Genomic DNA, 286,765 nt, shown 5'->3' with positions numbered 1-286,765 from the left:
ACAAATGCTTCCTGAGTGCAATTACTTGAGTATTTACCCCAGCACCCAAGCACAGTGCCTGGCAGGTAGCAGGTGTCAGTTAATATTTACAGAGTAAGTAACTGGGCGTTGAAAAGTTCCCTTGGGAACGTCCATGTTGGATCAAAGGGGAGAGAGAGCGGGGCGGGAGTCCAGGTAGGGGCTGATGGGTAAGGTGCTCCTTCACGGGTCAAAATGATGGACCTGATGCCCGATGGCACAGGGGATGGGTCTGTCCTTCCAGACTCCATCCTCCAACTCAGGCCAACAAGAGGGGGATAGGGGGTGCAGCCCCTTTGGCAAGGATGCTCCGGGGGTCCCCTAGCCCCTGCTCCTCTCGCTGGCTCCCCAGGGTCTACGTGGGTCTTTCTGGCCACTCTTTCACTGAATTCTCACCACCACACTCCCATTTTATAGGTGAGGAAACTGAGGGCACCTAGAGAGAAGAATGACTTGGCTGAGGTGGGCTGTCCCCAGTGCGGTCCTACCCAACTTTCATGTGTGCCCCACACCCCAGGAGCCTGACTGCTGGCTCTGTATGAGGATAGTGGGTTCTCTCTGACACGCCTCTTCTCTGGGACTGGAAAAAAGCCGTACTTGGCCTGGTGGAAGGAGGCCCTCCCCCGGGAATGGGCCGGGCAGCGGGCCTTTGGGGGAAAGATGGGGGTAGGGTCTGAGGACTAGAGGCCCCTGGATGTTCTGCCGGCCTCGCAGGAGACGAAGGGCCGGCCCAGATAAACCCCCTTCCGCGGGCAGTCCAGACCCCCTACTCACCCCCGTCACCTCCCCGGTCCACGATGGGGAAGGCCCTGGCAGCCTGGGGGTTCACCCGGGAACACCCCACCTCCCGGGCCCGTGGGTCGAGGCCAAATAAGGCCGGGCTGCCGCGGCCCCGCCCCCGTCCCGCCGCCGCCGCACATTCTTCTGCCTTGTAAGGCCCGGCGCCGCGCCCCGCCCCGCGCCCCCGCCGCGCCCAGCCCGGACCCCAGCGACGGCCCGCCAGCCCCGGCTCCGCACCCGCTCCGCGCACCGAGCCAGCGCCTTCTCCGCACCAGGTGGGAGCCCGGCGGCCCGGGTGGTCTAGCGTGGGCGGTGTGACGGCCGCGGCCCGAACTTGGGGACGCAGGGAGGTGTCGGAGGGCCTCTGGGCAGGGACAGCTCGCGGGCCTGGTTGGGGCTGCGAGGTTGCTCGGTCTGACGGGGATTCTGGCTGGGTCTGGGCAGCAGGGAGACCGTTCCCGGCTCTGGGAACCAGTGGGCCTATGGCCAGGGAAGACTGTCCGGGCCCTGCCCCTTCGCTGTGCCGTTAGAGGTGCCAAGCCCAGGACTCGGGGTGCCCGGGAGGACGGGAGGGCGTCGTGGCTGCCGGTGTTCCCTGCCCTAGGGGACCCATGTGTGTCCTCCAGAGCGTCCGTGTGCCACCCGCCATCTCCTGGGGCAGGAGAGAGGGATGGAGACCGGAGTAACCCCCGCCCCCCCCCCCCGCACACACGGAGGCTGTGTGCCGCGCCCCGGGGCTCGCCCACGCTGAGCCATCTGCCCACCTGGGCCTGCTGGGTGGGGAAGGTGCGCCAGGGGCCCTCTGCGGGCTCACCCCGCCCCCGCGGCTGGACAAGGACCTGGGCTTCAGGACCTGGTCCCCCGCTCCTCCCCAGCCCTCCAGCTGCTCTGGCTACTCTCAGGAAAGGGTCAGATAACTCTGCCTCAGATGAGGTGACTTTACCAGCAAGGCATCTGGCACTGCCAGCCATAGGGACCATGAGGTAGTGGGGGACACAGGCCTTGTCTTTGCTGTTACGGTGGGATTTCAGGCACCAGAAAGGGGGAGGTGGCACCTAGCTGCAGCAGGCCAAGTACCCGCTATATCGGACCCCCGGTGGCTAGGGTCCCCAGGAGGAGGAGGGGATGGCTCCAGGGCTAAGAGGCCAGCCTGTCTCTGACCCCAGTCCCTCAACCAAGACTAGAAACTACCTCTGGTCACAAAGAGTCCTCAGCCCCTCAGTAGCCATCCGCCCACCATGAAAGGCCATTTGCCACCCCCAGACCCACCCCTAGCCCAGGGGTCCTGGCTTCCAGTTGGACTCTACCCCTCTCGTGGATACACCACTTCTCGGGCCTCAGTTCTTTTAATTGCACGGTGAGGGGCACCCCACTCTCCCCACCCTGCTTCCCAAGACTGCTGGGATGGACAAACTGTACAGTTCAGTGCTCCAAGCCCTGTCATGGCGCCTCAACAGAAGAGGGCGGGGATGGGGTGGCCAGGGAGGCAGGGGAGCCCAGCTAGTATCAGAGCAGTGGGTGAGCTCTTGGCCACTCCCGCCTCTGGTCGTGTATTCCTCTCTCATCCTGCCATGTCTGCCCTAGAACTTTACGGGGGGGGGGGCGGGGGGGGCCGGGGAGTGACAGTGATGATAACCATCACAGCCTCTGCTGGGCACAGTGGACTTCTCCTCGGCTGCCTTCTGTGGGTGCCATGAGTCAAAGTTCCCAGAGAACACCTGGCTCAGGGAAGGAGTGGGCCCCTCGAAGCACTAACCACAGGACACGGTGGCACTCCCTGCCGACAGCACCATCCCACTCCCACACAGGTCAAGGGTGGGAAAGGCTTTTGTCTACCCACCCTGAACCACAGGAGAAACTCTGAAGGCCAGGTGTGTCAGTCCAGTGGGACCCAGTGGGACAGTCTATAACTATAGGCAGCTGTGGCTCTGGGGAAGGGCTGGGGCTGGCCAGTGTCCCAGCTCAGGGTTTAAGATCTCAAAGGCCAAAGACGGCAAATGGCTTGAACCAGGGTCATGGGATAAAGGCCTGGCGACAGACCGAGGAGCACTTAAGGCTTCCTGCAGATCCTCGACAAAGGGACTCAGGGCAGAGGAAAGAGGGAGGGCAGCAGTCCTGGGGCCTCAGCCAGGCCCACAACTGCCCCAGCTGAGCGGCACATGGCCCTAGGTCTTCAGGGGCACAGTCCCCACTAGCCATGACAAGGGTTCAGGGAAAGAGCCCCTTGCTGGGCCTCAGTTTCCCCATCTGTACAGTGGGGCCAGCAGACTGGCTGCAGTTGCCTTCACAGTCATTCATTAAACAAGCATCTATGAGCACCACCGTGGGCTTAGGTTTAAATCGGGGGACTGCCACCAGCCCTGATTGATTATGAGGGAGAGAGACCTTTAAGTGCTTACTGTCAAAGCCAGGGTGGGGGAACTGCTCCCCACGGGCTGTCTGAAGAACTGGGCTGGAGAAGGAAGGGCATTCCAGGGGAGGGACCAAGAAGGAAAGTCGGGGGTGTGTCTGGGGAGCAGACATAGATGGCAGGAGGGACGCCATGAGGGATGCCATGGCCAGTCAGAGAGCAGGGCAGGAGGGGTTCACACAGGGCCTTTCACAAGACTTGCTGGGGGAGGGGGGGATGGCAGGAACCCTCAAGGATTTCAAGGTGAAGTGTCTGGGTCTGTATGGAATGGGTGAGACAGGCTGGAGGCTCGGAGGCCAGGTCTAAACAAGGGTGACAGGAAGCTGGGGTTCTGAGCCGGGGGGAGCTTTATGCTCCTATAAGCACTGAGGAGTGAGAACAAGGAGTAGGGCCCAAATCAGGTCTATCTCCCACCCTAAGGGGCTGGTCAAGTGTGGGCAGGTGGGGGGAAGAGAGACTGCCCAGAGCACTGGCCTTCCAGAACCTCCAGAGGAGGGAGGGCAGAGGGATGGGGAGGAGGAAAGGATGAGGAATGTCAGGAATGCAGGGCCGCTGCCGCAGCTCCTTCCTGCTGGTGGGGGCAGGGAGCCTCAGAGCCTCTTACAAGGCAACCCACCTTGTAAGCCGGAGAGAGATGGACAGTGTAAATGCTATTAAGGCTTAAAGGAGATAAAGCACGGAAATGGTTGGCACCGAACCCAATCCTAAGTGTCTTACCCAAACAGTCACAGCAAAAATAGCTTCCTCTGTGCCGGGCACCATGCCAGGGGCTTCTTGGGCACTAAGTCAATTAATCCCTTCGGCTGGGCACTCCTATCCCATTCCCAGATGAGTATACTCACTCAGAGAGGTAGAGGAAGTTGTTTCAGATCACACAGGGCCAACGCTGTATGCTTTTGTGATGAGCTGGGTGGCAGGAGCCCCAGGCCTATGGGAGCACGAAGACCGGCCCAGGCACTGACAGCCGAGCAGGGCTAGGCCAGAGATTCTCTGGCCCGGGGTCACAGGCTTTCCCACTTACACCCACTGCCTACAGGAAAGCCCCAAACGACTGCAGCCAAGATGTCCAGTAAACGGGCCAAGGCCAAGACCACCAAGAAGCGGCCACAGCGGGCCACATCCAACGTCTTCGCGATGTTTGACCAGTCCCAGATCCAGGAGTTTAAGGAGGCCTTCAACATGATTGACCAGAACCGAGATGGCTTCATTGACAAGGAGGACTTGCATGACATGCTGGCCTCGCTGGGTGAGCAGGGGCAGGGTGTGGGAGTCCAAGTGGGCCCAGCAAGGGCTGCAGCTGGAGCAGGCAGCGGGGCTTCTCATCCCTTACGGAACACTTCCTGTTTACTGACATGAGGCACCCACCCTGGAGAGTAACTGCCATCACTTTCTCCATTTAGCAGGTAGGGAAACTGAGGCACAGAGCAGTTCGCCACTGGACTTGAACCCAGACAGGCCCACTCCAGAGCAGGACTGCCTCAGGCAGATTTGTGGATTGGGCTGCCCGGTACCATTTCATTTAAAGAATGGGATCAGCAACTACAAGAAAGTTTGAAATGCATGGACTTTCCATGGTACAATGGGGAAACTGAGGCCTTAGAAGGGAGGCCAGGGTATCTGCCCCCCTCCTTTAGAAGTCACCTGTGTCAGGCTCTGAGAGGCTGACTCCAGTGGTTTCCCCAGAATCAGAATCAGAGCTGAAAGGGCTCAGGAATCTAGTGCATCTCACCATTGCTCAGATGGGGAAACTGAGGCCCTGAGGCCAGGCCTCCAGACACCAGCCCGCAGCCTGTGGCTCTGCTTCCACATCCCGCCCCATGTGCTAGCCACAGACAACCACCCTCAACCCAAGTTCCTGGTGCCCCCTTCATCCAGGTGAGAGCATCTGGGCCAGACACTGGCTGGGGGAGGGGGTGGTCTCTGGCAGTAGAGGCGGCAGCCTATGGCCAGATAGGCCTGAGTCAGTCCCTGGCATTGCCCCTCACGGCTGGGCAGTCCCGCTCTGTGCCTGTTTCCCCTCCTGTGCAATGGTGACCGTGGCCCTTGTGTGCACCCCCAGGGTGTCTGGTGGGAGGAGCAAGCAATGTAGAGGGAGCAGGAGGGCTGAGGTCACACACTGCCCCCACCCTCGGCACCACACCTCTCCCAGCTTCAGGCCAGACTCACCTGAAGGCTCCCTCCCTGAGGAGGTCACCGGCAGGAAGGAGGACTGAGGCCTGGCGAGGGGAGGAGCTGTGAGTCCCGATGTCACAGCTCTTTGGGCCTCAGCCATCCCATGGGGACACAGCAGAGTGTGTGAGGCTCAGAGGAGACAGGGACACGAAGACTCCTTCCCATTTATGAGGCAGCGCCTGCACCCAGGGCCCTCAACCCCAGAGACTTGATGACAGTCCTGGGCATCTACCCAGAAAAGTCCTCACTCCTGTTTGTAGCTCGTGTCAGTGAGTCCACAGATCAGTCGTGGCCTCTGGTTAAGAACATCATCCTCTGGGAATTCCCTGGCAGTCCAGTGGTTAGGACTCCACAATTCCACTGCAGGGGGCATGGGGTGGATCCCTGGGCGGGGAACTCAGATCCTGCATGCCACACCGGCATGCCCAAAAACAAAAAAAAAGGAACATCATCCGAAGGTTAAAAAACAAGAGCAGCAAATAATAAAATAGTAACAAGAAGCAGCTCTGCAGGTATTATCTTAAATCTCAAAGCAATCCTATTAGGTAGGTGTGATTATCATTCCCACTTTATAAATGAGGAAACAGAGGCTCACAGAAGTTAAGTAATCTGCCCAAGGTCACACAGCTACTAAGTAGTAGAGTTGGGATTTGAACCAGCAGTTGATTCAAATCCACAGGGCCAATGCCAATCATTGTTCTGCCCATTTTACAGCCATTGCCTTCTTCACCTTCACAATTCTCCTCAGAGGCAGGGGAAACAGGCATAGAGCTGGGATTCAAACCCTAGCCTGTGTGGCACCAAAGCTCACTGGTTTAACTACTTTCGAAACTGTGCCTGGGACCTGGGGTCTGGCTGCCTGGCTTCAAATGCTGGCTCTACTCCTTACTCGCTGTGTGACTAAGGACAAGTCCTAACCCCTGGGCCTCAGGTCCCACACCTGTGAAGGGGGATAAGAATGCTGACCTCACAGGTGGTGAAAGTTAAAGCGATAAGGCACATGGAGCACGGGACGCAGTGAGCGGTCAGCAGATGGGGGCCCTTATACTTCAGTGAGCGTTACCCATGGCGGACATCCAGACCCCAGACCTGAGGAGGAAAGTGGTCAACGCCACCTGCCAGGAGAACGGGGAGGGAGCAGTCAGAGAGCCGGCCATCCCAGAGAGATGCTTTACAGTTTACAAAACGTACTGTCTCCTGTCTGTGGGGCCATGAAGGGAGGGGACAGGGAGGAGGGAGGGGACGGGAGGTGACAGCAGGCACGAATGGCCCTCCCACCACAGGGAAGAACCCCACGGACGAGTACCTGGAGGGCATGATGAGCGAGGCCCCGGGGCCCATCAACTTCACGATGTTCCTCACTATGTTTGGGGAGAAGCTGAACGGCACGGACCCCGAGGACGTGATCCGCAACGCCTTCGCCTGCTTCGACGAGGAGGCCTCAGGTCGGCAGCCTCTGGATGGAGGCCTGGACAGGGCTGGGCCTGCACACCTCCCCCAGGGCACCCCCGCGTATGCCGGGGTGTTCTGTTGCCAGAACTATAAAAGCTATGCTCCTTTCTTGTTTTCTCCCCTAGATGTGAGACTAAAACAGCCCACATCCACCAAGCTTTCCCATTTCCTAGTTCACCTGTTGGCCCAACGCACTAGGCCTCTGCTTTCTACCCTTCCAGACACCAAACCATTTCAGGCCCTCTGGCCAGCGAGGTACAGAAACCAGCCCCCATCCTCAAATCTTCCAAAGGGCTTCTGTCTCACAGCTGGTTTCTTCCAGGGACAGGCCAGAGCGACACTGGCAGTAGTCGTTTCAGCAGTTTCTCAGGGGCCACAGGCATACCACTGGCCTCAGCATGTTCGAACACTTTCCTGACTGCCGTCACAGCCCCTCCAGGCTGGCATATTTTCATCCCCATTTTCCAGACCAAACAGGCAAAGAGAGGTTAAGTAACTTGCCCAAGGTCACACAGCTAGAAAGAAGGGGGGGATCAGCATTCAAACTCAGGCAGTGGAACTCTGGGGCTCAGGCTCTTAAAGCAGGACATAGCCAGCACCCCCCCGCCAGCCCCAGGTCCCCTGCAGCAACACCTCGCAGACAGTCCCACGGCGGAACTCTTCCCTCTGGCCCTAGCGACCTTGAACTGAACAGAAACCAGGGCTATGGCTTTTCCTGGCCCCTCCCGGGTCTGAAAGGACTGGTGGGGGCCCCAGGGGTAGAGGGTGTTAGGTGTGTCCTGGCCCAAGTCCCTGTCTCATGGCCCTGGCCCTGTCCCCCAGGTTTCATCCACGAGGACCACCTTCGGGAGCTGCTCACCACCATGGGCGACCGCTTCACAGATGAGGAAGTGGATGAGATGTACCGCGAGGCGCCCATCGATAAGAAAGGCAACTTCAACTACGTGGAGTTCACCCGCATCCTCAAACATGGCGCCAAGGACAAAGACGACTAGGCCAGCGCAGCGCCCCCGTGCCCAGGCCCGCGTCCCGGTCACCTGCTCCCTCAGACACTGTCCGCACCGGCGCTGCCCACAAACCCGCAAGCCCACAGGCCCCTCTCGGAGGATCCGCCCTCTGAGGGGTTAGGGTCCCAGCTCCCAGTGGAGGAAACGGGCTGAGAGAGTGCAGTGCCAGGCAAGGGGCACAGCCAACGTGAGGCGGGTGTTCCCCCCGTGACCCTCCAAGGAAACCCCATCTTCTCGGGAACTGGGCCAGAGGCTGGACCTGGAGGCCCCAGGGGAAGGCCCCTCAAGAGAGCCCAGGCCTCGGCTGTTGCCCGCCCACTCCCAGGCTGCTCCCCACGGGCAGGGCCCTGCGTCCTGGTCTGGGGCACCACATCACGTGCAACCCTGTGCAGGGCATGAAAGCCCTTCCCCAGCCACCGCCACAAGCACACGAGCCTCACCCAGGCCCCCTCTCAGAGGACAGGATGCCAGTCCTGTCCCCTACACCCTGCCCAGCCACCAGAACACGCGCCACCCGCCGGGAGCGCGCTCCAGGAGATGCATGTCGGGTGGGTGTTTGTCTCGGCAAGGCAGAATGTCTAATAGAAGGCTGAGCACTGCCTTGGGTCTGTGTGTCTGTGACTGGGGTGAAGTAAAGGAGCCCCTATGCCCCGAACACCCTCCCACCCTCTCCTTCCATCCCCCGGGGCTGCCCCGATCCTCTCCAACCCGGCCCCTGGCCCAGGGAAGGCTCAGCTGAGACCAGACCAGCAGTGGGGAGCAGACAGAGGTGAAAAGCCCTCCTGGGAGGGAGAGGGCAGAGTGGGGAGGACCCACAGGAGTCACCACAGCAAATCCCAGCGGGGGGTCTGGGCCTCTGAGGGGGCAGGGGTCAAGGTCACAGCGTTCAGGACTACAGCCTGGATCTCCAGGGTCACCTCAATGCTCCTGGAAAGTCAGGTGGTCCTGGAAGAACAGGGAGGCTTTGGGAACAGTGAGAAGGGCTCATCCCATTAGCTCAGGGATGGAGATGAGAATGAATGGATTCCTTGCTGGCAGCTCCAGGCAGCTACCAGGTGTGTTCTGAGCTGCACCCGCCACAGCTGGAGGGTCAGTTCAGCCACATGACCAGCAGCACAGCAAGCCACAGCTTTTCACATCCCACACGTGCAAGAGACAGGCAGGACAGGGGTCCCTGTTACATTTGAACGATGGGGACACTGACCACGGTGCCTGGAGCATAAGAGGAGGGGAAATAACGGTTGAATGAACAGAGAGTCAATAAGGACAGGGACTGCCTGAGGTCACCCAGTGGGTCTGGGGCAGAAAGAGAGCTGGACCTTGGCCTCTGGACCTTCCATGGGGCTCAGGCCTGGGCTGGACGCATCCCACCTGACCCCAGCAGGGAGCAGGTGCTGGGCCCCGCTTGGTCCTGCTGCCTTCCCTAAGGGTCACCCAGAGCCAGCCAGCCACAGTGCACGACAAAGGTCTGAGATCAGAGCCAAGGGAGCACTGAGCGCTAAGGGGACCCTGCACTGGCCCAGGAGGCCTAACCTCCCACAGGCCTCTGCCCCTATCGGGGCGCCAGGCCCCTTCTAGCCAAGCCCTGGTCAGAGCCCCATGAAACCCCTCCTCTTGCCTCCAAATTGAGCCCCACAAGTCCCTGATCGCAACTTTAGATGGAGCCAGCCCCAAATGAGTCCCAACCAGGCCCAAACACTCCCCAGACTCAGTCCCAACCACACCGCACCCTTGACCCTGACCCCAGACTGTGGGCCCCGAGCGACCCTCGCCCCAACCCCACGCTGAGCCTGGCCACCCACTCACTGCAGCCAGCTCCCAGGACTCCCAGAGCACTGGCCACGCATGCCCGACACCAGGGTCAAAGATCACTCGGCGGAGCCACTGTGGCACCAAAGGCCTTCCTGGAAGAAGGCAGGGACATGCGGTCAGGAACAAACCTCCTCGATCCCAACCCCCCGTTTTGTCACAAGCCTACTCCCTCCCCCTCTACCCCAGAGAGAGAAGGCTTCACACCCAGGTGTGGGTGGGACAGAACCAGTGCAGCCTCACTGGTTTCAGAGCTGGCCTGGGGCTCACGGGACCCAGGGGATGGGAAAAGGGAAGTGTTCTGTGTGGAAGTGCAGGCCAGCAGGCCAGGGGGAATCTGCAGGAGTCGCTAAGAGGGAAAGGGTGTTGCAGGGAATGGAAATGGCCTGAACAAAAGTCTGGGAGCAGGAGTGCATGTGGCACATACTCAGGAGCCAGGGGGAAGGCAGTTTTTCACTCATTAATTTATTAACATCTCACAGCAGCTTTTTAGAAAAGAAGCAGCAGCAGCTAATGTTTTATTTCTCACAGGCAACATTTAGAGGTAACAGTGAAGCACCCCAGAACTTTCAAAGTCTGGCACAAAACTCAGAAGACACACACACACACACAGACCAGTGGATTTAAATGCATGAAGACTAAATGCTTCTGTAGGGCTAAAGAAACCATAAGCAAAGTTAAAACCAAATACAGATCGGGAGAAAATATTTGTAGCGTGATTAATAAAAAATGTCAATGACACTATCCTATAAAAAGAGCTTCAACCATTCAATATGAAAAAGGCAGGGAGTCCCCTGGCAGTCCAGTGGTTAGGACCTGGTCAGGGCAGCCAAAAAATAAAAGACAATGGTAGGAAAAAATGGGCAAATAATATGAAAAGAGAATCTCAGAAGAAGTACAAACACTTAATAAACATGTTTTATTTTATTTTATTTATTTTATTTTTTGGCCATGCCACACAGCTTGTGGGATCTCAGTTCCCTGACCAGGGATTGAACCCAGGCCATGGCAGTGAAAGGCTAGAATCCTAAACACTAGGCCACCAGGGAACTCCCTTTTTTTCTTTTTTTTTTTTAAATAAGCATTTTTTAAGTGTTCAATACCATCATATAATTGTAAAAATATTCATTTTTCCTAGTTTTTTCTAGTTTTAATTCTTATACTTAGATCTTTGATGAAAGTGCCTGGGTTTTTGACAATTATATTCCCAGGAACAACAGTTCTATCTGGAAAAAGTTGTGTGACCTCAGACAACTCACATGATTGTATTACTTTTTTTTTTATTAGTTTTTTCTTAACTAAAAAAGTTTTTAATTGTGGTAAAATACACACAATGTAGAATTTGCCATCTCAGCCATTTTTACATGTCAAGTATATTCACATTATTGTGTAACCATCACCACCATCTCCAGAACTTTTTCATCTTCCCCAACTGACACGCTATTCCCATTAAACACTGAGTCCACATTCCCCGTCCCCTCAGGTCCTGGCAACCACCAGTCTACTGTCTCTCTCTATGACTTTGACTACTCTAGGTACCTCATTTAAGTGGAATCATAGAGTATCTGTCCTTGTGTGCCTGGCTTACTTCACTTAGCATAATGTCCTCAAGGTTCATCCATGTTGTAGCATGTCAGAATGCCCTTCCTTTTTAAGGGTGAATAATATTCCATTGTGTGTATATACCACGTTTTGCTTATCCATTCACCTGCCCATGGATGTTTGGGTTGTTTCCACCTTCTGGCTATTGTGAATGATGCTGCTATGAACATGGGTGTTGATTAGGTTTTTAATATATGTAGAGCACCTACTATGTGCCAGGCACATAATAAGCACTGGAGCTCTCAAAATGGACAAATCACAGTTCTGATATTAAAGGAGTTCACAGGGTCATGGGGAGACTGTCCAGAAACCAGAGAGCACTGAGTAGTTCAGTGTGACAGGATCACAGAACAGGGATGCCCTCAGGTGGGAAAGGAGGCAAGGATCCAGGAGAAGGTGAGAAGTGAGGCGTAAATCAGGCCAGGTTCCCTCAGGCAGAGGAAACCACTGATGCAGAAGGCTGAGGTCACAGCTAAAGGGCCTCTAGCGCAGAACAAGGAGAAAGAGCCAAGCTGTGGCTCCCTTCACCACCAACCCAGAGACTCTAAGCAAGCCAGAGGGAGGTTAACTGTCAACACCACCCCAAAACAAAGAGTCCTCTGGGACCATGGTTGGGCCGCAATGGATGAGGTGGGGATGTGTAAGAGAAGAAGGGTAAACAGCAGCCCAAAGCAGAACGGGGATTCTGGGGCGGGGGGGGTGGAAGTCTCTGGGCTGCGATTTTTTTGCCTCCACCATTTATCCCGAGCGTCAGGGTAACCTTGGGACAAAGACTGGAGACCACCCAAGTCCCTAGGCTTTCCTCTTGTTCCCATGAAGAAGACAGCACTTGAAAAAGAAGTGTGCCAGGGTGGAGCTAAGACTAACACCGAGGCAAAGAAGAATTAATGAACCAAGACCAAGAATTTATCCATGTTGTTAACAACTATAATACATGCCAACAATTCTTTATAAAATATTTATTTATTTATTTTGGCTGCACCAGTCTTAGTTGCGGCATGCGGGCTCTTAGTTGCGGCATGCGGGATCTAGTTCCCTGACCAGGGATCGAACCCAGGACCCCTGCATTGGGAGTAAGGAGTCAACCACTGGACCACCAGGGAAGTCCCTCCATGCCAACAATTTTGAAAACCTAAACAAGTGAACAAATTCCTAGAACAGAGCCTTAGAAATGGCTCAGAAAGAAATAAGAGTTATAATAAAACATTTAAAAATAGGAAAAAATTAAAAGAGAGTCTGAGTTTTCTTCTAAGTATTGGTAAAATTGAAGCAGTGGTTAAAAATCTTCCCACGGCAACTAAGAACCAACACAGCCAAAAAAAGAAAAAGAAAAAGAAAGAAAAGAAACATTAAATTGAATTAAAACAAAATCTTCCCACAAAGATGACACTGGGCCCAGATAATTTTATAGGCATGTTCTGCCAAAGTCTCAAGGAACAGATCATCCTGACTGTTCTAGCATAACTATGACACCAAAAGCAGAAAAAATATTATCAGAAGAGAAAATAACAGGTTGAAGATAAAATAAATAAATAAAATGAATTAAGAAAAAATTGGTTTTGATTTTTCAAAAAATGTTTAAAAAAACAGATCAGTTTCATTCACGAATATAGATGTAAAACTCTCATACAAAATATTAGCAAACCAAATGTAACCGTGTATTTTTTAAAAAGATAATAAATAATGACTTAGTTGAATTTATTCTAGGTATTCAAGGATGGTAATGTAATTCACATTAACAGATTAGAAGAAAATAAAAACACATATGATTATTCAAGGATGGTAATGTAACTCATATTAACAGATTAGAAGAAAATAGAAACACATGATTCTTTTTAGAGTGTAATTAGGTGTTTACTTGTTTTTTTAATTGAAGTAGAGTTGATTTACAACGCTGTGCCAATCTCTGCTGTACAGCAAAGTGACTCAGTTACACACATACACACAATCTTTAAAAACACATATGATTATACCAATAAATGCAAAAAAAAAACCCTGATTTTAAATGATTTTTTAAAAATCAACTCCTATTCATGTTAAAATTTCTTAGTAAATTAGAATAGAGGAGAATATCCTTAACTGGATTAAGAATATCTAAGAACAAAAGCTGGATCAGGGGCTTCCCTGGTGGTGCAGTGGTTAGGAATCCGCCTGCCAATGCAGGGGACACAGGTTCGAGCCCTGGTCCGGGAAGATCCCACATGCCGCAGAGCAACTAAGCCCGTGCGCCACAACTACTGAGCCTGTGCTCTAGAGCCCTCAAGCCACAACTCCTGAAGCCCAGGTGCCTAAACCCCATGCTCTGCAACAAGAGAAGCCACCGCAATGAGAAGCCCGCACACCGCAACAAAGAGTAGCCCCCCCTCGCCGCAACTAGAGAAAGCCCTCATGCAGCAACGAAGACCCAACACAGCCAAAAATAAAAAAATAAAATTAAAAAAAAAAAACAACAAAACTTTGTCAAGATGATTCTAAAATTTATATGGAAGAGTAAAGGGCCACAAATTACCAGATAATTGTGAAAAAGAAGAGTGAAGAAAAGTTGTGCCTTCTAGATTTCAGAGCTTAGTATGAAGCTATAGTAAACATGACGGTGTGATATTGGTGGAGGGATAGACAAAATGATCAATGGAATAGAATAGAGAGCCCAGGAACAGACCCACACATTCATGAAACTTGTTATATGACATAGGTGGCAGATCAGTGGAGAAAGGAGGGACTCAATAAATGGAGCTGACACTCATCAAAGGGCTACAATGAAAAAAACTCTCAATACTACACATAGATGACGGTAAGAATGGGGAGCAACTAGAATTCTCACAAAGTACAGGAGAGAGTGTAACAGGTATAATCTCTTTGGAAAACTGTTTGGCAGCATCTATTAAAGCTGAACATACATCTGCCCCATGACTCAGCAATTCCACTCCTAGGTATGTTCATATCCAACAGAAATGTGGGCACTTGTTCACCAAAAGACAGATGCAAGAATGTTCACAGCAGCACCACTGTAATAGCCCCATACTAGAAACAACCCAATCTGCCCACAAACAAAATGGACAAAGAAATGACAATGAACTACAGCTACATGCATCAATGTGGATAAATCTCACAAATATCAAGTCAAGCCAAAAAAAAAAAAACCAGACACAAAGGAGTACACATTTGTATCAGTCAGGATTCAGTCAGGGGGACAGAAACCACACTGGTTATTTCAACAGAGATTATTTAATATAAATAATTGTTAACTAGGTATAAAGTTTAATTAAGTAACTGAAAGGTTGAAAAGAGAACTCAAGAAATTTGAAAATATGGGTGAATTTTTTTTCTGAGGAAGTACAAGAAAAACAAAATTTTTTTTTTTTTTTTTTTAGAAAATTTGAATAGAGTGATTCATATCAAGAAAATGAAAATAAGGGAATTCCCTGGTGGTCCAGTGGTTAGGACTCTGCGCTTCCACTGCAGGGGGCGCGGGTTTGATCCCTGGTTAGGGAAATAAGATCCCACATTAAAAAAAAAAGAAAATGAAAATAAAACAGAGAAAATACCTGCAAAATCATATATCTGATAAGAGACTTGTATATAAAGAATTCTCACAACTTAATAAAAAGATAACAATCCAATTTTAAAATGGGCAAAATATGAATAGACATTTCTCCAAAAAAGATATGCACACAGTCAATAAACGAATATAAAGATGCTCAACATCATTAGGGAAATGAACTGTAATAATAATAATAAAAACAAAAAATAACAAGTGTTGGAGAGGATGCAGATGTAGAGGAATTAGAACCTTCATACACTCCTGGAGGAAATGTAAAATAATGCAGCTGCTTTGGAAAATAGCCTGGTAGTTCCTCAAAAGGTTAAACACAGTTACCACATGACCCAGCAATTCCACTCCTAGTATATACTGAAGAAAATGAAAACATCCACACAAAAACTTGAACACAAATCTTCATAGCAGCATTATTCAAAATAGTTAAAAAATAGTAACAACCAAGATGTCCATCAACTGATGAATGGATAAATAAATGTGGTATATCCATGCACTGGAATTTTTTTTTTAACATCTTTATTGGAGTATAGTTCCTCTACAATGTTGTATTAGCTTCTACTGTATAACAAAGTGAATCAGCTATATGTATACATATATCCCCATATCCCCTCCCTCTTGCAACTCCTCCCTCTCACACTCCCTACCCCACTCCTCTAGGTGGTCACAAAGCACCGAGCTGATCTCCCTGTGCTATGCGGCTGCTTCCCACTAGCTAGCTATTTTACATTTGGTAGCGTATATATGTCAATGCTACTCTCTCACTTGTCCCAGCTTACTCTTCCCCCTCCCCATGTCCTCAAGTCCATTCTGTACGTCTGTGTCTTTACTCCTGTCCTGCCCCTAGGTTCATCAGAACTATTTTTTTTTTAGATTCCATATATATGTGTTAGTATATGGTATTTGTTTTTCTGTTTCTGACTTCACTCTGTATGACAGACTCTACCTCACTACAAATAACTCAATTTCTTTTCTTTTTATGGCCATGCACTGGGATATTATTCAGCAATAAAAAGAATGAAGTACTGATTCATGCTACAACATGCTACAACATGGATACACCTCAAAAAAATTACACTAAATGAAACAAGTCCATAACAAAAGACCACATATTGCATGATTCTATTTATATGAAATGTCCAAAATAGGCAAATCTACAGAGAATAAGGTAGATTAGTGTCAGCCTAGGGTTGGGGTAAGGAAGGTGCAGAAGGAGAGTGAAATTAGATTATGCTGATGGTTATACAACTCTTTAAATCTATGAAAATTAATTGAGCTGTATACTTTAAATGGGTGAATTTTATGATATGTAAATTATATAGCAATAAAGCTGTTAAAACAAATAACTAGTCAAAAACATACCCTCTTAAGCTAACATTTTTGTAAAGCTTAGCTGTTGTTGGTTTTTTTCTCTTCAAAGGCTAGCATATTTAAACTGCTAAACTTCCATTTCTTTATTTTCTTGAAATTTTTGTATTTCCTTATATTTATGTAAGCCCCATTAGCTCTGATAAACCAATCAAGACAAACCTTCTTAAATTTAAGAGATATAATTTGACTTATTAATTAACATTCTGTGGAGGTAATAAAATATTTCAGACTCATAGAGAAACACTGAAAACTTTCAGCTTCAGTTCAACAACCTCAGCCATGTGCCAAAATAAACCAAAAAAACACAAAAACCCACTGGCCTGTATCTCAATGGGCTGCTCCTTTCAATGCTTTCTATTTCTCTCAATATTTTCTTAACCGATTTGAGCTCACAAATAATAAGCAAACTATCAAAAAAAAAAAGAAAAAAGACTAACAAATCAGATTCTCCCTCTTTTCCCACTGGATAGAGAATAGACCCCCAGTGTCCTGACAGATATCAACAAACAGACCATAAAACCAACTGTCAATCATTGCTGGCCACCATGAGAATAGCCTGAACTAAAAACACAGAGTCAGAAAAAAAGCAACCAATAAAAAAGAAAGTTAAAAAAAAAAAAAGAGATGGTATGAGGGGAGAAACAGAGTCAGTGAAGGTAAAGTTTTATTGACACTTAAAATTCACTCCAGGTGCCAGAAAAAAGGTGTGCCTTAAACAACCACGAAACCCCCTTCACAGACAACAGCTTAATTGGCTCTGGCAGGTAAGTTAAGTCCACGGAGCATCACAGTGGGATGCCCTGCAAAACTCAAAGCATAGTGTTCAAGAAGTTAGACATTGCGCAGAATACCTGATCAGGACTACTCAAAACTGTCAAGGTCATCAAAATCAAACTGACACATTTGGAAACAATCCAAATATCCTTTAAACAATAATCGGGGACTTCCCTGGTGGTGCAGTGGTTAAGAATCCGCCTGCCAATGCAGGGGACACGGGTTCAATCCCTGGTCCAGGAAGATCCCACGTGCCGCGGAGCAACTAAGCCCGTGAGCCACAACTACTGAGCCTGCGCTTTAGAGCCTGCAAGCCACAACTACTGAGCCCGCGTGCCTAGAGCTGGTGCTCCACAACAAGAGAAGCCACCGCAATGAGAAGCCCGCTCACCACAACTAGAGAAAGCCCACGCGCAGCAACGAAGACCCAACGCAGCCAAAAATAAAATAAATAAAAACAAAAAAAAAACAATAATCGGATAAACAAAATGTGGGTTGTTCATCCAATGTAATGCTATTCATCAATAAGAAGGAACCAACTGCCTACTGATACACACACAACAAAGACATGAACCTCAGATGCATTATGCTCAAAGGAAGAAGCAGATTCAAAAGGCTATATCTTGGACTTCCCTGGTGGTCCAGTGGTTAAGACTCAGCGCTCCCAATGCAGGGGGCCCTGGTTCGATCCCTGGTCAGGGAACTAGATCCCACATGCTGCAACTAAGACCTGGCACAGCCAAATAATTTTTTTTTTTTAAGAAGGCTATATACTATATGATTCCACTTGTACAACAGTCTGAATATGACAAAACTATAAGACAGAAAACAGCTTAGCGATTGCCAGAAGCTAGGGGTGGGAAGAGAGACGGACTGTAAAAGGGACGTCAGGGAATTCTGGAGGTTGGGCAGGGGTGGGGATGATGGAACTGTTCTCTGTCTTGATTATGGTGGTGATTATATGATTGTTTATGTTTGTTAAAACTCATTTTTTAACTAACACAACATTGTAAATCAACTATACTCCATTAAAAATTAATTTTAAAAAACTCATTTTTTATTTTTAAATTTTTCTTAATTTTTAGTTTATATTGGACTATAGTTGATTTATCAATACAATGTTGTGTTAGTAAAACTCATTTTTTAAAAAGGGTGAATTTTTACTATATTAAAATGAAACAAGGAATTAATTTCTAAAATATTACAAGAAAAAGTTATAGAATCTAATAGGCGAACGAGCAAAGTGTGTAAACAGGAGATTCACAAAAGGGGAATTTCAACTAACAAGAACAATATATCAATCTCACTGGTGTCCAGAAAGCAAAAGCAAGAGACCACATTGGCAAAGATGGAGACAAAGGGGAATTCTCCTACGCTGGGTGATCAGGGATAGACTGGTCCCCCATGCGGGACAGCACTTGCCAGTACTTGTGAACAAGTAAAGCCCCTCCGGCTCAGCAACTCCACACCTGGAAACATCTCCCAGGGAAACTGGGCAAGCCCAGAAGAGGCAGGACAACATGTCCACTGCCAGCAGCACTGATGGCAGCAGGGCGTTGGAGGGAACCCCCATGCCTGTCACAAGGAGAATGAGTAAGTGAAATGTGACGATGCGTGCTGTGGAATACCATGCAGCACTCTGATGCAGTGAACTCAATGTTCCTGCATCAACACAAATAGATATTAAAAACAATGTGTGGGGGGGAGGAGAAACAGAATGAGAGCTATCGCCTAACAACTTAAATGTAATTTTAAAACGTGCATAAGATTTTAAAACCAGCATAGGATTGTTCAAGGGACTGTTTGGACATTACCCAAGGACCCAAAGAAAACATTTTAGAGGGGATTTGTAGGGTGGGGGAGGGGCACAGGAGACAGGGAGGAAAAGGAGGTGGGAGTCACCTGGATTGGGGAAAGAGAAACAGAGTGAAACAGAAAAGAGCACCTGAAATTAACAGGGTGCTACCTGATGGATAAATGATAAATCTCCACAAGGACAGGCGTGCAATGAAATGTACACAAGAAATGAGTGAGGTTAATCTGAAGTTCAGAAGGAAGCCTGGTCAACTTAACTGAGAAATAAAGCAAGTCAAACAGGGGAAATGACTTTGCCCACAGTATCAGTGCTGGAGTGTGGGGCAGGGTGGGGAGTAAGACGCAGAGCCAGATCTGAAAGGACCTGAATGTGAGGTGAGAGCATTTGGTTTTTCCTCCTGCCTGCCCCCAGAGCACCAAGGAGTCTTTGATGCACCTGAAGCAGGACAGAGCTTGATCAGATTTGCCCAAGAAAGACCAAAGTGGATGTAGGTGAGGGGCCTCTACTGGAGATTGGATACCAGGTACAACAAGCATCTATTTAGAGCCTATTATGGGAGGTTGCAGGTGCTGGGAGATCCCACAGTGAACAAAACAGTTTACCACTGAGCAGGGGAGAAAGAGAGAGACAATAAACAACAAAACTAACCATCACCAACTAGGTTAAGTGTGATGTAGGAAAGAGATTAATGGGGGGAAGGGAGTCCTGAGTGGTCAGGGACAGCCTTCCTGAGGAGGTGACATTTAAGCTGAAATCAGAGGAAACAACAAGAGGTTAAAAACAAAACAAAACAAAAAACAAACAAGGGACTTCCCTGGTGGTCCACTGGTTAAGAATCCACCCTCCAATGCAGGGGACGCGGGTTCGATCCCTGGTCAGGGAACCAAAATCCCACATGCCACAGAGCAACTAAGCCCGCGCACCACAACTACTTCAGCCTGCGCGCTGTGGAGCCCGCGTGCCACAACTAGAGAGAAGCTCACGCGCTGCAACAAAGAGCCCACGTGCCGCAACGAAAGATCCTGTGTGCCGCAACTAAGACCCGATGCAGCCAAAAATAAATAAAGATAAATAAATTTTTAAAAAAAGAATGGTCTTGATATTCAAAAAAAAAACCCCACTGTATGCATATGAACTTGGCATAAAGTAAGTGGGGTTGAGGCTGGTATGAGAGAAGGGGCCAAGATGGCAGGGGCCAAGTGATGAATTCAGAGTCTTCTAGGACCCTGCAGGAGTTTGGATAGGACTATAAATGCCATGGGAACCACTGGAAGGTTTCAAGCAGGGACAGACTTTCATTTTTATTGGGCACTTACGATGGGCCATGTGGCAAGCTCTACATTTTACATGGACAATCACATTTTATTCTGTACAACTCCCCCATAAAGACGGGCTGTTATTAACCCAATCCACACCCAGGAAACTGAGGTGGGAAAAAGTTAAGTGACCTATTCAAGTCAAGCTCACACAACTAGTAAGACCCACACTCAATCACTGTATAAGATGTTGCTTAATAAAATAATGGCCCGGGCTTCCCTGGTGGCGCAGTGATTAAGAATCCACCTGCCAGTGCAGGGGTCATGGGTTCGAGCCCTGGTCTGGGAAGATCCCACATGCCGCGGAGCAACTAAGCCCGTGTGCCACAACTACTGAGCCCACATGCCACAACTACTGAAGCCCGCATGCCTAGAGCCCATGCTCCACACAAGAGAAGCCACCAAAATGAGAAGCCCACGCACCACAATGAAGAGTAGCCCCCGCTCGCTGCAATTAGAGAAAGCCCACGCGCAGCAACAAAGACCCAACGCAGCCAAAAATAAATAAATAAATAAATTTATTTTTAAAAAAAATTCTGAGTAAAAGCAACATGTGAACAAAATAAAATAACTTTAAAAATAATGGCCCACACTTAATGAGCAATTACTATATTTAGGTAGTCTGATTTCAGGGGTGAAAGGGATCTTTTTAAGAATTCCTCTGGCTGTAAAATTATATGGGCAAATTCCTGTCCCTCTCTGGGCCTCAGCATCCTCACACATAAAATGGAAATGTTGGACTTGTATCATGGAACACCATAGCTAGATGGACCTCCAGTATCCCAGCTGTGGCCCAGAGTAGGACGGAGGCAAGCACAAGGTTGCCCAGATAATTTGGGACAAAGAACTTGGAATTCAAGCAATTATACTCCAATAAAGATGTAAAACAAACAAACAAACAAACAAAAGAACTTGGAATTCCCAGTCTAGTCTGCTATCCTGATGTTAGCTGCCTCTAAAGGACCTCCAAGGTCCCTCCAGTTCTAAGATGTTAGGATCCCACCTCAATGAACCAGCAGTCTAGGCCCATGGAGCCCGCAAGAGCCTCTGGCTGGCTCTTGGACACTCAGGCTGAATAGTCCCTTTCTTCAAAGCTAGCACTCAAGGTGGGGCAGCAATGGCCACAGGCAATGACTACAGCAGCAACAAGAAAGGACATCACAAGGACTAGAGTTTCACCGACCCATAGCCTGGCCTGATTCCCACTCACATTCACTGAGTCACCTGGGGCAAACCATTGACCCCCTTTCCCACCACATCTGCCAAATAAAGGAAAACAAGAGAACCAGCTTCATCAGTCATTGTGAAGTTAGGAATTACTTTATATCACCTCTTAAGGTGGGACTTAATTCTAATAAGAAATTACCAGCAATTACCATAGAAATTACCATAGAAAGAAATAACCATAGAAATTATCAGCAACTCTCCCCTGGCTAGAAATTAACTTCCAGGAGAGGTAAGGTGGGGATGTTCATTAGAGCTGGTCTTCCCTTCATCCCCAGGACATTTATGGGAGGACCACTGTGTGTAAAATCCTGTGCTAGGCTTGGGGGCGGTATATGCCAGACCTTCTTTGTGCATCAAAATGGATCTGAGGAAGGAAATATAAGTGTAAATAAATCAAACCTTAAAACAATTCATATAATTCTTCACATGCCCACCCCCATTTTACAGATGAGGCCTAGGGGACCTGGGGTCACTGTGAAGAGGAACTGAGGCTCAGACTTGAGATTAAGTTGGGTTAAGTCCAGCTGTTAGTCCCATCTTTATTGGTTTATAAGATACACAAGTACATAAGATGCATCCCAATTTTACATGGAAAGCTTTGCAGAAATAATTTTGAGGTCACAGGTAACACAGTGGAATAATTAAGAGAACAAAACTAGGTTGCAATCCTGGTTCTGCCATTTATTAGCGGCATGAACTTGAGCCCATTATTTAACCTCTCTGAGGCTCAGTTTCTCAACTATTAAGGGGATAATAACATTCACCCTCATAGAGTTATTATAAGGATTAAATAAGTTTATAGTTATAAAGTACACAGAACAGTGCCTGGTAAGTAGAAAGTGCTGCTTTTTAAAAAAGTTATTACATAAAATGAATTTTTAAATACATGCACTGAATGTGATCTTAAAGTGGTTTTATAGGAGAAAACACTTTTGTTATGTAAATACAGTTCAGAGGATTCTAGTAGGAATTCACAAGCTCTGGAAAGGACAAAAATCCCAAAAGCTAAGGAAAAAATGACATCAGTAACAAGATATACTAGATTTGCCAGTAAACGAAAGCCCCTTCCATACATACATTGGTGTAAATGAGAACACAGGGCTGAATCCAAGTGAATAAAAAGCAAGCCACAATGCAAAAATACACTGAAGGAATTTCTACCTGGAACCTGCAGCAAAAGCATGTATTTTCAGCAAAATCTTGTACAAAGCTGCAAAACCCATCCTTGCAGGCATGTTGTGTGTTGTCACACTTCTCCACTAGGGGTCGCCCAAGGTCACCCAGAGAGTTCCAGACAGAGAAGTCAATTCCCAGCCCCCTCTGCTTTCCGACATGCCTGCTGCCTCCCTAGAGCTGCCTTCTGTTCTAAGATGCTTAAGGGACTGGTGGCCCCAGGCCCATGGAGCCCTCAGGAGCTTAAATAAAGGAATTCTTCAGCCAGGTAACCAAGAACCACCCTTTGCACCATCCCCGTCCATCTACAATATGAGCACATTACAAGGCAACAGGGAAATTGCAAATTGCATCTTCCTGGGGAAAACGGGGCAAAAGTCATTTGCGAGCAAATAAGATATTATCCCCATTTTACAAGTGAGGAAACAGGCTCAAAAATGTTAAGCAACCTGTCCAGGGTCACACAGCTAGGGAACTTCAGAACTAGAATTCACACCCAGGTGGGTCAGACCCTTGTCACTTGGTTACTAATCCCCCACCCTCAGATCTGGGAGGCAAACAGGTAAGGAGGGTGTATGAAGGAGGGGTCATAAAGGGACATCTACTTCCTCCCCCAAAGTCCCTCCATGCCTTCCCCAACCGGTCCAAGAAGGCTGTCCCCTTTCCCCACTGAGCCATGACACTCGAGGATGGGGTCTAGGTCTTTTCTCGGCTCCATCCTAGCAGAATCCGAGAGCTACAAAGTAAGTTTATTCACTCAGCCAGGGCCCCTGAGACCCACTCAGAAATGCTCATCATCAGTGCTCAAATATGACTTGGCTTCCTCCCTCTCCTGGCCCCCCATTCCTCCCCCAGTGCTTCCTCTCAGTTTCCCAACCTCTCCTCAGACCCTGTCAGTTCTACAATCAGAATCCCACTCAAGTCCCTAGACTTGCCCCACTGCTCTCAGACTGGCCTGGAGCCCCTTTCTCTGGCCACTGGACTTCATGTGGACTATTGCAACAGTCTTTTGTTCTCATTTTTTAAAAAACTGAATATAATATATAATTTATATATAGAAAAATGCATATATTTGAAGCATACGGCTCCATGAACTGTACCAGCCTCTTAAGCGGCCTTCCTGATTCTCCCCCCACCTGCCTCTCATCCATCCTCCACAGGGCAGTTTCCAGTTGCTCTTTCCAAGTATATGGGACCATGTCACTGCCCTGGCCAAAACCCACCAGCACATCCCCCCTGCTCTAAGGATAGAGACCTACAGAAACAGAATATAAGTGCTCCTCACCTCTGAGAAAGAAAAATATGAAGTCAGATATAAATCCTCCCTTAAGAAAGAAATTCACCTCAGCTAAAGGGAAACTGTCAGGCACAAGGTATTTGGATCTTAAAGGATTTTGTTTATCCAGATGCTGAGCTGTAAAATGTCCCCAACTGGGATGATGAGAAAGTAAATTTACAATCAGGTGAACAAAGAGCATGTATGTAAGCTGTTGATCAACTTAAATTTATTTATTTATTTTTTGGCTGAGCCACACAGCTTGTAGGATCTTAGTTCCCCGACCCGGGATCGAACCCATACCCTCAGCAGTGAAAGCACGGAGTCCCAACCACTGGATCACCAGGGAATTCCCAACTTAAAATGTTTTTTAAAAATATTAATTTATTTATTTGGCTGCGCTGGGTATTAGTTGCAGCATGCAGGATCCTCGTTGTGGCATGCGGGATCTTTAGTTGTGGCATGCGAACTCTTAGTTGCAGCATGTGGGATCTAGGTTCCCTGACCAGGGATCGAACCTGGCCCACTGCATTGGGAGCTCGGAGCCTTAGCCACTGGACTGCCAGGGAAGTCCCCCAACTTAAATTTAATGTATGATTAAATTTAAACGTTTGTTGTTGTTGCATTTGTTTCTATTTACTATTGCTTTGTCTGTGTTCCATTCGTTTTTTTTTTTGTTTTCAATAAAACTTATCCACTTTAAATGCAAAATGAAATTCGTTTTGGCAAATGTTTGTTCATTCCCCTTTTTGGTTGAGCCCTTCTTCCTATCTCTCAGTTCATGCAACCACTGATCTACCTTTCATAGATTTCTCTGCCTTTTCTAGAATTTTAAATGAGTAGGTCATACAATACTTACTCTTTTGTGTCTGGCTCCTTTCACTTGGCATATTTTTGAGATTCATTTCTGTTACTGCATGTACCTGTGGCTCCTTTTCAATGCTGAGTAGTATTCCATTGTAAGGATATAACACAATTTATCCTTTCACCAGTTGATAAACATTTGGGTTGCCTACAATTTGGGGCTATTATGAATAAGGCTGCTATGAACATTCATGCACAAATTTTTGTGTGGACATATACTTTGCTCTTTACCAAAAATAACAGATTTCTCTGTGGCGCTTCCTGCTATTCCGTGCAAAAAATAAGTATTCTCTTGCTATGGATTTACTGCAGAAGCCTGTCTTGCCCATATGAAACACATACACACCGATTTGTGAAACAGATTAGAAAATTGTCAGAAGTCATAGAATGTAACTAAGTGAAGATTTTTTTGTGTAACTTTCCCTTGCTATTTGCCAAGCATTAGGCAGAGCATGGCATAAGCATTTTGTCATTTATCTCTCGCAATAGTCTTGGGACGAGACAGTGCTCTTATTCCCATTTCCCATATGGGAAGTTGGGCTCAGGGATGGGAAGGGAATGACCCAAGGTACACCCAGCATCAAGGTCCACCAGGGTCAAGGTACATCCCAGGGATGGGGCTTGAGGACTGGCTCCACCACTAACTTGCTGTAGGCGCTCCCTGGGCCTCAGCCTGATGATTCACTCAGCATCACAGATCTCTGAGACTCTTCTGAAAACTCCTGGCTTCAAATATTCGGCTCCCACAAATAATCAAAATGTCCAGGAAATGCCAACATTTCACCCAACCACAGCAGAAAGGCAGGACAATAAACCCAGCAAAGCCAGGTGGAAAGTTTTCTTATCTAACTGCTGGCCCCACAATACTCTTTTTTTTTTTTAATATATATATATTTTTTTTTTTAATTTTTATTTTTTTAATTTATTTATTTAGCTAGCTGCACTGGGTCTTAGTTGCGGCATGCAGGACCTTCGTTGCGACATGTGGGATCTAGTTCCCTGACCAGGGATTGAACCCGGGCCCCCTGCATTGGAAGCACGGAGTCTTAACCACTGGACCACCAGGGAGGTCCCTCCCACTACTCTTAAGTTAGTCTGGGTTTAGGGAAATTCCTTAAGGGGCTTGACCAAAGCAGACAGAGCCTGACCCTTGAGAATCCAAAGAAACAAAGACAACAAAAGCAGCCATTAAGTCACTCGGCAGAAAGCAGAGAGGGAAATTTGTTTTTGCTACAGAGAGGAAGGGGGTGAGGGGAGAGAGAAGAAGGACCTCGAAATAGAAGGGAGAGGAGACCAGAGCCTGGGGCAGGTGATGGAAGGCGGGATACTGTTGGGCCATGACAAATCTTCCAGGAGCTGAGGCACCAGAGGATACCCATGGATGGAGAACATGGAAATGGAAGTCCTCTGTGTTTCTGTAAAGTACGCCTTCCCTCTCACCCTCCTACAGTAAATGGCTTACTCCACCTGTGTAAGCAAGGTTTGGTGAGGGATGGGGAGACTGAGGGGAGACACCGGGATAGGTGAAGGCGAAAGTGACTAAACTGTGAAGACTCAACAGAACCAGGGCATGCTCGTGGGCAAGCAGGCTCCAGGGCCCAAGATGAAGAGTGAAAACGTCTAGTAATCTGCAGGCATCCTGGGAAGGGTTTGGGACTTGCCCAGAGTACAGAATGGAATTTCAGCTGTCTTATTAAGACCCAGGGCAGGAAGATCCAGCTGACATAGAACACTTGGGTGAGTCTGGAATGACTGAGAACACAAGAGTTGGAGGAATACCTGAAGATGCACCTTCCAGAAGCAGGACAGTTGGTATGAGGTTAGGAACATGGGCTTGGGAATCACACTGACTGGGTTTAAGATACTATTCCCTAGGGAATTCCCTGGCGGTCCAGTGGTTAGGACTGCACGCTTTCACTGCCGAGGGCCTGGGTTCAATCCCTGGTCAGGGAACTAAGATTCCATAAGCTGCATGGCTAGGCCAAAAAAAAAAAAAAAAAAGAATATTATCCTCTACTAGTGATAAAGAGGGACATTTTATAATGATAAAAGGGTCAATCCATCAGGAAGATATAAGAATTTTAAACATATATGTACCTGACAACAGAGCACCAAAATACATGAAGCAAAAACTGACAGAAATGAAGGGAGAAGAAGACAATTCAACAATAAATGTTGGGCACTTCAATACCCAACTTTCAATAATGGATGACGGAATTCCCTGGCAGTCCAGTGGTTAAAACTCCACACTTCCACTGCAGGGGGCACAGGTTCAATCCCTGGTCAGGGAACTAAGATCCTGCAAGCCATGTGGCACAGCCAAAAAGAAAAAAAAGAGGATGGAATAGCTAGGCAAAAGATCAACAAGGAAACAGAAGACTTGCACAATACTATAAACCACCTAGACCTGACAGACATCTATAGAACTCTCCACCCAACATCACGATACACATTCTTCTCTTGTGCACATGGAACATTCTCCAGGATAGACTACATGCTTGGCCATAAAACAAACCTCAGTAGATTTAAAAGTGCTGAAATAATACAAAGTATGTTCTCTGAGCACAATGCAATGAAATTAGAAAACAATAACAAAAAGAAATTTGGGAAAATCACAAATATATGGAAACCAAACATATTCCTAAATAACCAATAAATGAGGGACTTCCCTGGTGGAAGACCCCCGTGGTTAAGACTCCGTGCTCCCAATGCAGGGGGTCCGGATTCAATCCCTGGTCACGGAACTAGATCCTGCATGCTGCAACTAAAGATCCTGCATGCAGCAACAAAGATCCTGCATGTTGCAACTAAGACCTGGTGCAGCCAAATAAATAATTATTTTTAAAAATAACCAATAAATGATGCAAAGAAGAAATAACAAGGGAAATTAGAAAATACTATGAAATGAATGAAAATATCAAAACTTATGGGATGTAGCTAAAGCACTGCTTGAAGGGAAATTCATAGCTGTAAAGGCTTATTTTTTGAAAAAGAAGAAAGATTTCAAATCAGAAACGTAACCTTCGAGAGAGCGGCACGGACATATATATACTACTAAATGTAAAACCGATAGCTAGTAGGAAGCAGCCGCATAGCACAGGGAGATCAGCTCGGTGCTTTGTGACCACCTAGAGGGGTGGGATAGGGAGGGTGGGAGGGAAGGAGACACAAGAGGGAAGAGATATGGGGATATATGTATATATATAGCTGATTCACTTCGTTATAAAGCAGAAACTAACACACCATTGTAAAGCAATTATACTCCAATAAAGATGTTAAAAAAAAAAAAAAACCTAACCTTCTACCTTAAGACACTAGAAAAGAGGAAAGAGGAGAAAATTAAACCTAAATCAAACACGAGGAAATAAATAAAGATTAGAGCAGAAATTAATGAAATAGAGGACAGAAAAACATTAGAGAAAATTAACAAAACCAAAAGTGGGTTCTTTGAAAAGTTTGTAAAAACTGACAAATCCTCAGCTAGACTGACCAAGACAAAAAGGGAGAAGACTCAATTGCTACAATCAGAAAGAGAAGAAGGGACATTACTACTGACCTTACAGAAATAAAATCCTATCTCCTCCAATGACCAGAGTATAATCACAGGCAGGTTACTTAAACTATCTGTGTCTCCTTTCCCTCTACTCTTCAAAAAGGTATCATTGGGCTTCCCTGGTGGTGCAGTGGTTGAGAATCTGCCTGCCAATGCAGGGGACACGGGTTCGAGCCCTGGTCTGGGAAGATCCCACGTGCCGCAGAGCGGCTGGGCCCGTGAGCCACAATTACTGAGCCTGCGCGTCTGGAGCCTGTGCTCCGCAACAAGAGAGGCCACGATAGTGAGAGGCCCGCGCACCGCGATGAAGAGTGGCCCCCGCTTGCCACAACTAGAGAAAGCCCTTGCACAGAAACGAAGACCCAACACAGCCATAAATAAATAAATAAATACTTAAAAAAAAAAAAAAGGTATCATTTGTCTCAAAGGGTTATTTTGTTTATTTATTTTTGACTGCGTTGAGTCTTTGCTGCTGTGCGCGGGCTTTCTCTAGTTGCGGCGAGCAGGGGCTACTCTTCGTTGTGGTGCGCAGGCTACTCATTGCAGTGGCTTCTCTTGTTGTGCAACTCGGGCTCTAGGTGCGCAGGCTTCAGTAGTTATGGCATGCGGGCTCAGTAGTTGTGGCGCACAGGCTTAGTTGCTCTGCAGCATGTGGGATCTTTTCCTTTCCACCCATATCCAGTGCTTCAGCCCACCTGTTCTGTTGGCTCTACCTTCAGAATATATTCCAGAACCAATAGCTTCTCATCTCTCAACCCCACCCCCCATTAGTCCAAGGCACCTCTGTCTCAGCGGGTTAGGACAATAGCCCAACTGTTGCCACTCCTGCCTCCTCCCCAAAGTCTGTTCTCCGCACAACCACCACAGCCTTGCTTTTAACACGTAATGATGCTTATGTCTCCATTCTTCTGTTCTCAACACTACAATGACTTCCCGTTGTGTGTGGAATAAAATACACACTTTTGGCCACGGCCTACCAGGCCCTGCAAAATCTGGCCCCAGGTACCACTTCCCCCTTTGCCTGCAGGGCTCCAGCCACGACTGTTCTTGTTATTCCTCAAACTCACCCAGCTCATTTCTTTTTCTTTCTTTCTCTTTTTGGCCACATGGCATGCGTGATCTTAGTTCCCCGAGCAGGGATTGAACCCACGCCCCCTGCAGTGGAAGCATGGAGTCTTAACCACTGGACCGCCAGGGAAGTCCCTCACCCAGCTCACTTCTGTCTCAGGGTCTTTGCTCTGGGTATTTCCTCTGCTCGCGACACCCCCCTCTCTAAAGATCCATGCATGGCTGGAGTTTCCCATTTATAAAGATCCTATTCATCGTCACCTCCTGAGATGGCACTCCTCTGTTGGTATCTACAGTAGCTCAACCTCTCACTCTCTATGTCTTACTCTATTTTTCTTCCTAGTACTTACCATTACCTGACATTATTTATTGCCTGTGTCCCTTCACTAGAATGTAATCTCCAGGAGGTGGAGGCTGTACTTTATACACTGCTTTTATCTCCAGTGCCTAGATCAGAGCCTGGCCTAGATCAGAGTCTGGCACATAGAATATGCTCAATAAAGACCTGTTGAAACAGAAGACAAAGCTCAGTAATAGGATCCACAGACAAATGGGACCTGCTATTTGGTGTAGGATAAGGCTGGCATCTCAACCCGGAGGGAGAAAGGTAGACTACTCAACACAAGGGTGTTCGGACCATTGGGAAGCCATGTGGGAAAAAAATTAAGTTGAAGATGGTAGATGTATCACAGGTATGTAATGTGGCTCCCTTTTGAAACTCTACTTTCAAAATGCATAAACCCACAAGAAAGAGGAGAATGGGAGAGGGAAGCACTACAGAATTGTTGAGGGTAGAAAGTAAATGGACAAGGGGACTGCCCTGGTGGTCCAGTGGTTAAGAATCTGCCTTCCAATGCAGGGGACACGGGTTCAATCCCTGGTCGGGGAACTAAGATCCCACATGCCTTGGGGCAACTAAGCTCACGCGCCACAGATACTGAGCTCGCACACCTCAACTAAAGAACCTGCGTGCTGCAAACTACAGAGCCCACGTGCTCTGGAGCCCCCGCGCCACAACTAGAGAAGAGGAAAACCCCCGCGCCACAACTAGAGAGAAGCCCATGCATGCGCTGCAGCTAAGAGCCCGCAGGCCGCAATGAAAGATCCCGCATGCCACAACAAAGATCCCGCGTGCCACAACAAAGATCCCGTGTGCCACAACCAAGACCGGATGCAGCCAAAATAAATAAATAAATAAAATTTAAAAAAAAAGAATATGGTCTCTGCTTAAAAAAAAAAAAGTAAATGGACAAGTACTATCAGATGGCAAAACCAAGCAGGCTATAAGGAAAGGTGAAAATTTAACCTGATTTATACCACAGAATCCTCAAAAGACTCAGAAATCAGTGGCACCTCTAGAAGGGGGCATGAAGGTGAGGTTGGGGGAGAGGCTGCTATAGCAAGGACGATGGGCAGAAGAGGGCTTAAAAAGCTGCTTAAATATAAAATAATAGGGCTTCCCTGGCAGCGCAGTGGTGAAGAATCCGCCTGCCAATGCAGGGGACACGGGTTCGAGCCCTGGTCCAGGAGGATCCCACACACTGCGGAGAAACTAAGCCCGTGTGCCACAACTACTGAGCCTGTGCTCTAGAGCACGCAAGCCACAACTACTGAAGCTCGCGTGCCTAAAGCCTGTGCTCCGCAACAAGAGAAGCCACCGCGATGAGAAGCCCGCACACAGCAACAAAGAGTAGCCCCCGCTCGCCACAACTAGAGAAAGCCCGCGTGCAGCAATGAAGACCCAATGCAGCCAAAAATAAATAAATAAATAAAAATACTCTCAAAAATATATACATATAAAATAATAGACTCTTAGATCCCTTTCCTTACATTACTCCCCACCCACCATGGTTGCAACCCAGACCCTGGCAGATCAGAAGTTTATTTTTAGGAGAAGGTAGAAGAAGGTCCCTGGACAAGTAGCCACTAGGCACAGGAGACAGAGAAGATACCAACAAGGGGATTATACGAAAGTTCATGTACTAACTCTTGAAGATGTCCAGACCCTCAGCCCTCTTCCTCCGCTCAGCTCTGGGAACACTGCCAGCGAGGCACAGAGCTCATAATACTAAATGGTGAGACCCTCCCACCCCCGCCCCCCTGGCTTTCACCCCACTCTCAACTCCCAGAACTCTCAGCAATAGGGGAAAAAACAGACTCATATCAGGGCATATCATCAAGAAATTCCAGTTCACTAAGGATTCGAGGACATTCTAGAAATTTCTAGAGAAGAAAAAGGTCATACACAAAGTATCAGTATTCAGAATGACTTGGGATTTCCCAACTGCAATACTAAAAGCTGAGAGACAGCAGAGCAATGCCTTCAAAATCTGATGAAACTTCTGGGTATTTACCCCAAATCATTGAAAACAGGAACTCAATGGATTTCTGCACATCCATGTTCATAGCAGCTATTCCCAATAGTCAAAAGGTGGAAACAACCCAAGCTTCCAAGGACAGATGAATGGATAAGCAAAACATGGTATACATATACAGCAAAATATCATTCAGCCTTTAAAAAAAAAAAAAAAGGACATTCTGACACAGGCTCCAACATGGATGTACCTTGAGGACATTACTCTAAGTGAAATAAGTCAGACACAAAAAGACAAATACTGTATGATTACACTTTTATGAGGTATCTAGAGTAATCAAATTTATGAATACAAAAAGTAAAATGATGGTTGCCGGGGGCTAGGGAAAGTGGGGAATAGGGAGTTACTATTTATGGTACAGGGTTTCAGTTGGAGAAAATGAAGAAATTCTGGAGATGGACGGTGGTGATGGTTGTACAACAGTGTGAATGTACTTAATACCACTGGACCGTACACCTGAAAATGGTTAAAATGGTAAGTTTTATGTTATGCATATTTTTCCACAATAAAAAAATCTGAAGAAAAATTATTTCCAACCTAAACTTTTCTCATACACTCATGGGAAGACAAATCCTGAAAATTTATCCTATGACTGTACTCTGTGAAATGACAGATGTATAAGGTTACTTACTGCAGCATTGTTTGTGATAGTAATACTGGAATCAACCTACATGACAATCCACGGGACAGCAGTAAGATAAATATGGTATATCCATACAAAGGAATAAGAGGTAATTGCTGAAAGGAACAGGGAAGTTCTTCACATATGAAGAGAAAGGCCTCTAAGATATACTGTTAAGTGAAAAAGGCAAGGTGAAGAACAGAATGCATAAAGTATCATTCACTTAATGACCCCTTTAAAAGTTTTATTTCCATGTCAAAATCAGAGGAAAGGGCAAGAAATTTCATTTCCAAAGGGCCAGAGGGGACAAATTATAACCAGAGCTTCTTAAGGGGTAAGGCTTAATCTTTGCCAACATATTCATCCTAAGGGTTGAAGGCAGATCCAGGTTTTGTGGGAACTGAAACTATAATTTGGAGGGGGGCTTCATTAAGAAAAAAACTGTAAAATTAAATATATAAAATTTGGCACAAATGTGACTCTTTACTCAAAATGAGAAAAAAAAGATAGCAAACTACATATTTTTAAAAAACTAACATATATCACAAAAATCACAAAATCCAGAAAAATAACATAGTATTTTTATTAATTAACTGCCTGAAACACCTCTCCAAGTATTTTTTCCTACTTTTGGGGGCATTTTCTTTGACCTTATATGATAATAGTTTCATAATATGATTTTATAGAGAAAAATAAAGATGATTCAGTCTTTCTTCTGATGTGTACATTTATAATTGTGTACACTGCATTATCAAGTACATTCTTGGAAGAAGAAAAGTTCCTTTTTTTTTCCAATTTAATTTTATTTTATTTTTTGGCCACACCGCACGGCTTGTGGGATCTTAGTTCCCCAACCAGGGATTGAACCCAGGCCCTTGGCAGTGAAAGCGCAGAGTCCTAACCACTGGACTGCCAGGGAATTCCCGAAAAGTTCCACTTTTAATAAGTGTTGGTAAAAACTGAGTCCTCGGGACTTCCCTGGTGGCGCAGTGGTTAAGAATCTGCCTGCCAAGGCAGGGGACACGGGTTTGAGCCTTGGTCCGGGAAGATCCCACATGCCACGGAGCAACTAAGCCCGTGCACCACAACTACTGAGCCTAAAAGCAATGGGCAACATCACAAAGACTGACATTTGACCAAGTGAGAAGTTTAAAAAAAAAAACAAAGAAAAAACAGCTTAGAAAAGTGTTAGAAAAAAAGCAAACAATAATCTTGGGGGAAAAAACTACCTGCAGCCAATAGGACAAACAAGGATTAAGTATCCTTACTACTAAAAAGAACTTGCAGGTCAGAAAAAAAACTCATAATGACCTGAAAAGATGTGGAGATAATTCACAGGTGACAAATGTCCAATAATTATGAAATTTTAAGATATCCAATCTCGGTACTTGCCTGGTGGCGCAGTGGTTAAGAATCTGCCTGCCAATGCAGGGAACACGGGTTTGAGCCCTGGCCCGGGATGATCCCACATACCATGGAGCAACTAAGCCCATGCGCCACAACTACTGAGCCTATGCTCTAGAGCTCGCGAGCCACAACTACTGAGCCTGCGTGCCACAACTACTGAAGCCTGCGCGCCTAGAGCCCATGCTCCGCAACAAGAGGAGCCACCACAATGAGAAGCCCGTGCATCGCAACAAAGAGTAGCCCCCGCTAGCCACAACTAGAGGAAGCCAGCGCGCAGCAACGAAGACCCAACGTAGCCCAAAAAAAATAAATTAATTAAAAAAAAAAGATATCCAATCTCACCAATAATAAGAAGAAATGCAGATTAAAAGAACCAAAGGCGATTCTTCAGCCATCAAATGAGCAAAGATTAACATAAAACTGCTAACACTTGATGTGGCTAAGGACGGGGTAAGACAAGCACTCAAACACTACAAATGCTGTCATGGAGAGCACTTTGGTAACATGCCTTACAAATATTCATTCTTACTCTTTGTCCCAGTAATCCCACTTCAGAGAATCTATTTCAGGAAATTCTCAGAATTGCAAACATCTTTATGTAGAAAATGTTATTTGCAATTGTTGAAAATTAGGAAAAAATGTAAATAAGAGGGAGGAGAGAAAACACCTCTCAGGATGTGTATATATATTTGTATGTGTTTACATGAACATAGAGAAAGGTGAGGAAGAATACATACCTGTTATCACTGCTAATGCTGAAAGGTGGGAATGAGGGGGGGAGCTTATTCACTTTTCTTTATACGCTTTTGCATTGTTTAACTTGCCATAATTAACACAGTGTATTTCCTTTTGTAATTTAAAAAGTACTCCAGGGGACTTCCCTGGTGGCGCAGTGGTTAAGAATCCGCCTGCCAATGCAGGGGACACGGATTCGATCCCTGGTCCGGGAAGATCCCACATGCCGCAGAGCAACTACACCCGTGCGCCACAACTACTGAGCCTGCGCTCTAGAGCCCACGAGCCACAACTACTGAAGGCTGTGTGCCTGGAGCCTGCGCTCCGCAACAAGAGAAGCCACTGCAATGAGAAGCCCGCGCACCGCAACGAAGAGTAGCCCCTGCTCTCTGCAGCTAGAGAGAACCCACACGAAGCAACGAAGACCCAATGCAGCCAAAAATTAATAAAATAATTAAAAAATAAAAATAATAAAAAGTACTCCAGGAGGTAAAAAAGTTCCCACATATAAAAAAGATGAAACCATGCCAGACAGAATCTGATCCCCCACTGTCCTATCACCTGGGATCCTAATAAAAAGAATGAAGAAAAAAACAGTCATTAAATCTCCCAGGCCCCACAATAGCCAGTTCTGACAGCTGATTTCTATGGCTGTGATTGCAAGTACCAGTACCCAGTGGTTTACAGGTAGGACAGCAGACTATCAGAAAAATCGAAAGGGATTTTTTTCAATCCCCGAATTAAAAGCACAACACTCACTAATTAATCTGTCTAGAAGCCAGAAAGCATCAAGAGAAGAGACTGTGGTATCTCTACCTGCAGGTCACTGCCACATCCCTGCCACACGGACATCCCTAAGTTAAAGTGCTATAACTTGGGGCCCATTTGAAATGTAAACTGCACGGGAAGAAAATCAGATAATCAAGTGTAACTAGAGAGCTATTTAAGAAAGCCATGCAGACAGATACAGTTTTAGGTAATACTCCTCACCACTTAACCCAGAAAAGATAAAATTTAAAAAGATTTTTTGGGACTTCCCCGGCAGTCCAGTGGCTAAGACTCTGCCTTCCAATGCAGGAGGCATGGGTTCAATCCCTGGTTGGGGAACTAAGATCCCACATGCCGTGGGGTACGGCCAAAAACTTAAAGAAAAAAAAGATTTTTTAATCTTAATCCAGTGTTTTAATCTTTAACCCAGTGTTGCCTAAACTGTGAGCAAACAGACATTTATATATACAATACGTTGCTTTCAAAAACATTTAAGCCTTAGATGGTAGAATGCCAGAGAAGGAAGAGACCTTTAGGACTATCTTTCAACCCTGTCATTTCTCAGATGAAGAGAAAGAAACGGGAACTCGGATTGTCAAATGCCGCACAGCTATTAGAAGCAGAGCTAAGACACCCTGATAATGGTATCTGCTGTTCTATAAATGCTGAATGCTATTCACAAACGGTTTTTACACAGCCTTTATTTTCTCTTACCCCCACCAAAGCCAGATGTTTCCACAGATGAGAAAACTGAGGTTCAGTGGGTTTGGATGACTTGCCTCCATCACCTGGCTAGTAGCTCCAAATCCCAAATCCCATACCCTTTCCACCACCGGGCACTGTAGCCCAAACCCCCCAGCTTCAAGCACACAGCCTGTCAAGCACTGGGCACTCAAAAATTAGATGAATGAGTGCATACCCGACAACTAGGAGAAAGCTAAGCAAATTGTAGCTGATCAACAAAATACTAGGGACTTCCCTGGTGGCGCAGTGGTTAAGAATCCACCTGCCAATGCGGGGGACATGGGTTAGATTCCTGGTCCGGGAAGATCCCACATGCCACGGAGCAATTAAACCTGTGCGCCACAACTACTGAGCCTGCGCTCTAGAGCCCGCCAGCCACAAATACTGAGCCCGCATGCCACAACTACTGAAGCCCGCATACCTAGAGCCCCTGCTCCGCAACAAGAGAAGCCACCGCAATGAGAAGCCTGCGCACCACAACGAAGAGTAGCCCCCGCTCACCGCAACTACAAAAAGCCTGTGCGCAGCCAACGAAGACCCAACAGAGCCAAAAATAAATAAATAAACAAATAAATTAAAAAAAAATACTACAAGACTTTTAAAGTAAGATGTTGATAAACTGAAATCCACATTAGATGAAAATGCACAACCTCACGGAAGAGAGCTACAAATCTCCTAGACTTCAGAGACAGGTCTCCATCCGTTTGGTCTCAATTACCCAGAGCTGCCTCACCTGATCACCCTACCTCCAATCTCTTCCCACCTCTCCTCAGCCACTGTCTCAGCAGCCCCGCAGGGGCTCCCTACTACCCACACTGCCAAATCCAAATTCTTCACTTCAGCCTTCAAGGCCCTACCAGCTGATCAAATCCAGCTTTTTCCTGAATTACTGACTGACCCTGGCCTTTGCTGGACTCTTCCCCTCTACCCCCCAGAACCCTATCTCCTTTGTGCTACCGGATCTCGCCTTGGCTCATGTTGGAAGCCAAGTGAATACAGTGAATATCAGTCTCTTTCCCCATTTCCATCAACCCCAGGTAAAAACAGTAATGGCTGACCTTTTTTTTTTCCCCAATGAAAACAGATTTGCATAACATTCATTTGAACCTATGCATGCAATAACCAAGTTCACTAGAAACAGGCACAATCAAGAGAGAGCCCCATCATCAGGAGCCTCTAATTTGGGTTTTCAGGTACAGAGGCAGAATTGCCTTATGCAGCCTATCCAGTCCCTTTCTGGCCTGAGGGATCTTGAGTTCCTGGGACTCTTCCTAAAATGGCCTCCCGGCGGCCACCTGGTTTGCCTGGGCTCTGATGCCACGCCCACCTCTCTTTCCCCTCCACCCCCACTCCAGATCTGTGCCAGGAGTCAGGACCCCAGGCAGATCATGGGGCAAGTCCCTTCTTCTCTCAGGGACCCAGTTTTTTCATCTGTGAAAAAGAGAGGGGGGGGGCAAAACTGGATGAGAGAAAAATGACAATAAAAATAACTTCCCAGTTGGAAAAAGTTTTCCCACGAAAGTTCTCACCAAGTATACGCAAAGCCCCTTCTTGCTAGGACATTGCAAAGTGTCATAATAAATATTCCTTGGCCATCTCCTAGGTTAGTGCTCACAGACTTACCCCATTACAACATCCCGCTGTGCAGAGTTCCCAGAGTGCCTGTAAGCAGTCAGCTCCCGCTGAGGGGCACGTAGCTGTTTGAAATTTTCCACCAAAATAAATAGTGCTGCAAAGAACAATCTTGTGTAAGCATTCATCTTTGTTCTGCAATTATTTCTCGATATAGATTCCTAGAGGTACACTTACTGGCTTTTAAAGGATGCATCTATTTTAAATTCTGATAACTTACCAGTTGAGAAACACGCGGTAATTCTCAAATTTGTTTACAATGCACAATCTTGACATACTACCAGCCTCCCCTCTACCTCCCAACTCTCCCCCTCCCCCTCCAGGAAGTCTGGGGAGGGGCTCCTGAATCTGCTTTGTTATCGGCTCTCAGGTGGCTCCACTGCGGGCTAAAAGGAGGACAGAGCTGCTCTCTTCCATTTGCCCCATGCACCTCGTCTAGCATAAGACGTGCGAAGCACTGGCCTAGGGGGCTGCTGCCGGCTGAATTTGCCGGGAGGTCTCTGGGCTGCAGCCCAGGTCCCCTGTGGCTTCCCCAAAACGGGCAGAGTCTGGCTCTCATGCACTGACACCAAGTGCTGGGAACCGTCGCATCAACAGGCTCACCTGGCTGCACCCATTTTCCCTTCCAGGCTCCCCCCTTATGTAGGCCCCCATCCCACACATGTTCTGTGATCCTAGGGACCAGGGTCCGGAGGCTTTTTTTTTTTACATTTTATTTTTGATTTTTATTTATTTTTTATACAGCAGGTTCTCATTAGTTATCCATTTTATACATATTAGTGTATATATGTCAATCCCAATCTCCCAATTCATCCCCCCCCCCCACTTTCCCCCCTCGGTGTCCATACCTTTGTTCTCTACATCTGCGTCTCTATTTCTGCAGGGCCCGGAGGTTTTACCTTTTTTACGTGAGACTCCCCAAGCCTCCCTTTTTCTCTCATAAGGCTGTGGACAGAGCGCTCCAAGAAATTGTTTGGGGCCTCCACTCTGGGCTCTGGTTTCCCTGTCTGTGACACGGAGAGCGCTGGGCTGCAGCACTGACACTCTGACTACTGCTGTGAGGAAAGCAGTGTGGCCAACTAGCTTCTAAGCATTTGCAGGTTAGTCTGGCTTCAATGGGGAGTCCAGGTGCACCTTAACAGTCATTTAATCAGCATTCTGATTGGCTTAGGGTCTGCGGAGCAAACTAGATCTTTGTTCTGAGTTCTCCAAAGCTAAAGGGTAATTAAGACCAAAAACCATTTCAAAGCTGCTAATTTCCAAGCACGAGGGTCCTACATATCTGGGACCAGATGAGGAACCAGAGGCCCAGAAAAGGCCTTACCCATTTTTAGGCTGACACTGTGCTAGGCTCTGCGGGGCACAAAGTCTCCCCAGAAGGCCAACAGGTTGGTCAGCAGGTATTTTACAGTACGTGGAACAGAGAGCGAAGAGCAGGGAAGAGTGCTGGCAGGGTTGGGGAAGACCAAGGGAAACGTCCTGGAGTTGGGTGTTGAGGGCAGAGGAAAAAGAAACCAGGGAGCGCTGAGAGCTCTTAGACGGTCATCTGCCGTCTCCATCAGATAAGCGCTCGGCCTCCCGCTATCGGACCCACCTGGGCTGAATGACACTGGTTGACTGTGTGACAAGAAGCAAAGTCAAGAACAGCTCATGGGCAAACCAGGGACTGACATATAACAGAACCTACCCCATAACCCGAGGGTGATACACACGCTTAACGTCACTGCGTTATAAACACTCCTTAAACATTGGCTATTTTTACCTCTGGCTGCCCCTTGTGTGACAGACCCTGGGGCTACGTGCTTTGGGGCTGTGTCCGAGGGAGACTTCTACCCGACTCTACGCGACCTTGAGGGCAGAACAGGCGCCGCATTCAGACCCCAGTCCTTACCAGCTGGGGGGTAAATCCCCGGACTAACTGGGCCTCAGTTTCCTCTCCGGAGATTTGACTAACAAACATCGGGATTTGCATTATTTCTCCTCTCGGTAACGACCCCCACCCCCTGCGTGGAGCACACAGTAGGCGCTCCGGAAATGCTCTCCGAAAGGAGGAACGGGCCACTTCCTGCCCCCAAGCGCACTATCCCGATCCGGGTTCCCACCACTCCTCTTCGGAGGCCATGTGGCATTCCTGAGGGTGGGGGTGGGCGCAGGAAGAAGGTGCCCTCCCGGCTCCGCCCCCTCCGGGCGCGGTGGGCGGGGCGAAGCCCCCAGCCGCTGGCCCGCCCCGCGGGGGGTGGGCGTCGCTCGCCGCGCTCCTCACAAAGTTTGTTTTCTCCCTCCGGGCGGGTGGGGGAGGGCGAGGAGAGCGCGGAGGGGAGGAGAGGGGATCTGACGTCAGGCCGCGAGGTGCTTTCCAGCCGCGAGCTGTCAGGCCGAGTGTCAGGCCCGGCAGGTACGCGGCGCGCTCCCCCGGCGCCTCCCGCCCCCTGCCGGGACGCCCGGGACCGACCCCTAGGCCGCGTGGACGGAAAAGCTGCTGGGAAAAGTCAGTGCGGTGCGCAGGAGGGGGGCAGATGGGGGCGGGGGGCGCGCGGACAACTTGGAAAGTTTCTTTTTCTCGGCCGGGCGGGGGAGGGGGCGTCGTCTAAGCGCGTGCGATTGTGGATGGGTGACCTCGGTTGTGTTTCTGAGTCCCGACTGCGGTGTGCTGACTGGGACCGGTAGCGGGGGGGCTGTTCCACCCCCCCCCGGAGAAAGTTCGCTCGCGGCCCTTTTGGGGGACCCAACTCCCTAGGAGCCCACCCCGGTAGAGGGCCGCCCCTGCCCCGGGCCGGGGTGAGCGCGCGGGGGGCGGGTTTGTTTGGTTTCAAAAGTGCACGTTGCTAACCGCCGGTAGCCCCCCTACCCCCCGCCGCGGCCGAGCCGGGGAGGGGCCCCCCGAGAGTGACAGCTGCGGGTGGGGGCAGCCGGGAGGTCTCGGAGCTGGGGGGGGGGCCGGGGAGCCCGCGCGAGTTCCCTTTTCCTTTGGAACAAAGGAAAGTCTGTCTCGGAGGCATCTGTCACTCCCAGGCGGGCCAAGGAAGCGGGGCGCGTGGGGCCGGCGACCCGAAGAAAGTTTGTGTGCGCCGGGTCCCTCGGGCAGGCCGAGCCTGAGCCGAGCCTCCCGCGGGCGAAGCGCGCAGTCTCCGGGGCAGGGGGCGGCCAACATGGAGTCTGGGCGCAGGATTGGGGGGGGCGGTGCGGAGGTGGGAGCCCAGCCCCCTCCCCTCCCCCTCCGGGCCGAGTTCGTAGCACAAAGCCGAGCGCGCAGGCTCGGCCAGCCCCGCGCCCCGAAGAGTCAGGAGCGCCGAGCGGCGGGGGAAGGGGGTGGGAACCAAACTTTTTCCTGCCCCGGGACAGACACGTGAGTTTTCTTTCTTCCAGAGCCCCCGCCCCACCCGGATTGCGGGCCCGCGGGGGAACAGAAGCGCCGAGTCTGACGCGGGGTAGGGGGCTGAGGGGTGCAGGCGCCCCGAGCGCAGGCCGATTCCCCACCGCCCCGGGAGCCATGTGCTCCGACTCGGGTCTGGGCCGCGGGGGAGGCTGCGCGCTTTGTGTGAACTGCTGGGAATGCAGCGTGAGTGCTCGGCCCGGGGGAGTGTCGGGCCGAGCTGGGGAAGTTGTCAGAAAGTTGGCGCGGGAGTGGTTGCAGGTCAGCGTCGTGGAGTGTGTAGGAGGGTGCCCTGGGTGTTATGTCGAGAGGGTGCTACCACAGGCCAGTTAGGGTAAGAACTGACCCTTAGTATGATGTCGTCGGGAGTTGTCCCAGTCTGAGAGATCGTGGGTGGGCGTATATCCAGGAATTGGTTGTGTGGTACCAGTTGTTCGTGCTAGACGTGGGATTTGTAAACTGTGTGTCTGCTGTATTTGTCGGTGAAAGTCCTGGGGGTTCCAGGGGCTGAGCGATGGGTTGGTGCCAGTTATCTGAGTGCTCTTAGAGAGTTGCCTGGTGTGAGGCTGGGTGGGAGCGTGGGGTCTGTGTGTGGGAAGCCTCCTGGACTGGGATTTGTAAACTGTGTCTGCTGTATTTGTCGGTGAATATCATGGCTGGGGTGCAGGACACTGCGGTAGAGAGGTCTGTGTAGACTGAGGGGGTCACCTCCACACGCCACCCACTGGAACCCTGCAGACTGGGACTTGACTGGCAGCCAGGGTGGAAGCTGTACAGATAACCTTGAGTAAACTTCTCACAGCCTGCCAGGGCTGCATCCCTGCCTGAGCTCAGATCCCAACTGCCCTGGCCAGCTAAAGCTCAGAAACCTGACCTCAGAAAGCAGCCTGCAGTTGCTGCTCTCTGAGGAGTGGCACCTCTAACCAATGCCTGTCTCACCTCCAGGTGGCCCGGCTGGGAGGGTAGACCCTTCCCTCGAAAGCCTGGCCTAGCCAGCCCGGATATCTGGGCTCAGGCCCAAGTCGAGGAAACAAAACCTGGGAGATGCCAGAGTCTGTTGGCCCAGCCTGCTAGGGAGCTGTTAAAAGGCTGAGGAGGGAGGGGCCTTGAGATTCTGGCATCAGCTTGTCCTGGAACTTTTGGTTTTAAAATGTATATCTCTTTTGCGTGTTCGAACAAGAAGTTTGTCAGGGGGATAAGCAACTGAGTTGGATTGTCTAGGGAAACACCTTCCTTCAATTAACAGATGAAGAGGAGGCTCAAGCCCAGAGAGGGAAGGATGCTTGCCCAAGGTCACACGGCCAAGTTGGAGGAACTAGAGCCCAGCCTTGCTTATTTATCTGGATTTTTGAGGCACTGATTCTGGGACCAGGCCAGGGGCTAGATGACAAAGGAGAATGAGAGATAACCAGTAGGGATAACTCAGCATCTCTGCAGGGTATACACAGTAGGTACACAGTAAATGTTACATGGATTGCTGTAGGACTGTGGAGATTGATAGGGTTTCCAGACTCCTCACTGGGTCCTGGGAGACCCTGGAAGCAAGATAGGATGGGGGTGGAGGACGGGGCAAGCTATCTGGGTCTAAACCCTACTTCCATACCATATCCTGGAGGTGAGTTTTTTTTTTTTTATATAACAGCTTTATTGAGATATAATTCACATACCATACAACTTACTCTTTTAAAGCAAACCAGTGTTTTTTTTAGTATATTCACAATTATGCAACCATCACCACAATCAATTTTAGAACATTTTTATCACCTGGAAAAGAAACTTCATACCCTTTAGTTATCACTCTTCTATCCCCTCCAGCCCATTCTGGACATTTCATAAAAACGGAATCATATAGTATGTGTTTTTTGTGACTTGCTTCTTTCACTTAACATAATAGTTGCAAGGTTCATCCATATTGTAGCATGGATCAGAACTTGCTTTTTATGGCTAAATAATATTCTACAGTATTATGGATAGGCCACATTTTGTTTAACCATTCATCTGCTGGAGGACACTTGGGTTGCTTCCACCTTTGACTATTATGTATAATGTTACTATAAACATTTTTGTACAAGGTTTTGTGTGGACGTGGGTTTTCATTTCTCTTCATAGGTTAGCTACCTTAGGAGTGAAATTACTGGGTCACATGGTAACTGTTGAACAGCCAGAGTATCTTGGGTGACTTTCTGAATCTCTCTGGGCCTTGGTTTTTCTCATCTGTAAAATGATGATGATATTAGTGTCTCCCTTACAAGGGCATTTGTGAGGACTGAATGAGATAATAAAGGTGAAATGCTCAGTACAGAGCATGGAAAACAGGCCTCAGTGGTAGCTGTAATTACTTCTAGTCTGGTTCTGCTTATTAATGATCTGCCATTTATTTCAGTAGTTATCTACCGGCCTGATGAAATAGAGGCATTTTGGACCCTTCCTTCTACCTTGCCCAGGCTTTGGTATGGCCTGAGACTTTGAATTTCGATTACCCCGTTTCTGGTGTCCTAGGCTTTAGTAATGATGTGCTGGAAGACTAGGAAAAGGGTCAGAGGCACCGCATGGTAATAATGTCCCCCTCCCCTTTGTCACCTGTTTTAGGCTTGCCTGAGGTACAGCGTAGCCCCTAGACACCATGTCAGACAGTGACCTGGGTGAGGATGAAGGCCTCCTCTCCCTGGCAGGCAAGAGGAAGCGCAGAGGGAACCTGCCCAAGGAGTCGGTGAAGATCCTGCGGGACTGGCTGTACCTGCACCGCTACAACGCCTACCCCTCAGAGCAGGAGAAGCTGAGCCTTTCTGGACAGACCAACCTGTCGGTGCTGCAGGTAAGGAGGGGGTAGCAGGAGACCTGGATTCTGGTCCTGTCCCAGCCCTGTCACTGACTCAACTGTGTGGCCTTGGGCTGGTCACTTCCCCTCTCTGGGCCTCAGTTTCTTCGTAGGTTAGATGAGAATACCCACCCTCTCTGCCTCAAGGGAAGACAATTGCATGAGGTCATTGCAGCTAGATTTCAGATTTTGGAGAGTTATGAAGAGGCAAGGAATTGTTATTAATGTCTAGGTGTCGTCATTAACACTGGAACTGGGAGAGGGTGAGAAGGCATTGAGTGTCTGGGATTTGGCCTTTAGCCCCAGATTGGTACTTGGATGGCAGTTTGGTTTCACGGGGCAGCTGGTGATCTGCAGAGTGGTTAAAAATGAGTTGGAATCATGGTTAAGGAAAGGGCAGAAGTCAGAGGTTCTGGGGTCAAAACCCCATTCTGCCACGCAGGAGTTGTAAACCACATCTTGATTTCCCATCTATAAAGTGGGATTAGACTGCCTGACTGAACCGTTGGGAGGAATAGATTCGGAACTGGATGTGAAAGTACTCTGTGAACCACGAATGTGAACACCCTCAGAAGGTCCCGTTATCCACTTCTGGTCAGAGTGAGAGGTATTACCCCCTTTGAATTGCCCCAGTTGCTGACCTACAGGTGTTTTTGTTCTGTTTTCCTGGTGCTGAGGTGAGACCCCCAGGACTACCGCTGCCTTGCCTCCAGTTGGGCGCTCACCTGCCTGGGAGACACAGAACAGGCCCCCAGCCTAGCAAAGGCCCACCCTCTGCCCCGCTGGCACCCCACGCCTCCCACCCCACCCCCTGCTGCCTCCCCTTCCACCTCTGTTCTTTCCTGGCCCACTACTCCGATCCCTGGCGCCGTCTCTCTTTCCCTTACCCTTCTCCGAACCCCCCACCTCTTCCAGCTGCATCCCTCTTCCATGAAGCCTCATGGTGAGTATTCGGCCCTCAGAATTCCTGTCACCTGACTTTATACTCGCTGGGCAGTGGCTGATCGGAGTCTGTCTGTGAGAAAGGCTCTAGAGCTACTGACCCTGACTCGGATCCCATCTTCTCCACAAGAGAAAGCCTGGACTTTGGCCAAGTCACTGCCTCCTCTCTGAGCTTCGTGTTTCCTCACCTGAAAAAGGGGGCTGATTGTAGCACTTTCCTAGCACGTAAGGGTAAGGGTTGGGGGGTGGGACTGAGAAGAATTCAAGGCCCACTGTGAGGTGTTTGGCACAGGGTGGGCACTTCTTCTCTCCCTTTCATCCTCATCTCTCCTAGGTCATAGGTCTCGCCTAGCAGTTCCTAGAACCTCACAAGTTTACCGACAAGCGCTGCACTATGCCCAGCTCTATGCGGGGCAGGGTTGGGATCCCAGAGAGGATCCAGACACATTCCTACCCTAGGGAGTGTCTAGTCTGGGATGGGAAAGCAGGGGAAGACCTGGCCACTGATGTTTGCAAAAAGTGATCACCGCTGGGACAGATGGCAGCAGAGACTCAGGGCAGGGCTTCTGAGCAGGCCTGGAGCCTCAGAAGGCCTCCCAGAAGAGGTGGACTTGAACTCACAGGATGCAGAAGAGCACAGGCCAAAGTCTTGGTGCCTAAGAGCCAGGATTACCTAGATAGCCTCTTTGTTAGTCTTCCTGCCTGCAGCCTAGTTCTTCCTGTCTCTGGGGCCCCTGAACCCCCAGGCCTCTGGGCCTTCTCCCTTGGTTTCTTGATCTCTCTGAGCCTGGCTCACTCTGTTTAAGCATTTTCTCATGAAAGTATTCTCTGATTCCCCCAGCTGTATATTCCAGTGTGCCTCTTACCTGTGCAACCAAACCACTTCCACACTGTATTGAAATTGCCTTTTATCAGGGACACTGTTTCTCAAGTCTGAATAATGTACTGACTCCTCTTAAAGAAAATCTTTTTCACGGACTTGCTTCCCTCACAATGTAGACTTGAATAATTTTTATCACGTCACTTAAGCATGTACAAACATAAAACTGGGTAAAAAAACCTCTTGCTTTTGTTCTTATACACAGCTGTGAAATAACCAAATAGTTTTCCAAAGTAAATAGATGTAAAACGAATGAGATTACATCTAACTGCATTAATAACAAACGGTGGATGGTGTTTTGTTGACTGCACTATGATGTGTAGTATGACAGAGGCACTGGCTCCAGAGTTGAGCAAACCTGGGTTGCCAGAGGCCACGGCACTCCTACTTGTGATCAAATTGGAAACACAAAACCAAAACATTCTTGTGGGGAACTAGTGGGCCCCTAGGATGGCATATCCCCAGATCCCACTTACAGAAATGTAGGTCTGGGGCTACAGCTAATCCATTTCAGGATTAGCTGCTGGAGACTTCTGAGGAAGGGCCGGCTGGATCCTGGCATCCCCTGGTGGGAGGGGTTCCACTGGTGGCCATCCTGTTCTAGAGGCATGCTGAGAGTTAAGGAGCGGTGGGGGGACTTCCCTGGTGGTCCAGTGGTTAAGACTCCGCATGGGTTTGATCCCTGGTCTGGTCAGGGAACTAAGATCCCACCTGCTACGCAGTGTGGCCAAAAAAAAAGGAGCAGTGGGGACCATCTAGTACTCCTTGATGGAAACTGTACCATGAGTCCCAAGCAGCGCCAGCCATACATCCGTGCTTGAAGGTCTCACAGGCACCCCAGATTTCCTGACTGATAACAGGTAACTTCGCCAAGCTGGGTCCTTCCCTTTCTAAGGGGTTCCCCTTGATAGCCCTTTCTCAGCTCCTTTGGTCTCACCAATTCCTACACGTTTACCCCTTAAATATTTCCGGAATATAGCTTCTTTCCTACCCTAGTCCAACCTATCATCATCTGATCACGTGTCACTCCCCTACTTAAAACCCTTCAGTGGCTCCTGCCAACCTATTGACGACATCATCTTTCCCAATCTGTGTAGCAGGCCTCATCCCTGGCCCCCCATACTCCTGCCACACTGATAGATACCCCACACCACTTTGCTCCCACCCCTGACCAGGGAGACTCCTGACCCCTAGAGGAGCTCTGTGCTCCCACAGCACCGGGACTGGGTCAGCATTTGGACTTGACTGACTGCTTTTTAGAACACACTAAACTCCAGAGGCCTAGACTTATTTATCACTACATCCTCAGTGTTAGCTCAATGCCAGGTATCTGGTAGGTGCTCAGTAAATAATTGTTGAAGTGACAAAATGAAGATAAAAGTGCTAGAGGGAATTCCCTGGTGGTCCAGTGGTTAGGACCCTGAGCTTTCACCGCCGAGGGCCCTGGGTTCAATCCCTGGTCGTGGAACTAAGATCCTGCAAGGCGGGCCCGAAATAAAAAAAAAAAAAAAAAAGTGTTGGAAATGACAATAGGCAGGACCTCAGAAATAAAGGAAATGTAGTGGCTCCTCAATCTGGAAAAGCTGGTTTAAGTCAGTCCCTGGAGGCATCTCTTTTTCCTGTATTTAATTTTTAAAATTTCCATTGTTTATTAGGAACGTTTGCAGACAACCGCAAAAGTAAGAGAATATTATAACGCACCCTTGGCACCAATCACCTGGCTCCAGCAAGCATCAACATTTTGCCAAGTTTGTTTTCTCTCTCCCTGGGGACCTCCCTTTTGATTGTCTCCTTTAACCGGCCCAGGAGCAATCTCATTAGCAAGTCAATGAGTTACTTAACTAACTGGTTAGCTGGTACTTGCCCGGGGCGAGGCAGTTGGGAGGGTAAAACCAAAAAGTCTTTTGTGAAGGATTTTCACAGGTCCCAGTGACACCCTGTAAGCCCACTTTATTGCTGTGGTTTCTGTTCTAAGGGGCTGCCAGTTGGGCAGGGGAGGTAAGCGTGGCGGGGAGGGTTCGTGCCCATTCCTTCTCTGTGTAATATTGATTGGGGGTGTGCTCTGTGCCAGACCCAGTGCTGTGTGCTGGGAACACAACAGTAGAACCGGCACTGTCCCCCCTGGGGGAGGGAAGACATTGAAAGGACTGAGAATTCAGTGTACTTAATTACCCGTGTGTGTCAGCTGAGCTGCCCTGGTAGGCAAGGCTTCTCCGGAAGCTGTATATGAATGGAATCCTGACAGACTTGAAGGATTGGGGAGGTGAGGGGCAACAGTCCCTCTGGTACTTGTACTGGGCAAGAAAGGAGCCTGGTGCAGAAGCTGTAGTGGCCTGCTGTGTGGTGAGGGGGTGGCTTGGCCCTGCCCTCAGTGAACTTTTATCTCTCGAAGCTGCTCTCCTTACTCTGGCTCCAAAGATAGCTGCCTCCCGATTCTTCCTCCTGGTAACCACTGTCTCCCCACCTTAAGGCCTTTCATTTGTATATTTTTTGAGCTTTTGTGTAAGCTTTTTTGCTTAAGTAAAGGGTTTGGCCCACAAGGACAAGTTAAACCAGTGGGTTAAACCATTGGTTCCTAAGCTTGGGTGGCAGGACTCTGGGGAGCTTGTTTAAAAACACATTCCTGATTCCACCCACCCCTCTCCCCTGCCCCCCATCTATAAAGCAGATGAGAAGTAGCAGTTTTTTAAAATCACCCTCAAGGTTATTCTAATACAGCCAGCAGCCTTTAGGAGCACCTGCATACGGGTGGTCACAACACAGATTGAGGGACCGTGATGTTTGGGAAAGGTCTCTCCATGCCCTCACTCTCTCCCCTCTTTTGCTTCTGTCTTTCACAGTTGAAAAGACATTACAATTAAAGCACTTGTGTCGCCTTCAAAAGCCCTGCTCTGGTCCTCATGGCCTTTATCTGCTCCCTAGTGCCCCTCCCACTCCCATTTGCCACAGTGATTCCTCCCGTGTCCTTCATCTCAGCCACTGATTTAAAAAAAAGAAAATACTGACAGGGCAGCAGCCTTTCAGATAGGGCCCTGTTTTATGGTAGAGACAGGCTTTCAGGCACCAAGCCTCTGTTTTGCCGTATCAATCACAGAATTCACCTTGGCATTCTCCTACCCCCTCCCCAAGGACCTTGAATTGGGGCAAGTCACATGCTTTTTTCCTGACTTAGGCATGGGTCAGGCTGCTGGAAGGGGCTACAGAAAATCCGCAGAGCCCATTATCACAGCTGGCACTGGTGGTGCACTCGGGCCTTGTGCCCTTGCCCGGCTGCCCTCAGCTGTGCATTTCTATCGGATGAGAAGACAAAACAGACAGTAAGTAGGCTGCCAAGCTTTCTGTGGACCAGGGTGAGCACGTGGGGGGGTGTTTTTCTGCTGTTCTCAGAATTAGAAGCCAAAATGGGAGGTGCAGCTAGAGGCTAAGTGCCCACGCATCTGCTAGTAAACGCCAGGCTCCCCTCCCCAAGACTGCTCTCAACAAAAGCACTGGTCCCTACTCCTCTTGACCCAGGTCACGTTTCCCCTGCATCCTGGGCTGAGCTGGAGAGGTGTAGTGGTCTCCTGTAGCGCAGGTAGCCAAGGAGGCAGCTGCAGGATGGAGAGATGGAAGCATCTGAGCAAGGAGAAAAGGCCTCAGGCTGACTCTCCTCCGTCTTTTTTTTTTTTTTTAATTTATTTTATTTATATTTATTTTTGGCTGCGTTGGGTCTCCGTTGCTGCGTGCGGGCTTTCTCTAGTGGCGGAGAGCAGGGGCTACTCTTCATTGCCGTGCAATGGCTTCTCTTGTTGCAGAGCACGGGCTCTAGGCAAGCGGGCTTCACGGGCTTCTCACTGCGATGGCTTCTCTTGTTGCAGAGCATGGGCTCTAGGCAAGCGGGCTTCAGTAGTTGTGGCTCGCAGGGTCTAGAGCGCAGGTCAGTAGTTGTGGCACACGGGCTTAGTTGCTCCGCAGCATGTGGGCTCTTCCCGGACCAGGGCTTGAACCTGTGTCCCCTGCATTGGCAGACAGATTCTTAACCACTGTGCCACCAGGGAAGCCCTCTCCTCCGTCTTTTATCTTCACCTGACAGTGGTAGTTGCCTGGAATCAGGCTGTCTGGATCACATCCTAGCCTTTGCCCTTGTGACCTTGAGCAAGTTACTGAATCTCTCTGATCAGGGCCTCTGTTTCTTCAGTGGTTCAAATAAAATGGAGATCATCACAGAACCTGTCTCATAGGCTGTTGAAGATTAAATGAGTTAGTTAGATGGGAAATGTTCAGAACAGCACCTGATATGTTTTGTGTTCAGCAAGAGTCTGCTTTTAGGATTATGGTGATGCCTTGCAGCTATCCATTTTGTTCCTCTGTTGGTAAGACAGCAGACCAGAATGAGAACAGCAGCAGGAGACCTGAGTTTGAATCCCAGCTGTGCACTCGGAGGCTGTGTGACTTTGGGCAGGTTCTCTCATCTCTGAGTTCCAGGTCTCTCTGTAGTACTTTGGGGACACTGCTTACTACCGTCCAGGCTTTCATGCAGATTAAACATAATGCAAGTGAGATGGTTGGCGTGATACCTTGTGTCAAAGATCCTTAGTTCCTTAGTCCACTCAGCTGTTCAGTCTTACTTCTCCCTTGGGGCTCCCCTGCAACTCCAGCCAGGATTGGAGTGAGCAGCTCAAAAAGTGTCAGCTGATACCTGCTGTCGTGTGTGCGTGTGTGTGTGTGTGTGTGTGCACGTGCGCACACTCAGTTGTACTGAGAGGACCAGAGAGGTAAAGTGGGGTAAATGAGAACCCCAGAGGCAGGGTCCTTCCAGGCTGGAATGGAAAGGGAGAGAAGCCACAGGAAGGCTCTGGCTCTGCCCTGCCCATGAGCTTTCCCAGCCTGACAGGACCTGGAGCCTGGTGCTATCCTTCGGTCACCTGTGGAACAGGTACAGCTGCAGGCTGCTGGGCAAGGAGCCATGCCAACTCCAGGCGCCCGCTCTTGTCATAGGTGGCCATCCGTTTGGCTGGGTAGTGGTACTCAAGGCCTTGCCCAGGTGTCAGCTAAGGAAGGTGATAGGCAGGGGTAGAAACTGGTATGGGAGCCCTGAGGAGAGTGGGGCCTTTGATCCAGTCACCCATTAGAGAAATGTTAGGCATTGCTGCAGCCCACACAGTTCCTGGCATCTCAGCACAGGAGAGGTGTGGGGGAGGGGTTCCTGTCATTTCTTCCCCTACAGCAGCTGCTACATGCTCTGTAAGTTTCTGTTGATGAACTAAGAGGAGAGAAAAGACAAGACCAGGAGAAGGACGTACAGTGTGAAAACTAGCTTAGGCCACTGTTCAGGCCCCTTTGGTGGTTAACCGTGGTGTTCTGGCCTCGTGGGATCAGCCCTGCCTGCTTCTGTCTGTTCCTTAAACCAAACCCTTTCCTGCCTCAGGACCTTGACATTTGCTGTTCCCTCTGTCTAGAACACTCTTCCCTCAGCTTTCTGTGTGGCTGGCTCTTTCTTATCTGTTAGGTCTCAGCCTTCCCAGACCCCTTATCTACGGAGGTCTCTCTTATCTTTATATACTACCTTTTTATTCCTGTCTGTTTCCTTCCTGGCACTTCTTGTTGCTATAGTGATGTTCGTTCATTGCCAGTCTCCACAACTAGATGGACTATAAGCTCCACAAGGCAGAGTGCGTATCTGTTTAATTCACAAAAGCATCCCCAGCACCGAGAACTGGCCTAGCACATAGCAAGCATTAATAAATATTATTTGAGTGAGCATGAAGCCTTGAAAGGGAGAGCAACAGGAAGGTGAGAAGTTCTAACTTGACCATTCTAGTGAGTAAAATAAGCTGGGCTCTGGGGTCCTGTGATAGCCTGAGAGAAAGATTCAGAGAGTAGGGGTTCTCGTTCCTCCAGATCCAAAGGTCCAGGCTTGGGGATCCTTGGCTAGAGGTAGAATCCTGCCTGACTTCTCCAGGCTCAGCTTTATATATGTTCATCAGTAAAATGGGAGCTGATCAAACTCATAGGGCTGATAAAACTGTTGGAAGAAAATTGCCTAGATGTACAGTGCTTAGTAAACGGCAGCTATTGGTAAACGCTTCTCAACAAAGGCTCCCAGAAAGATGCCGAGATGTGTGGAGGCATGCCATGCCACAGACAGGCCTCATCACCAACACGCTCCCACAGTTTCTGTTTCTTCTCTCCAGCTACTTTTGTGTTAGCAAGAAAGTGATTAGGCAACTTTCCCCCTGTGGCAGCTCCTCCAGTGAAGGGCAAGAGGGAGAAGGACATGGAAAAAATGATGAGGGGTTGTATTTGCCTCTTTAAGGAAAAACTGGTTTTGTATTTCTGAGCTTACACCAGCCAGGCAGCTAAGAAACTGTTTTCTAGTCTAATCCATAATTTTTTAAATAATGCCCAGGTGAGCTTGTTAAGGGATTGGTCTTGTCACATCTCCAGGCTGTTAGGAGTAAATGAAAGGAAAGAGGGTGTAAGTGGCTGATCTTTTAGCTGATCAGTAATGATGCCATGATTAGGTGCCTTCTTCTCTGGGGTGTGCAGAAACTATTCACACTCTTCCTGAACAGTTATCTACCCTCATGGTGTCATTCATTCAAGTATGAAAAGAAACTGCCAGGCCCTACAGCAGCTGTGGGTGAGGAGAGATGTGTTTTGAAACCATTTCCTCTGCCTCAGCCCAATCTCTAATATCTTAGATCAGCCAAGACTTAGAATAGTGGGCATTCTCCAGGTAGAGAAGAGGGTGTTCCAGAAAGAAGGAATGTGATGTGCAAAAGGCATGGAGTTTTGTTTTGTTTTTTTTTTTAAAGCACAGGGCCTCAATGAGGGCTGGTGAGCAATTTCACATGAAGAAGAATATAGGGACTTCCCTGGTGGCACAGTGGTTAAGAATCCGCCTGCCAGTGCAGGGCGACATGGGTTCAAGCCCTGGTCCGGGAAGATCCCACATGCTGCGGAGCAACTAAGCCCGTGCTCCACAACTACTGAGCCTGCGCTTTAGAGCACACAAGCCACAACTACTGAGCCCACGTGCCACAAGTACTGAAGCCCACGCGCCTAGAGCCCATGTTCCGCAACAAGAAGCCACTGCAATGAGAAGCCCACGTGCAGCAACGAAGACCCAATGCAGCCAAAAATAATTTTTTTTTTTTTAAAAAAAGGAGAATACAAGGGCTGGAAAGATAGGTTATGAACAGGGGAGGCTTTTAACACCCAGGCCCAGGAGTCTGGAGTTGTTCCTATAGGCAGTAGGAGACAAATGGCAGTTTTCTAGAACAGGAATAACAGTACTGCATTTTAGAAAGTGAGTGACAACCAGTGACGAGGCTGGATTGGAGAGCTGTGAATCTGGAGGCTATTATAAAGGGTCCAGACAAATATAGGATGGGTGCTAGATATGCCTTGGTTTTGCAGCAGACCACTTAACAGTAAGAAATGTCATGCCTCAGGCATAGGCCCAAGAGGATTGATCTAAACAATCAGCTGGACAGGAATGGGGTCACGGTTAATGGTAGCTTTCTCAGCAGCATGTAGGAAAAAAGGATTTAAGGATGTTGGTTGAATGCACATTCAACCACTGACCTTGGTTTTGCTTGGAAACAATAACTTTTCTTCTACCTGAGAGTCCCTTAGTGTCTTTGTGGCTCTTTCCCTGGCATACAGCAAGACTCTATTCTAGAATCTTAGGAGTGAATGACCCTTGGCCCCATCCCCTCTCCTCTCACACACCCATATCCAACTGGGCACCAGGTCCTGTCATTTCCAGTCTCCCAGACAGATCAAACGTTTGTCATCTTCTCATCATCTCCCTTAACCTAACTTGAACTACTAACCTTGCACTCTGCTTCCACTCTGTTCTCCACATAGCATTTTTAGCATCCTTTGCCTAAAACCCTCCTGCGGCTCCCCATCATCCTTAGAGTAAAGAACCAAATCCCCACCATGAGAGGTAACCTCCATCCAGACAGGACTTCCTTCTCTGAGCTCCTCATAGGCACTTTTCAGGTGTTGATCCTTCTCAATCGAATGCTCTTCTCCCCTCTGGCCTCCCACCTAACCTACTGCTTACCCTTCAGATCTCAATTTGCAAGCCGTTTCCTCAGAGACTACTACCCCGAGTCCACGAAGACTGGATTGGGTCTTCCCATTACTGTGTCCAACAGCACCGACGTACCTTCCCTTCATTGGCTGGATCACAGTTGCAGTTTATTTTCATTTATATGATTTCTTCTTTAACTCTCTCGTCCCAACATAAATCTGAGGGCTGCGATTGTGCCTGAATTGTTTGCTGCTGTGTTTCTGGGGCCAGGAACGCAGGTGCTTTGCAGCCGGTTCTGAGAGAGTAAACTGATCACAGTCTCTCACACTCATTCTCATTCCAGATTTGTAACTGGTTCATCAACGCCCGGCGGCGGCTTCTCCCAGACATGCTTCGGAAGGACGGCAAAGACCCCAACCAGTACACCATTTCCCGCCGTGGGGGCAAGGCCTCCGATGTGGCCCTCCCCCGAGGCGGCAGCCCCTCAGTGCTGGCTGTGTCTGTGCCGGCCCCCACCAATGTGCTCTCCTTGTCCGTGTGCTCCATGCCGCTCCACTCAGGCCAGGGAGACAAGCCGGCAGCCACCTTCCCCCAAGGCGAGCTGGAGCCCCCCAAGCCCCTGGTGACCCCTGGTAGCACACTCACCCTGCTGACCAGGGCTGAAGCTGGAAGCCCCACGGGTGGACTCTTCAACACACCACCGCCCACACCGCCGGAGCAGGACAAGGAGGACTTCAGCAGCTTCCAGCTGCTGGTGGAGGTGGCGCTCCAGAGGGCAGCTGAGATGGAGCTCCAGAAGCAGCAGGACCCGTCACCCCCATTGCTGCGCACTCCCATTTCTTTCGTCTCTGAAAACCCCAAGTAGGCATCTGCCAACAGGGGTGCTCGAGGCTCGAGCCAGCTGTCCTGGGTTTCCGTTTTGGTTCCCCTTCCTACAGAGGGTTTTCTTTGGATCACTGCCAAACATCGGGATCATCTCCTCTGTCCAGAGGTCTTCAGCAGGAAGACGCCCGCTGGTGTCACTGCACTGTGATGGGACCTCTCCTCTGCTGACTCTGCCGTTTCTCCAGGCCTCCTCAGTGATGAGACCAAGAGACTGGAGACAGGCATGGTGCTGCTGCTGCAGAGAATCCCCGGGGCCCCTTTGTTCCCACCTGCTTTCCTGGGCTGGGCACAGGAAACCTGCCAAGTTCACTCACACCTGTGCTGGGTCCCAGTTGCCCCTGACAGGGCCTCTTTTTGTTAAGTGTGGACATTCCAGGTTCGTAAGTGTGAACAGAAGAAAAGAGGAGCCCAGCAGATGTAACAGAACCGACTCCGGTTGAATGTTTAGGTTTTTGCTAAACTTTGTGTTTATTTTTCCCTCTTTGCTGTGGTTTGCATTAACAGTAGTTAGCCCAGGTGTGGGGAATGAGAGTGCATTGCTTGATGGAGTCTGATGAACTGAGAATAATCCACCACTGCAACTGGTGATTGTTTTACAAGGAAGGAGTATTTTCATTTGGGGGACCAGCTAAATCTCTGCAAAATTCCAAATGGTTGTTTTATTGTTGGTTTGGTTTACCAAAAAAAAAAAAAAAAGGCAGAAAAAACTTTTATGGGCTTTGGCTTTTCTGCATCATGCACAGAAGGGAGAAGGGGATAAAGCCACAGCCAGAGAGAGGGTCCAACAGTAATCTGACCAAACCTTCTAGGTGCAGAGCAGAGAAGGATGATAGAGGTGTTTTTCTGGTTGGTTGGTGGTTGTTTTTACTGTATTGTGGGGGAGGGGAGGGGGAGGTAAGCTAGGCTGAGCAGTGGGGTGGTGTTTTTTTCTCTTTCATGTTTTCCCCTTCTTTATCTTTGAAAGCTTCACCCCGCAGCCTGAGTTCTGAATTCCTTCTAGGAACTTGGCTTAGTGGGGCCAGAATGTCAGAAGTTCCCTGTTGCTCCTACTTGGAGAGAAGTGAGCCATCTAGTGGTCAGGAAGGCCTTTTAGCTGATCCAGACGGGCAGCTTTTCCCATGATGGTGACCGGAAACTGTGCCTGGAGGAAACATGGAATAGTGCCCCCAGCTGCCTGTGGAACTGCCCCGGGAGGAGGCTGGGGCTGGGAATCGGTCACGAAGCCTGTTCGCTGTGAGTGTCTCTCTGTTGCACCTCTCTTTAAATTGGAGTTGCAGAAGCCCCTGCCCTGAACTTCACAGTGAAACGGATCACACAGTTAGTCTTATTCTCCTCCCGCCCCGCTTTTTTTTTTTCCGCTGTTTCATTGCTGATAGCATTCAACAGCAATATACCCCACCTTTCTAGTATATCCTAAGAAACACTAATCCTAGGTTATTAGCTGAAATATTTTTGTTCTGAATAACATTGTTACTGGGCCAAAAGACAGGTCAGGATCCTCAGCCTGTAGTTTCCTGAAGTTGCCATGTTGGGCACAGGGGGAGAGTTCCTGGGTATTGGCTGACTTGGGTGGGCTTGGCTGGGAGAAAGGCAGCAACATGTGTTCTGTCCTTTCCGGGATGATCCCTGAAGACTTCAGGGAGGCTCCCCAACTTCTGAGTGGCTTGGCCCACCCATTGCTGTGGGAGTGGGGATTGGTTATTTAAGAGAGGGGGCTTTGCTCTCTGTTAGTGGGCAGGTTTTCTAGGCTCTCTCTTCTGCCTCCTCCCCTCTCTGTGCCCTCTCCTGGCATGCCCCGGGGGGGATCAGGGACCCTCACCCTCCTGAGGCCCAGCTGGGGAAGAATGAACACGGCAGCTTCAAGATCAGTTGAAGCTGCTGCTTGCCCGGCCTCTTGCACCCCACCCGTGTCTCTGAGCCCAGGTCTGGTGTCACTGTTGCAGGACACTTGCAGCAGGGGACTGTGGAAGCGTGTTGGGCTGGGGTGGGACTTTCCCTCCCACAGTGCACTGAGCAGTGGAGGGTGGTGAGGGGTCAGGGAGCCATGCTGCTGAATTCTGGTTGGCACTCCCCCCTTGTACAAGACGGGGAGGCTGGGGGCAGGGCAGCCTCTGCTTGGTTCGGTTCTGAGGTAACCCTGGAAGCACAGTTATCCCGTTGGATTGTTTGAGCAAAAAACTACTGTAAATAACTTTGGTTTTTGTCTTTTGTCAAATAAAGTTTTTTTGTTTTTTGGTTTTGGTTTTGTTTTTCAAAGCAGAAGGATTGATCCACTATGACCCTGGGCCCAGCCTGGAGACAGGACAATTGCTGAGTTCTTACTCTGCCTTACCTCTTTCACCCTCCCTCTAGTAGCTGCCTGTAAGTGTTATGTACTCTGCGTCCCTATTTCCTGGGCCTCACGAGTATTCCACATCCTCTTCATCACAGTGTGCAGGGGGCATATGTATCCCAAGCTGGATCAGTCTTCCCTTGCGTCAGCAGTCAAGCTTTGGGGTTGCTAAGTGGTAAGGGAACTTAGTGAGCTGGTAACTTTGTCCCCCCCTCTCCTAATGAGGAAGGAGCATGACTACAGTATGAAGCCAGCACAGAAAGAAGCAGAGATGATGATACATGGATACTGTAGACATGTCTGAAACCAGTATCGTCTCTGGACTTCCCTATTATGTAAGCTAGTAAATTCCCCTTTTTGCTTAAGCTACCTGTGGTAGCATTTCTGTTGAAATGACTGTACACTGTAATTACAGCCCAAACATTATCTCTTAACTTTTGTACACACAAACATTCACCAAAAAAAAAAAATGAGAGGGCTTCCCTGGTGGCACAGGGTTTAAGAATCCGCCTGCCAATGCAGGGGACACAGGTTCGAGCCCTGGTCCAGGAAGATCCCACATGGCCAGAGAGCAACTAAGCCCATGCGCCACAACTACTGAGCCCACGTGCCACAACTACTGAAGCCCGCGCGCCCAGAGCCCATGCTCTGCAACGAGAAGCCCCCACAATGAGAAGCCTGTGCACCACAATGAAGAGTAGCCCCAGCTCGCCGCAATAAGAGAAAGCCCACGTGCAGCAACAAAGACCCAATGCAGCCAAAAATAAAAATAAATTTTTTTTTAAAAATGAGATACTCTTCTCATAGGTAAAGAAACTGGAGATTTGTTAAGTTACTTGCCTGAACTTACACAGCCAGTACTAAGTGGAACTAGGATATGAATTCAAGTCTGTCTTGTTTTAAGGTCACCCTGAGGTCTGTCCCTCTCTTATATGAACTAGTGATAGGCAGTTCTGCCTACTGGCATCCAGCTATCTAACATGGTTTGGGCTAAGCACTAGAAGTTTCCTCCATTGAACCAAATAGGCTTCTTTCTGATTTCTCCCCAGTACCCTGGATGGAGGATATTGAATCTCTCCCACAGGTCACTCTCCTTTAGGAATTTGGAGATGCAGCCTTCCTGCTCAAGTTCCCAGATTAAAGTGCCCCAGCTCCTTTAGCCATTCATCCGGGGTCCTGGTTTTCCCACTTCCCTCCGTCAGTATCCCTCAAGCTGGACACTTGGCCCTGGGGCTTGACAGAACAGGAACATGCTGGAAGGGCTCTTCAAAATAAGAGTGACGCTCATTTTACATCTGGAAAATGAGTACTAATATTCCTCTAAAAGGGGCAGTGATTTGGATGGTTCAGCTGCCTCAGAAGAGATGGCTTCTTACAAATACTTTTCAAAGAACTGAAAATAAAAGTATCTTCTGTATCCAGCTTCAGACTGATGAGCCTTGGAGTGAGCAAGCACTCTAGATAATGAAAGGTGACAGGGACAGTGTGGCTAGGGCCCATCTCCTCTGAAGCTAGGAATGTTATATAAGGACATCAGCCTGTCCTGTAACACTCTCATTTAGGAAATAGCTTTTTAAAGGCATTTCTGCTCGTTAGTCTGAGTACCTGTGGTTGGATTGGCTGACTGTCTGTCTATGCCCCCATTCTTCACAAGGGGGCCATGATGATGCTTCAAGTCCTTAGTTATCAATGTAACCTTAGGCCCTGTGTCCAGTAGTAAAGGAAAAAAAGTAAAAGTGGTAATGATGGGGGTGGGGGGTATGCCTTTAGACTGACGGTCAAGGAAGGCCTCTTCCTTTCCACTGTTTTTGAGAGTGGTGATTTCTCCATGGACCCCCAGCCTCACGGACCCCACTGGGAAACTTTTCCCCAACTCAGCCCCATGAATAAGAATCCCTAGGGAGGGCTTCCCTGGTGGCACAGCGGTTAAGAATCTGCCTGCCAATGCAGGGGAGACAGGTTCGAGCCCTGGTCCAGGAAGATCCCACATGCTGCGGAGCAACTAAGCCTGTGCGCCACAGCTACTGAGCCTGTGCTCTAGAGCCCGTGAGCCACAACTACTGAGCCCGCGTGCCACAACTACTGAAGCCTGTGCGCCTAGAGCCTGTGTTCCGCAACAAGAGAAGCCACGACAATGAGAAGCCTGTGCACCGCAATGAAGAGTAGCCCCCGCTCACCGCAACTAGAGAAAGCCCGCGCCCAGCAACGAAGACCCAACACAGCCATAAATAAATAAATAAATAAATTTATTTTTAAAAAAAAGAAGAAATATAGCAACACTCTGTAATAAGGCATTCATTTATTTAAAAAAAAAAGAATCCCTAGGGAGTCAGGACTCTGGATTATTTATTTATTTATTTATTTATTTAAGCTGCGCCGGGTCTTAGTTGCGGCACACAGGATCTTTAGTTGCGGCATGCGGACTTCTTAGTTGCAGCATGCATGTGGGATCTAGTTCCCCGACCAGGATTGAACCCAGGCCCCCTGCATTGGGAGCACAAGAGTCTTACCCACTGGACCACCAGGGAAGTCCCTGGATTTTAAAACTACACTCTAGGGACTTCCCTGGTGGCACAGTGGTTAAGACTCTGTGCTCCCAATGCTGGGGGAGGGGGCGGGGAGGGTTCAATCCCTGGTCAGGGAACTAGATCCCACACGCTGCAAAGATGATCCCGTGTGCTGCAACTAAGACCTGGTGCAGCCAAATAAATAAATAAATAAATGTTTTTTAAAAAAATCACTTGCCCAATACCACACAGCTTTTAAGTGGGAGAACTGGGACTAATTACCCAGAGAAGTAGTTCTCATGCATCAGGAGAGCTTACAAAAATGCAAATTCCCAGACCTTACCCCCAGAGAGTCCAGGGATCTGCACCGTTCACTGATGCCACAGGAGATTCTCATGCTATTGCTCCAGAGACCTGATCATTTATAATCAGGACACTGACTTATCCCCAGGAAACTGCTGGGTTGGGAAGACAGCACCTCATCTTTCAAAGTTACAAGGTGAGAGGAAGACTACCACCAAGTAGTCCCCCAAGACCATTTGACTTCCCTCGGCTCCTAGGAGTTTATAGTGTCCTGAAGGTCAAGTGTAGCCTTCCTGAGGTTGTCATTTTAATTACATAAGTAGTCAACATTCACTATAGAAAAATTTTAAGTAAAGGTACAGTAGTCCTTTCACTTTCCACAGTTTCAGTTACCCATGGTCAACCTCAGTCCAAAAATATTAACTGGAAAGTTCCAGAAATAAACAGTTCATAAGTTTTAAATTGCATGCTGTTCTGAGTAGCATAATGAAATCTCCCACCCTCAGGGCCGGGAACGTGAATCATCCCTTTGTCCCACTTATCCATGCTGTATGTGCTCCCCACCCCGCCTATTAGTCACTTAGGAGCCTGCTCTGTTATCAGATCCAGTGTGGCTATACTTCAGTGCTTGTGATCAAGTAACCCTTATTTTACTTAATCATGGCCCTAAAATGCAAGAGTAGTGATGCTGGCGATTCAGATATTCTCTTACTGTGCCTAACTTATAAATTAAACTTTATCATAGGTACGTACACATAGGAAAAAACATAGTATACATGGGATTTGGTACTATCCATGGCTTCATGCATCCACTTAGGGTCTTGGAACATGTACCCTGTGGATAAAGGAAGGACTACTGTAAAAGGAGAGGAGTTCAGTATAGTGACTAAGAGCCCAGCCAGCTTTTGGAGACAAATGTATGAAAAACATTTAGTAAAGCTGGGACCTTGTAAGGGCTCAGGAATGCTAGTAAAACATTTCTTGTGGGCAAAAAGAAGAGGACCAGCATACAAACTCAGACCTCTACTTCACAACCAGTGCTCTTTCCACAGCTCCTTGGTTTTCCCCCACATGGCTCCTGATTTCTGTGATTTCAGCTATCTCTGTCGGAGGCCACAATCTTACCCCTCAAAGCACACCTTCCTCCAAACCCTGCTACAGGCAGCTGGCAGTGGTATAGGGGCATTCAACTGGAAGGGACACCCTCAGGCCCAAGACTGACATCATATGTTTAACTGGTGCTAAAAAGCCCCAACCTCACAAAGGCAACATTTCTCCTACTTCCACATCTGTCTCTCCCACTTCCAAATCTGACTCTTCATTAAGTTCTTTTCCATCTTAGACCACCCAAGACGTTTATTTTAACCAGATGGATGCACTGGGTTTCAGCCAAATTCCCCACTTCCTAAGATAAGGAAAGCTTTGGGTAAAAGCAGAAAGGGAACACGTCTCAGTCCCATGAATACCTTCTCGGCAAGGACTTTCCAGGCTGCCAGCTTGGCTTTGTCTGCTCCTAGAAAGCTAAGAGGAGGGACACAGATGAGGTTTCAGATGCCTGTTGGACATCTAACTTTGCTGTGTGACCTTGGGCAGGATCTAAGCACCCTTCCAAATACAACTTTCTGTGACACTCTCCTCTCCTCCCATGTAAACACAAACTTACTGAATCTTGGAGTTAAGAGCAGAGTTTCAAAATATGATACAATATGACATATAAAGAATTAACTTTTGCGGGGGGGGGGGCCGAGAAATAAAGTTATCTCTGTTTGCAGATATGATCGGATATGTAGAAAACCCTAATGATTCCACACAAAAAACTGTTGAACTAACAAATGGATTCAGCAAAGCTGCAGGATACAAAAATCAGCACACAAAAAGCAACTCTGTTTCTGCAATGAAAAATCTGAAAAGGAAAATAAGAAAACAATTCCATTTACAATAGCATCAAAAAGAATAAAATACTTAGGAATTAACCAAGGAAGTGAAAGACTTATATGTCAAAAACTACAAAACATCACTGAATGAAATTAAAGAACATACAAATAAATAGAAAAACATCTCATGCTCATGGATTAGAAGACTTGATATCGTTACTACCAAAGCAATCTACAGATTCACTGCAATCTCTATCAAAATCCCAATGACTTTTTTCTTTTTCAGAAATAGAAAAACTCATTCTAAAATTCATATGGAATCTCTAGGGATCCCCAATAACCAAAACAATCTTGAAAAATAAGAACAAAGTTGGAGGACTCACATTTCCTGATTTCAAAGCTTACTACAAAGCTACAGTAACCAAAAGAGTGGTACTGGCATAAAGACAGACAAACAGATCAATGGAATAAAAGAGACAGCCCTGAAATAAACTCTTGCATATATGGTCAAATGATGGTGCCAAAACCATTCAATGGGGAAAGGAGAGTCTTTAACAAATGGTGCTGGGAAAACTGGATATCCACATGTTAAAAGAATGAAGGTGGACCCTTACCTAACACCATATAAAAAAATTAACTCAAAATGAATCAAAGACCTAAACATAAGAGCTAAAACTATAAAACACTCAGAACGTGGAAAAACTTGATGACATTGGACTTGACAATGATTTCTTGAATGTGGCACCAAAGGCACAGGAAACAACAAAAAATTAGACAAATTTCACTTCATTAAAATTTAAAACTTTTGTATATTAAAGGACACTATCAACAGGGTAAAAAGGCAACCCACAGAACAGAGAAGGTATTTGCAAATTATATATATGATAAGAGATTAATATCTAGTACATATACAGAACTCCTAAAACTCAACAACAGAAAACCAAAAGACTAGACTCAAAAACAGGTAAAGGTCTGGAATGGACATTTCTCCAAAAGAGATATACAAATGGTCAGCAAGCCCGTGAAAAGATGCTCAACATCACTAATCATTAGGGAAATGCAAATCAAAAACAATGAGTTACCACTTCACACGCATTAGGTTGGCTGTTAAAAGAAAAAAACAAAACAAAACAGAAAACAAGTGTTGATGAGGATGTGGAGAAATTGGAACTCTTGTGCACTGTTGGAATGTAAAATGGTGAAACTGCTATGGAAAATGGTATGGCTATTCCTCAAAAAATTAAAAACAGTATTATCATATGATCCAGCAATTCCATTCTGGGTATATACCCAAAAGAACTGAAAGCAGAGACATGAACAGATATTTGTACACCCTTGTTCACTGTAGCATTATTCACAATAGCAAAAAGGTGGAAGTAGCCCAAGTGTCCCTTAATAGATGAATGGATAAATAAAATGTATATACCGTGGACATTTAACAAAGCTATTACTCAGCTTTACAAAGGAAGGAAATTCTGACATGCTATGACATAGATGAACCTTGAAGATGGTGTGCTAAGTGAAATAAGCCAATTAGAAAAAGACAACACTGTGATTACAGTCTTATGAGGAACTTAGTCAAATTCAGAGACAGAAAGTAGAATGGTAATTGCCAGGTGCTGAGGGGAGGGGAGAATGGGGAGTTAACAGTTTAATGGGCACCAAGTTTCAGTTTTGTAAGATGAAAGTGTTCTGAAAATGGATAGTAGTGATGGCCACACTACAAAGTAAATGTACTTCACTGTGTCACAGAACTATAGACTTAAAAATAGCAAATTTTGTTACGTATATTTCATAGCGAAATTTTTAAATTTTTTTAAGTTTTAAAAAGGAATTAACTTTTATTATTTTAATAATAAAAGTTTAATAATTAACAATAAATTTATTATTATTTAAATAATAAATTTATTATTTAAATTTATTTAATGATAAAATTATTAAAATTTAATAATTATTAATTATTATTATTATTATTATGTTTTATTCCAATTTTCTCCATCTTCACTGCCCCCACCAAATTTCACCTGGGTAACTTTAAGTCTTTAAACTAGTCTCCCAGGGCTTCCCTGGTGGCACAGTGGTTAAGAATCTGCCTGCCAATGCAAGGTACATGGGTTCGAGCCCTGGTCCAGGAAGATCCCACATGCCGCAGAGCAACAAAGCCCGTGTGCCACAACTACTGAGGCCTGCGCGCCTAGAGCCTGAGCTCCGCAACGAGACGCCACTGCAATAAGCCCGCGCACCACGGCGAAGAGTAGCGCCCCCCTCGCCGCAACTAGAGAAGGCCTGCGCGCAGTAACAAAGACCCAACGCAGCCAGTAAAAAAAGAAAAAAAAAAATCTTATCTATAAACTAGTCTCCCACTGTGATCCAGTCCTTCAAATAGCAGGCAGGGTGATCTTGTCAAGATGCAAACCTGAAAAGTGAAGTGTTCCCTGCTGAAATCCTTTCTGTGGCTTCCTCCACGCTTGGGATAAAAACAAATTCTTCATGGCCATCATCAAACAGACAAGAAATAACATATACTGGCGTGGTTGTGGAGAAAAGGGAATCCTTGTGCACTGTTGGTGGGATCGTAAATTGGTACAGTCACTGTGGAAAACACTGTAGAGGATCCTTAAAAAATTAAAAATAGAACTACCATACGATCTAGCAATTCCACTTCTGAGAATATACCCAAAGGAAATGAAAACACGAACTCAAAAGGATATCTGCACCCCCATTTTCATAGCAATATTATGTACAATAGCCAAGACATGAAAACAACCTAAGTGTCCATCGATGGATGAATGGATAAAGAAGTTGTGAGATACATACATACACACATACACGAATATTATTCAGCCATAAAAAAGAGAACATCCTACCATTCGCCACATCATGGATGGACCTTGAAGGCATTATGCTAAGTGAAATACGTCAGACAGAGAAAGCCAAATACTGTATGACCTCACTTACATGTGGAATCTTTAAAAAGTATAATAAAAATTTAAAAACTCATAGCAAAAGTGATCAGACTTGTGGTTATCAGAGGCAGAGGGTGAGGGGAGAGGGAAGTGGAGAAAGGTGGTCCAAAGATACAACCTTTCAGTTATAAGATAAATAAGTACTAGGGATGTAACATACAACATGATGACTATAGCTAACACTCTGCCATACAATGTATAGGAAAGTTAAGAGAGTAAATCCTAAGAGTTCTCAGCACAGGAGGATTTTTTTTTCCTTTTTCATATTCTTCTTTCTTTTCTTTTTATTGTATCTGAGAAGATGGAGGTTAGCTGATCCTACTGTGGTAATCATTTCACAATATATGTAAGTCAAACCATAATGCTGTAGCCCTTAAACTTATACAGTGATGTACATCAATTATTTTTCTATACCACTGGAAAAAAATTATTCAGCATGATTCTCCTCGTCCTTCCCCAACTTGTGGCTTTATACCTCACCATTAGCCGACATGGTTTCATCTCCTGGAATGCCCTCTTCCCTTCCCCTCCCTCTCCCTCTTCTTAACTCCTATTCTTCCCTCAGAGTTCAGTCTTCCCTAACCCCCCAGATCAAATTCCCCATTACAAACCTTTGCCACCAGACCCAGCAGACTAAAAACTTACCTCTTCTGTCTTTGACTCCAGGCTAGGTATTTTTCCAACGTTCTATGATAGAATGATCTGTCTGTCTCCAGCACTGCATGCCACCTATAAAATAGGCTTTATATCAGTGGTGCACATCCAAACTGGAGTGAGCTGGTTAGGCTTTACCACAGTTTTGCATATGAGAGGGAAACTGGTTCAGAGAAGGGAGGGCTGATAAGAACAAGATCCACGGGAAAGTTAGTACTAAAGTTGTACGTCCACGTCAGGTATATGGCTGTCCCACCAGATCCAGACAAAAGTAATGTCTGTTGAAGTGTGTATCATCTTTGGGGTCCAGCCCCACTCAACCTACTGAAACAGGATCTTGGGATTGGGTTGTGGGAGAAAACAACAGCTATGGTATTCTGAAAAAGTTTGCTAGGAGATGCCATTGTTCACCTAAGGTGGAGAACTACACCTGAATGTTGCCAGCTATGCAAAGGATGTTCTGACCTTATTAATATTCCTTAAGACTTCAAGTGTAAGATTAAGAGTGCGGATTTAAAAAAAAAAAAAAAGGGCGGATTTTCTTTTTTTTTTTGGCCTCGCCACCCGGCTTGAAAGATCTTAGTTCCCTGACAAGGGATTGAACCTGGGGCCACGGCAGTGAAAGTGCGCGGGGCCCCAACCACTGGACCGCCAGGGAACTCCCCAGAGTGCAGATTTTGAAGTCAGAGAGACCCAGGTTAACAGTCGAGTGATTCTGAGCAAGTTTCTTTGCCTATATAAACCCACCACGTAGGATGACGGGTCTTGCTACATAGCACAGTGCGCATGGCACCACCTGGAGGGCTTACTGAAACGCTGATTATGGGCCCCACGCACAGAATTTGATTCAGTAGGTCTGGGATGGGGGTCTCAGAATTTGAATCTCTAATCAAGTTCCCAGGTGATGCAGCTGCTGCTGGTCCAGAAACACACTTTGTGAACCACTAACCAAGCCCATAGCGAGGACACGATAGATGAATACCCAGATCTTCTGATAGCCAATAAAGTACTCTCGCAACTTTACTCCCCCGAGGAGTCCTCAGCTAGTTCCAACATGCTATATACAGCCTTAGAAAATCATTTCCCCTCTTTGGATCTCAGGGCTCACATTTGTCAAAAGAGGGTGCTAGGCATGAGGAGACTAAGTTATTACAGGAAAGAGTTTACTCTGTGAACAAGGTCCTACGGGACTTGCAGGGTTAGGGGAGAAAACGAGCAAGGGCTAAATCCTGAGGGGCAACTTGGGGCTCTCGGGGAGCAAGGTTTGGGCTCGAAAGGACGCCTCGGGGAAGGTAGCGCCGCGTTCTGCCCCGCTGCTCGACGGGACAAGCTGTGGTGGATTGGACGACGCTCCTGTCCCAACCTCTGCTTTCGCCTCAGCCACCGTTCTTCGGTCTCCGTAGCACCTCCTCGCGCTCGTGTCGCCGTCCCTACCAAGATTGTCCCTTCCCTCTCACTCTACCGCGGGGCTGGCGGAAGCGTACCGTCACTTCCCCGCGCGTAGAGCGCTTGCGCCGAAGAGACGGTCGCTCTTCCGCGTAGACGGCTGTGCGGCCACCGATTGGCTGCGTGAGTACGTCGGCGGGAGGACGCACGGCGCTGCGTTTTTCCGCCCTCCGCGCTCCTGGTCTCGGCCGAGCTAGCACAGCCGGGGTGTTTGGCAAAGCGGAGGCAGCCGCAGGCGCGCCGCCGAAGCGATCCGCTGAGCCTGTTGCCGCCGCCGCCGCCGCCGCCGCCACCGCCACCGCCACCGCCACGCCCCGTGCGCCGTGACCCGCGACCCCAGACCCCGACCTCTTTTAGATCGGCCCGCGCGCCCCAGGCCCGGCCCGGGCGGCGCGACGGGAGGATGAGCGGCGGGCGGCGGAAGGAGGAGCCGCCTCAGCCGCAGCTGGCTAACGGGGCCCTCAAAGTCTCCGTCTGGAGCAAGGTGCTGCGGAGCGACGCGGCCTGGGAGGACAAGGTGCGGTGGGGCCTGGCGAGGGCGCACGTTCGAGGAGCCGGCTGGGACTCGGGGACGAATGGACAGGCCCGAGCCTGCCCCTGCCCCCGTCCGGGCGCTGCCGAGTGTTCGGGGTGGTGGGGCGGGTGGCCCAAGGGTGTCGGGGCGAACTCGGAGGGCCCGGCTGTCGGGCTCCGGGCTCACTACGGAGTGGCTTAAGAGTGAAGTCGCCCGGGTCACGCGGGAAGCAGCAAGGAGGGGGCGGAGGAGTTGCCCCCCCCGCGGGCAGGTCGGGTGCCTGAACGGCGAGAGCGAGCTGAATTCGATTCGATCTCCGCCTTTTACTCCCAGTAGGATCTTGAGTAAGTGACTTATCTTGTCGAATTAACTACTTACCACCGTGGTTAGCACGAACAGTAACGGTAACAGACTTCTACTGAGTACTTGCTGTGTGTTGGGCGCCCTCTGTGCGTCATCTCACTCAAGTCTCCGAACAACTCTGAAGTGGGATACCGTGGTGCGGTAAAGCGTTTAGCACATGGTGAGGTTCACTAAAGGTGAGGTGCCAGTGCTTTACTGTTGAATGAGAAAACAGAATATCCTAGTAAGTGTGAGAGTTGAGAGCGGAGACTGAGACCACCTTTCAGGGGTGAGTGTGGGGGGTGTGTGTGTGTGTGTGTGTGTACGCGAGGGAGTCGGGGAGAAACCACCAAATGTGTGTGAGGAATGGTTGGGGGACTTCAAGATGTCCTTCCTGGTCACACGCATTCAGAAGATCTGAGTGTAAGCACTTCCCCAACTCTGCTCCATCGTGTGGAAGGAACCATCACAAATTGCTTGATTCCAGTTGGCCTGAAAAGAATGTTAGATTTGCAGTCTTTCCCTTTTTTTTTTTTTGGACTGATGAAGTAGTTTTTCCTAGAGTTCCTGTAAGGGGGGGGGATGGGAGGTACTTCCTGAAGGTGCCCTTGTCCTGCCCCTGGTGCTGCCCAGCTCTTGTAAAATCTTTCTGATTTGCTGTGTCATTTCTTTCCTTCCTTGTGTAAGGACTGGTCTGCAGTCCAGGGCAGGTCAGAAACCTGAGTCTTCCGTGTTCTTGTATGAAAATTAGATATGCTGGCACCTGCCTCCTGCACTTTTGTTTCTAATCTCTTTTCTCTTTTGTGACTTACTCGAAATTCAGAGTGTGGGAAGGTGGTACTGAATTGGTTAACAGTCAGCCCTTCTGCCTGGGGATAGACTGTTCATGTCTCTCCAGGTCAGACAACTGGCCAGTAGCTCAGTTACTATCACAGCAATTTCATTTTTGTAGCTTCTGAAAAAAAAAAGTAAATGATTTTTCTAAAAATTTTTATGTAGAGCACAACGCCCTGGAAGCCATCACTTAAGATAACTGAATGCATCATTTTTTAACCACATTTTAATGTATAAGAAGATGTGGAGATTCAAGAACCATATACCATTGCTTTTGGGGAAAATTCCTCTGGAAGATGAGTTTAGCAGAAAGCTTTTCTGTTTCTCACCTATCACAAGAGGCTCTCTTGTGGCACCCACTCCAGATTATGCACACATTCTCTCTCTTTTCTACAGGATGAATTTTTAGATGTGATCTACTGGTTCCGACAGATCATTGCTGTGGTCCTAGGTGTCATTTGGGGAGTGTTACCATTGCGAGGTTTCTTGGGAATAGCAGGGTAAGTCTTGGGTTTTTTGTTTTGTTTTGTTTTGTTTTTTTCCCTGTGTCTGTGTGTGTGTGTGTGTAATGACTAAATCAAAAAACTGGCCCCATGATGGCACTCCTGGGTCTGATACAGCACTCATCAGTTCCACAGGCTTGGGAGCAGCTTGGGTCAGGCATGTTACCTTTATGAAGATCCGGGTTAGTTTATTCATTCATGGGTCCATAGTGACCTCACGCAAGAGATTGCCATATTGCCTGTTGGCAGCAGTCATCTAGTTCTGACATGACGTTTGTTATCTGTGGAAGTTTGGAAAGTGGAAGAGCTTCTGATACTTGATGACCACTCCCTTGTGCACTGTGCTGGATGTCCTGAATCTTGGACTTGGCAGAAGTTGTTTTAGGTCCCTCCTGTTTTTTTGGCCGCGTCTTGCAGCATGCAGGATGTTTAGTTCCCTGAACAGGGATGGAACCCGTGCCCCCTGCAGTGGAAGCGCGGAGTCCTAACCACTGGACCACCCGGGAAGTCCCAGGTGCCTACATTTTAAAGGCAGTGAAAAAGTAGGAGATTAAGCCCTCAGTTTTTTATCGTGTGCCTGTGGTAGCAGTTGACACCAGCTCCCAGTTGTGGCTCAGCTTGTTAACCAGTCACTGAGAGCAAGTCCGAATGCCCGCCAGGTTGAATTAATAGGATTTGTGGAAATTGTCTTTTTCTTTTTTTAAAAGATGTATTTCTTTATTTTATTTTATTTTATTTATTTTTGGCTGCGTCGGGTCTTAGTTGCGGCACGCAGGATCTTCGTTGAGGCATGTGGGATCTTTTGTTGTGGTGTGCGGGCTCTTCGTTGTGGCGTGCGGGTTTTCTCTTCTCTAGTTGTGGCGCGCAGGCTCCAGAGCGCGTGAGCTCTGTAGTTTGTGGCACACGGGCTCTCGTGTTGAGGCGCACCAGCTTAGTAGTTGTGGCGTGCGGGCTTAGTTGCCCCATGGCATGTGGGATCTTAGTTCCCCAACCAGCGATTGAACCCAAATCCCCTGCATTATAAGGTGGATTCTTTACCACTGGACCACCAGGGAAGTCCCGGAATTGTCTTAGGATAGGAGTTGTGGGCAAGTTATAGTAGAAATGGACAGTCAGGCCTCTGGGAGTACAAACTGTCATACTCACCCATGGAAAATCACATATATTGTTTTAACCGTGATCACATACATCTCTTATTCCTTACTCTGGGGTGAAAAGTGTGAAATCGTTTCAAACTCATTTGAGTTGCCTGTTTTTTCAGAAGATAACCCAAAAGGAATGTACAGTCCCCTCTCCTAACTAAAGAGTTGTTGGTGTTATATTTATTTATTTATGTACGTATGTATGTATGTATCGCTGCGTCGGGTCTTCGTTGTTGAGCGTGGGCTTAGTTGCGGCGAGCGGGGGCTACTCTTCGTTGTGGTGCGCGGGCTTCTCATCGCAGTGGCTTCTCTTGCTGTGGAGCATGGGCTCTAGGCACGCGGGCTTCAGTAGTTGTGGCACACGGGCTCAGTAGTTGTGTCTCGAGAGCGCTAGAGTGCAGGCTCCGTAGTTGTGGCACATGGGGCTTAGTTGCTCCGCGGCATGTGGGATCCTCCTGGACCAGGGATCGAACCTGTGTCCCCTGCATTGGCAGGCAGATCCTTAACCATTGCGCCAGCAGGGAAGTCCCTAAAGAGGTTTCCGATTTATGATGCTGAGCAAAGCATTTGTCCAAGGAAACCATAAGAGTTTATCCTCTGACTGACTTTGACAGAGTGGACATTTGATGAGGACTCATTGAGGGTGATGAGACACAGGCAGGACCTGGGGTTCATAGAGGTCTTCTCAGGGTGGAAGTGGTATGTAGATACATTTTTAGAATGTTGGTCACCCCGTTTTAGCTTTCTATGAGAAAAAAGGCAGATATAAGGAAAATGCCAGAGAAGGCAGAAGGCAATCTAGAGGCAAAAGGTAGTCTCCTGTCTTCCCCAGATCACTTTTCTAGGAGAGGATGACACTGGTTCAAACCCCCAGCACCTATCTCATCTTGTAGGAGTCCTACGGGATTTTTCCGAAGTCACCCAATCTGAAAATAGTATAGCAAAGACTAGAGCTAGTCTAGTATCCTTCCCACTGTGGCAAATGAGTAAGGCTGCCCAGATTTTTTTTTTAAACTTTCTAGAAAGCTCTGGATTCAAGTTCCAGCTCTGCCACTTTCAAGCTACATAATTTGGAGCTCACTTTCTGAGACTCAGTTTCCTCATTAAAATGGGGGCAATAAAGAAGTGCCTTCCTCATGAGATTGATGTGTGAATTAAATGAGATGATACAAGTAAATTGCTAAATGTAGGGCTTAGTACATCATAGGTACTCCATAAGTGGTTCACTGCAATCATATGATTAGCTTTACAAAGAGTGATAAAATATGGCTGGCTATTGAGAAAGCAAGAAATGGGGTGTTTGCAGTGAATTCACCTTGGAGTGGCTTACCCATCATGCCACTTTCTCAGGACTGCCTGTTTTCTAGGGTTCAGTCCCACACTATCCTGCCAGAGCCAGTTTCTCTCACTCCAAAGGAATCCCTTCCCTCCTTTGGTTGGCACCTTTTTCCCAGCTCTTGGAAAGTGCCCAAGGACATTGATTTTTCCACACATACACCCTTTCCTCCATCTGTCTGACTCAGCTGCCTGGTGCTCAGTTGTGGTGACCGTCTCCTCCCTACTTCCCGCCTTCGCTGCCCTCTGTCTGGACCCCCACTTGACTTCTCTTCATTTCTGGTGTGGCCACCAGTTAGGGCCTATTAAGGTAAAGCCATTTCCTTGGGTCTCATTACTTAAAATTTGCCTGGGAACTGAGTGTGATGGTTCTGCTCTGTCTGTCGAGGTTTTACATTATTGGAGAGGGGTTCTATTCATCCCTTTCTGCCTCTCTGTCTCTCATAGAGCTTGGCACATGATTAAGAGGTGCTCAGTGAATGCTTGTTAAAATTTTTGAAAAGCTGAAACGAGTTCCCATTGACCCTTGGAAGCAGAGTCATATATTACCTTCCAGCCCTGAAGTCAGTATTTGCTAGAGATGCATTATTTCGTTAAAATTGTGACTGGAGTTTTTAAGATAGAATTGTTAAAAATCCATTTGAGTCAGTCTTTTTTTTTGGCTGCCCCACGCGGCATGCAGGATGTTAGTTTCCCCACCAGGGATTGAACCCCTGCCCACCTGCAGTGGAAGCCAGAGTCTTAACCACTGGACTGCCAGGGAAGTCCCCAGTATGGTCATTTCTTTGTCCACCCATTTGCTATGTCATTCTCTCCCATTTACAGTACAGAATTTATGCCCATCCTTAAAGCTCAGTGTGAGCCTTTCCAGTCCTTTCCTGACCCCTCCCCCTTGTACACCAGACTTTTAAATGCCTTTGTGTCTATGAATTCATTTTCTACTTAATGTGTGCCCCTTGGAAGGCAGGGCCTATGTCAGCCCTTTTCTCTCTCCCTGTCATCCTTTATCTCTTTCCCTTATATTTCCCTTTCTCATCTCACTAAGCAACCACTTTACAGCTGGAGACTGTCAGTGAGTCTCCAGTCACTCTCCAGCCCTAGCTTATTAGCTGAGCCCCAGAGTGACATTGCTAAGTCCTGATAGTTGGCTCTGTCTAGAGCCACTAACTCAGCCTGTCCAAAATGGAACTCCTGTCAGAGGGAGGTGGCCAGATTGGCTGGGTCCCAAAATTTCTAGTAGACAATAAGGATATGGCCATGACATAGCCAAGCCAAGGACTGTATTTCGTGTGAAATCCAAGAAAAACCATCTGTCCTTCCTGACTCCCTTCTGTTACTGGACCCATGGTTCTCCCAGGTCCTTAGGCTTGAAGCCTTTGGGGATTCTTGCCTCCCCATTCAGCCATTTTCCCAGTCCCTGTCCTCAAACTTTATTTGTACTTATGTCCTGAAACAGGTTTAAACCAGCCTCCCAGCTCCTTTTCCTTCCACTCACGAGAAAGCCCATACTCTGGCTACTCACAAACTAGACTTCCTGGTGTATGTACACCCTACCTCCTTGTTACCTTGCTCAGACAGCCTCAGGGTCTGTTCCCTGCCCCGCCCCCCCATACCGATTTACACTCCTCATCACCGTCATACTGCCCTGCCCTACGCCAGCCCACACTTATCTGCTAGGAGGAACCTGTTCTCTCTGCATTTTCTCCTGCAGCCTTCAGAAGGGATGTGGCCTAAGGCATATAGTCCCCCATTGGATTAGGTGCCGTAACTGGAAAGATCATGAAGAGAGTTTTGATCACTTTATGAATATTACTTTTACATAATGACAGTACCAAGAGATCAGTAGAGCAGAGTGATGTGTTACTACTCGTGGTATTCTGATTCCAGCATCAGTTAAATCATAACGTGATAGGGGTCAAAGACCTTCCTGGAAGTGCTCACAAACCTCTGGTTTCAGTTCCACTCTGACTGTTTCTGGCCCCTAGTAGGTGGTGAGGTGAGGGCAGGAACTGTCATGTTCACCTCTGCATCAAGTGCAGTAGCAGACAGTGGACATTCAGAAATTGTCTCCCGTTGGGAATTATGCAGAGGCTGCTTTACTATGCCCTTGCTTGCTCAACTAGGCCATGAAGCAGCAGCTTCACATGTGTTTTTCCCATGCCCCCCCCCCCCCCCCGCCACCGAGCTGGAGCTACCTGGAGGCCCATGTCAGGTACTGGACCTATTTGGGGTTGTTCAGCAAGCAGCCTTCTGTCTTACTTCAAGGGGACTTGGAGAACTTATATGTGCTTTATTTTTATTTTCTGCTTTTGCTGGTCAGCTAAAAAGAGTTGCTCCTTTTTTTTTTCAGTCTCTAGCACAACCAAGTGGGCAGCTCCATTGAGGGCCTAGGCGTTTTTATGTATTATTTCATTTGCCCCCATAATAGAGTTAACTGTGCAACAGCAAGTGCCCTGATAGAGCTGGACCGTGTTGGTGGGAGTTCTCAGTCTTCCAAGCTTACAGTTTATGTTTGGTGCTTGTCCTCCCTTGCTCCAGATTCTGCCTGATCAATGCAGGTGTCCTGTACCTCTACTTCAGCAACTACCTACAGATAGATGAGGAAGAGTATGGCGGCACGTGGGAGCTCACAAAGGAAGGGTTTATGACATCGTTTGCCTTGTTCATGGTATGTGTAGCTGATAATTTCACAGCAGGTTTTGTCATTTCCTGAGATGTCAGTTATTCAAGGCGAGCCCCTTGATTGAGTTACAGTATGTGATTTGGGTACCATTTTTCAAGACTCCTGAGTCTGGAGGGCATGTCCTTTCTTGAGTTAATGTTGTCCCAAAAGATGTGATGTGATATACTGTATAGTCTCCCTGTGGTGAGCAAATCCAGAGCTCATTGTCAGTTTCTACATCTAATTCTCAACTCTGGCTGCATATTGAAAACTGGAAAACATTTAAAAATGTATTCATAACAGCCAAAAAATGCAAACAACCGTCACCCGATGAATGGCTAGATAAAATGTTATATACCCGTACAGTAGAATATTACTTGGCCATAAAGAGGAATGAAGAACTGGTACATGCTACAAGGATGAACCTTGAAAACATTATGCTAGGTGAAAGAATCCAGACACAGAAGACCACATGTTGTATGATTCCATTTATGTGAAATGTCCAGAATAGGCAAATCCATATGGATAAAAAGTAGATTAAGGTTGCCAGTGGCAGGGGTAGGAGGGGAAATGGGAAGTAACTGATAATGGGAATAGATTCTGTCTTCAGGGTGATGCAAATGCTCCAAAATGTTTTCACAACTCTGAATATACTAAAAAACCTCTGAATTATATACTTTAAAAGGGTAAACTTCATGAAATATGAATTATATCTCAAAGTTATTTTTTAAAAATTATAGAACCTAGCCCAAACCAACGAAATCAGAATCTCTGGGAGGTGGCGCCCGGGCATCTCTCTGTATGTTTTTAAAGAGCCCACAAGATTGCAAAGGCGAGTCAGGTTTGAGAACCTCTGCTTTATTTGATATGAAGCTGACAGGGTATGATGTAGTTTTGTTTTCACGTTTGTTGCTAATGCTAACACTTACTAGCAGTACAGTTTGCTTTACCTGTATCATTTCCACACCCATTACTCTAAGCCCTCGCACTCTGGTCTCTGTTTGGCAGGGGGAGAGACTTGTCCAGGGTCCCTTTGGGAGCACAGGACGGTGGTCCTGGGCTCTATTAGAGAAAGCTTGATTTCAGTGAAATTATGTAAGCCCCCAAGCAGCTTATGCATTGGATAGCCCCCGGGAAGTACACTGTGCGCACATTCTTAGGATGCTTTTGTTTTGTGGCGTGGGAGCCTATGTTGACCCTGTTGGTGAGGGAGCCCATGAACGTTGCTTGTTTCCTCTCTAGGTCATTTGGATCATCTTTTACACTGCCATCCACTATGACTGACGGTGCACAGTCCCCACCTGCTCCCTGTCCGGTCCAAAGGACCCTCTTAGTTACACCACAGAAACACGATTGTTGGGGGGCACCCCAGCCACGCGGAACCTGGAAGACCTGTGTTTCCTGGACCGAGAATCAGTGTGTTGGGCGTCAGTGTTTTCTGCAAGGGTTGTGACCTGAAACTTTTTAAAGAACCATCCACCTTTTGGGGAAGCACTTCTGAATTGTCCATCACCAACCGTTTCTTCTTGGATACCATCGTGAAACACCTGTTTGCCGATTGGAGCCGTCCTTTAATTTGGTGCACCTCTGGATCCGGATGAAACATTAAATTGTCTTCCTTTTCCATCAGGTGTACGGTTTTTAAACTATCAAACATTGGCATTTCAAGTCTTCTGAAAACAGTATGGCAGTATGTGCGTGGTCCATAGCACAGTACAAGCAGCATCTAATAACAACAGTTTTTGTTGTAGAATGTTTTCAGATGATACTTGAATAAATCAGATCTTTAATTGAGCCCCTGTTGGTGATACCTGGTAAAGCCTTTCCCACCTCACCTCTAGCCTCAGAACCCAATAGGAGCAATAGAGGTGGTGCCCTCTCATCCCCTTCCCTCTTCCCCCTTCCCTTTTCCTCCTCTCCCTGCTCCCTTAACAGCTCTATCCAGGCTTCTTTCCCTTAATGTGCAGCAGGGAAATCAAGGGCTGGAGTTGGTGTAGGCTGTGGCCTTGACTTTGTGGACGGAGGGCTTACCACCTTCCAATGCCCTGACGCTCCCGCTCGGCATTGAGGGACAGGACTGAGCTCACTGCAGCGTGCTAGGCTCGGATGGTGTCTTTTGCATTTGGCTACAAGACGGCAAGGCTGTTGTAGCCGAGAAAGCTTAGCCAGGTTCAATTGATGAACCACAAAGTGAAAGATCTGAGAGCTAGGACTGTCCAGAGAAGGGGCTTAATGGGGACGTGGAGGACCTGGACTGTCAGAGGTCCTGCTCTTCACCGTGGCGGTCAGGTGGAAGCTGGACAGCCCAGGTTCTGCTGCCGTTTAAGCCACCCATCCCCTCTGCCTTCCTGTCCCTTCTAGGCCGTAGTTCTACCTTCTGAGGTGTGCTGCCATTCTGAGTGAGACTGGTCAGTTTTCGTTAAATGATTATTTTTTTTCTCCTTGATGCTAGTGGGCGTTCTCTGCCTTGTGGGAGTGGTTGTGGGGATGTAGAATGAGACTCGACAGGCAGAGGGAGGAAGGTGGTACTGGGACTCCCAAACTCGGGAACTGGCTGGGTCACACTGAGGATATCTAGTCTCTCTGGAGTCCTGGCCCTGTTCTTAACTGGTCTTTACTTGAACTAGAGGCTGTAGGTCGGGTCATGGCACTGGGAGGAGGTTAGGTGACCTCTTAGGGCTGAGAGAGGAAGGAACAGAGGATAGAGGTGGGACTCTGGCTGTGCCTCTGTGTCCCAGCCCTCCCCTCACTCTGCACAGCCTTTGCCTCTGGGGTGCTCAGTCAGGCCGAGCTGAGTTGGGGTTCTAGGTGCTGCAGCCTTGGTTCCCCTTTCGGCCTCTGCTTTGGGCCTTGGCATCGTCCAAGGAGATGTCATCAGTCAGCCTGATGTAGGAGCTAAGGGCCTCCCGGAGCCCCTCACTGAGGGGGGACTCCTCCCCTGTGGCAGATGCTTCGGAGAACAGGAGAGAGCTGTGGAGAGGGGGAAAGAGTTGCATCAGGGGGCCTCACCCTCCTCCCTGCACCTACCACACGGTTCCCTGTTCTCAAACCTGCTGAAAAACTCACAGTGGTTCCCTGTTCCCTGTCAGATCAAACTCCCCTTGACTTCACTCAGGACTGGTGCTCTCTGTTGTATCCCATCTTGTCTGACCTTCCATCCTGGCCACCTTGGTGCCCAGGCATGCCCCATATCCATGCCCACTTTGGCCTCCCTGCTAGTCCCCCCAGCAGACCTGCTGAGCCTGGGCTGGCCTGAGTTCAGTCAATGCTTATTGGCTTCCAGGTGTCCCTGAAGGCGACAAGCCCATTCTGGGTTCCCAGGGGTGGGTCCTTCTAACTCTCCTTTGTTCTGCCTTCATGTTCCAGGGGCTTCTCACCTGTCCAGCTCTTTCCAATTGAGTGGTGTCCTCTGCACAGTCACAGGTAGAGGTATGGACTTGCCAGGGAGTGGGCCGGCCCTCCGCAGGGCACAGGGCTCCTTGAGTAGGCAGCAGATGTCATCCGCCAGCTCTGAGGAAGAGACCTAGACCCTTGACATGGCTGACTCCAGCCCTGCCTTCCTCCCCAACAGCTCCACCCTCACCCTGACAGCTTTCCACACTTGGCAGGTGGGAGCATGAGCCCCAAGCTGTTAATCTGGAAGCTGACATGCAGTCAAAGGTCATTCTGGGCTAGGTTTCGGGAGACTTAATTTACCGTGTGATTTCGGGTAAGTTGATGGACCTCTTTGAGCCCCAGTTTCTGGTTAGAAAAGCGCTTCGGAAAGAAGAAAGCTAAGGGATGATCAGTCTCTACTTGTTCTGTCAGTATCTGCTGCATGGAATGACTGTCCTGAAATCCCCCGATCAGTTTTCCCAGTAGTAGTCTTTCCTCTCTGCTTCTCTGACACTCTGCTGTAGTGGCTGCAGTGCCTGTTACAGAACAAGCACCAGAAAATGCTGAGAATCAACTGAATTCCACAATAGCAACAGCTCTGGGCCTGGTTCCTGTGGAGAGAGCTGTGCCAGCCATTGGGGACTTTGACTCAGAACCACAGTGGTGGGTGAGGCACTGGCCTGCACTAACACGGGACACCTCCGTGGCTCTGTTGGCACGAGATGAACTTCGGGCTCCCGGGCTGTGTTTCTTGGCATAGGGACTGGCATGGAGAGAGGGGAGGTCCCACTTTTGCCTAGATATTCTCCAGCAGGCAAAGTGTCCGAGGGTATGACTAACTTCCCCACAGACCCACATCCCAGTCTGCTCTCATGGAGGTAGGGGATGGCCGTACCAGAGTAATGGTCCACCAGGGCCTGGAGTGAGGGAAAGGTGAGGCGTGGTGAGATGTACAGCCAGCCATTGTCAAGGCGTTGGATCCTGTAGTGTCTGATCCGGTCCCAGGATGCAGGGCGGCTGAGGCGGACCGACAGGGAGTAACAGCCTGAGGAGGAAAGGGTCCGGGGTGGGACTAAGGCCCTGCTGGGACCCAGCCCAGCCCAGCCCAGGATGGGAGAAGGAAGACATGAAATGGCCACAGAGAGTGGGCACTGGGCCCAGACGAGGGAAGGGGGAAGGGAGGGACAAAGACTTGCTCTCTGGCTCATAAATGACAACACACTTATCATAGCTAGGGCTCTCGTGAGGGTGAAACAAGGTCACGCACACAGCGCTCAGAACAGGGCCTGCCACAGTTTAAGTGAGGATTAAGTGTTGGCTGTTATTATAAAAACTCAAGTGGGCAGAAGTGTTGTTAGGATGTGAAGATGTGTCAGTAGATGTCAGCAAGGATGTGGTGAAAGAGGAATTCTTACCCTGCTGGTGGAAAGATAAATTAGTATAAGCCACTTTGGAAACAATTGGCATTAACTAGTCGAGTTGAACACGCTCATAACTCACAACCCAGCCGTTCCATCCCAGCATGATGCCTTGCAAATACATGAACAAAAATATTCATAGCAGCATTGTTCCGAAAAGCCCAAAACTGCAAACGGCCCATATGGACTCGAGAGAATGGTAGATTCTAGAATGTAACACTGTTCAGCAGTAAAAGTAATAACCACTACACACATAAGCATAGATAAATGTTTAAAATAATGAGCAGAAACAGCAAGTCACAGAAGCATACGTTCAGTATGATTCTATTTAAATAAAGTTCAGAGGCAGCCAAGACTACTGCATAGGGATGCATGTATGGCAAAACTATGAAGAAGGGACTTCCCTGGTGGCACAAGGGTTAAGAATCCGCCTCCCAATGCGGGGGAAGCGGGTTCAGTCCCCTGTCAGGTAACTGGATCCCACATGCATGCCACAACTAAGAGTTCGCATGCCACAGCTAAGGAGCATGTGTGCCGCAACTAAAAGGAGCTGGTGAGCTGCAACTAAGGAGCCCACCTGCCTCAACTAAGACCCGGCACAACCAGGAAAAGAAAAAACTATGAAGAAAAGTAACTGATTAACACAGTGAAGCAGGCAAAGGGCTTCAAAGGGACTGTTGCACAGTTTCTTAAGCTGTTAAGTGGGCATATGGATGTTGGTTTTATTATTAGTCTTTTTTTTTTTTCGGCTGTGCCACACGGCATTTGGGATCTTAGTTCCCCAACCAGGGATCAAACACACACTCCCCTGCAGTGAAAGCACAGAGTCTTAACCACTTGGACCGCCAGGGAAGTCCCTGTTATTAGTCTTAAACCTATACATGAATATTATATTCACTGATGCAAGTGACAGAATTTTTCCAGTTTTTAGTTTTGTTTTTTTTTTTTTTTTGGCCGTGCTGCGTGGCTTGCGGGATCTCAGTTGCCAGACCAGGGATTGAACCCGGGCCTCGGCAGTGAAAGCCCAGAATCCTAACCACTAGGCCACCAGCGAACTCCCTGTTTTAGTTTTTAAAATCAACTTTATTGAGGTATAATTTATATAAAATAAAATGCATATGTTTAAAGTGTACAGTTTGATAGATTTCAACGAAAATTTTAATTTAAAAAAAGGATAACTGGCTAGAAGAGGAAAAGCACATGGTTGAAAAATGAATAGAGAGAAAAGACTATATAAAATCATAACTATATAACTATATAAAATCAGGCCTCCAGCAGTAGTTTTCAGCAGATGAGGATGCATACAAGTGCTCTTTATAACTGTAAAGTGGGATTCATTTCTTAACACTTCATCAAAGCCAATTGGGAAGAGGGTGCTTAGTGGAATAATAGTAATAACCTATTATTACTATCTAATTATTTAAAGCTATCTGTAGCTTTCATTTATTGAGTGCTTACTATGCACTTTTTATATGGATTATCTCGTCTAATTCTTACAACCACCCTGTGAGGTAGGTACAGTTATCCCCACTTTACAGATGAGAAAACTGGCACAGAGAACCTGGAGGAAGAGCCAGTGACCCTGTCACTTAACCTTTCCCTGTGGAATGCCAACAAAATGCAGAAGTGACTTTCCCAAACCACAGGCAGTGCTCAGTTTTAGGAAGCTTTTACTTTGAGGAAGTGGTCTAAATACTCCATTAAAGGGCAGAGATTTTCAAACTATTTTAAAAAGCAAGACCCAACTACATGATAAACACACTTTGAATATTAAAACACAGGCTAAAAGTAAAAAATATGTATCATGCACACATTAATCATAGGAAAGCTGGAGTGATTATATTAATATCAGAAAAGTAGAACCCAAGACCAAGGGTATTACCAGAGAGAAGAGGATATCCTGAATTTGTATGCACCCAGTTACAGAGATTCAAAATATAGAAGCAAAGCCAACAGTATTAACAGAAAAAGATAGATGTCCATAATTATAATTGGAGATTTCAACACTCCTCTCTTAGTACTTGATAGGATAGAAAATCAAAAGGGATATAGAAGAGTTGAACAATGCAGTCAGCCCATTTGACTTAATTAACAAACCTTGGGCCCAACAAGAGCACATGGAATATTCAAGGTAGACTATAGACTGGGCCATAAAAACAGAAATTTAAAAGGATTGAAATAATTAAAGGTATGTTTTCTGACCACACAGAATTATGAATTAATAACAAAAAGACATATGGAAAATCCCCAGATGCTTGGAAATAACCCAGGGATCAAAGAAGAAATCATAAGCAAAATTAGAAAATATTTTTAACTAAATAATAAAAATTTGTGAGCTCAGCTAAATCAGGACTTAAAGGTATATTTTTAGCTTTAAATCTTACACTTGAAGAAAAGAAGGCATAAAATAAATTTTCTACTTTAAAAAGCTAGAAAAAGAATAAATTTAAGTAGAAGGAAGGAAATAAATAGAAGACAATGGAGAAAAATCAAATGCTGATTCTTTGAAAAGGTTGATAAAATTGATAAAGCTCAAACTAGACTGATGAAAGAAAAAAAAACACAACACACACAGAAATTACCAACATCAGGAATGAAGAGGGGACATCGCTATAGATCCTACACACATTAAAAGGATAAGGGCATATTGTGAACAACTTTATGCCAATAAATTCTACAACTTAGATGAAATGGACAAATTCCTTAAAAGACACAAATTACCAAAACTGACACAAGAAATAGAAAATTTGAATAGACCCATATCTACTGCAGAAATTGAATTCATAATTTTAAAACTTCCTGAAAAGATGACTCTGGGTCCAGATGGCTTCACTAGTGAGTTCTATCAAACACTTAAAGAAGAAATAATATCAATTTTATACAAACTCTTTAAGAAAATAGAGAAGATAACATTTCCCCACCCATTTTATGAGGCCAGCAATTAACTTGCTAAAAAAAACAGACAAAAACATTATGAGAAAACTATAGACCAATATACCTCATATATGTAGACACAAAAAATCTTTAACACACTGTTAGCAAATTGAATCCAGCAATGCATAAAAAGGATAATACATTATGACTAAATTGGCTTTATCCCAAGAATACAAGTTGATTTAAAAATTGAACGTCAGTGTTAACTCACTAAATTAGTAGAATAAAGGAGAAAAAGCATGATCACCTGGAGAAATGTAGAAAAATAATTTGATAACATTCAACACCCATCATGATTTTTAAAAAACAAAAAGAAAACTACAAATAGAAGGTGTAATGATTTCCTATTGCTGCTATAACAAATTACCATATATTTAGTGGTTTAAAACAACAAAAAAAAGTGTTATCTTACAATTCTGGGGGTCATAAATCTAAAAGGGGTTTCACTAAACTAAAATCAAGGTATCAGCAGGCCTGTACTTCTTCTGCAGGCTCTAGAAGAATGTCTATTTCTTTGCCTTTTCAGTTTCTAGAAGCCCCCTGCATTCCTTAGCTCATGGCCCCTTACTCCATCTTCAAAGCCAGCAGCATAGCATCTTCCAATCTCTCAAACTCTTACCCTCTTGCCTCCATCTTGTAAAGACCCTTGTGATTTCATTGGGCTCATCTGGATAATCCACAATAAACTCCCTATCTCAAAATCCTTAATCATGTCTACGAACTCTCTTTTGCAATGTAAGGTAATTCATATTCACATGTTTCAGGGATTAGGACCTGGACATCGCTGGGGGGCTAGTCTGCCTACCACAGAAGGGTACTTCCTCTTAACCTGACATAGAGCATCTGTGAAAAATCTATAAGTAACATCATACTTAATGGGAAAGACTGAATTTTTCCTTCTAAGATAAGAACAAAGCAAGAATGTTCTTACCACTTTACTTGTTATACTAGAGGTCCAGTTGCAGTAAGGCAAGGAAAAAAAAAAAAAGGTATATGAATTGGAAAATAGTTAAACTATATTTATAGATAATGTGTGATCACAGATGTAGAAAATCCTAAGGAACCTACAAAAAAGAGACGAGAACTAATAAGTGAATTTAGCAAGGCTACAGGATACAAAGTCAATATACTTTGAGAAGTATGGAGTAAGGTCCTTGCTTCCTTTTCGTTGTTTTCTACCTGACTCTGGAGACCCCTTGACTCCGTACCTTTAAGAAGAATCTCTTCTGGAGCTGTGCTGTGACCCTGAAAAAGCTCTGTGGTTGGGAAAGGGATACATATCTGAAACTAGGCCCTGGAAGCCGACCAACCAGCTGAACTAAGTGACCAAGTCCCTCTATGGGGCCTGGTTCTCCAGCCACCCCACCCTGGCCACTGTCACCACAGTTACTAGAACCAGGAGGGATCCTCACAGCTACACGGAGGATCTGACTGGTAGACTCAGAGATAATAAGCTCTGTCAAGCCCATGTGGGGCTGTCTACCCTGCTGTGGGGACAGGTCACCTACCAAGGCCACCTCTGACTGCCCTGTGTGCCTGCTATCCTGCTGTTCCTTCTCACTGCTGCTGCAGCCGGTCCCAGATATCTACAGCTGCCTCCCAGTTCCAGGACGTCTTTTAAACTCAGACTCCCTGGTTTCATATCCCACCCAGAGTCACACACTATAGCACCCCTACATCCTATAACCCTACCTGTGTCTCTAAGACACATTATTTGACCTCTCAGATCTGTTTCTTCCTCTCTAAAGGGGGATAATAATTGTCCCCGCCTCAATAGATTCAGGTGGTAAAGTAGGTAAAGCATTTAGCAGCGTCTGGCACATAGCAAGCATCCAGTGCTCCTTAACAGTTCTCTGGTTCTTTGTTCACGCTGTTCCTTTTATATGGAACACTCTTGCACCTGCGTAACCGTCAGCCTTCCTTTTACAACTCAGTTCCTACTCAGACAACTCCTCTCCAGAACACCTTCTCTGCCTGGGAGAAACCCCAGCTCTAGGCTTGCCCAGACACAAGTGCTAGCACCAAAGGTCCTATTCTCCCATCGTCTGTCCCTCAACACTACCCCACCCCACCATATAACCAACGGTGAGCCTCACAAGGGATTGTCCTAATTCATCTGCCCACCATCTTCCCATCTCAGAAAACAGCAGCACAATTCCTTCATTACTAAGCTCCTAACCCCGGCATCATCCCTGGCAGCTTCCATTCTCCCTCACCTCCCATCCAGCCCCACAGAAAACCCTACTGGCTACATTCAGAACATATCCAGAATCTAACCACTTCTTAGCCTGCAACAACTTCCCATGTGGCTTCCCACTTCCGCCTCATCCCCTGCCAAATCCTCTCTTTGCACCGTAGAGGGATCAGATCATGTCACTCCCCTGCTTAGAACCCTCCCTGTCAACATTTAAAATAAATCTGAAGCTCTCACCCTGGAAAGGCCTTGCATGACCTGACTTCCGGTGACCCTGGATCTGCTCCAGGCACACCTGCCTCCTGCTGAGGATGCACCTGTTTACTCTGTTCCTCTTAACTGTTGCTTTATTGTTTCTTTGTGGCACTTGCCATGATCAGTTGCTTAATTACTATTTGTTCACTATGCACATTGCCAACTAGATTGTGGGCAGGGATTTTGCTTTTTTTTTAACCTCTTTATTGGTGCTTTTTATATTGTTGAATCCCCAGCACTTAGAACAGTGGCTGGCACAGAGTCACCATGCAATATTTATTTGTTGAATGAATTACTGAGTCTCTGTGATAAACACTGGACACGGCCATGATTACAAGCAGACTTGAGGAGTCCTTGCCACCATTTGCACTCCTACCGCTGTGAGCACAGATGGTGTTGGGGGTCAGTCTACCCTACCCCAGCTCTTCATCCTCTCTCCTCCCCTCAACGTACATACATGCACTCATTCACTCATCCATTTATACAGTAAACATCTGTTGAACACTTGCTACAAGCTGGCACTGCACTAGCCCCAGACACAGGTAATCAGATCTTCATACTCTGGGGAAAGAAGTACTGTCCCTCAGCACATCCCTCAGCCAGAATTTTCCTTTATGGTCCTCATCTCAAGTATTTAGTTCCCCTGCTGTTAGACCACATACCCTGACTTTGTTTTAAGAAATAAGTTTATTGCAGCTACAGAAGAGGTCTTTTCAGGATGCTGTGGGAGTTGAGAGCAAAGAGTGACAAATAACCTGGGGAAATGACATTGCAATGGGTCGTGAAGGATCAGTGTGAGTTGGCCAAATGGAGGAATGGAGGAGAGGGCTTTCCAGGCTGAGGGAGGCTCGTGTGCAAGGATGCAGCAGTGAAAAGAACAAGGTGTGTTCATTCATGGAGTGTTCTGGTGGGCAGTGGGCCAGAAGGCAGGCTGAGGGAAGGAACGGTGGGAGCTATGGCTGGGTGCAGGGCCTGGAGGGAGACCCATTGGGAGAAAGGCAAGGAAAGTATGAGGTCCCGGATTCCAGAAAGCTCCAGCAGGCTTAGCCAGTGTCACACCCTGGCCTGCAGTGACCTGTGGGCTCAGGAACCATGTTCTCCCAGGTGTTCTGATGATGATGCTGGGAGGAGGGGAGGGGTCCACAGTGGTGTGAGGGAGCACATTAAAACCTGTTTGGGGGACGCAGATCTAGCAGGACCCTCTGAACTTCTGAGACCTCTAAGAAGCTGATAGCCTCGAGGATGCTGCACCTTGGACCCTTGACTGTCTGAAGCCTGAGGGCAGGAATCACAACTTAGCAGGCCTGACTCAGAGGAGATGCTTTTAAGTGTTTCTCGGCTGACAGAATCACAGAGGTGAGTCCCTCAGGGGCAGGAAGCGTGTCCTGCTCATCAGTCTCTCTTGCAATGCTCAACACAGTATAGACACATAGCAGGACAGTAGGAAGGCAAGAGGGTGACGCTCTTGGGGTCTGGCCCTGGCGCTGACCTCTGGAGCAATCCTGGGACCTCCACACACTCTTTGTGCCCCTTCACACACCAAGGTTTTCGGCCTGACTTGGGCCCTGCCATGGCTCCCCCCAGGCCTAGAACACAACCAGGTATGCCAGAGGGACTCTGGGGAAAATGGGGGGTCTTCCCCTCCCCCTCCAGACTCTTGAGTAGTGTTCTTGGGAGCTCAGTGGCCCCAGGCCTTCCTCCTTGGTCCTCTCACAGGCTCAAAGCCCCTACAGAATTCCCTTCCCAGAGGTACGTCTGGATCTTGGGCCAAAGAAAAGCTGATCCTGATATCACTCACTCACTTGGTCAACAGTTAATTACCGTTATATATGATAAGATGCATTATGTAAACATGAAAAACATTGTCTCTCATTATTTAACTTTGGGTTCCCTAGATTGGAACTGTGTTTTCAAACTTAAAAGAACATGAGAACCATCCAGAGAGCTTGTGAAGGAAGCAGATTTCTGACCTCTGTACCCAACATTCTGATTTGGCAGGTCTGCAGCGGGGCCTAAGAGTGCATTGGCAAGACGTTCCCCTGACAATTCCTGTACCCTCAAGTCTGAGAACCACCATCCTGTGGTGTCACTCGGGCCCGTACAGCTTTAGTGTCAAACTTTTTTTGGCCACAAACCACATATGAAATTTTACAGTGACCCAGGACACACTTAAAATTATCGAAAACAAAAAGTTTGGTGAAGTAATATTTTCCCCAACCCCAGTGATGCATCCTAATGTTTTCAGCTATGTTTCACTTTAAATGCTCACTGGTCCAGCTCCACTAAACCATTGGGTTTCAACCTTGGCTGCACATCAGAATCACCTGGGGGGCTCTTGTAGCTTCCAGGGCCCAGGCCACACCCCTGGCCAATTAAATCAGAAACTCTGGGGGTGGGGTACAGCCATCAGTAATTTATAAATCTCCCCCAGATGATTCCAACACACAGCCAAGGTCTAGATCAGTGGTTGTTAAAGTGTGGTCCCCAGACTAGCAGCAGCAAGCACCACCTGCAAACTTGTTGGAAAGGCAAATTCTCAGGCCCCAGACCCAAATCAGAACTGGCTGGACCAGTTCTTTGTTTTAACAAACCCTCCAGGTGTTCTGATGCCCACCCAGGTTTGAGACCCACTGGTCTATAACCACTGAACCAAACTGATTTCTTGGCCCACAAATGGGTTGCAACTTGCAGCTTAACAAACACTCTCCAAAAGGAAGCCCAGGATGAGAGGTGAGAAATCAGTACTTGGGAAACTGTTGCCTTTCCCGCAGAATTGGCAAATTCTTCCTTTTTCGATAATGAGAGCTGCATTCTGATCTATCCCTGTTTGGTGTTGCTATGGGGAACCTCAGAGTCAAATCTAACCTTAATCCCAGCAATTTTGTGGATCCCTAAAGATCCTATGGACTCTTTACACCTTAAACTTACGCAGTGCTGTATATCAATTATGTCTCAATAAAACTGGAAGGAAAAAAAAAAGTTCCTATGGATTCTTCCCTGCTTTCTCCTTTATTTCTCCACCAGTTCCTCTTGTATATGTGCCTTCTTAGAAAAGGGGCTCAGAGAGGCAATAAGTTTCGGTCACTATGCTCTTGGGGTTGAACCAGGCCAGAGAAGGGGTGTGGGAGGGGCAGCTGAGCACGGAGCACTTCCTGTGGCTTCTCACGCTCACTGGGGCCCGGTCTACAGTGCCCCTGCCCCCAACAGCACCGCTATGGCTTCCTGTTTGTAGTTGTTGCACTTGAGCCAGCCCCCCACCCTGGCCTGCCTATGGGTGTATGTGAGGGATGCTGGCGCTGCCTGGAAAATAGTAGGAGGGGCTGGGGAGAGGTCAACCCAGGGGACTCCCAAAGGAAGGGAAGGAGAGGCAAAGACGCGCTGGAAGGGGCCCCAGGAGGGAGACTGAGTAGAGAGCAAAGGACCTTGACGACGCATCAAAGTGAGTTCAGTTAAGGGAAGCACAGGCAGCCCGTCCTCACTCCTGAATAGCTTCTCCCTAGTCCACCCCTGTGCTTGCAATGCTACCATTACTGTCACAGGTGGGCCTCTCTTGGGTGTCTGAAGTGCGATGAACCGCAGCGGGGTCTCCCCAGGCAAATCGCAGCTGTGTCTCCCCAGGCAAATCGTTTCTCTTCCCCAAAATCTCCATTTCCTCATCTGCAAAATGGGGACGTTGGAAGTACAATCCCCACAGGGTTGTTTGAAGGCATTTAAAGCGCCTAACATAAACGAGGGCACTGCCACTCCTTCAACGTCCCTCTCTGTCCCTGCTGTAAGGGACTCAGGACAGCTCAGAGAGAAGCAGGGGCATCAGAGACAGACTCAACTTCATGTTTTGTTTGTACCTGGGGTGGGAGAAGTCCCATATGAACGTGCAGTGTGACATGTCCCTATCCCTCTGTGGGCCTCTGTTTCCCCATCTGCACAGCACAGAGAGGAAGATCATGAGGTGACTCCTAGTGGGTTTTCTGGCTCCGACTGGCTGGTGACCCAAAGCACAGAGACCTTGTCAAGAGATCAGGATCATGTTGTGTCTTGGGGAGGGAGAAATCATTGCTGGTCAAGGCAGGGAAATCCTGTGACTATACTGTGTTACAAGTCCTGGTTGCCAAAGTGTTGGCTGAGCTGGATCCCTCCCATGGGCAATTCACACCACTTTTAGAAATGCAGGTTATTGCCCCATTGTTGATAGGCTCTCACGGCAGCAACATGTGGTCAGTCAGCCGGACTGCCCGACTCCAAGGCCAGGTCTCCAGCCCTCCACATGTGGCCTCCTACCTCTACCCCCAAGTCACATCACACCTGGCTCTTGGCATGCAAGGGAAAAGCCCATGGCAGGCTGAGCTTACCCACCTCTCCTGCTCTGGCTCTCCCGGATGAGGAAGGCCCCTCCGGGGTTTCCAGGCAGCAGCAGAAGTTCCTCAGCTTTCTCCCGGCTCAGGCCCTCATATAACCACCTGGGGGTGGGGAGATGAGCAGAGAGAGGGTCGGGGGTCAGCCTGGGGGGTGGGTGGCCCAAGACTCTACTGGAACCTCTCCTCCCTCTGTGGGCCTCAGACTTCCAAATGTCCCATGAAGAGCTGGCCTCAGGTCTCTCAGGGCCCCCAGCTTTGTCCTTGTCCTCTGAGGTTCCTGGAGCCAGGACCATCTCATGGGGTCAGCCCCAGCCTTTTCTAACTGAAGAGTTCATTCCCAAGTGGCCAGGGTCTGGGGGCAGGTGAGGTGATCCCAGACCCTCTCCTATCACTGCCCAGTTCCCCCAGCGCCCCTACACCATCCACTCACCTTTCTAAGCCTTCACCTCTCCAAGAATTGCCTCTCTTTTTTTTAATTTTAGTAAATATTTTATTTCAACAGTTTAAAGTTTAACTTTGTAGCCAAAAGGTATGCAGGTGAACATTTACTCATTATCACTGAAATCTAACTTCCACTGGCGCTTATTTGTGGGTAGAAAGTTTGGAACTAGAATGTTCAAGACATTCTAAAATTTTGGAAAAAATCATGTAGCCCATCAATCGCCATACGTGCCTCTTCCAATGCTGGGATTGTTGATAACTCTGAGCCCACACCTTCCTTTTCTCTCTTCACTTAATCCCTCACCTATGTATGTCCATGAAGGACTTCACTGCAGTGAAAAGTTAAAGGAGTCGTGCAGGAATTTTCTGGCTTAACAGTCCATCAGCTTCTTACTGCCCCCAGAGTCATGGCCGGGGGTCCCAGGCAAAGCCTCCAGAAGCCAATTTGATGGAAATGGTTGCCTCCCTGTCATTTTGTGAAATGCCAGAGTCAGGGTTGAGTTGATTCCAAGTAAATAAAGTAGAGAAGCTGTGATTCTCTTGGTGCCAGCAGCAAACTGAGCCTAGTTTTATAGTAAATAAAATACATCATTCATATGACTTATGAAAATCGAGGCTATAAATGAAGCAGAGGCAAGGAAAGGGGACTCTTAGAGGTAGTCGGTGTTTCCTCTGTTTAAACTTCACGCCAGGCTGTGGAGGCAAAACCCTGCCCAGCAGGCCCAGGCCACTGGGAGACGCGAGCTGATTCTATGAGGTGTCCACATGTCTCAGGATCCTATGTTGCTTTCCTCAGAGCCAGGCATACCACGAGCTTCAGAAAGGAAGGCCATCCAGTGTGGGAGCCGTGCTTTTCCTCAGAACTGAAGCGTGGCTGTCACAGCACACACAGTGACACAGTGACATGTCCCTGGCTCCAGGTTATTCACTGCCTTTCTCTCTAGACATAGAATTTGCTCTGGAGTCAGTCTGTCACTTACTCTGGGCAAGGGATGGCTCACACTTTTTGAGAGACCCTGCGTCCCCGAGTCCAGCCCTCCTGAGGAAGTGCCTCTTGGAAGGGCAGCCCGAGGAGGCTCTCTGGGGACATTTATGCAGGCTGCCCCCACCTCCTGCAAGTCCCTTCCAGCATTCTCCACCACCAGATTCCCGGCCATCCTCCAAAGCCCAGGTGCCACATCTCCATGAGGCCTTGCCGAGCCCTCTCCTCTGGGCTCCCAAGTCTCACAGGCTGACCTGAGAGAGTCAGTCGTCAGCTCCTCTGGAAGGCAGGGTCTGGGCCTGATCTTCCCGACCCCAGCTTTGCTCAGCATAAGACTGGGTGTAAAGAACTACACTTGTGGGAGGAGAAAGCAGGAAGCTCCCCCAAGGCAGGGCCTGAGGTGTGAACTCACCCATGGGAGATTTTGGCCACGTGGTTGCTGGGGAAGATGTACTCTCTGCCTGAGATGTCCGACAGCACTGTCCACCAGTCTCCATCCCTGGAGAGAGAAGGGCGAGGGGACCCCTCTCAGGAGGGCCAAGGCCCTGGGCACCGCTCATTTGGGATTCACAAGGACCCTCCAGGTTAGGTCCTGCGGCCACCCATCCCACCTGAGTTTCCCAGGTTTCCTTGCACCTCCTGGGCAGCGAATGGCCTGATTCAGGGCCCCCCTGCAAGGCCCTGCCCACCCACTGCTTTTCCCTACAGGTGTGTCAAGCTGCCTAAAACCCCACCATTAGAGTGCTGTGTGAGCTCAGCACAAAAGTCCATGCTCTTTTCTCCTGGAAGGGGCCCCTCCTCCCACTAATGCATCTTCAGGGATCAGGGGAGGGGAGAGAGCACCCCAGCCAGTGCCCTCAGAGGGACTTACTCAGAGACGATGGTCAATGGCTCCCCCAGTCTCAGAGACAGCTCTGCCTGCTCGCCTACCGGGAAACTTGCCAAGGCCACAGCTTTGGCCTTGCTCCTCTCTGGATGGAGGGACAGAGATGGTCACCCTCTGGCCAGACATGAGTTCCAGTGGAGGCTGGGCTCCCACCATCAATCCTCCCACGGGCACCCTAGGGCGGCATGTCTGCTGGGATCCTGGGATGGCAACCTGGAATCTGATGCTTTTCCATAGGGCTCTGCAGAGCCCTGGGGGTGCCCAGACATCTCTTGGGGGCCCCTCAGGGAAAGGACTGGTGTGGCAAGAGGAGTGGGGCTCCTGGCTACAATCCCATTTTTATACAGATCATCACAGGAGATTTTGATAAAGGAATTCAGCAAACTGTTCAGCAAACTTAAAGCCGACAGCTCTAAGCAGGTATCAGCCTGGATCTCTGAGCTCAGCTTCTGAAAGGCACCGATGAGGTGGCCACCAGATGGACTAGCTTTGAGGGGCTGGGAGGTGGCCATGGGAGGGGGAGGGCTCCTGGAGGGGCCCAGGAAATCACTGACCTGGACGGGCTTTGTAAATCTGGAGTGCCATGCACGTGGGCAGAGTGGCTCTCCCATGACCTCTGTCCAAAGCGACAGGCGTAGGTCTGTGCTGCCCCCTCAGAAGAGGTGCAGCCCCAGGGCCCACTGGGACAGGCCTGGCCCAGAGCAGACGCCCAGCAGGAATGTGTGTCTCAGTCAAGTGTCCTGGTCACACACCTGCCATCTCTTCCTGAGCACCTGCTCTGTGTCAGGGCCTGACGGGTGCCATACGTGTCATCTCCATTCAGCCCCATCACACAGCAAGGCAACCGAGGCTCCACGGGGCAGTCTGCCGGGGAGGGGGGCACAGCTCCTATGCCACATCACCCCGTCCCTGTCCTCCCACGGACCCAGGGTGGGGGGACTGGGCTGGACAGCAGCAGCACATCCCTGAAAGGCCCAGACTCCCCGGGAGGCTGGCGTTCAGAGAGGGAGTCACAGAGACGGGACACTGAGCCGCCGCACCCCACCCCATCACACCAGGACTGGTCCTGAGCACGTGGTGGCCTTGAGGCCCAATTTTGAGGTTGGACAGCAGGCGGCAAGCGGCTCCCTTAGCACAGGAGGCTCATCCCCTCGCCCCCCACTCAGGGACCAGCCCGCCCCGACCATCTAGACCTTCTGATGCCTGTCCAGGCCTACTTGTCCTGAAAACACACGGGCTGCAGAGCGCCCTTCACCCACACCCCGGCGCCCTCCCTTCTCTTCCTGCTATCCCATCTCAGCAGGGGTCTCTGCAGGAAGCTGTGAGAAGCAGTGAGGTCAGCAAGAAAGGTTTATGTGCCTCACAGATGCTCCTCAGAGCCTGAGAGGCCTCTGTGAGGCCCTCTAGACAGAGCTGGGGCCCCAGGAAGTGAGGGAGGGAGAGCAGAGGACAGACAAGGGCCCAGGGGACGGGTGGGGCAGACACAGAGCTGGACGCTACGCGGGCTGAGGGTCTCTGGGACATGGGCAGAATGAGACTGTGATTCCGGAAATGGACCAGTTCCTACATGTCCTCCCAGACACACATGGAGACCCCCGTGGTGACCCCAGACTGGAGCTCCTCAGAACCTAGGGCCTGGCCATCCCTCGGTGCAGGGAAATGCCTGCCTGATGCCCGAATACACAGTGCAAGTAAGTCTGGGGAGGGTGTCCTCTGACAAGAACAGAACCAGGTGGCCAGAAGGGCCCCTCCCCCTCCTGGAAGCCCTGGCCTTGCACCCCAGGAGCCACTGAGCTGCACATGCTGTCCCCCTGATGGGTCCCCTGCGGTGGCTGAGTCACCTTCATCCTTCACTCCACTTCCCTGATGAGCCCCTCAGCACACTCTTGGTCAGAGTCCCTTAAAACACTGTCACCAAAATCTAACACAGTTGTAATTGATTATTGGTTTAGCACCTGTCTCTGAGGCTTGACTGTCCCTGAACACAGGGACTGTGTCTGTCTTGTCCACTACTGTGTTCCCCGGTCCTGGCACAAGGCCTGGCACGGGGTAGAGCCTTGGTAGATTTTGGATGGATGCAAGGCTGATGGACAAAGGAGTTGCCCAAAATCCATGCTCCTGCTGGGACCAGGGGTAGAAGTACTGAGAGAAGCCCATTCGTCCCCTGGAGACCCTGACAGAGAGGGGAACACAGTGCCCCTCAGTTTCCACAGGCAAGGAGGGCCCCAGGACACCTGCCGGGGGGTCACCCCCTCAGCATCCTGGGCATGACTCAGAGGAGCTTCGGGGCCGCTGCCTGTGGCTAGATTCAGAGGAAATGAGGTGGAGGCCTGTGTGGTTTCCAGATCCCTTCCTGCAGGGCCTGCTGGGCCCCAGGCTCTCGGTGCACACTGCGTGGCTAGACGGAGGCAACTGCCTCCCCAGCGGGAGTCTACAGGGTCCAGGGTGCCGATCGATAACCATGGGGACTAGGGGAGGCTGCTGTTAAAGAGAGGAGGAGGACTTTGGGGCTTCCCTGGCCGTCCAGCAGTTAAGACTCCGCGCTTCCAACGCGGGGGCGCGGGTTCGATCCCTGGTCGGGGAACTAAGATCCCGCGTGCTGTGCAGCATGCCCAAAAAGAAAAAAAAATTAATAAAAAATAAAAGTATTTAAGAAAAAGAAAGGTGGATATTGGGGATGGGGGCGGAGGAGCAGAAAGGAAGCCCCAGCCATTGCAGAGGACTTTTCAGTTTGGGGCAGAGCCTGCCAAACACAGATATCCAGTGTGGCTCTGCAGTCTGCTACTTCTGTGTAACTGTGTGTCTGTGTCCTTCCTCCTAAAAGTGCTGCTTGGTTTAGAGTAATCTTGTTATCTCTGATGGCTGATTTTATGTGTCAACGTGGCTAGCCCAAAGTACCCAGATATTTGGTCAAACACCAGTCTAGATGTTGTTGTGACACTATTTTTGAGACGAGATTAACATTTAAATCAGTAGACTTTGAATAAAGGAGATTACCCTTCACAATGTGAGTGGGCCTTATCCAGTCGGTTGAAGATTTTAAGAGAAAAAGACTGAGGTCCTTGAGGAAGGGAGAATCCTGCCTCCAGACTCCACTCTGGAATTCTGCAGCATCAACTCTTCCCTGGGTCTCCAGCCCTCTGGCCTGCCCTGCAGACTTCAGACTGGCCACCCCACAGCTGCGTGAGCCAATTTCTTAAAATAAATTCTCTCTTACACACACGCACACACACAGTCTACTGGTTCTGTCTCTCTGGGGAACCCTGACCAATACATTATCAAAACCCCAAATCAGAATGTGATTTGAGAAAGGATTTGCGGGCTGTTTTAGGGAACAAGAAACAAACTGGGGCTGTAGCTCTGACATCAAAGTACTAGATACTGCAGGATACTTTGATTGTCTAATCGTCCTAAAAACTGGCATTTTTTAGTCAGGACTGCCTCAGAAAACCACAATTACAGGTTCAGCCCATGCACTGCATGAACTCATTTTTTCCAATCATCATAGCTCTATTTTGCTTCAAGTATTTCATAGCACCTCTCAGGATAAAAGCATTTCTGTCCAGTAGGACTTTCTGTGATAATGGAAAGGTTCTAAAATTGTATTGCCCAATAAGGTAGCCACTAGCTTCATATGGCTGGAGAGCACTTAAAATATGGCTGGTGTTACTGAGGAGCTGAATATTTAGTTTTATTTTATTTTAATTAATTTCAGTTTAATTGAAATAGCTACATAAGGCTAGCGGCTATCATAATGGACACTGCAGCTTTGGAGAGCTATGGATGTGGGTTGGTCTTAGGGTTGCAGCTCAGGCTCTGGATAAACTGGTTTAGGAGGGAAGCCATGGGAGATGCCTGGGGGACCATCACACCCTCCTGGTTAGTTCTGGTCACTCTCACATTTTCTAGTTTGTCTGGTTTAATGTTCTGACCACTAATCTGTAAGCTTCCTAAGAGCAGGGACCCTGGCTGTGTGGTTCATGGGGAGGGCCTGGTATACAGCAGGTCCTCGTTGATACTTGAGGCTGGAGTGGCTGCTCAGGAAGGGCCTGGCTGCCCCGGGGCCCTCGGCCTACCTGCTTGCATGGGCTCAGGACCCTGGCCTTGCACACAGGGGCTCAGGCTTGGGCTTGGAAGGGCTTTCCCCCTGCTGGGCTGACTTCCCATCGTTCCTCAGCAGAACACTCGGAAGTGCATCACCAAGAGAAATCTGAAAGAGATGCTGTGATGGGGACAGAGCCGTGGCTCCCAGCCTGGTGCCCAGACGCCCTCCCTCCCCAGCTCAGCCCTGCTGACCTCCTTGCTGACACAAGCAAATGAGATCCCTCCCATCAGGACCAGGTTCCAGCCCCTCCACCAGACTGTTAAGGCTTTCTGCAAACCGGACGCTGTTTTCTTTGCCTCCCGTCTCTTCTACGCTGTAGCCGTGCTCCATTCTTTGTTTCTGGGCCTATGCGTGTGTGAAGCCCCCTCCCATTACTGGAAGGCCCTTTTTCCACTTCGGGCCTGTCTGGATCCCACCCTTCCCCAGCAAGCTTTCCCCGAATCCCCCAGCCCTAGCTGATCATTCCTGTGGCTACTCAGAACCATTGCCTGACCTGGGATCACATTCTGCCACTGGGTGGCAGGGGCCAATGACAGGACAGAGTTCACTCTAGGCACACCAGGACCCACGGCTAGGTGGGCAAGGGGGATCTGAGGGGGCTTGGGAGCTGGCTGGCATGTCTCACACACTAAGGTGACACCGAGCACACTGTTACTGGGGTCACAGGGCAAAATAAGAGGCCCGGGAGACTGTATGACACAGTGATGACTTGCAAGCCTTTACAGGATTGGTTGTCGAACCACTTCCCTCTCTTTGCCTCCATTTCCCCATCTGAAAAATGGGGATAACGATACCCACCACACGGGTCTGAGAGATAACGCATGTGAAGAGCCAGGTCAGGGCCTGCTTTTCCTTTTTCACGCTCCGAGTGTCACTTCCCCAGAGGCCATTCCTGGGGACCTTCCCTTTTCTCCCTCTTGGGGCTGCCTGTTGTGCTCTTCCCAAGTTTTAATTATTCACATACTGGGGTGCTTGTTTAATCAGCCATTATTCTACAGCTTGTTGAGAACAAGGACCTCTCTGCCCATTTCCTCAGCATTTTCACCCACAGAAGGCACCTGATACATATTATCTAAATGGACGAAGTGATTATTAGCTCTTTGGACAGGTGTCTTATCCTTAGAATAATTTAAATTCCCAGGTTTCCAGGGTAATGCCGATTTTTTTAAACACTATACATATTAAAATGTTGTAGGGAGGTGGTTTCATTCTTTCAGATGGTTTTCAGTCTCTTCGTTAGAGACAAGGCATAATTATACCAGTTTAGGGACGTAGCAGGCTCCGTCCTTGCCTTTGAGCCTTTTCCCACACCTGGGTGAGGATGGGTGTCCGTCATGATGGCGGAGTGACTCCCATGGCCTCACGGGCCTTCCTGTCCGAGGAGCAAGGATCCGGCCCTGGAGAATGGAACAGCTGTCTGTAGTCTCGTGCCATCCACACGCGGATGACGGCATGTTCGCTCCTGCCTACCGGGGGAGTTCCGTCTTCATGGGACAGGAGAGCTCTTTAACACAAAACAGGCCCACCATTAGGGAATGGCTCCTGGCAGCCACTTCCTGCTCCGACTTTGGGATCCTGAAGCCTTGGCAGCCCGAGACGGCGCTGCTGCCTCCTGGGGTCTCTGCTTCCCTCAATGCCAAGGCACCCCTTCAGGCCAGGTTTTCAATAGTCCTTTCCCCTTGGGTATGGGGCACATGCTCTGTGCTTAACTATGCAGACATGGGTCCAGAAAATCCCTGGGAGAGATCATTCCTGGGGGAGCAAGAGTGATTCAGACCAACCAAGCTCGAGCTGTGTGACCTCAGACAAAGCGTGTAACTTCTCTGAGTCTCACTGGTGAATCTGGGATAATACTGACTCCATGGGGCTGTGAGAAGCTGAAGGGCCTGGCACGGAGTGTGTGCTCAGTAAAGGTTAGTCTCCTTTCCCCTCCTTCAGCAAGACAGTCACCAACCACAGTGAACCCAGAGACTTCTCCCCGCTGCAGGTGGTGCTGGGGGCTGGGCCCGAGAGGCAGGAGAACCCTGCACTCAGGCCGGCAGAGCCCCCAGCACTCTGCCAGCTCCCTTCACCTGGTCCCGGCAACGTCAGGAGGCCTTCTAGGGGCAAAATGAAGACCGTGGATAGGCAGACCTAGGAGGGGGAGATGGTACTGGCCCAAACTTTTAAGAATCTAATCATAATTGTCTAAGTATTTGAACAACTTACTACATGTTAGGTAGGCACTTTCTAGGGGACCCAGGCTTGGGCGGAAACAAAGAGTTAAAGGCAGCCGAGGTCAGCACATGGAACATTTGGTGTTTTGACCATAGCACTTGACCCTTTGAGAGGTCGGCAGGGCTTGAATGCCATTCAAAACAAGGACCAGGGCCCAGGGAGAGCAACCTCGTGCTTACTGTTCGTAGGTGGTTAGTGCAGAGCTGGATCTACAATCCGCGTCTGTTGTGTTTTTCTGAAGATAATTTTCTGCAGATAATTTCTCAGTGGCGGCGTAAGTGACAAATTTGGATTGAGCTAAAGGGAGACCTCCCTCCCTTTCCACTGAGAAAGATCACCCTTTTAAGAAGAATTGTAGACTCTAGAGCTGAACGTGTCTTCAGAGGTTATAATCTAGACTCCTCTTATCCACTGACGCTCTGTCCCAACCGTAAAGCCCACTCCCAGTCTTGAGGGGACCATCCTTCCTCACAGTCCCAAGGCCATCGGAAAACAAAAAACAAGCATACTTACTGTTTTCCTGTCATCAGAGGCTTGAGGCAGGGGCTCGGCTAAGACGCATGCTTTAGCTGAAGAGGTTAGGGCTTTGGGGGGCCCCTTCTGGAAGTCTGCCAATGTCCTTAGTCCTAGGTCACCCGGGAGCCTCTCAGCCTGGGAGTCTTCAGGGAGAGGCTGCTCTCGATATTGCTTTGGGAAGCTTGGCATCTGCCTGTGGTCAGCAGTCTGTACCCCTGGGATGGGACAGGAGCCCCATGCTCCTTAGAGACCTCCAACTGGCTGGCCCTCCCAAGCACAGCCAGGCCAGGAAGCAGGCCCAGGGCTCTTCGAGCTCTGTCACAGGGTCCTTGGGGCTCCCAGCTCACATCTGCAGGCTCTGTGGTTCTCACAACCACCCGTTTCCTCTGACGGCATCACAGACCATCGAGGAGCCACCTTCCCCAAGTTCCTGTTTATGGGGGAGAAGCAGCTGCCTCGTCATGATCCTGGAGGGAGAGGTTTCTCTCTGGCTTTGTGGCTTGGTCTCGTCCAAGGAACACACAACCAAGCTAAATGAGCAGGAGTTTCCCATGCTTACCTGGTCATAATAATCACCTGAGGGGCTTGTTAGTATCAGATTCCTGGGATCCCCCCACATCTTCTGAATCCAAGTCACCAGAGGAGCAGCCCAAAAATTTGAATCTTAAACACTCCAAGAGATTCCTTTGACTAGCAAGTATGGGAAGCACTGCCTTGGAGTGTCCCAACCTTTAATGTGTATAGGAATCCCCTGGGGATCTGGTTAAAAAGCAGATTCTGGTTCGGTGGGGTTCAAGATTCTGCATTGCTAACAACTCTCAGGCGATACCCATGTTGCTGGTTTCGGAACCACACTTTGCGGAGCAGGACCTGGACAGTGGTTCTTCAAGTGTGGTCCCTAGGCCAGCAGCCTCAGCATCATCTGGAAATTTGTTAGACATGCCAATTCTCAGGCCCCATCTCTGATCTACCCAATCAGAAACTCCATGCTGGGGGGCCAGCAACCTGTTTTCACGAGCCCTCCAGGTGATTCTGATGCACACCCTAAACTTAAGAACCACTCGGCTAGGATAAAGAATCTCTGATAGAACCCCCTTTGATTGGTATGTTTAAATCAGTCATTAAAATTTAAATTTAGGGAATTCCCTGGTGGTCTAGTAGTTAGGACTCCACGCTTCCACTGCTGGGGGCCCAGGTTCCATCCCTGGTTGGGGAACTGAGATCCCACAAGCCGTGTGGCGTGGCCAAAAAAAAAAAATTTTTTTTTGAATTTAAATTAGTAAAAATCTCAGCTCATTAGTATCTAAATAACCACCCATTCACTGCCTCCCCATTAGGGGCTTAGCAATCCTGGAGACAGATGCTTTTAACACGAAACCGCTATTTCACAGACAATGCAGCCTTTTCTGGGGCCTTGAGCACACCTGGGCTCAGGTTCTCCCTTTCTCCCGGGGAAGGCTGGTTTGAGATTTAACTCCTGCGGCACCTGGCGTGGAGAGCTGAGGGAGCCAGAGTGGAGGTTCTAACCAGGATGTTAGGGTGGGTGACGGCCACTCAAGGATGTGGCCTGTGGCTGGGAGGGAACTGATCACAGGCCCACCCTCCTGCTCTTGCCTCCACACCACCGCGATGTCCATCTTTTCATCTGACAGGCAGACTTTTGGACTGGCCTTAAGGAGAGGCCCATGAACGAGGAAGGAAGTAGGGAATGACCATCTATGGTCTCAAAAAGATCCCACCATATCCTCTCCCGTTCCACTCAGGGAGGCACCTGAGAATTAGAGAGTTTAAAGCCTAGATCTGCTGCTTTGTTAGTTTTTTGACCATTTATAAATTGGTTACCTCTGGGCCTGTTTTCTCATCCACAAAACTGGAATAGGGTCTACCTTACTGGCTCAGTAGGAGGAACATTCAGGAAGGTGTAAGGGCTCGGCCTGTAGCCAATAAAATATGAAAATGCATCGATTTTGAAAGAACTGGGAACTTTTTCTAGCTAGGTGTCCTTGGCCAAATCACTTAACTTTCCTCAGCTGTTCTTTGTCTGTAAAACACACTGCCACTTTGCAGAGTTGCCATGAGAACTGGGTGAGACAATATATACGGAAAAGCTTCACCCAATCATCTTGGGTAGGTAGCATCTACCTGGCCACTTCCTTGCCTCTCACAAAGCAGGCACCCCAACTTTTTTTTTTTGGAATATATTGAATAGGAAGAAAGGAAATGAAAATGAGAAGAGGATGAGTGTGGTAAGGACCAGCCAGTTGGGGCCCGACTCCAGGCACACAGCCAAGGTGGGAAACAGGCAACCATCCATGCCGATGTGTAGCCGAGGCAGCCGGAGCAAGGTGGGTTCGTAGAGCAACTGTGCCCAGGAGACCACCTCCAGCTCCGGAACGCTGCTTTTGCCTGTTTTGTAAGGACCTCAGCACGGTCACCTGTATCGGCCCACATGTATTCGTTTCCTGTCCTCTACCAGGATGGGCAGGGTCGAGTCGTTTTACACGAACCTGCCACAGACACAGCAACCTCGATGTACTGGTAGCCGCAGCCCCTGGACCATTCAAAACTGACCTGAGACGGCTGCCTCCTGAAATTATCCTTGGTGGGTGTGAAGACAGCCCCTTCTGGCGAAATACAGTCTGGTCTGTTGGAGAAGCCCTGGCAGGTGGCTGCAGATTACTACACGAGGGGTGAGACGTGGCAACTGCACACAGAGGGCAGAGCTGAGATGCAGAATGCCTTTCCAAGATCTCGGCTTCTCCCGCATCACCTCACGGTCAGGCTTCTCACGGTCAGGTTTTCGGTTTGAGAGGAATATAGGCGTGTCAGATGGACTCAGGGTTCAATCCCAGCTGGCTTACTGGTATGACCTTGGGCAAATTATTTATCCTGGGTCTTGGTTTCCTCACTTTAAACGGACAGTGTTGCTGGGTGGATAAGCATCAGGTATGTGAGTATGCCCAGCACGGAGCCCACACGCAGTCACTCGGTACCCCCCTGAGCCCCAGGAAGTGGCTTGAGAGAAGTCACACCAGCCACCGGGTAACAATGAGACATATACAGCTTTATTTCATCATCCGTAAAAAGTTGTACTCTGACAGAGTAACGCATTCCGTACCTCAGCAGAAAGCAAATGCTACATCTGAAAAGCCCCTTCCTAAGATCAGAACTGTGTAACCCTTCTCTATGTAATATCTCAACGCCCTCAAAGCTGGGCCCTTACTGGGTGGCAGTTGCTTTCACCCTCCTCCTGGTGATACTCTCTGGGTGGCTGTGACCCCCTCACATAGCAGCGGACTGAACAAAATTCTACCCGGACAGGCTGCCCTTACACATTGGCCCCTTCCCTCCTACAAGAGGGAGTTCACAGGAGTAACTTTCTGAGACATGGGTTCTATCTGAATTTCATTTAGCTTCCATTAAGTCTGCTGAAATCAAGTCTATACTGTTCCTCTCTGCCCAGCCATCTCCTCATCATCTACATAATTTTCAGGCTATACCCCTCCCTTCTGGGGCAGTCAAGGGATGGAGAGTGTCCCTCCTGGGAGGCGCTTCCTGCAACGTCTGGCATGTGGTATCAGACACTGCAGAGACTCAGTTTTGTTCTGGCAGAGCAGAGGCCTGGAATTTCGTTTTCCCTTTCCTGTGCTAAAAAAGTCCAGTGACTAAGCCACACTCCCTCCTTGGGAAAAACTCCACGTTGCGTCAGAAGCTCATCATTCACGGGCTTCTGAGAGAACATATCCCCCCCTTCTGTTCACAGGATAGTATGCGTGAATTCATTTGGAGAGGAGAAGTGGCCGGCCACCTGGCCTGCTTCTCTACGTAACAGGCTCCCTTCTGTTGGTCGCAGTCAACAATCCAAACAGGAATTATGATCTTCCACATTCCTCAGAACTGCTCTCTCCTGAAGTCACTTTGCAGTTCTTGTTGACCAATATAGAAGCGAAAGAGAATGCAATGGCCTACCCAACCTAGAAACCTGTTCTGCATATTTCCCCTAAAAACACCACTGAAAATGCAAAAAAAGAGTCCCTTTTTTTTGGTTTTTTGCAGCTCTACAAGAAAGCCTGTCTAAAATCACAGAACTATGCACACACAAACACAGACACGCGTGCTCACACACATACATCAGGATCAAACAATCTTAGCTACATAGTTGGGAAAGCACAGGGAAAAGGTGGCAAGAGAAGATATGGAGATCGGATCAGCTGAAGATGCTGGAATGCTACAGTAATGGCATGGAAGTGGTCCTTGGTACATACAAAAAGGGGGGTGGGCAGGCAGAGAGGATGATTAATCCAGGATACCAGAAAGAGAGAGTCAGTGGCCATGCAAGACTTAAAGATAGATGCCAGTTTGCTGGATGAAGTGTTATATTATGGAGTGGCTGTCGGAAGGAGGACGGACTTGCATGGTCCAGGGGAGGAGCATCTGCTCAGCAGGACACCTCCATGGTCTGGTGTCTGTCCAGGACATCAGGAGACTCAGAGGATTCTTGAGTTCCATCTGACTGATTGCTGGTGACAGATCGGCTGAAGGCACTTTCTCCAGAGCCGATGCTACTTGAGGTGGAGTGGGTTCGTGATCGGGCCAGCCGGGTCATGCTGGCAGATGGGACTGTAAGAAAGAACCAAGAGGACTATAGGAAGGAGCCCTGGTTCAACTCAGCTAATCTAGAAGTTTCACCAAAAGCTTTACATTTAGCTTTCCCAACCCATTTAAGGTGACATCAGGGCAAGACATAGCCATCCCCACTTTGCATTACTGGCTCTAGGTGAGGGGCTATAGGCAAGGCTGCTTTAAGCCTCTGGTTCTGGTTGGAATCTCAGCTGATTCTGGTCCACAGCAGAACAAGGGGAAACCTAAGTCCAGAGTATAGCCTCTTAGCTATGCCCATGCCATTCATAAAGTGATTAGGAAGGAGGCTTTGGGAACCCAAGCAGGTAACCAAAACCTGCAGTACATGCAAGACTAAACCAAAGAAAGACAAACCACACCACACAAGTATGAAGGTGTTTCACAAACACAGTGCAAGCCCGATACAACAAGACTACCATCCGTGTCCACAGGCGACCCTTGCTACCTGGGGAGGAGACATGTAGGAAGATGAGGTGTAGGGAGGGCAGGCGGGCCTGGAGCTGGTCTCTGCACAGGGGGTGAGGTACAGGCTGCCTGTGAGGAAGAGCACTGGAGGTGGCTGTTTAACTCAGACTCCTGCCTACTGCCACTGCTCTGGCTGGAAGGTCCTTCCAGCTTGGCCAGGAAAGGGCCTTACCTGGCACACCCTCCTGCCTATCTTTCTGAGACACGAGCCACTCCCCCAGCTGCCATTTCAATGCTGGGGTCCGAAGATGCCATCACCTGCAGTTCTCCAGGCACAGGCTCTGACGCTCCTAATTGAGAATCCAGTGTCTGGGGGTTAACTCAAGGATCAGTAAGTAGGTGGTGGTGGAGGAGGGGCCCTGCCTATATAAAGTTTCAGCTGCTGCTGTGACCCTGGCTGTTACAACCCGCTCCTTTACTCCTGGGGGACCAGGGTGGGACCTGCAGGCTAACTCTCCCAGGGCACAACGAGCCACGTTCTATCGGGCTCTCACTGCACAGGAAAACCACGGACATGCTGCGGGCAGCCAATGCAGCCAGGAGAGCATGGCTGGGAGGCAGGGGCAGGGGCCAGCGTAGAGGAAGGTACCTGACTCGGTGCTCAGGTGACTGAGCTGCACATACGGGACTGGAAGCAGGACGGACACAGGAAAAGGCTCGTTAGTGACCCGACCGTGCCGAGCGGCAACCTCGGCTGCCCAGCAGACACTGACAGAACGCTCTAAGCCAGGGGTGAAGTTTTATTTTAAGGCCCCAGAAAGGAGGTGAGGCCAACTGATGCTTCAATAACATCTCAGATGTTACTCCTCTCAACTAGTCAAAGGTTTTCTCCTTCACTATAAAGGGCCAACCTGCTTGGATCAGAAATGGATCCAACAGCTGGAAGATCAGCTGCTTCCTAGGAAAGGAGAGGGACTTCTGCTCCTCCCAGAGGGATATGGGTGTGGGCTCGGTTGGTAGTGGCTCACAGACGGGGATGACACAGCCACTCTAGACGAGACACACACGAGCTGCCTGCCAGGTACAGGGCTGTACCCAGGGGCCCAGCTGCTGCCCAGAGCAGCTGCCCAATCGTCATTAATCACATTGATACCAAAGACAGGAGAAAAATCACCCTACTGGATAAAGAGCTCTGTACCTGGGTAGAAGAGTTTTCCTTTTTATAACTCCAAGAAAGGAGCAAGTGCGGATATTCTGTGACAAATGAGAAAGCTCAGGGGTCTCACAATACAAGAGACCAGGACAGTGGCACATGATATGGACACATCCTTGGATTCACTCTACAATACTCTGCAAGTTCATCTCCTGTGGTGGAGCAGACTTAACTGATTCAACTCCTTTTCTTCTGGAGGCTCCATTTTGTTTCTCTAGTCCAGGAGTCATTAACCAGCTGAGTTCAGATGCAAATAACAACTTCAGATTCATAGCTAGGTCTGGCTAAGCTTCAGTGGTTGAAAATGTGGGCTCTGGAGTCAGACTGCCAGGGTTTGAATCATGGCTCTGCAGCTGAATTGTTACCCTGGGAAAGGTGCTTAGCTTCTTTGAGCCTCAGTTTCCTCTTCTATAAAATGGGACTAATAACAGAACTTACCTCTCAAGGTTAAGAATATAGAGTGCCTGGCACAAAGTAAGTGCTTAATAAGCATTAGCTCATCTTTATATATATGCACAGATGAATGTTCCATAAACAGTTTGGTTTCTAATTGATTTCAGGCTGGCTAGCACCGAGGTTATGCCCTGAGAATTGAGTACTCATCAGATGCCAAAATGACCCCATTATCAATAAATCTTTGGTAGAATAGAAAGTTGTGTACTACTCACTGTAGCCCATCCCCTGCAAAAAGTACTTGAAGGCCTCGGTGAGCTTCCCGGGCTAGGGGACAAAATAAGAAGGCATTAATCTTTGCACAGTCAGAGAGCTGGAATCAAATGGGTGCTTTTAAAAAAATCTCCTTACCTGAACTACTTGGGGTAGTCCACCACAGTCTGCCATCTAGAAGAGGAAAAATATGTAAGTCAGCTGAGACTTAACACTTAAGGGAAATGCTCTGAACATCCACGGGTCCTTTCAAACAGGACAGGATCAAATTTTAGGTTCCTTAACTTAATGTTTAACTACATCCAAGTGTCCATCTCCTCAATGCACTCTTACACAAAGACTTAAATCCTAGCAATAACCTTGGACGTAATTTTGAAAGATTATTCAACATTTATTAATCAGTAGTGCAGGGCCTAACTTTCAGGCCCATGTCGGGTATTTTCCATTCGGGTGATAGTGAAGTTAACCACTACCTTCAACCATGGTTCTGCCTCCACCTGGAGACTGTTACTTTCAGAGTCCTCAAACAGTGTGATCCTAACTTCTCAGGGTACCACACTTTTAAGATTCCCTCTCAACTCTACATTGTCTTCACTTCACGACTAAGGGGATGTCTCCAATCAGGCACTGAGGCTGAATTCAGCCAACCTACTTGGTCAGCCACTTTCATTTCATAGTTGGATTTGGTAAGGCTGTCTCTCACTTCATAAATCTTTACAGTTGGTTATTCTCACCTGTGCAAAGATTTCTAGAGTAGGGTTTTATTAGCATGCACTGGAATTACCAGGAGGACTTGTTAAAACTCAGATTCTTGAGTTCCTGCCCTAGAGATTCGTTTTTTTTTTTTTTTTTTAAATATTTATTTATTTATTTAGCAGCACGTGGGATCTTCATTGCTCCGTGCAGGATCTTTAGTTGTGGCATGCAGGATCTTTAGTTGTGGCATGCAGGTTCTTTAGCTGCAGCATGTGGGATCTTTTAGTTGCAGCATGAGGGATCTAGTTCCCTGACCAGGGATCAAACCTGGGCGCCCTGCATTGGGAGCACGGAGTCCTAACCGCTGGACCACCAGGGAAGTCCCTAGAGATTCTTATTTAATAGGTTTGGAGCGGGTCTCAAGAACTTGCATTTCTAACAAGCCAGGTGATGTATATTCTGCCAATCCGCAGAGAACACTGCTTCTAGGGCATGATGGCCAACCATGAGGCCACCCTCCTCCTTCCAGCTGTTATGCATTCCATACTCAGATAGTAGCCTATTCAGGCTGACTGGCAGTTTTTGAAAAAGAGACACGAACCTCATGGTCTCCCTTCACTAACATGAAAACTTTCTTTGAGGGTGGACTGTTATTCAGCAGATGGGATTGCCACGTGAGACACAGGAATTTGAGGTTAATAAGGAACAGTCAGTTCCCTGAAAATTCTACGTGTAAGATCAGGAACAAATATTTAACCTGAATAAGTATAAAATAGACCTAACTGGCCCAGGCTGTATTTTCATGAAGGTTAGGAGTCAAAGTCTGATTAGAACTGTAAAACAGTTCCCGTATGCAGAGAGAATACTGGGAAAGACTGTTTCCAAGCTTGATACCTATCAAACAGAGAATCAGTTCCATCATGCTGTTGTAGATGGGCATTTTTGCCCAGAAATAAGCACACCTATGGCTACTGTAAAGTTGTTTTGCACTTTTGGAAAACTGATTCAAACCTGCAATGAAAGCCAATTTGAAACCACACGCTTTAAAAAAAAAAAATTCATATTTTAGACTAATTCATCAATCACCTGGACCCCAGAACACTCTGAGTTTTGTCACCTCAGAGCATTAACCTCATGTTATATTTCCAGGAACTATGGGCTGCTTCTGGTGACAGCACTTCCCTTTTAATCTCACTTCAAAGAGAAAGGGAAGAAAGCAGAGGTCTTTCAGGCTGAGAAAGTAACAGTCAGAAACATAAGATCAGTACTTAAATCTACTGTAATCCAAATTCAAACCAGGAGGTCAGGCCCTTAAATATGTCACTAGAGGCTCCAGAAAATGTGAGCCTGGGGTACAATCAAAATGGGGAGAAGCTTTATATTAACCCTAGAAATTTAGTACAAGAGTTACTCTCTATTTGCCCTAAGAGAAAGAAAAAATGCATCTACCCTTATCATGAGAATGTTATTGGAAGCTTCCTTATCCATACAATGGGATTTAGCACGTAAAGAATTTCCATTCATTATTTAATTTCTCACAACAATATTAAATAATGCTTATGATGTTTTTAATGACACGGGAAGATGTTTATATGTCAAAAAGTTGAGGAAAACAGACACAGGGCTATAAACAGCCTATGATCTTAATGATGTAAAAATGTATAGGAAAAAGACTGGTATTTTTACCAGAAGGTTACCTTTGGGTGGCAGGATTAGGGTAATTTTTATTTTATTCTTCTTTATATTTCCATTTTTTTCCTATTTTCCAATTTTCTACAATGAGAATATATTCAGGAAAAGAAATTTTTTTTAAGAGAATGAGAGAATCAGAGAGAGAAAGAGAAGCTTTCCTTCTTTCTGGGCAACTATTCCAGAAATAAAGTAATTTGAACCACGTATAATTTACTCACTAATGGTTGGCAATGAGGAAAGAAGACACATTACCTTTAGCAAAGTTGTATTTACAGGATTCAGGCGAGAATTGCATTCAACCTTAAAAAAAAGAGAGAGACAGAGAGACAATTTTATGAACTGCTAGAAAAATAAGAAATAGCTTGGCATGAGAATGATCTTCCAAGATCAATGGCTCATTTGGAGATGGCTGAATCAGCCAAATTACCAAAATACAAAGTGGGAGACATATTTATATGAAGTACTTTATATCTTATATTTCTTAGTAGATCTAAAAATCTGGCAAAGTTCATTTTCTCAATCCGTTACAAGTAGAGTCTTTAAAGGACTACATGTTGAATCTAATTCCTCCTACTCGCTACATAAGATGGGGACAAGTTACCTAATTTAAAAAGTGAACTGGACCGTGGCCCTCACCTGCTGGGGTCTTGATGATTTCCCAGCACAACTGGCCCTTATGACTGGCCCTTATACCCCTCCCCTGCCCATTTCTCACCCCTTTCCCGTGCCCTGGAGGTAGTGGGTTTGCCATTCCTTACACCCTGATTCTCTTCTGCCTCAAGGTCTTTGGCTATCCCATGTAAAGTTGAACTCTCTATGGTTTTTCTCTCACTGTAGCCATCACAATTAAGAATTACAACCTTGTATATTTACATGTATGGTATCTCATACCTTTGTATCCACAAAGTTAGGGACCTCAAAGAAAATGTTCTGGGGAGATAATCTCCAGGTTCAACAATGTTTTATGGTTAACTTGATTAACTGGATCTCCTCTTTACACATGCTTGCCCAAGCACACATATAATACACTGCGCTAAGAGCATGGAATCTAGTGGGGTGGAAATGTAATATGAGGCAGAATGAGATCACCTGAAAATTTCACTTCTGAGCTGAGTGAGAATAGAAGAGTGAGTAGAATTTCTATAGCTAGAGTAAGAAGGGGTGGGCATTTGAAGGCTTCCAGAGTCAGGGGGAAAGCATAAGCAAAGACTCAGGGGATGCGAAGTGAGTGTGCAGGGCATGTGTGGGGTTACAGAGACAAGCATGGCGTGAGGATGCACCGTGGGGAGAGGTTGGAAAGACTTGACCTGACTGTGGAAGGCAAAAAGCCACAGAGGGTTTCTGGGGTGACAGGATGTGAGTTGTTTTAGTAAAATAACCAGCAGTGGCCTGTATGACAGACTGCAGAGGCAGCGAGCCAGTTAGGGAGTTATTAAAATTACCTAGGCAAGAACCAGTAACCCAGCTGAACGTTTACTCTGGGGATTGCTGATGGGTAGGTATTCAAAACTCTTCTAAAAGCACAGGATGATCTAAAAGCCAGAATCACCAAATCAAGGTTTTTGCTCTATACAAATGACAACGCAGGCAGTGACAAACAAATGTACCCGTTTACTTACTATAGAAGGTGCTCTAAAGGGCAGAATGTAAAAACCGGATCCCTAACTGCCAGGCACAGTGCTGAGAACACAGTAGATATACAATAAGTATTTTCTGGATGAAGGAACTCCCAAGTCTGTATTTAATATAATAACGCATGCTTTCCTTGGTTCATCACTTTGTAATTTCTGTAACTTTATAAGAAGTCTCAGTTTCTGGTAGGCCAAGAACAACAGTTGGTTTTTGACATGTCTACTCTCTCCCCAGCTCCAAACGCAGAGACTCCGTCTTATTCATTTTTGTATTCTCCACAGCATCGAGAGAATAGGAGATGCTCAAAAAACGATGCTGAATGAATATGTGAGCAAGAATAGCTAGCAACAGTGGCCAGAATTTGTGGAGTTTCTTCCTGCTCTTCCATGCATGGATATAGCCCTTTAATCCCTACCAACTTATGGGATAAAAGGCTCTGGCAGGGGAGCTGGTTTTGAATGTGTCTAGAAGAGCATCTAGTTTGTGGTACAGATGGGGTTCCTGAAGTTCTTCTCTATACACACTGAAGGTGTGGAAATCAGAAAGAGAAAAAGATCTTATCTGTATTGGCCAGCTTACACAATCTTGAAAAATAATTGGTAATGTTGCTTTAAGTCCATGTAATTTCCAAAAGGCAACTCAGCATTATTAGAGAATTCTGATTAAGGGTATTTTCTATAAACGATACTATTTTCATAAACACGTGTTTATGAAAAAATGTTTTTGATAGATATTTTGTAGCATGTATCTCTACCTTTTTAGCCAAAAAAGACTGACCTTTACAAAACTCCTTCTTCATGAGATCATCACTGTAACTTTATTACCTTTGGGGATTTTTTTTTTTTTTTTTTTTTTTTGAGTTGAGAGTTATTTGCCTCTGTGCTCAAGCCACACTATGTATTTTACACTAGACACGGAATGTTTTACAGGGTAATTCAGGGAAGTGTCAATATATTCTATTGTCACATCTATCTCACCCTACCAACACTCCCCCTGCCCACCAACCTTCTCATCTATGTCTGCATCTCTGATTAATTATTAGATTCCCTTTCTAAAAGCTTTACTTCCTAATGTTTTGCTCTAAATAGCGTGGAAGTGAAGTAGGCCAAAGAAAACCAGATAATTTCATGCAGATACTTAAGTTATATATGCTGTGGGAAAGACAAGCAAGTGATAACAGACTTATCAAAAACTGTCAGCTTCATCTGTAATTATAGAAGTGCAAATTAAAACAGTGGGATACCATTTTTAATCAAATTAACTACTAATGAAATTTAAAAGTCCAATGCTGAACAGCATGCTGTGAAACAGGCACTCTCATACATAGGCAGTGGCAACACACTGCTATGTCTTTTCTGGAAAGGAATCTGGCAAAATGTATTAAAAACCTTACAGAGGTTTATGATTTTTGACACATTATTTCCATCTCATCCCAGGGAAATGATCAAAGATTCAGGCAAAGATTCTATAAGGATGTTCAACAGCAACATTATTAATGGTGCAAAATCAGAAATAATCAACAGGAGAATGAGGTTACATAAACAAGGGTATATTTATAAGACTGAATATTATACAGACATACTGACCTTATAGTATGGAAAAATGCTCTCAACAGTGCTAAGTCATGAGGTCGCAAAACACTGTATAGCTAATATCATCCCATCTATTGTAAAGAAAAACATAATGGCTTGTCTTTGAGTAATGGGATCATGACTTCTCCTCCTGTCCTCCTATTTACCAATTTTCTACAATGAGCACATATTTTTTTTGCCAGTGTGCTACGTGCCTGAGGAAAGTATACAGGCTCCCAGCAGCCTTCTATATCTGTGGTGGCTGCAGAAGGCCAAGGCTGTCAGAAGTCTGACGATAAGCCAGTGGCCTTTACCTGTACTGCTTGCCACAGAGCGAGCTCCACCACCCAAAGCACTCAAGGGCAGTCCTGATCCCTTCTGATGAAACCTAGTGATCAACGAGGAATTCTTCCTCCAAACTGGGTAACAAAGTGCAAACCCTGGTCTGTGTAATGAGAAATCACAAAAACTAGTACCTACCAACTGTTTCTAGTGCATCAGCAGTGTGTTACACACAATTTATTGCATTTCATCTTATTCATCTTCACAACATCAGGACATACTTACCACAGCCTCAACTGCAGGTGAATTGTCACCTACCACCAATAAAGTAGAACACCTGGGGAAAGGGAAAATAAGAGGACGCTCAGCAAGCAGCACATATACTCCACTGAAAATGACTCTGTCTATGAAAGGCAAAGATGTTGAGCAATGTAGTGGGGGAGACTGAGGGACTTACTTTAATGTCTTTGATTTGTTATCATTTTGTCCCAGAATGGGTCTTTCGATCTCCAGGTCTCTGCGTCTAGAGAAACACAAAGGAATCAATGCACTTTTCAGGTAAAATCATGGCAACTCAGGTTACTTCCTGGTTGTGAAAACCAAAATGTATCAAGAAATCTGAAAACTATCTTTCTTTCACACAGATGAGGGAAGGGGCCCTTGTGCACTTTGTTCAGTGGCATCCTGAGTGGTACAGAGCAGGAAAAAGGGACTCTGCAGGATGCTAATAGGAGGCAACTTCAAAACTCAATAGCAATGCTGTTGAAATCCTCAAGTCTTAAGTGTTCAATTTTCCAACTAGTTTATAGGAATAATTTCTTAAGGGGAACTTTTTTCTTTTTTTTTTTGGCCACACCACGTGGCATGCAGGATCTTCCCCGACCAGGGATCCAACCCGTGCCCCCTGCATTGGGAGCACAGAATCTTAACCACTGGACCGCCATGGAGGTCCAAGGGGAACTTTTCTGGGGGAACATTTTCCTGGTAACTAACAGTTTAGTGCAGTACTTAATAACCTTTCTGATTTCAACGAAAAATAAGGAGGCTCTGTTACACAGAGGAAGGAGCTAGAGAGACTGGCTTCAAAACCTGGCTTTGCTCCTGACCGGCTGTGTGACTCTGGGTAAGTTACAGCTGACCCATTTCCTCAATCTTTTTCCATGTACCCAGAAAGCTAGAAGGAACTAACATTTTCACCTTGGAGAAACTGGTCCCAAGATAAGAATTAAGCTTCTCTCTGTGTGTCACTTCTGAGTGATGACAGGACACCAGCAGAGAGACTGAATTGGGGCCCAAGACTTCTATTCTTTGCCTCCTCTACATGCATCTTTCTGTGCCACCTCAATTTGTGTGTTTTGTGTGTGTACATAACGTTAGGTACTTCTGGTCTCAAAACATCTTAAAAGTACAACTGGTAGTTGCACATGCCTGAAACAGCCTTCAGTTCATGCACTGCTCTTGAAAGCTGTCTTCATTTCTGTCTGAAAGCCCTTCCCCTTCTACTGTGGTGAAAAGTACGAAAGCAATCCCATCACACAACACTGGAAGAAGTAGTTTATTTCCTCTTCTCCTTCTCTCTTAAATATCCGTTATCTTCTTAGACCTAGTCTGTGTTTAAGTGAAGGAACAGAAACAACTGTACCCATTATAGGAACCCAGGAAGAGCTGTAGGTTTTCTTGGTTGATATCTTGGGCAATATGCAGTCTGTAGGTTTGAATCAGGTCCAGGTTGGCCTGCAACTCTTCCTAGAACAATGAAAAGAAGACACAGGTGAACTTCTGAGCTACAGTACAAGTCTATCTTGTTTGGTTTGCGTTCTCAATGCCCAAAGCCAAAGCTCCCTGCCCATGATGGGAGATGGGGCAGAGCCTGGGGGGCCTACTTATGTACTGGTAGGCTGAATAGCTTCTTTTTTATTTGCATCAGACTGGTTCAGTGCCATATTCTGTGTTGAATGAGGGCAACAAAGAATCTATGATGGAAAAGGTCGGTAATCAACTCCAAATCAAGCACAAAAACTTGGGGATATGCTCTGAATACCCTTCCCTGCAGCACAGAGGAAACTGCACTAAACTTGGATTCAAGTACTAGATGTGAAACTTAGGTTACCTAACCATTCGGAAGCCTAGTTTCCTTATTTGTGTCTTATTCATGTTCTGCCATTCTCATAAAAATAGAGTGTCTGTAAAATAAAGATAATAACCAGCTACCTGCCAGGGCTGTTTTAAAAATTAAATAAGAGAATTTATATGGACTGTAAAGTATAAAGTAAGTGGAAAGCAACATTTCTCTTATTAGCCATAAATCTGCATAATTAACTTATCTGTATCTTCATCAATATAATGGGTATAATATCTATTTATATACTATCATTTAATAATATACATTGTAGAATTATATATTACATTCCATGTGTAATATTTTATTAAGTCAATTTATCATTTATTTACTCGTATTACCAATAGTATTTTTTTTTGTTGAGGTAGGATTGATTTATAATATTAGTTTCAGTTGTACCACACAGTGATTCAAAATTTTTATAGATTATATTCCATTTAAAGTTATTATAAAATATTGGCTATATTCCCTGTATAAAATTCAAGAGAAACAAAATGGTGTATCAGTAAAAAGAGACTCTCCCTCCCCACTACCCACTGTCCAGTGGTCCCTATCTTGCTGGTCTTCTTGGAGGCCACCAGAACGAGTCGCTAGGTTTTTGTGTACATAAGCATATGTGTACATATATGTATACACACACACACACCCCTCAGTAAATAGTTTTAAGCAGAACGGAAAATGTTTACACTGGAGGAAAGAAATGTATCAGGGATAGTGACAGTCAGTAAATCTAAAGCAGTGTGTAAAGGTCACCACCAGCAAGCCTTGTAGAGAAACAGAGATAAGGAGAACGTGTATTTGCATTCTCACTACTATATGGGTAAAGTGAGCCAAGAATACAGTAGGAAACTTACCAACTGGATCAGAGGCTACCTGAAACTAAAGGGCACCGGAGCCATTCCAAGGAAATGTGATAAATGCTGAAGATACTAAGAAAAGTGAACAACAAATGAACCACATGGCAATTAGAGATGAAATGACCTATCCAGCTCCCCCTTGAAAGTCTGAAGGGGAACTTGAGCAGCAAAGTTTGAGATAAAAAAAAGAGAAGGAATGATATTGGTATAAAAGGGGTAAAACTGGCTTAAGTGCTAATGGAACTTCTCAGGAAAAGCTGTTACGTATAAATTGCACCCCCCCACTCACATTTTTTTAAAACACAAAGTGTAGTCTGCTACACGTACCGTTCTACACTGTGCTTTTCCACTTAAAAGTACGGCAGAGGTCATCATTCCTTATCAGGATATATGGAGCCATCTCATTTATTTATACTACCTGTTTTCCCACATGCTTGCTAGTACAAATGATCACTTTTTGACTTTTGCTAATTTGATAGATAAGAAAGAGGATATCACTGTGGGGTATTTTTCTTATTAGAGAAGATGAGATTATTAATGTTTAGAAAACTAATTTGCTTTCATGTCAAAGCAATAAGAGCAATACAAGCATTTGCTTGCTTAAATTTTATTTATTTTTATTTTTTATTTAACATCTTTATTGGAGTATAATTGCTTTACAATGTTGTGCTAGTTTCTGCTGTATAACAAAGTGAATCATCTATACATGTACATATATTCCCATATCCCCTCCCTCTTGCGTCTCCCTCCCACCCTCCCTATCCCACCCCTCTAGGTGGTCACAAAGCAGCGAGCTGATCTCCCTGTGCAATGCAGCTGCTTCCCACTAGCTATCTATTTTACATTTGGTAGTATATATATGTCAATGCTACTCTCTCACTTCGTCCCAGCTTACCCTTCCCCCTCCCCGTGTCCTCAAGTCCATTCTCTACCTCTGCGTCTTTATTCCTGTCCTGCCCCTAGGTTCATTAGAACCATTTTTTTTTTTTTTTTTAGATTCCATATACATGTGTTTGCTTACTTAAATTTTAAATGAACTCTTCAGCCTTGTGACAACCCACTGTGACCTCACACATTTTTAATTAAACACACATTATATATATATTGTGAGGATGTTCTTACTTTGCAAAAATCATTAAAATTCTCTTCTTAGCTTTCCCCTATTCCAATGCAAACACCTCAGGGCCTCATTCTTCCAGGTCAGGCGATGTTTTGGCTAATCAACCTCCCGCAGGTATCCTACACTAAGTCTCCCACCAGGTTATTTAAAACCCCCAAATGCATCTTATAATTCCTTCCTCTTTGGCTTTTGAGCAAACTATTCCCCCTTCCTGGAATGATCCCCTTCCCCCCAAAATCTAAAATGTTGAATTTTATCCATCCTTCAAGGCCCAGCTGGGATGCCTCCACCTTGAAGCCTTCCTTGATCCTCTCCTGCCTTTGAATTCCTCTAGGTCCCTAACGGGGCCTCTCCTAAGATACCCTGACATGGTAGAAAGAGGAAAGCTTCAGAGTTAGACACACGTGGCTTCAAATCTCCCTTGATATGTTATTAGCTGCTGGCCTTGTATAAAACAATTCATTCTTCACCTGTAAAGTGGGAATAGTACAATTCCCATTATGAGATTATTAGATTGAATTGTTTAATGTAATAACACGTCTGTCTGAAATCTGTAGATGTTCAATGAAAGGTATCAATAGTTCTTATTACTTATCCCTTTTTACATGTGCTATAGCAGTATTTCTGTACATCTCATCTCTCCAGAGTGAGCTCCTGGAGAAGAAGGGCCATATCTTATATACATTTGTCTCTCCCAGAGCACTTAGCATGGAATTTTGTAAATTCTGTGAACTGGTTTTTAAGGTCTACAGTCAAAACCATGCATCCTTTGTCGTCAGGAAAGTACCCACTCTATCTAGCACTATGCAGTGGAAAGATCATGGTCTTTGAAACTTCCAATTAAAGATACTGGATTAAAATACAGCTTTACTCCTTCCAGAAAAATCATAAAAATAACAGTAAATTTTTTTCTTTATAAGCCATAAACTCATAAGGACAAAGACAACAAAGAAAAGTGACAACAGCAATAACATTTTGAAAGTGGGAAAGCAGAAGGAAGACTGTAATCACTCATTTAACAGACTCAAATAAGGCTGCTAGGCTGGCAGTGGGCAAAGTGAAAAAAGTCAGCGATCATGTACCAAGGAGCCTGAAAAGGCCCAAGATTTGTCCGCACCAGTTCTCCCTGCAAGCAGAGGGTAAACATGGTACAAGGGATGACTGGTTGAAAGTCCTGTTTAATAAAGACGTAACATCCGGGACTTCCCTGGTGGCGCAGTGATTAAGACTCTACGCTCCCAATGCAGGGGGCCCGGGTTCAATCCCTGGTCAGGGAACTAGATCCCACATGCATGCCACAACTAAGAGTTCACATGCCACAGCTAAGGAGCCAGTGAGCTGCAACTAAGGAGCCTGCCTGCTGCAACTAAGACCCAGCACAACCAAATAAATAAATAAATAAATATTAAAAAAAAAAAAAAGACATAACATCAGGAAGATATAATGAAAACAGATGAAGCAAAATGAAACAGAATTGAAGAGAGAAATAGAATATTCAACAATAACAGTTTGCAACTTTAATACCCCACTTTCAATTAAGGATAGAATAACGAGGCAGAAGATCACAAGGAAATAGAAGAAATGAACAACACTATAAACCACCAGACCTAACAGACATCTATACAACACTCCACTTAACAGCAGTAGAATGAATACATGTTATTCTCAGTGTACATGGAACATTCTCTGGGATAGACCATGTTAGGACATAAAACAAGTCTCAATAAATTTGAAAAGGAATGAAATATTAAGAATATCCCCTGACCACAGTGAAATGAATTAAAAATCAATAACAGAAGGAAATTTGGGAAACTAAACAACATACTCCTAAATAATAATGGATCAAAGCAGAAATCACAAGGAAATTAGAAAATACTTTGAAATGAATGAAAATACCTTATAGGATGCAGCTATGTTAATAGTTAGAAGGAAATTTACAGCTGTAAATTCCTGTATTAAAAAAGAAGAAAGATCTCAAATTCATAGCTAGCCTTCCACCTTAAGAAACTAGAAAAAGGAGAGGAAACTTAAAGCAAGCAGAAGGAAGGAAATAATAAAGATGAGAGTGGAAATAAATGAGAGAATAGAAGAAGAATGGGGAAAATCAATGAAATCGAAAATTAGTCAGCTAGACTGACCAAGAAAAACAGAGATAAAACTCAAAATTACTAAAAACAGGAATGAGAGAGGAGACATCACTATCAGCTTTACAGAAATAAAAATAATTATAAGGGAATATTATGAATAACTGTATGCCAACAAATTAGATAACCTACATGAAATGGACCAATTCCTAAAAAGACGCAAACCACCTAAAGTGTCTCAAGAAGAAACAAAGATTAAATTAGTAATATAAAAACTTTCCATAAAGAAAAACTTTGGCCCAGATGGCTTCACTGTGAATTCTGCCAAACATTTAAAGAATTAACAGCAATCTTTCCAAAACTCTTACACAAAATAAAAGGGAGAATACTTCTCAACTCATTCTATGAGGCCAAGTATTACCTTAATACCAAAACCACACAAAGACCACATAAGAAACTTATAGACTAGTATCTCTTATGAATATGGACACAAAAATCCTTAACAAAATACTAGCAAACCAAATGCAACAACATATAAAAAGGATTACACACCATGAGCAAGTGGAATTTATCCAGAGAATGCAAGGCTGGTTCAACCTACAAAAATCAATAAATGTAATACACCATATTAAAAGAATAAAGACCATAAGTCACACATACATTTCAATAGATACAGAAAAAGCATCTGACAGAATCCAACACGATTTCGTGATAAAAGTGCTCAACAAACTAGGAATAGAAGAGAGCTTCCTCTACCTGATGAAGGACATCTATGAACAATCCACAGCTAACATCATACTTAATGGTGAAACACTGAATGGCTTCCCCTAAGATCAGAAACAAGATGAGGATGTCCACTTAACACTTCTATTCAACACTGTACCAGAGGTTCTATCCAGGGCCTAGAAAGCTCTGCCTAGGCAAGAAAAAGAAATAAAACATATCCAGCCTGGACAGGAAGAAGTAAAACTACGTCTATTGCAGATGACATGATCTTGTATGTAGAAAATCCTAAGGATCCACAAAAAAACAATTAGAGCTAATAAATTAGTTCGGCAAGGTTGAAGGATACATGATCAATATACAAAACTTAATTGTATTTCTATACATTAGCAATAAACAATTCAAAAATGAAATTAAGAAAGCATTCCATTTATAGTAGCACCCCCAAAATAAAATACTTAGGAAAAAATATAACAAAAGAAGTGGGAAGACTTCACTACAAAACGTTGCTGAAAGAAATTTTATAAGACCCAAATAACTGGATAGGCACTCCACATGCATGGATTGAAACAGTATTGTTAAGACAGCAATGCTCCCTAAATTGATCTACAGATTCAACACAATCCTTATCAAAATCCCAGTTAGCTCTTTTGCAGAAATGGACGAGCTGACCCTAAAATTCATATGGAAATGGAAGGAATCCAAAACAGCCAAAACAATCTTGATAAAGAACAAAGTTGGAGGACTCACACTTCCCTATTTCAAACCTTACTACAAAGATACAGTAATCAAGACACTGTGATACTGGCATAAGGCTAGACAAATATCAACAGGATAAAAATGAGCCTTCCAAAATAAACCCTTACATTTATGATCAACTGGTTTTCAACAAGGGAGCCCAGACAATTCACTGGACAAAGAAAAGTCTTTTTTAAAATGGTACTGGGACAACTGGATTTTCACATATAAAAGAATGAACTGGTACTCCAACCTCACACCATGTACAAACAATTAGCTCAAAATAGACCACAGACCTAAATGTTAAGAGCTAAAACTATAAAAATCTTACGAGAAAGGATAGGAGTAAATCTTCATGACTTTGGATTAACCAGTGGTTTCTTAGATATGACACTAAAAGTGCAAGCAACAAAAGGAAAAATAGATTGGATTTCATCAAAATTAAAACTTTTGTGCTTCATGTAGAAAATAAACTTATGGTTACTGGGGGGGTAAGTGGGGGGAGGAATAAAGTGGAAGACTGGGATTGACACATACGCAATACTACATATAAAACAGATAACTAATAAGGACCTACTATATAGCTCAGGGAACTCTACTCAATACTCTGTAATGGCCTATATGGGAAAAGAATCTAAAAAAGAGTGGATATATGTATAACAGACTCACTTTGCTGTACACCTGAAACTACCACAACATTGTAAATCAACACTATACCCCAATAAAATGTAAACAAAACAAAAAAAGATGCTTTCATTAGGTTAAACAAAAAAAAATAAATAGATAAATAAATAAAAACTTTTGTGCTTCAAAGGACACCATGAAGAAAGTTAAAGACAACCCACAAAATGCAAGAAAATATTTGCATTTCATATATCTAAAGATCTGTATCAAGAACATATAAAGATATCTTCAACTTGATAATAAAATGATAAATAACCCAACTAAAAAATGGGCAAAAGATTTTAATAGACACTTCTCCAAAGAAGATAAACAAATGCAAATCAAAACCATAATGAGACACTAATTCACACCCACTAGGATGGCTATAATCAAAAAGACAGACAACATCAAATGTTGGCAAGGACGTGGAGAAGCTGGAACTCTCATGCTTTGCTGGTGTGACTGTAAATGGTGCAGCCACTTTGGAAAACAGTCTGGCAGTTTCTCAAAACGTTAAACACAGCTACCATGTGACCCAGCAATTCCACTCTTAGGTATATACTCAAGAAAACTGAAAACATATGTCCATGTAAAAACTGGTATATGAATGTTCATAGCAACATTTTTCATAATAGCCCAAAGGTAGAAAACACCTAAATGTCCATCAACTAATAAACCAAATGTGGTATATCCATACACTGAAATATTAGTCAGCCATAAAAAGGAATGAAGTACTGCTACATGCTGTAACATGGATGAACTTCAAAAATATGCTAAGTGAAAGAAGTCAGACACAAATGCCACATATTATATGATTCCATTTAAGAAATGTCCAGAATAGGCAAATCCACAGAGACAGAAAGTACGCTAGTGGTTGCCAGGTACAGGGGAAGGAGAATAGGGAGTAACTGTTAAGAGGTATGGTGTTTCTTTTTGGGGTGATGGAAATGTTCTGAAATGAGATAGTGCAACGTTACACAACTCCATAGATATACTAAAAACCACTAAACCTTAAAAGTGTGAATTTTATGATATATGAACACTTAAGACCCAGCAATTCCACTCCTAAACTTACACCCAAGATGGACTTTTGTACGAATAAAACAGGAGGCATATACAAAACTGTTCACAGTCATCCAGCAGTAATGTGGATAAATCTTGGCAATTTTAAGTGAAAAAAGTTCCCCAAATTACATCAGCATAATATCCTTTTATAATTAGAAATATGTACATAATGTAAAAGAACACATATAAATTCAGTAAGACTATCATAAAGGAAAACAAAGGACTGATAAAAGATGATAGTTTCCTCAGGGTGAGAAAAGCAGGGGAACAGGTTAATTCAGAGTATCATTTGGTTAGATGCAGGTTACTGTCAAACCCTAGCTTTTGCTTTGGGTGGTAATATCTTGGGTGCTTATTACATTATTAAAAATAACTAGCTAATTAACTAAATAAAAGTGGGTTATGTGCATGGACCAATGAATGATGAGGGCGTATTACAAACCAAAGACTATGATCATTCTAATTAGCTGCACCTGTGGTCCAATGGGAACAAAGCATAAAGCAGCCAGAGCTCCAGATCCCTCCCCTGCACTCTGGGGGACATCCCTTTTCCCACCTCAGAAGAAGACTGAAGGTCTATTCTCTGGAAACGATAAGACACAAGGTCTTTGATCTGGAAGACCACAGGCTCAGATGGGTAGATACACCATACTGAAAACATGAAGTTTAAGTGAAAGTTTAAAGCCTGAATGTTGAGGCTGTCTTTTTTTGAACTTGGCTCCAAGAATACTAACATTAGTGTCTGGTGTGTAACCTCAAAGCTTATCTGGGGAATCTGACCAGTCCCAGAGAAAAGACCTAAAGCTGCTGACATCAGGGGCTCCCCAAGGAAATGGCCCAGTCTAATCGCCCAAGGGATAAGCCTCACCTGGTGCACACAGGCCTTTCAGTGATCCACCCTTATAAAATCCAGGCAGACAGGGACCACTAGCCATTGGGCAAAGAACCTGTGCCAGTTATTCTCAGCCTCAGATCCACTGTTCTTTGTAGTACTGGAGCTAGAATGCATAAACATTTTCCGTTTGCCAGTCCCTTTTTAAAATTTAGCACAGGAGCCACTGGTTCAAGGTGTCAGGAATTCTCGTAGAAAAGCTGTAGCTGCACCCTAGGCCCAGGTTCTCCCCCATCCAGCTACAGCTTCTGGAGCTTCTGCAGCTGTTCAGACCTTATTTTAGACAAATGTCTCCCTCATCTGGTGAGTGGCTCTATGGACCAGTTATGGCCCTCACCCTCTGGCAAGTTTTTTCACTCCTGGCCGGTTGTACTTTCTGTGGAAACCTTACCTTCCTTGAAGAGGCATGACTCTCAGGCTTGGTGGGGGTGGGCCCAACTAAGTCCTTAGTTCCCTGAGTGTCCACATGCACTCTGCCTAGGAGTAGCTGCTGGTTTCCACCTGCTACTTTTGGACACCTGAGAGTCCTCTTTCACCTCTTTCAGAAGTAAGCAACCTTCTACTAGTTAACAATATTTTATGTTAAATTTTCTCAACTCAAAGTGTGTGGTTTCTGTCTCCTGACTGGACCCTGGAAACAGCCCACAGGATGGAGAAAGTGTGACCTGAAGACTGCCGAGATGAGTGTCACCAGGCCTTCTGTATGGCAAGCCCTGATTCTTGGGCTAAATTTTTTTTTTTAATTTATTTTTGGCTGTGTTGGGTCTTTGTTGCTGCGCGTGGGCTTTCTCTAGTTGCGGCGAGCGGGGGCTACTCTTCATTGCAGTGTGTGGGCTTCTCATTGCGGTGGCTTCTCTTGTTGCGGAGCACCGGCTCTAGGCGTGCGGGCTTCAGTAGTTGTGGCTCGCGGGCTCTAGAGCGCAGGCTCTAGAGAGCAGGCTCAGTAGTTGTAGCACACAGGCTTAGCTGCTCCGAGGCATGTGGGATCTTCCCAGACCAGGGCTCAAACCCATGTCCCCTGCATTGGCAGGCGGATTCTTAACCACTGCGCCACCAGGGAAGTCCTAAATTTTTTTTAAAAAGGAAAGGAAGTGCCTTCCTGCCACTATCACCTTGCAGTGTCCCCCCAGTGGCCCTTACTTAAAAATTCTAACACTGTCACTTGGTAAAGGGGAAATGTACAGAAAAAGAAATCTGTCATGGCTCAGCTCTGAATAACATTTATATGCTAGTGTAAATGCTGGCAATTGATCTAATCCAAATTACATTATATTGGGAGGATGGAGCGGTGGAAAACACAAACGTGTGTCATGGGGTCGGTGTGTATGTGTATATGAGAGAAATCATCTTTCATAATGGAATGCCAACAGATAATGCCTACAAATGAAAAATCAACAAGTGGAAATATATGCATATTTAGAGACATGGAAGCATATGTCCAAAAAGTCACATATAAAAATGTTCATAGGAGACTTCCCTGGTGGCGCAGTGGGTAAGACTCCGTGCTCCCAGTGCAGGGGGCCTGGGTTTGATCCCTGGTCAGGGAACTAGATCCCACATGCACACTGCAACTAAGAGTTTGCATGCCACAACGAAGGAGCCCGCCTGCCACAACTAAGGCCCAGCGCAACCAAATAAATAAATATTAAAAAAAAAAAAATGTTCATAGAAGCTTTATTTATAATAGTAAAACAGGGCTTCCCTGGTGGCCCAGTGGATAAGAATCTGCCTGCCAATGCAGGGGACAGGGGTTCGATCCCTGGTCCAGCAAGATCCCACATGACGCGGAGCAACTAAGCCCATGCGCCACAACTACTGAGCCTGTGCTCTACAGCCCGCAAGCCACAACTACTGAGCCCTCGTGCCACAACTACTGAAGCCTGCGTGCCTAGAGCCCGTGCTCTAAGAAGTAAGAGAAGCCACCGCAGTGAGAAGCCCGCGCATCGCAATGAAGAGTAGCCCCTGCTCGCCCCAACTACAGAAAGCCCACGTGCAGCAATGAAGACCCAACACAGCCAAAAATAAATAAATAAAATTTTAAAAATAATAATAAATAAATATTATAGTAAAGCAAAACCAAAAGATTGGAAACAACCCAAATGTTCATAGGAACATTCATGGTATACAACAACGGACTGCTACACAGAATAAAAGACTGAACTACTGATACATAGAATGACATGGTTGAATCTCAAAAGACTATACCGAGCAAAAGAAGCCAGACCCAGAAGAGTGTACACTGTAATTACGTTTATATAAAGTTTAAGAACAGGCAGGATAATGTATAGAGGTAACAGAATAGTGAATACCTTGTTTGGGGAGGGGGATTATAGTGATTAGGAAAGGGCATGAGGGAAACTTTTGGGGATGATGGAAATGTTCTGTATCTTGATTTGGTGGTGGTTACAAAGGAGTGTATGTATGTAATATAAAAGGTCACTGAGATGCACTTAGGATTTGTGTCCTTTACTATATGCAAGTAAATACCTTAATTAAAGAGGCAAAACCCCAACGAATCAGCTAAAAGAATTAATCTAAGAAGAAGGAAATAGGGTGAGTGGCAGATTCTTTGTAATAAGCCCTGCAGAACTTCTCTACTCTAAAATATAGGTGAATTTGTACCTTTGATAAAATAAAATCTCAATGAAAGAAAAAAACTATGGGCTTTGGAGTTAGCTTGGCCTGGATTCAAACCACTTGCTATCTGGACAATGGTGGCAAGTTACGCTGCCTCTCTGGCCCTTAGTTTCTCCATTTTAAAATAAGTCTAATAGAACCACATGAAAAATAACTGAGTTTGTACCTAAAAGTACTTGTCAAAGTGCTTTACAGAGAATGAGTACTCAGTAAATGCTAATTTTCTCCCCACCAACCATTTTCCTTCAGTACAGAGACTACAGTTGAGCCCCCATTACTCCTATTTATATTGTTTTAATCTCCCCAACTCCAGACACCTCACAGCTCTCCAAACTCATTGCTCATTTATTCCTTCTTCATAGGTCATCTGTGATGTTGTGATTTATAATAAGAAATATGTGCCTGGTCTTCATCCCACTCCTGGCACAGAGCTCCTAAAATGCTTGGAATTTCCAAACTGATGAGAGTGATAAAGGTATCTTTTTTTGTTAATGATGTGATTTTAGGAAAGCCCCTAAGTAACTTCTAGATGGAACCAGCCCCTGTGAGTAGAGGGTGGGAACTTTCAATCCCACCCAGTCCCCACCTCCGGGGAGGGGAGAGGAGCTGGCCATTGAATTGACTGCCACATAATCATGCCTCTGTAATGAAGCCTCCATAAAACCCCAAAAGGACGGGACTGGTAGAGCTTCCAGGTTGGTGAAGGCGTGGAGGTTCTGGGAGACTGGTGCACCCTAGAGGGCATGGGAGCTCCGTGCCCCTTTCCATATAACTTGCCCTATGCATCTCTTTCATCTGGCTGTTCCTGAGTCATATGTCCTTTTATAATAAACTGGTAATCTAGTAAGTACAATATTTCTCTGAGTTCTGCTGAGCCGCTCCAGCAAACTAACTGAACCCAAGGAGGGGGTCGTTGGAACCTCTGATCTATATAGCTGGTTGGTCAGAAGCACAGGTGACAACCTTGAGTGGCAACTGGTGGCTGAAGTGGGGGAAGGGGGAGCAGTGGTGGTGGCTTGGTGGTTAGGACCGAGCCCTCATCTTTTGGATCTGACCTATCCCCAGGTAGACAGTGGCATCATTGAGCTGAACTGCAGGACACCCAGCTGGTGTCTGAGAATTGTTTGGTGGTGTAGGAGAAAACACACATTGTAATTGGTGTAAGACTTCTGTTACCCAACTTCCTTTCTCTCTGGAAAGAGGACTGGGATCCCCTCTTTCACGTAACAATTATCCATATAATTGTCATTTCCTCCGTGGACTTGTTTCCTCACCACTAAGACATGGGGTTTGAACAAGATAATCTCTAAGGTTCTTTCAGCACTAACATTCTTGGTTTCTTTTTCTCTGAAACTTCTATTTCTGTGAAGCCCTTCCCAGACCTCATTTTGGCTCCAGAGATGCTTGGCGAGGCACGTGATGTTGTCAAACATGAACAGATGGCATCTGCTCACAGGGAACAGGTCGGCGGTGGGGGCTGCCTTCTCTCCTCTCTCCAAATGCCAAGAGCCACGTGGCACTGAGTTCATGCCTCTCCCCTAAGACTGGCCTTTGCTGGGCCACGTGCATCTCACACGGCACGGAAAGTGGTAACCCACTGGGATCAGGTGAGTTCTGGGGCACCCCTTCTTTCCTGAGGTGAATAAGACTTTGCACACAAGCCAGTAAACACACCGCTCTCCTGGCCGGCACAGGCACTTACCTGCCCGAAGTGATGAGCCAAAATTATGTCCACAACATTGGTTGTCAAGCCCGAGAGCTACAAAGATAAAAACTTGGTGTCAAGGGAGTTAGCATGGGTAAAAATTTATCAAGCTGTCCACTTCACTGGTGCACTTTCTTGTATATATGTTATCCTTCAACAAATAAACAACACAACTCAGTGTCACACATTTTCGTGAGATGGTGGTCCCAGGAAACCTGAGAACAAGAAACAAGTCAGAAAAAAACGAAAAGTTTTCCTTCCAGGGTAATAATATAGCCTGCTTTGAAATAGGTGGCTAGAAGAAATGCTGCCATTACTTCTTTGAAAACGTGGGACCGAGAACTCACAGCTATTACCTGCTTCATTCCTGCCTGTATTTCTGCAGTTACACTGGGTTTACAGTTAATAAGGAACGACTTACAACTACTCCCAAGCCATCCAAAAGAAAAAACGATTTTTTTTCTTTCTTTTAGTTTTGCTATCTTCATTTCAAGTAGTGGGAGGAAATTGCTATGTTTACAGAATGTTCTTGCATTTTGAACATTTTTCTCCTAATTTTTCCCATTTCAAAACTATGCACATCACAGTCTAATAAATGCATCAATCTGTGTAAATCTGCAGACTGTTAGTCTATTTTCAGAAAAATTTCCATCTCAAATTATGTTGCTGATTCCTCTTAAGCCTTCCTTCTTTGCTGCTTTTATGCTCAATTCCTACTGCTGACTTGGATCAGAGGTGAAGTACTGAGTTGGGGGTGGAGACGGACAAGAGGAAATCAGGGGGACAGATGTGGATACGGGTGGAGCAGGATCATGTAGTCCCAGAAAGATTCAGGAAGAAAGAAGCCCAGAAATCTTCACATGGGTTATCAATGACCCACAGGTTATAAATTAAAGATAATAAGAATTAATAACCTATTTCATTTTATGTTTAATACTCTTAAGGTCATTCTAAAGCTTTATAAGAATTTTTACTAGGTTGTATCACGTTATTAAGAGTGTTCAGGTAAGTTTTAATGTACCCACATCCTAGATAGGAATTAGAACAAATTTTAAATAAGTCAGGTTGTAAGAAAGAATTTCGATAGCATCTGGCAATAGCACTGTTAATATATTTCATCCAAAGCTAGGAAATACATCATTTCTCCAGAAGTTAAATGTGGGGGGGAATGGATAAACTTTTTAGAATCTGGTCTGTTGGCAGGTGGAATAGTTTAATATTTTTAAATAACTATGAAAGCAATACATGTTTATCATAGAAAATTAGGAAAACATAGAATACATAAAATAAAAATAAGAATCATCTGTAATGCTACCAGCCAAAGATGTAACTACCGGTAGCAAATTATTTTCCTTCTTTTCTTATGCATATATGTATTTAACAAAATTTTACTGTCTGTTTTTTTAAACATGAGAATTTTCACATTTCCTTAAATAACCAAAAAAAAAACCATAAGTTTTTGGTTGCATAGTATTCCATTCGTGACTGAGACTCACAGACAATGATGAATCAAAGAAGCAAGATACACAAGAATATATATTCTATTATTCCAAGTATATGAAGTTCAAGAATATATAAAACCAATCTATGGTCGTAGAAGTCAGAATAACAGTTATTTCTGGGAAAGGGAGGAAGTATTCAGCACAGAGATGGAAATATTCTGTATATTGACTAAGTGGTGATTACATGTGTAAACATTCATCACGCTGTATACTTAAAACTTCTTGCCCTTGACTGTATGAATGAAAAAATAAAAATAAAAACCAGATAAGCCATTTTGAGAAGGGACCAAGAGATGAGCCAATGGACACTGGTCTTACTTTGGAAGCTGCCCAGTCAATCCAGCCTTTGGCACAAGGGTCAACGTTAATGAGCACGAGACCTTCCACGAGCTCTGGGTGATTGAGCTGAAACAAGACAAAGACAACAGTAAAGAGCCCCCCCTCTCAGCTTCTTCTAAAAATACTGCAGCATGGTTAGTCACCTCTTACAAGGCCTCAATGTCTCAGATTTGAAAGTAAGAAAGGTCAGAGAGGTGCTAGGGAGGTTATTTAGAAAAATAGCTCTATAAATCTAGCTTAGCATCTGGAAAACCAGCTTCCTAAATTACCGTCACATGATCTCGCCTGGCAAAGATCTACGGGGGAGATGGTTTTTATTTCCACAGCAGAGGATGGCACCTGGTATCTCTACAGTTGTTTAGCTCATGGTGGGTCTCCCCTGCTGGGGCAGTGCCCTTGGGACTACACGGCCTAAGGGGCTACTGAGGCTTAGACTGGCTATTTCATACTCATACACCTTGTCCCCAATAGCAACTTCTTAAGTTTTTTTCTAAAACCACATGAATAGGTGATACCATCCTCCAGAAGACTGCCCTTCACCCAGGAGGCATTTGGGAAAGAGTTCCTTAAATAAAAATCAATAAGAACATTTCTATGTAAACTAAAAACTTTCCAGCTTACTTTTTCCCCTCCGATTATGCTCACTATAGAAAATTTGATAAACAGAGAAATTATAAAAAGCAGAAAATAAAATCTCATATTACCTAACCACACAACATCAATCTGTTAGTATTTTCGTATGTTTTCTTTCAGTTCTTTCCTATGCCTATGACAAACTTTATGTGCATCTGTATTCTAACCTTTTTGTTAAGGTTATGGTGTATGTGAATTGCATATCATTATAAGCTCTTCTTACAAAATTTTAATGGCTGTAAGAAATTCCACCATAAGTATTCTGAGAATTATTTTTATTGATGATATCTTGCCCTCATTTGTTATTCTTCAGGTGCTATAAGTACAAAGCAAGGCCTTATACAAACCTGTATCTGTTGACAGAATTTATAGAAAAACTGACATAAGATCCACAACAGTTCCTTGTCATTTAACACAGCAGTAAGAGCTGTGACCTAGGCAGTGCCTCAAGGGTGTTGAGACTAATCCTCCATGTACTTACTGCAAATCTGCTGAGGATGTAAGCTCCAGCTCCAACTCCAACCCCAATGATGCTTTTCAGACTGTGAACGGGACACACCAACATTGATAGGGTTAACTCATTTGGAGGTAGGATGGCGTAATGAAAAGAATGCAATTGGGTTCAAATCTGGCTCTGATGCTTACTGGATGTAGAATTTGGTCAGGTTTCTTTAACTTCCTGAGCCTGGGTTCCCTACCTATAAAACAAGAATATGACCACCTACTTCTAAGTTGATTTTAAGGATTAAATGAAATATGACTAAAACCTGGGAGTCATCCTTGACAGCTCACTCTCCTAATACCTCCATATCCAACCCATCAGCAAATCTACCTTCAAAGTATTTCCATCTGCCTTCTCCTACTCCATTCCATCCCCCGGGCAGTATCCAGTACCAAGCTATCATTATCACTTGCCTGATTGTTGTAACAGTTTAACTGGTCCCTTGCTTTTTGTCTTTTACCCCTCTCTAAACCATTCTCTCCATAGCTGGAGTAATTTCTTTTTAAAAATGTAAATTGCTTTACTGATGTGCAATTTACATATCTAGAGTGATCATTTTAAAAGACTAAATTGGATAGCACTTAAAACCCTTCGGTGTTTTTTGTCTTTTGAATAAAATCCCAAATTCTTACCTGATCTGTGAGACCTGTGCATTCTGGTCCTTGTCTATTTCTCAAATTTCACCCTGTGCCTTTCTCCCACTTGCTCACTTGGCTCAGGCCTTTTGGACATATTCCTTCTGTCTGGAATCCTCTTGTCCTGGCTCTCTGTTTAGGTAACTCCTTTTCATCCTCCAGGTCTCAATCTAAAGGACTCCTTCTTAGAGAGGCAATCCTCAATTAGCCTTATCTGTGTAGACCCTGCCCTTATTCTCTATCACAACATCCCCACTGACTTCTTCTATAGCATGTAGGTTGCGACTATTTGTTTGCTTACTTGTTGTCAATTATTTCCCACACCAAAATGTAAGCTCCACACTCCACGAGGGTAGCGACGATACTGTTTTGCTCATCGTCATATCCCCCAGATCAGACACATAGCAGAAAGTGTGAAAAAACAAAAACCATGTGAAAGAACTGCAGAATGAACTTACTTTAAGTGGGTGAGAACAGGAGGCAGCATTTCGGCCAGCTCATCCATTGTCGGATACTGGTACCTGAAATCCAGAAGGATACCTCCCGAATTAGAATATACTCACAGTTCCCAATCACTAGAACAGCTAGAAAAGTACAGGGTTCTTAGATAAAAGCATTCCCTTTACCAAAGGCTCAAAGGAGGTGATGTGGTAGCCGGAAATGATTGTGGCATGTTGTGTGACTCTCTACAACTGCCACACTAAGAGGAAAGTAAAAAACAAACAAAAAAACCCCTACGTGTTTCTATAACCTGAAGAGCAATCTCTGGGACGAGAGGAAGCCATTTGAAAAGAACAGGTAATACGGTTCTCTCCAGGGTATTTCCAAACCCCTAACAACCACTTCATTTGGGGTTCAGGCTCAGTAAACTTCCAGCAGTAAGAGTCAACTTACTGCTCTTGGTCTGCTGCTTAGGTTTAGGCAGCTAAGTTCAAAAGTAAACAAAGCTTTACTGGGCCTAGGCACACAGTCGCAAATCCTGGGCTCCTCATCATAGAGGCTGATTTGTTTTACTTAGGCCTAGAATAACCCGGTTACTTTATTATTTGCTTTTGAATTTGGTTCATGATCTAAGCCACTGGATCCTAAGATGGTCAGGCAAGCCCGAAACTGACTCAGACCAAGAATCCAAGAAAAGTAGGAAGTGTCCATAGAAATTACAGCATCAAAGATGGAAGGGATCTTCAGACAACCCCCTACATATGGGGCAGGATCTGCTCTACGTTTGACAGGGAAGTCAGCCTGCCTCTGCTTGAAACACTTCAAGCATTGGAGTGCTCTTGAGCCATTTGTACATAAAATAGAAAAAAGGAACTGGATCTAAGTCTTGTTGGATATAAACTGGTCACCGGCCAATTTGTGTTTAAGAGACAGAATAGCTTGGACGTAGTCAATAACATAGATTCTGGAGCCAGACTGCCTGGGTTAAAATCCCAGCTCTATTACTTATTTGTTATGTAAGCTTGGCCAAGGTACTTAATATCTTTGGGCCTTAATATCCTCCCCTGTACAATGGGAATAACAGTAAACCTATCCCATAGGGTTGTAAGGATTAAATGAGTTAATAAATGTAAAGTATGCAATGCAGCGTCAAGAATACTGTTTGAGTACTATGTAAGTGTTAGCTATTATTCTAACACTGCAATGGTCTATTTCACAGCAGTCACTGGCAAAGGCAGCTCTGGAGATGAGTAAAGGGAGAGGGGAAGAATTAGCATTCCACAGCTTGTGCTTTCATTCCTCCTCCAAGGTCTCCTCAATAATTATGCTGTCCAGGGAAGAGTCAGGGAGACTGTGGCTCCACCATGCAAAGCAGGCTTAGGATGAGGCTGAGAGGTCCATGTCCACGTCCAGTTAAATGCACCTCTAGCTGACAGGGCAGCTCCTCCAAATAAATGGTTATACTGATATTCAAATTCCTGTCACCAGATTGAAGGTAAGGGTGGGGAGGTGCTCCCAGGAAGCTCAGAGGGATCTGAGTTTGGGCCTAGGTAGTTGGGAGTTTCAGGGAGGGACACAAAAATGACAGATTTAAAATAGATGAGGAAGGAGACAGTTAAAAGACAGTGAGAAGTGGGTGTTCCAGACACTAATGCCTTGTGATTGGCTCCCATTCATGGAGGGCCATTCCTGGATATGGGAAAACACGCAGTTTTCGTGAACAGACTGTACGTAACAGTCCTCTCAGAACAAGGAGAGGAAATATGCAGATGGTTGGTTGACAAGTATAACCTGTAGGCTGTGCTGAAACCAGCTTGGAGGGAAGCACATGGCTACTGCTCCCGCTGGAGCTTAGCCGTTTGCTCTCTGAGTGCGTGTCTTCCAGAAGGTCTTGCTTGTGGTCTTACCCAGCTGGGAAAGAGGGTGCACCTTCCTGCTGGCCTGGGGCATCAACATGACAGACAGCAAAGTGCTGGGTGATCTCCTGCATATCCTCAAAGTTAAAGAATGCATTGAAACAGGATTTATCTGCAAGAGCAAAACACTCATAAGTCACAAGTTCTCCATTTCTCCCCAATTTTCCTCTACTCAATCAATTCCATATCATCGTCCTCTTTCACCCCCTTTTAATTACTGTTTCACTAAAGTGAAGTGTCTGAATAATCTGTCTGATTCAAGCTGCCCTAAAGGCTGACTACCAGACATCTCAACAACTTGAAAAGGATAACTAATCCTCAATTCTACAGAATGTCTACAAAGTGGAAACCAATCCTGGTGTTTCACAAAACAATCTTACACCCATAATACTGTCATTTTTCATGTATCTTATTCCCCTACCTAACAGAGAGATACTGACCATATCCCAAGAACCTGGCTAAAGTGAGTATCTTAGGCTGCTTACATTCACCATGTGGAAGACTGTCTCTTGGCAAAATTGCTGGGGTGCAGGGAGAGGTTTCTGTTTCAATTTCTACCCTGTTGGTGGAACTGCTTAAATTCCTTCTCATGCTAAAGTGGCAACAAAAGCTCCAGCACTAGACTGTAACCTCAAATGCAGGCCACCTCTGAAAGCCAGAGGAGCGTGAAAGAAAACACATGTAAGTAGACTCTGTATGCCGGGGGCTAGGGCCAGAATCTTATATTACCATCTAGAAAAGTCCATTTAAAGTCACTCATATGCTAACACATATATATGGAATCTAAAAAAAAAAAAATTGTTATGAAGAACCTAGGGGCAGGACGGGAATAAAGACAGACCTACTAGAGAATGGACTTGAGGACATAGGGAGGGGGAAGGGTAAGCTGGGACAAAGTGAGAGAGTGGCATGGACATATATACACCACCAAATGTAAAATCGATAGCTAGTGGGAAGCAGCCGCATAGCACAGGGAGATCAGCTCGCTGCTTTGTGACCACCTAGAGGGGTGGGATAGGGAGGGTGGGAGGGAGGGAGATGCAAGAGGGAAGAGATATGGGAACATATGTATATGTATAGCTGATTCACTTTGTTATAAAGCAGAAACTAACACACCATTGTAAAGCAATTATACTCCAATAAAGATGTTAAAAAAATAAATTAATTTATTAAATAAAGTCACTCATGACAGGCTATAATAAGAATACTTTTACTAATTTATTGAAGAGATCACAACAAAGTTAAGTTCAAACTCTGAATTTTCTAACCCGAAATATGAAAAAACTCAAAGCACAGATTGTTTTTTTAAAAAAACTGATTTCAGTTCTACTTTCTTAACCAGTTCATCATATAATCTTCAGTCCTTTAGCAGATATGACACAAAGTGAGATATAATCCCAGTATCCCCCAAAACGCATTCAACTGCATACTTCCCAGGAACTTTAATTCTGCCATTAACATGTAGCAATGAGGAGGGAAGGGTAAGGCAGAGAGGAGAAAACCTATGGTTTATCAGAATACTGGGGTTTCTTGTGTGTTTTTAAAAAATATACAAAGATTATGTATTATAATAAAATAGGGAAGGTATAAAATCAAATACATACGATTGAGGCCAATGTCATGATATGTCAGAATAACTGGTCTGTTTCCCTTCGGTAGGCCTCTTATAGTGACGTGGACCATACCGTGAGTTGTTTCTATATCATGTTCCTGCAACAAGAGAACATAAAGGTCTCAGCAAGGGCAGAATGGACTTCCCAGGTTACTGAAGTTTCACAATACCCAGTTCACTGCTATTTCCCACTAGCTGGGGCAGGAGACATCGCTGAATTATAAGCCTACTAGAGAGATGTTATATCATACAGAATATTCCTACTTTTTAATTCCTTCCAGATAAACAAACAAACTAAGGGAAAATATACCTTATCTACAAAGCTCACTTTCTTAAGTGGGGGAAGCCAGGGATCTGTTGAGAACATATTCACAACTGGCTATGGCGAGGAGATCAGCAAGTTGAGTGAGGAGCCAGGTAAGCCCTGGGGAAAGGAAAGTTAAGGAAGCAGAAGATGTGAAGAAGCTGCTGGGTAAAAAGACAGAGGCTTCAGAGCCTCTAAATGCATGTTCAACAACTGATAATTTCAATAGCACCTATGGGTGTATCTGCCTAAAATCTCTCCCCTTCCCTGGGAGCTGCCCTTCTGTGTCATCCATACAGTACAGGAGTGGCTCTTGGCCGCCTTGTCTGTAGACTATAACCTTATGGCCATGGCTCACTGGAGTCAGGTGGGCATTTGGTCCATGCTAGGTCAGCATCCTTCCCTGAGAATTTGTAATTGGGACTAAGAGATTCCATCCTCAGCTTGGTTCTTCTCTTGAAAAGAGAAGTAAACTTGGGAGCTTATAGTAGGCATTTCCACCACTTTAATTCCTGGTTCTGGCTGTGTGTGCTGTTAAGTTCTGAGACATCCCTGGATTGCCTCTGGTTTAAGCTATTTGGGTGGGTTTGTTCCCTGCATCCTAAAGGGTCCTAACCAAGGCAATGAGTAAAATTTAAGATGCAGCCAGAGCAGAGCTCAGGAACTGAATAAAGCTAGAACAAGATGCAATCAGAGCTACTGGGACCAGCACTAAGAGTGGTTGGGTAGAAAAGAAAGAGACTCTACAAAAAGTAACTGAGATTTATTCTAGTCTTCTTCAACATCTATATTTCTTAAAAATGAATTATCACACCTAGCCTAGTGAATTTTTGCTGACAAAGTCCGTACTTATCTCAGGAAGTCTTATAGTAGCTGAGACAAAATAACTCTGTCAATAAGAATCCCAACAAAGGCAAAGCACTTCCAACTTAATTTCCTATCTAATAATGAACCTCATCGGAGCCTTGGTTTCTTCTCATGTGGGGCACAGAACAATCTTACACTAATTGAACATCAGTATATCTCAAATCATGGGCTGCAAGCTAGAGCAGGTATCTCTCTAGCAAATCAAACCACAAGTGACTCAATATTTCTGCTATTCTCTATTATTGCTTGCTACATCCTCTTCAAAGGCTTGAAAAGGGGAATAAGAAATGAAGGAGAGAATCAAGTACTGTGAACTGGCTATGAAATAAAGTACAGGGTTTGGATGGGAGGAATATAAAGACATAAATTCCTGTTGCTGTATGAGCATTTCTCACGTGGTAACGTCACTTATTGAGGAACCCCCTCCACCACCATCATCAGGCTCATTCCCTAAACAACTATGTATCTACTGAACCCCTACTACCAGACCCTGGACTGAGCTCTGGGCACAAAACAGTGAACAAGAGAGATGTGATCCCTGCTCTCACAGAGATTACGTTCTACACAGGGAGGCCAAAAATAAACACACAAACCAACCAACCCATAACAATAGCCTGTGATCAGTGCTGTGAATGAAAGAAATAAATAGGATGCTGTGATGGAAAATTGAAGAGGAAGACATTAACTCTATTAGCAGTCAGGAAAGTGCAAATTAAATTCAATGAGATGCAATTTCATACATACCAGAATGGCAAAAATTTTTAAGTCAGATAATGCCAAGTGTTGGCCAACATGTAGAGAAATAAAAACTTTCATACACTATTGGTAGGCACGTAACCTGGAACGACTACTCTGGAGAAAAATTTGGTAATTTCTAGTAATGTTAAGGGGTGTCTACCCTACAGCAATTTTACTTTTAGGTACAATCTAAAGCGATTCTCAAACACACTCACACAGACAAAAGGATATGTGCAGATATATATACATATATACATATACACTGCAGCCTTATTTATAATGTCAAAAAATTGAAAGTAGTCTAATTAGTCATCAATAAGGAAGCTGATAAATTATGACATTCATATAATGAGATGCAGACAAAAATGAATGAACTAGAACTATAAGCATTAATACACAGAGGAAATCTTGAAAAAACAATGCTGAGTAGAAATGCAGAAAGATCTGTATATGATATATGACTTACATATGTAGATTTTTTTAAAAAGCAACACTATACAGATTGTATATGTTTACATATATATATATATATATTTATTTATTTATTTAGTTGCGCCAGCTCTTAGTTGTGGCATGCGAACTCTTAGTTGCAGCATGCATGTGGGATCTAGTTCCCTGACCAGGGATCAAACCCAGGCCCCTGCATTGGGAGCTCGGAATCTTAATCACTGCTCCAGCAGGGAAGTCCCTACATACATATATTTAAAGTATAAAAACTTGGAGAAGGAATGTACACTAAATTTAGGACTTGATTCCTTCTGGGAGGTGATGTATTCCGAAAATGAACTTAAGGAGGCTTCGATCTCTCTCATGTTTCACTTCTTGAGAGAAAGAAAGAATAAAGAGGGAGACAGGGAGAAACCAGCCCCTGCCAGATGAGTGACAATACAGGAGAACCCAAACTGAAGAGAATGCACAACCATCTGTCATCTTGACAGTCTAGTTGCTGGAGCCTTCCTGTGTCATATTTAAGCCTTCAGTAGAGTCTTGCATAAATATCCTGGCTTGGTCTCAGCTGTGCTACTGAGAACTGAGGGAAAAGAACAATTTACACTTTGGCCCTAGGGTTAGCAGGACCTCCTAAGACCTGGTAATTGATGGGGATAGTGTGTGCAGGAAAAGGGAGGGTGCCAAGCGGAGGGTGGGGGATAGTGAGCTGTCAGGGAAGTTCAGAAGGATGATGAACAGGGAGATAAAACAGATGGGGCAAAAGAGAACACATTTAAAAAGCAGACGAGGCAATAGGGCAAAGTAACTACTTTGTCATCATTTCATAATCTGGAAGAAATTCAGAGTTAAAATTGGCTTACAAAATTTCAACTTTTTAGGGAGATCTTAGCCCCTACCTCCCCATAATATGCCCTCAAATTGTGTAGCGACCAAAGTATCAAAAGGCCAAGAGTCCTGGGCCCTATCTGTCAATCCTGTTGCCCTATTTGGAGCAACCCTTGGTTGTCAGTATCTCTTACGGTTTCTCTTCATTTTCAAAGTAATATGAAAAGAAAGGAGACACTCACATCCATGTGGATTTGTAAATATATCCTTTGTGACCTTATATGTGAATGGCTTGAACAAGTCTCTATCTGGAGATGAGTGTGCAGAGACCTTGGCTATGGAGCTGATTCAATGGTCAGGCCACTGCAGGGGTGATGCTGCTGCCACCTTTCTGCTTTAGCCAACTATCAGCTGCTGCACAGGCTGTTTCTCCAGTTACCTCACCCTTCAACCCAGCATTCTAGAGGGTGTGACTGCACAATGAAAGTGTCCAATAGGCTCTGGTCATAGATCTTTCCCAGCACTCTCTGATTACTTACCACCTCCAAGACTATGCACTTTTAAAACATGATCCTTTATTCTCCAGGCTTATAAAACCACCTGAAATCATATCGGTCCACAACATACTTCTTCATCCTAGACTGCCTCTCCCTCTTAATCAAAGATGTAGTTGAGAGATTAGGATATTACCATTAATTGATAATAATCAGTGTTCACCTTTTTTTCTGAGTCCTTTTCCTTCTGCTAAATGTGCAATCACCAGACTTATTACACAATCTGACTTGTCATACCTCTCTGAACTTAGTTAAATTTTGATCACGTCATGTCTATTAGTGCTTCTTCCTCTCCCTGGCCAGTCTGAAACAGTTTAGGTAAACTTGTAGGACAACATACTCTTGGAAATGTCAACATTCTTATTAGTATGAGTTTTATTCTGTTTCTAATAAGCAGGCTACTGTATGAGCCTTGGGCATAGTTTTTGTTATTTATTACAAAGGAAATTTCAATATAATGCCCCCGCTGCCTTACCCCTGTGTAGTGGTATAAAGTTCATTTGCATGACTTCATTTAATCCCATAGTAAAAGAATCTGCCTCCACAATTACTCAGCCTTTCTGCCTATGAGTAAATCACATTTTCCTTCTTGAAGTTCTATAATACATTCTCCCTGACTCTAGCTTCAGCTCTCTCCCCTCTTACCTCTTAGATCTTTCAGCCTGGTTAAATCAATATTCTTTGAGACATCGATTTTTCCTTTTCAACTACCCACACTCTCAGACTTCCTACAAATCATGCTCTTCATTTGAAAGCTTCTTTTGCAATATGTCAACTTAAAATCTACCTTTTCCTATCTGTCTTTTCAAAGCCAACTCCAATATCTTCTTCACACAGCCTTAGCTAACAATGAGGAGAAAAAGAGTGAATGACTATTTAACCCACATGCAACAGCCCAGAACACCTTCAGAACATGGACTCTCTAGTCCAGGTAGGAAGGGGTCCAGGTTTGGCCAATTCAGACACCCCAATCTCTGGCCACAGTGAGCAGTCCAGGGATATGCATGCATGTGACCCCCACACACATGACCCATACTAAGCCAATAAGACTCCTCCCCTAGCCTTTTCCCTCCAGTTACAGGTAAAGATCTCTTCTCTTAGCAGTGAGGCTGCTAAGCTGGAAGGATGTGAATTTTGGGCAGTTGGCAGCCGTCATGCCCATGCTATGACAGAGCTTGTCAGAGAAATAAACCCTCTAGTGACAGGGGAAAAGAGAACTGAGATTGGGGGTGGTGATAAAAGGCCTTAGCTTTTTCTATAAGATTCGTTTTTTCTCCCCAAATGAGAATAAAGGCACCTCTATCCTTAGTACTTAATCAATCTCCCCCTTACCCCCCACCCCCCCCAAAAAAAACCCAACAAAATCAAACCAAAAGGGGAGACTGATTCAAGATGGTGGAGTAGAAGGACATGCTCTCACTACCTCTTTCGAGAACACCGGAATCACAACTAACTGCTGAACAATCATCGACAGGAAGACACTGGAACTCAACAAAAAAGATACACCACATGCAAAGACAAAGGAGAAGCTGCAATGAGATGGTAGGAGGGGCGCTATCACAATAAAATCAAATCCCATAACTGCTGGGTGGGTGACTCACAAACTGCAGAACACTTATACTACAGAAGTCCACCCACTGGAGTGAAGGTTCTGAGCCACACATCAGGCTTCCCAACCTGGGGGTCTGACAACGGGAGGAGGAATTCCTAGAGAATCAGACTTTGAAGGCTAGCACGATTTCATTGCAGGACTTCGGCAGAACTGGGGGAAACAGAGACTCCACTCTTGGAGGGCACACACAAAGTAGTGTGCGCATCGGGACCCAGGGGAAGGAGCAGTGACCCCATAGGAGACTGAACCAGACCTACCTGCTAGTGTAGGAGGTACCCCTGCAGAGAAGGGGAGCAGCTGTAGCTCACCAAGGGACAGGGACACTGGCAGCAGAAGTTCTGGGAAATACTCCTTGGCGTGAGCCCTCCCAGAGTCTGTCATTAGCCCCACCAAAGAGCCCAGGTAGGCTCCAGTGTTGGGTCGCCTCGGCCAAACAACCAACAGGGAGGGAACCCAGCCCCACCCATCAGCAGACAAGTGGATTAAAGTTTTACTGAGTTCTGCCCACCAGAGCAACAGCCAGCTCTACCCACCACCAGTCCCTCCTATCAGAAAACTTCCACAAGCCTCTTAGATAGTCTCATCCACCAGAGGGCAGACAGCAGAAGCAAGAAGAACTACAATCCTGCAGCCTGTGGAACAAAAACCACATTCACAGAAAGACACACAAGATGAAAAGGCAGAGGGCTTATGTACCAGATGAAGGAACAAGATAAAACCCCAGAAAAACAACTAAATGAAATGGAGATAGGCAATCTTCCAGAAAAAGAATTCAAAATAATGATAGTGAAGATGATCCAGGACCTCGGAAAAAGAATGGAGGCAAAGATCGAGAAGATGCAAGAAATGCTAAACAAAGACCTAGAAGAATTAAAGAACAAACAAACAGAGGTGAACAATACAATAACTGCAATGAAAAGTACACGAGAAGGAATCAATAGCAGCATAACTGAGGCAGAAGAACGGATAAGTGACCTGGAAGACAGAATGGTGGAATTCACTGTTGCAGAACAGAATAAAGAAAAAAGAATGAAAAGAAATGAAGACAGCCTAAGAGACCTCTGGGACAACATTAAACGCAACAACATTCGCATTATAGGGGCCCCAGAAGGAGAAGAGAGAGAGAAACGACCTGAGAAAATATTTGAAGAGATTATAGTCGAAAACTTCCCTAACATGGGAAAGGAAATAGCCACCCAAGTCCAGGAAGCACAGAGAGTCCCATACAGGATAAACCCAAGGAGAAACATGCCAAGACACACAGTAATCAAATTGGCAAAAATTAAAGACAAAGAAAAATTATTGAAAGCAGCAAGGGAAAAATGACAAATACATACAAGGGAACTCCCATAAGGTTAACAGCTGATTTCTCAGCAGAAACTCTACAAGCCAGAAAGGAGTGGCATGATATACTTCAAGTGATGAAAGGGAAGAACCTACAACCAAGATTACTCTACCCGGCAAGGATCTCATTCAGATTCGATGGAGAAATCAAAAGCTTTACAGACAAGGAAAAGCTAAGAGAATTCAGTAGCACCAAACCAGCTCTACAAAAAATGCTAAAGGAACTTCCCTAAGTGGGAAACACAAGAGAAGAAAAGGACCTACAAAAACAAACCCAAAACAATTAAGAAAATGGTCATAGGAACATACATATTGATAATTACCTTAAACGTGAATGGATTAAATGCTCCAACCAAAAGACACAGGCTTGCTGAATGGATACAAACACAAGACCCATATATATGCTGTCTACAAGAGACCCACTTCAGACCTAGGGACACATACAGACTAAAAGTGAGGGGATGGAAAAAGATATTCCATGCAAATGGAAACCAAAAGAAAGCTGGAGTAGCAATACTCATATGAGATAAAATAGACTTTAAAATAAAGAATGTTACAAGAGACAAGGAAGGACACCACATAATGATCAAGGGATCAGTCCAAGAAGAAGATATAACAATTATAAATATATATGCACCCAACATAGGAGCACCTCAATACATAAGGCAACTGCTAACAGGTATAAAAAAGGAAATCGACAGAAACACAATAATAGTGGGGGACTTTAACACCTCACTTACACCAATGGACAGATCATCCAAACAGAAAATTAATAAGGAAACACAAGCTTTAAATGACACAACAGTCTAGATAGAGTTAACTGATATCTATAGGACATTCCATCCAAAAACAGCAGATTACACTTTCTTCTCAAGTGCGCACGGAACATTCTCCAGGATAGATCACATCTTGGGTCACAAATCAAGCCTCAGTAAATTTAAGAAAATTGAAATCATATCAAGCATCTTTTCTGACCACAACACTATGAGATTAGAAATCAATTACAGGGAAAAAAATGTAAAAAACACAAACACATGGAGGCTAAACAATACGTTACTAAATAACCAAGAGATCACTGAAGAAATCAAAAAATACCTAGAGACAAATAACAATGAAAACACGACAATCCAAAACCTATGGGATGCAGCAAAAGCAGTTCTAAGAGAGAAGTTTATAGGTATACAAGCCTACCTCAAGAAACAAAAAAAAAAATCTCAAATAAACAATCTAATGTTACACCTACAGGAACTAGAGAAAGAAGAACAAACAAAACCCAAAGTTAGCAGAAGGAAAGAAATCATAAAGATCAGAGCAGAAATAAATGAAATAGAAACAAAGAAAACAACAGCAAAGAACAATAAAACTAAAAGCTGGTTCTTTGAGAAGATAAACAAAATTGATAAACCATTAGCCAGACTCATCAAGAGAAAAAGGGAGAAGACTCAAATCAATAGAATTAGAAATGAAAAAGGAGAAGTAACCACTGACACTGCAGAAATACAAACGATAATGAGAGATTACTACAAGCAACTCTATGCCAATTAAATGGACAACCTGGAAGAAATGGACAGATTCTTAGAAATGCACAACCTGCCAAGACTGAACCAGGAAGAAATAGAAAATATGAACAGACCAATCACAAGTAATGAAATTGAAACTGTGATTAAAAATCTTCCAACACACAAAAGCCCAGGACCAGGTGGCTTCACAGGCGAATTCTATCAAACATTTAGAGAAGAGCTAACACCTATCCTTCTCAAACTCTTCCAAAATATTGCAGAGGGAGGAACACTCCCCAACTCATTCTATGAGGCCACCATCACTCTGATACCAAAACCAGACAAAGATGTCACAAAGAAAGAAAACTACAGGCCAATATCACTGATGAACATAGATGCAAAAATCCTCAACAAAATACTAGCAAACAGAATCCAACAGCACATTAAAAGGATTATACACCATGATCAAGTGGGGTTTATTCCAGGAATGCAAGGATTCTTCAATATACGCAAATCAATCAACGTGATACATCATATTAACAAATTGAAGGAGAAAAACCATATGATCATCTCAATAGATGCAGAGAAAGCTTTCGACAAAATTCAACACCCATTTATGATAAAAGCCCTGCAGAAAGTAGGCATAGAGGGAACTTTCCTCAACATAATAAAGGCCATATATAACAAACCCACAGCCAACATTGTCCTCAATGGTGAAAAACTGAAACCATTTCCACTAAGATCAGGAACAAGACAAGGTTGCCCACTCTCACCACTATTATTCAACATAGTTTTGGAAGTGTTAGCCACAGCAATCAGAGAAGAAAAAGAAATAAAAGGAATCCAAATCGGAAAAGAAGAAGTAGAGCTGTCACTGTTTGCAGATGACATGATACTATACATAGAGAATCCTAAAGATGCTACCAGAAAACTACTAGAGCTAATCAATGAACTTGGTAAAGTAGCAGGATACAAAATTAATGCACAGAAATCTCTTGCATTCCTATATACTAATGATGAAAAATCTGAAAGTGAAATTAAGAAAACACTCCCGTTTACCATTGCAACAAAAAGAATAAAATATCTAGGAATAAACCTACCTAAGGAGACAAAAGACCTGTATGCAGAAAATTATAAGACACTGATGAAAGAAATTAAAGATGATACAAAGAGATGGAGAGATATACCATGTTCTTGGATTGGAAGAATCAACATTGTGAAAATGACTCTACTACCCAAAGCAATCTACAGATTCAATGCAATCCCCATCAAACTACCACTGGCATTTTCCACAGAACTAGAACAAAAAATTTCACAATTTGTATGGAAACACAAAAGACCCCGAATAGCCAAAGCAATCTTGAGAACGAAAAATGGAGCTGGAGGAATCAGGCTCCCTGACTTCAGACTATATTACAAAGCTACAGTAATCAAGACAGTTTGGTACTGGCACAAAAACAGAAAATATAGATCAATGGAACAGGATAGAAAGCCCAGAGATAAGCCCACGCACATATGGTCACCTTATCTTTGATAAAGGAGGCAAGCATATACAGTGGAGAAAAGACAGCCTCTTCAATAAGTGGTGCTGGGAATATTGGACAGGTACATGTAAAAGTATGAAATTAGAACACTCCCTGACACCATACACAAAAATAAACTCAAAATGGATTAAAGACCTAAGTGTAAGGCCAGACACTATCAAACTCTTAGAGGAAAACATAGGCAGAACACTCTATGACATAAATCACAGCAAGATCCTTTTTGACCCAGCTCCTAGAGAAATGGAAATAAAAACACAAATAAACAAATGGGACCTAATGAAACTTAAAAGCTTTTGCACAGCAAAGGAAACCATAAACAAGACCAAAAGACAACCCTCAGAATGGGAGAAAATATTTGCAAATGAAGCAACTGACAAAGGATTAATCTCCAAGATTTACAAGCAGCTCATGCAGCTCAATAACAAAAAAACAAACAACCCAATCCAAAAATGGGCAGAAGACCTAAATAGACATTTCTCCAAAGAAGATATACAGATTGCCAATAGACACATGAAAGAATGCTCAACATCATTAATCATTAGAGAAATGCAAATCAAAACTACAATGAGGTATCATCTCACACCGGTCAGAATGGCCATCATCAAAAAATCTAGAAACAATAAATGCTGGAGAGGGTGTGGAGAAAAGGGAACACTCTTGCACTGTTGGTGGGAATGTAAATTGATACAGCCACTGTGGAGAACAGTATGGAGGTTCCTTAAAAAACTAAAAATAGAACTACCATACAACCCAGCAATCCCACTACTGGGCATATACCCTGAGAAAACCATAATTCAAAAAGAGTCATGTACCAAAATATTCATTGCAGCTCTGTTTACAATAGCCAGGACGTGGAAGCAACCTAGGTGTCCATCATCGGATGAATGGATAAAGAAGATGTGGCACATATATACAATGGAATATTACTCAGCCATAAAAAGAAATGAAATGGAGGTATTTGTAATGAGGTGGATGGAGTTAGAGTCTGTCATACAGAGTGAAGTAAGTCAGAAAGAGAAAAAGAAATACAGTATGCTAACACATATATATGGAATCTAAGGAAAAAAAAAAAAAGGTCATGAAGAACCTAGTGGCAAGATGGGAATAAAGACACAGACCTACTAGAGAATAGACTTGAGGATATGGGGAGGGGGAGGGGTGAGATGTGACAGGGTGAGAGAGTGTCATGGACATATATACACTACCAAATGTAAAATAGATAGCTAGTGGGAAGCAGCCGCATAGCACAGGGAGATCAGCTCGGTGCTTTGTGACCACCTAGAGGGGTGGGATAGGGAGTGTGGGAGGGAGGGAGATGCAAGAGGGAAGAGATATGGGGACATATGTATATGTATAGCTGATTCACTTTGTTATAAAGCAGAAAGTAACACACCATTGTAAAGCAATTATACTTCAAAAAAGATGTTTAAAAAAAAATGAAATAGAAACAAAGAAAACAACAGCAAAGAACAATAAAACTAAAAGCTGGTTCTTTGAGAAGATAAACAAAATTGAAAAACCATTAGCCAGACTCATCAAGAAAAAGAGAGAGAGGACTCAAATCAATAAAATTAGAAATGAAAAAGGAGAAGTTACAACAGACACTGCAGAAATACAAAGCATCCTAAGAGACTACTACAAGCAACTCTACGCCAATAAAATGGACAACCTGGAAGAAATGGACAAATTCTTAGAGAGGTATAACCTTCCAAGACTGAACCAGGAAGAAACAGAAAATATGAACAGACCAATCACAAGTAATGAAATTGAAACTGTGATTAAAAATCTTCCAACAAACAAAATTCCAGGACCAGATGGCTTCACAGGTGAATTGTATCAAACATTTAGAGAAGAGCTAACACCCATCCTTCTCAAACTCTTCCAAAAAATTGCAGAGGAAGGAAAACTCCCAAACTCATTCTATGAGGCCACTATCACCCTGATACCAAAACCAGACAAAGATACTACAAAATAAGAAAATTACAGACCAATATCACTGATGAACATAGATACAAAAATCCTCAACAAAATACTAGCAAATAGAATCCAACAACACATTAAAAGGATCATACACCATGATCAAGTGGGATTTATCCCAGGGATGCAAGGATTCTTCAATATACGCGAATCAATCAATGTGTTACACCATATTAACAAATTGAAGAATAAAAACCATATGATCGTCTCAACAGATGCAGAAAAAGCTTTTGACAAAATTCAACACCCATTTATGATAAAAACTCTCCAGAAAGTGGGCATAGAGGGAACCTACCTCAACATAATAAAGGCTATATACGATAAACCCACAGCAAACATCATTCTCAATGGTGAAAAACTGAAAGCATTTCCTCTAAGATCAGGAACAAGACAAGGATGTCCACTCTCACCACTATTATTCAACATAGTTTTGGAAATCCTAGCCACGGCAATCAGAGAAGAAAAAGAAATAAAAGGAATACAAATTGGAAAAGAAGAAGTAAAACTGTCACTGTTTGCAGATGACATGACACTATACATACAGAATCCTAAAGATGCCACCAGAAAACTACTAGAGCTCATCAATGAACTTGGTAAAGTTGCAGGATACAAAATTAATGCACAGAAATCTCTTGCATTCCTTTACACTAATGATGAAAAATCTGAAAGAGAAATTAAGGAAACTACCCCATTCACCACTGCAACAAAAAGAATAAAATACCTAGGAATAAACCTACCTAGGGATGCAAAAGACCTGTATGCAGAAAACTATAAGACACTAATGAAAGAAATTAAAGATGATACCAACAGATGGAGAGATATACCATGTTCTTGGATTGGAAGAATCAACATGGTGAAAATGACTATACTACCCAAAGCAATCTACAGATTCAATGCAATCCCTATCAAATTACCAGTGGCATTTTTTACAGGACTAGAACAAAAAATCTTAAAATTTGTATGGAGACACAAAAGACCCCAAATAGCCAAAGCAGTCTTGAGGGAAAAAAATGGAGCTGGAGGAATCAGACTTCCTGACTTCAGACTATACTACAAAGCTACAGTCATCAAGACAATAGGGTACTGGCACAAAAACAGAAAATATAGATCAATGAAACAGGATAGAAAGCCCAGAGATAAACCCACACACATATGGTCAACTAATCTATGACAAGAGGTGAGGATATACAATGGAGAAAAGACAGTCTCTTCAATAAGTGGTGCTGAGAAAACTGGACAGCTACATGTAAAAGAATGAAATTAGAACACTCCCTAACACCATACACAAAAATAAACTCAAAATGGATTAGAGACCTAAATGTAAGACTGGGCACTATAGAACTCTTAGAGGAAAACAAAGGAAGAACACTCTTTGACATAAATCACAGAAAGATATTTTTTGATCCACCTCCTAGAGTAATGGAAATAAAAACAAAAATAAACAAATGGGACCTAATGAAACTTAAAAGCTTTTGCACAGCAAAGGAAACCATAAACAAGACGAAAAGACAACCCTCAGAATGGGAGAAAATATTTGCAAATGAATCAGTGGACAAAGGATTAATCTCCAAAATATATAAACAGCCCATGCAGCTCAATATTTAAAAAACAAACAACCCAATCCAAAAATGGGCAGAAGACCTAAATAGACATTTCTCCAAAGAAGACATACAGATGGCCAAGAACACATGAAAAGCTGCTCAACATCACTAATTATTAGAGAAATGCAAATCAAAACTACAATGAAGTATCACCTCACACCAGTTAGAATGGGCATCAACAGAAAATATACAAACAACAAATGCTAGAGAGGGTGTGGAGAAAAGGGAACCCTGTTGCACTGTTGGTGGGAATGTAAATTGATACAGCCACTATGGAGAACAGTATGGAGGTTCCTTAAAAAACTAAAAATAGAATTACCATATGACCCAGCAATCCCACTACTGGGCATATACCCAGAGAAAACCATAATTCAAAAAGACACATGTACCCCAATGTTCACTGCAGCACTATTTACAATAGCCAGGTCATGGAAGCAACCTAAATGCCCATCGACAGACGAATGGATAAAGAAGATGTGGTACATATATACAATGGAATATTACTCAGCCATTAAAAGGAACGAAATTGGGTCATTTGTAGAGACGTGGATGCATCTAGAGACTGTCATACAGAGTGAAGTAAGTCAGAAAGAGAAAAACGAATATCGTATATTAACGCATATATGTGGAACCTAGAAAATGGTACAGATGAACTGGTTTGTAGAGCAGAAATTGAGACACAGAAGTAGAGAAAAAAACGTATGGGGGCTTCCCTGGTGGCACAGTGGTTGAGAGTCTGCCTGCCAATGCAGGGGACATGGGTTCGAGCCCTGGTCTGGGAAGATCCCACATGTCGTGGAGCAACAAAGCCCGTGAGCCACAACTACTGAGCTTGCGCGTCTGGAGCCTGTGCTCCGCAACAAGAGAGGCTGCGACAGTGAGAGGCCCGCGCACCGCGATGAAGAGTGGCCCCCACTCGCCGCAACTAGAGAAAGCCCGCGCACAGAAACGAAGACCCAACACAGCCAAAAATAAATAAATAAGTAAATTAATTAAAAAAAAATAAACGTATGGACACCAAGAGGGGAAAGCGGTGGGGGGTGGTGGCGGTGGTGTGATGAACTGGGTGATTGGGAATGACATGTATACACTGATGTGTATAAAATGGATAACTAATAAGAAAATAAATAAATAAATAACAGTTAAAAAAAAAAGAAAAAAAAACCCAAAAGGGGACGGGTATGCATCTTAAGGGGAGGACCTGTGAACAAAGGCCATCAGAAAGGAAAAGCACAAAGCAGAAGGATGGGTAGGTCAGCAATAATTCTAGTTTTCCTGGGAGTGGGTGGAATGTACAATGGGAAGCAGTGGGACAACAGGCTGAAATGGGGACTGGGGCCACAATCACATCCTTCAAGGCAAGGGGAGGAGCGTGGAACTGGTCAAGCTCTCTAACAGACTGCAGCAGGTAGCTGAATCCCAGATGTCTCCAAACACCTCTTTTCTGTGGAAGGCACTTTCAGTTATTTACTTCACTGAATTCTTATTTTGTAATAGTGCCCATTCACCAAGTGACCTGCAAGAGTTTAAAGCTGTTTATACCCCTTTAGAAGAGGCAGTCACATACATACATTTGAACTGTGGTACTAAAAACCAGTCCTCACAGTAGAGTTCTATAAATCAGTCCTCTTAAGAGCTACTGCAATTAAACAGCCAGCATGAAATTACTCAGCCCTTGGCCAGGCCTGGAGTTCTTATCCTAGGAGCAAGAACTCCATTCTTGTGAGTTCACTCCATCATCAGCACCTTCTACAGGAATGATATATTGTGGCAGACAGCAGCTTTTCATTTTCCATTAGTATTTCTTGAGTACCCTTCTGGTGGAAGTGGAAGGCAATTTGACAAGATATGCCAAGAGCCTTAAATGTGTTCATTCCAAGAATCCATCTAAGGAAATAATCCAACGTGTATGTAAAATTTATGCACAAAAATGTTCAGTGAACTGAACATATTATAAGCAATCTAATTTCCAAAAATAATGGAATAGTTAAGTCATGGGATAGCCATATGATGAAATAACAGGCAGCCATTAGAGATGTTTTTTTTTTTTTTTGGCTGCGCCACGTGGCTTGCAGGATCTTAGTTCCCTGACCAGGGATTGAACCTGGGCCTCGGCAGTTAAAGCACCAAGTCCTAGCCACTGGACCGCCAGGGAATTCCCCATTAGAGATTATTTTTATGAGAGTTTTAAAATGACACGTAAATGAGATTGTGTTCTAATATTAAGTCAGAAAAGGAGATACATAATTGTACATCCAGGGTGACCAATTATATAAACTTTAAAAATTATATTTTAGAAAATAACATACAGGGACGTCCCTGGTGGTCCAGTGGGTAAGACTCCACGCTTCCAGTGCAGGGGGCCTGGGTTCGACCCCTGGTCGGGGAACTAGATTCCGTCTGCATGCTGCAACTAAGAGTCTGCATGCCGCAACCAAAAAGCCCGCCTGCCGCTAAAAAAAAAAAAAAAAAAACCAAAAATCCCTTGTGTGGCAACTAAGTCCCGGCACAGCCAAAATAAAAATAAATAAATAATATAAATATATAAATAAATAAATAAATAAATAAATAAATAATACACACAGACATACATCTCAACACTGAACACATTAACATGGTTGCCCCTGGGTTTTAGGACTGTGAGCTTTTCTCTAGCTACTTTATAATTCTCTGTGCTCTCCAAATATTCAACTATGAGCACGTACTCTTTTGATAACCAGAATATAAAAGTAAATACTGGAAAGAAATATAATAAAATACAGTTATCCCTAGGGAACAGGATTATAGGAAACCTTTATTTTCATACTTTTCTTCATTTTCTAAATGTGATTATACACAAGTGTTATTTTTTAACATATTTACTCATGTGATATACACACATTAAATACTACACGTGAAGTTTTAGAAACATGTGAGAAATAACAATGATGATATTTATACAAACATAGTGATCACAAGTTCATAAGCGTGTGTGCGTGTGGAGAAGCACTGGAAATGTCCATGGAGAGAGCTGTGTGAAAATTAAAAGCAGTTTTGTGTACTTTTTAACAAAAGTAAACATTGGTCTCCCCGCAATATTTTATCATGAAAACGTTCAACCATATGCCTAAGTTGAAATACCTTTCAGTGAACATCTGTATACCCACCACCTGAACTCTACCATTAACATTTTACTATACTTAATTATCATGCATCTATCCATCTTATTAATCCATCATTTTTTTTAAAGTTGAGGTACCGTTGATTTACAGTATTATATTAGTTTCAGGTGTACAACACAGTGATCCAAAAGTTTTATGGATTATACTTCATTTAAAGTTTTTATAAAATATTGGCTATATTTCCTATGCTGTACAATATATCCTTGTAACATTTATCTATATATAGTAGTTTGTACCTCTTAATCCCCCGGTATAATTATTTTTTAAAGCAATATATCACAAACACAAAAAAGCTATATAGCATTGTCTCAGCTCTAATTCCAAATTTTTAAACAATCTCATAAGTAGAAGAAAATTAAGCAGCACTGAAGTAGATAAATGGACAATAAGCCTGCTGATTCATTGTTTCAACTGGCAATAGGCTTTCTCCTTTTACAGCAATTCTAAGCATGTCACCTTTAAGCACCCCTCCCCTCACTACTCTTATATCCCAATATAACTGCTTTTGACCTCAGGGGAGCTATATAGCAATGAAGTCACTAGGACAATCAAAGAACCAAGAGAAATGGTACAATTTTAATTATATTTTCAATTATTGGGGGGGAAAAAAAAGCATGTAGGTGATTAGTAAAGGAAACAGAGGGGGAAAAGGCAGTTCAGACTGAAGTTATGATCTCTCATGGTTGTGATGTTAAGATAACTTCCTGGAATATCATCAAACATTCCTTAAAGATTTCTCTGAGGCAAGACAGAGACCAGAAGGAAGCCCAGATTAACTGGCCTCAGTTAGCCCCGTGCCACATTTATGCTAATGAACAACACCAATGTCAAGGCTGAATGCCTTTCCATTAAGTGACAAAGCCAGTGGGCGGCTTTAAATTTGTTCTGCTTTGTCTCCTAAGAATGTCCGGTGGTCTCCAGGAAGCCTTCAGGCAAACTGGGCCACTCTAGATGTCTCACGGCACAGTTGCTACTTCCTAGGCCTTCTATCACCTGTCGCTAGACTCCTGACCCAGATGCCCCCAGTCTCCAGAACACCACATAAACCTTTAACAGAGACAGATGAGAATGAAGAGCATTCATGAGTGTTGAGAGAAGAAAAAAAGAAGGGCCTGTGATATTTTCTTCTTTAGAACACAGAGAACCTACACATTCATAACCAGTAACAGACATGTGACAAACAGTGACAAACATTTGCCATCATTTTATTTGTATCAGAACTGAACTAAAAGTTATATTTAATGAGGCCAGAACATGTTAATATATTAGAGCTTCACTCAAAACATCAAGAATTTTTGCCAGACTATTTTCAAGCCTTTATATTAAAAAGTGATTGATAATTATATCTCTAAAACTCAATTTCATTTATATCTAAGTATGTTTATGTGTGAAAAAAAAATCCTGAAGTATATATACCAAAATATTAACACTGGTGAAATAACAAGTGATTTTTATTTTCTTGCTTTTTGGTATTTTCTTATCTATTTTGCAATAAGCACATAATTTTTTAATATTCCATTTTTTTGAAGGGGGGTGCTCAATTTGATGAAAATAAATGCTTCCACACTTTTAGGTAGGAATATATATACTATTTCTGGAATTCCTCACCTTGAATTTTACTGTCACCCTCTCTCAAATGATCTCCTTCTAGGTAAATTATATCAAATATTAACAGCAATCAAGTTAAACTGGTTCAACCTAGGATCCAAACCATAACTGAAGTTAGATCAAATTAAAGACAACTAACCCCAAACTTGATTGCCACCATTCACCAAAAAATAATATGACTTCTTGTTTTTGAGTAAGGGTCTACAGCAAATGATTCCCTAACAGCACCTGGCTGATTATGTTGTATATGTAAGTATACCAAATAGTCACACCAAGAGGTGTTTGGCACTGGGATTAAAAAGTCTGTAACAAGGAGCCTGCCCCTTCTAAAGTGAGTCTCAGTCTCATTTGTCCTGCCAAGGAACCTCAGCTTTACACACAACTCAACTCCTTGCCACATCTCAGCTCTGGACATTCCCAAGTGAGAAAGAATGGGCAATGGATTCAGGACAAAGGGGGTTTTTCAACTCCAATTCCACCCAACGGCAAGTTATGAAACGTGATTCTCAATTTCCTCATCTGTAATAAAAGCCACCTAATGATATTGCTCCAAGCACTAGAGATGATGTATGTTTAGTATCTATAGTAGGTACCCAAGAAATTATTATGATATAACTGGTTTGCCTATGAGACAGATATTAGTTCTTCCTTTTGATTCTAATGCTATATGGAGAGATTCCACTGTACTTAACTTAATATATCTGAAAATAACTATCTGCCTGTGGGTATACAAGTTGGGTGAATCCTGGACACGAGGAAGTTGGCTTCCCTGCACCTTCCTTTCCTGCCTAGGACCCTCTGAGTCTACTTCATGTTGCCTCTGATAGCCACTCTTATGACATCTACCCCAAAAGTAGGAGAGTCAGGCTGCACGGGCTTATAAGGTTCCCATTTCCATACTCCTTCCTCCCATTTCTTTCAGGGCCAGGCAACAGATAAAGTAGGAAGATGGAGGGAGGGTTGCTGGTTCACTTTATTGATTTTCAAATTGCCAATAGAGCTATAGGCAAAAGCAGACTAAGACGAACAATATCATTTAGGAAAATACTAATGAGCCAGGTTGAATTTTGCGTTTCCAAAGATAAAGCCAAGAGATATCTGCATTTTATATTAATAACACTTAATGTGTCTTTTTCTTTTAGGAAAAGATTTTGTTGTTGGTTAAGTCTCCCCTCAAAATGCCCCTCCCCTGCCTTCTCTGCAGTGAGGTGACAACAATTTGGCACCTGTGACTAGGGTTTCCAATATCATTTGAGGAAAGGAGATCTTAATTACAAAGAGAAAGCTCCACCCAATAACCTACAACCACAGAACAGGTACCTGGCAGGCAATTTTTGAACACAATAGCAAATCATTTTAAATAAACTTGATCCAATGACCAAAAGAACATGAAGGGGTCATGATTAGCTACGAAGAGAGATCCACCTCTATAACACCACCAGCACAGGGAGGGAAGCACTGCAGAGATCCTGTACACAGCCCTCCTTGGTGTTTGTACAGTCCTTACCTGACAGTCAAAGTCCTGGAAGTTTCGTGTACCATTCTGTCAACAGAAGGCAGAAAACACAGTCAGTTTCCCCATGTGGCTTCCCCAAATGTGCAGCAAATTCAGTTCACAGTGAAAGCAGTGCATGTGCAGCCTCTTGGTTGCCATAAAACTAAAATGGTTCTCATCAATAGGCTTCAGAGGAGGCCGGGTGGGTTTCTAACGTGTGTTAGTAAAAGCTGAGCCTTTAGAGGTGGGGTTACACTTTGGCAGGCTTCCTGTGAAGATGAAGGAAAGGAGCCTGGTTTCCCAGTAAAGCCTGTAACTTCTTGTCTCCCTACCTAAGGAGAGCAGTGAGAGAGAGTAAAACATGGATGAGAGTCTGAGAGCACATTCACAACCCACACGGGAGGTACCTGGGAGGAAAGGAGCTAGACGCCAACCCTGAGACGTGCAAAGGAAGGCAGGAGCCAGAGTGCCCGGGACAAGGAAGCAAAGAAAGGATTAAGAAGAGAACAAAGATATAGGTGGATCAGAAATGCAAGATCTGAAATTTAACAAGGAAGAAAGGCGGTGTCATTGAAGGAGGGAAAGAATGATAAAACAGGGTTCCTAATACACTGGTATATCCCAGGAAACTGCTAATAGGAAAAAGGACAAATCATTGAATCGTTTAAAAGTAAAACACAGTCAAAAGATCCAAGGAGAATTCACCAAGCTTCTAAAAAGAGATTGTATCATAGTAATGTCTGATTGCCAAGAAAAAAAAAAAATCAATGGCAATGACTCAGAGGCATTTTTGTAGCATTTCAGATGCCAGAGTTGCAAGAGTATGACATAAGAGTATAAAAAGGGTAATGAGTGATGTGTTTGGGAGGAAAAGAAAACCTTCTGACTTGATTTTTCATAAAGTAAAAGCTCCTGCCCAGAAAAAATACCCTCTCATTATTTAGAAACTGTGTTATATCTGTCTACAACAGCTTCCAGAAGGTGTGGAGCTATAATAATTATCAGCACCTTCCCCAAAGCTGCCCCTCCAGAGAAGATCAAGAAATCTGATGCCAAGGGAGTACTAAGCAATCCCATCCCCCTTCAAGAAGATCCTCTTAGAAACAGTTCTGTATCCTACCACCTTCTTTCTGTAAAGGTGGCAGTAAAGTCACAATAGATTACCAATCACAGAGAGACTGTAGATGACACAGAGGACAGAGAGTGGTGGAGGCAGCCGGTCTGAGGTATTAGCCCTGGCATGAAGCCAAGTTCACAAAGTAAAGTCTGATGCAGTCACAGCGTGGAAAGACAACTAAGATGCCACGTAGATGGGACTGGGTAGCACATTTCCAAGGAATGCCGCCCTTGGTAAAAAGGATCACAGAGTTCCCTAGTTCCCCACTAGCCCCATACAATTCCTGAGAACTCCTTCAGAGAAGTCATTGTGTTTAACATCTAGTTAGACGATGAGAAGCAGAAGGAAGGGCCCTCTCAGGGACTAGGGTAGATCGTTGTAGTAGGATATAAACGACCAGCCAGTGAGCCCCTGATCTCTGATTCAACTTGCACCTTCCACCACATACAGCACAGGGCCGGGTATAAGTTAATATATATTTATAAAATGAATACGCCAATATAACAAAATTAAATGCTGAAATATTTCTGTTAAGACTTTGGGTCGAAAACAACAAAAAATTCCACTGCATTCCAGTTTAAGACATGATATGGTTATTAAATGATAATAAAGTAGGCTACAGAATGGTCTTCAAAGTTTGACCTCATCTACATTAAGATATGCACTAAAAAAGACTAGAAGAAAAATACCAAAACATTAACAATAGCAGCTGTTTCTAAATAGACAGATTATGGGTGATTACAATTTTTTTTATACTTTTCTACAATGAGCATATACTTCACCTTTTGTAATTAAAAAATTAGAAAAAAAGGATTTGGTATGGCACAAAAAATATGTTTGTTGGGACTTCCCTGGCAGTCCAGTGGTTAAGACTCCACACTCCCAATGCAGAGGGCACGGGTTCAATCCCTGGTCAGGGAACTTAGATCCCGCATGCTATATGGCGTGGCCAAAAAAAAAAAAAAAAAGTTTGTAACTTAGTATTTTGTAATATACAACTTAAAGATTCATTTACTCTTTTGATGAATAATTTATAATGATGTCAAAACATATCATATTAGAGCTTCAATCCTACTGGGCTCCCAGAGGTTCCTTTACAGATTATTTAGAAAGATTAGGGAAAATCGCTCTAGTCTGAACTAAAATCTTGGTCCTGGAACACAGAAACACAAATTCTGACGAGCAATTTGAAAAGCAGCTGTCCCTGTATGCATGAATTCCCTTACTCACTATCATGTGATCACAGTCATGAAGCATTTTCTGAGGCCCTGAAGCTTGAGAAGAGCGCAAAAGGAAATGCCAAAAGCAGAAAGATGCAATTCTCTCCAGAAACCAAAGTGATCTTTTCTTTGTTGAGAACCTAGCAAAAAAACAATTCCATGGGGCTTCCCTGGTGGTGCAGTGGTTAAGAATCCGCCTGCCAACGCAGGGGACACGGGTTCGAGCCCTGGTCCGGGAAGATCCCACATGCCGCGGAGCAACTAAGCCCGTGCGCTACAACTACTGAGTCTGTGCTCTAGAACCTGCGAGCCACAAGTACTGAAGCCCGCGCCTAGGGCCCGTGATCTGCAACAAGAGAAGCCACCGCAATGAGAAGCCCACTCGCCGCAACTAGAGAAAGCCCGCTCGCAGCAACGAAGACCCAACACAGCCAAAATAAATAAATAAAATAATAAATTAAAAAAAAAACTCCACGTTCCTTATGCAACGTACACAGCTGTACACAGCTAGACTCCCAAAGAAAAGGTACTAATAATCAGAGGAAGACTATATAACACTTGTTTTCTTGGCTTTCTTTTTTTTTTTCTCAAAGGGATGCCAGATCCTCTTGGAGAATGGCTTCAGGCTTCATGAGTGAATGATCATCCTGAAGAAAGGATATGACTGGGTCAGTCTGACAGTGTTTGGCATCCAGAGTTTCTTTTTCTTCTTTTTTTTTAAAATTTAATTTATTTTTTTATACAGCAGTTTCTTATTAGTTATCCATTTTATACCCATCAGTGTATACATGTCAATCCCAATCGCCCAATTCATCACACCGCCCTCCACCCCGCCGCTTTCCCCTCTTGGTGTCCATACGTTTTTTCTCTACTTCTGTGTCTCAATTTCTGCTCTGCAAACCAGTTCATCTCTACCATTTTATAGGTTCCACATATATGTGTTAATATATGATATTTGTTTTTCTTTCTGACTTACTTCACTCTATGTGACAGTCTCTAGATCCATCCATGTCTCTACAAATGACCCACTTTTGTTCCTTTTTATGGCTGAGTAATATTCCATTGTATATATGTACCACATCTTCTTTATCCATTCGTCTGTCGATGGGTATTTAGGTTGCTTCCATGACCTGGCTATTGTAAATAGTGCTGCAATGAACATTGGGGTGCATGTATCTTTTTGAATTATGGTTTTCGCTGGGTATATGCCCAGTAGTGGGATTGCTGGGTCATATGGTAATTCTATTTTTAGTTCTTTACGGAACTTCCATACTGTTCTCCATAGTGGCTGTATCAATTTACATTCCCACCAACAGTGCAAGAGGGTTCCCTTTTCTCCACACCCTCTCCAGCATTTGTTGTTTCTAGATTTTCTGATGATGCCCATTCTAACTGGTGTGAGGTGATATCTCTTTGTAGTTTTGATTTGCATTTCTCTAATAATTAGTGATGTTGAGCAGCTTTTCATGTGCTTCTTGGCCATCTGTATGTCTTCTTTAGAGAAATGTCTATTTAGGTCTTCTGCCCATTTTTGGATTGGAATTGGTTGGATATTTTCTCGGGTCCTTTCTCTCTCTCTTCTCCTTCTGGGGCCCCTATAATGCAAATGTTGTTGCGTTTAATGTTGTCCCAGAGGTCTCTTAGGCTGTCTTCATTTCTTTTCATTCTTTTTTCTTTATTCTGTTCTGCAGCAGTGAATTCCACCATTCTGTCTTCCAGGTCACTTATCCGTTCTTTTGCCTCAATTATGCTGCTATTGATTCCTTCTAGTGTATTTTTCATTTCAGTTATTGCATTGTTCATCTCTGTTTGTTTGTTCTTTAATTCTTCTAGGTCTTTGTTTAGCATTTCTTGCATCTTCTCGATCTTTGCCTCCATTCTTTTTCCAAGGTCCTGGATCATCTTCACTATCATTATTCTGAATTCTTTTTCTGGAAGATAGCCTATCTCCATTTCATTTAGTTGTTTTTCTGGGGTTTTATCTTGTTCCTTCATCTGGTACATAGCCCTCTGCCTTTTCATCTTGTCTACCTTTCTGTGAATGTGGTTCTTGTTCCACAGGCTGCAGGATTGTAGTTCCTCTTGCTTCTGCTGTCTGCCCTCTGGTGGATCCAGAGTTTCTGAATGACGTTCACTAGCTGGTCCTCAGTTGAGCATGGTCAACTGAAGCCAGATTCTCTGAACTCATTAAAAATTCAATACTACTGGGGACTTCCCTGGCAGTCCATTGGTTAAGACTCTGCACTTACACTGCAGGGGGGCTCAGGTTCAATCCCTGGTTGGGGAACTAAGATCCTGCATGCAACGCAGCATGGCCAAAAAAAAAAAAACATTCAATACTACTCACTAGGTAGATTCTGGAAGGAGAAAGACCTCCCTGGGGACTTATTTGTCTCTTATATTTGTGGTACAAGGTTCCACTCCAACAAAACTTCCAGAAGTTTCAGGCTCTGGGTGCTTTCTTTTTATTTTCTGTCCATTTTGAATATACCATTAATTCCATGTTCAGAGAGATTCTTGCACTAAGCAAACTTAAGTAGCAGAAAGGGATTCAAGAAAAAAAATTTAAATAATAGAATAATGTGGAGGAAGAGAAAAAAAAAAGAATAACTCAAGGAAAAAAAGAAGTCATTACTGAAAGTTGCAGTCAAGGTAGAAGCCAACTAAGGGGAATGTTTCCTGGTGGAGGTTCAGTGCCAAATGCAGAAGGTAAATGGAGCAGCTCAAGAAAGTGAATTAAAAACAAGTAATTCTCTCAGTTCAAGCCTGGAGAATAAGCAAAAAGCAACTGAGAATACATCAGTGTATGAAGAGAAGTATGAAATAAGGGGGGGAAGGCAAGGAGGAAAGTTTAAAAAACAAGGAACTGCTAGAGAGAAGAGAAATGTAATTTCCCAACATGAGATCTAGTCAAGAAGCACAGAGTTGTCAAAAGACAGAAAGCAACAATATAATGGAAAGACAAGATACATAAGACCTTAGAACCAACTACCAACAGGAAGAGATTTGGGGCAAATCTACCTGTTCTGTGAACTTGATGTGGGGGGCTGTGTCTGATTCACCACTCTATTCCCAGCTCTGGCACTTAGTAAATGCAATGAATATCATTTTGGAAGCAATTATGAGCATCTCAAAATAGAGATACTCAATTTGAGTAAGAAATGAATACCAAAGAGGAAGGGTTACGTGCAATTGATGAGCTCGGAACTAAAGTGAGGAGGAGTTGTTACGACGGTAAAAGTTTTAGAAACAAGCTGATTAAAAACACTCAAAGAGAATAAAATACGGCATTTCTACTAAAAAAGGACAATAATCCTTTTTGGATTATTGTAGAAAGGAGAAAGATGGGGAATTGTACAAGCAATGCTGCACTTCACAAATACTCTTTAATGAAAATGTCAATAAATCTGTGGGGTTTTTTTGTTTTTGTTTTTAATTTATTTATTTAACTTATTTATTTTTGGCTGCCTTAGTTCTTCGTTGCTGTGCACAGCTTTCTCTAGTTGCAGCGAGCTGGGGCTACTCTTCGTTGCAGTGCGAGGGCTTCTCATTGCACTGGCTTCTCTTGTTGTGGAGCACGGGCTTTAGGCGCGTAGGCTTCAGTAGTTGCAGCATGTGGGCTCAGTAGTTGTGGCTCACGGGCTCTAGAGCACAGGCTCAGCAGTTGTGGCGCACAGGCTTAGTTGCTCCACGGCATGCGGGATCTTCCCGGACCAGGGCTTGAACCCGTGTCCCCTGCACTGGCAGGTGGATTCTTAATCACTGCGCCACCAGGGAAGCCCTGTGTTGTTTTTTTAAAAGAGACGTTGGCATAAACCCTTTGGCCTGTCTCTGTTGCCCTGGAGGTTATAAAAATGCTCATCCCTGGGTTCTCCCTGCTTCCTCTTATAATATCCTCCCTTAGGGTCTACCTCACTTTCTACTGTAACAACCAAAGCAAATAACTTGTTTCTGTTCCCCCCCACTAAGTATTTATTCCCCTTCTTGATAGGTCCTCAATTTTGCTGAAGCCAACTGTGGTTTACTATTTATTTTCTCAAGCCTGGTCTTCAGCTTTCACAGGCTTGGCAGTATCTGAACTAACAGTAGGTAGAGGAGGGCAGGGAAAATGAAGCACAAACCAGCCAGCTCTCCTGCTTATACAAGGTCTGTTGGGTGAAGAGGTTGGAACAACCAGCTACAAGAGGCAGCATATGGTGGGAAAAGCCCTAGACCCCCTGATCCAGGCTGAAGTCAACAGCTGTGGGGTCTAGTCCCGGCTTCACCACCTCACTAGACACCAATGTTAGACAAGTCATATAACCTCTCTGAGCCTCATCTGTAAAATGGAGCTAAAAATACCTTTAACTACCTACTTCACAAGAGGTCAGGAGATTCAAATTAGATAGTATTTGTGAAAGTGCTCTGAAAATGGTTAAATGTTATTTTTTAAAAAATCATTTCATATTCCTGTGCGATATCTGCCTCCAAAAAAACAAACAGAAGTGCTGGCAGGTGCTTCTTTTCATCACTGGAGCCAAAACAAGCATGGCAAAATTACCCACTTCTTCACAGTTCTGAGCCGTAGACAAAATCACAGGCATACTAAAATTAAATGGGAAAAGTACCAACAAACAACAAGAGAAAAGTTAACATAAGCCTCGCTTAAAGCTATTTTGAGAGTGCTTCCTTATAGTCAGCTCAGGACAAATTTCTGCATTACAGGTTGGGTCTAGACTTCCTTTAGCTCCCTGAAGCCTGGAAGGGCACAGCGATGTCTCTGGCTAAGAGTGTCTATGAGGAGAACGGACAGAAAGATGAAGTGAAATAATACGTACCTCTAGGCTTCTCCTTAAAGAGGGAGGGCAAGCCTCAGAGGTGATGCCAAAATATCTATAGTGTGAACACAGTGGAAAGGCCTCAGGTTGTGGAGGAGGAAAGATTTGGGTTTCAGTCCTGGCTTTGCCACTTACTGACTGGGCGAGCCCATCTTTCAGTCAGATTTTCATCTGCTAAGTGAGGAATACTATCTACTTCAAAGGGATATTCTGATGATTAAAAGAGAGAAGGTATGTAAAGCACCTGGCACATAAAAAGTGCTTAATAAATAATAGCAGGATAGGCTATTAGGCAAAATAAAACTTCCCCAAAAACAAAAAATTTCAAGACATCTCCTATTCAAACCTGGAGGCTTATACCCTAATAGCAGTGGTTCTCAAATGGGGAGATTCTGCCCCCCGCCCCAGGAGACATCTGACAATGTTTGGAGACATTTTTGGTTGTCATGACTCCGGGGTACTACTGGCATCTACTGGGTAGAGGCCAAGGATGCTGTTAAACACCCTACAATGCACAGGACAGTCTCCCACAATAAATAATTATCTAGCCCAAAACATTTACAGTGCCAAGATTGAGAATCCTGCCATACAGCAGGGGTTCTTAGGTATGCAATCTGAGTAAGCTACTTCAGCTTTCTTGGCCCTAGTTTCCTCATCAGCAATATGCGAATAAATTGATCTGTGTGTCCTACATCGCCAGGCCTTTGGGAGGATCAAATGAAATAATGGATGAGAAGCATTATCACCATTATACCTTTCAAAATAATGCAAAAGCACCCACTTATTGGGCAAAGGTAGAAGCACTGATATAGTGGGGGAGTGTGGGGTGTGATGGGGTAGAATTCTTTGGGAATGATACCATCTGAAGAGGGCCCTCTTGCCAATCTACTTCAGTAAAGCTTGGCTGGAGCAGGGGAGTGCTCATGAATAGTGATGGGCTAGAAGCACTTCCCAGGAAGAGGAGGGAGGGAGATAGAGCGTGGGAAGTGGGTAGGAACAGCAAAGGCATATCAAAGAAGAGCTAACAGATGTGAGGAAGTGAGACAGTGCTTGGTATCTTAGACTGCTCAGGCTGCCTGAGCGGCTTAAACAACAGAAATTTATCTTCTCACAGTTCTGGAGGCTGGAAGTCCAAGATCAAGGTTCCAGCAGGGTTCAGTTTTTGGTGAGAGCTCCCTTCTTGGCTTGCAGATGTGTCCTCACCTGGCCAGGAGTGGGAGTGGAGGGTGGATCTCTCTCTTTTCCTCTCCCCCACTCTTCTTATAAGGCCACCAATTCTACTGGATTAGGGCTCTACCATATGACCTCATTTAACCTGAGTCACCTCCTTAAAGGCCTTATCTCCAATAAAGTCACATAGGGAGCTAGGGCTTCAACATATGAATTTTAGGGGAGGGGACACAATTCTGTTCAGAGAACTTGGGCACACAGCAGACATAGCTGAGGAATCACTATGGCCTCAGAGATGAGGACCCAGATGTTAATTCAATGCTTTTCTGTGGTTATGGTCACCAAATCTTTTCTTTTCCAGCTGCCTTCTCTATGAGATATCCAGTCAATTAACTCCTGCAACTCTTTTTTTTTTTTTGGCCACGCTGCGCGGCATGCAGGATCTTAGTTCCCCGACCAGGGATCGAACCCAGACCCCCTGCAGTGGAAGTGCAGAGTCTTAACCACTGGACCGCCAGGGAAGTCCCTCCTGCAACTCTTCATGTAGGTGCCTCAGGCATCCTGTGGACTTCCGGGGTCAAGGAAGAATCCTCCTCTTATCTGTGTCCTAGTCCTCAAATGTCTGAGATCCATCAGGTCATGGGTTTCCAACATTGTCTAATCAGAATCACTTTAGGCGTGGTTCTCAATTTTGGAAGCTGTTAAAAAAGTTCACCCCGGACCAGTTCAATTAGAACCTCTGGAGGTAGGACCTAGGCATTGGTCATATTTAAATCTCCCCAAGTAATTCCAATAAGCAGCCAAGGTTGAGGACCACTGATTATAGAGAAGTGTGTGTGTCCTGTCCCCCTCCCCTCAGATTCCAATTTAGTTGTTCTAGAGTGGGACCCAGGAATCTGTATTTTTAAACAATTCCCCAGCTGACTCTGACTATCAGCCAGGTTTAGGACAGGTTACTACCTTCCTGAAGCTAAACTGCCTACCCCCACTTGCCCTGTAACTATTCACTTCTGTGGCTATACATAAGCTTTACAGATGCAGATTTTATTTCCTTCCTCCTCTTTGTAGCAAATCATTTTGGGGACAGCTCTTCACACGCACCAAAAGACAGTGCTTAAAGGAGAGTTTTCTGAAAACATGAAGGGAAGCAGCAGAAGAAACCAAATGGGGGTTTTAAAAAAGTGTGCAGCTTGCCAAGGGAGAGAGCAAGAAATCTGGTGAAAGATAAAGGAAGGAGTGGGAGTGGGGATGGAGATGAGGTCACAGGGACGAAAATGGGGTTGACAGGTTTCAACAGCAAATTAACGAACACACAGTAAGTCAACAGCCCCAGAAGTTGTAGGTGAAGGGCCTTGCTTTGGGCAAAAGAGATAACAGGCAACAGCATCTTCTGGTATAGCCCCTGCCCCCATCCTGACCTCACCCATCTTTACCCTTACTCTCCAACAATATTTCCCTCAGGAAAGGATGCCATGGACTCATCCACACCAAGCTAGAACAGTATTTTAATAGGGGACCATGACAGTAAACAATAAAAAGAATAGGGCTGAAAAGACAGAATTTCAGGCGCATTTACTGAATGGAGAGGGAGAGGAGACCGGATAAGCCTTTCTTAGCTTTTTGGTAACTCCCACCATCACAGCACTCTTTACTTGTTGAATCCTGGTGGCTGTTAACTATGATGCTCATTGTGTAGTTCTCTGACACGAACATAAAAATGAGGTGTATTACCAACATCCAGGCATCCCTGATGAAAACCTCAACATAGACAGAAAGGTCACATCACAGACTCGACAAATTTTAAAGAGAGCACTGCAGCCTGTGTACATCACCAGCCATGGATGTTAAGTTTTCCTTATAGAAATTGAAAGTCAAGACACTTGGATTCTAAGTCAAACCCACTCTCACACTCTCTGCTTAACATCTCTATCTGTAAAACAAGAAAATTCCAAGGAAAACTTGATTGAATTTGGCCAGTGGAAACAAAAGTAGGAAGAAAGGGAGGCAAGACATCAAGAAGAAGGTTAAGCAATATATTTTTTAAAGTATTCTCTCCATAGAAAGTCAAGTTAAATATGTTTTGAGTTAGTTACTATTTAGATAATATAGAAAATGAACTAATCACAGAAGAAAAGACTTACATATATTTTAGTGACAACAGCAGTCTTTACCTTATCATTTAGAAGTGGTTTGATCTCTGTGAGTTGAACATCCTGAAGTTCATCCATGAGGACAGATGAGAGTAGAGGATTCTCAAGAATAAATCAGTAACTCTGAAACAGAAGAGAAGTGAAGCAAAAGGCTTAAACTAGGAGCTGGAAACATAATAGTCATACTACATCCATTCATTCAAATATTAGAGCTTAGTATGTGTCATGCATGGCTCAGGGTGCTGAAGACACATTAGACTAGATGCTTAGGGCAAACAGACTCTAAAGTGGCCTCCGTGATCTCTGTACCTCTTAGCATTCACACCCAGGCATAATTCCCCGCCCCACCAATTGAGTGTGGGTGGGACCCATGGCTTGCTTTTAGCCATTAGAATATGGCAAAAGTGATGGAATGTACATGAGTATCTGTATATGATTACATTACAAAAATATTTAACATCTGTCTTGCGGAGAGACACACTTTCCCCTGCTGGTTTTGAAGAAGCAAGCTGGCGTGTTGTGAGAGGGCCATGTGGTAAGAAACAGCCTCCAGCCAAAAGAGCAAGAAACTGGGATGCTCAGTCCAACCACTTGCAAGGAACTGACGGCTGTCAACAACCATATGGGCCTGGTAGTGGATCCTTCCCCAGTCGAGCCCCAGATGAGAAGCCAGCCCTGACCGGAACCTTGATTGCAGCCTTGCAGAGGACCCAGTCAACCCAGCCGGAATCCCAACCCCCTGAAACTGAGATGATAAATGTGTGTTGTTTTAAACCACTAAGTTTGCAGTAATATTTTTATGCAGCAACAGATACTTAATACAATAGTCTTTGCCCTCATGGAGAATCCATTTTAGTTACTTTGTATAAGTAAGAGAACAACACACTCAGAGTTACACTTCAGAAAGCAACAGTTTGGGGGGTGGATTAAGGGAGAACAAAAATTGAAGGTTAATGCTGTAGCCTAGGATAAACAGATAAACCAAGGCTAAGCTCACTAGCCTTCACCTGGGGAATCAAAGCAGTAGATGGAGAGTATGGTAGCCAGCCTCCACCATGGCATCCAATGAGCCCAAGGGTCCTTGACTCCTGATATTCGCACTCATGTGTAATCTCCCATCCAAAAAAATCAGGGATGGCCTGTGTAAGTAATAGAATACGGTAAAAGTAACAATATGTGACTTCTGAAGCGACAATATAAAAGGCATTATAATTTCTGTTTTAAGACACTGTAGTCTTGATACATTAGCTCTGGGGGAAGCCAGTTACCATATAGTGAGGATATTCAAATAGCCCTCTGGGGAAAAGAACCAACTTGTCAGAACCAACCTACCAGCCATGTAAGTGAGCCACCTCGCAAATGGATCCTCCAGCCCCAGTCAAGACTGCAGATGACTGCAGCCCTGGAGACATCTGACTGCAACCTCATGAGAGATCCTGAGCTGCCCTGCCAAGCCTGCTCCCCAATTCCTGACCCAGGACCATGAGACATAATATATAACTTTGTTTTGGAGTGATTTATTACATAGCAATAGATAACTAATACAAAGAGGGAGAAGTTAGGGAAAGTTGGAATAGAGAGGCAGAGCCTCCATCCTACTGTACAGGAAGCCGTGGGGAGAGGTTGCAAATACTGGATACTGCATGCAAGTGATTCCCACCCAGACTTCAAAGCTCTAGGCTTCATCTCCTCCGCCTTGGCCTTGCAGGAAAAATGCTAAATTCATGAGTTGGGAATTCAGACATTCAACAACCATTTATTGAGTACTCACTGTGCAAAGCATTATGGACGATACAAAGAAGGTCCCTGCCTTCCAGGAGCTTACTAAAGAGTAGAGACGACAGCTCTCTATAAAGCTAACTACAAAATGAGAAATAAAAAGAAGAGCCAGAGGAGTTCAAAGGAGGAGCAATTACTTCTGATTGGTGGGAGTCCTTCACAAGATACTCGTTTATTATATTAATCCACTTTTCTGTTCTTCCCTCCAGAGATAGGATGTATGGCTTTGACTTGGTTAGCTATGGAGAGGCTATGTGTTCCAGGCAACCTCTTAGCTATTAATGACCAATACACCAAAATAAATCCTGCTCTCAACTATGACTACTTTAAGGCTGACTGACAAAACCTCTTCTACCATTACTTTGAAGAACCCAGAGGGTGCCAATAGGGACCACTGCTCAAACTATGGACCCCACATGCCAATATGAGGACCCCAAACATTTGTGCCAGCTAGAGAGCACAAGCCCAATATTTAACCTCCCTCTAGGACGTGGTTCTTTTCTCAGATCCCAGGTATTCTATAAACTTGACTGAGTTACTGAATGCCCAGAAACTGAATTTTTATTTTATTTTATTTTCATATCAGTCACACTTCAAAACGGGATGAGATGGCTTGAACTTTTTATCACCAATTTCAGCCAGTATCTAAAATTTCTCTTTTATAGTCCCCATTTCAACCCAGTTAACTCCCAAAATATTGGCCTAACTGGGATCTACTCACTGTGTTTATTAATCACACTATGAATTGTGGCTACTTTTCATTTGGATTTCACTACTTATCAGTAATTTAAAATGGCAATTTCAAACTTCTTCTTCCTATTTAAAAGTAATATGTGCTCACTTTAGAAAATGAGGAAACCACGGAATAATGAAAAGATGTTTTACTCACAGCCCTTCCTTCTAAAAACCATCGCTGTTAACATTTTAGTCTATTTCCATTTTCCCCTCATGTAAAATGGTGATTTCCTGAAACTGTTTTTCCAACCCACCTCTTTATTCCTTACTTTAATTCACTCATTTGAAAGCAGGGCACTGCAAGATGTTAATTATTCAAATGTGACTCCACGTGGGGAGGCCTGTCAAGGAGCCTCAGGGACAGAGGGAAGCCTGCGGTGCCTCCAAAGTGACACATTCACCTAGTGTTCCCATGCATTTTTTAAAGATGAAGAAATATGCAGTTTGTGCCAGGACAAACACTTAAACAAGGGCACAAGTTAAATGAGAAGGTTGTCCCTATCAGCCAGGCCCAATGCAGTCAAGGCAGGACACTGTGACTTAGGAACTGGCAACAAGACAGTAGATGTTCACCTTCCACATTACAGGGGACCCAACATGTTCTTCCAGAGACTCAGAAGAGACTCAATTTTTGCTCAGTTCTCACTGCCCTGAACCCTTGCCAATGAGCAGTTTTATAACACCTATAAGAAAACTAAGATCACATGGTGGAAAACTCCATCTCCAGATCCCTCATCTACACAGACTGGCTCCCTCCTGGGGATCTAAGGCCTGCAGTGCCCTCATCTGCACAAATGATATGGCTGCCAGATCCCATCCTGGAACTAAGAGCTATTAATATTTTTAAGAGGCTAGTAGGGATTTTATAAACTGTAGTAGATAAGAACTCTTTTCCAGTTTTATGAGATAGAGGGTAGAGTGACAAGTAAAAAACAGCCATCCTCAAACTGAGGAAGCAAACCTTGTATCAAAAGGCTAGAAAGGGAAAGAGGAAAAGTATACTCTGTGCCAGAAATTATAATCTAAAGACCTTATGTTTAATCCTCCTCCTCCCAGAAGTTATGTTTAACACTCCTCCCAAGTAGATATCTTCATTTCTTACTTTATAAGCAAAAAACTTAGGCTTAGAGAAGTTAAGTGACTTTTCCAATATCCACATCTAAGTAAGTAACAAGGCAAGGATTTAAAAACCTTTGCTTTTCCCACTATATCATAATGTCTATGCCAGACCCCCATCTACTGGTTGTAGGACCCTGGGCAGGTTTCCTCCACTCTCCCCACAGAGGCACCTCCTTGAAATAAAGGTGACAGAAACTCAGAGCAATCCTATACCACCAATGACTCGGATGCCTCAGAATGAAGGTTTGAGTCATCACACCAGGACAAGAACTCTCATTATCTCAGTAGTTAGCTGAGGACAAGGAGAATAAGAAATGAGTAGGGAAAAGTGAAGCAAAATCCCAGCTATTACTTGGCACCCAGTTTCTGAAAAGAGGGCTATTTCTTGCTTGTTTTCAGTATGATGAGCCTCAAACTTTAATGTACAATCTTTAATGTACAACCTGGGGATCTTGTTTAGGATCTTAGGTATAATCAGTTTTGAGCGATGATAGTCCAATATATGACCTCATCAGCTGAGGAGAAGTGGGGATCAGCTGAGGAGAAGTGGGGATCATCTGAGGTGAAGGTGAAGAAATGAAGGGCTTGATTATTAGCAACAATCCTTAATAGAGATGATAAGGGTGGAGTAGAGATAGAATCTATTAATCTGATTTCATCCTGCCTTCTTCCAAAAATGATTTCAATAAATTAGATGGGATTTTTAAAAGATTCAACAGGCCAGACCAACTAGAGGGGGAATACATTGGAGAAATAGAGAAGATTGCTGCAGAACTCTAGCTGAAAGATGACAAGAGTCTGACCATGCTATTGGAATCACAGAGATAAAGAAAAAGGAAGATAGCCTCATTCACCAGAGGGCAGAGAGCAGAAGCAAGAAGAACTACAATTCTGCACCCTGTGGAAGGAAAACCACATTCACAGAAAGATAGACAAAATGAAAAGGCAGAGGACTTTGTATCAGATGAAGGGATAAGATAAAACCCCAGAAAAACAACTAAATGAAGTGGAGACAGGCAACCTCCCAGAAAAAGAATTCAGAATAATGATAGTGAAGATGATCCAGGACCTCGGAAAAAGAATGGAGGCAAAGATCGAGAAGATGCAAGAAATGTTTAACAAAGACCTAGAAGAATAAAAGAACAAAGACCTAGAAGAATTAAAGAACAAACAGAGATGAACAATACAATAACTGAAATGAAAAATACACTAGAAGGAATCAATAGCAGCATAACTGAGGCAAAAGAACGGATAAGCAACCTGGAAGACAGAATGGTGGAATTCACTGCTGCAGAACAGAATAAAGAAAAAAGAATGAAAAGAAATGAAGACAGCCTAAGAGACTTCTGGGACAACATTAAACGCAACAACATTTGTATTACAGGGGCCCCAGAAGGAGAAGAGAGAGAGAAAGGACCTGAGAAAATATTTGAAGAGATTATAGTTGAAAACTTCCCTAACACGGGAAAGGAAACAGCCACCCAAGTCCAGGAAGCACAGAGAGTCCCATACAGGATAAACCCAAGGAGAAACATGCCGAGACACATAGTAATCAAATTGGCAAAAATTAAAGACAAAGAAAAATTATTGAAAGCAGCAAGGGAAAAACAACAAATGACATACAAGGGAACTCCCATAAGGTTAACAGCTGATTTCTCAGCAGAAACTCTACAAGCCAGAAGGGAGTGGCATGATATACTTCAAGTGATGAAAGGGAAGAACCTACAACCAAGATTACTCTACCCGGCAAGGATCTCATTCAGATTCGATGGAGAAATCAAAAGCTTTACAGACAAGCAAAAGCTAAGAGAATTCAGCACCACCAAACCAGCTCTACAACATATGCTAAAGGAACTTCTCTAAGTGGGAAACACAAGAGAAGAAAAGGACCTACAAAAACAAACCCAAAACAATTAAGAAAATGGTCATAGGAACATATATATCGATAATTACCTTAAACGTGAATGGATTAAATGCCCCAACCAAAAGACACAGGCTTGCTGAATGGATACAAACACAAGACCCGTATATATGCTGTCTACAAGAGACCCACTTCAGACCCAGGGACACATACAGACTGAAAGTGAGAGGATGGAAAAAGATATTTCATGCAAATGGAAATCAAAAGAAAGCTGGAGTAGCAATACTCATATCAGATAAAATAGACTTTAAAATAAAGAATGTTACATTAGACAAGGAAGGACACTACATAATGATCAAGGGATCCATCCAAGAAGAAGATATAACAATTATAAATATATATGCACTCAACATAAGAGCACCTCAATACATAAGGCAACTGCTAACAGCCATAAAAGAGGAAATCGACAGTAACACAGTAATAGTGGGGGACTTCAACACCTCACTTACACCAATGGACGGATCATCCAAACAGAAAATTAATAAGGAAACACAAGCTTTAAATGACACAATAGACCAGATAGATTTAATTGGTATTTATAGGACATTCCACCCAAAAACAGCAGATTACACTTTCTTCCCAAGTGTGCAGGGAACATTCTCCAGGATAGATCACATCTTGGATCACAAATCAAGCCTCAGTAAATTTAAGAAAACTGAAATCATATCAAGCATCTTTTCTGACCACAACACTATGAGATTAGAAATCAGTTATGGGGGAAAAAATGTAAAAAACACAAACACATGGAGGCTAAACAATACGTTACTAAATAACCAAGAGATCACTGAAGAAATCAAAGAGGAAATCAAAAAATACCTAGAGACAAATGACAATGAAAACACGACGATCCAAGACCTATGGGATGCAGCAAAAGCAGTTCTAAGAGGGAAGTTTATAGCTATACAAGCCTACCTCAAGAAACAAGAAAAATCTCAAATAAACAATCTAACGTTACACCTAAAGGAACTAGAGAAAGAAGAACAAACAAAACCCAAAGTTAGCAGAAGGAAAGAAATCATAAAGATCAGAGCAGAAATAAATGAAATAGAAACAAAGAAAACAACAGCAAAGAACAATAAAACTAAAAGCTGGTTCTTTGAGAAGATAAACAAAATTGATAAACCATTAGCCAGACTCATCAAGAAAAAGAGGGAGAGGACTCAAATCAATAAAATTAGAAATGAAAAAGGAGAAGTTACAACAGACACTGCAGAAATACAAAGCATCCTAAGAGACTACTACAAGCAACTCTATGCCAATAAAATGGACAACCTGGAAGAAATGAACAAATTCTTAGAAAGGTATAACCTTCCAAGATTGAACCAGGAAGAAATAGAAAATATGAACAGACCAATCACAAGTAATGAAATTGAAACTGTGATTAAAAATCTTCCAACCAGCAAAAGTCCAGGACCAGATGGCTTCACAGGTGAATTGTATCAAACATTTAGAGAAGAGCTAACACCCATCCTTCTCAAACTCTTCCAAAAAATTGCAGAGGAAGGAAAACTCCCAAACTCATTCTATGAGGCCACTATCACCCTGATACCAAAACCAGACAAAGATACTACAAAAAAAGAAAATTACAGACAAATATCACTGATGAATATAGATGCAAAAATCCTCAACAAAATAGTAGCAAACAGAATCCAACAACACATTAAAAGGATCATACACCATGGTCAAGTGGGAGTTATCCCAGGGATGCAAGGATTCTTCAATATACGCGAATCAATCAATGTGATAAACCATATTAACAAATTGAAGAACAAAAACCATATGATCATCTCAATAGATGCAGAAAAAGCTTCTGACAAAATTCAACACCCATTTATGATAAAAACTCTCCAGAAAGTGGGCATAGAGGGAACCTACCTCAACATAATAAAGGCCATATATGACAAACCCACAGCAAACATCATTCTCAATGGTGAAAAACTGAAAGCATTTCCTCTAAGATCAGGAACGACACAAGTGGTCCACTCTCACCACTATTATTCAACATAGTTTTGGAAGTCCTAGCCACGGCAATCAGAGAAGAAAAAGAAATAAAAGGAATACAAATTGGAAAAGAAGAAGTAAAACCGTCACTGTCTGCAGATGACATAATACTATACATAGAGAATCCTAAAGATGCAGCAAAAAACTGCTAGAGCTAAGCAATGAATTTAGTAAAGTTGCAGGATACAAAATTAATGCACAGAAATCTCTTGCATTCCTATACACTAACAATGAAAGATCAGAAAGAGAAATTAAGGAAACTATCCCATTCACCACTGCAACGAAAAGAATAAAATACCTAGGAATAAACCTACCTAAGGAGGTAAAATACTTGTACTCAGAAAACTATAAGACACTGACGAAAGAAATCAAAGATGACACAAACAGATGGAGAGATATACCATGTTCTTGGATTGCAAGAATCAATATTGTGAAAATGACTCTACTACCCAAAGCAATCTACAGATTCAATGCAATCCCTATCAAATTACCAGTGGCATTTTTTACAGAACTAGAACAAAAAGTCTTAAAATTTGTATGGTGACACAAAAGACCGCAAGTAGCCAAAGTAGTCTTGAGGGAAAAAAACGGAGCTGGAGGAATCAGACTCCCTGACTTCAGACTATACTACAAAGCTACAGTAATCAAGACAATATGGTACTGGCACAAAAACAGAAATATAGATCAGTGGAACAGGATAGAAAGCCCAGAGATAAACCCATGCACCTATGGTCAACTACTCTATGACAAAGGAGGCGAGGATATACAATGGAGAAAAGACAGTCTCTTCAATAAGTGGTGCTGGGAAAACTGGATAGCTACATGTAAAAGAATGAAATTAGATCACTCCCTAACACCATACACAAAAATAAACTAAAAATGGATTTGAGACCTAAATGTAAGACTGGACACTAGGAAACTCTTAGAGGAAAACATAGGAAGAACACTCTTTGACATAAATCACAGCAAGATCTTTTTTTTTTTTTTTTTAATGGATTCACTTATGTCAAGGGTTTTTTTTTTTTTTTAAGATTTATTGATTGATTGATTGATTGCTATGTTGGGTCTTCGTTTCTGTGCTAGGGCTTTCTCTAGCTGCGGCAAGTGGGGGCCACTCTTCATCGCGGTGTGCGGGCCTCTCACTATCATGGCCTCTCTTGTTGCAGAGCATAGGCTCCAGACGCACAGGCTCAGTAGTTGTGGCTCACGGGCCTAGTTGCTCCACGGCATGTGGGATCTTCCCAGACCAGGGCTCGAACCCGTGTCCCCTGCATTAGCAGGCAGATTCTCAACCACTGCACCACCAGGGAAGCCCCACAGCAAGATCTTTTTTGATCTGCCTCCTAGAGTTATGGAAATAAAACCAAAAATAAACAAATGGGACCTAATGAAACTTAAAAGCTTTTGCAAAGCAAAGGAAACTACAAACAAAACAAAAAGACAACCCTCAGAATGGGAGAAAATATTGGCAAACAAATCAATGGACAAAGGATGAATCTCCAAAATATATAAACAGCTCATGCAGCTCAATATTAAAAAGCAAACAACCCAATCCAAAAATGGGCAGAAGACCTAAATAGACGTTTCTCCAAAGAAGACATACAGATGGCCAAGAAGCACATGAAAAGCTGCTCAACATCACTAATTATTAGAGAAATGCAAATCAAAACTACAATGAGGTATCACCTCACAGCAGTCAGAATGGCCATCATCAAAAAATCTACAAACAATAAATGCTGGAGAGGCTGTGGAGAAAAGGAACCCTCTTGCACTGTTGGTGGGAATGTAAATTGATACAGCCACTATGGAGAACAGTATGGAGGTTCCTTAAAAAACTAAAAATAGAATTACCATATGACCCAGCAATCCCACTACTGGGCATATACCCAGAGAAAACCATAATTCAAAAAGACACATGCACCCCAATATTCACTGCAGCAGTATTTACAATAGCCAGGTCATGGAAGCAACCTAAATGCCCATCGACAGGCAAATGGATAAAGAAGATGTGGTACATATATACAATGGAATATTACTCAGCCATAAAAAGGAACGAAACTAGGTCATTAGTAGAGACGTGGATGGATCTAGAGACTGTCACACAGAGTGAACTAAGTCAGGAAGAGAAAAACAAATATTGTATATTAACGCATACATGTGGAAACTAGAAAAATGGTACAGATGAACTGGTTTGCAGGGCAGAAATAGAGACACAGATGTAGAGAACAAACGTATGGACACCAAGGGGGGAAAGCAGTGGGGGTGGTGGTGGTGGTGTGATGAATTGGGAGATTGGGACTGACATATACACAGTAATATGTATAAAATAAATAACTAATAAGAACCTGCTGTATAAAAAATAAATAAAATTCAAAAATTCAAAAAAAAAAAGAAAGAAAAAGGGAAATCTGGGGTATATGGTTGGTAAAAATAGCCTGAGATCAGAGAAGAGTCAGATTTTGCCAAGGTTTCTAGGGATAAAAGAATGATCGCACTGTTAACGGAAATGGGGGAACTGAGATACCATACCAGAGAAATTGGTGAAAACAACAATTTTGAACCAGAGCTGAAATTTGGGCTTCCAAGAGATACACAGGTAGGAGTGAGAATTAGTGAGGAAAATCTGTAGGCGCTCACCAAACCAGAGACAAGGAGGAGCTGCAGGCCCTGGGTTCTTCTGAAAGACAGCTCAGTGATGGAAAAGAAACAAAGAAAAAGAAAACTCAGAGGGACTTCCCTGGTGGCCTAGTGGATAAGACTCCACGCTCCCAATGCAGGGGGCCTGGGTTCGATCCCTGGGCAGGGAACTAGATCTCATGTGCATGCTGCAACTAAGAGTTTGCATGCCACAACTAAGGGGCCCGCGTGACACAACTAAGGCCTGGTACAACCAAAAAAAAAGCTCAGAGATGCAAGAGGAAAAGCAGAAATACAATGTCAAAGAAGCCAAGGAAGAAGACCGAGTTACATGGAAGGGGAGGGAAACTGTCAAATGCTGAAGCAGAAAAGAGAAGGAGGAGAAGGAGGACTAAGAAAAGGCCATTAGCGGGAATTCCTTGCAGGCCAGTAATTAGGACTCCACGTTCTCACTGCTGGGGGCCTGGGTTCAATCCCTGGTTCAGGAACTAAGATCCCACAAGCTGTGCGGCATGGCCAAAAAATGAAAAAAAAAAGGGGGGGACATTGTCTTTTTTTTTTTTAATAAATTTATTTATTTATTTTATTATTATTTTTTTAATCTTTGGCTGGGTTGGGTTTTCATTGCTGCACACAGGCTTTCTCTAGTTGTGGCAAGCGGGGGCTACTCTTCTTCACGATACGCGGGCTTCTCATTGTGGTGGCTTCTCTTGCTGTGGAACACGGGCTCTACGCACGCGGGCTTCAGTAGTTGTGGCATGCGGGCTCAGTAGTTGTGGCTCACGGGCTCTAGAGCGCAGGCTCAGTAGTTGTGGCGCATGGGCTTAGTTGCTCCGCAGCATGTGGGATCTTCCCGGACCAGGGATCGAACCTGCGTCCCCTGCATTGGCAGGAGGATTCTTAACCACTGCGCCACCAGGGAAGTCCGGGCCATTGTCTTTTGACAGGGAAAGTCAATGGCATTAAAATCTAGAAAAAATAAGATTCAGTACTCCATGCTAAAAAGCCCATGACTATGACTTATTAAACATCTAGAAAATGACATTTCTGAATTTAAGTGCAAGCAAAAATGACCAAGAGAGGCACCAGTGTTCTTTGATACTCAGAGTCAGCACTGAGAGGGCCTTTAAAGATCATCAAGATTACTGACTTTTAATTATTGCACCAAAACCCTGATTCTTCTAGTCATGGAAAGAGCGCATCAGATGTGGACTCTAGACCTAGGTGGGCCCCTACCTAGATGAGTGGCACTGGGCAAAGCATTTCCCCTTTCTGGACCTCGGTTTCCCCATCTGTCAAGAGAAGAGGCTGGGCAGGATGACATTTTAGGCCCCTGATAGGACTGACATTCTGTGACCCAAAAGCTCCCTGTAAATGTAGTACTTTACATATTCCCCAGGGTAAGCACTCCCCTATCCTCTGCTTCATAGGGCTCTTACTATAATCCTAAGAGGTCACCCAGTTATCAATCTAATGGGGTTCAACGATTAGCTGAAGGTCACTCAGCAAATCAGTGGGAGGGTGCACTTGGCCTGATTCCAGGGACATGAGGGTCTCAGGCTTTTATCTCACTCTACACTGTTTATTTAGTCAGAAAAAGCTCACTGAGATTTCCAGTGCTTAAAAACATTGTTTTGCTACTTTAAAAAGACAATAAGGGACTATACATAGTATTGGCTTTCTAAACTACACGCTGTCTTATTTTGTAGCTTTTCCCTATGACCCAGGTAATTTGTGTGGCCTTCATCATGCTTTGCCAGAATGGACTGACACCTGGCCACTAGTTTGTATTCTAAGGGCAGAATCAGTCACTTTTGGTTTTGGCAAGATTGCAGGCAGATAACAAAATGAAGGCAGCAAACGAGGGAGGCACACTAAGGAGACTGAGCTGGAAGGGGTCAGCTGGAGCTGGTGCTGAAGCAGTTAGGACTGGAAACCTGCAGGAAGGGGCCAGAGGACTGGCTGGGAAAGTAGACAGTGGTGTTCCTACAGCAGGCTGACTCATGTCCTCTCTTCTTACCTATAAACCCCTGGCTAAATGATTATTACAGCACTTTACAATTTAGGTTAAAGACCTACCATCTCATTGGATTATCACAAAGGCACTGTGAGGTAAAACACGGGGGCACTGCATCATTTCTATTGCAGAGATGAGGAAACTGAGGCTTAAAGAGGTGAAATGGACTGACCAAAAAACACAACTAATAAATGCAACGGCTCGAACCAAAACCCAATTTTCTTCTGATCCCAAATGCTTATTACTCTATGCCCTGTACCACAGTTCCTCCCAGGTTATCACAGATGGAAAGACCTGGAGGTAAAAAGGAGAGAAATTCAGCTGATTGCCTCACTGCGCCCATCCCACGCTAAGGACCTCTTTATCTCTGGTCCTCAGTTACACTGTGCAGTTAGGATCTGGCCACAGGCTCTAGGATTAAACCTTAATATGAAGTTAATAACAAGAAAGCTCAGATTTGGAACTGGAGTCTGCCTTCACCCATTAATTCAATTGAGTGGGGGAGACTAAGCCTATAAACAAATCACTACAGTTCGAGGCAGGATAAACACGAGCCTATGAATTGGACAAGCTCTAAGGCATTTTCTCAACCTCAGCACCACTGATATTTTGGGCCAGATAATTCTTTGTTGTGGGAATGTCCTGGGTAGAATGTTTAGTAGCATCCCTGGCCTCCACCCACTGAATGCTAGCAGCACCCTCCTCCAACAGTTGTGACAACCAAAAATATCTCCAGGTATTGCCAAATGTCCTCTGGGGGGCAAAATCACCCCCAGCTGAGAACCACTGCTCTAAGGGTTACAGGGGTTTAGAGCAAAGGTCACTTAAGGCAGGTTGTGGTGCTGAGAAAAAGTTTCATGGAGGAGGTAATATTTGAACTGGACCTTAAAGAATAGATACCATTCCTATAGGTCAGGATGAGAGAATAAAAGAAGAAATGCCAGAAAGAGAGGAGAACAAAAAAGCAAGATGATGAGAAAGCACCGCTGGAAAAGGTTCCAGTTTGGCAAGAGCAGAAGCTTGCTGTTGGTAATAGGTAATAAAGCTAAAAATGTCCATTGGAGTCATGTCACAGATAGCCATCCATTGACTAACAGTTAAAAGGTACACACGCATAACGAAACAGCCAACAATACAAGATACTACACAGATGTTTAACAGTATACAAGTCAAACCAGTGGTATTTCCATGTGTCCCACCTACCCAGGAGGACAGAATGTTGCCTGAGTATCATGTCTTACATTGCATCTAGTGTTCACTACGTTTAGTCAGAGTTAAACGAAGCTCGGAACCAGTGCAGAAGTGGGAGAAATAACTAAGGACTGGGATGGTCAGGAGTTTCCCAAAGGAGTTAAGAGTGGTGGGCCTTGTTCTGGATAGCTGGAAGGGAGGAGAGGACATTCCAGGTGAGGACATTTGAGCTGGGAAAGAAATAAATGTACACAACATATCCAAGAGACACCAGGAAGAACAACATAGTTGGGAAAGAAGACAAGGCTGGTCAGAACACAGAGCACATGAATCAGACATCACTGGACAATCACTGAGGGTTCCTGAGGAACAAAATGACACCGTTGTTTAAAACGTGGCATCTTGTCCAGCAGTTCTCTTAGCTACACATTAGAAAGACCTGGGGAGCTTTGAAGAACATCAATACCCAGGCCTCAACCCTAAGGATCCAATTTAATCGGGTTAAGACAGGGCCCAGGTATTGTTTTTAAAGCTCCACAGGTGATTCTTACACGCAGCTAGAACTAAGAACCACTGGTCTACAGTCATGCTGTCATTTGCAGATGAGAAAAGAGGCCTAGAAATTTAAGTGGTCTGCTGAAATTCACATAGTCGGCTGGGTGTAGGGTTGGGACTGGCATCTGGACTCCTATTCCAGGCTCTGAAAGATACCACAGAGTCCTGGGCTAAATTCCACACTTCAGTCTTTAAGAGGCACAATCTGATGACTTGCCTCTCAAGTTTTGCCAGGGTTAAGGCCTGAATTAATCATATCATAAAACTATTGACTTAAGCATCCTCTCAAGTGTCTAGGGTAATGGATGTTGATTTCATTGCTGTCTCCTGAGGGCCCTTAGGAAAGGAAAGGGTCTCAGGAGACTCCCCAGAAAGCCAGATAAACAAGCCAAACCCCCAGCTCCGTGGAAGAAACAATGACTTTTTAAAATACAGCTCACTGACCTTTTGCACCGCATAAAGGAAAGTCCGGGTTACTCTTCACCGGGAAAATACTTTCAGAGATGCTATGCCATAAGCAGAGGTGGGGGACGGGGAGAGTGATCAAAGGCAGCTGCTGAAGCATGCCCACAGACCCTCATTTTAACAGTAAATCTCTCTACAGTCCTCAGCCCTGGATAAGGGCTGTCCACGCACCTTGTGTTTTTCTAAACGGAAAAGAGCAGCACCCCTCACAACAGGCCCACCTTCCTGTTGTGTCACTCCTGGATTCTGGCAGCAGGTGGTAAACGGGAGGTCTGCAGAGACTGCCAAGCTGGGAATCTGAGTCTGCTTGTATAACCATTCTATTCATCCCAGGGTACTGGTACAGATAGCTATTAGAACAAAGCAACACACATCTAGGGGAGTTCTTGTTAATCCCAGACACCCATCAACCAGCTGAAGCTCTAACAAGGGGGTGATACTAAAGTCACTCTAGAAGCAGAAGCACTGCCCTCTGTCTCCACCTCTTGACACCAGGAAAGCTACTGCTGGCAAGGCTCTGGTACGTGCTCTTGGGATGGGTTCCAAGTTCCCACCAGCTATAAGATAGAATCCCTGAAAACAATCTGTTCTTTAAGACAACGTGAGTGGAGGTAAAGGACAAATAAGAGCCCTAAGAGGCAATACTTAATACTCATACTAACTTGATGCTCATAATATATTGATCACTGACTCTATGCCAGATACCAGAATAAGCAGTTTTATCCATTATTTCATTTTATTTCCCGACACACTTATAAGATAGTACTGTAATCTCCCCATTTTACAGATGAAGAAACTGAGGCTTGGAGAGGTTTTTGTAATATGCCAAAGGTCACACAGCTAGCAAGTGGCAGAATAAGGATTTGAACCTGAGCAGCCTGCAGCTAGAGCTTGGGCAGGCCTCTATAAACAACTTTTCCACTTGATGCCAACTGACCATTAATTCTTCTACTTATTTTTTTCAGGTTTGGCTACTGGAGTCTACCAGGATCTTAATGATCAAAGAATTCTGAAAACTGAGAAGCATCAAACAAAGTTTAGGTATTATTATTATCATCATTATTACTTCAATGAATAGGAGAGACCTGCACCAATCTAGAGGTTATTTGAAAAGCAATTACCCTGTGGACTGTCTAATCACCCAAAGTTACGCTTTAGTCAACACCCTGGTTAAAAACCTGGGTCCCAGAAAGCCTGGTCCCCAGAGCTTTCTCAACTACAGGGATAAAGAGATAATAGCCTGATTCCTCTCTTCTCCTTTCTCTGCCAATTATTAGGTTTCAAATTAAATGGTTTTAGAGCTAAGAAATCTCACAATTTCAAAAAGCATTCATTTTTATCCTTAAGTTGAAAGTTCAGGCTTAAAAGTATAGAAGCACTGTAAGGATAAAACTGTCATTTTTTTTTTTTAATATAAATTTTTATTTATTTATTTATTTTTGGCTGTGTTGGGTGTTCGTTGCTGCACGCAGGCTTTCTCTAGTTGCGGTGAGCGGGGGCTGCTCTTCCTTGCTGTGCGCGGGTTTCTCATTGCAGTGGCTTCTCTTGCTGCAGAGCACGGGCTCTAGGCACGCAGGCTTCAGTAGTTGTGGCACGTGGGCTCAGCAGTTGTGGCTCACGGGCTCTAGAGCACAGGCTCAGTAGCTGTGGTGCTCAGGCTCAGCTGCTCTGCAGCATGTGGGATCCTCCCGGACCAGGGTTCGAACCCGTGTCCCCTGCATTGGCAGGCGGACTCCCAACCACTGCGCCACCAGGGAAGCCCAAAAACTGTCATTTTTAATAAACAACTGTGTCTCTTTTGAAAGCAAATGGTATTTCTGGAAAGATTATCATACAACTACCAATTAAATGAAAAGCTGACATGACTTCTCCTCTTAAGTTATCATTAGAAAAGGGAAGCATGTTTTTATGAGCTAAATTTTCCTTATCCTGATAATATGAGTTTTTGGGCCATCACACTCACAAACATAACTGGCTCCAAACCTGAAACAGCATTACCTTTAAAAAGATACTGTAAAATTTATAACAACCAAAAAAACCTTAAAATAGTTAGTAATAAAATCAAGTATGAAGAGTGGCTGTATCAGAAATTTATATTTGGTCAATTGAAAACTCAAACTGTAGACTGTGGGCATTTTTAGGTGGTAAAGGGATTACAATCAAATGATATAGCTAAACCCCTCTACTAGGGAAATTAATTTTAATTTTCTATATTAAATCTCTGAAGAATATAAAAAGTAGCACCTCCAAACAGAAAGTGGGGGAGAAGGGACTTCCCTGGTGGTCCAGTGGTTAAAACTCTGTGCTCCCAATGCAGAGGGCCTGGATTCGATCCCTGGTCAGGGAACTAGATCCCGCATGCGTGCCGCAACTAAGAGCCCGCATGCCTCAAATAAAAAGATCCCGCATGTCACAACTAAGACCCGGCACAGCTAAATAAATAGATAGATAAATATTTATAAATACATTAGAATTAGCACTGTGATTAAAGAAAAAAAAGTTTCACTTAGCAAAGAAAGCCCTGGTAAATACTCATACTAAATCTAGTTAAGTTTTTGCGTGCTATTTTCAAGCAGTCTCTTAAAAAAAGAAAAAAGTGGGACTGGGGGGATGGTTTAAAAAGGTCTTTCAGAATAGATGACTGGACAGCCAGTTCTGCAGTAAATTCAAATGTTATCAATCTTTGGACTTGAAAGTCCTTAATACACCCCTTCGTTTCATCATCTCTATTCAGGCTTGTCAATTTTTCTTCCAGAATCTCCCATTTGCCCTTTCCTTTTCTTTCTGACTGTCCTCACTTCTCGCCTGGATTTGCTCATTCATTCATCATTTACCAAGTGCTTATTATCTGCCACGCACAGAGCTAGATCCTTGTCCTTGAGCTTAGGAAGCTCACGTGGTACTCAGTAGAGCTGCATTCTACCCATCTCGATCATCAGACTGCAAGCTTTACCAAAGGCTTTGTATTTCCAGAACCAGCAGCAACTGGCATACAGCAGACACTCTAAAAATGTTTGTTGTATGACACTAGATTACTTTAGCAAGCTCTTTTTTTAATCCATAAATATTTTAGTGCATATCTTCAAAAAGGACTCTTACTTTTCTTCCCTTTTTAAAATACAAAAGCTATATGTGCACCATGCAAAAATAGTATTGAAAGGTATGGAGTGAAAAGTGAATTCTCCAACCTCCTAAATCCCACTCCCAGAAATGACTACTATTACAATCTGGAATGTATCTTTCCAGAACTTTCCTATGCTGGTATATAACACACACACACACACACACACACACACACACTCTTACACTTTTTTGGAACAAGTTCTTTGACTAGAAGAACTTGTTTCTGACTAGTTCTAGCTAAACTCTCTAAACTAGCTAAAGTTTCTGACTCTAGCTTCTCAACTTTCTAATCCAGCTCAAGTTCTCAAAGTGCTGTGCCTGGATGAGAAGCATCAGCATCATCTGGGAACCTGTTAGCAATACAAATTCTCAGGCCCCACTCCAGACCTACTGAATCAGAATCTCTGGAGGTGGGGACCCCACAATCTGTGTTTTAATTAACTCTCCAGGTAATTCAGATGCACACTAATGGTTGAGAACCACTTCTCTAACAGTCAAGCCACCTTGGTCAAGCCGGTTTTTTTTTTTTTTGGCTGCGTTGGGTCTTCGTTGCTGCGCGCGGGCTTTCTCTACTTGCAGTGAGCGGGGGCTACTCTTCATTGTGGTTCGCGGGCTTCTCATTGCGGTGGCTTCTCTTGTTGCAGAGCATGGGCTCTAGGCACATGGGCTTCAGTAGTTGTGGCTCACGGGCTCAGTAGTTGTGGCTCACAGGCTCTAGAGCGCAAGCTCAGTAGTTGTGGCACATGCGCTTAGTTGCTCCGCGGCATGTGGGATCTTCCTGGACCAGGGCTTGAACCCGTGTCCCCTGCATTGGCAGGCGGATTCTTAACCACTGCGCCACCAGGGAAGCCCCAAGCCGTTTTTTTTTATTGTCCCTTAAACATTATATTGTCAGGCATTGTAACCTTGTTTTGGTTTTACCACCCTACTTCAAAATGCATTTCTTGTCCTTTTGATTAATTCTGATCATACCAATCTGTCAAAGCCCAGAAAGTCCTCGATCCTCCCCAAAGTGCTCTCAGTACCACAGCTCTTACTGATCCCTCTTGCTCCTCCCCCTCCTATGACATACCTAGTTCCTGTACCATACAATTTCACAATTAGGTACGCACTGTCTCCGATGATAGAGAACAGTTCTTTACTTTTCCCTTGAAGACGTGAATCATATTTTTGCCACCTCTTCCTCACCTCTGTTCTTAGCACAAATTTTAATAAAGTTGCTGGTCTTTAAGGATAAATTCACTGAGAGAAATACTGATAAACTTTTTTTTTTTAATTTGGGTTTATTTATTTATTTATTTATTTATTTATTTATTTATGGCTGTGTTGGGTCTTCGTTTCTGTGCGAGGGCTTTCTCTAGTTGCGGCAAGTGGGGGCCACTCTTCATCGCGGTGCGCGGGCCTCTCATTATCGCGGCCTCTCTTGTTGCGGAGCACAGGCTCCAGACGCGCAGGGTCAGTAATTGTGGCTCACGGGCCTAGTTGCTCCGCGGCATGTGGGATCTTCCCAGACCAGGGCTCGAACCCGTGTCCCCTGCATTGGCAGGCAGATTCTCAACCACTGCGCCACCAGGGAAGCCCTGATAAACTTTTAATGGATAAAAAGTCTACATTCAAGTTGTAGCACCAGTTCTGCAACCTTGGACAAGCTCACTTCTCAGGATGAAGTCTGTAAAAGCAAGACAGCTGGACTCAATGACCTAACACTTCCTTTCAGCCTTGAGCAATGTATGACTTTATGAAATGTCTCACATTGGAATATCTTATTCCATTATACTTGAGTATACCATTAAACTCCTATTGCTTTGCTAGTAAGCTCTTTGAACAAGAACTATGAGAATCTCCACCATACCCAGGGGCACCATGCCTTGTGCATAACAGCTCAATCTATTTGCAGAAGATTATCTGGAAAAATTATTTTAGAAGTTTCATTTATGTAGAGAACCTATGCACAGATCTACTGCCTCCCAAAAGGCCCTTTCAAATATTTATTGTTATAAATACTATGAAATGATTTATGGTAAAAATTGTGATTACTCTGATAACACTGGGGCAGTCAGCCACGTAAGGCGAAAGAATGTAAAAATGAATCTTACATGTATTTAGGAATAGACTAAAAAGCTATAAGCCTCAGGTTACCTTAGTGCAACATGCAAATAAAAACAGTCCTGTACACTTAGGTGACATATACCAACTCCACTCTTGGGCATAAACAGGCTTCTTGACATAGGGCCTTTTTCTGCAAATTTTCAGACACAACAGGGTGGACTAGAGACCTCTGAGTGGCCAGTGATGACCAGAAGTTGAAACTAGAGAGAAGGACAGCTAAGAGAAATTGAAGGGCAAGAAGGAGGAACAGAAGGGCAGCAGGAAAACATCACCTTTGAGTAATGAAAAGGAGCAATGGAAATTCACTGAGTCTTTACCAAGGGCCTACTATGAGTCAGTCACTTGGGGCTGCAAAGATGGTCCCTGACCTCAAGGGGCTAACAGTCCAAAGGGTAAGACTGAAGCCTCTACCCTATCTATCTACCTACCTATCTACACACACACATATATACGTATGTATGTGTGTGTAATTCTAATTGGGAAAATCAAGCAAGGAAGGCTTCACAGAAAAGGTGGTAAGTTAATGGAGTTTTGAAGTGTGTAGGAGGGTTTGCTAAGGAAGAAAAACAAAAAGTTTGAGCTAGTTATTTTGGGGAAGAAACATTCACATATGTTTACAGACGTTCCTTTGGGACTTTAAATCGGTGAGGCTTCTTAGATCCAACACTACTTTGTCAATGCTCTCTCTCTTATTACTTCATCTTAAATGAGATGTTCAAGCCCAGCACTGGAATAGAGCCAGAAAGCCCCAGGATAAGGGGAATGCTCGCCAGATTCGCTCTGTCACCTCCAAATTCAACCAGCCCAGCTATCCCAGTCTTGCCCTCCTGGCAGCCAGAAAAGGAAGGCTAATAATATCCTCTGGGGACAAAATCTGGACTCAGGCAGACAAGGCTTACCCCTGCTCTGCCAGTAAGCCACCTTGAGAGCGTCACTGCCTCCTAAGCCTAGTTTATCTGTGACAGGGAGGCCAGCTCTGCAGAAAAAAAGCTGCATGAAAAGGAAGGAGGACGCATCCGATGGCGAAGCGCTGAGATACTGAGATAATCTTAAAATGTTTGGCAGGAGCCCTGGCACACAGCAAGCGTTGGATGAACGTGAGCTCTTAATTAATAACATTACTATTACCATTATTACAGTAACACCTCAATTGTACTCCAACAACAAGAAAATGCTGGTTTTGCAGCCTACTTTTACGACGTCGAAGAAGCAACTCCAGAGATCAAAGCGTATTTCAGATTTTCTTTAAAGGGACAAGATCAAATTCCAACCGCACTAGCCTGACAGCCCCAGACCCTGAATTCAAGAGCCATTCCAGCCTCTCGTCTGGCGCGTGACCTTGGGCACGGCACTTCACCGCTCTGTGCCTCAGTTTCCTTATCTGTAACGTGGAGCTAAGAAGCCCCTCCCTCGCATGGTCGTCGCGGGGTCCAGCCAGAGGGTACTCTTTGCGGCACCGGCACCCCACGGGTGCAAGGCGAGTTCCCGGCCCATATTCCAGGCCCCCCGCCGGGCGGACGGGGCAGACGAATGCCCGACCCCGAGGCCCACCGAGCTCCGCCGCCTGCAGAGCAGGAGCGGGAAAGGGGGTCGCGCCCGCGGTGGGTCCCTGAGGCTGAGCTGTTGGGCACCCAGAGGCTCGGCCGCTGCCGCCTGCACGCTGTCGCTGGCGGGTTCGCCCTGGGCCCCGCCGCCCAGGTGGGTAGCGGCCGAGGGAGGCCGGGCTGCCCCCGCGTCCCCAGGCGAGGAGCGCGGAGGGCGCCCGGACACTTAGACGAGGCTGGCAGCGCTGACCCGGTGCCCGGCCGCGCTGGGGTGATGAGGCGGGGAAGGAGAAGGCAAGAGGAGGGACGACCCCGCATGCAGTACGGCGCGCCCCCCGCCAGCCGGGCTGAGGCGCTCACACTCACCCGAAGCTCCGGCACCCGCCGTCAGCACAGCAGCCGCGGCGGCGGGAGTGGAGCGGGGGGAGGCTCTGCGCCCGCGCAGGCGCGCTGAGGACGCCAGGCGGTGCATATGCGCTGCGCCCGCCCGCCCGCCCGGGGACCTACGGAGAAGATGGTGGCTGAGCTGGCGCCATTTTCCGTGTACAGTAGTTTGCCTCATTATTCGTGGTTTCAGTTCCCCCTGGCCGACTCTGGTCTGAAACTACTGAATGGAAAATAAGTAAATAATTCGTAAGTTTTTAATTGCTGTGCTGTCCTGAGTAGTGTGTCGAAATCTCTTGTCCTGCTCCCTCCCCCTGGGGAAGTGAATCATTCCTTTGTCCAGCATATCCACGCTGTATATGCTACCTGCCCCCTTAATCATTTAGTGACGGTCTCTCATCAGATGGATTGTATGCATATGGCAGTGTTTGTGTTCAAGTAACCCTTACCTTACTTAATAATGGCCCCAAAGTGCAAGAGTAGTATGGCTAGTGATGTGGATAAGTGAAAGAGAAGCCATAAGGGGCTTCCTTTAGGTGAAAAGGTGAAAGTTCTCAACTTAATAAGGAAAGAAGAAAAACGGTATGCTGAGGTTGCTAAGATCTACAGCAAGAATGAATTTTCTGTGAAACTGCAGGAAAAAAATTTGTGCTAGCTTTGCTGTCGCACCTCAAAGTGCAAAAGTTAGGGCCACAGTGCATAAAAAGTGCTTAATTGAGAGTGAAAAGGCATTAAATTTGTGGAAGACACGAACAAAATACATATTCTGTTGACAACGTGTTGCCCCAGAAAGCACTGAGCCTACTGTCAAACCCAAGTTCACGTGTCTGACACCCAGTGAGGCCAAACAAACCAAAACGTTGGAGTTCGGAGCAGACAAAGATCCACTGCAGGGCCAAGCAAGGAACAATCGACCGGTGCTCAAAAGACCCAAACTCCCTGATCTCTTTCAAGGAAGGAATTTTAAAGGCAACATTTGGGGTGAGGGCTGCAAGGTGCATAACTTTCTTCTGATTGGTTGGTGGTGAGGTAACAGGGTGATGTTTCAGGAATATTAATCATGGACTTTCTGGTTCCAACCAGTCTGGGGTCTAGTGCTTGTGGTCAGCATGCAGTCACCATCCTCCACCTGGGCCTAGGAGACCAAAGCCTCTTTCCACAGACAAGAAACGGGGACATGGAGGGGCTTTTGTACCCAGGAGGGCCCCACTGGGTCCTGCTCAGTTTCAAGCCTATATGAAGACTTCAGCAAGGGATCCTCTGAAGGGAGTGACACCAAGCCATTTACTGCAAATAAGGGATAGTTACACAGATTCAAGAATATTTTGGACTGAAAATAGAAAAATCACTGGAGAGACTGAGTCTGCCAATGAAGAAGTGATACCGAGCAGGACCCTGTGGGACTCCTGGGCACAAAAGCCTTTCTGTGTCCCCTATTTCTTTTCTTTTTTTGGCCACACTGCTCCGCTTGCAGGGATCTTAGTTCCCCAACCAGGGATTGAACCCTGGCTCTGGCAGTGAAAGCACTGAGTCCTAATCACTTGACAGCCAGGGAATTCCCCCACCCACGCATGCCATTTCTTGGTTACAGGAAATAGGCTTCTTTCAGCCTCCATGACCTTCCTGAGTTGCAAAAGCAGATTCAAACAGTTGCTAATTAGGGAAGGGACGGGATGCTGAGACAAGGTAGGGACAGTCAAAACAAACAATAATGCAGTCTTGGGGCAGCAGGGTCCTGTTTCCCACTCAAGGGATATACGTAACAATATCTTGTTATCTGCTATTTTGCAGATACTGAAACCCCCACCAGGTGGGAGAAATCAACTGTATCCTGCCCACAAGCGCGTAGATCCCAGACTGGTTGGAACCAGAAGGTTGATGATGCTGACTCCCACTTACCTCACCACCAACCAGTTAGAAGATTGTCCACGAGCTGATCACACCCTCCGTGAACCATTACAATAAAACTTCTCACTACCCCCTCCAGGTTGAGATACACAGTTTTGAGGGCATTAGCCCACTATGGCCCTTTGCCTGGAAAAGCAATAAAGCTATTCTTTTCTACTTCACCCAAACCTCTGTCTCCGAGAATTAATTTGGTGTCAGGGTACAGAGGCTGGATTCAGCTTCAGAAGCTGTTGCCACATTTCCAGTAGAGTTGAAGAATTTGATTGAAGAGAAAGGATGCCATCCAAAGCAAGTCTTCATGTGATGAACCTGGGCTTTTCTGGAAGAAGATGCCCAATAGAACCAAAAACCATCTGGGAGTTCTGTTTGTTTTTAAGCATGAGCCACCCATTCTCCTTGCTTGGCCCTTGCAATAAACCTTTCTCTGCTCCAAACTCGGACGTTTGGGTTTGTTTGGCCTCATTGTGTGTCAGGCACACAAACTTGCATTCGGCAACAAACCTACCTTCATAGAAGTGCAAAGGAGGCACCAGGTCATAAAACATGGAAGAACAGATTAACTCTGTTACTATTGGCAATGCTGCAAGGGCATATGTTAAAGGCAGGAGTTGTGTACAGAATGAAGCATCCACAATCTCTCAGAAACAAAACCAGGAATTATCTGCCCATAGTCTGACAACATAATCAGGTGAAAGTTATCTTGTTTATGAAATGGTTCCACCAATGCTTCTTTCCAGAAGTGAAAAACATTTGGAAAAGGAAGGGCTGGAATTTAAAATCCTATTACTAATAAGACAATGCACCTGGCCATCCTGAATCTGCTATGAAAATGAAAAGGTCAAAGTTGTATTTTTACCTCAAATACAACCTCATTGCTTCAGCCACTTGACAAGGCATCACTTGGTTTGTCAAGGCCACATACACCCGCCTGATATTTGATCACATTTAGTCAGCAATTAATGCAGACTTTCATCTGGACATAAAGCAGTGCTGGAAATCATTCGCTATTGCCAACGCAATAACATTCATCAAAGCTGCAGTGAATGAATTAAAACCAGAAACTGTAAATGCCTGCTGGAAGAACGTATGAAGTCGTGAATGATTTTAAAGTTTACTGAGGCTCGATGGAGAAGTTAGGAAACTCATTCACATAGCAAGACAAGTTGGTGGAGAAGAATTTGCTGACATGCTTGATGAAGAAGTGGAAGAACATATTGAAGTCCACCAAGAAGTGTTAACAAGCAAGTTATTGGAAGAACTTGTGGAGTCATCTGCAGAGGAAGAGGAAGGTGAAGAAACTAAAGCAGAATCAGCAATGTGGACATTACTGAAACTTGCCAAAGTGTTTCGAATTTCACAATCAATTTCAAAATTATGGAATATGATCCTCAGATGAAAAGCACTGTAGCCATTCATGATCACCAAAGGATTACAAACTCTGCAGCAACACTGTGATGAGTTAAAGAGACAGCAACTCCAATTACAATGTTCTTCCAAAAGCTTTCAGCAAAAAACCCTTCAACTATCTATCGTGGATCCCCAACCATCAACATCATCTGCTCCTGACATCCAACCATTGACAGCATCATGGCTTGATGATCCTCCTTCTGATGTACGGTCAGAAGGTCAATAGTAGCCTAATGCTATGTCACAATGCCTCACTTCATCACATAGGGATTGTATCATCTCGTATCATCTGTGAGAAGGGTGAGTACAAGACAATACAATATTTTGAGAGTGAGAGATCACATTCACCTAAATTTTATTACAGGGGACTTCCCTGGCAGTCCAGTGGTTAAGAATCCACGCTTCCAATGCATGGGGTACGGGTTCAATCCCTGGTTGGGGAACTAGGATCCCACATGCCGCATGGTGCAGTCAAAAAATTTTTTTAATTAAAAAAAAAAAAAATTTTAATTACAGTATATTGTTAAGATTGTTCTATTTTGTTATTGTTGCTGTTAATCTCTTAATGTACCTAATACATAAATTAACTTTATTGTAGGTGTGTACATATAGGAAAAAACTTAGCACATATCCGGTTTGGTACTATCTGCAGTTTCAGGCATCCACTGGGGTCCTGGAACGTATCCCCCTCGGTGAAGGGGGGAGTACTGTAGTTTTCTTGTTGTGGAGTCTCCCTGGAGAACCTTAAACTATAACTGCTCAGAGGGAGGGGAGTTGAGTGCTGTGTCTGGCTGGCTTCTCCCATTCTGCCGAGTTGCATCCTTAGGAAGCCCCTAAGAGCTCTTTACAGCAGCAGGCCCCAACCTTTTAGGTACCAGGGACCGGTTTCATTGAAGACAATTTTTTCCACGGATGGTGGGGGGTTGGGGGGTGAGGATGGTTCAGGCAGTACCGGTCCGTGGCCTGTGGGTTAGGGACCCCTGCTTTACAGGGCATAGCATCCTCCTTTGACAGGGGCCCTGAGAGGTACCCAAGGTCACATGGCACCTAGCACAGTGTTTGGCATGAGGAAAGGGCTTAGTAAGTTTCTGGTGAATGAACCAGTAACTTAAGAACTAGATATAGGACAGGGAACTCTACGCAATACTCTGTAATGACCTATATAGGAAAAGAATCTAAAAAAGAGTGTATATATGTATACATATAACTGATTCACAGTGCTGTACAGCAGAAACTAACACAACATTGTAAATCAGCTATACTCCAATAAAAGTTAAAAAAGAAAAGAACTAGAATCCAAGACAGGGCTTCTAATTCCTAGTCCTCCATTGTATCACCTCTACTACAGCCACCAGCCACACCATCTCCTTTTTAGAGTGCAACATGAGAAATGGAATTTTTTTCCCCAGAAATGACTACATTATGCTTAATTACACCCAAATTTAAAAAACACCAAAATGTACAGGACATACTCCCTTCCTTGAAAGAGCTTATAATTTGATCTATTATTTCTTTAGTGTTAAGTATCACTGACTAAAAGCAAGATATTCTCTTAACTAAAGTAGGGCAAATGGGAGAATATTACCAAACATCTCAAGGGCTGCAACTGTCTATAATATTCATCAAGTGCAATTCCTGAACCAAATTTGGGGAGAGGGAAAACTAATACTGAGCACAGCCTTTTATTATATGATTTGTTAACATTTACTGAGTGCCACATGGGTTCTAGTTGACCCTCCACTCCTATATATATGTTCTTGGTTAGATTATTAAGCCCCTCCATGCCTGAGTTCCTCATCTATAATGACAAAAAATAGAAGTTATCTCATAAAGTTGTGGTCTGTATGTGTACAGAATGCTCAGAGCTTATTAAATATTCTTTTTCTGTGCTCTATCTTGCATAGCTGTTGAAGACACAAAAACATACTTCTTATCCTTGGGCTTAAACAAATTCTTATCAACAAAAGATGTAATACAATGCAGTAGGTAAAATGGGGCTGGGGAGGTACAATCACCTTTGGAGGAAGGTGATCTCTCCCCATTTCACAGAAAGGAAATTGAGGATAAGGATGAAGATTCACTCCAAATTCTACACTCTTTCCACTATACTATTCTGCTTCTGAGAGTAGGCAATTAACACCACTCCTCTGATTCTTAAAAGCTTTCCTTGGGTCTGTCCAGTTTCCCTTCTTGCTCTACTCTGGACAATATTATCTACTCTTAAGGCTTTAATAAGTAGATATCAGTAACTTCCAAATTTTATTTCTAGTCCAGGTTTTCCTACCCAGTTTTCCACCTGTATATCCAACATTCTAGTTGACATGTTTGGCATTCCAAACTGAACTGCAAGCTTTCCCATCTCATTATCTGCTCTATTACCCACCCCCTCCATCATATTCACACCACTGTTCTAAACTTACGTTATTTAATCTAACCCTTATAGCATCCCTGTGATATAGATTCTATCATTCCCCCAATCTTACAAATAAGAGGTTAAATAACTTTTTCTCGGTCAGTTAATACGTGGCAGTTAGGCGTTTAACACATAGGTGACATGCCTGCTATGTTCCAGACACTGTGGACGACTCCCCGCACTCATCCATTGCCAACTCCCAGCACAGGCTGTCATTCCCCACCTGATGACTACAATAGCCCAACTGGTCTCTCACACCCACACATACTTGTTTCTGTCTGTTCTCCAAACAGCAACTGGAGTGATTTTTTTTGGCTGCTGCCGCGTGGCATGCAAAATCTGAATTCCCTGACCAGGGACTGAACCCGCGCCCCCTGCAGTGGAAGCGCAGAGTCTTAACCACTGGACCACCAGGGAAGTCCCTGATCTTTTAAAAATAAAGCTCTGATCCCTTCTCTCCCTCTCTCAAAACCTTCCAATGACTTTCGATTATCTTTGTCTCACGTGGCTCTCACACTTTTCTCTCTCCCCTCAGACCTTTGTAAATGCTGCTCCTTTTACCTCAAATAACTGCCCTATTTAACTCCTTTCTCCTTCCCAAGTTAACTAAAACATCACTTCTGTGGAATAGGGCTCTCTTCTTGTTCTGTGTCTTCTTGTTCCCTTGTCCCCACTAGACTGTGAGCATCATGAAAGGAGGTCCCGAGTCTGTTTTTGTTCTTTGCTCTCTTCCCAGTTCCTACAACTGTGTGTGGCATATAGCAGGGGCTCTGCAAATCTATGAAAGAATAAGGAATGTAGGTCAAAGCAAGGAGATATCACCTCTCACTAACTGGTGCTTAGGCGAAGGCTTAAGACTTAGGATAATGACTGGGTATTTAAGTGAAATGGATTTTGTCCTAATAGGAAGATCAGAGAATAAGAGACACTAACAATAAATTAGTTGGTGTTTTACTAGTAGTTAATGCTGAGGCGTATCTCCACACTACTGTTCACTTCCAGATCCTGGCAAAGAATCCTATTTTCTGCTAAGCCTTCCCTGCCTATTCATTTTTTTATACACTCAAAATATACACAAAGACAAGGGAAAGCTTTTAAATATGTGCAATCTTATAATGCAGATTATTAACAAATATGGAGAACAATGAAAAGAGGTACTTAACCCCTTCTTGCCATGAATCCAGGATTTAGGATGTCGACTCAATATTAAAAGCTAAAGCACACTATAGACAACAGGATATAGAGAATGAGTGGCACTTCCTTCAATTTGGACATGTTGTGATGTGATTTATGTATCCACACGATGCTAACAATGCTCACAACTCCTCCACCTAAAATCACCTTCAAAGCCACACTAGAAATCAGTCTCATTCCCTTTACAACCAGAACGACCCCTAAAATGTTTACCAGATTTGGCCCTGAATGACTTTGTGTTGTTTCAAAACCTGAAAAACATCTTCACAAGAGGAAGGTTTCTGATCACAAAGGATATTTAAAAGAATGGGCCACTAGTTCTGAAGGTCATTCCAAAGCAAAAGTCTCAAGCATTTTGCACATTCTTGGAAAAAGTTTCTATATGACATTCTTTCAGATGCATAAACTCCATCATTTTAAGAAAAAAATCGAAGTGCTTTATAGTCAGCCAGTTATCTTCAAAGGCAACAGGGCAGATGTCACAGCTTAGCCCGTTGTGCAGTTGCCGTGCACTGGGGCACTCTTCCTGTTTCTCTCCTCTGGAGCATCCTGTGGCAGAAAAGCTGCATAAGGTCACTGACAAGATTTAGAGCAACGTGTGCTAGGTTGCTTCCGTAGCTGAAGCTTGAGCAGTTTTCGAGCTGGTGAAGGATCTAATTGTTGCGTGCTTCTCTTCCCTGCAGAGAAAAGGAGCCAAAAAATAAATTTCAATTGAATTCAAATACCATTTATTGAAAACTTACTGTGTGGACACTGTGCCAGACACACAGAAGGGCATTCCAACAACAAATTAGAGCATGTGCCCTCTACGAGATGGCAGTCTGGTAGGAAAGCCAGCTGCAACTACAACCACAATACCATCCAATGAATAATGAAATGAAGGTATGTATAGCACATAATTTAGGGCTGGAGGTGGTCAGGAAAAGTGATGGATAAGTAATGTCAGTGTCACTTAGTGGATTCTTGAAGAATGAAAAGGGAAAAAAGGCAATGGGTATTTCTTAAGTCTTGGATTTACCCAAACAACACAGTTTGTGGAGATTTAATTCTCAGTCTACTGTGCTTCTGTGGAATTTACATCTACAAATTTCCCATCAACTTTGAGTACCCACAACGTAATAGTTATTGTGAGGGGAAAAGAAACCCCACCAGATATAGGCCTTACCCTCTGAGACCATATGTTTTGAAGGGCAGTGTGTATCCGAAGGGCTATGAGACATAAAACAGTACAAGCTCTGGTCCCCTTAAGACAGGCTTACCGAGCTGTACTGACACCTTCTGGAGGCACTGGGTACTTTCCTCCATAAAGGCGTGCAGCTGCTTCATGGATCCTTGCAGTTCGTCCATCTGCAGACAAAAGACAGCTGTGAACTGTAAGGGTCCAGGAGTCTTTGAGGCTCCTCAAAGATGTCAGGAGAGCTCCTGCTCAGGAGCTTTGCTTTTGCTGTTCTTTCAACCTGGAATGCTTATGCCAGACATCCCCACTCCACTCTTCTCCACACTGCTCTATGCCCCAGCGGGCTGACCTGCACAACCTCCAACAAGACCCCACGTCCTCTGGTCTCTGGGTGGGCTTGGCCAAGAGGGAGCCAAGTGCGAGGGAGCTGAATGAGGTCAGGGTATTTTACCCAGGCCTGCTTCCAGAAGGGTCATCTCGAGTTAGCTGTGTCTCTCAACTGAACGTCATGGCTCTCTCAAAGCATCCCACTATATGACTCCCTGCCAGGTGCCACAGTAACTGTTCCTTCCTCCAGCCGACAGGTAATAGCTCAGCTGCCTCTAAGCCCCAGATTACTTTTGGTTCCCTGAAACCCACACTTTTGTACTTAGCCCCTCTGTAAACAGACTCTCCTTGAATTATCCTATATCAAATGCCATGTGCTTCCTGTTAATACTTGGGTTGATACACTACTATTCTCCAAAATGTCCTCATGGATCATTCCTCATTTCTTTCAAGTCTTATTAAAGTAGAACCTTAGCAGGACCTTCAACCCCTCTATACAGCAACCTACAGCCCTCCCTCCACCTGATTTATTAGCACTTATCACCATTTATTCGTTTCTTTTCTTCCATTGTCTCTCCATGTTTCCCTAAGGTAGAGTTGAATATCTCTTATCTCATCTAATTACGCATATTCTCCATGTCTTTTAATTTCCAAGGATGACAAGGTAGCAAAGCTGGATAACTCAACAAAAGAAACATGACCCAACTTACCACCAACTCCATACAATCAAAGACTTTATTCTGGTCCTGTAATATTTTCTGGTAGTCAGGCTTTGTATTAAGGACTTCACTCTGGGAAGACCCAAGATATGCTGTAGGTTCCACTTCAACTTCAGTATTTTTGGTTTCAGTTGATCCTCTAAACACAAAACAAAAGAGCTTTCAAATAATTTTATAATCATTTTCTGGGGAAAACAGTAAAGATTACCTAGGGAAAAAACCTCCTAGAAGGCTTTATTAACCTGAATCAATATTCTTCCACCCCACTGAAAGTACAGGCTCTATAACTAACAGGAGATTCTGAGATCATTATCCAATATTAATATTTTTATACCCCTGGACTCCAGGAAATGCTAGAAGGTTAGCTGACTCCACCTAACAGTAAGGTCCATTTACAAAAAGGACTACACTTGGGGTAAAGCCAAAGCCTGCTATCCTGAAGTCAACGTCTATAATCTTTTACCAAAGAGATGCTGGCCCACTTCAATTATCTAAAATAACTGAATATAGGGAATTCCCTCGAGGTCCAGTGGTTAGGACTCCGTGCTTTCATGGCCGAGGGTGTGGGTTTGATCCCTGGCTGGGGAACTAAGATCTCGCAAGCTGCACGGTGTGTGGCCAAACCGCCCCCCCCCAAAAACAACCACAAACTGAATATAATGGACAGTTCATGAAAACTGATGACTCTTTAGTAACAGCTACTACAATTTACTGAGTGCTTACTGGGTGCCAGACACAGCTAAGCACTTTCCATTTAACCTTATTTAACCCTCATAATAACCCAACGAGGTATGAACTAATATTATCCCCATTTTCAAATGAGGCACTTCAGATTGCCTAAGGTCACAGAAGTAAGGAGTAGTTGGGATTTGAATAGAGAAGACAGTCTGCTTCCAGAAGCATTCCGCTTAACTATTAAGCTATGCCCCATCAAAAGTTTTTATTCTGAAACTGCCATCTTATACATTATCTATCTTCATAAATAGAACATTTAAAGGGTGAAGAAAGTAACTAATAACCATCAATGCTTAGACTGGGGTAGTTTTTCAAACTGTGTTCCTCAAAGCACCTCTCTACTAAGAGGCCACTTTTGCAATTACTATTTTGGCTAATGTTTTATAGTTACATTTCTAGCTAAGATTCTGTTTGGGAAAAAAAGCTTAAAATCACTGGTTTGGATGGTAAAATGAAATCAAAATCTAGCACTTACCCATTTTCTTATGCCTTCAAGACCCAGACAAAGATCCTCTCTCTCCTACACATCATCTTCCATTACCCATTTCATGTCTGTATCTCCGTGAAGGCCCTGGCCAGGGTTCTCTCCCATACCTGCAGCTCAAAGGCCATGTGCTCACTGAAGTCCCTTGATACTGTTCTTGGCCCAGCCCCAGGTTGCCAGGTACAGGGCAGAAATGTGCCTGTCTCCCCCAGGATGTGGAATGGCAGCCAAGGACACAGAACAGAGGCAATTCTATTCTTTGACTGAGAATAGTGACAACTCTTCCTTCCCTTCCCCCTCACTCTCCATTTACAAAGTGCTAACATACACGTTAAAGAGATCTGATGAGTTGATTGGCCTCTAAGAATGGATTCATCGTTCAATTTGTGCTAACAGAACTGAAATCAATTCAAATCAAATTCCACAAGGTAAAAGCTTCCTATTTCCTGTCACAGATCTAACCTGGATATGATCTCTTCAGCCTCCTCCTGGTAGCGCAGCAAGAGCTGATCCCAACTCTGACGTTCTAAAGAAAACCTATAGGAACAGAAAAAAATTCAGTTAATTTTTGATCATCTCACTCTGAATCACTCAGGGCAACAATAAGCGTATTAGGTGTCTACTCTGGTTCTAAGATATGAATAAAAAGGTCATAAAAGGATGAGAAAGCATGACCAATTCAGAGGCTATTAATTTAATCAAATCAAACATGAGTTCTTAATATCAAATCCACATCTTTAGTCTCTAGACTCCATTCTATGAAACTGGCCCTCAGTACAGCCCGTAAAATCCCAGTGTGCAGCTGTCTAACTTCCAGTGTGGATATACTAGTATTGACACACTGAACAGGATGTTTACTATTCCTTTTTCCCAGGTTTAGTTATTTTCCCCAGATGAATTTAGATTTTCCAACAAAGGTTCACTCGTTTTCACTTACTTTGTTATATATTCCTTCATCTCAGCCACTGATGTTTCCAGAGACAAATCTGGTGCTCTTCTAGAATACAGACAGGATGATGAGATTAACACAAACCTTCCAAGAGCACTTGCTATGGACACCTTACATAATTTTAATGGCAATAAAACATGTTCAGAATTTATCTTTCTTTTTTTTTTTAAAAAAAAACTTTTCTGAAGATTTAAATTTATTTATTTATTAAAAAAGTTTTCTTTAATTTATTTTTTTTGGCTGCGTTGGGTCTTCCTTGCTGTATGCAGGCCTTCTCTAGTAGCGCTGAGCAGGGGCTTCGTTGTGGTGTGCGGGCTTCTCATTGCGGTAGCTTCTCTTGCTGCACAGCACGGGCTCTAGGCGCACGGGCTCAGTAGTTGTGGCACACGGGCTCTAGAGCACAGGCTCAGTAGTTGTGGTGCATGGGCTTAGTTGCTCTGCGGCCATGTGGGATCTTCCTGGACCAGGGCTCGAACCCATGTCCCCTGCATTGGCAGGCGGATTCTTAACCACTGCGCCACTAGGGAAGTCCCAGAATTTATCTTTCAACAAATATTTATTCTTGGGCTCTATTTCACTTTGGCACCAGGTAACAGCTTTCTCAGTGGTCTCTTCATCATCCATTTCTCTCACCAATTCTAATTCGCACACAGCCAGATTAACCTTTCTTAAAATATTCCTTTAATTTTTTTCCTTGCTTAAAAATTCTGTGACGCTCCACTGCATTCAGAAGAAAAGCCAAAACTCCTTAACCTGGCACTTAAGGTGCACTTAAGGTTCTGGCTCTGTCCAGCTCATTAACTTTGATTCCTATTACCCTTTATCTATTGTCTCATATAATGCCATTCAGCATCAAACATCTGAGGGTTTCAATCTCCAATGTTTTGTTCACGCCGTTTTTTAGTCTCTTCCCTTCCCACTAATCAAAACCTTAACATCTTTTAAGAACTAACAATACTTTTCCATATAACCATCTTGTATTCCCACTTAAACTGAAGCTACTGGTTGGATACGTTTTACTTAAACCAATGCCTCGGCTCTGTAGGGCGATTAATCCTAAAGGAAAAGCAGGAGGCATTGAAAATGCCAAAATTTTGCAGATGTACTTGGTACTCTACCTGGCAAAAGCAAATCAGTGTGTCACCGTTCGTGTTTTTCTACCAAGGCCTGTGAAAAACAGCCTCTATCACCTCTGGCTGAGATGCAGCAGCCTGTGGCTTAAATATACCGCATTAAGTTATGGGAACATAAACCTTATTGCTGTTTCATTACCCTGCAGAGGCCAAATATGAGCAAAAGAATAGCATCCTATATTAATCTTCCAAAGATTGGTTATGGGTAACCCAAGTGATTGTATTATAGTTTAATTAATGGAATAAGAAGGGAATAAATAGCTTCAGTGCTGCCTGATAAATGTAATTCTCTCATGGTAAGATATGTACAGTGAAAAACAATAAAGGAGCGCTGATGGAAAAAAATATATATATATACTGTATTAAAATAGAAGCTATGTTGAACTCAAATATTTTTCATTTCCTGAATAGTAATGTTAATTCTAAGGATCCACAGAAAGGTAGACCTTTGTGAAGTCAAAAGTGTAAGCCCAAGTTACATGATTTGTTACAGGCAGTGGGTAGAGGGTTGGGTGCTGCCCCTGAAGAGGAACGACCCGTTTGGGGGTACGACTGCAAAATTTCTCCTAATATTCTTGCTTGCCAACAGCTAAAGAACATAAATTTATCTCCAACTTGCATGGCTAGTGAAGATCTGAAGAGCACTTTTCCTCTCATCTTTCCATGGCTGGTTCCTTCTCACCATCCGGGTCTTATAGGTCTCAGTGCAAAGGTCAAATCACTAGAGGACTTCTCTGAACACTCTAGCTAAAGTTGCCCACCCCTCAAGTCACTATCATATTTACTGACTTCTTAGATTATCACTATCTGAAATCATTATTTTCTATGTATTTGTTTGACTGTCTCTCCTATTACAATGTATAAGAAGAGAGATCTTGTTTGATTATTTACCACTATTTATCTCCAGCTTCTAGAAGAGCCTGGTACATAGGAGATGCTGGATAAACGTTTGTTGAGTGCATGAACAACTGTCTAATTAAAATAAAAAGTTTTATTTCTCCAAAGAAGACATACAGATGGCCAACAGGCACATGAAAAGATGCTCAACATTGCTAATTATTAGAGAAATGCAAATCAAAACTACAATGAGGTATCACCTCATACCCATCAGAATGGCCATCATTAAAAAGTCTATAGGGAGTTCCCTGGTCTCCTAGTGGTTAGGATTCCAGGCTTTCACTGCTGTGGCCTGGTTTCAATCCCTGGTTGGGGAACTGAGATCTCACAAGCCGCGTGGTGAGAAAAAAAAAGTCTACAAATAATAAATGCTGGAGAAGGTGTGGAAAAAGGGGAACCCTCCTAACACTGTTGGTGGGAATGTAAGTTGGTGCAGCTACTATGGAGAACAGTATGGAGGTTCCTTAGAAAACTAAAAATAGAATTACCATATGATCCAGCAACCCCACTCCTGGGCATATGTCCAGAAAAGATGAAAACTCTAATTCAAAAAGATACATGCATCCCAATGTTCATAGCAGCACTATACAATAGTCAAGACATGGAACCAACCTAAGTGTCCATCGACAGATGAATAAAGATGTGGCGTATGTGTATACACACACACACACACACACACACACACACACACACACACACACAATGGAGTATTACTCAGCCATAAAAAATAATGAAATAATGCTATTTGCAGCAACATGGATGGACCTAGAGATTATCATACTAAGTAAGTCAGACAAAGAAAGACAAATTCCATATGATATCCCTTAAATACGGAATCTAAAATACAACACAAATGACTTATTTACAAAACAGAAACAGACTCACAGACATAGAAAACAAACTTATGGGGGACTCCCCTGGTGGTCCATTGGTAAAGAATCTGCCTTACAATGCAGGGGACGCAGGTTTGATCCCTGTCAGAGAACTAAGATTCCACATGCCGCAGGGCAACTAAGCCCATGCACCACAACTACTGAGCCTGCGCGCTCCGGAGCCTGTGCACCACTAGAGAAGAGAAAACCTGCACAACTAGAGAGAAACCCGGTGCCGCAATGAAAGATCCCGCATGACTCAACGAAGATCCTGCGTGCTGCAACTAAGACCCAACGCAGCCAAAAATAAATAAAAATAAATAAATAATGTAAAAATCTTAAAAAGAAAAAAGAAAACAAACTTATGGTTACCAAAGGGGAAAGGGGGTGGGGGGGGGAGAGATCAATTAGGAGTTTGGGATTAGCAGATACAAACTAGTGTATATAAAATAGATAAACAACAAGGTCCTACTGTATAGCACAGGGAACTACAGTCAATATCCTGTAATAAACCATAAGGGAAAAGAATGTATGTATATGTAACTGAATCACTTTGCTGTACACCAGAAACTAATACAACATTGTAAGTCAACTATACTTTAATTAAAAATTTTTTTAGGGACTTCCCTGGTGGTCCAGTGGCTAAGACTCTGCAACCCCAATGAAGGGGGCCCAGGTTCGATCCCTGGTCAGGGAACTAGATCCCACATGCCGCAACGAAGATCCACACACGGCAACAAAGATCCTGCGTGCCGCAACTAAGACCCAGTGCGGCCAAATAAATAAATATTAAAAAAAATTTTTTTTAAATAAATAAATAAAAATAAAAAGTCCTAATTTAATTATAATTTTGGACAGAAGGGGAATTGCTCTTACCCTTCTGAATCTTCAAAACATTTTTGTAGAGTTCCATCACTTTCCAGTCTGTCGGCAAAATGTTTCAATTCTTCAGAAAGAGAAGATGCTAGAGAGAATAGAATAAAATTATATGTTATAAAATAAAGATAATATAAATTTTCACAGTGAGCTGCTGACAAAGATATAACATACTTAATGGGGTCCCAGCTCTAGGGTCCCCTGTTACATTCTCACCCATTTAAAAAAGTGGTATAAATATGCAGGAAGATTTTATCTTTTTTCTTTGGCTAGGTATAGATAAAATGAAAGACAACTCCTCTTTATAACACTTATAATAGTGTTTTTTACACTTGACTGGTGAAAAAGCAGTTAAAAAGATGTATCTGCACGGACATTTCATTCTTTTCAAGAGATGTGATCTGCTGGCACTGGGTGGAAGAACATATTACAGAAGTCAGGCAATGGGCAAGAGTGTAATGAGAAATGTTGGAGGCAAATAAAGAATTATGGGCATAAGGTAAAAATAGGTCTCTGCTTAAATTTGGAACAGTTCACAATTAAATTCAGGTGAGGAATGCAGAGGGGAAAAGATATGTTAAACAGCTATCAAAATAACCTGGGCATATCTACTCTAATTATGGTGATAGTGCAGTTCTGAGATAAATAGCTTTAACTGACTATTTAAGTAAGTTAAGTCCAAGTTCATGTATTTTCTAGGTCTTTTAAGTGGGTAACACTGAGTATTTCTGACCTGGACGATTGTGTAATGACACTGTAAGGAGAATAGCTACTTTCTGGAAAGCTGAAAACTGATTCCTGGGAAAGAATATTTGTAACTTACATCACAGACAAACAGCTAATTTCCTTAATATATAAAGAGTTCCTACAAAATCAATATAAAAGAGCCAATATCCCAATTTTTAAAAATGAACAAAGGATATGGACAGACAATACACAGAAAATAAAGCACAAATGGCTCTCCTCTAAAAATATGAAAAAATTATTATCCTCTTCAAAAGAAAAAGAAACACAGATTAGAAGTACAAAAAAATACCTTTTATCACCAATAGTAAAAAATCTAAACTTTTAGTTACAGTATAATTACACTAGTTAATTTCCAATCTAGAAATTTATCTTACTTTTACTTGAATATGTGCCAAAAGGCTTGTATAAAAAGGTATTCATTATCCATTCATTGCAACAGTAGAAGACTGAAAACAACTCTAAAAGTCCATCAGTAAAAAACTGGTTAAATCAAATATGGTACATTTATAAAATGGAGTATCATGTAGCTACTAAAATGTCAAGACAGCTCTATAAGTGTGATATAGAACTATCTGCAAGATAAATTAAGTTAAAAAAAAACACAAGGTAAAGAACAGTGTAGAGTGGTTTACTCATTTGACTTCAATGGATAAATGTTTAGAAATGCAATAAATCTCTCTGCAAGGATGCACAAGAAGCTGGTGACTGCGGTTTCCTCTGGGAGGAAAGAACTGTGATTGGGGTCACGGTGGAAGAGAGGCTCACTTTTTTCACTTTTGGACCTTCTGAACTTCATAAACATATATTCTTATTTTTTTAATGCAACTCCCCAAAAAAGGAGGGGAGCTGGTTTTGTGAGGCAGCAGTTCCTGTAAATGGGGATCCTGAGAATGGGGCTTCAACTGACCTTCATAGAAGGTACAGACCAAGGTCAAAGCTCACTTGTCTAGTCTTAGTAACTTACCTTTGGCTCTAAAACTTTCAAGACTGAAGCCCTCAGTGCCTCTTAGGAAAGGTTCAAGTTTCTGAACAGAGAACTAAATAAAGAAAAGCATTTTCAGTACAACCAAGATTTCCCAGGCCAGTCCCGAGTTCATGTAATTTTATGATGTTTAATAAATGTGAGTAAACATGATTTAATTCTACACCTAAGATTTTTCATATAAACAAAACAAAATGAGAAAATCAAAAGGTAAGGGAAAAACTCTTTGTTGCCTAGACTATATGATTTTTGATTCAGGAAAAAAAATGGTCATTTAATTCACACAAATGACTTGCTTATCTAAACTGATGTGATCACCAGTTAGCCATATAATACCAACTTAGAATGCAGTCAGACCTCAAATGACTGCTTAAACTTAGATTTGACCTCCACTCACTGTAAATTCCCATCATTTGCTGCCAGTGAGCAAAATATACTAGATCGGGGAAATCTGACTGTTAAGTGCTCAGCGACAGCAGCACCGATGGGACTGGTAGAGCCTAGTCCAGAGACAGATCAGCTGCTGGGATTAAAGCTGGCTTTTAAATTAATCCCACTAGAGAGAAATATCTTTTACCCTTTACCAATAAATCACACAGTATTGATCTCTCTTTGGGGATGTCATAGTAACAGTTTAAAAAAAAAAAAAAAAGAAAAAGAAAGCATTTCCCAATCCTGAGACTCTCACCTGGAAACTGGAAAGCAGGAGACAGCCCAGCCGTTTCCTTTCTGCTATGTTGACACTGATGGATCTGCAGAGCTCTAACATAAAATATCACCATATTGAAGGAGATGGATACTTACACAGTTAGCAAAGTAAAAAAAACTGAAAAATTCCCTCCCCCTTGATGCAGTCCAACTTAAGAAAACCCAAGCAGCCTTCTCTAATTAAAGGGAGAATTCATATATAGTCACATCTAATTTGTTCAAGATCACCAAAGAATGACATTTACCCATCTGTGCATCCTAACTTTGAAAAGTTATAAGAACCTTTTGTGTACTACATTAAAATCTTGTCTTGCTAAACAACATAGATTAAAAAAAAAATTTAACTCCTTTTATGTTTTATATTCACCATTTGAATAAAGGAGGTGGGACTATTTCAGTATTTCTATGACAGGCACTGCAGTGTGCTTTAAATACACTGTCTTGGGACTTCCCTGGCAGTCCAGTGGTTAAAGACTCCGTGCTCCCAGTGAAGGGGGCGCGGGTTTGATCCCTGGTCGGGGAAGTAAGATCCCACATGCTGTGTGGTGCAGCCATGAATGAATGAATGAATGAATGAATGAATACATACATACATACATACATACGCTGTCTTAAGAATCTTCTTATAAACTATGAGCTCCATTTTACGGATGGGGAAATTGAAGCTCAGAGGGGATATAACTTGTTTGAAGCCAGAGACTGGTGGAGCCAGAATTCAACCCCAAGTCCATCACCAAAACCTGTTTTCCCACTAATACCATGCTGCCTCTCTATAATGACCTAATGATACATTAATAGTAATTTGTTGAACACTTGCTATCTAAAAGGCATTTTATTAAACGCTATACACACCTCATTAAAACTTGAGGCAAGTATCTTATCTGGGTGAATCTTTTTTTATTTTTTTCCCCACACCGCCCGGCGTGTGGGATCTTCCAAGACCAGGGATCGAACCACTGCCCGCTGCAGTGGAAGCACGGAGTCTTAACCACTGGACCGCCAGGGAAGCCCCAAGTATCTTATCAACTCCATTTGACAAAGGTTAGGTAATAGGTAACTTGCCCAAGGTCACACAGTGAGTCAGCCAGAACTGAACGGGCATTTTACATAATTATGCCACTGAATCCTCAAACAACTAGAAGACATAGATACTGTTTTTTCAATTATGTTCATTTAAAAACATCAACCATTATACAGCAAAGGAAATTTGCTTTGAGAATTGGGAGAGATACATGTCTTTTTGCCCTCCAGCTTCAGCTGGCTGTGTTTTTAAAGTTCTTTTGTGCCCTCTCTTGATTACTTCTCCTTGCTTTTAGTCATGAAAAACAGGATACCTTCTGCCTATAACCAAAGAAACTTGGCAAGTGGCTGGTAGTGACCAGGAGATAATAAATCTTATTATGCATCAGTAATTTTCTATTGCACAGAATTTTAGGCCCACGTGCTCTGGAACAGAGATGCAGGTTAGGGCAATCTTAGGAAACTGAAGTTTCTTGGCACGTCCATGGAGTAAAGTGCATGAGCCTAATTGTGGTAGCAATTTTCTGATATGCTACATGGCTGTTTTTACCCAGAATTCCTTCTAAACATCAGACCATCTGGAAGTGAGGTGATGTCTTTAAAATAATCACTACAGCTTAACACTTGAGCTATTTATTTACCGTGTGCCAAGTACTGTGCTATATATCAACTCATTTAATTCTCACACAACCCCGTAAAATAGGTATTATTTCATCCCGTTTACTGATGAGGACTGTAAGGCAAAGGAGGTTAAGGGACCTGCTCAGGATCACACAGCTAGTAAGGTCTTCCTGAAATGTGTTACTTTCCATATTAAATCTTGTACTTCAATGCTTACTGAGATGCTATTATTATAAATTCACACAAAATCACATTCAAATATAGCATGTCTAAAAAACTAGGTTTTTACCCTAGATATTTTTATGTGTCCTTCCCTCTGCGATATTTTCAGTTATAAAGCCTAAAATCAGGTAGCGACCCATCCACCTTCTGTTCTGCTTAAGGATATGAGGCCGAAAGTCACAGGAAGAAATCTTTACTTCTAGCAAAGGCGAATGTTGAACATTCACTTAGCAGAGGTGAGTGTTGAACAACCATAAATCAGATTTTCTGTTCATGGTACAGATTACAGTGGGTAGCTAATAACATGATATAAATAGCAATGATACTGAATACTTACTAGGTGTTTGACATCAGTACTTATAATCTTAGGATACTCCTACAGATGAGGAAACTGAAGCTCAGAGAGATTTGCTCAGTCACATAGCTAGTAAGCAGCAAAGTCAAGTCTATCTGTCTGCCATACCTCACTGCCTCTTATCTGAGCTGGAACTCCATTGTTTTATGTACATGGCACCCCACCTGTGATGCCCTGATGAAAGGGAGGCAGTGACTTCCGCCGGTTCGTTTCTTTCATACTTGCTCGCCGCCAGGACTGCCTCCTGTCTTGATGACGGGCACACTGTTCTTGGGGGGACAAATGAAGGGACCTGGATTGAAGTCCTTCCTGGTGGCTGAGATCACAACTTTCCCCTTTTTTAGGGCTAGAGCCAAGGTGAATCTGTTCCTTTGAAACGCCTTCAGTCATCTCCAGGGAGGTGGACGAATTACCACACGCTTCCGCAGGGTTGGGATCTGATTCCAATTGATGATCATGAGTCTTAGATGCCACTGGTTCCTCTTCTAGCACTTGTTATAAAAAAGTCAAAATACAGAATCAAACCCATCACAACTAAGTATCTGTGCAAAAAAGTGGAAAAAGGAAATGTATGCCCCAGATCATGGAAACACTGAGGAAGCATCTCTGCAAATACGTGAATAAGTGCTTTCAAATCCACCAGGAGCCAGGAAAGTATTTAGGTAAAGCTCAGGAACCTAAACCCAAGAGGTACTGAATTTCACTACAGTACTCACCTTCTACAGTCTCTGATCTAGAAGTCATCCTGGGTGGAGAACCCTGAAAACAGGAAAATGAGGTGATCTGTTCTCCACATTTCAGTCCCAGTCTTGCTGGGGCTTTACTACCCCAGAATCGGCCTTGTGCTTTCTAGTCTCTTTGAACTGCCCCATGAAATTCTACCTGCCTGACAAGGCCCAGTCCAACCCCACCTCACCCACCTCCTCCAGAGAACATCTGCACAGCTCACCACCTCCTGTTCTCAATTTCTACAGAATTCATCACTAGAAATACTCACCTTAACATGTACCCCATCTTATTTCCCAACTATTTTGTGTTTAACAAGTGCCTAAGTGCATAATTCAGTTGATGGCATTATGATCTACATGGTCTTCAAAACATGAAAAAAATCACATTATCCTTGATTAATTTTACAGATCCAAAGGCCTGTCCATTCTACTTCCAACAGTCTCTAAAACTCTTCCCCGTTTCCAGTTATCGATTTAGATCAGATCTCATAATTTCTACCACGCTCCCCCACCTCCCCCAAGAATCTAACAGTCTCTCCACTAGTTTTTCCTACATGCAGCATTGCTCCTCTCCAATCCATTCTTATTTATTTTACTTTTGGCCGCGCCGTTTGTGGGATCTTAGTTCCCCCGCCAGGGACTGAACCCTGGCCCTCACAGTGACAGCGCGGAGTCCTAACCATCGGACCGCTGGGGAATTCCCTCCAATCCATTCTTTTTTTTTTTTAAACATCTTTATTGAAGTATAATTGCTTTACAATGGTGTGCTAGCTTCTGCTTTACAACAAAGTGAATCAGTTACACATATACATATGTTGCCATATCTCTTCCCTCTTGCATCTCCCTCCCTCCCAATCCATTCTTTAGACAGCAGCAGAGATTCCTCCAGTGTACTCAACACCTTCCAGAAGCTAGTCCTAACTAGTACCCATTCCTGCTTTCTCCTGCCACTCCCATTCCACGCACCACTTTTGACTCTTTGCACACATTGCCTGTAAAGCTTATTCATCCTTCCCAATCGAGCTCAAGTGTGAAGCTTTCACAGCACTTCTCTTTGGCAGAGTTGGCTGCTCCACCCCTAGGTCTCCCTAGCACTGGCTGTAAAGTCTGTTTACATGTCTGCCTCCCCGGCCAGACTGTATTTCTAGAGCCTGTTACAGACAACTAACGGATTGGAAAAGGGCAGGGACATGACTGAGGCATCTCTACATCGTCCATGCTTCCCCCGCCCCCATCCCCAACAGAAATGGGTACGTTGCGGGGTGCTTAGTAAAGAGAAATGAATATATGCGAAGGGACAACATGGCAAAGATAACAGAACAACGAGGGGTAGGTCGAGGATCTACATCGCCCCAGTTACGACTGTATCACTCAGATGAAAGCCTGGATAATGTAAATTCCAGGACCTGGGTGTGTATGCAAACAATTTACTTGCATCACTATCCCGTTAATCCTTTCCACAGCTCTGTAAGTACCATCATCAATTCCACGTTGCAGATAGGAGAACTGAGGTTGAGAGGGGCAAAAGCCTGGCCCAAACTTGTGCGGCCAGCCTGGAGCAGAGGCGAAATTCCAACCCCGGCCTGCGACCCACCCCCAGCCTTCAACCACTGTTCTGGAGTTTAGACCGCTGGCTCGGCAAACAGGCCCCGACCGAGAGGCGCCGCCCGGCCTCGGGTCTCCTCTTACCCGGAGGTGGCTGCAGCGCCCCCCTAGTCCCCGCTGTCGGGGGTGACGACGGGTTGGGTCTGGGCTGGGCCGAGGTGTCCGACCCCAAAGAGGATGGTGCCCGGGTGAGCGGGGCCGCGTCCAGGGAGAGGTCTGCGACTTCCTGACCTCAGAGCGACGCCCGTCCAGCCCAAAGCCTCCGTCCCCGAAAAACAAGGTCGCAGGCCACTCTCCGCGGCCCCGGGTGACCCCCGCACGCCCTGCGCCAAAGCGGAAGCTCCTTCCTGGTCTGGGCCCGCTGGGCGACCCGCCACCCGCGCCAGCCCCGCCTCCAGTAAAACGCCCGCCAGACGAGGGCGCATGCGCGGCCGGCGGCCTCCAGGGCTCGCGCACGCGCAGAACGCCGGCTTCCCTCAAGGTGCATGCGCAAACTGGTGTTCAAGACTTGTTGCCCCGCCCGCTTTGTCCAAGTTCTTCCCACCCTAGACTTTGCCATGTTACGCTTCTTCAGCTACGCCACGCCCAGGGAGTCACTAACTGGGTCCCGTCACACCAGCGTATCCTTTGCGCCCAGTATGCTTAGAGCCTTTCTAAGATGGGGAACAGAGGTCCAGAGAGGTACTTGCCAAAGGAATACAGTGCATTAGCGGGTGGGCAGTGATGCCTGCTCCGTCGCTAGGCCACGGTCACCCCTCCTTTTATCTTCTTAACGCTGAAAATGTGGACCATGACTCTCACACTTTTTCCAGTCCTGCTCTAGCACATATTCTCCCTTTGTGGTCCCTTCTATACTTGGCAAAGTTCAAGAACTCTCCTTTGTAACCTCACTGCAGGCCAGCCCCTCCCCAAACTGCTTGCCTCTCCTCTCTCATTGCTTCTACTCCTTTGCTCAAGCCATTCCCTCTGCCTGGGAAGCCTTTCAAGCCTTTTGTTCTTGGCACAATTCTCCGATTTTAAGCCTCAGCTGAGGATTCATCTCTCTCAGAGCCTTCTCTGAGGCCCCAGGCTGAAAAGCAGATCCCCCTTCTGCGCTCCCAGGAGCCCAGCCTGTGCCTGGTCCACTATCCTTTGCTGGCTTGGGGGCTCCCAGATAGCAGACTGCTGCTTCAGCACCCAGCATGATGCCATCAGAATGTCCCCTTGCATGTGCAGTCCTTTGGGATCTGAATCCTCCAAGTGTTGAATTACAAGCAGTCCACAGAAACTGAAAGAAGGGTTGGTGAGCAGCAGCTGGAACGTGACTGTGGTCATCCTTCTATAGCAGCTGTGGTCCTTGGAAAAGTTTTCTGGTGGTAGGCAGAAATCTGCCTTCCTGAAATTTCCACCATGTGGTTCCAGCATGTTGGCTCCCAACAGACATCTGAAAGCAGAGATTTGCTCTTTATTCCCTGAATATCACTTTCTAGAGCCCAGAAGGATCTCTGCTCACCCTGCTCCTTCAACTACTACTTGCTTGTCAATATCCCAAGAACAGAACACAGCCAGAACTGGCCATCCTGGGGCACAGTGGGTATACTGCTTCATGGAATCCAGACCCAGTACATCCTCTATGTCCTTTCCCTGCTTTCAGTTCTTATGTGGCTCCCTACTGTCCACAGGATGTGGACACTCCTTCCCTCATAAGGCCCTGTGTGAGCTGACCCAGCCTCTTTCATCGCGCCAGTGACTACTTTCAGTTCCCCAGTTCTGCTCTTCTTTCTACTAGGCTTTCACACATGCCATTCCCTCCACCTGGAACATGTCCTTTCCGTCTCCTGCCTACAGCACACCACCATCTCCTTCATCTGGTCGTCTCAACCTTAGGTATCTGTTCAGATGTCCCTCTGCAGCCTTTGCTGATTCCTCCTAGCTCCCTGAGCACCCTGGGCTCCCCCTGGCCATTGACATTTGCTTTCCTGTTTTTCAGGCCCATATATTGTTATCCTCAATGCCTAGCACAGGCCTGGCTATTGTTAGGCCCTCAAAAAAGAGGAGATCTGTGTAATTTTCATGTGGTTGCTGGCTTCCAAGATGGCCCCTAATGTTCCCCACTTCCTGGTCTTCATACCCTTGTATAATCCTCTCCCACAAGGAATAGGGCTAATCTGTATAACCAATAAGATACTGCAGAAATGATAGTGTATGATTTTCAAGGCTTAGTCATAAAAGACATTGTAACTTCTACCCTCCTTTCCCATATATCACTTGCTCTGGGGGAAGCCAGCTGCCATGTTGTGAGGATGCTCAAGCAGCCCTATGGAGAGGGCCACCTGGGGAGGAACTGAGGCCTCTTGCCAACACTGACTTGCCAGGCATATGAGTGAGCCACCTTGTGGATCTTCCAGCCCCAATCACGCCTTCACATGATTGCAGCCTGACTGACACTTGACTGCACCCTCAGGAGACCCTGAGTCAGAACTACTCAGCTCCCGAATTCCTGACCCACAGCACCTGTGATATAATAAATGTTTGGGGATAATTAATTCTACTGTAATAGATAATTAATCCATGTCCTTTTCTATGATAAATTTTTGAAAGTCTTTTGTAGAAAGTTTCAATTCCTTTTTTTTTTGGCCACACTGTGAGGTTTGCAGGATCCTAGTTCCCTGACCAGGGATTCAAACCTGTGCTCCCTGCAGTGGAAGCGTGGAGTCCTAACCACTGGACCTCCAGGGAATTCCCTCAGTTCCATTTTTGATGACGCTGCATTTGTTTCTCAGTGGCCATACCACCCTTCATGGGAGACTCTGAGGTGTCAGCAGTCAGTAGCCATGAACCCCTGGTGGCTCCTCCCAAGTGACCCCAAACCAGCCAGCTGGCTGTGGCATTCCCAGGGCTCCTTCCTTCCCAGGCAACTGGGTGTGGGGTAGAGTCAAGTTTCAAATCTGCTGAGCACCCCACCCACCCAAAATGAGAAATCAGAGAAGAGGCCAAGTCCATGGAAACTGTTCATATGACATACTTTATTTCCAATCTACAACCATTAAAAACGCTTTGTAAGTTTACACTGTACAGTTATTCTCATGTCTGAAATAAGACACGGGGGCAAGGAGAGCTGGCGGATTGGACCATGGTTGTCCTAGCACCCAATCCATCCTGGGAAAGAGCCTTTTGAAGACAGGAGTGGGGAGGAGAAACAGCGGACAGGAGAGGTGGACAGTTTGGCCCAAGGATGCCCTTAGTCCCTTCCCTCCCAAAGGCCTTTCCCTGGGGAACCCTTAGGGCCCACAGCTGCAGGGTCCACACCAGGAAACCAGGATGGTCAGGAAGGGGGCTTCACAGTATTGGCGGGGTTTGGGGAGGGGGGGCCAGGATGAGGAGGAGGGACAGCTTCTGGCTCTCTTCCCCAGCCGCTGGGGGTTGGAGCTGTTTTTTGGCACTGTCTACAAGGTCTCCCTAGAGGTGAGAGAAGGAGGAGGAGGAGCTGGCTGGGGATTTAGGAGTCTTTCTTTGAGGAGTTGTTTCTTTCCATTTGAAGAGAGGCCATAAGCCTATGGTGAGGTTCCCAAGGGATAAACGGTCAGGGTCTTTTGTCTCCCGCCCCCCGGCCCAGGACGCCCACCAGCTGCCTGGCTGGCACAACCCTACACAATCTTTTGTAAAACCCAGACAAGTAGGAGAAGTGGGTAGAACTGGAAACAAGCCAGGGGCAGGGGAAGGAAAAATGTATGCCTTCTCCCAGCCCCCCAGTTTCCAGGAAGAGGAGAACATAGTTTTGTTTTGCTTTGGGTAGGGGCAGGGAGGGTTCGCAATCTCTCAGGAGTCCAGATGAAATTGGTGTTTCCTGTTCCTGGTCAGGGCCAGCCTTAGTCCCTCACCAGGCCACACTATTTGCTGGTCTAGATCAGCAGGTGGCAAACTCCTGTGTATATCAGAATCACCTGGAGGGCTTGTTAAACCCCAGCTTGCTGGCCATCCTCCCCCCGCCCCGCCCAAGGTTCTGTTCCATAGGTCCTGAGTGGGCCCAATACTTTGCATGTCTATCAAGTGCCCAGGTGATGCTCCTGCTTCTTTGAGAACCTCCAGGCATCTCATCCTCAGCAACTTGGTGCCCCAAGACAATGCCAGGGAGCTGGGCCACAGCTGGCAAGGCCCTGCCTTAGAGGCACCAAAATATCTGGGAAGCTGCTGGGAACAGACTTGTGGTGAGCCCCCCTGTGCAGAGAAGTAAACTAAGGCACAGAGATCAGTGGCGGAGCTGAGAGAGGAGCCAGAATACCAGGGCCCAGTGGAGAGAGGATGGTGATGCAGGACTCCAAAACATGAGGGGTGCTCTGGGGCCCTAAGGATCATCCTCGTGCTTATCATAAAATCATACAACCAGCCAAACACAGAGAAGTTAAGACATCTCCTGGGCCAGGTCTCCAGACTCCTGGCTGAGGTTCCTTTTCATGGGAGCAGTTTGAGTGGTATCAGAATGGAGAGTGACAAGGTGGCCAGGCCCTGATGACTTCGGCCCTTCAAGGATGCTTAGGGGAAACCAAAGCTCCTTTCCTTAGACCCTGGGGTCCAGGGGGCTGGTGAAGGGCAGGAAGGGAGTGGTGTAGGGCTGATGGGATACACAAGGTAGGGTCCAAGAAGAGTGCAGGAGGGGTGGGGAAGAGCCCTGGGCAGGGGACTCAGGCCCAGCATCATGTCACCAGTCCCCTTCCATTCTTGGGTCTGTGGACTTTGCAAACACTGTTGGGAGGGGTAAGGGGTAGTGCCAGGGTGGGCTACAGGTTCTGCCAGGGTGGGCTACAGGTTCTGCCAGGGTGGGCTACAGGTTCTGCCAGGGTAGGCTACAGGTTCTGCCAGGGCAAGCTGTTCCAGAGGCCGTGAGGTCCAGGAGAGAGTGGAGAGTATGGGGGATGTCAAATGGACAGACAGATGGACGGATGGCCAGGGAGAGAAGAACCCAAGCCAGGCTGTATCTACTTTCCAAACAAGGCCATGTGGGACTGGGCAGGATAGAGGAGGCCAAAATGGGGGATCCAAGTTCCCCCCCAATTCCCAGTGGAAAGCGTTGGGGTCTTGCCGGGAGGCTGTGGACAGAAGAAAATGGGGCTCAAGGGTGGGATGGGGGGATGTCTTTCTGGGCTTGGGGGGTGGTCACTGGGGCCAAGCCCAGCCTGAGGCATTGGGGAAAGGTTCCCCCTTCGGTGTGAGGAAACACAAAATAAAACAGAACCCAGGGAATACAACCAGATCTGAAAGCAAACATCCGGAGTTGGGAGACCACAGACACGGGAGGATGGGAATGTGAGGCTGAGGGGACAGGGAGGGGTTTGCTGAGGTTACAGGGAAATCCACGGGAGACGAGTGGAGCTGGGGAGGCCGTTCTGGGAGGGCTGAGGGATGGGTGCTACAAGGAAGCCTGGGGCTCAGAAGGAAAACCTGGCCATGGGTCAGGGCCACTCAGTCTGCTGGTGGGAATCAGCTGGAGAAGAGGAGGCAGGAGGAGGGGAAGCTTTGGAGGAAGATGATAAAAGAGAGGATGGGTGGGCAGTGGGGAGCGAACAGACTGAGCCCAGAGAGAGGAAGGGGTTCAACCAAGACCACGGAATGGTAGGTGGGGGGTGTCTCACCCACCACTGGGGATGCAGAACCTGATGGGGGTCAGGAAGCCTGGGTTCTGGTCCTGATTCTGCCTTTAACCTGCTGTCTGACCTTGGGTGAACCACTCTCTCCCTTCTCTGGGCCTGATTCCTCATCCAAAAAGTGAGGGGGTTCGACACAAAAGGACAAGCACTGTACGTATGATTCCACTTATATGAGGTGCTTAGACTAGGCAAATTCATAGAGACAGAAAGTAGAATAGAGGTTATAGGGGCTGGGGGAGAGGGATGGGGAGTTATTGTTTAGTGGGTATAGAGTTTCAGTTTGGGGTGATAAAAAGTTCTGGAAGTGGAGAGTGTATCAATACAACATTGTGAACGTATTTAAAGCCACTTAAAAATGGCTATGTCTTATGTATGTTTTGCCACAATTTTTAAAAAAGTGAGGGGGTAGGTCCAGTTTATTTTTCTTTCTATTCACTAAGACTAGTGAGGGGTGTATCACCCCCAGGGCCAGGGCACCAGGAGGCTGGTGTGGGAACAATGAGTGTGATTAGAACACTTTCCATGGATGTAGAAAATTATGCTTTCCCAGGCACATTCACAGGCACAGTACTGTATTTGGTCCTCAGCACAGCCATGCAAGGACATTCTCCCACTTTATAGCTGGAGGAACTGAGGTACAGACTAGCCACATGCTCCGGGGCCAAGGTCATTCAAGTTGGTGGCCATTTATTATTATTTTAAAAATAGTGACCTGGAAACCATCCTTGCATCTTAGGTTCACACTGCAACCGGCTTAGTGGACTTTAAGGACACATGCTCGAAATTAGCAGCAGAAGAGTTTGTCTCCTGGGGCAACTATGGTTTCTTCCCATGACGGGATGATGACATGCTTCCCTTTTTACCATGATGCGCTTCCCTTTTTACTGTGGTTGCCAGGAAACTCAAGAGTAAAATTTAATTGCAGGATTATGGGAATCACGTCAGATAGATTTGGGGAATGATAATTCCTCTTGCTTTTTGACTTTCTTTGTTTTTTGGTTTTTTTTTTTTGGCTGCGCTGTGAGGCATTCGAGATCTTAGTTCCCCTACCAGGGATCGAACCCGTAACCCCTGCAGTGGAAGCACAGACTCTTAACCACTGGATCACCAAGGAAGTTCCTGACTCTCTTTTTTTCTGTTGTCTTACTGATCCTTATGACTAAGATTGTAAATTGCCTCCAGTGCTTTTTGGAAATTCTCAGCATAATTAACCCAAATCAGAGCTGGCTTGAGGACCAGGTCCCCTAATTACCAGCTCAATGCTCTTTTTAAGATATAACATCATGGTTATCTGGTTAAAAAAAGATGGCCTAACAGTCAGGGCTGTGAACATCAATGGCGTGGCCATTGTACTCAGGATCTCCCTGGGGATTTGTTAGATACGCGGATTCCTGGCCCAGAGGCTGAGGCGGGTCCCAGGAAGCTGCATTTTAGACATGCCCTAAGAGGATTCTGATGCAGGGGGTCCCCACACCACCCTCTGGGACATACGGGTCCAGTGATTCAGAGTGGACTGGTTTTATGTCTGGGTTGGGCAGTGGCATATTCTCGGTGTCCTATACCCACACAAAGCCCCCAGTGGGGCAGTGGGTTGACACAGCAAGCAGGACAGAGTTGGGTTAGGGGATCCAGTGGACCCAGGTTCTAGTCTAAACTTGATGACTTCCCAGTTAGGTGACTCAGGGATGAGACCTGCACTTCAGTTTCCTCATCTGTAAAATGGGAGCACTAACCCCTATCCTGCCAAGGTTGCCTCCCAGAGTTGGCCCTTAGAAGTCTGAAGGAGATGTGGCATGGGGAAGCAATTTCTAAATAGCAACGTGCTCTAGGAGGGGTGTACGGGGTGGGGGGGGGTGATGCTGGTGGGGCTGGAAGGCTGGCAAAGCTGGGGTGGGGAGGACATTCTAGATGGGAGAGGAGAGGGAGGAAGGGCCTGGAAGTTGGATTGGCAAGAGGAGAACAGGCCGGGTGACGAAACCATGAAAGGTGCATGGGGGCAGGCACGAGGGAGCCATGTGGCAATTAGGGTGTAAGAGGGTCAAGTCTTGGGCCCTCAACTTTGTCACCTGGGAGAGCAGCTCGTAGAAGGGCATCCCTGGGGAGACCAAGGGGCGGGGCCATTTTGAGCAAGACCTCTTGGAGGAGTTTTTTAAATTGGTCAGCCTTTGGTGGGGAAAGAATTAGCAGGGGGCGGGGAAGGGCTGCCAGGGTGACAGGGACTTGGATACTGATGCTTTGTGCATGCAGGATCTAGGGACCACTGATGTGCCAAAGTGGTTTGACTTTCATTTCAAATACAGACATCATTGCCCCCAGGAGGGTTTAATTTGGCTCTGGGAAGAGGTCACACATAGGAAACACAAGATCGTCCAGTTTGGGGTCAACCATGCCAACTGGTCTCCCATTTCCCCTCAACCAACTGGTGCCAACACAGTGGATCCAAGCCTAGGGGTCTGTAGGGAATTAGGACCCCAGGGTTCCTTGGGACTTTGGCTGCAGAGAATAGAGATGGGGAAAGGAAAAAGAAGGCTAGAGGAGGAGGAAAAGAAGGAAGAAGAAGCTGCTAGGAGTAAAAAGGTAAGGGGTAGCAGGAAGGGGAAGAAAGGGGGAAAGGGCAGTGTTCCTTCCTGGGACCCAATGCTCCATGGGAGTCCCCACAGAGGGCCAGGCAGTTTTCTGCTTTGGGAATGTTACCAAGACTTAAAAAGGCATTTGAAGAAACAAACTTAGAAATTACATTCCAAAAGAGTAGAGAGTTTTTACAAACCAACCCCCCACCCCAAAAAAGAAAACACAACCGTTACTAATTAAAATGCTAAAAATCAAACCAAACCAATATTTACACGTAACATTTTCAACCCCATCAAGCCCCACGTCCAGAGGCTTCTGTAGGAACAGTGATGAGTGACCTTGCACAGTGGCATGCAGGAAGCAGAAACTGGGACTTTATTGAAAACCAAGATCTGGGGTCTCTGACACTGGCTGAGGTCTGGGTGGCCAGGCTCTAAGACAATGAGAATGCAAGGACAATCTTGGGTGAGAACGACGGTAAGGCTGAGCGGTCCGCAGGGTTCAGGTCTCACGAGGATTTCTCCCCAAGGCTAGAAGCACAGCCTCCCTGGCCCTCTGCAGCTCTGGGAAGTGCCAGAGGCCTCTGGTGGCTTGTGGCCTTGTGTGAATCCCCTCACTTGGAGATAACCTTGGAGGGGACCCCTGACCTCTTGGGTGGGAGCAGTGGCATCCTAGAGGGGATTGGCCCATGGCTCCATCAGCCTGCCTGCTCTGCCCACACAGGTCACTATGGCATGAGGAAGTGGCTGCTTGCACTAACGTAACCCCAAGTTCTGCCAATAGGGAATGGTGATGAAGGAATTTGGGTAACTGGTCCAGATGCTCCAGAAAGGGCAAGACCAGGAGCTGGTGGGTGGGAGCACAGAGGCATCTCCTGAGTCCTGGGGGCAAATTAGCCAAGCTGCTGGCTTTTGGTCTTCCTGATGGCAAATTCAGATAAGCCACTTTATCCTGGTGTTTCCACTCTGAGCCCCCAGCCTGTAACAGGCAGATGTGTGGGCATGTGTGTAAACAAAACGGGTTCACTGGCACCAAGGGGGAGGCCATCTGAGTACACCTCCCCCATCACCACACTGCAATGAGCCAAGGTGCAATCCATCCGATGGCTCAGGCAGCTCACATGGGACATGGGGAAGGGTGGGCAGTGGAGTTGGGGCTGGGAGGCGAGCCGGGAGAGCCCATAAGGCTAAGGAGAGAGGCTGGTGAAAAAGCTGGCAGGCTGGTGTGAACTGAGGCAGGCTGGCAGACACTCTCAGATCCATGTGCAAAGCTGCAATAAACAACATTCTCGAAGTTCAGTCCTGTTTTCCTGCGAGTTCTCACTTGGGGAACTTGGAGAGATCTCCATGCTCTTGATAAAGCCTTAGTAATCCGTGTTTGACTCATTGAAACAAAAAAGGTTTCAGAGGGAGGGAGGAAAATGAGAAAGAAAATGGAGAATGTTTGGGAAGTGGTCCAGCCCTCCACCCTGTCTGTGAGCATTTACAGACTCACGGCTGGGGGTTGGGCAAGTACCGGGTGTTGAGTGTAAAGTGATGCTCTGAGGCCAAAGGGTCAGCAGTTTTGGGGGAGCAGGCTGCAGGGCTCCAGCTTTGCTGGTGGGCCATCCAAAGCTGACGTGGAGACCAGAGCTCGGCTGCTGAGTTGCCTCATCCACACAGGGGACCCTGCGCCTGTCCATCGTCTTAAAGCCTTGCATTGTCCCAGTGGCAAGAATACATGTATCAACCTCCAATAAATTACCTTAGGGGCTTTGGGGTAAGTTAAATTATTAAAATAAAGTAAAACCACTTTAAATATTTATAGTAAGAAAAATTCAAATAAACAACCTAGACAAGAAATGTGTTTCCAGGCCCCAGTCTATTGCCATGTCCTGGGGCACTGGCCTCTCGGAATGCTCCTCGGCCTGACCTGGCCATCTGGGAGTCTCTTACTGGGAATGTCTTTGCCCTCCACCAGCTGCAGGATGTAAACACAGTGGAGATGTGGTGCCCCTCCAGGGTGCCAGGGAAAAAGACCCCAGCGATCAAGGCAGTGGGCAATTAGGCATTTATCTGTGCACCAGGTCTTGAGATGGACTTTACCTATTTCTGTCCTCAAGGAGTCTCCTGGGAAGGTTGGGGCCCCCCACGTCACCTTGGCAAGAAAGGCAGTTCCAGTGGCTCCCCAACCCTGAGCCCCTCGTCTTCTAGTCCTTGCTGCACCCAAGCTACGGGCAGGGAGATCCAGGGCTCCAGGATTCCAAGCAGATACTTGACCCTGGTTACTGCCCTATCATATCCCCTAGAGCCACAGCAATCCAGAGCAGCAGGGCTGGGAGGAGGAGGCAGTGGAGGGAAGAAATGGACGGGGTGATGCCCATTTCAGCTCCACCAAGAACCCCAAGTTGAGCCCTAGAGCAAAGCCTGTTCTTCTCATTGGTGTTTCCTCCCCATGAAGAGGGATGTGGTTGGCAGGGAACGTCTCTGTGAGCCCTTTTCCCTGAGGGGCATGGCTGGAAGTGTATCCTTTCCTTGGCTCTTCTGAGAAGGGGGTGTGGCTAGAACCAGGCAAGGCTCTCCCTTATGACCCAGGGATCAGCTCCCGACGGATCAGCTCCCAAGGGATCTCTCTGGAGATGCTTCTGAAGCCCAGTTTTGGTCTTTCTCCCACTCGCTGCCTTCCCCTGGGAAGTCAGAGATCGCCACCCAGCAGTCAGCAGGAGGCCCCGCTTTACCTGGATGGGAAAGCTCTTCTGCGGCGGTGGTGCAGCTGCTGTCCCTCCTGGGCGAGAGATGCAGGGGGCGCGGGCCCCTCACCTCGTCTCCTCTCCGCGGGTTCCCTTTGGCTGTCCAGGGACTGGGCTGGTTGAGGTGGGGAGCTCGGCTGCTCTGTCACTCGCTGGGGGGGGCTGCCCTCTCCTCCCCACCCCAGGCGCACTCTGAAGGGTGCAGCCTGCACTTGGAAGGAGAGTGGCGGACGGCAGAGCGGGATGGCCGGGCGAAGCAGGAGGCGAGAGACTGGGTGCTACAGTCACACACGGCATCCTGGGAGGAGGGAGGAAGAAGTCGGGAGGAGCCCGGAGGCACTGCCCACCCAGGGACTGGGTGGCCAGGCAAGGAATTTGGACTCAGCTGTGCCCAGGGACCAGTTCCCAGGGGCTGTAGCCCCTCTCTGGACCAATTTTTAAAAATTATTTTCTCCCATTAGAGCAGTAATGAATGCTTATAAACAACCTTCCAGAAGGTAATAAATTCTGGAATATACAGAGAAGAAAGTAAACATTGTCCATGAAAGATAAATTCTCAAAACATTGCACACACATGCATTTACCCAAATGATTTCAACCCCTACAGCTTATTTTGTAATTGCAAAACATGAACACTTTTTTGTCATGTATGTCCAGATCTCCTTCTTTTTAATGGCCATATGCTATTCTACTGAATGGAAATAGCTTGATTTATTTATCCAATGCATTTTTTATGTGGATATTAGGTAGTTTCTAATTTTTTTTTACTATTACCAACGCACAGGGATAATGGTTAAAAGTGCTGCAGTACATTATTTACAATTGCCAAAACCTAAGTGTCCATCAACAGATGAATGGATAAAGAAGATGTGGTATATATCTACAATAGAATACTACTCAGCTATAAAAAAAGAATGAGTGTGCTGAATTGGGCGATTGGGATTGACATGTATAAAGTGATGTGTATAAAATTGATGACTGATTAAAAAAAAAAATTTTAAAAGCAAAACAAAACAAAACAAAAAAGAATGAGATTTTGCCATTTGCAGTAACATGGATAGACTTGGAGGGCATTATGCTAAGTGAGATAAGTTAGATAGAGAAAGACAAATACTGTATGATATCATTTGTATGTGGAATCTAAAAATTACAACAAACTCGTGAATATAACAAAAAAGAAGCAGACCCACGTATATAGAGAACAAACTAGTGGTTACCAGTGGGGAGAGGGAAGGGGGGAGGGGCAATATAGAGGTAGGGGATTAAGAGGTACAAACTATCAGGTATAAAATAAGCTATTGTACAAGGATATATTTTACAGCACAGGGAATATAGCCAATACTTTATAGTAACCATAAATGAACTATATCCTTTAAAAATTATGAATCACTATATTACACACTTGTAACTTATATAATATTGTACAGTAACTACACTTTGAAAAAAAAAGTGCTGCTGTAAAACTCAATTGCTTAGTTCAAATCCCAGCCCAACTGTCTACCAGCTGTGTGAACTTGGATAAGTTATTTAACCTCTTTGAGCCTTGATTTTTCCTGCTCTAAGATGAGGGACGTGATACCTTTGTCAAAGTTGTTGTGAGGGTCACATCAGGTATATGTGAAGCATTTGATAGTGCCTATTAAGTATTCAATAAATCTTAGCAATTTTTATTAATAATGCAATACATTTCTTTACACACGTGTCTACCTCTGTGAATATTTCCATAGGCTACATTCCTAGGAGAACTACTGGGTCAACAGGTAATAAGCACATTTTACATACTGAAAAACATTTGGATCAACTATGAAACCAACATTCAAAATACGGCCAGCTTTGTACCTCTGTTTCTTGATGTAGGTGTGGTTATGTGGGTGTGATGATTAATTTCATGTGTCAGCTTGACTGGGCCACAGGTCCAGATATTTGGTCAAATATTATCCTGGGTGCCTCTGCAAGGATGCTTTTGGAAGACAGTAACATTTAAACCAGTAGATTGAGTAAAGCAGATGGCTCTCTCTAATGTGGGTGGGCCTCATCCAATCAGTCAATGTACTGAACAGACCACAAAGGCTGACTCCCCCTGAGTAAGAAAGAATTCTTCCTTCCTGATGACCTTTAGATCGGAACTACATCAGCTATATATGCTGTACTGGAGCTATACTGTTGGCTCTTCTGGTTCTCAGACTTTTGGACACAGACAGGAACTAAACCATTGGCTTTCCTGGGTCTTCAGCTTGCAATATAATAAATCGCTCTCTCTCTCTCTCTCTCTCTCTCTCTCTCTCTATGTATATATATATATATATATATACACACACACACATACACACGCATAACCACAAAGCCTATTGGTTTTGTTTCTCTGGAGAACTCTAATACAATGGGTGTGTTCAGTTTGTGAGAAGTCAATAAGCCATATTCTTACAATATGCTCAGTATGTATATTGACTTCAAAAAGGGTTTTCTTAAGTTAAAAAAAGAGGAATGAATATTTAAAAGGTTTTTTTTTTTTTTAAATGCAGCCAGAGAGTATAGGGAAGTAAGGCACTCACCATACACTCCTGGGGGTTCTAGAAATTAAACAAAGTCTTTGGAAAGACAATTTAGCAACACTTATCAAATACCTTTAACAATTTACAGTCTTTTATTCTGGAATCCCATTTCTGCAACTCAAATGTAAGGAAATAATCTGCAATATGGAAAAATGCTTTTGTGTCAAGATGTTCACCACAGCATTACGTATAAATAGGGAAAAACTAGAAACCAGCTAAACATACAATACGTACAAATCACATGGGTCAATCCCAGCCCATGCCACCTCTCTGTGCCCCCACCTACAACCCTCCTTCACTCCGTGCACTGCAGACCATGATACCACCCCTGACCACAGCTGACTGGACCAAGGGGTTACACTGGACTCAAGTTACACTAGTCAGTTTCTTCCTGAAATGTGGAATGGGGACACAGGGATTTGAGTCAGACTCCCTTAGGTGCTGGAACTGGAAGATGTTATAAAAGCAGAGTAGGCAGAGCCCACCTGGACCATATTCAAATACAACAGAGACAGAGGGAGGAAGAGGACATCAGAGAAAATGAAGCTCAAGAGAGAGGAGAGGGAGACAGAGCAGCCACTGGGGCCTTTGGGTCCCTGCCCTTGGGTTCCATGAGATCCTCTGCAATTTCCCTTTCTGCAAAGCTAACTTACATGCTTTGTTTTACTAACATGCACATAATCCCTAACTAAATCTGAAATTGGTATCAGGAGTGGAGTGAGCAGCAAAAGAGTCTCAGAGGAAATGGAAGCACTTAGGGATAGAGTCTTGGTGGGGTGAGGGCAGTGGTGTGCTGGTACATGTTTAATGACTAGTTTCCCAGGAGTAAGAGGAGAAGCCCTGATCTGCAGCACTTCCAATTTTCACGGAGTAAATCCTCCCATGCAGCATTTCTAATTATCACGGAGTAAATCCTCCCCTGGTGGCCGATCTCAAGGTACTAAGGTGACATCACTAAACACAGAGATGTACACGATTGGCTCTCATGAACCAAAGGAGATGGCTCCCGCACACCACTGGGTAGCAGGAGGGCAGTGAGCATGCCTCTTCCCTGGAGGGGATGCTGGCAATCTCTGGGGTATGGTGGCAAAGCAGTTGGGTATGCCACCATGCTCACCAGTCTCTTGTATTCAGACTGTGTGTCCATCAGGTCTGCTGTTCCAGGTCTGGGGCCTTCCAACCCCCATCCCAGAGCAGCACAAGGACCTTTTGAAATACACAAACCACATGCCTGAGTTTGAAAACCAAGAGTGGGACCTTATAAGCCAATCTCACCTCCCAAGAAAAAGGGCAGACCCCACCCACCTACCTCATTGGGAAGGACCGTGGCTCCATCTCCATCACGAGGGACCCCATCCTTCCCCATCTGGGGAAGCATGGAAAGTCTGGCCTCCTCGCTGCCGCCTGACTTGGCTGCCTTCTTGTTCAGGATCCTGGCCATGCCCTCCGGCTGGTGGTAGCTGGCAGGGGAGATGGGCTCCAGCTTCTTGGCGCCCTCCTCCCCGGGTACGGACGTGGGGCTTGGCACCCGGCCACACACGTTGCGGAAGAACTCCTGCACGATGCCATACTTGGGAGGCTCGGGCTTGGCCCGGGCCTCGGACACGCCCAGTTTCCAGACGGACTCGGTGCTCCCCGAGTGCTCCACCACGCTGAATAGGCTGGACAGCCCATCGTTGATGTTCCTCAGCACGGGGCTGTCCCGCGTGGTGGTGGAGCGGGCCCAGGCCGAGCCGTTCTGCTTGCCCTGATGCAGGTTCCACAGGCTGCGGTCCTTGGCCCCGTCCAGCTTGGACACGGACCGCCTCTGGAGCTTGGGCGAGCCGTACTTGGGTGAGCAGCACGGCCGCTCGATGCGCGAGTGGACCTTGTCCAGGGAGGAGGAGATCTGCTTGCTGCGCACGGACACCAGCGAGGAGCTGCGCGGCGACCAGCTCTTGCCATGCAGGCTGCTGCGGGGCGGGTCGGTCTGCAGGCCCACGCTGACCGTGCGGGTGGTCTGCGTGCCCACGCTGGCCAGGCCCACCGTCTGGCTGGACGTGCTCTTCACCTTCCGCTCCAGCGAGCCCGAGCGCATGGCCTGGCGCACACAGTTGGTGATCTCCTTCATGTCGTCGCTCATGTTGCCCGACATCTCAAAGTCGTGCAGGGCCGCTGGGAAGCCGGGCCCGGCCGCCGAGGGGCCGCCCCCGGAGCCCCCGTCCAGGCGCTGCCGGGAGAAGTTGCAGAGCCAGCGGCTGTAGGAGCTTTCCGCCAGCCCGTCCGCCTCGGCCGACTCTTTGGGCTTGGCTGTGGTGAAGAGGAAGCCAGGCTCGATGATGATCTTGCCCTCCCTGTCATGGACCACGGGGACGCCCAGGCGCCGGGCCACCGGGGGGCTGTAGTAGACGCGGATGCCCGTCTTGTCGGGAGCCGTGTAGCTGCGCTGCATCTGCCTCCCCGCCGGCTCCTGGCAGCCCAGGGCACCCAGGCGGTTGCAGTCACGTGGCGAGAGCCCTGGCTGTTCCGGGGCAGCCTTCTCCGGGTCCACTGGCTGGGGGCCCACAAAGGCAAAGGCAGGGCTGTTGGGCAGCTTCTTGCCCCGGGCGGCTTCCCCTGCGAGGTAGGGGGAACAGTCCAGCAAACTTTCAAACTCTGACATGGAGGAAACCGATTTGGTCCTGGGAAGAGCAGGGGAGAAAGGGCAGAGTTAGTGGAAGATGCCTCACGCGGAACAGGTACTCTGGTCTTTCTCCCTGGTCCGTGCACTTCACGGGCAGGGGGCGGTGGGGCAGTGGGGAGACGGACCATGACGGTCCTGCTCACCTCTTGCGGAAGACGCTGTAGGTGCCCTGCACCTCGTCCCCTCCACACTCACACCTACACACTCAACACTGTATCTCTGAGCACCTGCCATTCTCCACCGGAGGGCTTTTTTCTGTCTGCAGGAGCACACTTGGCCTCCACCCACAGGAAGCTAGAAATTCACATAGTTTATGGCCCTAGACACAGCCCTCAACAAACAATGAGTGGGGTTTGGTGGCTTGGTACCAGCCTCCCTGTCCCGCAGGTGGGAGAACTCATGTTCTGCTCTGGCTCCCAGAGATGCTGTGAAGCTGAGCTCCAGTTGCCCACGTGTATCCTGGTTGATAACACCTCCTTTATGGTGCCTTCCCTTCCCTGTCTCACTTCCAGGCTTTTCCTTGAATCCCCTCCCAAATATACCATTTGCACTCAAATCCTTGCCTCAAGGTTTACTTTTGAGGGAACCCAATCTAGGACGCCATTTAATCTCCAGCCCAGACCTGGCACGTGTGCTGCCTGATGACTGTAAGTGCCGGGCATACGTGACAACATTGCACACGTCAGACCATTCAGTCCTCCGACAACTCTAGGGGGCAGTTCCTGTTATCCCAGTAGGTAGAAATGGGAAGTATAGCCCAAGGGCACAGAGCTAGAAATGACAGTGCTGGAATTCAAATCCCACACTATGACTCCAGAGCCACCCTCCTATCCCGGGGCCCACCTGGCTTCACGCTACTCGCACGGCCCCTGGGAGGTTCTGTTACCCTGAATCTTTTCATAATGGTTTCCTAATGGTGGAGACATGGTCCTGATAGCTCTAGGGGTTTTTCTGGCTATAGCACAGGGCTGGGCCCAGAGGATGCTGCTCACTAGTCCCAGGAATAGATGTCCAGCTGGACTCTTCCAACTCCAGAGACAGGAAGAACCCCAAGAGGAGCTAAACAGTTTCTTTCTCAGCTAGGATATTCTGGGGCCCCAGTTTTCCACGCCCAGAATCAAAAAAAGCACAGGCTACAATTGCCATCACCCAAACTTTCCCAGCTCCTAAGTGGCTTGGGTTCCATAAAAACCATATCTCAGGGGACTTCCCTGGCGGTCCAGTGGTTAAGACTTCACCTTCCAATGCAGGGGGTAAGGGTTCAATCCCTGGTGGAGGAGCTAAGATCCCACATGCCTCCGGGCCAAAAAACCAAAACATAAAACAGAAGCACTATTGTAACACTATTGTAACAAAAAGCACTATTGTAACAAATTCAATAAAGACTAAAAAAATGGTCCACATCAAAAAAAAAAAATCTTTAGAAACCATATCCCAGTGTTCTCCCAATTCAGCTGAGGTGCAGTGGTGGGTGCGCAGGGCAGAGGAAGAGAAGAGAGGCAAAGGGGCAGGGCAGCCTGCAGGGTTGGGGCTTGGGGGGGGCAGAGCAGGGGGAGGGGCTGCAGAGTGGAGCATGGGGAGGGGCTGCTAGCACCTCTTTAAGCCGGTTCCCCCAAGCTCAGCTTCAGAAACAGCCTCCTTGTTGTGGATCTTCTCACTGTGTGTCTGCCATAGAAGAGAGACAGGAAAGGGTCAGTCTGGCCACTAGCACACAGAGGGAAGGTAACAGGGGGTCAGTGTGGGAGCTGGCCCCGAGCCCCACGCATGAGTCTCCTCTTGTAGAGCAGGAGTGGTGTCAGCACTGATCTAGAATGCTCACTGGTCAGTTTCTGGCTACAGTGCACCTAACCCCTCTCCACACACACATAGGTATGTGATCCAGGCATGGCCAATCAGTGGTCCAAGAGAGGACCCAAGGAAAGAGACTCTATTTAGAACTTATTCTGAATGTAGTGGCAGCAACAAAGCACCCAGTGGTCGCTGCTCAGCTGAAGGTGAAAGCAGTGACCTGAGGTCCTGCTTGGGGTTTGCCCCACCCTGGTTCAGAGACCTACACCAGTTTTCTGACCCTGCATCACCAGCCCTCTTGAGCCCCTAATGAAATCCTCTCCTGCTTCAGTTCCCCAGAATTGGCTTTTATTGCTTCCTCAGGCTGTCACGAGCAAGGGCCCATATGTTCACTGTTTGGTTACTCGGTGTGTGGCTATACGGACAGTGCACCTGAGGCTTAGAAGCAAACTTCACTGATTGATCTCCACAACCAGGGCTGGGCTAAGGCAGAGAACGTGATTCTCATTTTACCAATGAGGCAACTGGGGCCCAGAGAGGGAGAGTGACTTGCCCAGGATCACACAGCTCTTTGGAGGCTCTGCTTTTGAGAAAGGCACAACTGAAACACAGAGAAACACCTAGCCTTTGTCCCAGGTATGGAAGGATGGAGCTAACAGGGGGCTCTTTACAGGTCTCAAGGCTGGAACCATGAAGTAGAGACCTCAGGATTGAGGAGCCCAAGGGGGTGAGGGTGTGTGACCTGTGGGACAGGATTAGCATCCTCCTTGTCACATTCCCCACAAGTGAGAGACTTTCCAGTGTAGCCAGGAGCACAGCACATGGGCGGCCTGCCACCCCACTCACCTCTTTCCAGCTGTTGTCCTGCTTCTCCAGATCTGAGTGCTTCAGGACCCAAGGGTCAGCAGCCTTCTGCAGCTGGGCAAGAGTAAAGAAGATGGTCATGTGCAGGCAAAGATGGTGAGCAGGGCCCTGTTCTGTGCAGGGCCATTCCCCAGGCTCCACTCTGCAGCCCAGATGACCCAGATCATAGACTCAGAGCCACCTTCCCAGTGGGCAGCAGCTCTGAACCAACGGAGTGGGTTTGACAAATGATCATGAAACCAACCACTTACAGGCATCCTTATAAGTGTCATTATATCAAGCACGGTAATAGTTGTTATTACCATGTTAATTCACGCTACAATGCCTGCAACAGCTACATCAGCTAAGCAGCAGCTGAATGACATCAAAGTGGTATCTCCACCTAGGTATGCTAAGCAGCAATTAAACTGAATGAGAGTGGCCTCTGCATTCTGTCATGAACAGCTCTCTATGAAACAGGCAAAGCGTAAATAATATGTACATTAGGATTCAATTAATGATTTAAAAAAATCTCTGAATGTAAATTTAAACAGCAAGAAAGGGAGGGAGTGGGTTGGAGTATGCTTTTGTAATATTTGAGTCTTACATAAAGATGAAGTCCTGACTTATACAATTGAAATAAAAAATAAACAGTCACAGTCACAGGAAAAGTCACAGTGGAGCATAGCAGCTTGATAAGCTAGGTGCATGTTAACTGTAGTAGGGCTGTAATGGTCAATGATTGTTTTTCCTATTTCCCCCTTTTGGTCAGAGGACTCTAATTTTCATGGGAAACCTCTTGGTTCCGAGGTTTTGGCAGGTTCTAGGTGTGGGCACGTGACTCATACGTGGCAGATCAGAATCCTTGTGGAAAAGGAAAACTCTCTTTCCACTGAAACTGCTAAGCTGTGAGGCTATGAATACAACACTAACAGAGGCCATCTTTGAGAACGGCTTGCTTCAGAATAAAACACAGAGGAAAGCAAGCCTGTGAGACTGGCAGAGAGGAAGACCTGGTCCCTATTGCAGTCTCCGAGCACACAGATCCATCTCTACCTGAAGGAGTCTTCCCCCTGGTCTGTGCCTATAGCAACGTCCCCCTTGTGGCTTAAGCCGTCTTGGGCTGGGACAGACCTCACCTGGCTCAGGCGATTCTGCAGCTCCTTTACCTGCTGCTCCGCCTGCTGCTTCTCCCCCTGAAGCCGCTCCACCAGCTGCAGCTTCTCCTGGCCCCAGTTGTGCTCACTGATCCGCAGCTGCCGCGTCAGCTCCATGACCGCACTGTAGGACTCAGCCAGGAGCCGCTGCTGCTCCTCCCGCTCCCTCTGCAGGGCTGCCTTCCAGTCGGGCCCCATCCGATCTCCAGCCCCCTTCCCAGCCTTCAGCTCCATCTGCGGAAAGAAGAGCAACCTCGGTGGCTGGCACCAGGAGGCCCCTCCTCTCTGCCCTCCCTCGTCCCTCCCCGGGCACCAGCAGGGGGCAGGGGGGAGGGTGCTCTCCTCACAGGACCCCTCACCCAGGAACCTTCACTGACCTCCTCAGTTAGAACTAAACTTTTCTCACAGGCAAGGCCTGGGTAGCACAGCTTCTACACACCAAGCTCCGTGCTAAGGGCTTTTCAGGCATTATCTGTGCCCTCAAGAAAACTCAGCAAGATAACCACCATTTTCAATATTTTACAGAGGAGGAAGAGGTTCACAGAGGTTATTTGTCCCTGGTGACATAGCTACAGAATGGCAGAGGTTCCTAGCTATTGCTTCTCATGATATTTCATCAACACTTACCCATGTTTACCAGGGTTTACGGTTAGTGGGGGACATGCACAGTCACATAAAGAATGTGGGCAGGATGGCTTCCCTGGTGGCGCAGTGGTTGAGAATCTGCCTGCCAATGCAGGGGACACGGGTTCGAGCCCTGGTCTGGGAGGATCCCACATGCCGCGGAGTAGCTGGGCCCGTGAGCCACAACTACTGAGCCTGCGCGTCTGGAGCCTGTGCTCCGCAACAAGAGAGGCCGCGATAGTGAGAGGCCCGTGCACCGCGATGAAGAGTGGCCCCCGCTTGCCACAACTAGAGAAAGCCCTCGCACAGAAACGAAGACCCAACACAGCCATAAATAAATAAATAAATAAATAAAAATTTAAAATAATACAGACATACACTTTAAAAAAAAAAAAAAAAAAAAGAATGTGGGCAGGAATCACCTGAGCGTGATGGCTGTCTTGGCCCAAATCTTGGGGGGCAGGAGGGAAACATGCAATCTATAGAGTCAATGTACCCCACACCCCCAAGCTGTGGTCAGATTCCCATGGCGGGAGGGACACCTGGAATGCCTGGGGTTGGGGGGGCAGTGGGAGCAGTGGACACTGTGGAAGGTGCAGGTGGGGCGGGAGCTGTGAGATCAGCAGGGAGGGTTGGGAGGAGAGAACGGTGGCACCAGGAAGCCAGAAGTCTGAGAATTGGGAAGAAGGTGGGATCACGGTCATGAGGAGCCAGGAGGGCAGAGGTTTGGGGAGTGAGGGTCAGGTCTGCCACTGACTAGCTGGGTGACCTTGGGAAAGAAACTGAACTCCTCTGTGCCTGTTCTGTCACTTGCCCAACAAAGATAATCAGTGTACCCACCTCTGAGGGGCCCGTGATGCCTGGGAAGGCAGACTGCAGCAGGGGCAGTGGGGAGGAAGCTGGGCCCTGCAGAGTTCTGGCGTGGGGTAGGGGTTGGGGTGGTGAGAGCATTCTCTCTGAGTGGGAGGAAACCCATCCTCTCACTTCTCAGGCCAGAGTGGGGGGGCAGCACCTTGCCTCCAGGCACACAGCAGAGACCAAATATCCAGGACTCCTGGTTAAGGCTCCTTTGATCATCTGGGTTGTAAGGAGGGGAGTCCCCCAGTTTGGGTGGAGGGAGCAAAACAGAGTCAGGTAGCAAGGGGTTAAGGGGATCCTTATGAGGACAGCAGGCAGCAGAAGTGTGGGTGTGAGGACGAAGGATGTCACCAGGTGCAGACAGGCATTTAAGTGTTCCGGCCTCACCTGTGAGCTCATGGTGCGGCGGAGGCGCCTGTGATGTCCCCAGGGCTCCTTTGCCAGTCCCTCACCTGCCTTCCCTAGCCCAGGGACCTTCAGTTCCCACTGTTTCTGGTACCCTTGCTGTATGACTCTAGGCAAGTCTCTTGTGGGCCACAAGGTAAGTGAAGGGGTTCCTATGCTTCTAGGAGCATGGCTTGGGCATCCTCCTCCCCAGTCTGACAGCTGAGGCCTTGGCAGAGAGGGGAACAAGGAGGGGGATGTCTCTGACAGGTGGGAGACTCACCAGGGCAGTATGGCTCTTGAGCTCTGCCCGCTCTGTCTCCCAGGTGGCCTTGGCCTTGGCAAACTGTTGCTGAAGCTCAGTCAGACCACGGCGTTCATCCTGAAGCAGCCAGCATAGCTCCTTCAGCGTCACCTTCATGTCGGCCAGTGTCTTGATGTACTCATTGGGCTGCAGATGGGGGCAAGGCTTGGGTCAGGAGCTTTCGGAGCGGCAAGGAGGAGAGGCTGGGCTGGGAACTCATCCAGAGTCCAGCCTGGGACTCTACCAAGCCTCAGGCAAGTCCCACGACCTCTTCGGGTCATCTCCCCGTAAAACAGGCATAACAAGCCCAGCCCTGGCCACCTCTTAGACTGACACATGGCCCAGTCTCACAAAAACACAAAATTCTGTAGTTACAGCAATTATTCAACCTAAATCTGAGCTGGGCCCTGGCTTCTCTGAGGCTCTGCAGCATCTAGGCCTCCGTCTTTCTCCTTGCCCAAGATCTGCCTTCTCTGACCCACCGTAGGCCAGATGGGGAGTCTGAACCACGGAAGCTCCCTGACTGCCCGACTTGGACCCAGTCTTCTCTCCTGGGCCCAAGACCTGTTTCCCACCTGTAACCCAGCTTACTGTGGGTGCCCCTAGGAGCCTGACCCTACTGCTCTATACTACCCCATGGCTTGATTTGATGGTTCCTGATCCTAGGCCACAAGGCCCTTCTTCATACAACTCACTCTAGCCTGATGTCCTTACCCCCGCTATGCACATCCCAAGCTGCAGCCAGACTCAGAATACCTTGCCACATCTCTGTATATACAGTTCTCTTGGTACAGAATGGCCTTTTCCCTATTCTCTATTAGGCAAGCTCCTATTCATCCTTCGAAACCCACCACCTATGACCCCTTCTCTGTAATACCATCCTTTATACTCTAAACAGAATTAACTGCTCTCTCACCTGAGACCCCACGGTCCATCCTCTGACCCTCTGTCACTGCCCTGGGGTGACTTACATACCCCATAGCACTGAGCATCTGGGGCCAGTGACCAAGCAATAACCCTCTGCTGCTCCAGTGCCTGGTGTAGGACTGGGGTCAGAAAGCAGCAAGATGTGATCACTAAACAGACAAAGGAACAAATGGACAGGACAGGACTGGAAATGGGCTGAGAACGCACCGTGTTTTGGGTCCAGCTGTCCCCCGTGCAGGTCTTGTTATCAGAATGCTGGGCGTTTAATTCCTCTTCCTCCATTAGCAGGTACAGCTCCTTCATGCTATTTACCTGTTTTTTAAAAACCACACTCAATAGTGGGTAGGAGGGCATCATGCCTGGGGTCTGACCCTCAGGGGGAGGGGATACAGGCTAGTGGTCCAGATAGAAAGTGGGCTGCACAGCCAGGCAGGAATAAAGAATGGGGGTTTATGGACCAAAAGTACCCCAGCTGGGCACTGATTTCCCAGATTTTAACTTTGAGCCCTGGGCACCGTCCAGGTCAAGGAGCACAGCTGGAGAGTCAGACCCTTCTGCCCCCCACACCATCTCTTCTGCCCCAAGGACCATGAGGCATCCCTGAGAGCTACTCAGAAATAGCTATGTTGTCAGGGTAGGCACTGTGGTTGGAATAAAGGGCCACAAGACACCCTCATAATTATAGATAAGGGCAACCAGAGGCTTGGGTGGGCAGAAGGGACCCTTCCTGGGAGCGGAGGGGTTTGCTGCTGATGGATTCTGGGCAGAGTCCAGAGCCAGCCCAGGAGACCAGGGTCTAGTTCATGATGGGAGTGAAGCAGAAGAAGTGGGTGCTCATTCACTATTCATTTCATTCATTCATTCATTCATTTGACAAATATTTATTGAACACCTACCACGCACCAGGCCCTGTGTTCAGAGCTGGGAATACATCAGTGAGCAAGACAGACAGAAGCCCTGGTCCCCTTGAGCTTCCATTCCAGTAGCAGGAAAACAAACAAATATGTGAAATATTGATACATGAAACATCATTAAATATATGGAATGTTCCATAATAATAAGTGCTATGGAGAAAAAGAGAGCTGGGAAAGGAGCTAGAATGTGCTGCACTGGGTGGTCAAGGACGGCCTTAGAGAGAAGGTGATACTTGGGCAAAATCCTGAAGGAGGTAAAAGAATAAGCCATGTGAATACGTGCAGGTTGAGAATTCCAGGTTAAGGTCACAGCAAATGCAAAGGCCCTGAGATGGGAACACATCTATTTGAGGAAGAGGAAGAGAGCCAGGGAGGAAGTGAGAGGTACGGGGACCAAGGCTGGCTGAACAGGCTTTGTAGGGACTTCGGCTTCTACTCTGGGTGACATGGGAGCCAGGGGAGGATTGTGCTGAGGAGTGACACTGGCCTGACTTTCAGTTTTACGAGATCACTCTAGCTGCTGTGTTGAGATACTTTATAGGGTAGCAACAGAGCTCCATACTGCACAACACCAGGGGGCACCATCCACGTGGAGTACACGCGGCCTGGTACCTCCCTGCTTTGAATAGAAGATGCTCGGTGGAAGGGTGCAAGGGCAGAGGCAGGAAGACCAGTTAGGAGGCTACGGTGATAATCCAGGCAAGAAGTGGTGATGGCTCAGATGGGGGTGGTGAGGGGGTAGGTAGTGCAGCTGGGTCAGATTCTGTAGATTCTAGATAGATTCGCAATGTGCAAGAAAGGCCATGTAAGCCAAGTGCCTGGACAAGCTCCCCAAGGAGGCAGGTGAAGGTCAAGGAGCGATGCGGACTGAGGGCTGAGCTGTGACGTTAAGGGGTCAGTTCAGGGAGAAAAGGAGGGTCCAGCCAAGGAGACTGAGAAGGAGCAACCAGTGAGGTGGAAGGAAAACCAAGAGAGTGTGGTGAAATCAAATGAAGAAGCGTTTCTGGGGCTCAGGGCAGGCACTGAGGCTGGAAATATGTGGGGTGGAGCAGGGCCTGTGTGAATAAATACCCAGTTCCCTCCCTGGTCACCAGTATCTAAACATACTGACTTTTGATTATCTGTATACACAGGTGCACAATTCTTTCTCTGAAATTCTTTGGGCCGGGTGTGCTTGGAATTCAGAATTAATCGGGATTTAGAAAGATAATATGGTACCTACACTGTATATTGTAAAACAGCCCCGTCTGGTGAGATACCCTATGCTCGTGGACACCAATATTTCCCCTTCAAACATGTGAGTACTAACAGGAAATGGGGTAAATAAAGGTTTTGCCGCCAAGTGAATGTCAGGTCAATTTTTTCCAACTGAGTTAGACCTAACAAACCACAGTTCTCAGAGCTTCTGGATTTCAGAATTGAGGACAAGGAATCAAAGATCTTTATCTGCAGTAGAATGGAGATAATAATTGTTTCCACATCATAGGCTATGTGTAAAAGTGAAATGCAATTATCCAAATAGAGCATTTAACACAGTGCCCAGGACACTATAAATACTCAGTATATGAGGGTTATCATTCATATATATAGTTTTAATTCTACATGTGTGGACATACATATTCTTTAAAAGTATGAATGTACATCAAGTTTGTTATTTATATAGTTATCTGTATTTTATTATGTACTTGTTTATATGTATTTTATACACATGGGCTTTATATCATTATATCTATGTATATATGTATTTTTTACAATGTGGGTGGTTATGTTTCTTATCATGTCTATCTCAGTAAGTATGTATATTTCTATTTATTATAGGCATGTATATTATTTTATTTTCTATGGTTACACCTTATTTTTTTCCTAAAGTAAGTTTCTGTTTCTCTCTGTTATCCCAGTACATTGAAATGGCTAGAAAGATTTTCACCAAATATGGAGAGTTTGCCTGAGACAACCTGATTTAAAATCAGGCTACGTGGCCTGAAGGCAATTCATTTTTTTTGGTGGAGGGGGGGAAACATCTTCCCTAGCAGCCAAAAGTGGGCTTCAGCTATGGAAAACAGTATAGAAGTTTCCCCCAAAATTAAAAATAGATCTCCCATACGATCTAGCAATCCCACCTGTGGGTATATATCCAAAGGAAATGAAATATGGATCTCTCTATGTTCATTGTGGCATCATTCACAGTAGCCAAGATATGGAAACAACCTAAGTGTGTGTCTATGAATGAACGGGTAAAGAAAATGTGATATATACATACAAGGAAATATCATTCAGTCTTAAAAAAGAAGGAAATCCTGCCATTTGCGACAACATGGACATGGATGAACCTGGAAGACATTATGCTAAGCAAAATAAGCCAGAGACAGAAAGAGAAATACTACAAGATCTCACTTATATGTGGAATCTAATGAAGTCAAACTCATACAAGCAGAGAGTAGAACAGTGGTTGCCAGGGCAGGCGGAGGGGGGAATAAGGAGTGAATGGGTAACAGTTTCAGTTTTACAAGATGAAGAGTTCTGGAGATGGACAGTGGTGATGGTTACACAACAACGTGAATGTACTTAATGCCAGTGAACTGTAAACTTAAAAACGGTTAAAATGGTAAAATTTATGTTATGTACAATATATTTTACTATAATATAAAAACATAAATTTTAAAAACGTTATTAAAAAAAAACAAACTGGGCTTCATCCAGAGGCTTGTGTGGGACTTCCAAACAGGAGGGACAGTCCTAAAGCAGACAGCGGCTTCAAATAGGAGTCCCCAGGTGTCACAAAGAGTGATGCTCGAGGGGCAGCCATGCTGGGCTTTCCAGGTGCTTCTCATAGGGGTGCCTCCATGTCAGACATTCCTGGGAGAGGGCAGCAGGGAATGTGTTCATCTAAAGATGGTCAGCAACTCTCTCTAGAGGCCCTTGGGGAGGAGGCGGGTGGCCTATGAGCCCCACTGGGGGTGGGGGAGGAAACTCCTGCTACAGATTCAGGTCTAACCACCATCCCCTGCTCCTGGGACATTCAGGCTACTCTGGGGGACCCCTGACAGGGGTACATGGGGACTGCCACTGGTCCCCATTGGCTCTGGAATGAGTAGTTTGAACCAGAGAAGGGCCAAGCCTGGGCTAGGGCAGAGGTACCTGTACCTAAAAGGCCAAGGCCAAGGTGAGCAGTGCCAACTCAGGTGGGTGTGACTGAGGTATGACATCCTTACATGTCCCCTTCTCCTAGCAATGTCAGCGAGCTGATCGTGACAGGAGGAAGGGGATTTGAGGACAAAGGGTCCTGCACAGGCTGAGGGACAAATGGGCCACGTGAGTCCTTCCCAAGCTTCACACATTCCCAAAGCTCCACTCGTCATGTTTCCTGCCACACCCAAATACTACCTGTACTATCAGTAATGCTTTTAAGTCAACCTACCCTTTCTAGTTAAATAAACATATCTAAAAAAGGAAGTTGATATTACTAAAAATGGAAAGCCAGTGTCCATTATCATTGTCAAAGGTAACATTAAAAATAAAATAGGTATATTCATAAGTGAAAAATAAGCAGCAATAAAGAATCAACTACTTTTATAGGTAAAATGTGGATGAATCTCAAAGAATCATATTAAGCAAAAGCCAGACACAAAAGACTACACGCACTTGTATGAAGTTCTAGAATAGGCAAGATTAATCCATGGTGTAAGAAGTCAGAATAGTGCTGACTGCTGGGGTGGGCATATCACCTGTGGCACCCGGGAGCCTTCTGGAGCACTGCAAATGTGCTCATTGTGATCTGGGTGATGCTATACTATGTAGCTGCAGGGTGTATACTATAAAACTTCATCAGCTGTACACTTAAGATGTGTGCACCTTACTGTATATAAATTGTACCTTAAAAGAGTAAAAAACATTAATATATACTATATTTGCATATAATGCAAAAACAACGAAACCAGATCATTAAACGCACCTATATCCTATTGCCAGCTCAAGACTCAGGTTTGTTAAAAAGGGAAACCAACAAATACCGGAGAGGTGTTAAAGACCTACTGGCCCCCAAGCAGACTTCTTCCTGGCGAGGCTGGGACCGAGTCTGTCGTCTTCACCACGGTCTCCCCGGCATCTGCCAGAGCACCCAGTAAAGAGCTGGTTCTCAACAAACCGATGCTGAAGGAATGAATGAATGAATGCAAGGATGGAAGCTGCAAGCTGATGCCTCGTATCTGAGCCCCAGGGCTATGTCAACTCAGGGCTATGTCCCTCCTGTTCTCTCTCCTCTACCCCACCCCACCCCAGTCCCAGTCCTAGGGGAACCATACCTCAAGGAAGTCATCCCCCTCGCTGGGCAAAACCTTGCCCTGCCGCCAGCGCTTGAGGAACCACCTGAGCTTCATGAACAGCAGGAGGAAGTTGTGCTTGAACTGCTGGGACTCCTGAACCAACATGTTCTTCTCCTGGCTCCAGAATTTCTGCTCCAGCCTCCGCTGCAGGCTCAGACTCTGCAGCTCAAACTCCCGTCGCAGGAGTGCCCTCTGTTGGTCCTCCTTCAGCTGCAAGGGGGACAAGAGTGTGAGCTACCCCAGCTGTCTAGGGGACCCTAACTCACCCCATTCCAGGCCTCACACAAGGGCCGAGAGGAAATTTCAGGCGGTGCCTGGTGGTGACCCCTGACAGGGATTCCGCCACTAGCAGTTCATTGTGTTGAAATAAACAGTGCCCTCTGCTACTCCAGGGGAGAGAGACTCATAAAAACAGCAGCAATCACAGTAACAATCAGCGAAAGAGCTGGGATCTGAATCCGGCTCTGTCTGATTATAAAAACCATGACATCATCTAATGAGCCCATACCGGGAACCAACGTTTCACATGAACTCTCACATTCTTTGAGGCACCTGGGAGGGTGAGCAATGATGGCAGGGAGGGGTGACCCACATGCAGAGCAAAGGGCATGCTCGGGGTGAGGAAGGCTGACAGCATTAATACCTTAGTAAGCAACGTGGTGTAATGGCTCAGAGGGAGCCAATAACCTGGATTAGAATCCCAGCCCCAGGGACTTCCCTGGTGGTCCAGTGGGTAAGACTCCACGCTCCCAATGCAGGGGGCCCCAGGTTCGATCCCTGGTCGGGGAACTAGACCCCGCATGCATGCCGCAACTAAGAGTTTGCATGCCGCAATGAAGATCTTGCGTGTTGCAACTAAGACCCAGCACAGCCAAATAAATAAAATAAATAATAAAAAAATATTAAAAACAAACAAACAAAAAGAATCCCAGCCCCACCTTGCCCTGCAAGTGCAACCCTGGGCAAAGCACTTCAGCCCTCTGGGCATCAGTTTCCCCACCTGTAAAATGGGGACACACTTCACAGGGGAAAACATGAGAATTAAAGGACATGATGTGTGGCAAGTGCCCTGACATACAGTAAGGGCTTAATAGATGCTTTCTACTAGCAGAGCTACCATCTTGATTACCAGCCAGGCCTATGGCCTTTCTAATACAGATTTTCAGCTCTGACGGGGCAATATTTCATAGATGGGAAACTGAAGCCCAGAGAGGAGACAGAATGGGCCTGAGGTCACACAGACAGTCAACGACCAGCCCAGGATTCCAGCCCAGCACAGCTAATGCATAAGCACCAGTGCAGCACGGGGCGAGAAGACACAGGTTTCCCCTGACATTCCTGCCTCTGAAGACCCATGGGCCGCTAAGGTTTGGTTCAGGGAAGACAGGTTGCAGTAGGTGCAGGAGAGCCCTGGGCACCACCCACCTGCACCATTTTCTGGTTGAAGTTTTCAGCCTCCTCCTTCCGCAGCTGCCGCTCTTGGGAGAGCTGCTCTTGCAGGCCCCGGAGGCTGTCATGCGCTTCGGCCAGCACCAGCTGCAGCTCCTTGATCTGGGGTCGAGATGAGGGACACAGATAAAGAGGAGGGAGAGAGCAGGAGGAGGACAGAAGCTGCAGTCAAAGGACGAGAGTCGTAGGAAAGCAATTGCAGTAAGCCAGGCCCAAGCTGTCCTTCCCGTATAAACCAGGCACGGCAGCTGTCCCTACCTCGGTGGGTTGTCATGACGATGAAATGAAACGATGCACATCAAATCTAGCTATTGTTATAATTTTAACTTGATAATTTCTTGCAGAAATTTATTTGTAGAAAATAAATACTATGAAAACTCAGTTCAATTCACAAAGATGTTCGTCTCGTTTATAATTGCAGTAATTTACAAACAACTAAGATAAGTTGGGGATCAACCATATGTGTTTAATGGGTCTATACTTATGTTAAAATCCATTCAACTGCACACTTAAGGTGCCCTTGGGAATTCTCTGGTGGTCCAGTGGTTAGGACTCCACACTTTCACTGCCGAGGGTGAGGGTTCGATCCCTGGTCGGGGAACTAAGATCCTGCAAGCCGCATGGCATGACCAAAAATAAAATTAAATTAAAAAAAAAAAGGATAGTGCCCCTTATTGTATGTAAATTTTTATGTTATACTTCAATAAAAAGTTAAAAATATATATACTCAATAGAAAAACGTGAAGGACATGGACACACACAAACTAAATGTTCACAGTGGTTAATTATGTGATAAGCTTGTGATCTTGACTTTCTTCTTTATATCCTTATGCAATGCTGCTTAGGGACTTTATTATAGTTATTTGTTGTTTATAATGACTATATAATAAAACCTTACAAAAAAGACAATAAAACTCTACCTTTGGTGCAGGGAGGGGCGGGGGGATTGGGTTTATAAGGATTTGTAGCTAAACAAGCAAAAAAAATCTATTTTGTTAGAAGTCAGGATGGTGACTAGATGGGGAGGAGAAGGGAAGCTTCCAGGGCCAGGTCATGCTCTGTTCATTGATTTGCTTGCTGATTACACAGTAGTGTTCAGTTTATGAAAATTATTTGAGCTGTACACTTACAATATGAGTGCTTTACTGCATGTATGTTATACTTCACTTAAGATTTCTAAAAGTATTTCCACTAATAAAGGGAAATTTTTATGCTGTCATGTTAAGCAGGAAAACAAAAAAGGGAAATGTCAGCTCCAACACCTACATAAAAGGTTTCCAGGTATGGCAAGATGTCCCTCTGTGAAAAAACCAAACACTCGTTATCTGGCCAATAATGTAAAAATTTGGCAATGGAAGGCACTCTGGCTTGAGGTATATCCTGTATACCTGTTTTTGTTTTTTTGTTTTTAATATTTATTTGGCTGCATCGGGTCTTAGTTGGGCACACGGAATCTTTTGTTGCGGTGCACGGGCTTCTCTCTAGTTGTGGCACATGGGCTCCAGAGCGCATGGGCTCAGTAGTTGCGGCATGTGGGCTCTCTAGCTGTGGCGTGCGGGCTCAGTAGTTGCAGCATGCAGGCTTAGTTGTCCCGAGGCATGTGGGATCTTAGTTCCCCGACCAGGGATCGAACCCGCGTCCCCTCCATTGGAAGGCAGATTCTCAACCACTGGACCACCAGGGAAGTCCTGTGTATGCCTGTTTTTTATTAAAACTCCTTAAAGGGCTCAATACTACCTATCTCTGGTGTTCTTAAACTCAGTGCCCAACACGGTGCCTGGCAAATTGTGACTTCTCAGTAAAGAGTGGCTGAATGAAACAATAATTGAGGGCAGGTAGGAAATTATTTTCTCTGCAGGTGAGCTGGCCTATCTCTTTTTCTCAAAAAATAAGAACTAAGTATCTCATGCTTCCTGCCCCCTCCCCTCCTCCTTTGCCATGGCTGCTAGGACACTCAGACCACTTCAAGAGTTTGATCCATCAGCTTCGAGGGAGCTTCTCCCCCTTCACAGTTGCAGACTGGCCCCCCTGGGACCAAAAGTTGCCTTCCTAGGGATGCTGAGAAGAAAAGGACGCTCAGGTTGGGGCACACATGAGACTCTCCATGGTTCAGGAGTCTCAGGGAGGCCCCATCCAGTCCATAGGAGCCTTTTCCTGCTTTAGGTTCATTATGAAGTGCTGGGGAGAGGCTCAGTAGGCTTGGGAGGGGCTCAGAACCATCCAGAATTCCTCAAGGACCAGGGAATCCTAGAAATTCTACAGCCACCACCCACTCTAATCCTCCCATATTACAGGTGAGGAAGCTGAAGCCAAAGAGTGGGAACATGCCTGAGGCCACACAGCCTGGCAGGTCTCCTGAGGCCCAGTGATGTGTCATCCTCCTCCTCCTCATCCTCACCCAACATGGACCAGGCCTTAAGCTAAGGCTTTTCATGTATTTAATCCTTTCAACAACCCTATGACACATTACCTTTATTTTAAAGGTGAGAAAACTGAGGATCAGAGAAGTAAAGTGACACTTGTACAGTTTTACAACTAGTATATATAGATTCACAATCTGAACCCAGTCAGCCTGACTGTAGAGATTGCTGCCTTCCTGCTAAAGAAATTACTGTTTCCATTAAATGACATAAATTATTAAATTCCCTGTGGAATTCAGTAGTATAGGCGAACAAGATCAATTTCCTCGGATAAGTTTATAAACTTCCTTTCATCAGGCCCCGAGAATGGCCCAAACTTCCTTGTTTCCCTCTCAGCCCTTGCTGTCAGGAAGCTTGGAACCAAAGGAAATACTCAAAACCCATATCATCACCAGCTAAGATTCTCCACAGATCACTCTGTTCTTGAGCGGCCTCAGCCATTATCCTCCTACCCTCTCCCCTGCCTGCTCACGCCTATGCCCACCTCAGAGGCATAGGAATCATTGTCTTCAGCTCGGTAAGGCCTGAAGCTCCGGCTGGGGTCGGGCTTGGAGTCCAAGTCGCCGCTGCGGAAGGCCTCTCGTATCCTGGGCTCCCATTCCGGCAGGTCCCTGAGGTCAGGTGGCTGCACCTAGAGGCACAGGCAGAAGAGACTAAAGGTAACCATGGGGAGGGGGACACGGGGGTGCTAGAAACTGCACCCACCCCAGGCCTCTGGCTCTGTAAGATGCCTCTGACCGCACACCTGAGGGCAGGGGCCTAGGTGGATTTGGCTCCGTAGCCCAGCCCCAGCCCTGGCTGGCACACTGCGACTACCCCATGAATGTCTGTTGAAAGGCTGAATGACTAGTGGTGAGTGAAAACACTGATTCTGTGAATGCCTGTCTTGTGCACAAACCTTCTGAGCCAGCTTCAACTGTCCTCCCACACATGCGGCCCCAGCTCATTCCCACCCCAAGGAGAACCAAGAGGGAGACCCAACATAGGGCAGTCTGCTTGCTTAAGAAAAGCAAGACCGAGCCAGATGCACAAGGTACTGATTAAAGAAATTAGTTGTCAGAAAGAAAGAGCTAAACCTCTCTGTACAGACATGGGAAGACGCCCCTCCCCCATTGCTCTCAGGATGAAGATCAAACCTCCCGACACTGAGGTCCAGCCGCACTCTTTCCCTTAGTCCTTGGACACATCCTGCTCCTTCTGGCCATGATGCCTTTGCACAGGCTGTTCCCTCTGCTTAGAACACTCTTCCCCTGGTAATCCATCCTTCTGATCTCAGCTCAGATCAGAGGTCCTCCCTGACCCAGGGTCTAGGTCAAGCTTCTCGTTCACAGAAGCTAGCACCTTTCCTAGCGAGCCCTCATCTCAGTTTGTGATTTCCCATTCAATGGCATGATATTTTGATTAACATCTCTTTCCCCACTAGATGATATAGGCTGGGAGGCAGGAATCATAACTGTTTACTTGCTTACCATGGCACCTCCAGCACTAAGAACAAAAAGCATATGAACAATAAATACAGCATCGTAAGTAAATGAACAAATAGATACATTACACAAGAAAAACAAGTTGTGTGGTAGCAGGAGGTATAACATAAAACAATTTGAGGCAAAAACAAATATATGAGAGTACATGGAGAGAAAGAGTTAGAAGGGCATTCTGTGATGATGAAATGTTCTAGATCTGCACCACTTGACACATGCAGCTACCGAGCCCTTGAAATGTGGCTGAACTGAAGAAGTGAATTGTCAATTATATGTATCGTACTTTTTATTAATTTAATTTTAAGCAGCCCACATGTGCCTATATGACAGCAGTGCTCCAAAACCAGTGTTAATACCAAAACCTTGAAGGAGTAAGAAGCACGGAGGAGGAGGCTTCATCTTTTTACCAGAGGAACTTCTGAAACTCTTTGCATGTTTATGGATTACTCTTGCAGTGATGCTTTTTGGGGGGACAAGTGCTTTTGCTATTTTAATTTTTCTAAGTAGTAGTTTATAGATATCAAGGCTGGAAGTTCATTACCTTTAGAAAGCCAAGTTTCTGGCCTTTGCACAGGATCTGACCAAAGCTTTTTTTTTTTAAAAATAATACTCGTTTTAAAATACAGCGTTGCAAAAGAAACATGAAGAGAAGAAAGGGCGACCTGGCAAAAAGATAGGGCTTTGGAATGAATCCCTTTATCAACAGTAAATGACTAAGGGAACTGTGGTATATTCACCCCATGAGATCATATTCAGTCATGAGAACACACACATTATTGCCACCTGAGACAACAAACATAATGGTGAGTGAAAAGTCAGGCACAGGTGAGTGCGTTCTGTGTGATTCAATTTATGCAAAGTTCAAAGACAGGCAAAACCGAATCGAGAGGGGTTACCCTTGGGAGTGGGGATAGTGGCTAAAAGGGGACCTGAGGAGGGGCTTCTGGGGCGCTGGTCACGTTCTATTTCTTGTCCTGGGTGACGCTTACACAGGTGTGCTCACTTTGGGAAAAGTCATTAAGCTGTGTACTTGTGCTTTGCGTGCCTCTCTGTATGTATGGTTCAGTAAAAAAAAACCATACCTACATATATAAAAAAAGTAATAGGGCCTGTGACTGGGACATCTTACCTGGAAGTCTGAGCCAAGGTCTTTGGCCAGAAGAATCTCCTTGGAGGGTCCCTGGGAGCCCAAGGCGGGCAGCGTCGAGAAGGGCTCGGGCTGCTCCTTGCTGGGGCCCCCGAGGACCGAGTCCGCCTTCCGCGTGAAGGCCTGGAGCTCCTGCTGGAGCAAGCTCAGCCGCACCAGGAGGGCGTGGATCAGCTTGGTGTCCCTGGGGCCCTCGCTGTTGTTGTCGGGAGCCTCGTGCAGCCGGAAGTCGGCACACTCGTTGTCCAGATACGGGCGGAGGCCGGCCGTGAAGCCGTTGGCATCGGCCACCAGGACGTCGATGGCCTTGCTGACCAGGACGGCCTGCTCCCTCAGCCCCGGCAGCGCCTCGGCCTCCCGGGCCCTGCAGAGCCGGGCGGTGTGGGGTCCGTGGGCCTCGCCGAGGGCCGCGGGCACACACTGGGCCGAGTCCCCGGCCTCGGCGTCCGTCTCCAGCATCGGCCGCGTGCTCTGGCAGGAGGCGAGGTCACAGCGCTGGAGGTTGGAGAGGAGCACCCGGTTCTCGTACTGCAGCTTCTTGACCTTGCCGCTGAGCTCGCCGATCTGCAGCTTGGCGGCTGCCAGCTCCTCCTGCGAGGGCTCGCTGAGCACGGAGCAGCTGTCCTCCGACAGCGTCACGTCCAGCTCGTGCTCCGAGCGGTACTTGGCCAGCTCGCTCAGCAGCAGCTTGTTCTGGTCCTCCAGCTCGGCTGAGGAGCGCCGGAGCAGCTCGGCCTCCTCCTCCACGAACTGCAGGTGTCGCCGCAGCTCCGCCAAGCTCTCCCCGCACTCGCCGCCGCCGCCCAGAGCGGAGAAAGCCAGGCGGGTCTCGGGGCCCCCGCAGCCGCCGCCGTGATCCTTCATGTCGTCCATCTCGGCCCGCAGGCCGCGGTTTTCCACCTCCAGCTCCACGATGCGGCGGCTCAGCAGGTTGGCTTCCTCCTCCACCAGCTTCAGATGAACCTTGAGCTCGGTCTCCCGCGAGTGGGGTGCGTCCGCCAGCTCCTCGGCCGACAGGGCGCCATCCAGGTCCCCGTAGAACGAGCGGTACTTGAGCAGCTCCTCCTTCATGCTGTCATTCTCCTTGGCCAGCTTGGTGAGCTTCTTGCACATGAGGGCCGACTCCTCCTTTGCAAAGTGCAGCTGGCACTTCAGGTCGGCACTGTCCTCCTGGGGCCCGAGGGGGAACAGGGACAGGCACGACCCAGCAAGGTTAGTGTTGGGAGGCTCAGCCACAGCATTTCAGGGAGCACTAACTAAGTGCTGGGAACACAGCCCTGACCCTCAAGGAGCTCTGGGTCCAGAGGGGAAGCAGAGAGGGGGACATACATATTGCAGCACAGATGGGGCACCGCATGTAGCCTGGGGAGTCCAGGAGGGCTTCCTGGAGTAGGCAACATTCTGCCAGGGTCAGTGTTGCTGCTACTACTACTACCATTACTACTGCAGTTTTCTCATCTGTAAAATGGGGCAATAACATTCCCTCCCTCACAGACCATGAAAAAAATTAGATGAGACAATACATAAAAAGTGCCTGACACCCTGACCATCCAGGACCACTACAAACGAACTATATTCTATGCCTGACCTGTGTTACATATAGCACTTTCTCTAGCAGAGCATGTGAGAACCATGGGCTCAGGGTGTAGTTTGGGGAAGTAAAGTACACAGCGAAGCTCAGAAAGTGAACAAGGGGAGGATGGAGTAGAAACTGGGGCAGGGTGGGCACCTCTGGGGACTCCCCGAGCCACATGGAGTTAGGCCTGGGGTCTTCAGACTGAAAGCTACTGCTGGGGGCTGCACAGAGGCTGTGGAGGCTGACGGGAGGTACCTGCATGGAAGGTTTCTTGTCCGTCTTCCCAAGGGAGCGGGTTCCTCTTTTCTTCAAGGAATGCTGGAGCGAGATTAAAAAAAACTGAACTGAAAGCTCACAAGGGTGATGCACATCCAAAGAGCAGTCACAGTGCCTAGGGTTCCACTGAGGGCCCCTGCCCTCCCTGGCCAGTGCAGCCCAGCCATGTCCAGCCTTGACCAGCATCAACTGCTGAGCCAGAGGAGTCTCAAGACCACCCAATGGGCTGCAAATGGGAAACAGGCCAGAAGCACTTGAGACGATTCTGAACCCACCTGCCCAGGGTTCCTCCCCTCTCTCCCACCCCGAAATTGTGATCCAGTTGGGTTGAGCCCAAGACCCAGAAATCTGGGTTTCTGTTCTTGTTTGTCTTTCATTCATTCACCAAAGACTCCCTGAGCACCTATCATGTGCCAGGCATAGTTAGGCATGGAGAATACAGCAGGGACCATGACAGACAGGGTACTTGAGGGGGATGCTGGAGTGTTATGCCCAGATCCCCCCTTTAGGACTGGGGCACGCATTCCCCTGGCTAAGACCTCAAAGTTGAGTCCCTCTCCCAGCGATGGCCATTGGCTGAGGGCAACCACCTCATCCAAGGTCATGTGCCCTCCCTGGGTGGGGGTGCTGGGGGGGGTGGGGAACCCACATCCAGTGACTGGTCCATGCCCCCTTCCCACTCCAGCTCCAGAGCTCCCCATGGGATCAGCTGAGGCCATTGGTGTGAATGCTCTGCAGCTCAGCTTCTCCCTCTGCCTCAATCCCTGATGGTGTTATTCCAAGGGGACGTTTCCAGAAGCCTCTTGTATGCAAATCTCCATCTCAGGGGGAATCCTGAGCTCATGGAACTGACATTCTAGTGAGGACTTTAATTCAGCATGGATAGTAATAAACAAAATGAATATGGTAAAACAGATCATAACTATACAAGAGGCTTAGAAATGATGAGGAACTGATCAGTTTTTACAATTTAAATGGTAGGTTTTCATGCAGATTAAAGCAAAATAAGCCTATAATAATCATCATGATTCAAAACTACAGAAGCAATAGGGGAAGAAATCGATACATTTGATTAGATAAGCAAATTCTACATGGGAAAAAATATTTGCAGTGTATTACACTGACAAAGGGTTAATATCTTAAATATGTAAAGAGATTCACAAAATAGAGGGAAAAGTCCAACAAACCTATAGAAAAATGGGCTAGAGATATGAAAACCAGTTCACATGCAAAAAAAGATAGATGGCTCCAACCATAGGAAGAAGCTCAACCCTATTCATGGTAGAGAAATGTGAATTAAAACTATACTGAGATACAATTTCTCACCTATCAGATTGGCAAAAATCCAAACACCTGACAACACATTCTATTGATGAAACTATGGAGAAACAGGATCACTCATATTTCACTGGCAAGAATGCGAAATGGCACAAGCCCAATGGAGGGGAATTTGAGGAATTGTTATAAAAATCATTTCTGAACTTTCTCAACGTTTAAAAAAGTCACTCAGTTAGATGCATGAGTCCATTGAACACTTCTTCCCATGAGAGGGGTGATTCATGTTAGTGGCATATAAAATCACCCTTGGGTTACATTTGACTTTTCAAGTCAGGCAGGTTATTTTCGAGCATGCTCCCAGGTAGTCCGAATACATGGGCTCCCGGTCCCCCACCTCTCACACCCAATCCCTGAAGGTGAGAACCACTGATCTAATCCAAGCCCCCAGTTTACTGAAGGCTAGAGAGAGGTCCCACAGCAAAACCAGAGCTGACCTGGAACCAGTTCTTTTTTTTTTTTTAAGTCTTTATTGAATTTGTTACTATATTGCTTCTGTTTTATGTTTTGGTTTTTTGGCCATGAGGTTCCTCCCCTCTCTCCCACCCCGAAATTGTGATCCAGTTGGGTTGAGCCCAAGACCCAGAAATCTGGGTTTCTGTTCTTGTTTGTCTTTCATTCATTCACCAAAGACTCCCTGAGCACCTATCATGTGCCAGGCATAGTTAGGCATGGAGAATACAGCAGGGACCATGACAGACAGGGTACTTGAGGGGGATGCTGGAGTGTTATGCCCAGGACCAGGGATCGAACCGGCACCTCCTGCATTGGAAGGTGAAGTCTTAACCACTGGACCGCCAGGGAAGTCCCTGGGACCAGTTCTTGACAGAGTTCTTGTTCTAGCTCCAAAGACCTGGAAGGAGAAAAATGTGCCTTCTTGGACAAGGGACAGAGTGGAGCCAGCACAGTGGTTCTCAACCTGGGTGCACATCAGAATTACCTAGGGAAACTTAAAAAGAAAAAAGAAGATGCCCAAGGTCCCAACCCCAGAGATTCTCACATCATTGGTCTGGGTAGGTCCCAGCCATCAGTGTTTTTAAATAGCTTCCAAGGTGATTCTAATGTGCAGCTAAGCTTGGAACCACAGAGCCAGGGAGACAGGCTCTTAAGTTCATCTTAGAGCCCAATCAATTCCTAAAGAGATCTTTTGAAATGCAAATGAGGCAAGAAGGCAGAGGCTGATATTTCAGACGCTGGGCGCCAAGAGCAGGGAGCCAGTATTTGAGAAGGACTGATGGGGGATCTTTCCAAGGCAAGGAGGAAAGAGTAGGGAAGGTGGGGGTGAGGGCCACAAAACAAGTCCTTCCCCAATGACCCCCTCCTACAAAAGGGGCCTGGGAAGGGGATGCTCAGAGACCCCTCCTGGAGTGGTGAGGTGGGGACCCGGGAGTCAGATGGTCAGGCTTGCAGATCTGGGCCCGCCCATCACAAGCTGATGGGAGGGGCTGTGAACTCAGCTGGGACCCCCTCAACACGGAGTTGATGATCCTGGGTGAACCCCTTCCTCTCTCTGAAACTCCATTTCATCATCTGTCAATACAAAACTGAGCCACGGATTAGGTGACCACTGTAGACTTTCTGGAGGAGGGAAGTGGGGTGACAGTAAGGGGAACCAGGGGTCTCCAGGGGCACTGAGAGGTCCCAGCTATCACACATAAAGGAGTGAGATAACACAAAGCCTAAAGCCATGAAAAAGGACAGAGGGAGAGTGAGATTCACTGACATGGTAAAATCTCTGAGACAGCTTGGTAGGGGAAAGAAGGAAACTGCAAAACAAAACCTGCAACCCAAATGTCCACCAACTGATGAATGGATGAACAAAACGTGGCATAGCCACACAAGGCAATATTAGCCACGGAAAAGAATGAAGCCTTGCTCAATGCTACAACATGCTTGAAAACATCATGCTGAGTGAAAGAAGCCTGTCACAAAAAGCCACATAGCGTATGAATCCATTTACATGAAGTGTTGAGAATAGGCAAATCCACAAAGGCAGAAAGTAGATTAGTGGTTGCCAGGGAGGAAGAGGAAGAGGGAGTGGGGAGTGACTTGGGGTTTCTTTCTAGGGCGATGAAAATGTTCTGGCATTAGAGTGGTGACGGCTGTACAACTCTGAATATTCTAAAAACCACTGAACTGTATCCTTTAAAAAGCAAACTATATGGTATGTGAATTATATCTCAATAAAGCTGTTATTAAAAACAAAACTAGAACGTTACCATTTTTATAAAAATATGTGTGTGTGTGTGTGTGTGTGTGTGTGCATACACGTGTGTACATGTGCATGGTGGGGGAATATGGTCTAAAGAATATGCACCAGGCTGATAATGATGAGAGTACAGGGAACTTGCACTTTGCACTTTTCTTCCCCCACATTTTTTCAGGAGGGAAGACATAGTCCTCCAGCGTTTTCTCTTTAAATTTTTAAAAATTATACAATATTTTAAAAAATAAATTAATATCTAAAGACACATTCTCACTGTAAATCTGTACTGTCCTGACGAAGCAGAAGCCCCCCTGTTTACACCCCCATCCCGTCTCCTCCTCAGGGTGACCACAGCTGAGGGTCAGCTGGAGCTCCTTCTAGATCTCTGGCTCTGTGTTTAAAATACTGAAATAGATGGTGTTCTTTTAGACTCTCCTTCCTATGTTTACTCGACTCTGTGATCTTTGACTTTTATAATAAGCACCTTAAGCAGAAGAAAACCCCAAAACATCCAGCATTTAAAAAGACAGTCTGTGGTCACGCTATACTATTCTGTATGTTACAGAAACTGTGCATGTAACATAATCCCTTCTTAATGAAAAAAAAATACATAGAGGAATATACATCATATAAGCATAGAGAAAGGCCTGAAAAGACACAAACCAAACCAAATCACAGGTTAGGCTGAGTCAGGCGTCGAATTGAGGGAAGTGGTTAGGGGAGCCTTTCTTCTTTTGTCTTATGTATCGTTATTATTATTTCTTACATTTTGGAGAACACACTCACATACTTCAAACTTCAAAAAACCCAAAAAGGAATACAGTGAACCCTGTAACCAGCTCTCTTGCCCGAGGCAACCAATGCAACCAGAGTCTGATGTGTCCACCCTTAGAGGTATGCTAGGCATGCATTTATATGTTTTTGTAATGAAATTTTTGCTTCACTGAGCTTATATTACTTTTTTAGTAAAAAAAATGCATATATACATTTCAATATGTGTGTGCGCATACATAGAAAAACGTATTGGAAGTATAACATATTGGGAAGTACTCTCACCCAAATAGTAATTTGGTAATTACTCGGAGGAATTCCCTCTGAATATTGGATTACAGGTGAAACTTCTTCTCCTTACGGCTTACTTGTATTTCCTAGTCTTTCTCTACTACGCATATATTACCTGCTGGGTGGGAGGAGAAAGTTATAGTAAAATGTTTTTAAAATGTACTTCCCCAAGAAAAGTCATGAACACCATTCCAACACATTTTCAGAGGATGAGTTCTGAGTGCCCACCAGAAAGGGAGGGCAGTGGGCAGAGAAGAGGGGCTGAAGCAGCAAACCTTTTCAGGACCAAAGTGGTTCCAGCCTTTTCTGGATGGAACTGCCCCGTCCCTGCCCCCCACCTCATCTAAGCCATTTGGGCTCCCACACTGCTCTGCGGCTCTGGAGGGAAAACAAGGCAGGCTCACAGAGCATAAAGACCTTCCTCCTCTCTGCAGGGCAGCAGCTGGCCAGGCGGCCTGGGGGACTGCGGTGCCCCTCCAGGGAGCCAAGGCCCATCAGAGCCCCTCTGTCGAGCCCCCAGGGGCAGATGTTCTGGCCCTGGGCCTCAGGTGGGCGGGCTGGGGCAGGGCAGGACAGCACCCGGGCACCAACAAGAATGCCAGTCACAAGTGCCGGACCCCGAGGGCACAGTCCTTGGCCTGGCACGCAGCAGGGGCTTCCCACCCACCAGCAACTCACAAGGCCGCTTTTGAGCAGCCAGGGTGGTGCCTCTAAGCATCCTGGGTCTAACGGCTCCTAGTAGGAGCAGGAGCTCTGCCCTCCCTTGCCCTTCTCCAGGAGATTAGAAGAGGGTACCTCCGCCCCTCCAGCCCACACAGAGAGGCTGCCTGAGCACAGCTCTGGAGAGACCCCCTGTCTTCTAACACCTTCCACGCTTCCATGCTGCCAGGAAACAAAGACCAACCTTCAAGGAATAAAATGAGCCTTCTGCCAAAACAGTTGGGTAGATTTTCATCCAACTTAGAGGGGATGTTTGAAAAGGTCTCACTGAAAACACAGACTGTGCTGTGTGTACCAAATTTACTCCGGGGGGGAGCCTGGGGTAGGGGTGCATCTCAAAGACTGAGGCATTCTTCCTCCAAAGTGGCTGAAGCAGCTAGAGAGGCGGTGTGGCTCCGGGCTGGGGGAGATTATTTGGGTGGAGGAAACAGAGTGGTTTGACATGGACCCCAAATCAAAGTACAGGGGCAGACGCTGCCAACAGCAGGCGTTGATTTGCTACCTAACTGCTCCTTCCATGGGCAACTGGCAGTTTGATATGGAGAGCTCCTTGCTAGAGGCAGCAGAAGGATATTTATTGAACTAAGGTAAATGCTTCTCTAGGCCCACAGCCATTGTAGAGGTTGTGAGGGTGATGATACTGATAATCAGTATTTACCGAGCTCTTATTCTCCACTAAGCATTTTACCTGCTTGTCTTGATTAATTCTCACAAACACCTTTGAGATCTAGGGATTCACGTTCCCATTTTTTAAAAATTTATTATTTATTTATTTTGGCTGTGCCGGGTCTTAGTTGCGGCACGCGGGATCTTTAGTTGCAGCATGCAGACTCTTAGTTGCGGTATGCATGCGGGATCCAGTTCCCCGACCAGGGATCAAACCTGGGTCCCTTGCATTGGGAGCGTGGAGTCTTACCCACAGACCACCAGGGAAGTCCCCATATTCCCATTTTATAAATGAACAAACTGAGCACTGAAGTAGTAACATGATTTGCCCAATGCTACAGTTATTTGCAAATAAGTGGCAAAGCCAGGATTCAAACTCAGGCCCGTGTGACTCCAAGTTCGAGTTTGCCCTGCAGCACACAGGCCACGGCTAGGCTGCATCAGTTGACGATGCCAGCAGAACTGAGATTTGAACCCAGGTGAACTGATGCTATGGTGAGTGCCCTTCCTACCCCATGAGAGTGGGAATCAGGCCAAGCAGCCTGGGCCAGAGAAAGAGGTACTCGTTGGAGTGAGTGGCCTCTTCAGAGGTTCCGAAACACAGCCGGGTTCTAGGAAGGCCCCTGGATGGGGCAAGGAGGGCACGGGCATCGCCGTAAGAGTTAGTGTGGCTTTGGGAGATGGAGAGTCCTGGGTTAGGATCCCATCCTTGTCTTTCCCCTGTCCCATCTATATACAGCAAGTCCACGCTTTCACTGCCGAGGGCTTGGGTTCAATCCCTGGTCCCGCAAGCTGTGTGGCACAGCCAGAAAAATAAATAAACAAAATAAAATAAAATGGGGACAAAATCACTATGTACCTTGGGAGGCTGCTGGCTACACAACGTGAAGACACACATAAAATGCTTAGTGCAGTGCCTGGTACAGAGCAAGCACTCAGACACAGCAGCTATGTTATAATAAATCCCATCAACACTGATATTGGCTTTCTGCCTAAAATGCAAAGACGGGGAATGATACTGGATTGGGGGTGGCGGTGGCTCGTGTTACGATTTTTGAGCTGCAGCCCAACTGGCAACGGTGCCACTGCAGAACACAGCTGGGGCAGGCCACCCTCCCTCCTCTCTAGCGAAGAGCCATCTCCATAGCAACCACATCAGCTCAGGCCAGGGGCTCCTGTTCCCAGCTGGGTGACAGCATCGCCACAGCAACCTGTCAGGATGGCAAAGGCAGATCTCGATGATGGGACTGGAACAGCTCTGGCAGAAGAACTGCTAAGGGACCCTCGTCTCCATAGAAACCATATCAGGAAGGAGAGGGAGGAGAGAGGGCAATCAGCAAATAAACACAGGGCCACACCTCCTTCCGCAGATCCTAAGACACCGAGCGGCACATCAGGGAGGGCTAGGCCAGCCTCACTGACATCGCCTTCAAGAGGAAGTGAACCAGTGTTTCCTGAGCACCAACTGTGTGCCAGGCACCACAAAGGGCTCTTTACATGCTTGACTTTATTTAAAATTTCACTAATAATAACCACGCCCCCCCCCAAAAAAAACCCCTAAATACAGCAATCATAGAATAAAAAGCAAAAGCCATTGCCTACCATACTCCCACCATTTCTAATGCCTCAGTTCAGTGGGTTTTCCTCCAGACTTTCCTCCAGGCTATTCATTTGCACATATAGACACATGCTTCAAAATCAGTTCGTTCTGTATGGCTTTCCAAAATAATTAGTGGGATTGCACAATATGTATGGTTCTATAGCTTTCTCTTCCTGCTTAAAAATGTACCTTAGAGATCTTTCCACATCAGTACATATGTATCTGCCTTTTTTCTTAAATCGTGGGAAAGTAAACCTAATATAAAATTTACTATTTTAACCATTTTTTTCGTTTTTATGGCAGTAAAATATACATAAGATCTGCTATTTTTAGCCATTTTCAAGTGTACAATCCAGTGGCATCATCACCATTCACCTCCAGAACTTTGTCATCATCCCAAACTGAAATGCTGTACCTATTAAACAATATCTCCCTATACCCTCCTCCCTCCAGGCTCTGGTAACCTCTAACCTACTTTCTGTCTCTATGAATTTGACTACTCTCCGTATCTCATCTGAGTGGAATCATATAATACTCGTCCTGTTGTGTCTGGCTTATTTTATTGAGCACAGTGTCCTCGAGGTTCACCCACGTTGTAGCCTGTTTCAGAATCACATTCCCTCTTAAGATTATACATACATTGTAAGTATATACTACATTTTTGTTCATTGATGGACATTTGGGTTGCTTACACCTTCTGGCTACCGTGAATAATGCTGCTATGAACATGAGGGTACAAATATCTGTTCGTGTCCCTGCTTTCAATTTTGGTATATACCCAGAAGTGGAATTGGCTTATTTGGTAATTCTGTTTAATTTTCTCAGGAACTGCTATACTACCTTATTCTTTTTAACTTCTTCACAGTGTTCTATGGTTACCCAATCTTATGAATGATCATGAACAACCTCATAAACTGGGTACTGTTATTATCCTGATGTCACAGATGAAGAAACTGAAACTTAGGGGAGGTGGCTTCAGGGTCTCAGCCCCATCTCAGCCAAGGAAAGGCTGGGTGAACTCAGGCAGGCTCTCCCTCTCTGGACCTCTGTTCCCTCTCCTTTACAATGGGAACAGGCTGACATCCGAGGCACCTTCTGAAACTGTCTCTCCTTTTCACTATCAAGGGTGGCAGCAATGAGATGTGTGAAGATGGTCCCCTGTTATCGGCCAGGCCATGGAGGGCAGGAGGCTGCCTAGGGGAGGGGGCCTCCCACGCAGCCCTGGGCAGCCCTGAGTAGCAAACACCTCCCATCTCCACACGGCGAAGCCTTTGGCACGTCACACCAACACACCCAGCGGGGAGGGCAGCAGAAGGATTGTTATGGCCTCAGGGCCGTGGTGTCTGTCCTGGAATGCTGGCACGTCTGCCCTCGGGAAGGTGAGAACTGTGCCCCAGAACAACGTTCGATCCTAGCATGCCTCATGAGCAGCCAGACAGCTGAGGCCCAGCTGTGCCTCTGGGGGCAGAAGGCACCCGGGCCGCCTGGGACACAGACCCCTGGATTCTGGAGGATTCCAGCCCTTAGGCATCACCTGGGCTGATGGTTTCCAATCTGTACAGCCCACTGGGCCCTACGTGACCTGGAGGACATCGCTCCCTCCCTCAGGGCTGTGTTTTCATCCATAAAACTGGTACAATCACAACTTCATCGGGCCTTTCTGAAAATCATGGGAAGTGTCTAGCATGGTGCTTAACATGCTGTACACCTAACACACAGCAGAAGGAAGAATGGGATGCCAGGTGGCGGGACTCTCATGACCAAAGACAGAGAGGCTGGTGCCTGGGGTCACACTCAAGAAGCATCTGTGTCCTGCAAATGTGTTGAGACACCAGCCAGAGGCCCAGACCCAGCAGTGACTTTATACCGAGTGGCAGTGCCGGGCAGTCCTTAAAGCATGTCCACAAAATCTATACCACTTAGTCCTTCCAATGACTTGAAGTATTACTATCCCATTTTATAGATGAGGAAACTGAGGCACAGAGGGCTGGGTCCCCTGCTCAGCACTGTTGCATGTTTTCTCAGGCAATCCTCTCCCAGCTGTGGTCCTTTGATGGCTGACTGTCTCCTTCGTTAGCCTGTGGGCTCCTCGAGGACGGGAACCAGGTGTCTCTCACGCACCCCTGTGTCCTTAGTATCCAGCACACAGTGAACACAGTAGGTGCTCAGGGAGCGTGTGCTGGAGCAGTGAATGAATAGACAGCTCTGCCAGGGAGGCATAACTGTGCAGAGACAGAGGTTCGGAGACACTGGCTGGATGGGGCTGGCACATGCCTGCCCGGCCCAGGCCTGGCCCTGCCGGGGTGGACGGGGCCCTCACCTCTCTCGGCCGCTCCAGCTCCGTCTGCAGCACCTGCTTGGCCAGCTCGGTCTCAATGAGCCGCTGCCGAAGCTCCTCATTCTCCTCCTCCAGCCTCGCCCGTTTCTTCTCCACCGCCTCGAGCTCTTTATGCAGCCGCACGGAGATGTCCTTAGAGACCTGAGCAAAGGTAGGTGATGAGCAGGGCATGAGCAGGCCATCCCACCTCTACCACAGAGCAACCCCAGGGTAGGCAGGTACTCTCATCACCCCCACTTACAGAAGAGGAAACTGAGGCACAGAGAGGTCAAGTAACTCACCAAGGGTCACACAGCCAGGAAGTGGTAGAACCAAAACCCAAACCCAGGCACCCTGTGTTTCCTATGTCCACATCATAGTTCAGCTCCCAGAAAGCTATAGAGGCAGTGCCTGTTCTTAGCAATGCCTTTACTTTTATCTGGGCCTTTTAATGCTTCCAAAAGCCTCTCCTGTCTACCCTCTTGCCCAGTCCTCACCAGAGCTTATGACAGGACCAGAAGCTCATTTTATTTATTTAGTTTTATACAGCAGGTTCTTATTAGTTATCCACTTTATACAAATTAGTGTATATATGTCAGTCCCTATCTCCCAATTCATCCCACCACCACTACCCCCCAAGAAGCTCATTTTAAAGAGAGGGGAAACCCAGAGCAAGATGGGGATCCCCAGAGCCACTTGAACCCCATCTCTGCCAGTGACCAGCATACGTTCCTGGGCAAACTATTTCCCTACTCTGGGTCTCAGTCTCCTTAACTACAAAATGGGTGCAATAATAACAGCACCAACCTCATGGGCCGACAGGAGGACTGAATCAGCTATTGCACAAAGGCTTGGCTGAGTGTCTGCACGGTGAGCACTGGGTAAGTGGTGGCTGCTGCTGGGACGCGCTGAGCCCAGAGGGGGCATGACTTGCTGAGGGTCACAATGTGACACAGACCCTGAGGCTTATTTCCAGTTGTCTGGGATACAGAACATACCCCCAGTGACAAAGGCTGGGCAGATATCCAAGTCATCTCTACAGAAGGAGCTAATGGAGCTGCAAACTCCAATCCCGGTTCCAGGACGCTGCTGCAACAGCACCCCGTTTCCTTGAGGACCCCTCTGTCCTGTCCCCTGCTGGCTGGGGTGAAAGGTAGGAAAGGGGGTCTCTTCTCTGGGGATGAGGAAGGCCCTTCTGAGCTGGTAAATCACAACTAGCCTCCATCCTCAAGTGGACTAAGTACTAGCATTTGTTGAATACCTGCTATATGCCAGATTCATTCCTCTTCGCCCCAACTCTGCCCCCATTTTACTGGCAAGGAAACTGAGGCTCAGAGGGCAAATGACTTGCTCAGAGTCAAACAGAGCTAGTGTGGGCCAAGCTGGAGGGAGCTCAGGGGCTTTGGCTGAAGGGCCAGCGTGGCCCAGGCTCCACAAGGGGTATGAGGGCTTTGCCAGCAAGAGGTATGTGTGGGGCAGACAGCCCAGTGCCTCGTGCCTGCCAGTCTCGGAAATGGCCATGGCACCTCCTCCCTGCCGGAAGGGAAGAGGGCCCTCCCTGGCTCTGCCTTCTGCCTGGGCCCAGGCCCAACTCGGCACGGACCCCTTGGCAGTGTGCAAGGCAGGCCAGGAAAAACAACGGCCAGAAAGGAAATCGAGCCCTGCCTCCCCCTCCTCCCTCCGTTGCCCACTGCCGCTCTTCAGCCCCCTGAAGATCTCCCAGGACAGCTGGAAGCTGGCCCACGAGGCTCCTCCCACAGTCTCTCTAGGCCACCAAACCCTCCTCATCCACAAAGTGGGGGGAGCAATCCCTCACTAGCAGAACGAGGACTTTGCAGGTGGGAAAACTAGATTCAAGCCTGATTCCAGCCCTCACTGGGTGTGTGACCCAGGACAGGTTACTTAACCATTTGAAGTCTCGGTTTGGTCATCAGTAAAAGGGGGTTGATATAGCCTAGTCACGAGGCCTGCTGTGAGGAATAAAAGACATAGTGCTTGGAATCCCACTACTGCGCATATACCCAAAGAAAACCATAATTCAAAAAGACACATGCACCCCAATGTTCACTGCAGCACTACTTACAATAGCCAGGTCATGGAAGCAGCCTAAATGCCCACTGACAGACGGATGGATAAAGAAGATGTGGTACATATATTACAATGGACTATTACTCAGCCATAAAAAGGAATGAAATTGGGTCATTTGTAGAGACGTGGATGGACCTAGAGACTGTCATACAGAGTGAAGTAAGTCAGAAAGAGAAAAACAAATATCGTATATTAACGCATATATGTGGAACCTAGAAAAATGGTACAGATGAACCGGTTTGCAGGGCAGAAATAGAGACACAGATGTAGAGAACAAATGTATGGACACTGAGGGGGGAAAGTGGCAGGGGGGTGGGGGGCGGTGTGATGAATTGGGAGATTGGGATTGACATGTATACACTAATATGTGTAAAATAGATAACTAATAAGGACCTGCTGTAAAAAAAATAAATAAAATAAAATTCAAAAATTCAAAAAACAAAAAGACATAGTGCTTAGGCTGGTGGCTGGAACATAGCAGGTGCTCAAAAGTATGATTTTTAATGCATTGTCAAGATTACTGCTTCACCTCTGTGCACTGATTTTATCCAGGTTGGCCCAACACCCCACAACCTCACTGTTGAGTTTAGGGTCCAGGTGTTCAGCCCCAGGTCCCAAGTTTTAGGCTATTAGGTCACCCAGTGAGTCCCTGACCTGATCAATACTCCATTCATTCATTCATTTATTCATTCATTCATCTGCTTAGCCCCTGGGGGCAGGAGTGGTGGAGCACAGAGGTCCAGGCCCCGGGCCATGCCAGGGCTCCTTCATATCTCTGTGTCCCGGTAGCAGCGCAGGGTCTGGCACACACTAAGTGCCTAATAAATGCTTGTTGGATGAACAAACAAATCCAAGACCCCAGCAAGCAAAAAGGGAGGGAAATGAAGGAGTGAGTGACTGAAACATGGGGAGCTGCACATGCCCTAGCTTGGCTGGGGATGCTCCCCCCAACTGCCCACACCCCCAAATGTCCAGAGAGGGCTGTGTCCCTGACTGGGATGAGGGATCAGCTGCTGGGAGGACCGGGGGCTCCTCTCCCAACTATGCTCCCACCTGGGCCAGCTCCTCTCCACCTGGGGTTCACTCCATCCCCACCATGGCCTTGACCTGGGCAGGTGACCCACTCCCCACCAAGAAGTCACGATCCATGTGGATTCCTGGATCCTCTTGGGTTCATGAGTGACTCTATGGATTTCATCCCTTCCGTGAGTCCCCAGATGCCTTCTGCCCCATTCTCCATGGAAGCCCCTTCTCTATCTGCTCTCTACCCCCAGGGGTGCTTTGTTAAGAAGGCCTAGCCCCATGCAGCTTACAGAATTCCAGTGTGGACAAAAGAGCCCTCAATCTCAGATCCCCACAGAGCCCTGTGCCCCTGATGGAGGCCCACAGGAGCAAAGAGCATGCCTGCCTGGAGGGCAGGAGCCTGGTTGCCTGGGCCTCTCCCTTTCTCTCTCTGAGCCTCAGTGGTCCTGGGGCCCCTGGCTCTCACAGGTAATCAGGCAGAATCAGCTGTCGCTCCCCAAGCACCCACCACATGCCTTTCATCCCCTGGGAACGTGCTTTGAATATCATCCCCACTCTGAGGCTCAGAAAGAAAAGGTCATTTGCCCAAGGCCACACAGCTAGGAAGCTACAGAACCAAGATCTGAAAGCAGGTGGGTCAACTCTGGAGTCTTGCTCTCAATCTGAGCCACTGTTGGCCTGAAGCTTGAAGACACATTATATTAATATCAATAATAAGAGTATTAAAAATAAGCGCAACAGTGGGCTCACTGTGTCAGGGGCTCACGGGGCCCCACCTGCCTGTCTCATTTGATCCTCTCATGATCCTTCCAACTATCCCCAAGGTTGGGGAGCTGAGATACTACAGGAGGTGAAGCAGCTGCAGCTTCTGGAAACCAGGGCAAATCCCCAAAGCACAAACAAATGCTCTCAGCCATGAGGTCACTGTTACAGTGCTGGGGCCTGGCTCCTGCCAAATGCAACCAGCAGCCTCCAGCCCACAGCCACCTCGCTCATCGGCCCCTCGGCTCCTGGGCCTAAGGCTTTAAGGGGTCTCTGTCACTCTGAATCCCCAGGGTGTGGGGTAGGAACCCTCACTAAGGAGCACCCCCTGTCCAGGCAGCATCTGGGTTCTGTGTGGCTAAATCCTCCCAGGAATCCCGGGAGGGTGGGAATGTCACCCCCATTGTACAGATGAGGAAACTGAGGATCAAAGAGAGAAAGTAACCTGCTCAGGTCACCCAGGGATTAAACCCAAAGCCAGAACTTTTTCTCCAGCAACATCTGTTTCTTAGAATTGTCTTACTGGTGTGTCCTCGGGCCTCCCACAAGAGTCCCTTCAGGTGGGAATTTTCACCCCTGATTCCCGGGACCTGACGCCCTCCTACAGGATCCCAAGCCCTGAGGGTGGGGCCTGGGAATCTCCATGGTGAACAAACCTCCTGGCTATACTTATCTACCCAGGGAGGCAGAGATTCTGGCCCCCTTCTCCACCCTGGTCCAGCCATTTGTCCCACTAGTGCCTTTTAAGTTCTTCTCCTGAACAGTAACACCCCAGGCAACATTTGCTCATTTGCTGAGGGAGCATCCCGAGCCAGACTTTGTGCTCAGCACGCTCTTTACTTGAGCTATTTCATTTTATCCTCACAAAAATCTCTACAGGTAGAGACTTGTTGCATCTCCATTTTCCACATGGGGAAACTGAGGCTCAGGGCTGTCAAGGAGCTTTCCCAAAGCCACACAGCAAGCAAGTGGTAGAGCAGGTCTCCCCGCCCCCCACCCCTGCCCTCCTCATGCTGAACAATGTTCCTGCTGAGCTTCTGTGGGTCCTGCCAGCTGTGAGAACCAGCAGAGAGCGAGAGAGCCTGGGGGTGGGGGTGAGGGAGAGGGAGGGCCAAGGCCTGAGGTTTCTTTCATGGCGCACTCACCAGTAATCTACCTGCTTGCTTAAACCACTGGGGCTGCAAAAGCCCTGAAGATTCAGCTGCTCTAAGCCCTCCTTTTAACAGAAAGGGAAACTGAGACTCCAAGAGGTGGCCTCACGCCAGTCTACTCTTGCTGGCAGAGCAAATCAGAGGGCCCCCGGGGATACCCTCCCAGGCAGCATCCAGTTCCCTCCACACTTGGGTCTCTCAAGCCCTCCCAGGCGATGCCAGGGAAGTCAGCATTCTGAAAGCCTCCAAAAAATGCCCCAGAACATCCCCAGCACCTGGGAAACAGAGAGGCGGCCAAAGCTGTCCAGCCCAGGCCAGTGTGGATGAGCTCAGCGCTCCAGCTGCAGGCGCAGGGAGAGGAGGGAGGGAAGGGGCCAAGCCACTTGCTGATTGGCTAGTTCAAATCCCAACAGAAGGGGCCGCTCCCCTCCGCCCAGACTCCAGAGGGCCTCCCCCCCTCCCCATTCTACACACACACACCAGCTGCTCTCAGCTCCTCCCACAGAGGCAAGCCAGCCAGTCTGCTCCCAGCTCCAGCCTTCCTCCACCCCTTCTTCATCTAAGGCTGACTTTTCGGTGTCTTCGCCCCAAAGCCCCAACTACCTGGACCCAAACTCAGATTCCTCTAAGCTTCCAGGGCTCTCCCTCACTCCACACCCTCTCAATCTGGTACCTGGAATTTGAATATTTGTATAACAATTTATCCCAAGAGCTGCCTTCTCAGGTACAGGTGCACTTTGGCCTTGGAGATATAACCTTTTTGAGCTGTTTCCTCACTTGTACAGCAGACCTACAATCCCACTGTGCCCACGGCACATGCAAGAAAATGGGAGACGCAAAGGCCGGTGTGGGTCTGGTGCTCACTCTTCACCTCCCCTTACAGGGGCCCTCATCCTTCAACATTCCTTCTTCCACCTCAGGCCTCACCTCAGAGGTCACCCCTGCAGGAAGACTCCACAGACGCCCAGGCTGTGCCAGATGCCCCTACCCCCAGCTCCTACATCCCTGGATAACACTGGGCTGAGTTCTGAGAGCAGGGTGCTGGGCCGGGTCCCCTGGAGTTCTCAGCCCCCAGACCAGGGCTCATACAGACAGGCAGGGCAGATTTCTCTTCTGGAAGCCCCATCTGCCAGCCTCCAGGCCATCCCTTTCCTGCTCTCTGAGGCCAAGAGCAGCAAGGTCAGGCAGCAAGCATGGGAGGCTGATGAGTCTGAGCTCTGCCAGCTACACGGAGGGTCACATGACCTTGGACAGGTACTTCCTTTCTCTGAGACTCACTTTCCTTATCTGGAAAATGAGAATAATAATAATAATAATTATTAGCTAACCTTTTCGAGTGCCTACAGTGACCTCTTACCTACCTGATCTCATTTGATCCTCATAGAACCCTGTGAGGCAGGGGCTGCCATTACACGTGTTTTACAGATGAGGAAACTGAAACTTAGGTGACTTGCTCAAAACCATAAAATTAGGGCATATTGGAGCCAAGATTTAAATCAGCCTTATTCAACTCCAGACCTTCACTACTCTCCATCAGTGCAAGGAAGAAACCTCCACGGAACTATGCACGGATAACTTGGAGCCCAGTACCAGGTGTGTGGCTCATACTCACACAGCAGCTGCTGTTAGTAGGTATCATCTTATGATACCACTTTGGGACAAATGTGGTAGATGGCCTATCAGTTCCTAGGGATCCCCATTTTACAGATGAGGATGTTGAGGCCCAAAGAGATGATGGAACTTGCCCAAGGACACATGAGGAGTGAGCTGACCTGGGCACTCAGGCTCATGGTCCTACCCCCAAGCAAGGGCACCTGTGAGGGTTGGGAGGGCCCTGGGCTTACCTTGACGTCCTGCTCCAGGCCACGGATGAGCTCGCCGTCCACCTGGCCAGTCTGGGCAGCGCGGAGGCTGCGGCGCTCAGCCTTGCGCAGCCGGTACTGCAGGATGCGACAGGTCTTGCTGGCCTGGTCCAGCTGCTGCCGCAGCTCCTGCAGCTGATACACATCCTCCTCCATATAGACGTCCCGCATCTCCAGCATCTCTGCCCGCAGCTCCTCAATCTCGTCCTGCAGAGGGAAGGAGAGGTCAGGTCGCTGGGCCCTATGGCAGTGGCCAGGGTACTTGAGTGCAGGGCACACTCGATGCTGTCCTAGGCACACCTCGGGGGGTCTGGGCGTGGCAGGCTGCGTAACGGGCCCCCAAGATGCCCACGTCCTAATTCCCAGAATCTGTGAATATGTTACCTTACATGGCAAAGGGATTTTGCAAATGTGATTAAGTTAAGGATCTTGAGATTGGGAAATTTTGCTGGATTATCTGGGTGGGCCCAGTGTAATTACAAGCATCCGTATAAGAGGGAGGCAAGGGGCTCAGAGTGGGAGAAGGCGATGTGGCAGAGGCTGGGGTGATGTATGTTGAAGATGGAGAAAGGGCCATGAACCAGGGAATACAGGCAGCCTCTAGAAGCAGGAAAGGGAATGCATTCTCCCCAGAGCCTTTACTGGGATGGAGCCCTGACAACACTTTGGCTTTCAGACTTCTGACCTCCAGAATTATAAGATAATAATCTGGGATTGTTTTAAGTCAAATTCGCAGTAACTTATAGCAGCAATAGGAAAGTAATACACTGGGGAAGCAGAAGAGGCTCATTCAACAAGCATTTATGAGCACCAACTGTGTACCAGGCTCTGTGCAGGCACAGGGGGTGGGGAAGGAGAGTGGTGACCAAGACAAACGTGGCCCTTTCTGTATTGTCTGCATGGAGCCCCAAGTCTCATTGGCAAGACACACAGCAAACTGAAAGATAAAAAAAACCCTCAGATACTGTTAAGAGCTGTGAAGACAAAAAACCATAAAACCAGAACCAAAACACCTGGGTAATATGAAAGAGTAATGGGGGAAGGCGTTATGTTAGAGGACAAGGTCGGGGAGGCGGCCTCTAAAGGGACATTTGAGCTGAGGCAAGAAGGAACAGCCATGCAGAGAGAGAGGCAGGGAGCAGTGTGTGCAAAGGCCCAGAGGCAGGAAAGAGCTCAGTGTGTCAAGATACAGCAAGGCAGCCAGGGTAGCTACAGGGGTAAGGTGAGGCTGGGGAAACTGACAGGGGTCAGCCATCCAGGGCCTTGAAGGGTTGAGTAAAGAATCTGAGTCTGGGTTTTAAGTGGAGGGGGTTGAGGGGGATGACCTCACTTCCTTAGGGCAGCTCCTGACCACCTCTGTCATCAACTCCCAGATGTCCTTCACTTCCCCTTTGTCATCATGGGTATATCAGCAATTCTTCATTTAAGAGTTTGTCTCCCAGAGAGACCGTGAGTGCCTGGGGGGCTTCCCCACGTCTACCTCACTCCCTGCTGTATGCCCCACACCCAGCACAGGGCCCAGCATCCTGCAGGCTCCCAACAAATACTGAGTGCATGAAGGCATGTCTTGTTAGGTAAACAATCACAAAAAGACATACCAACGTGAAACAATCATTAGACACAAAGTGTAGGGGGATGAGCGGGGAGACCCAGGAGAAGAAATGGATGATTACTATGTCTAACAGCAGATGTGAAAGCTGAGTCACAAATGGAAATAACAATATCTGCCCTTAGTGTGACTGAACGGATTAAATAAGATTGTACACTAAAAAGAGAAACCGAGTCACAGGAGATGAATGACCTGCCAAAGGCATCCCAGAGGAGTCACAGAAAGCACCTAGAAATGGTGCTGATGGGAAAGCGGGGTGGGTCCAAGAAGCAAACAAACAAACCACTGTGCAGGCCCTGGAGAGGGACCACAATCTGGAGAGCTGGGTTCACCAGCCCTCTGAGCCTCCCTTTCCCCAAAGAAAATGGGTGGCTCCCTACGGGGGAATGGCCTGGGGTTCCCAGCACCCCTGAGACTGGATGGGTTGGTTTAATTCAGGGTTAGGAAGTGGCACCTTCAGGCTGGTTCTTAGTATGAAAGTTCATGGAGGTTTTTATATCCATCTGTACCCAGCTACTCCTGGGACTCTTTCTCAAATGGTTCTGAACACAGGAAAGGAAGACAGAGGGGACGACAGGGTATCTGCTTCTCTCAACCCCAACAGATACTGTCCCATTCCCACCTGGCACCACAGCCTCGCTCCTGCTTGGGGGGGTGGGTTCAGCAGCACCCCACAAAGTGAATGATTCTGCCTGCATCAAGCTGCAGAGGAATGGTCACCTCATCAGGACCCCCACCTCTACCCCAATATATACACAGACTCAACCTCCCCCCCATGCCAAGCAGACAGAACTAAAAGTGGAGAAGGAGGAAGTGGGACAGTCAATGATCACACCAGTTAAAGAAATGAGGAAGTGAGGGGTCCACACTCATTTCAGCTGGCAAGATTAAGGAAGCATAAAGGAAACAGCACTCAGGAAGTGTGGGCCAGTTGGCTAAATCCAAGCTAAACCAGCCTCCAGATGGGCCTGTGTTCAAATCCTCACCATACTATTTACAGAACATGTTGACAGGGAGCACCCCCAAAGTGCAGGGTGAGCCAAAGGGAAGTGCAGGGGATGCACAAGCTAATGATGCTGGGCTACATTAAAAGATGTATGACATTTAGATCATGGGAGGTGACAGCCCACAACACAGGACCACACCCAGGGCACTGGAGTCATTTTTGGGGACCACTTATTTTTCTAACTTTTAAATAACTGATTTTTTCAGGACTTCCCTGGTGGTCCAGTGGTTAAGAAGCCGCCTTCCAATGCAGGGGATGCGGGTTCGATCCCTGGTTGGGGAGCTAAGATCCCACATGCTGCGGGTCAATTAAGCCCGCATGCCACAATTAGAGAGCCCACACACCGCAACTACTGAGGCCGCGCACTCTAGAGCCTGAGTGCCACAACTAGAGAGAAGCCCACGTGCTGCAACGAAGAGCTCGCGTGAGCAACAAAAAAAAAGATTCCGCATGCTGCAACGAGGATCCCGCCTGCCGCAACGAGGATCCGGCGTGCCGCAACTAAGACCCAATGCAGCCAAATAAATAAATATTTTTTTTAAAAAACTGACTTTTCTGTTTATAAAAGTAAATGACGGGACTTCCCTGGTGGCGCGGTGGTTAAGAATCTGCCTCCGGGGCTTCCCTGGTGGCGCAGTGGTTGAGAATCTGCCTGCCAATGCAGGGGACACGGGTTCGAGTCCTGGTCTGGGAGAATCCCACATGCCGCGAAGCAACTAGGCCCGTGAGCCACAACTACTGAGCCTGCGCGTCTGGAGCCTGTGCTCCGCAACAAGAGAGGCCACGATAGTGAGAGGCCCGTGCACCGCGATGAAGAGTGGCCCCCGCTTGCCGCAACTGGAGAAAGCCCTTGCACAGAAACGAAGACCCAACACAGCCATAAATAAATAAATAAATAATTATTAGAAGGAAAAAAAAAATCCACACTGCTAAATTAAAAAAAAAAAAAAAGAAAAAGAAAAAAAAAAGAATCTGCCTCCAATGCAGGGGGCACGGGTTAGAGCCCTGGTCCGGGAAGATCCCACATGCCGCGGAGCAACTAAGCCCGTGCACCACAGCTACTGAGCCTGCACTCTAGAGCCCGTGCGCCACAGCTACTGAGCCCACATGCCACAACTACTGAAGCCCGCGTGCCTGGAGCCCGTGCTCCGCAACAAGAGAAGCCACCGCAATGTGAAGCCCGTGCACCGCAACGAAGAGTAGCCCCCGCTCGCTGCAACTAGAGAAAGCCTGCATGCAGCAACGAAGACCCAACGCAGCCAAAAATAAATGAATAAAATAAATTTTAAAAAATGTTAATCATAAAAAAAATTATTAAAAAAAGTAAATGACGATCATGAAGACAGTTTTGAAAACAGAAAACATAAACCACTCATCATTCCTCCACCTGGTCTTGAATCACAGTGGTTCTCAAAGTGTGGTCCCTGGACCAGCAGCATTAGCAACACTGGGGGGGGAACTTGTCAGAAATCCTCATGCCCTGACTGAGAACTACTGAATCAGAAACCCTGGAAATGGGGGCCCCCGAGTGACTCTAATGCAGGGTGTTTCCTTCCAGTCTTTTTTTTTTTTTTTTTAATGGTGAAGGGCAGGCCTTTTTTGGCTGCATTGGGTCTTCGTTGCTGCGCGCAGGCTTTCTCTAGTTGCGGCGAGCGGGGGCTACTCTTCGTTGCAGCGAACGGGCTTCACATTGCGGTGGCTTCTCTTGTTTCGGAGCACGGGCTCTAAGCACACGGCCTTCGGTAGTTGTGGCTCACAGGCTCTAGAGCTCAGTCTCAGTAGCTGTGGCGCACGGGCTTAGTTGTTCCACGGCATGTGGGATCTTCCCGGACCAGGGCTCGAACCCGTGTCCCTTGCATTGGCAGGTGGATTCTTAACCACTGTGTCACCAGGGAAGTCCCTTCCTTCCAGTCTCTTTCCTTAAATGCGCAAGAGTCACGTGTCTCAGCACACAAGTCCTCAGCCCAGAGCCTGGCACAGAGCAGGGTCTCAATAAGCATCTATTGAAGAAGTGAATGAATGAATGACCTTTCTCACATGAGCAGCTGTCTCTCCAGGCCTGCCCTTCACCACAGTCCATTTCTGAAAATGCAGGATGTTGCATTCATGCCAGCTCCATCTCTCCGTGGTGGCCAAGGGGGGCCCAGGCCCCCCGGGGGCTTGTCCCAGCTGCAGGCAGAATGTGGTCAGCCCCTCCTGGCACCATCCACGTGAGAGGGTGAGTCCACAAAGGCTGAATTGTGGCCCGCACGGCTGGGTCTGCTGGGATGTGTGCAGCAGAAGCTGAGCTTTCGGGGTCTGAGGTGGGGGCTGGGAAAGGGGCTGCTGAGACATGGGGAGGGGGCCGAGGGTAGGACTCTGCTTCCCTCCAGAGGTTCTTGGACCTCACCGAGCCTCCCAGTCTCCCGGGACTTCATCCAGGGACTGTCTGATCCAACCGAGGGAGCTGGTAGGGAATTGCCGGCGGGTGGGGGGTGGGGAGCTCAGGCTTCCCTTCAAAGACAGCTCAGTGCGGCTTCCCTGGTGGCGCAATGGCTAAGAATCTGCCTGCCAATGCAGGGAACACGGGTTCGAGCCCTGGTCCGGGAAGATCCCACATGCCGCAAAGCAGCTAAGCCCGTGCGCCACAGCTACTAAGCCTGCGCTCTAGAGCCTGCGAGCCACAACTACTGAGCCCGTGTGCCACAACTACTGAAGCCCGTGCGCCTAGAGCCTGTGCTCCACAACAAGAGAAGCCACCGCAATGAGAAGCCCACGCGTGGCAACAGAGTAGCCCTCGCTCACCGCAACTAGAGAAAAGCCCATGCTCAGCAACAAAGACCAAACGCAGCCAAAAATTTTAAAAAAATAAATTAATTAAAAAAAAAAGTTTCCTCCTTAAAAAAAAAAAAAAAAAAAGACATTTCAGTGTCCACTGAGCCTCTCACCCCAGCCGCGGGGAAATGCGGAGAGAGGGGGCCAACACCACTGAACTAAGCCAGCCCAGTGGCTATACAAAAAGGTTGTCGGAGACCCCCCAACGTCGGTGGGGAAACCCAGACTTCATCTCCCACTGCAGACAGGAAGAGGCCACACTGCCCAGCAGTGCCCACCTCAGAGCCCAGGGGCCCCCGATTCTCACACCGCCCCCCGCCCCACCCCACCCCCAGTCAGAAAGTCCGGACTAAAGAAGCTGAGCAAAGGTGCTCAGGTCAGGCACAGCCTGCCAGGCCTCCAAACCCATCCCCTCCGGCCGCTCCTTCAAGGTAACCTCTCCTCCCCTTGAAGCTTAACCTGATTGTTTAACCTGGACTGAGAACAGGGAGTGAAGCGGGGAGGACGGTGGACAGGATCGGGCACCCACGCTGCTGCCAGGGTAGTCAGCCTTTCCCTTTACAGAGAATGTTTATTTTGCTCTGATTATAGAGGTAATACCTGTTTATTGGAAAAAACTTGGAAAAAAAAAGCAGATAGCTTTCTATCTCCTCCACTAGTTCCCACTGGTCTCTGCGTTAGGTCCAAGCTTCTTACCCTGGAATCTGAACACACCCCTCTCTCACCGCCCCCCCTCCCACCCCGGGTCTCCTCCCCACTTCTGTCTTGCCTCTGCCCTCCATGTCCAGGTACACCACGACCAAGAAATAGCCACCACCTATTGGGAAGCTCACTAATTACCAGGCCCAGTCCAAGCACAGTACGTGCACAATAGTTTGACCCTTACCAGCTCTGTGAGGTAGGTAGGGAAAATGTTCCCACTTTGCAGATGAGGAAACTGAGGCTCAGAAGTTTCCCAGGGCTGCTCAAGCAAAGGAGTGGTGGAGTTGGAATCCAAACAAGCCCTGTAACCCCGGGCCAGTGCATCTTAACTGTGTGTTCTACTCCCAGGGTTGCTTGGGCTATTCCCTCTGCTAGAGAGCCTTTGCCAGGCTAACTGCTAACTTTCTCATCCTTCCAGAGTATTCCCTCCTCCCCCAATCTGATTCAAACCCCACGCTCTGAACTCCATTCTTCTTGTGCTAACAACTTTAGGTCGCATTTGCTCGTCTTCAAGTCTATCTTCCCCAAGAGCTGGCGGGGAGGGCAGGTGCTGGGTCTGACTCGTGTCTGGTCCCCAGCACAGCCCTGGACAGGACATGGGACGGAGCAGGCACCCATCACTGTCTATGGGTGGGTAGATGAATGAATGAAAGGAGTATGGCTTCTGCCCTGTCCAGCCTCTCTCACAGCCCAGAGAGGGCAGGCCCTCCTGATCCCAGCCCCAGGTCAGCTACAAAGAGTCAGGGAGAGCCTAGGCTGCTCCAGGGCTGGCCTCAGACCCCCATGCCACCTCAGGAGGATGGGCAGGGTCTCTCGAACCTCAGCTCACCCACCCACTCCCTGCCCACAAGTACACCTCTGTCCGTCCTCCCTCACATCCCCTAATGACCCATGAGGTCAGCCTGCAGGAATCAGCCTCTCAGGGGCAGACCCGCTCCCCGAAACGGATTGGTTCCCAGGAATCCTGAGGAAATTAGCCAGGAAGAGTCTTTTGGTCCACACTGGGCCGGAGGGCCAAACATGAGCTCACACTACCGCTAATAATAGCGTGGCATTGCATGGCAGCACGGGGCTTCACAGTTTACAAAGACATTCCATGTGAATCATCTCACGGGTCCTCACAGAAGCCCCACGGACAGGCAGGACGGGAATCACCACCTCTGTTCTAGAGGCAAAGAGCGGCAGAGGAGCACAGGGGAGGTGGGCTGTGTCCAGGGTCACACAGAGACACCTCCAAGCGGGACTCGGGCTGCAGACTTCAGGCTCTTTCATCTGCACCAGAACGCAGGGAGTCCATGAACTTGGATGGGAAGGGGAAAAAAAAAATCACGTCTTTACTTTCACTAATGCTAACTAAAAATTAACATTTCCTTCTATTCTGGACAAGCCACGGTTGTATCAGCAGTACTTATAGCTTTGGCACCAAAAGAAACCACAGATATTTTCATACCCCATAACGGTTGTTGCAGAAACGTCAGAATATTGTATACACTCATCAGTACTTTGAAATTACAGTAGTTAACAGACTTGTTTCCAGATCTTATGAGTTAATAAACACACATATTACTATATCATAATTTAAAAAATATACTTTGATAACTATATTTCAATATGCTTGCTTTCCTTTATATTTTGTTTTAAACATTTAAAAACATTATTCTGAGAATTACTCTCAGCACATGGCACAAAATAAGATGGAGTCTGTGTTCCCTCTGGAGCCGCCTCATCCGTGGGGTCTGGGTCGCCACCCCAGACCTTCGCTCTCCACCATCAGGGCATAAAGCTGGAGAAGCAGAGCTCCGCTTTCACGCCACATTTAAAATGTTCCAGGAGGGACTTCCCTGGTGGTGCAGTGGTTAAGAATCCGCCTGCCAATGCAGGGCACACGGGTTCGATCCCTGGTCTGGGAAGATCCCACATGCCACGGGGCAACTAAGCCCGTGCGCCACAACCACTGAGCCTGCGCTCTAGAGCCCGCGAGCCACAACTACTGAGCCCCAGAGCCACAACTACTGAAGCCCGCACACCTGGAGCCCGTGCTCCGCAACAAGAGAAGCCCCCGCAATGAGAAGCCCGCGCACCGCAACGAAGAGTAGCCCCCGCTCGCCACAGCTAGAGGAAAGCCCGCGTGCGGCAACAAAGACCTAACACAGCCAAAATAAATAAATAAAAATAAAATTTAAATAAATAAATTAATAAATAAATGTTCCAGGGAATTCCCTGGCGGTCCAGTGGTTAGGACTCGGTGCTTCCACTGCTGTGGACCCGGGTTCGATCCCGGGTGAGGGAACTAAGCTCCGGCAAGCCGTTCGGTGCGGCCAAAGCAAAATAAAACGTTCCAGGAAAGAATGCTTTCTGCAGGAAACCTACAGGAATGTAAGATGATTAATCTCTGCACAATGAGGACAGAAGGGGGGGTGAGATGTGGGCCTACTGGAACACTCGCAGTGACTCCAGATGCCTGGGTCTGATGGAACTGGTCTGGAAAAGTAGATGGTGAGAAGGTCTCCCGACCCATGGGGCTGGAGGTGAAAGTGACCAAACACGAAGCCCCTCTGCAGAAATACAGCAAGCAGCAATGGGTGGGTGAGCCTCAGCAACAGCTCCCAGCTGGCCCACAGGGGACAGGGAAGGAACCAGGGGGACAGGAGGCTCCTGAAGGCACGAGGAGGCAGCCTCTTACCAGCCACCAAGGAAGAGACTGTTCCAGCGCAGAGGTCCCCTGGCCAACTCCCACCCAAGAGAATCAGCCCCCACAGGGCTAGGGTGGACCCTGGGAGGGGCCTGTTCACCCAGCATCCCCAGGGAACTCTGATCTGGGCCCTGCACACCACATTCTAGAAACCCTGGGATACTAAGGCTGGGTCAGGAGCAGGGAGCCGGGGTCTCAGCCCACCCAGCTCCGACGGGGACTCTGCACTGCCTGGGCCTCCTTCCATTCTGCATCTGTCTCCCACCTCCTCACTGCTCTACCTCAAATGCCACCTCCACCAAGAAGCCTCCCTGGCTACCTCAGTGCACAGCCGTTTTGTAAGAACAATTAGTGAGTATCTATGGTGGGCCAGATTCATCACCAAATCACTGGATTTAGTCCACTAATCTGTTCTTCACTTAGTACATGGAGTGATGTTTTGTAAACTGTTACTCTCCTGTTTAAAACCCTCCAATGATCGCCAAAATCTGGAAACAACCTAAATGTCCCTCAACTGGTGAATGGCTAAACGGTGGTACATCCATATAATGGAATACTACTCAGCAATAAAAAGGAAGGAAATGCCAATACCCACAACCACGTGGTCAGAGCCCAAGTGCATTATTCTAAGTGAAGGAAGTCAGACTCTGTTGGCTACGTACTGTATTAAGCCATTTCCATGACACTCTGGAACAGGCAAGACTATAGGGACAGAAAACAGATCAGTGGTTGCCAGGGGCTGGGGGAGGAGGGAGGAACTGACTACAAAGGGGCATGGGGGAATTTTGGGGGTCGATGGTTCTCTGTCTTGATTGTGGTGGTGGTTAACAGAGCTGTGTGCATTTGTCAAAACTCATTTCATGGTATGTAAATCACCGGACCTGAAAGCAAAACAGAAGCCTGATCCTGCCTACCTGTCCATCTTCATCTCTCCCCATTCTTCCTCTTGTTGGCTACACTCTAGCCACTCGGGTCTTCTCCCAGCATCCAGAAGACACCTTGCCTGTCCTACCTCTAAGCCTCTGCCTGGATTCCCCTCCCCTGCATCTCCCACCACCGGCTCCCCATCCTGCTTGAAGCCTCCACTTAAATGCCACCTCCTCAGAGAAGCCTTCCAGACCCTTCTAAGCCCATTGTGTCCATCTCAACCCTGTGTTTCTTTCAAAGAGCGTATCACAGGTCCCAGCCCAACTGCATCCCTGCCCAATTTCAAACCTTACCCAAATTTATCACCTCCTGCCCAGGTTCTAGGGACCCAACCCACCAATGGGCAACAGACCCAGGAAGAATGACTGCTGAGCTAAGGGACCCAGAACCTTCACTCTGTGGGAGCCTCTGCCTGGCCCGCCTTCTCCCACACCACCCTGCCCCCCACGGTCCCTCCCTCAGGCCAAAGCCCAGGCTGCCTGCCCATCTGCCACCCTGGCTCTGGCCCGGGCCACTCACCCTAGCCCGGAAGGGCTGACCTGCAGTTTGGGCCAGCAGTGGCCACAAGGGCGGCATGCCAGCCCCCCGAGAGGCCAGGGCAGCCATCTGCTGTCCCTTCTGCCTGTCCTCCAGGGTCTGTCAAGGCTCCAGATGAGATCTTCACACTTGGACCCCAAGGAGGGCAGAAGGCTCTGCAGAGCTCCACTTCCCTCCCAGCTCAAAAGCCAAGACTGTGGGAGTAGCAGCAGGCGGAGGGGAACCCAGAGACTCCATCCCTTCACAGGCAGGGACACTGAGCCTAGAGAGGGACTGGGGACAACCCCATAGTCCCCCAGACTGAACAGAGTCAAGCAGGGAGGGACTCTGGGCTCCCGCCTCCCAGCTTAGCTCCTTGCCAGGAGGCTCGGCTCTAGTTTTAGGGGAGTCAGGGTCAAAGGTCCTGGAAGAGGAGGGCCAGGATCCCAGACAGGCACAGCCATGCTACACAATGCCCCCTCCCACTGGCATGGAGGCTGCCTGGTCCCAGTGACCCACAGGGTCATGAGGGAAGACAGGTCCTGAACTTACCTCTCAAACAGCAATAAACAGTAACAGGCACGGAGCTCGCTGAGCACTCCCCCCGTGCCAGGCATGTGCCAGGCACGTGCCAGGTAGCACACACTATCTCACTGTATCCCCAGCCACTCCACTGACTGGTGAGGAACTGAGGTCAGAAAGGTCAACTCAAAGTCACAGTTCAATGGCACAGCCAGGATCTGACTCCAATTTGAGCTCTAGTAAACTAGACTAGACAGTCTCTATAATGGGACAATAGTGAGAATCATAATAGCTAACATTTACAAGGGTTTACCATGTGCCAGACACCGGGCTGAGCTCTGAATGAATGTCTGTTATCTCAATGACAGTCCCTTTGAGGAAAGTGCTATTACTTTATGCCCATTTTACAGATAAGCAAACAGAGGCTCAGGAAGATGAAGGCTCCAAAGGCAATCAGGAGTGAGCCTCCCAGATGTGGCACAGCTCTGTGCATGAGACCACAGACACTCTCTCTGGTGGGGAGCTGTGTGTGTGTGTGCGTGCGTGGAGGGGGTGGGCAGGGAGGAGATGCCCAGAGACCACTGCCCACCAAGGCCAGGCCTGGCTTGTCACTGCCCCATTCCAGGCCTCACCCGCCAGAGCAGGGAGACCTCCGCAGTCCCTGATGCCTCTGGGGGGCACTCACAGCGGGGACACCTGACAGTGTCCCTCCTGTCCTTTCTCTGTTGACAGGAAGGAAGGCAGCTTCTGGATCTGTATGTGTTTAAAACATCCCCCAAAGGGCTTCTGGGCTACAGCCAAATGTCTGAGCAAAGAGCATCACGAGACCCCAGTCCTTCTGCCTCTTGCCACTTGCAGGCTGTGTGACCTTTGGCAAGCCCTTTAACCTCTCTGAGCCTCAGTTTACTTACACTTGTGTGAAAGGAAGGGGTTAAGTCCCACCCTGGTAAGATCCCTGCCCTCATGCAGAGCACACAGGGGGAGGGGCTGGAGTGAAACCTGTAATTATCCAATTAATAATCTAATTACTGTAGAGGTAAATGCCCCAAAGGAGCCTATAGGAAGCCCCTACGTGTCTAACACAGGAGCCTGGCCTGGAGCTGAACACATGAAGGTGGAGGAGGAAACCAAGGGAGGTGGGAGGGAACTGCAGTACAAAGGCCCCCCGCAGTGGGAAGAATGCAGGGATAGAGGCTTGGGGTGCATGGAGCACTCAGAACTTAGGTGGAGCAGGGGTGAGGTGAGGCTGAGAAAGGCAGGACCACACAGGCCACCCAGGCACTTGGGCAGGGCCCAGGAGGGGTGTGGAGGGGAGAGGCTGATGCAACTGACCCAGAAGATCCCATGTGGATCTGGGGCAAAACCAGGGGAAAGATGTTTAACTGGTCCAGCCTAGCCACGGGACCCAAAACAGTTTTTCTATTGGAGCCCGAGTTTCTCTTTGAGGTGCAGGCAATGGGAGATTATTCACCCCAGTCTTAGAATGTGGGACCCCAAAGGCAACCCTCCATCAGCAAAGGAGGATCAGCATCCCCATTTTACAGATGAAGAGACTGAGGCTTATAAAGGCAAAGCTCATAGAGGAAAAGGCGGAACCAGGATTCAAGCCCAGGTGGGCTCGGCTCTAGACCACAGTGCTCTTTACCACCTTGGACCCCAGAGAAGGGAAAGGCTGGCCTGCTGCTCCCACCTTCTCTGACTCCCTGCCATTCCTCAGGGAGGCCAGTGCCATCCGCTGACCTGTGGGCCTCCAGTGAATGCCAGGGCCAGCCTGGCCCAGAACACCCCAGAGTCTCTAGCTCTTTCCCCACCCCAGCTCCAAGTTCCTTCTGGCACCAGAAGGAAGAGAATGTGACTGCAGATGAGGTCACGCCTATGGGGCACCCGGGGCAATGACCTTAGTAATAACCTTGGCTGCTGGTCAGGCCTCTGCTTAGAACTTAGCCAAGCCCCTCCCCTGCGGAACTCTCTCTGCCCCAGAGGCTACACAGGACATGGGGCTCCCTCCCTTCCGCTGTGCCCAGGACAGTGCTGGATGTGCCATATACTTGAATACTAATCCTCCCAAGTGCTCTGCAAGAAAGGGATTAAGTTCCCATTTTACAGATAGGAAGACTGAGGCTTGATGAGGGGGCCTTGCACATGGGGTTCATGTACAGGGAGGAGGTGACAAAGCAAGGTTTGGCCCCAGACCTGATCCCAAAGGTGGAATTTGTCCACCTCCCTCCCGAGAGGCCCTGGGGCCTTGTGTCCGGTGCTACAGACATGGAAAGGAGGCAGCTCCTAGCTCTGCTATAGGTCAACACGGCCCCCTCCCAGCAAGGTGTTCACAATGCCTCAGCTCAGTTCGGCATTCAGTGCCCTTCCCCAGCAGGCCCAACTCCCCTTCCCAGCCTCTCCCTCACCACTGCCCACCCCCCCCCCCCCCCCCGCCAACTCCCTCCAGCTCTTCTGTTTTAAGCCTGCAGCCGGCCTGCAGCCCACCTGCAGACCCTGATCACTGCCTTTCATTCAACCATGCAACAAATATTTATTGAGTCCCTACGATGTGCCAGGCACGGTCCCAGCAGCTGGACACAGAGGCAGTCATTCAAGGCTAACTCCTCAACTCTAATGCCTCCTCCTCCAGGAAGTCTTCCAGGTCCCTCCTCTGAGTGCTCACATGTCCTCCAACTTTCTCTATCCTGGCCTCCTTTTCCCAGGCAGAATCAGGCACCCTTTAGGGATGGCAGTGGCATGGCCCTCCACAGTCCCCAGCAAAGGGGGAGGGGGAGGAGGCGGGAGATGAGGGCAAGCAGGAAATTCCGAGGAAATTAGAAGGGAGTTGCCCCTGGGCGCTGGCAGGCCTGACAATTGCTCCATTTCACTCAGCTCATTGGGCCCAGGCCCAAGTGCTGGGTGTCCGGAGCCTGAGGAGCTTTGGTGCATCTTCTCTACCTTGGTGACCTGCCAGCCCCTTATCTGCCTACATACCACTCAGCCCCAGCCAGGCTCCTAGGACCCCCAGATCCAGAAGACTGCAAAATCAAGCCCCTGCCACACTCCTCACTGTTCCCAGCAGCCTAGTGGAAGGAAGCCTCGTGGAGGAGCTGAAAACAGTAGTTTGTACACATGAGCTCCAGGGAGACACGGACCAGGATTTCCTGTGTTTCTGTGTAGCTGAAATGTCACAGCCAGTTTGTGTGTGTGTGTGTGTCTGGGTAACCTGGTCTGTGGGTCTTTGGCTCCTGTTAGCAAATGCTACAGGTCTGACATCTGAGTGCTCTGTGCTCGTGTCCTGCTTCTATGTACGTGGCTACATGTCTTGCTCACGTGTGTCTCTTGGGTGTGTGTCTATGAGCCCCGGGCGTGCAAGGACCTCTGCTGCTTGCTCTCTTTGTGGAAGAGGCAGCGGGGGTGGCTTGGTGATGAGCTGTGTCTGAGCCCGCTTGGCAGGGGCGTATCTGTGGATCTCCACGGATGCGAGCACCTGTGTGTAATGACTCTGGGTGGGTTTGTGTGTGCGCCCGCATACGCACGTGTGCTTCCGATATGTCTGACGGTGTCTCCAGGGTGTGTCCATCTCTGGGACATGGCCAAGTGTGTCTGGGGGTGTGTAAGGCTGTGTTTCTGAGCCAGCAGTCTCCTAGATGGTGTGAGTCTCTGTTGTGTCTGTTTGATAAGTGCGGGTGTGATGAGACAGGAGGTGGTGTATCTTGCATGGGTTTGTGTACTTCTCTGAGCCGGTCTCCTCCCTAATAAGTCTGGAGGTGTGCTTCTGCAAACAGACAGCACAAGCATGTCCCTGGATGTGTATGTGAGACATGTGTGAGCAGTCGCGGATCTCTGAGCACACGCTGTGAATATGTGTACATGTGTTTGTGTGTGCAAGAAAGAGTGTGCCCAGGGACACAGGCCAAACCCCTCTGTAAGGAATGCTGGGAGCCCTGGTAGCTTCGTGGTCCCCCTAAGGCCTCAGCAGCAGCCGTCTCACCTTCTGCATCTCATTCTCCATCTCGCTGGAGCTGCCCCCCTCCCCCCATGACAGGCAACCAGCTGAGGATCCTTAAAGACCCAGTTCTCAGAGCAGCTTCTTTCAGGCCACCTCTCAGCTGCCACAGGGAGGGCTGGGACTCACGGCAGGGACTAGCCAGAAGCTTTGCTGACCATGGTGACCACTCCTCTCCCCCCCACAGTGACAGATATACTGGAGTCCTCCCCCTACAGCTCCCAGGAACTGAGAGCTTCACAACTTGTGGGTTACTGCCCCAGACACCTGGCACAGGGCCTGGTACCCAGGAGGCACTTGGAAAATATGTGTTGAATGAATGAATGAATGAATGAATGAATGAATGAATGCCTGGAGAAGCAGGTATGGGAATGGTGACAACCAGGACAGGCACTAACATTTACTGTGCACTAGATCTATATCATCACTCGGAAAAGGGTCCCCATGACCCTGGGGCAGGCATGCTTATCGCCCATTTTTCAGAAGGAAAAACAGACTCTGAAAGACTGAGAATCTCACCCAGAGTCACACAGCTTATAACTGGCAAAACCAGGCGAGAACCCTGCTCTGGGAAACTTGGAGGCACAAGCTGCCTCCTGCATGGGAGAGGGTGGAAGAGAGACTGGGGAAGGGAGCTCCTTGGGGTTGTCTAGTGAGGTTCGCAAGTATATCAGCTGTGCAATCTTGGGCACATTACATAACCTCTCGGTTTCCTCATCTGTCAAATGGGTCTGATATCAGAACCCTCCACACAGGATTGCTGTGAGGAGTAAAGGACTTACTTAACCCAGAGCCTGGCACACTGGAAATGATCTAATAGTTGATAGCATTTGTGAGCAAGAACCACAGAAGGCCGGGGATCAGTGGTCTGGGGGGTCTCCAGGCCAGCTCTAACATTCCAGCACTCTGGATTCCAACCTAACCATTATCTAACCCTTAAGTCTCTATCCAAACCCCCACCACTTCCTCCAAGACATCAGATCCCTGGTCCCAATCACACTTTCTACTGGTGCAGGGTACATATTCATGTACACACACGCAGGCACATGTCCCCCACACACCGCCTGCAGGCTCCAGGTTCTCGGCCCCAGCAGATGTCATTCTCTACTTGCTCCCAACAAGTCTTAGCCTGGAGCCCTGCACACAACAGAATTCCTCTCAACAACCTATGTCCCAGACTAGACACGCTGTTAGCAACCACAAGCTCATGCTCCAGTCGGGCTGTAGAAAGAACAGGATCCAGAGTTAGACCAACCAGGTTTGGAATCCTGGCTGTGTGACCAGGAGCCTCCATTTACCCAACTGTACAATGGGAACTGGAGGGGAATTAGATGCTTCCTCTGGGCCCTTCTGGCTGACATCTAGATTGGCTACACTTCAAACACTCACATGTAGAACCTCCAAGGAGGTGGGGAGGCCTCGCTTCATGAAGCCCACACAGCATGGAATGTGATCACTCCTTCCTGTCCTCCTCGGAGCAGCTCCTGATTTATCAACATCCTAAAGCTAGGGGGATCCACCCTCCTGGCTTCTCCCAGCTCCCTCAAGAATGAAGGCTTTGACATCCTATCTGCTCATTGGCTAACAATAATAACAATCCCCTAAAAGATAAGGGATTTCACTGCTTGCAAAATGTCTTATCTATTCACACCTCCCTGATTCCTGAAAACAATCCTATGAAGTTGTCCAGGCAGGTTCCATCATCTTCATTTTATAGATGAAAAAAAAAAAAAGAGCTCAGAGAGGCCAAGTGACTTGCTCATGGCCACACAGTAAATGGCAGAGTCAGGTCTCTAGACCAGGTCTTTGGGATCCAACGCTCAGATTCTTCCATCCACACCAGGTGGGTTCCCAGCATGTCCTCAAAAGATGCATGGGCAACAGTTAGTGGTGATGGGGAGATGGAAGACTTCAGACCACCAGGGTTTTGAAGGTCAAACAGTCCATGTGTCTGCCCTGCAGCCAAAGCTGTCTCTTAGAATCCTGGAACCTTAAAAGTTAATAACCTTCAGACTTCCTTGGCTGAGGTCAGGCAACTCAACTACAGCCTCCACATAAATATCCTCCTCAAGTAATCACAACCACCACATTTTGTGCCGTTTACCAGCTGCTTTCCACAAACCCCATGTCTTTATCCAACATGCAAGGTTGAATAACTCTGAATAACTCAACGGACAGCAAGCTCACTCCCTTCTCTGTAGCAGCTCCTTCTATCGTCTCACTGAGAGAGAGCTGCCCCATTTCCACTTTTTCCACTCGGGCCCCAGAGTAAGCCTCATGCCACAGGAGATCTGCCGTCACCCGCAAGGTCTTCCCCAGTTGATGGTTCCGTGCCACCCACCAGCTGGGAGGTGAGCTCGAGCAGGGCCCCACTGGACTCAGTGGGACTCACCCCAAGGCAGCACGAGGCCTGCTGGGAACACACTGGGGATCTGAAGTCCTTCTCCTGGTAACTCAGATCCTGCATCTTAGAAGCAAAGTGGCCCAGAGGGGCAGGAAACACGTCAAGAGTACAAGGTACTCTTACTCCAAGCCTGGCTGCCTGGAGAACTGGCTCTGGGACCTGGAACAAGTCCCCTCCCCGCTGTGGCCACAGTTTACCCATCTGTAGAATGAACAAAACAACACCTCCTGTAATAGCCTCTGCATCTATGGCCCACATCCATGGCCTCTAGATTTTCATCTTGCCTCTGTGAGGCTGGCAGCTGGAGAGAAGTTCAGGGACTGACCCATGTATACACAGTGGTAACCGCACAATCTGGTCCTGCTCACCTCTCCATCCAGTCTCCTTCCTCTCTCCAGCCTTGGCACTGATCCTCGAAATCCACGAGCTTTTTCCTACTTCCCTTGGCCTGGAATGGTCTTACTCCAGCTTCTTATTCAGCTGGCTCCATCTCATCCTTCAGCCCCTGGCCTCCCTTAGCACCCCTAGCCCCAGCTTCATGTGCTCTCGGCACACTGTGTCCCTCCCCACCCTTATCACGATCTGTACTGTGACGTAGTGTATGACTATTGTTTAATCTCAGTCTCCCCCACTAGACGAACAGCTCCATGAAAACAGACACTTCATCCTCTCCCATGGCTGTATCCTCAGATCTGCGCTAGTGTCTGGTACACAGTAGGCCTTAAATAAGTAGTTGGTGAATGAATGAACGAGGGGCTGGGACTGCTTCAGGTGGGGAGGAGGATCTATTCTGCCCCCATGGAGTCCACAAGAGAACATGATAAGCGCCCACGGAAATGTGTCACATACCACTTGAGAATAGCAGTGATCGAAATTACCCTCATCTGAGGCTCGCTACATGCCAGGCGCTCTAGTGGTGTTTGCACACATAACTCATTTAACCCTTAAGGCTGGAAGATGTGTGATGTCCCTTTATACAACGAGGAAACTGAGGTCCAGAGACATTAAGTAACTGGCCCAAGATCACACAGCCAGGAAGGCACAGACCCCAGATCTAACAGTGGCCTAAGGCTTGCACGTGAAGCCAGAAACACTGCATGAATGGGGGAAATTGAGGCTGCACCCTGACCCAGGCAGTGGGAGGTCCCCAGCCTGGCCCTGGCCCCTGTGAGACCTTAGGCTCAATCCCCAGCCTTCTGGAACTATTTTCCATCTTAACAGTCATGGGTGGCTCACAGGGACTCCAGAGCTCTGCCTGCTGACTTCCTGGAATGAACAGGAGCCCACAGGGGTGGGTGCGTGAGACCCTAAAGCAAAGCTCTATGGCCCATATTCTCTTGCCAGGGGGACCAGTTGGGGCCAGGAGGCAGGAGTGAGGAGCTCAGGGTCCGAGTTTAGAGCAGCTCAGGCAAGGAGTACTGGAAGCAGCTCAGAGCACCAACTGGGCAGGGCCAGGCCTCCTTCTGGTTTGTCTCCCTCCTCTTACCCACCCTCCACTTGTCTTCTCCTCACCACTGGCTTTTGAATACTATAAGAGCTGACTGAACCCCTGATTGTCAACAGTGAATGGGGTCTTTAGGAAGGCTTACCCTCCCAATTAACAGATGAGAAAACTAAGCCCTGGCCTGAGGAAAGGTTAGAGGCTAAAGGGGTAGATTATTCTGATTCAGACAGACCCTGTCCTTCTATTCTACAACAGTTACTAAATGTACGCTGGATAGCAGATGCTGGGGAAAATAGGGAGGGGGAGACACAGTTAAGTAAGACCTTACAAACTCTAATGAGAGAGAAACCCTTTTGGCCAGAAGAGCTACAGTGCAAAGCTAAGTGTTGCTGGGCAGACATAAACTAGCAGAGTGCCGTGAACTCGGTGGCTCTTGGCCAGGGGTGCTCTGGGTATTGTGCCAGGACATCAACTAATAAAAGTAGGTACATTTCAGCCTCTTCCAAACCATGTCCAGCCAGTGGCGGCAGAACCCATGAAGCTTCCCAGGCCAATATCGACACACAGGGCGGAGTTGTCCCTAAAGCTGCTTCAGTGCCAGGCAGTGGGCAGACAGAGCCTGGCCTGCACCCAGCAGGTGCTTATGTCCACTGAAAGCGTGAAGGCCAAGCCTGCTCTCCCGGGGAAGCTCTCAGGTCCCCACCGCCCCCCCCACAAAGGAAAGGCCCCTTTCAGATGTCAGTTTCCCTCCTCTCACTGGGAACATGGGAAGGAGATGGGCACTGCCGTGGGGCACCAATGCAGCTGCTGTGTGTACAGGGCCTGTCCCAAACTGGGCAGAAGATAATACCCTGGGATTTAGGAAGCTGCCTCTGAACCGGTTCTCCCACGACATCATCCTCCCAGGCTGTGGGACCGTTAGGGCGGAAGTCGGACTCTAGCCAAGGGGATGTTCCCAGATGTCAATGCTTTCAAACCGGACCCGCCCTGAAAGGCAGGCAGGGACAGGCCTGAGCCAGGAAAGCCCTGGGTAAAGACTCAGGATGGCGTTCTGGCCTCTCCTTGGCAGGGGATGGCCACAGGTCTCCCTGGCAGCATGGCACACCAGTGCCTGTCCCAGAAAGGAGAGCCGCCAAAGGCCTGGCCTCTGGCTTGGGGGTGGAGGCTCTGAGCAGCTGAATCAGAGGTCCAGCCCCTCAGTGAGTACCCACCCCCATCCCAAGTACCGCATCTAGGCATCCTCCAAAGTACTTTTCCCAAGCCCCCCTTCCCAAATCATCGTCCTTTGGGCAGTCTCCTCTTCCAGGTTCCTTCCTCAGGAGAAGGTGTCCCAGATACAATGGGAAGCGGGATGTGAGGGAGCCCCTGAGAGTTTAGGCCCCTTTCGCAGCTCGTGCGGTGGGACAGCGGGCCGGCTGGTGCCTCAGGCCGGTGGGGCTGACACCCGCGCCTCCCCGCGGCCTCCCTTTCCCACACCAGCGCCCTCACCTTGAGATAGTCGTTTTCTGAGCGCAGCTCCTCCAGCTCTCGCACGAAGCCGCCGGGCCCGCAGTCCAGCATCTCCTCGGTGAGGTCGGAGAAGGCGAGCGAGGCACTGAGTGGCAGGCGGCTGCTCCCCACCGACGACGCGGCCACCGACGGCTCCTCGGGGGAGGCGGGGTGCCGCGGAGGCTGTTGTGCGGACGGCGCGGGCTGGGACGGCTGCCCGGTGCGGGCGCCCCCCGGGCCCCCGGCCGCCGACTCAGCGTCGCTGCTCAGCGCCAGCTCCAGGCCCAGCAGGCGCGCCTCCTCCGACGCGCAGTCCGACACCTCCGAGCTGCTGTCGGTGAGGCTGGGCGGCGGTGGCGGCGGTCGCGGCCCGGTCCCCGGACGCGGACGGCCCTTGGCGCGGACCCCGGTGCGGACACCGGCCACCCGGGTCCCTGAGCCCCGCGCCCCGGACGCCACCGCACGCCCCTTCTTGTCGGGCCGCGCCGAGGACGCGGCGCTGCAGGCGGCTGCTGCGCCCGGGCCTGGGCCGCGGCGGCCCTTGGCCAGCGACCAGCCGGCCACGTCCTTGGGCCGGGCCGGCGACGGCGCGCGGTGGCTCTTCTTCCTCTCCGGAGCGGGAGCGGGCGGGGGCCCGCAGCCCCGAGCCGGGGACTCCCCCGCCGGCACCTCCATCGCGGCCTCCCTCGGCCTCAGCGAGCGGCGCGCATGGCCCGGGCCCGCCCGGCCTCCGCGCCCCGTGGGAGGCTCCTGGCGCCCCTCCGGCCGCTGGGGCCGCGGCTCCTCTCGGCCCACCTCAGCCCCCCGGCTGCGCTCTGGCCCCGACCCCCGCCGCACGGTCTCTCCGCTGCCCTGGGCTCGGAGAGAGCGGCCCGATCGCCTCCAGGCGCCCCGGCTCCGGCTCCGGCTCCGCCCGGCGCCCGCCCCTTCGGCCTCGCCGCGCCCCCGGAGCGCGCCCGGGCCCCGGCTGCCTGCACGCCGATCGCTCTCTCGGGCTCCGAGTCCGGCTGCGGCCCGGGCCCCGGCTCCGCCCGGCGCGGCCCGCCCCCCGCGCAGCTCCGCCAGCTCCCCGCCCCGCCGCCTCGGCTCGGGGGCGCGCGGCTCCGCGAACAAAAGGCGGACGCGGCGGGAGCGGCAGGGAGGGACACAGGCAGCGAGCGAGGGAGGGATCTGCGAAGCAACAGCGACCCCCTCGAGGGTCAGGCGGGCCGGGGCTGCCGTGGCCCGGGCTCCCTTCCCCTCCGCTCCGCCGCCGCCCCCTCCCCTGCTGGCCTGGGGAACACACCCGGCGGAGGCGCCCCTGCTCCCCTCGTCCGCGCAGGGTTCGCGCGAGCGGCGAGAGGGGGGACTCCTAGGTAGAGGCCGGGTGGACCTCAGATCGCGGGAGCCAGCATCCATATACACGCCGAGCACCTCGCCCCTCGAGCCTGTGCAGAGCGTGCGCGAACTCCGCCCCCCTGAACCTCGCAGAGCAAGACCGATTATCCCAATGTACAGATGGGTAAACTGCAGCCTAGGGAAGACAGGCGATCAGCCCACGGTTAGCGGCAGAGCCGGGATGGAAGCCAGACCTCGCGCCTCCAGGGCGTGCTCCGCATCTTCTGGCTTGGCTTCCCTCTCACAGTCGTGGGGAGCGTCGGGCCCTGGGTGCATGCCCGGCTCTGCACGCCGTGACCGGCTTGTGATCCCAGGCATACTCCCTCCTCCCCTGACCCCGGTCTCAGGTTCTGCAGGGCTAAAATGGAGGCGACCCGTTCTCAGGAGTCAGACCAGCGGATGCTTTGGGAATAGGTTTTGGCTCCCGTGGGTGCTGGTCCGAGCTGGACACGGTTGCCCTGATCCCCAGACGTCCCCCACAGGAACAACTCCGGATAACCCCGGAGCCCCGGCTCTGGTGGGTGTCGTTTCTTTCCTTCCAGAACTGTGCTCCTGTGTTGTTGATTTTCCCCTGTGTCTGTCACGTCTTCCCCGCCCCCGCTCCTCGCTGCTACTCCCTATCGCCACCGAGCTGCTGCTGGGCAGAGCCACTTGAAGTCCTTTGGCTGCCCGGCGGGCAGGCGCTCACTCTCAGGGTAGCACCCCCTGGCGGGCGTGGGGGACAAGGCTGGTGTTTACCGGTCTGAAGCCTCTTCTTCCTTCCTCTATTCCCCTTCCTTTCCTTTTCCTCCTCCTTCTCCCCCTTTCCTCCTTTCTTTTCCATTTCTCTCTTTCCCTCCTCTTCCTCTTCCCCCAAACCTGTTGCTTCACCTCCTCCTGCCCTTGACACACAGCTGGCCCAGGTCCACTCTGTTTCTGTGCCACCTGCCCCGCAGCGGTGAATACACTCCCGGGGTATGCCCTCTCCCGGTGAGGCACGGTTTCATCCCCATCTAGGTGTGTCTAGGTGTGTAAGTGCCCCCTCTATCCTCGGATCCTTCCTCTGGGTGTCCCCCACGGAGCCAGGTAAGGAGCAGGGCCACTCAGCAGGTTCTCTGCAAACACTTCTTCAGGGGCATTTCCACCCCCGTCCTGGCAAGGCACCTGCTCCCCTGCCCCCGCTGACTGTCCACTCACGCAGTCCACAGGCACCAGGTGGGACCCTGAGGGACACAGTGGTGGACTTGTCAATGGTGAGTTCCTGACCTCATGGAGCACACAGTAAAGGGAGGAGATGAGCCACAAAAGACTCACCACAAACAGGGTGGCATGGCATTTCACAGGGGCAAGGGCCAGGGTAAGCCCTCCTGCTTCCCAGGCCTCAGAAGACCCCACTTGGTTTAGTCTGATGTAACAGATGACAGGGTCCTTCTAGCTCTGATGTCCCCGTTTCTTGTAGACTGGTTCTGGCCTGGCACAGAGAGATGCTGTGTGGCTCTCGGAAATTGTTTACCCTCTCTGAACTTCAGTTTCTCCATCTATGCAGAATGTGGGCTTGGAGACGTTGGATGGTGGGAATCCCGGCAGGGGACCTGCTACATAGAGCAGGCTGCTCAGCCACTCCTGACACACCCATGGCCACACCAGCGGTGTCCTGGATCTCCCCATGTGGGCCTGGGCCCGAGTCCTGGCTCTACCACAAACCCTGTCTGGGTCCCAACACTCATGGCTGAGCAGGGGGCTGATGGTCCTTCCTGCTTTGAAGGTCTTCGGATTTGGGGAGCCATGAATCTACATTGCAGCCCCAGAAGAGCCTGGGGAGCAGCAAGGCCCTGGTGGGGAGGGGCCCAGGGGTTGGGTCAAGGTGGGGCTCTGGACTCAGGTCAGACCAGGGAAACAGCGAAAGGAGTAAGACTAGCCAGGGGCCCAGAATTGGCTCCATGCAGGTGGGGAGGCCACCTGGGGTTTCCTGAGCCCTGGGCACTCATGCCAGGCTCTGTGCTCAACACTTCAGCAGAGGATCTCAGAAAGGTTAGGAACTTCTTGTGGCTGATTATATTTTCCAAAGATAGGCTCAGCAATATATAGCTCATCCCAATTATTCTTTTTTACAGTGTGGCATTGACACTCTTCCAGTTGAGTGACGTGGTCTATGTTCCCTCTCCTTGAACCTGAGCAGATTTTTTTTTAAATTAATTTATTTATTTATGGCTGTGTTGGGTCTTCATTTCTGTGCGAGGGCTTTCTCTAGTTGCAGCAACTGGGGGCCACTCTTCATCGTGGTGCGCGGGCCTCTCACTATCGCGGCCTCTTTTGTTGCGGAACACAGGCTCCAGACGCGCAGGCTCAGCAATTGTGGCTCACGGGCCTAGTCGCTCCGCGGCATGTGGGATCTTCCCAGACCAGGGCTCGAACCCATGTCCCCTGCATTGGCAGGCAGATTCTCAACCACTGCGCCACCAGGGAAGCCCCTGAGCAGACTTTTGTGACTGCCTCAACCAATAGAGAATGGCAAAAGCGACAGTGTGAAGCTAGGTCATAAAAGGCAATATGGCTCTTACAGCTCAATTTCTCTCTGCCTCTGTTTCTCTGTGTCTCTCAGTCTCTGTCTCTCTGTCTCTCTCAATCCACTCTCCCTTGGGACGCAGCCACCATGTTGGGAGGAAACCCAGGCCTCATGCAGAGGCCACGTGAAGGTGCTCCAGCCAACGACTCCAGCTCCAGTCCCCGCTAAGCCCTGGACATGTGAGAGAAGGAACTTTCAGATGATTCAGCCCCCAGCCTTGGGGCTGCCCCAGCTGATGCCAAGTGGAGCAGAAATGAGCTGTCCCAAACTGCAAAATATTGTTGTTCTAAGCCACTAATTTAGGGGGTAGTTTGTTATGCAGCAATGGATAACTGGAATGCTTGTTCAAGGTCATACAGCTTGGAAGCGGCAGGGCTGGGGTTGATTGGAACCCAGGGCCATCCAGCTTCAGAGCCTGTTGTGCTGCACTGTTGGGTGGTGACCAGCTCAGGCGCACAGCGTGTGCCATATAAAGCTCTACTCCAGAAGGCACGAAGCGTTAAATGATTGTAAGAATTATATATCAGATTGTACGAAATGAAGATGCTGATCACCCAGCGGAAAAACAGTTTATGTTCTCCCATTCAAGTGGCTAAATTGACCAACATGATGGAAACTGAATGGAGAGTAGGAAGGCTCCAAAGAGGAGGTGATTTTTTTTTTTTTTAAATAAAGGTTCTGTTCCTTATACAAACCACTGGCTGAAGGAGAATTAGAAGAATTAGTAGGGAAACCTGCTTTTGTTGTTGTTGTTGCTGTTTTTGGCCGCACCACGTGGCATGCGGGAAGGATCTTAGTTCCCTGACCAGGGTTCGAACCCATGCCCTCTGCAGTGGAAGCATGGATTCTTAACCACTGGGCCACCAGGGAAGTCCCAGAACCTGCTTTAAATAGGGTAGTCAGGGAGGCCTCTCTTAGGAGGTGACATTTAAACTGAGTTATTCAGTTTAAATGAGCCAGAATAAGAGAATGCCAGGCAGAGAGAACAGCAAGGGCAAAGGCTGAAGGAGGAACAAGCTTGATAGATGTTCAAGGAAGTAAGAAGGTCAGAGTGACTGGCACTTGATGGGTGATAGAAGAAGGACAAGACAGAGCAGGACTGGACAGCGGGAGCCACAGCAGCCCTGGGCAGGGCTTTATTGTTTGTTTGTTTGTTTGTTTTTAAAATATCTTATATATATATATTTTAATTTATTTATTTTTGGCTGCATTGAGGCTTCGTTGCTGTGCGGCTTTCTCTAGTTGCAGCGAGCGGGGGCTACTCTTTGTTGCAGCACGCAGGCTTCTCATTGCGGTGGCTTCTCCTCTTGCAGAGCACGGGCTCTAAGTGCGCGGGCTTCAGTAGTTGTGGCACGCGGGCTCAGTAGTTGTGGCTCATGGGCTCTAGAGCGCAGGCTCAGTAGTTGTGGCACACGGGCTTAGTTGCTCTGCGGCATGTGGGATCTTCCTGGACCAGGGCTCGAACCCATGTACCCTGCATTGGCAGGCAGATTCTTAACCACTGCGCCACCAGGGAAGCCCGGGGCTTTATTGTTGTGGCAGTGACAAGCCACCGGGGACTTTGGAGTAAGCAGGGGTGAGATGTAATCTAATTTGTGTTTTAAATAGATCACTCTAGCTGATGGCAAGAAGTTGCTAGAAGATGGGTAAAGGGCCTATTGAACCAGCCTCTGAGAGGTAACGGTGGCTTGGATGAGGGTGGAGGCAGTGGAGAGGGAAGAAGAGGGGTAGCTTTGAGATCTGTTCTGGAGCTTTGAAGAGTTAGACACCCTTGGTTGGAGGTGAGGGATCAGAGAAATGAAGTCAAGTTCAACTCCCAGGTTACTGGCTTTCGTTACAGGATGAGTGACGGTGCCATTTAACAAGACAGGAAAAACAGCTTAAATGTGGTCGGGGGTAGAGAGACCAGGTTTAGAGGGGGAAATGGGGAGTTCTTTCTGGACCCGATCAGTTTGAGATGTCTGTGGAGACATCCAAGTCGTATAGGCAAGAGACCTATGACTGTGGAGCCCAGGGTAGCAGTTGGTCCGGAGTCATGAAGAGTCATCGCACTTAGACAATATTTAAATCCATGAGACCAGATAGGGTCCCATAGAGAGAGGGTCTACAGAGAGAAGAAAAACCAGGAAGATAAGAATTCCTGGTTCTACAAAACTGGGTCATTTGTAGAGACGTGGATGGACCTAGAGCCTGTCATACAGAGTGAAGTAAGTCAGAAAGAGAAAAACAAATATCGTATATTAACACATATATGTGGGATCTAGAAAAATGGTACAGATGAACCGGTTTGCAAGGCAGAAATAGAGACACAGATGTAGAGAACAAATGTATGGACACCAAGGGGGGAAAGCAGGTGGGGGGGTGGTGGTGGGATGAATTGGGAGATTGGGATTGACATATATACACTAATATGTATAAAATAAATAACTAATAAGAACCTGCTGTATAAAAAAATAAAATAAAATAAAATATTGAAAATAAAATAAAGAATTCCTGGTTCTATCACAGATACAGAGAACAAACTAGTGGTTACCAGTGGGGAGAGGGAAGGAGGGAGGGGCAACATAGGGGTAGGGGAGTATGAGGTACAAACTATTCTGTATAAAATAAGCTACAAGGACATATTGTACAATACAGGGAATATAGCCAATATTTTATAATAACTATAAATGGAGTATAACCTTTAAAAATTGTGAATCACTATTCTGTACACTTGTAACTTATATAATGTTGTAATCAAGTATACTTCAATTTAAAAAATAAAAAATGAAATAAAATTTAAAAATTTAAAAAGAAAAAAAGATTGATAGCTGTTACCTCCAGGAGTGGATGAGATTGGGAGAGGACAGATGAAGAAGGGCCTTCAATAATTGCCCCCAAAACATCTATCATGAATTGTTTGAATCTTATTAAATAAAACTGTATCCATATATTATTTCTTTCATAAAGTAGAAAATTGGAAAAAAAAAAAAAAAAAGGAGAATTCCTGCTTCTAGAAAGTGGTTAAGAGAGGAGAAGCCAGCCACAAAAGACAGAGAGGGAGTGGCCGATGAGGGAGGAGGGACATGAAGACAGCGTGTCGTCAGGGAGAATCGCTCT

At 46.7% G+C, this 286,765-nt stretch overlaps 7 protein-coding genes and 1 non-coding gene across 17 annotated transcripts; 3 read left to right on the top strand and 5 right to left on the bottom strand.

Moving 5' to 3' along the window:
• Positions 1–965: 965 nt before the first annotated feature.
• MYL9 (myosin light chain 9) lies at positions 966–8,438 on the top strand. The gene is made up of 4 exons (XM_061207942.1): positions 966–1,073; positions 4,245–4,454; positions 6,664–6,825; positions 7,655–8,438. Exons 2-4 carry the CDS (start codon positions 4,271–4,273, stop codon positions 7,825–7,827), a joined length of 519 nt encoding a protein of 172 aa, XP_061063925.1. The 5' UTR covers positions 966–1,073; positions 4,245–4,270; the 3' UTR covers positions 7,828–8,438.
• Positions 8,439–25,615: 17,177 nt separating this feature from the next.
• Positions 25,616–25,688, bottom strand: TRNAW-CCA (transfer RNA tryptophan (anticodon CCA)). The gene has a single exon. It is a non-coding gene; the product is annotated as a tRNA-Trp (tRNA).
• Positions 25,689–39,767: 14,079 nt separating this feature from the next.
• On the top strand, positions 39,768–56,684 carry TGIF2 (TGFB induced factor homeobox 2). Of its 3 annotated transcripts, none has more exons than XM_061210085.1 (3): positions 39,768–39,919; positions 43,487–43,712; positions 53,907–56,684. In XM_061210085.1, exons 2-3 carry the CDS (start codon positions 43,521–43,523, stop codon positions 54,426–54,428), a joined length of 714 nt encoding a protein of 237 aa, XP_061066068.1. In that variant the 5' UTR covers positions 39,768–39,919; positions 43,487–43,520; the 3' UTR covers positions 54,429–56,684. The 3 variants fall into 3 exon arrangements, with proteins under 3 accessions (XP_061066068.1, XP_061066066.1, XP_061066067.1); XM_061210083.1 differs by having other exon boundaries at positions 39,768–40,012; XM_061210084.1 differs by having other exon boundaries at positions 39,768–40,021.
• Positions 56,685–66,686: 10,002 nt separating this feature from the next.
• RAB5IF (RAB5 interacting factor) lies at positions 66,687–75,314 on the top strand. The gene is made up of 4 exons (XM_061210086.1): positions 66,687–67,047; positions 68,617–68,720; positions 73,739–73,868; positions 75,105–75,314. Exons 1-4 carry the CDS (start codon positions 66,934–66,936, stop codon positions 75,144–75,146), a joined length of 390 nt encoding a protein of 129 aa, XP_061066069.1. The 5' UTR covers positions 66,687–66,933; the 3' UTR covers positions 75,147–75,314.
• Positions 74,369–100,397, bottom strand: SLA2 (Src like adaptor 2). Of its 4 annotated transcripts, XM_061210080.1 has the most exons (9): positions 100,112–100,397; positions 97,538–97,755; positions 94,779–94,912; positions 90,688–90,787; positions 90,229–90,315; positions 88,392–88,495; positions 78,133–78,309; positions 77,240–77,372; positions 74,369–76,832 (listed from the first exon to the last, which is right to left on the bottom strand). In XM_061210080.1, exons 3-9 carry the CDS (start codon positions 94,867–94,869, stop codon positions 76,667–76,669), a joined length of 858 nt encoding a protein of 285 aa, XP_061066063.1. In that variant the 5' UTR covers positions 94,870–94,912; positions 97,538–97,755; positions 100,112–100,397; the 3' UTR covers positions 74,369–76,666. The 4 variants fall into 4 exon arrangements, with proteins under 4 accessions (XP_061066063.1, XP_061066062.1, XP_061066064.1 ...); XM_061210079.1 differs by lacking the exon at positions 97,538–97,755; XM_061210081.1 differs by lacking the exon at positions 100,112–100,397 and having other exon boundaries at positions 78,133–78,282; positions 97,538–97,976.
• Positions 100,398–100,595: 198 nt separating this feature from the next.
• NDRG3 (NDRG family member 3) lies at positions 100,596–184,300 on the bottom strand. 3 transcript variants are annotated; one of them, XM_061207958.1, is made up of 16 exons: positions 184,137–184,299; positions 162,596–162,697; positions 152,113–152,148; positions 132,514–132,619; positions 130,901–131,021; positions 129,011–129,073; positions 127,897–127,957; positions 126,762–126,848; positions 124,939–124,995; positions 111,981–112,084; positions 110,796–110,861; positions 110,624–110,675; positions 107,106–107,153; positions 104,604–104,639; positions 104,468–104,519; positions 100,596–102,160 (listed from the first exon to the last, which is right to left on the bottom strand). In XM_061207958.1, exons 2-16 carry the CDS (start codon positions 162,650–162,652, stop codon positions 101,979–101,981), a joined length of 1,128 nt encoding a protein of 375 aa, XP_061063941.1. In that variant the 5' UTR covers positions 162,653–162,697; positions 184,137–184,299; the 3' UTR covers positions 100,596–101,978. The 3 variants fall into 3 exon arrangements, with proteins under 3 accessions (XP_061063941.1, XP_061063942.1, XP_061063943.1); XM_061207959.1 differs by lacking the exon at positions 152,113–152,148 and having other exon boundaries at positions 184,137–184,300; XM_061207960.1 differs by lacking the exons at positions 152,113–152,148; positions 162,596–162,697; positions 184,137–184,299 and adding an exon at positions 148,146–148,244.
• A 6,517-nt stretch (positions 184,301–190,817) lies between these two features.
• Positions 190,818–206,618, bottom strand: DSN1 (DSN1 component of MIS12 kinetochore complex). The gene is made up of 11 exons (XM_061209213.1): positions 206,318–206,618; positions 204,617–204,659; positions 204,065–204,391; positions 201,663–201,736; positions 200,957–201,029; positions 199,246–199,333; positions 195,456–195,515; positions 194,981–195,055; positions 193,291–193,438; positions 192,336–192,423; positions 190,818–191,753 (listed from the first exon to the last, which is right to left on the bottom strand). The coding sequence occupies exons 2-11, from the start codon at positions 204,642–204,644 to the stop codon at positions 191,650–191,652; spliced, it is 1,065 nt and encodes a 354-aa protein (XP_061065196.1). The 5' UTR covers positions 204,645–204,659; positions 206,318–206,618; the 3' UTR covers positions 190,818–191,649.
• Positions 206,619–209,242: 2,624 nt separating this feature from the next.
• MTCL2 (microtubule crosslinking factor 2) lies at positions 209,243–280,868 on the bottom strand. 3 transcript variants are annotated; one of them, XR_009703571.1, is made up of 16 exons: positions 279,745–280,782; positions 259,615–259,839; positions 252,750–252,908; positions 242,820–242,882; positions 240,971–242,158; positions 238,845–238,991; positions 235,917–236,042; positions 234,471–234,701; positions 229,463–229,567; positions 228,308–228,475; positions 226,141–226,392; positions 225,005–225,076; positions 223,965–224,035; positions 221,018–222,368; positions 217,145–217,454; positions 209,243–215,698 (listed from the first exon to the last, which is right to left on the bottom strand). XR_009703571.1 is itself a non-coding variant. In XM_061210180.1 (15 exons), exons 1-15 carry the CDS (start codon positions 280,417–280,419, stop codon positions 217,302–217,304), a joined length of 4,986 nt encoding a protein of 1,661 aa, XP_061066163.1. In that variant the 5' UTR covers positions 280,420–280,868; the 3' UTR covers positions 209,243–217,301. The 3 variants fall into 3 exon arrangements, 2 of the variants coding, with proteins under 2 accessions (XP_061066163.1, XP_061066162.1); XM_061210180.1 differs by having other exon boundaries at positions 209,243–217,454; positions 279,745–280,868; XM_061210179.1 differs by having other exon boundaries at positions 209,243–217,454; positions 226,171–226,392.
• Positions 280,869–286,765: the final 5,897 nt, after the last annotated feature.

This window comes from Eubalaena glacialis, chromosome 13, assembly GCF_028564815.1.
Source record: "Eubalaena glacialis isolate mEubGla1 chromosome 13, mEubGla1.1.hap2.+ XY, whole genome shotgun sequence".
In the NCBI taxonomy this organism is placed as follows: Eukaryota; Metazoa; Chordata; class Mammalia; order Artiodactyla; family Balaenidae; genus Eubalaena; species Eubalaena glacialis.
Note: the sequence above shows the minus strand (reverse complement) of the source record. Positions and strands in the feature narration are given on the sequence as shown.

What these genes read in the sequence shown, in the direction of transcription:
- RAB5IF (XM_061210086.1), top strand. Translation starts at nt 66,934, where the DNA reads ATGAGCGGCGGGCGGCGGAAGGAGGAGCCGCCTCAGCCGCAGCTGGCT. An exon ending in GGTTTCTTGGGAATAGCAGG is followed by an intron (nt 68,721 to 73,738) that starts GTAAGTCTTGGG and finishes CCCTTGCTCCAG; the next exon opens with ATTCTGCCTGATCAATGCAG. An exon ending in CATCGTTTGCCTTGTTCATG is followed by an intron (nt 73,869 to 75,104) that starts GTATGTGTAGCT and finishes TTTCCTCTCTAG; the next exon opens with GTCATTTGGATCATCTTTTA.
- MTCL2 (XM_061210180.1), bottom strand. Translation starts at nt 280,419, where the DNA reads ATGGAGGTGCCGGCGGGGGAGTCCCCGGCTCGGGGCTGCGGGCCCCCG. An exon ending in AGGGGGATGACTTCCTTGAG is followed by an intron (nt 229,568 to 234,470) that starts GTATGGTTCCCC and finishes TTTAAAAAACAG; the next exon opens with GTAAATAGCATGAAGGAGCT. An exon ending in CCACGGTCCTTCCCAATGAG is followed by an intron (nt 217,455 to 221,017) that starts GTAGGTGGGTGG and finishes CCCTCCTCCCAG; the next exon opens with GATGCCGTGTGTGACTGTAG.
- SLA2 (XM_061210080.1), bottom strand. Translation starts at nt 94,869, where the DNA reads ATGGGAAGTCAGCCCAGCAGGGGGAAAGCCCTTCCAAGCCCAAGCCTG. An exon ending in TCCTGAGCCCATGCAAGCAG is followed by an intron (nt 90,788 to 94,778) that starts GTAGGCCGAGGG and finishes CCCTCCATCCAG; the next exon opens with AGAGGAGCAAGGCCAAAGCT. An exon ending in CCTGGTGGACCATTACTCTG is followed by an intron (nt 77,373 to 78,132) that starts GTACGGCCATCC and finishes TCTCTTCCTCAG; the next exon opens with AGCTGGCGGATGACATCTGC.
- DSN1 (XM_061209213.1), bottom strand. Translation starts at nt 204,644, where the DNA reads ATGACTTCTAGATCAGAGACTGTAGAAG. An exon ending in TAGATCAGAGACTGTAGAAG is followed by an intron (nt 204,392 to 204,616) that starts GTGAGTACTGTA and finishes TTTTATAACAAG; the next exon opens with TGCTAGAAGAGGAACCAGTG. An exon ending in ATGAAGGAATATATAACAAA is followed by an intron (nt 195,056 to 195,455) that starts GTAAGTGAAAAC and finishes CTGTTCCTATAG; the next exon opens with GTTTTCTTTAGAACGTCAGA.
- NDRG3 (XM_061207958.1), bottom strand. Translation starts at nt 162,652, where the DNA reads ATGGATGAACTTCAGGATGTTCAACTCACAGAGATCAAACCACTTCTA. An exon ending in AACCACTTCTAAATGATAAG is followed by an intron (nt 152,149 to 162,595) that starts GTAAAGACTGCT and finishes TTCTGTTGACAG; the next exon opens with AATGGTACACGAAACTTCCA. An exon ending in TAAATACAACTTTGCTAAAG is followed by an intron (nt 104,640 to 107,105) that starts GTAATGTGTCTT and finishes TTCCTCTTCTAG; the next exon opens with ATGGCAGACTGTGGTGGACT.
- TGIF2 (XM_061210085.1), top strand. Translation starts at nt 43,521, where the DNA reads ATGTCAGACAGTGACCTGGGTGAGGATGAAGGCCTCCTCTCCCTGGCA. An exon ending in CCAACCTGTCGGTGCTGCAG is followed by an intron (nt 43,713 to 53,906) that starts GTAAGGAGGGGG and finishes TTCTCATTCCAG; the next exon opens with ATTTGTAACTGGTTCATCAA.
- MYL9 (XM_061207942.1), top strand. Translation starts at nt 4,271, where the DNA reads ATGTCCAGTAAACGGGCCAAGGCCAAGACCACCAAGAAGCGGCCACAG. An exon ending in TGACATGCTGGCCTCGCTGG is followed by an intron (nt 4,455 to 6,663) that starts GTGAGCAGGGGC and finishes CTCCCACCACAG; the next exon opens with GGAAGAACCCCACGGACGAG. An exon ending in CTTCGACGAGGAGGCCTCAG is followed by an intron (nt 6,826 to 7,654) that starts GTCGGCAGCCTC and finishes CCTGTCCCCCAG; the next exon opens with GTTTCATCCACGAGGACCAC.